Below are 248887 nucleotides of genomic sequence, written 5' to 3' on the forward strand. Positions count from 1 at the left end.
GGCTGTAAACAACAAGTGAACAAGCAAAAAAGTAGTCTGGCAAGCCTCAAAACATACTGCTTGGACAAATAAACTGAAACATATTTTAAAAGTAACAAAACTTTCAGCTGTCCTATAGCAAATACGTTGAGTTGGTAGATGTTTAGTTCTCCAAATATAATACTGAGTTTAAATATATCCTTGTAAATTGTATTCAAATTTGCTTAAGCCTTAAAAGGCTAAATGGCCAGAGGATTTTCCTGACACTTTACAAGTATTTTTTATTAAAGGAAGGATAATTCAAACAATGCCAAACTCACTTGGATAATTTTTTTGAACCAGTCACTAAGCCCATTTTAAATAAAATGGTTTACACAGTTCTGAAATCAGTGCTGAAGTAAAAACTGCTGCTGTAAACTTTTTAATTTCTAAAATGTAGATTTATTTGTGACCATGCTATTTGATATATTGCTTGCATTCACAAAGACATATAATCACAGCCCTCGCAAGCCTGCCTTCTTGCTAGCCTTAGGATAGTGTAAACCTGAACATTTCTGAAGGTACAGGAAGTTACTTATGTGGACTATTTTAAATAAACTGTTCTTTCTTTCACAAAAAGAGACTTAATAAAGATGTCTTTCTAACAATGGAGGGAGATATTAGCCATGCACAGATAACTTTGGCCAGACAAAAGACTGTAAGGGAGGGGAGAGCACAGATTACTTCTATCCTAAAGAGCTGAAGAAGGCCAATGCCAATCAAGATCAGGTTTGATTAATTGGCGTAGCTATTAAAAAAAAAAAGAGGAAAGATTATTAAGAAAACATTGCTATGGACCTTAAATTATACAAGCTAGGTAGAAACATCTCACATTTGTGATATTTAGATAAGCTCTTTTGAGGATGAATGGTGCATGCTTTTGGATATTTTAAGTGGTTTGTTGGTGTTTCCTTGACTTCGTTATTTATTAGTCTGCTCAGCAGTGACTATGCTCGCAGCTGGGTTTTAAAAAAAACGGGAAGGTTCCCTTCATGAAGAGAAAAAGAGATATTTTAATGTGTCTTTTGATCTCTATAGTTCTGAGGAGAGTATCTGGGCCTAAACTAAGCAGACCAGCAGTAAAGAGAAGCCTGTTCATTAAAGACATTATTTCTGTCATTGCAGAAGCCAGTTCACGATATGTTGACGTGCCTTTGTTTTGGATAGTAAAAGAGGATTGAACTGATCTTGCTAACAGGGCAGCAATGCTTCTAGCAAATTATCCAACCTCCTGAGGAGTATTTTGGAAGCAGTCTTACTTGTAGCTGTGTTCTCAACACTTGTCATCATATAGCTATGTTCGAACAGTCTTGTTCTTTTTTTTGCTCCACCCCATTCATTTCTCTGGCACTCAGAGTCCATATTGAGATCAGACAGAAACTTGTAGCATCAGGAATCATTTGATGTAGCCCTTAGCCCCCTCAAGCATAGATGATGAACCCAGGTGGGCTTCATCAGAGTCCATAGGTGAGATGTCACTTTCTGAAATATCAGGTTCAGCAGTTTGTCTTTCAGTTGGATGCTACACCCAAGGTAATATAATTCTGTATTGTAATCTAAATGCTTCTCTGTGTTTTGAAGAATTAGTGGCACATGGCACTTTTGCATTGCTGAAGCACCCTTAGTGATTGTTACATGAAATTTAAAGAACTATTTTACAGAACAAAGATATAGTATTTTTCTCCATTATCACTGTTTCTGTTGGATATAAAGCAGGGACTAAATCTGCACATTTATTTTTTGTTTCTTTTCTGTTGTACAAGAAACCATTACACCACAGTACAAAACCATAGTACCTATTGCCTTCATGATTATGCATAGAAATGAAATAAAAGTGATCTTTTTCTATCTCAATCTATTGGAAAATTGTCTTGAAGCTATTTTTAAGCTCACTGTAGTTGTTACAAAAAGTTGTTACATTATCACAGACAATATCTTTTAAATCAAGTATATTTCAAAAGTGAATGTTTCATTACTGCTAGTTAAATCTACAGTCACATGGTTTCGTTTAGTACTGTGTCATGTGTAAATTAATTTTGTAGACTTAGGAGGACATATTTAGTCCCTGCAGCCTTCAAGACCAAGCTGTCCTGTTCTCATAGCTGACAGGACATTGAACACATCTGTAAGTAGCAGTTTAAAAATAAAAAGGAAAGGAAGGGCAAATTGGGACAGACAAGCCACCTTTAAAATGTCATGACTTACATATCAATACAGAAATATTCATTCATTCATTTGCATCATGAAATTGCCTCAATTCTTTTGGGATTGTACTTCAGGAAAATGTATTCCTTTATTTAAAAATGGTGAAGTAATCCTATGTCAAATTCACATACATAGGTAGAATTGTTGCTGAGCTCAGTGAGAGATTACTGCTGATGAAAATGCAAGTGGCCTACTTTATGTTTATATGATTTCTAGGACTTTTCATTGAAGTAAACCAGTTCTCCAAGATATGTATCTGGTCCTATATGCATCTTGATATGGATCCTATATTGCTTACAGTCATATTCATGACAACTTAGTTAAATTACTTCTAAGTAACTGCAAGGCCTCGGAGTGCATTACCCAGTATATTCTGCAGTCATGTGAACTGTAACATGGTTTACATATTTTCCATTCTCTTGAGCAATATGTGCAATGGTACATCCCAGCATAGCATGGAGTCTAACTGTGCAGAAGAGAGAAAAAGACTGGATGAATAGTTACAAAATTCTAAACTATATACTAAGTTTTCAGGGATTGTTGAACAAATCTACGTCTATATGCTCACAAAAGATTAGTCTCCAATCTACCTGTGAAGTTTTGCCAGCTTACATTAATACATTAATGGGGCAATATGGCTGGGATTGGGTTAGAAATCTCAGGCAGATTTTTTGACCATGCCAGTACAGCTGATGAGAGTAGGGCTGGCCATGCTAAGTCACCTTCCTTGATCTGAGCCCAGCCAGTTCCCTGTCACATCTCCTCTAAGTGTCCCCAGAGAATGACTGACACACAGGCACACAAGGCATCAGTGGGGGCTGCCTCTGAACTCAGATCTGTCCACTGTGAACAAACCGTGTTTAAAAGGGCAGAAACTGTAATGAACAAAATCAAGTTGCCAGTGTTTTTCTGGGATTTAATTATGACCAAAACAACTTTCTGTGACACAATTTTCCTAGTTTTGATCACTGATGTGTAGTTACATAGCCATCGATTTCTATGCAGTTACTGTGTTTTTATAAAAGTATATCCAATGCAGACAATGTTAAGACTGGTGCCCAAAAAACCCCAGCCCTTACCTAATATTTGCATTGGTACAAACGTCATGATTTTAAAATTAGTGCCCACCAAGAAAACCCAAATCCTTTTAACAGAAAAAACTAAGCCAAGGTAATTTGAATTCATGAGAAATGGTGGATATTTATGATGTATTTTTAACAGACAACTACTCACCCAAAGATTAATTGGGAAAAATTATTCTGAATAAGAAACAAGCATGTGAAAATGGCAATCTGTTCCCGGACAAATCTCAGGCAGAAAGAAGCAAGCAAGTTAGCTAATTAAATAGCTTTTTATGAATTATTCATTCAGCTCAAGAGATTGTATTTTTTACATATAATTTATGGATAGTAGATATTAGTTTGTTTTTCTATAGTTGTTTAAATAATATTATTACAAATAATACCTCTTGTTTCGGTGGACCTTCAATCCCATTTACAATCAGGGCTAGTTACAGTTAGTTAGGCAATAATTATTTTTTTCCCCTGTCTTATACAAATTCACTTCCATTATTATGCTTTATAGGATGAAAAGATCCTAGGACCGTTTTCAGTTTGTCCATACTGACATGGGGTTAGATATTATCCCTAAAACATACATCCTTTTCCTCAAAATTCTGCATATTGACTTTAATTTTTGCACTGAAAAAAAAGGCTTTTTTATCTAGTGGGGAAAGAAATGAGATTGATCTTGTCACATCTTTCAGACTTTGAAATTGGGGTGAAATGGAAGATGTTTACTTCTTGTATATTTTACTTGCATTAAACAAGCTTATAAAACAGATAAAGACTATTACTGAATTCTTATGGTTTCTCTTCCTGACCAAAATATATTTTTTTCCACCCCCTCAGGAGAAGAAAGGGAAATGTGAGGATTTAAAGATGCAGAAGTTGTTATAGTCATAAAATTAAATTTTTAATTTTAACACTTTTGATGGTGCTTGGTTCACAAAAATGGCAGAAGACTTGCCAGGTCTCCAGCATTTTCCCAGAATGTGGGTCCTATTCTAGATGAGTATTAATAGTTAGGGAACCTGTAGTTCTTTGGCTTTCTATATTTATTATCCAGTGTACTTTGAAATTAAACCTCTGCTTATAAACAGCAAAATGTTTGGACCGTCTCTCTTATGAGGAAAAGCTGAGACACGTGGGCCTGAGAGGGGATCTTATCAATTCTTATAAACATCTAAAAGATGGATCTCAAGAGGATGAGGCCAGACTCTTTTCAGTGGTGCCAAGCAACAAGATGAGGTCCAATGGGCACAAACTGAGGCACAGAAAGTTCCATGTGAACATGAATAAAAATGTCTTTGCTGTGAAGGTGACAAAGCAGCGGAACAGGCTGCCCAGGGAGGTTATGAAATCTCTTTCTTTGGCGATATTCAATGCTTGCCTGACAGTGATCCTGTGCCACCCACTCCAAGTGAGCCTGTTTTAGCAGGCTGGTTGGACTAGATGATCTCCAGAGGTCTCTCCCAACCCCTACCATTCCATGATTCTGTGATTCTGTTTATTTTGATGAGAAAATAAAAATTAAAAAAGGTTTATGGGATTTTATCTGCTGTTGCTGCACTGGCTTTCAGTTGAAACCAGTTAAAAATCAAGGACTCATTCCTCTTCAAAATTCTCTGATTTAGTGATGTAAATTATTTTCCTGCCTAGCTGACTCATCTGAGTGACCACAAAGTCCTGCAATATTTACTTCCAGACACAATAAAGGGACTGCAATGTTCCAAGTGCCATACACCTGTTCAGGACATAATTCTTCCAGCAACCATTCCACAAATTGGGCACTGAAGAAATTGAACTGGCCATGAGCCCTAGTTTCAGCAAAACAAAACTTTAGGACTACTTGAGCAGAAAACCTTCCATAAATAAGTTTAAGTGGCATTCCAGGAATCGCTGCCGATTTGGGATAGGAAGGGAATCAAAGGACTTTTTAAATTTTCTAAAATAAGCACCTACTTCAGATAAGGGTTGAGCATTTGAGGCTAATGTAATTATTTGAAACATCTGAATTTACTAGCATCTTATTTATTTTATTACTTACCACTGTGTTTCTTCCCAATGTCTTGCTCAAGTCTTCAGAAATTACTAATATTTGCATACATGTTGGCATACAGCAGCATTTCTAGTTGCTGTAGATCCTTCTTTTTTCACTTCTAAATTTGACTAATTTTATTGGCTATATATTTTAGCTTTTTGCATTAACATAATTATTTTGGCTTGAACTTCTTGCCATATATTCACACCTTGTATTAAAATTGATGTTAAAATTTCCATCTAGCTTCCTTCTCTTTGGCTCTCTTTCTCATATCTTTCTATGGTAAAAAAAATTAGAGGCTTTGTTGCTTTTATTATTGTGACTTGCAGTGCTTCATTCTTCTTGCCTGTGCTTCTGCTCAGAAGATCTGCCTATCTGTTTTTATTTCATAGACCAAAAAAGCATCCATTCGATTTTGCCACCATTTGGATACACACATTCTAAGAATAATCTAAATCACATAAATACTTGATACCGAAAAACTTATCAGGTATGTACAAGATTTAACGGGGCATTGTTTACATGATATAGGTTTGTTCAAACATCTGAAAATGTTGATAAGTAGAACAGTCTTGACTTAATATGCATAGATATGAACAGTATGTTCATCTTGCAAGATGTATCTGGACATAAAATGTCCAGGAAGAAGACTAAAACTTGGTGTGGAAAGTTGGAAAATAATATAATATTATAGCTTCAGAAGGATGAGTTGGCATCCAGAACCTTGAAGCACAGGTCGAATGATACAGGCATCATGAATCTAGTATTGCAAATGAATCTGCAAAATTTCCCCAGGGATTTTGGTGGTGTTTGCTTGCTGTCCAGATTCAGATGTGTGGTTGCTCTTCAAGCTCAACATTAATTGACCAACGACATTAAATGCCCCCAAATAAGTTCATATTGGAGATCAAGGCTGCAACTTATTTGGAGGCTAAATGACTTTCAAATGACTTTTCAAGATGAGATATGATCTTTTCACAACTAAGAAACTCTTATAATCAGAGTTGTGATCAATGGCTTGATGTCTAAATGGAGACCGGTGACAAATGGCATTCCTCAAGGGTCAGTACTTGAACTGATGTTTTTTAGCATCTTTCTCAGTGACACAAAGAGTAGAACTGAGTACTTATAGAAATTTCTGTGACATTTACTTTATGCCTTTTGGAGGCTAGTATAAACTTTCTTTAGCACAAGATACTAAACGTCCCATAGACTGAAGCAGAATATCTTTAATAGAACCCCCAAAATTTTTAATTGGCTGAACATCAGTACAGATTTCATCTGCTTTTGTTGGGGCGTGACTACGATAAAGTTTTTAACAAGTTGTATATGGCACATAGAAATATGTGCACATGCACATTACTGACAATGTGCATGACTTCATTCAGATCTATACTTTAAGCTGTGCTCTGGTATGAAAGAAATCAGAAAGGTTATTAATAATAAAAAAATTGTCATTACCATTTGGTAATGACCATCAAGCAATTCTTGCCTTGAAAAATGCAGGAAGACCACTTTTTGTGTGTGTGTGCTTCAGGTTCTTAAAAATTTAGTGCCAAAAGTGAGGATGTAGACACAGATCACAGCCTAAAATGAAAATTAAATCAAATTTTTGAGGGTTATAATATATCTTAAATATAAATGCTTCAAGAATTTTAGAAGGGCAAAAGAAACTGATTAATAAAATTCAAAGACAATCAGTTTGGTATCTGAAAATAATATTGATCTCATTTTGAATTATCATAGATGTTCAAGTTCTCTTTAAAAAAAACTACCACAGGCTTCATATTTGATTTGATAAAAATTGGAAAACCTTTATTTTCCTTTTCTAATACCGTTTTACACAAAACTCAGTTCACAATTTACATGAAACTAGACTACGGTTCTAAAATTTGAAGGAAGGAAAGAAAAATGTTTTTTGAGTGTTTTTACTGAATTAGCTGAAGTATAATTTTATTATATTTTATTTGTTTTGTTTTCTGTTTCCTGTTATTGTTGATAGCTATTTTGGGGAAAGAATTATTCACCAACAGTATGTTATTTTACTGGAAATTCAAGTTAAAACCACTGAATCCATATGGGAAGAGTTTATAACTACATATTTATTAATGTGTTATGGTTGCCCTTAATACATTAATTCCTTATGATTTTCTGGAATTTAAATTAATACTCCTGTTTTCTTGAAGTACAAGTTTAAGTAAAGTACTGTCTCTGAAACAAGCACAGTTCTCAGACAATTTGTGTATAGATAGATCCATCCATACCAATCTATAGAGCCATATGAACACATTGCTGTCAGGAATGTTTACAATTTGAACAGAGAAGCAAACATGGACAAATAAAAGAAAACTTGTTATCTCATATTTATAGTTACTGAACTGATGCAAAGAGAATTGCCAGAAGAAATTGCCAGTAGGAAGCCTGGAGGAAAGCCTGATCTCCTGGATACCACTGTGCTTAAGCTTCTTCCTTTCAGCTGGTACAATAATTCAGTCTGTGAGCCAACACAGAATTATTTTACAATACACAGTAATGTCTGCTGATCTGCATGACTATGTAAATTCATAATTATTACCAGATTGTTCTGTCTCTAAGGCAGAGCCCAATGGAATGATTTCTTATAAATGAAAGTGTCACATGGATTTTTGTTGATTTAAATGAATACATGAAAACACTACCATTTTTAGCTCTAAATAGTACACACAAAGTCTATATTTGCTTGACAAGGCGAGCATTTCTCCATAGTAAATCTTCTAAAAGGAATGTGAAGGTGATAATTTTAACTACCATAAAGTTGGCTATGTATGAGGGTAAAATGTCCACCAAATTTGCTGATAGAGGTCCTCTGAACCACTGTGTATTTTTTTTTTTTTGTGCTATAGTACTATGTTTGTATTAATAGATCAGAAGTGAATACTTCTCTCTAATAAATTTCAGTAAATCTTAGATTTGATTCAGCTTGTTTTGAAAGGCAGTGTTTTTGACAGTGGTGTTTAGGTGGGATGGGGAAATAGGTCACAGCTCATGTAAATTCCAAAATTCATTTAACTGCTATTCAAAGCCTCTAGCAACAACTTTGGAGATGAAATATTAAAAGGAAAGTGATTTTAACATCATACAAATATGATAAGACAGTCACAAACATATGAGATTTAAAATATATGTAGTTCTTGTAGTGGCTAAAAATTACTCAATTATATGTCAGTTTTCCTTTAAATGTTGCTGCCAACATATGTGAAAAAGATAGTCTAAAGCAGAACTGAAAGTTCACTTTTTGTCCAGTCTGAGGTAGGAAATACTAATTTAAAGTTCTGTCAAATTCACTAGTTTGGATGTAACTGAAGCAGTTTCCTTGCCCTTTTGTCAGAGATCACCATCCCAGTAGCTACAGCAGAATAAGATGCTTGTCAGCCACTGCACTTTGACATATTGATAAAATGTTCCCTTTATTAGGAGTTGGAGGCTCACAGCCAGACTGTGAACCTAAGAATATGCAGTCTGTTCTTTGCTGTCTCTACAGAGCAAAAACCATTGGCAGAATGATGGTTCAGATAGGTTAGAGCAGTAATGTCTTAAAACACTTTACAGGAGATAAATCCATCAGAGATTGTGTCCCGGTTTGAAAGGACCAGGATAAAAATTGCCTGTGGTTATTCTGACCTGAGAATGCCAGGGACCCCATCAGCAGCTGCTGGCATCTTGGGACAGCTACAGGGGGGAGCAGCTGTGCCTATGGGGACAAGAGGGTGGGCCAGGTGACCAGAATGGATCAATCACAGTGTTCCTGCTGCCCAGTATCAAATGCTTCCCAAGAGAGCACTCTCCTGGTCTCTGGTTGATGTACTGGCTGGACTAGGGGTTGTTTATTGCAGCTCCTGCTTCCCTTTTCCTCACCAGAGAAAGAGCAATATTTATCGAGACAGGATATCACCTTCTGCCTCCCCAGGCAGGACCATCTTAGCTGCTCCAAGGCTGATGTTGACTGCCACTGGGACCCCGTACTTGGGCAACCTCATCTGCTGCCAAGCCCAGTGTGGGACTTTTCTGGCTGGGAAGTAATTGCCAACTGAGGAGCACAGGTTGAATATTTACATATTTGTATTTTTTTGTAATTCAACATCATTATTATCACTTCATTAAACCTATCCTGTTTTGTTTTGTTTTTTTTTCCAAGCTTAATGTCTCTCTCCATTATGCCCCTCTTTATCTTCCCCTGCGAGGGTAGCAGAGAAGTAAAAGAGAGCATCTGCTAGCTTGTTATTGGCTGAAACCATGAAAGGTTGTCAAGTGTTAAATTTTCCTTTCTCACTTGTGGATTCAGCTCTAGCTTTCCCAGACTCAAGTTTACCTAAATTGTCATCTAATCTGCCAACATTAGGAAGTTATATGTGTTGCTTTGTAAAAATTTACTTCATCTTTCTAAATCCTGTGATGTGATTTGGTAACAGGACTTTATTTGATCACAGTATATATTCCCTTTCCCCCCCATTTTACTTTCCAGGAAATGGAAACAACAAAATTAACTTGGATTTGAAGGCATGTTCCTTTGACTACACTGATAAAACTTTGTTTCCCACTTGTACTCTCTGCCCCCCAAATGTTCTTCTTATGATGATTAATTTTATTGGCAATTTTAACAATGCTTCATGACATTTATAGAAGATTTTGCAGGCACATGTGAAGTTTATATAGATCATTGAATATACAAGAATATTTATAGTCGCCTTTCATGTCATGGCAATTTTTAAGTCCAGCGCTTCAAATCTTGATGATGTTTCTGCATCTCACATTGCTAGCCTGTCCCCTATTCTGTCTTCCGTACAACAATTTGTTTTTTAGTTCAGTCAGCAATGTCTTGTTCAACCAGTTTGGTCACCTGCCAGGCCTTTTCACCTTCTTGTACATTGGAATGGATGATTAGAGAGGGATTTGTGAAGGCTCTGCTCCTAGAAGATCAACTAGGTGTCCTGGAGCCCTTTCTACCTGCCTGACAGCATCCCATGGCTTCCTGCCTATTAGTTCCCTGATGATGCCAGAGTCTTATATGTTGAACTCTCCTGCCTTTCTTCCCCAAGGTTGTTAAATCTCTACTGTTTCATGATCACTTCAGCAAAGGGTTTCATCAACTGTCGTACACTCAACAAGTTCATTCTTGATTGTGAGTGCCAGATCCAACAAAGCACCTTCCAGATTGTTGTGTCCAGCCTGAATCAAAATATGATACATATATGATTGGCTTTTGTCTCAGAGTAGATTGCAGACAGCCCTGAGGAGCAGGACTTGGAGGTATTGGTTGATGAGATCCTCAAAATGAGCTGGCAATGATTGCTTGCAGCTCAGAAAGCCAACTGTATCCTGTGCTGCAGCAAAAGCATTGACAGCATGAAAAGAAGAATGGCCAGCACGTCAAGGGAGGTGATTCTCCTCCTCTACTCAAATCTCATTGTCATGGTTTAATGCTGAAGTACTCTGTCCAGTTCTGGAGCACCCAACACAGGAAGGAGATGGAGCTCTTGAAATGAGCCCGGAGGAGGACCACAAAGTTGATCAGAGGGCTGGAGGACCTCTCCTATCAAGACAGGCTGAGAGAGCTGGGTTTGCTCAGCCTGGAGAAGAAAAGGCTTTGAGGGAGACCTTAGTGTGGCTTTCCAGTACCTGAGCAGGGCCTACAGAAAAGCTAGGGAGGGGCTTTTTACAAGAGCATGTAGAGATAGGACAAGGGGTCATAGGTTTAAACTGGAAGAGGGCATATTTAGATAAAACATTAAGAAGAAATTCTTTAGTTTGAGGATGGTGAGACACTGGAACAGGTTACCCAGATAAGTTTTGGATTTCCCCTCCCTGTAAGTGTTCAAGGCAAGCCTGCATGAGACTTTGAGCAACCTGGTCTAGTGCAAGGTGTGTCTGCTCATGGCGGGGGTATGGACCAGATGATCTTTAAGGCTCCTTTCAACCAAGACTGTTTTATGACACTATGAGGTATTTTCTAAAAGTAATGGTAAATGAATGCAATTTGAAAACATCAAAACAGGATTTTTTAATGTGATGGTAAAGAAATATGACTTTAAAACATGCAAAAAACACTTCTAAAAGTAATTTTAAGAAAATGCACTTTTTAAAAAAGCACAGAATATGTTTTACAGTGATGTGAGGCAAATATAATTTAAAAATATCAAAACAACTTTTAAAAGTGATGTTCAGAACTTAAACAAGCTGCTCTTCATATATTTGATTGATTTGCCTTTAGGCAATGTTAATTTGTTATTTCTCACATTTGTCTGGATTGCTTTTATCTCATCCTTAATTTGTTGTGTTACAAATTGTGTGACTCACACAGCTGAACTCTCCTAAGTATACACAGTTTCCTTGGAAAAAATCAGAGTACCAAGAGCAGAGCTGCCTGCTCTCTGATGTTCTGTTCTACTGCTCTCTTTTACTGTTCAGTTTATTGTTCTGTTATCTTCTACAGCTGGAGGTGTGACAGTGACTGGAGGAGAGCTGTCTGGTAGAGGTGGCTGTGACACACAGCTGGCAGTGTACAGTCAATGCTTGTTGTCCTGCATCCCTGTGGGCTGCTGGTAGCTATTTCCTCAGCAATGGAGCTCCATAGTCTGTAGGTGGATATCTGCTCCATCTTGGAGCTCTATGAACTGCAGGTGGATATCCCCACAACCATAGAGGTGGGCTGAGGACATGGAGATGACACGGAGATCAGTTGGGGACATGGAAACAGGGGTCACACTCAGCGCAAGAGCTGTCAGGCTGAGGCATCCCCATCCCTGTAGATGTCTGCTGGTTCTGGAAATGTGCACCCCTGGGACACACAGCTCCCCGAAGTACAGATGCCCACTTGTGGATACACACCCACAACAGACACAGACACCTGGCCAGGGGACACAGCACCTGGAAAACAGGCAGCCAGCACACAGGGACAAGGGAGGCCTGCACAGACTTTGTGTGATTTTTGCTGCTTTATTGGAGCTCATTCAGCACCGTTTCCTTGCAAAAACCAAAGCAGAGAGAACAGAGCTGCTGGCTCTCTGAGGTTCTGTTCACTGTGCTGAATGAGCACTGTCTGCCAACTGGCATGTTGCTGTCCTGGCAGAGTTGGCAGTTTGGAAGTGCCTGGCAGAGAGTTGGTGTCAGTGTTTTCGGTGTGGCAGATGCTTGGTAGTGGTCAGTTGTCTTAGACCAGTCTCCATTTTCCTGCCTTTATGTGAAGAACGGTTGCTTAGCAAGAGCTGTCTTTAAATTTTTACAAATGTTGTTACAAAGCAGTCTATGTGCTACACTCCTGCTGAAAGAAACTTTGATCCACCCTTTTCCTTGTATCTTTTGGTACAAATATACGAATAAAAACTATTATCACATAGTAGTTTGGAATACTCAATCAACTGGCTTTTCTTGACCTTTCTGTATGTCACATCCTGCTTGAATGACTGCCTTAAAAATAGAACATCTTTTCTAGAGTGCTGGATATGTCCCATACAACATATTCACTTTACGTTTTGCTTTAACATCTTTGAAAGACAAAACTGACACGTTCCTTCTATTTTCATTTCTTGGATTCAACAAAATTCTGATATCACAAACTTTTTTTTCTTTAAATTATCACTGCATTTACTTCAACACAATTTCTTCTAAGTTACCATGTTCAAGAATATAATTTCCAACTGTTTTTTTTGTTATCACTGTGCCTAGAATGCTAGAGTTTATTTTCCCATTTCATTTTATCATTTCAAATGTATTTTACTCTGCAGTGTTCCATAACTCTCATCATATGTGTGTATTGCAACTTCTCCAGTTAAGTGGTTTCTCTGGTTTAAGATTTTTTTCCACCACTTATTCTATGTCTCATTTAACCAGTAATTACAGACATATTTTCAGAAGTGATAGATTTTTTTAAAAAGTCACATTTATTTTTTCACAGAATTGAGAAGGATGTGATTAGTTTTGTATCTTCAGTTTTTGATACTGAAATCTCTTTAGATTTACTGAGCTTCCTTGCAGGTAGAATAACTTTAAACTCACCTGTGTGCTTCCTTAGAAGACAGATCAGGAAATGTTATCCCAATCAAGCAAATATGAACAACTTAGATGGAGTTTTATGACCTCCAACTGGTTATTTTGATTGTATTTTTTCTATCCATTCAGCCTGCAGGCACAAAATAGCACAAGCTGTTTTCTTTATAAAAAATCCCCAAGTTGCTAAAACGTTACTACAATGTTTTTGTTTTGTTTTGTTTTTTTCTGCTAATCAATCTTATTGATCTTATTGATCTTTTCCTGATCAATCTCCATCTCAAATAATTCCAACGAACTAGTTCAAACATTCTGTCAAGCATATCCATGGCTTCCCATGACAGGTTTTCCATCTTAATAGAAATGTTAGTAACAGAAACAATTTAACAAAAGCTGAAAGAACATGTGCTAGGGATTTGTTCCTTTTGCAGATTTGAGATGCATATTTGTCAACACGTTACTCAGGAACATACAACTAGGAACCCACCACCCTATAAAACTTCATGGTCCTTAGCAGAAAGGAGGGAGAAGCTTGCAGCCTTATTTTCTTCCAAAGAAGTATTAATAAGAGAAGCTTAGGATTTTATGGTTGATTACATCAACAGTGTGGCAAGACCAGTGATAACTGATGCCTCCACAAACTTTAAGATCAGGAAGTAAACTTTCTCTCCCCTGTAATTTTGGGGGCAAAGGTGTCTTGGATTTTTTAAAGGTTATTTTTATATATCCTAGTGCTTTCACTGACTAGAAGCTGTGAAAATGGATAGAGCTATCTACATGAAGAATAAAATTTTACTAAATATTTCTGCAGGAATAAAATTATGATACTAACAAATATAGAACAATTACTTTTTAGGGTATACTAGAAAACGAAATAATTCAGAAAGGGACTAATCAGTGGTTTTACTGGATAACAAACCATATCACTCTGTAGGCTGTTCTCAGTATGACTGGCAATGTTGTAAAGAAAGTTAAACTGCATTAAATGTGTAACTTGTTTCTGGGTACTTGATTTGAAATTTGAAATCTATTTAGGGAGAGAGATATTTCAAATCCTACACATAAGCACTGTTTCCAAGCTTCCTTTGAGAAAACTCAAAACTCAAAGTACTCCTGTTGGAGTTGAGCAGCTCATCTTGTATTAGTTTACACAGTGTACTGATACACCATCTGCTATCAGCAGAGTAGTGAAAAGGCTTTCTGTTGTGTTTTTTTCAATTGATAGCATGAGATTGTAGAAAATTGCTGAATATCTTCACATTATGGATTAATTACTTAAAACTATCTTCAGATTTGTAGGGTCATGTTTCCAAGAACTTTTAAGTGACTTTTAACTTATGAAAATTCATTGCTGAAAATTTTGCTAACTAAAATAAGGTGATCTCAGATATAAAAAAGCAAGTAAGTGGATAAAAAATTATAAGGAAAAATTAAACTTTTAAATATAATTATTTGTTAGCAAACTTTCTTTAAACTTTCCTATAAACTTTACTATATATATTGTCATTCTAGATATTATATACTGTCTCTCTATAATGTAATATTTAAACTATATGTAACCAGATAAACAGTCTCAAAACTTACTGAAATCATCAAAGAAACTGCTATGAGAAGTGATACCTTTTTATTCAGATTGCATTCTTGCTTTGGGGGGAATTTCTGCACTCTGTCCCTGAGTAAGTGAATCATTTGATAGATAGATTCTCTGGCCTTGAGGGAAAGTCTCTCTCTCAGGCTATTAATAAGAAAAAAACACCACTGTAATTGTTGCCATGTGGGAATGCCATGAGCCCAACAGTCAGCTGTGCTTCCCCATAATGAATAACTGCTAAGGAGCAGCTAATTTTTTTTTTTTTTATAATGGCTTCATATCACCCTTAGATACTTTACATGGTGTAAAATTAAAAAAAAGCCATGTGGTTCTGTCTTCTTGTCTGCTAAGGTTTCGAACCATTATATGTAATAAATTAACAAATTTCTGCAGCAAAGAATAAGGAAATTTGAAGTCTCAAGAAATGTCTGGAAGGGTTTTTAATTAGTCATCACAACTGTTCTATTTTGTTTTGTTGTTTTTTAAAATGCAAAACTAGATTCAGCTTTTCCATATTCTCCCAAAAATGGGTGGATTTCTATGATTCTTTTGAAATCAGTTTAAGCTAGTGAATAATTTGGTCTATCTGAAAAGACATACGTTCTGAGAATGTATTTGATTATGTGTTTGGGTTTTTTTCTTAATTTTAAGAAGGTGAGGTAGCTTTTCTTTAGAGATCTGAGGACTGTGAGAAGCATTTTTAAATGTTGCTATGAGCAGTCCAGATGAAGCCAAACCTGTTCAGTGAGTGGAATAGGTCTTACATTCTTGTAATAATTTTCCCGCCATGATTTCTAGCAGCAGTTCAGATGTACATGCTCCAACCTCTGAGTGCATAATTGTGATGGGAAAAATGCATATTGTGTCTTTAACCAGTTCATTTTTCTTCACTCTTCACCAGGTGTAGAATGGTGCTATTATCAATTATTAAAAAATTTTTAACAATATTATCACAAGACTAATAAAGACACTAAACTATTAAGATGCTAAAGGGAATCTGTAACATAAAAGCTTCCTGTAGGATTCCTCTGATAATGCATGTGTGGTTCCAGTAGTATGTCACCCTCTCAAGTGTTTCAGCTTTTTAATTGGTCTCTTTTGCTTTCAAACATAGGCATTCACACCTATCATTGTTCTGTGTTATTGATGCACCTAGTGAGATGGGATCTTTTAGCCCCAAGCTGTTGCTGTAACTTTAAAAGTGTTTTTTTTGGCACATAAATGAAGCCTCATGGAAACAATATACTGCAGGAAATCATCAGTGCTGAGGGCATTGTGTTGCTGTGGTAGTGAGTGTTTAAAATACTTTTGAGTGGGTGGCATGTTGGCATGTTACTTTTTACAACCTAGGACCTTTTGATTAAAAAAAAATAGAGTGAAAATAAACCCAAGCAATTTTCTGTTTACAATTTGAGTTTTCACTTTTTAAAAATCAAGTACTTAAAATCAATATAAAGTGTATTAATCTCCTCTCATGCAATCACTTTAAAGATTGTTTGCTCATCAGAATAAAGTTAAGATATAAGGTGCTGCAGCAAAACTAAATGGTTCTATTTTCATTTTGATATCTTTGAATGTGTAGACTAGAAGTAACTGCCAAGGGCAAAGCTTCAAACAGATTGTAAAAAAGATTTTATGTCTCTCAAAAAACATGTTTTTAGACATTTATATCTATATCTGTGTTTGTGTCTGTGCCTGTTTAATAGAAACCTATTTCAAGCACATTATTCCTCTACAGCCCTCTTCCCTACAAATGGAATGATCTGTTGCCATGACCACTGTTGCAGTGAGTCAACACCTATGTAAATCCAGTAGGTTAGCAACATGCAGTCAATTACTGGATTTCATTTGCTGAATATTCCCAAGGGTTTTCTAATTAGTAGAGTAGGCCTCTCCACTTAAAATGCCACATAATTTTTCAAGGCACATACTGCTAACTTAGAGCATTTTCTCTCTCTGTTGTTCTTTCTGTTTTCCAAAAGCATAATTTCCTTCTCCAGCGTCACGGATGTTGTTAAATAAAGAGCCCATATGAATATATGAGTATGTGGAATAGAAGTACTGAATTATATTTTTAAGACACACACAGTCCCAACAAAGCAAAGTGCAGATAAGCTTCAAAAACTTTATCCCATGCTCAGAGAAATGAGACTGGAAGAGACGTGATGCAATTGCAGCCAAACTGACGTCCAGTCAGCTTCCTCAATTAGCATTTGAGGACACTTGGCATTGTTTAACTGACACTCTTGCAACACAGCACAGGAAATTTAATGTTCTTTTCTTTAAATAAAGTGCTTACAAATAGTATAGACAAGGAAATGGTGTTCTCACAGATGCTAAGAGATCTCTTCTCTCAGTCACCATGAATTGCTTATCAACCTGTTGCACACTTGAACACTCACCATGAACAGTTAGATGTAAAAAGAATCCCTGCCAGCATTTTATCAGACACAGCTGGAGGAGAGGAGGTCCCCACAAAATTACTTCTAAATTCAGATATGTTCTGAGGCACCATCAAACAGATGGAGTCACAGAGTGGTGAAGTGGCTCCTTGTAAGGAAATATGAGCTATATTTAGAGTACATGCTCTAAGAGATGCACAGCATGCTGCAGCCAAAGTTTGTAGACCAGGAACTGCCTTGTGTTGGGCATCTCTTGCATGGGCTGAGAATGTCTTGAACAGATCTTAGCATAAAGATTCCTAACCTATTTGTTCTGTCAGTAGGTAAGTCTTCATTTACAAAAAAAGATTCTAGTTTCAGATTGCTCATTTGTGTCCAGCTTTGAAAATGCAGTAATATACTTCCCAGAAACCAAATCCCTTTAATGATGCTGCTGCAATGTCAATAAAATCAGAATGTGGTCTCACTTTAAAATGTAGATCACAGTCCTTGTCTCTCTGTTTTCCAAATGTTCTTGGATCTTTCTTTTTATTATCCCAAACTTCTGATTTCCATTTTTCTTATTTGTGTGTTCCATTGAAGTCTTCCATTGTAATTCCAAAACTAAACTTTCATTAGTAAATAAATAGGTTAATTTTGGAAAAGACAATGTGAATTTTGCCATACAGTATATATTATTCTAGGAAATATTAATAACAATTTTCTGTGACATCCAAACATGTAAAAATAAGTATTATAAATAAAAAATTGTCATAAATTGTGCATCATAAGCCTGAGCTGTTATTTGCAGCCAAGTAGCAAGGCACCCGCCCAAAGGCATGACTTGTTGTGGCCTTATCACCACTAGTTAGTTTTTATAAAACACAGTCAATGAAAATCCTGTCATAACTCTGTTTTCTAAGAGACTGTAATTGAATCAGGAAATACGTATTTCATATTCAAAACTTATTAATAGGAGGCCCACATAATGAACCGAATTTAGAAATCCAAAAGACAAGAATTCAACCAAGCTACATTCAGTGAGACACTAATTATTTCTGATTATACTAACAGCATTAAAAATTCAATTTAAAAGGGCAACTGCAGTAATCAAACTCAGTAAGACAGGGCAGGTGCACAGAGCAGTAACACTTCTCTGCCAAAGGAAAGCAGATGCATATGAGTTGGACATTCAGAATGATAGAAAGGGAACTTGACATTGTCATCAACAAACAAAGGTTGACTTCAGCCAGTGCCAGTGTTCATGCGATTTATTCACAAAGGTTCTCTGTACACAGAAAATTTTTGCTAGTAATTTTCACTTCTCCTTCCACTTGACCTTTCTGGGTGAAGAAGGAAGACTCCAATGGAATGACAAAGCATCTCGACTACCAGCTGAGAAAAAAGCTAATCTTTGGAGCTGGAGAAAAATAATTGAGAAAACATTTCAGTGAAAGGTGTTCCCCCAGGTCCAGCAAAGTGATAATCACAGAAATGTAGCTGTTATATTGAGGGTGGAAAAGAGCAGAGTAAACTGCCCAAATACTGTATTCCACACCAGTATTATGTAAGCTCATGGATCGGACTGATTCATTAGCATTTTCATTCATTAACATATTTTAGTTTCACCTACTTTATTGCCCAGCTACACTGAAATTTGAAATGCCCATATTCATTTTTCTGTTTCCCCTCTGCAATTCTGAATTCCACACTTGGATGCATGGTTCTACTTGTATAAGTTTTAACTGCTTTAATAGTGTGTATTCTAACATCTTGGTTGAAGGGTTAAAGAAAAAAGTCTTCTAGCACTATGAGTCATCATAGAACATAAGCATCTTTGTTAATATAATGGAAATTATATTAAATTATTAATTATTATATTATATTAAATTATTACATTATATAGTTTAGGCTTTTTAAAATATTTGAAAGAATTAAGTATTATTTGCTTCTTTTTTTTGCAATTAGACTTTAAGACTGTAAACTGAGAAAAACAGTAAACTTTAAAGAAAGGTTCTTAAAAGCGGAATTTCCCAAAGTATTTGCAGATTTATGTGTCTTTATTTGTCTTTATTTGTCATGCATGCAATGATTTAAAACAGATTAACTTCTTTAACCAAAGACAATTAAATTTAAAGTCTTTTTCCAAAGCATCTTATATCCAATGGTGTTTGTACATTCAACACAGCATGTAGCTGCAAATAAGAAACTTTTTCTTGGGTCTACTTATTTGTATCATCTTCTAACTATTTACATTTTAAAAATGAAGGGAAATGGCTATTGCAGTGGTAATTTACAGCTGCCTGCAAACTGGAACCTAGGCTCCCATAGCTCCATAATTACTAGAGCAAAAATTGAATTAACATTAAAAGATCTCAAAAAAACCCCAACCCACCAAATCCAAAAAAGACAACAAATACAGAAGATTATATTTTCTACTGAAACTAGCAGTTGGAAAATGCTAGTTTAATTCTAAACTATGCCATGGGCGAAGTAAGCTATCTACCCCCTTACAGCCCCAGTTTTTCTGACTATAAAAATGTAGAAAATCTTATTTATATACTCTTATACAGTATTTTTCAGATCCAAAATGGGAAAGAAATACGAAGGCTGCATGAAGTATATTTTTTAGAACACAAAAACTGCCAAAACACACAGAATCTGAACTTCTAGTCCATTACAATGGCTCCTAAATGCTATAGTCATCATCTCTTAATACCCACCCCAGTAACCTGTTTCTAAAAAGTGTATAGTACTAGACGAGTTCAAAGATTTTAAAAACCAGAGGTAAAAAAGGAAAAAAAAACCAAGCTATGAATAAAATTTCTTTCTAATCTACAACCTACCCTGTTCTTTTTTTAGAGGATTTTATTTCTTTGCTAGAGCTTGAATTATGTTCTGCTTAAGTCTGTTTATACAATCTCATGGTTGTCTTTATGTTAACACATGAGCATTTCAGAGGAAAGGAAAGTAAAGATAAAGAAAAAAAATTAGTATTTCGTCTACATATTTCTCTTCCTCTACTAGCCTTCTCCAGAGGGATCTTCCTCAACTTTTCATGTTAGATGAAAAGCCATTAAGAGATGTCTCTCAACATTTTGTGAGACTTCAAACCTCAAAAACATCAGTCACAAATGTCCCTCCATAACCCATAGGGGTTTCCCATGTTGTAACATGAATCTGTAAATCTGAGTTGCAGATTTTTTAGTGTAGTCTTCTTGACATTTTGGTCTTGTTTTATTGATTTTATAACCATGTAATTACCAGCAAGAGAACTTGACACTCTCTTACCACACACATGACCCTGTATCAAGATATTCAATCATATTTGAAGATGGTCTTTTGTCAAGTCATGACATCAGTAAAGAGACTAAAAATTGTGTAAGTAACATCATCTTTCACAGATAATTCTGAGTACTCTTTGAAGACCATCTACTTCCAAACCAGGGAGTCAGGCAATTTGAATTCCCAACTCCCTGTGGAAAGAGGAAAACTGAACTCAGATCTTGTGGTCTTGAGTGAGAGCTGTAGTCACTGAGATGCCAGTAGTTTAAAATATATCCTTGATATGTACAAACTATGGTCTACCCTTCAGTTGGAAACAGTTGGATGTGAATTGAAATATCTCCATTTATTAATCAGGTTATAATTGCTTCATTTCAAACCATTTAATAATAGACAGTGCTCTCTTCTTATGGCAAAGTGTCTCATGAATATTGTGGCATGAACCATTTTTTCTTATGAGCTTTCTGGGACTACTTTTTCTTCTGAATTGCAGTATATAATTTTTTTCTGATAAAACAGCATAGTGAGCCTTGAAATGTATAATTCAGGCAAGGACTGAAGACATTAAAGAACAGAATACTGGTTCCCTAAATGGTAATTTTCAGGGCATTATGAGAAAGTCCAGTTTAATCTTGAGTTGATGCAAAGTGAAAGGTTTTTTTTTTGCCTATAGAAATTTATTATCATGATTTCTGAATTTCCCAGTACTCTTCAGTTGTGCAAATGTTTCCATGTTTTATTTTAGGTTCCATCTAGCCCAAAACCAAATGCTACTTAGATGGTTTCCCACAGGATGGAAAGGTATTTAAAGAGGATTTGTTAAATTTATTGGCAACTTTTTTAGGCTTATAATTGGTTTAAAAATAACATGTTTAATCATAATCTTGAAGGTGCAATTGTCAATGCAATTAAAACACGATTGAAGGTGAAGGATCAGCAATTAGTAATGCCACTACCATCTAGTGGGGATCTGTGTTGCTGCACTGTGTCCACATTGATGCTCTGGAGCAGCAAAGGGAGGTAGGTGCCTGATGGTAGCTGCTTGAATGACTTCAAGAACATTGGGTTGTTAAAGGAGTAAAGACATGAATGTTCATATCAGTTTTTCTTCTTAAATGTTTTGTAACATGTCTCTCTATTATATTTAGTAATTGCTAATATAATAATTTCTGTTGCCCAAAACATTTTTCACAAATAAGTGAATACCTCCTCTTTTTGACATTCTTTTTTCTCCTTGATATTCATTCTGATTCAACCTGTTGAGGTCAATATGTAGTTAGGTTTTTTTTTTTCTTTCAGAGTCTGTTGTTTTGGAAATGTTTCTGACCAGGAGGAAAAGAAAAAAAGAAGTAAAAAATATAACTTAGGATCATACAGGCTAAAATTTACTCAGTGGTCTTTATAAATAGCCCAAACAGTGTTTTTATAAATAGCTGAAAAATTTTCTCGACATGTGGAATAAAAGATAAGGAAAAAATCGTTCAATAGTTCTTTTGAACAGAGCATATAACCTTTCTGACAGTTTTTCAACATGAGTTTGGTGCAGTGTAGAAAAACAACCTTTGCCAATCAGCTGTCAAAAACTATGAATAGAAATATGTGTATCTTCCAGCTCCACCACTGGACAGGAACCATAAAGAGCTGGCTTCGTTTGTTCCTGACATAAAAATCCTACCAAAAAATAGCTTCAAATGAGAAACAGACTCAGCATAGGAACAGCATGGCCTCGTAAGGTTCACTTACCGTACAGCATAGTCAATTCACATTTTTAGAAAAGCAATGCACTCAGGAACTGCAAGGGCTCTTTTAAAAAGAACCCAGAGGGATCTTGAATATCATTGTTCTGAGCTTATTTTTCTGGTAGCTAACTACTATGCTCTGCCTAAAAGCAGTTACTGAATCTCTGGGTTTATAATAAAATAGAACATACTGGAATAAAATAAAATAAAGAAAGTAAATTTTTCCACTCTAATTGGGTGTTCATAAAAATGCATTTTTGTAGTATTTTCAAAGGCAAAAGTAAATCTTCTAAACACAGAGTAAGAGATTTAAAAAATCCAGCAGCATTTAGAGAAAGAAAAATGTTTAAATAGATCTTCATAATTTTCCTTTTAAAAGGGAGTAAGTTCAGAGTAAGTTTTAGGTAAAGCTGATGTTCTTATTCTATAGGTTGACAAATTCCCCATTTAATTCAATGTTGAGAGAAAGAGTTCTGTTCAAATTATTGCCATAGTAATGTCTTTGATTACTGTATTGGACTTCCAGCAGTGACAGTAAGGATGTTAACAGTGGTGTGACTGCCTTCTCTAACAGTTGTAACACAGGATGATGAATGTCTACAAACAAATGAGTAAATGTTGCACTTCAAGCCTAAAATAAAGTACTTCTCTTCAGAGGCTTAAGAGGACAGAAAAAGAAAATATGTAAGACAAAGAAGAAACTGTCAAAGGGGTAGTGAAAGCCTCTAGAAACACATTAAGAACAGAAGATTTTTGAAAGAAAATTCTTAATTGCCACGTCAGCTGAAGCTGAGAGGAACTTTCTGTAGAGGTCAGAGAAGAGACTGGATTATCTGCATGACTTACCTAAATAAGGAATTAATATAACGTTCAGGACAGAGGATTATAAAAGGACCCTGTTCCATCTCTAGAACACCCAAGAGCACTGAGGACAGCAAGGTAAGTAGTTGTACACCTAGGTTTTCAGAAATTCAGCAGTGTCCTCTGGTATGGCCATCCCAATTAAAAGCAGGGACCTCATGTTGCCAGGGGATGTCACAGCTCACTGTGGGCACAGCCCTATACACGTAGTGTAGTGGGAAGGCAGGACAGGTGTTCCCAATGGCACACACACAGACTGCTAATACAGCCACACAGACCAATGCAGAGAGAAAAGAGTGATTTTAAGTGCACCTACACTATCATACTCTACACTCACACAAATATGAGCAGCAAGGACAACTTCATGTGTTCTGACAGCCATTGGTGAGTGATAAAAAGAGAAAACCTTAGCACTGTGCAAGCACTGTTCATCAGTAGCCAAAATACCAGTGTGTTATTAGTGCTTTTTCAGTCAGGAATCAGAACAACACAGTATGATCTGCAGTGGAGGAAGTTAATTCCAGACCAGCCACACCCAGTACAGCATCCCATAATGAGTCTTGCTTATTCCCACAATCCCTTTAAGCCAGATCAAAAACTTTCACAGTCCAAAATGCTCTGCATCCTGCACGTAAGCCCCATGATGTAGCTCTCCTCCAGCTAGGAGTAGCCTAAGAGTCGGGCTATCATCCCTGATGGCCTGGATATCATTACCAAGAGAGGAGCTTTAGATGTCTCATCCTGATGGATTTCGCACAGAGGTTAATGGCCTAATGAGTCTCCTCTGATGGTCTATGGAGAAGCAGGTTCTGTGACATCATTTCCCTTATTCTTGCTGGGCAGCTGTATTCCTGTGATTAGCTTTCAATAACATAACCTAGTACATTTAAAGGCAAATGTTATAAATACTAATAAAATATTTAATTTCAATTAAATTATAATAATCATCATTTGTGTTTTGATGAGTTATAGTTATCTTTAATTTGTTTAGGGTAGCATCTGACAAGATACTCTTAATATATAAAATGGTATATCTGAAAACAGGGGACTGAAATATTTTAGGACCTCTGAATCAAAATGGGTTTCTATTTTTAACTGTGAAATTAAGAAAAAAAAAAATTTCCAAATCAAAATATTAGGATCCTTTTAGTAACCTTGAGAAGGCTTTTATATTATTTAAATTTTGCAAATGCCAGGAAACACATTGGAAATTTAATAGTTTAGTCTCATTGTAGAATATATACTGTTATTTAGATACCAGTAAAAATTGCAAGTCCCACATTACATCTTTTAAGAAAATGTTTAAAATTTAATGTGATTGCAAATCCAGAACATCAGGAATTTTCCAAAAGTATTTCAGATAAAAAACTAAAACGAAATCTGATAAAGAGGTGCATTTTGTGACATAAGTGTAAAGTAACTATGTCAAATTTCTCCCTTAAACCTCTGAAGAAAACCATAGTACTATTTGCAGATATTTACTTCAGTTCCTTTTGTTCACATACACAAGTCTTCTAAAATTACATTTCATATTTATCTACATGACTTCTGACATTGGCTTATCCTTCTACAATATCACACTGCTTACAGAGGAGTTTCAGTATTTGTCATACGGGAAATGACTGTGGTACAAAGTCAAATTTCATTAAAGCTTTGGCGTTGGATCTCCTTCTACCAGCAGAAGCTCTAAAAGCACTTCTGAATTGCTGATTCAGCTTTTCTGTTTCTCTTTTGATTTCACAGATCTACCTCATGCTAAATATACCCACAGCTGAGCAGCATGCTGAACTTCATTTTTGCCCCCTACTTTCAGATCAAACAGATAATTTAATGCTGTAATTGGGTCATAGTGGCACACAACCTACAATGCTAGAGATGCATTGGATGTAATACCACAGTATATCACAATTTCAATTTTTGGGTTGTTTTCTTCAGTCATCAAACAGGTCAATCAAACTATGGTATGCATAGAGTCTGATGTTTCATGTTCTACCCTCTGTTAATGAAAAATCCTGCTTTTTTCAATCATTTTCTGCATACTCTAATTAATTTCACAGTGTGTGCAAACGAAAGAGAATTACCAGATCATAATAGAATTGTTTCTCTTGCAGACTTTCCTCAATCTCTATTTTCTATTTGTAGTGTCAAGTTTATCATCTAACTAATGTATTGTTTCTGTTTCTTAATTAAATGAACAGAGGAAAAATCAATAGTTTAGAAAATTATGCACTTTACTAAGTGTGCCCTGACAAGCTCTCATTTATACTAGAACTAGACAAGTGAGTGACATCTTGGAAATAAGCAGACATTTTCAGGTACAAGTCAATGACCATATGAATATTAATAATCAATAGCATAGTTCTGAGAAACAATGAAAGATCTTGAAAATCTCTGCAAATATTTCTTGTACTGTTCAGACAAATTTGTTCTGTGCAGCTGTTCCAGTATTGTGCTGTTCATGTCACAGGTGTAGATTTGCTTTGTCCTGTGTTTAATTAAATTTACACCAGTGAGGGATGCCTCTGTCAGTTGGACACCATTTCTGTAGTACTTGTTTATGCATTGGTATTTTTTGACAGATGAAACAATAATTTCATGATATATAAATCTGCACACATGCAAAGTTGTTCCATGAATCTACAATAACTTCTGAACCCAGTTGATTCCTGTGAAATCTATTATATTTATAACAGTTGGCATTAAAATTCTGATCCCTTCAGGACTTTATGGTCATCATTAATTTATAATATTCTGCAGTTTTTTAATAATATTCCACCTCCTAAATATAATCAGAACAGCCATAATTATGGGAAACTTTATAGTCAGAAAACCCACAGAACCAGAGCAGTGCATATAAAATGCTTATCAGGCTCCTAACAATATAATTTTCCCATTACAGAAAATAGAAGCACAAATTACATTTCAGACCCTTTCTTCCCTATTATTAACCAGACCAACCACCATTATGCACTTTGTTCTGGTGAACTTCCACTGGACCAGTATCCTTTGCATGGAAGTGTTCAGTGCCTATTTCTTTTATTGGCCATGCTGATAAACCAAGTACAGTCTCAAAATTATGGTCATAATTTCCCCAGAGATTAAGAAGATTTCTGAATCCAAATTGCTGATTTTCTCTGCTTGTCAGGATCTTCCAGTTACTTATACTATTTTACAAGGTATGTTAAATACATAGCAGATAAAACTTCCATAGTCACAAACTACTGTCACAAAAAAAAGTTTTATAAAGCTGTAAAAATAAATATTACAAGATGCAAAAATAAAATCTACTTGGTGGCTGTGTAAAATTGCAGTCCACATAGCTCCCATTGTCTGATGGTGAAAGATACTTTAGTGTTTCATATATGAATTTGCTGAGACCAACCACTGCATGTGCTCAAACCACAGAGCTCCTCAATATTGTGAGTCCTGCCTGGCCGTGTCTGATTATTTGAATCTCTAGTCTGGTTGCTTTGCTCTTCTCTCTGCTGAGATGGATGAGCCACTTGAGAGTAATTCATGCAAATTATTTGCCTACTTTGTTCCTGTGCATTTGCAGAGGTTTCTTCCTTTTCCTATTTTCTGTCATTAGTAAATATTACTGCCTCTGAACTGTGTTTTTCATCAAAACATTTACACCTTAAGTGAAAAATTGAGGTGCAAAGTTGATGTTTGCCAAGCCTTTCAGGTGCTCATCTCCACCATTCCCTTTCACATTTTAATTATATAACCTCAAATATTGAAATGTCAGGTATATAGAGTTTGTGCATTTTAGCATATATGAGCAACCAGCTCTTCAGTCTTTACAACTGTTATGAAAAATCAGTGTAATAAGCCCATGTATTGAACATTCTTCAGTTTTTATTCTGAATTGCAGAAAAAGAAAAATGCTCCCTTACAACAGAGAAGGGAAGAGAAGGCTCTATGGAGACCTTACGGTAGCTTTCCAGTACTTGAAAATGGGGCCAACAGAAAAGCTGGGGAGGAATTTTCACAAGGGCATGTAGTAATTGGTCAAGAGGTAATGGTTTTAAGCCAAAAGAGGGCAGATTTAGGTTAGACATCAGGAAGAAACTCTTCACTATGAGGGTGGTGAGACACTGGAACAGATTGCCCTGTGAACTCTGGCTGCTCCCTCCCTGGAAGTGTTCAAGTCCAGGCTGAATAGGGCTTTGAGAAACCTGGTCTAGTAAGAGGTGTCTCTGCTCATGCAGGGGTGTCATAACTAGATGATCTTTAAGGTCCCTTCCAACCCAAACCATTCTATGATTCTATGCCTAATTCCTCACACTTTAAAATTCAATAATGGAATGAGAATACTCAACATGTCATGATTCAAGTTGCTGTTGGTTTCATTTACTTTCATAAAATTCATAGAATTCTATACTTGTTTTTCTTGGTCTAGAAGTATGACAGTGCCCTGCAGCGGAGTTTTTTCCATCATCCTTCCATATGCATACTCATTAATGGTATTTTGTTCTTATTCAGAATATAAAGGGAAAAAAAATCATAGGAGATTCACATATTTCCATCTGACAGACAGAAAGGACATGTTCTCTATCTAAACCACACACAGAAAATCCCTGTGTGAGCTGAACTTTTCCAATCAGTCAGGCAAATGGAGAGCCCACCAAAGGCATGAGGCTTCCAATACATTCCAGTTGGCTATATATTATATATTTTAATACCTTGCAATGGCTTTCAAAGTTGTTATTAGGATTTATATTCTTTTCAGAAGTTTTATTCATCCATAGTACTTTCTCTAGAAGGTGTTTCATACTTTGTTTACCCTACCTGTATTTAAATGGTTTTCTTTAACCAGGCTTGCTTTCCAAATTTCTCTTCCAAGTCTCTCCAGACTGTTCTGACTGATATATACTTTCCAAATGCTGCCTAATACTTTTCACTGTTTACCATTTTTTTGTTATGCAAGTGCCCACCCGTAGATGTATCTATTAGCACCTTTGTAGATTCCCCTGCCTGACAGGGGTTCATCCACATCTCTTAAATTATTATTACTTTTCACAGACCTATACAGATAGACATATAGATCCATTTAAAGATATTGGATACTTCAGAACTGATTCAACAACTTGGGTTTTTTCCATGAAGTAGTGGCTGACTTCTGAATATCTTTTTATAAAAAAATAACCATGATGTGCACAAGTTTCGACAGCAGTGAAAACAACTTAATTTAAGCATTGTTAAAACATGGTATATTAATTTACTTTACCAATATTATGCCTACTGATGCTTAATTCATTAAACAGCTGACTTTTTACTATGGATGGGTTTATAGTGCTTCAGGGAAAAAGACATTTATCCTTGATTAAAGCTTCTCTACATGACCATAACCAAGATAATGGAAACTGGCATACTGCTGAGTTTGTAATAGGAGAATATTTTCTGAATCACATTTATACTGATTTGCAAAAAAAATATTGAGATGTTTTCTTCTGTTCTTTACACCCTAGTCAGGTGTATGTTTTGATTCTGAAGGCATTACTTCACCATTATGCTTATGACGATCAACAGGAAGTATTTAAAAAACTTCTGTTTTATTAAATTTTACTTTTTCCCCCCATTCCTGTCAGGCAATATTTGTCTTTCAAATTTTTGAGAAAGCCCCAGAAATACTGCTTTGTCTGATCTAGGTTCTCGGTGCTTGGTTTCTTCAGTCAATAATGAAGCTATTTTAATATCCTTACATAGTTGAAATCCATGGCACTCTGGATTTTCTAGACTTGTTTCAAAACATCAGCTTCATGGTGTTTGTGGGTGAACAGTGTGGATTTTACATGAGAGATCTAGTCAGCAATACACGCACCATATATTAAAAGGTCATGCTTTTTAAGCCACTACCACAGAGCTTCCATCCTGTGCTGCTGAACCACAAAGAGGGATTATTCCTTCCTCTGATATTTTTGTTTATGTGTGCTTTTTCACAGTTCATGTCAGTCCTACTTTCCATGATATATTGATTCCATTGGCATGAAACTTATGTACCTGTATATTCATAGCAAGGATACATAACCTGTATGTTAGCAAGGATTTGGGGGGATCTACAGAAGATTATCAGTGATGTTTCCCTACATTTCTAACTATATTTTGAGAAGATTTATTTTAATGAAAGATTTTACTTTGGTTTAATTTGGAGAAGACTTATCTTGAGGGGGAGAGAAAGGAGTAAATACTGTGACATGCAAAGTGTAAGGTATGGGTAAGGTAAATGGTAAGAGGAGTTGGTGGTAGAAGGAGAAATGTCTCACCTAGGAAGGAAGAAGGACCATGGAAGACGCTTGAGTTTACTTGGAAATAGGAATGGGGAATTTTATTGCTACAGCAGGGAATGAAGAAATTGTGGTGAAAGATGAGAGTGGTGCCAGATTCTCAGCAAAATGTGACAGGATGAGACATCTCTGGGAAGCGGAGCATCACTCAATGAAGCAAACAAAAGACTACGAAATATAGGAGAGAGAGGCCTTTCATTCTCAAGGAAAATGGGCTGGTATCTATAAACGGACTGAGATGGGGTATTTGAACCTGCAGTTATCAAACTGATCCAGTTGTGTCCCTAGGAATGTGATAAATTTCTCAAACAGATAGTGTCTATCTGTTTTCCTTACCAATTTTTTTTACCTATAACGTAGACTGTAGGGATACAGCTCACAAGTAATAAAGGGAATAAGTTCCATTGGATACTGATCCCAGCTAAAACTCTGTAACTCTGTGACTAAAGATTTCCTGGGATACTGCTTTTCTAATTTAAGAATTTAGGTTGAAATCAGAGACAAACACAAGTCCATAGTCTTTCCTCAGGGTTTTTTCAATGAAGGTTAAACCAAATAACTACACTGGTTAATGGATTTGTGGGTAAAAGAGCAAAAGGCTCATATTTTTATTAAGTATTCATTCCTCTGAATTGTAGACTCTGACAGTTAAATAGAAAAGGCTATACTTTGAGAACTCTAAGATTCAATAGCTGATAGCTAGTTGCTCTGTTCCATTTTTTATTCTAGCACATGCAGTCTTATCTACTATCACTTTACTAGTTTTGCAGTACATGAAAAAGAAATAGTGACTTTCTGGAATTATGCTTATCAGCTGAAGAAAGTTAAGACTGTCTTTGATTAGGGTAAGAAATAGCTTCTTATCTGCCTATTCTTAATTATGGTATTAAATTATTGCTGTTGGAATGAGTTCTTTTAGGAGCCCATATACTTTTACATCAAAAAGTAGGAAAAATTCAGGCCAAATAGGAAAGAGGTTTTAAATTCTTATCTCTAATACTCAGATGAAACAAGGCAGTACTGAATGTTCAGTTGCCATGAAAATCTTTTAATAAATACTTTTTAAATTAAAATATACAGATTTTGTCTGTTCTAAAGATCTATGGAATTAGAGGCATAGATCTCATCTGATTGGCAGTAACTGTCAAAAGAAGACAACCATATGTAGGAGAAAATTGCACCTTCTGTGTAACATTGACATTTCCCTTTCAAGCTTTATTCCAACCACAGACTGCACCTGAAAATAGAATTAATTTAACTCAGTCCTTATTAAGTAGTCAGATGCTAGAGCAGAAATTAGGAAATGCAGCTTGACATAACCATCATTGTGTATTTAGACTACAAGCAGCAGACAGACTCAGTGTGGAGATAGAAATGCAAGCAATTATCTAGTCTGTAGGTAATTTCTTACCCATAAGCATATAATTGAGATATTGTGGGGGTGGGAATCACATAACTGTAAGGAAAACATATTTTATATATTAATGGAGTAAGGCATGAGCACTTTTTAAAATGCTGTAATTCTACAAGATTGTAAAGATGATCTGCTTTGCAGTATGGCTGTTAAAAACACAAGTTGTGACCTTCACTCTGTTGTTTATTTTAGCAAGTAATAATTTTATAAACTATGTGTAAAACATTGTAACATTTGCTGGTCTTGCAAAAAAACAGATAACATTTACCACAATGGTATGATGTCAGATGTGTTTAAATTTAGGATTATAGTATTCAGCAGTGAGCACATTAGTAGAATTTGACAGATTCTGCTACTGAGATTATAAACAAGATTTGTTATAGCAACTAGGTTTCTTGCATTAGTGACTTACCCATTTATTGTTCTGAAAGTGAAATACAGTGATTATTCTGTGCTCTGGTAAAATACCTACTAAAGCCATTTCTGCCAGATGCAACCACAAGTTTATCCAAAGCTGTCTCATTTTGCAGGTATTTGATGTAACAGAGATACTTGATTTGTGTGTGTCTTACAGATTCAACAAATATTCCTACTGTTGCCTGTGTAAATTTTAGGTTTTGTCATCACTGCAACCAACTGGAGTACATGGAGCATCCACCAGGATGTGGATGAGAATCTGACTGAGACCTTATGGATCCGAAGTAAAGGGAGGGCTGGAACAAAGGACATTGTAGTGGGGGTCTTCTACAGGCCACCCAACCAGAAAGACCAAAGGGATGTGGACCTCTATCAATATATAGGATTAGCTTAGTGTTCACAAGCCCTGGTCCTCCTGGGGGACTTCATTAACCTCAGTGTGTTGGAAGGACAACACAGCAGGGCATAAGCAATCCTGGAGGATCCTGGAATGGGCTGATGATAACTTCCTTCTCTGATTCCCTCCAAGTGCCATGCTGGACCTTTTTCTCACCAGCAAAGAGGGACTCAGGGTAAATCATACAGTCATAGAACCATTAAGGTCAGAAAAGGTTCCTAAGATGATCAAGTCCAACCACCAACCCAACACCACCATGCCAACTAAACCATGTCCTGAAATGCTACATCCACAGGTTTTTTTAACGCCTCCAGGGATTGTGACTCCACCACTTCCCTGGGCAGCATTATTCTATGCCTTCCAGTAATGAAATGTTTCCTAATATCCAATCTGAAACCTCTCTGGAGCAAAGTGAGGCCATTTTCTGATGCTCTAGCATCACATAATCGGAAGAACAGAGTGACCTTCACCTCACTATAACCTCCTTTCAGGTAATTTTTGCTCTTTCAGGCACAGAGCAATAATACCTCTCTTCAGCCTCCTGTTCAGACTGAACAATCCAGGTTCCCTCAGCTGCTCCTCGTAAGACATTCTCCATACTCTTCACCAGCTTTGTTGCTCTCCTCTGGACATACTCTACAAAGTCAGTGTCTTTCTTGTAGTGAGGGGCCCAGAACTGAACACAACTCTTGAGTTTTGGTCTCACCAGTGTCAGGAACAGGGGGATGATCACTTCCCTTCTCTTGCTGGCCATGCTATTTCTGATACAAGCCTGTTGGCCTTCTTAGTCCTCTGGGCACACTGCTGGCTCATGTTGAGTCACCTGTTGATCAGCACCTCCAGGTCCTTTTCCTCTGGGAAAAGACTTCCTAGCTTCCCTTCCCCAAGCCCATTGCACTGGGGTGCATGGGCACCAAGTGCAATGGGGTCAATACTTGTCCTCATTGAACCTCATGCAACTGGCCTTGGCCAGATCCATCCAGCCTGTGCAAGTTCCTCTGCAGAGCTGTAGTATCAACACAGTATCATCTGCAAATTTACTGAGGGTGCACTCAATCCTCTCATCCACATATCTGATGAAGGTATTAAACAAGACTGGTCCCACTGGATCCCTGGGGGCACCACTTGTGAACAGCCACCGACTGGATTTAACTCATTTCTGAACAACTCTCTGGGCTCAGCCATCCAGTCAGTTCTTTAACAAGCAAAGATAGATATATATATATATATATATATATATATGCATATATACATACATATATACATATATACATATATATATATATATATATATTATATATATATATATAATTACCTAACCCGTAAGCCACCAGCTTCTCTAGGAGAATACTGTCAGAGACAGTGTTAAAGGGTTTACTAAAGTCCAGGAAGATAAAATCCTCCGAGTTTCCTCACCTGGTAATAGAAGGAGATCAGATTTATTAAGCAGGACCTGCTTTTCATGAACCCATTATGAAGCTCAAGTGTAGCTTTGGCTGCTATGACCATAAAATGTTGGAGTTCAAGATCCTTAGGACAGTGAGGAAGGTGTACAGCAAACTCCCTACCCTGGACTTCATAAGAGCAGACTTTGGACTCTTTAGGGATCTGCCTGGTAGAGTACCATGGGATAAGGCCCTGGAAGAAAAAGATTCACAAGAAAGCTTGTTAATATTCAAGGATCACCTCTTCCAGGCTCAGAAAAATGCACCTCAAAAAAGAAGTCATGCAAAAATGCCAGGTGGCCTGCACAGATGAAGGAATATAACAAAAATTTTTAATTATTAAAAATTGATTTGCAAGCAGAAGAGAACGAAAATGAAAACAATTAAGACAGTCTATGAAAACTCTTTTGTTGATAATAATTTTGAGAAAAAAGTATTTCTATTTCAAATTTTGTCTGGTGTTATATCTGTTTTTAATTACCATCTGCTAGTATACTGAAAGAACAAAGGTTATAGTCGATTCATTAATTATGCAGCATGAAGAAATCTTTGGACTAAGTGTAAAAATAAACATCATTAGAAAGAGCTTACCTAATGTAAGTATTATAAAGATTCTCAATTTCAGAAACTGACATGAAAAAGTCTTCTTTTAAAATAATGAAATACTTTATTTCTGAGAAAGCAACTTTATGCACACTGTTCCCAGATAACAAAACCATTCTTTTAGCAATGACTATTGACTACAATCTGCATTTATTATACTTCTTAAAGCAGAACTGAAAAACTGTGTCCCAGACTAGAAATCAGAACAGATTAGGGTTTTAGGATTAGAAGTTTAAGGGGTATAGCCTAGATCATCTCCTATGTCTTAACTTTCTTCAGCATCAACTGATGTGTAAAGATCTGCTGTGAAAGGTATACATTTATATCTGCTTTTCTGTAATCTAGTTCCACCTCTGCTAACAGACAATGAAAGTTTCCTTAAAATAGCATTCAGAAACGCCAGCTAATTTTTTTTTATGGAAAATTTGTGTGGACAGCCTTTCTAAATCCAGTATAAGTAGTGACAGAACATTCTGTTTGTTCCAAAAGTATATCAGGAATCTGTTCCTCAGTATGTTTTTCCTTCTTCTTTATCTACAGAGAAGGAATAGAAATTAGTTTTACATTTCTAAAATTTCAATTTTTAATGCCTGTATACTTTACTGTATTAATAGACAGTCAATCTCAGACTAGTAATTCAGTGGGTTTATTGTTTGGGTAGAAAGACCACTGGACGTTAGACACTTGTTCTCTGCACTTGTTTCTGTTTTCTTGGTCTTTTTTTCTGTCCTTATCAGCTGAAGATTAAGAACCTAATTTGAATCCTCTGCATTATAGCATATTACAGTTGTACAGTCGGATTGACCTATGCTGCAACAGGTTTTTCTCAATAAAGCCAACAGACAGGATATTTGATACCCATTTTTACCACCACTTTTCAAGTTTCTAAATTGCAAAAAAAGCAGTTAATTGCTTTGTGTAAATGCTGCAGCTGTAAAATATTTACAAATGGTAAAAAATAAACCTGCTTCAGTGGTGAATAGAGGTTGAAGATGGGGAAAATTTAAGAGAGTAAGTTCCCATCAAGGTGTGCTAATTACTACACTCACATTCCCACTTTACTTGAGGCATACTTCAGATTTAGCTGTAGATTTCTTATTAGACCTCCAAACTTAGGTCTTGTCATTACTATTTCATATAGTTCAGTTTATGTAGAACAAATTAAGGAAGCAGCGATTTTTATTGACAAATAAGAAATCCATAATTTAAGCACTTCAAAGAAAAAAGAAAATAAAAGCAGACAGATCAGAATGGAAGTACTACTACTGTCAGTCTTTTGCAATGAACTTAACTGTTAAAATGAGACAGTACTACTAAAGATTTGGTGTAAATATTGTTAATCCGAAATAGTGACCGAAAAAATACTCAATGTGAAGGAAAATCCATACGTGGTTGAAGATTTTAAATCAAGGACTGAGTCTTGTACTATCTTCTCTGTCAAAACTATCTCCTTTACATTGTTTGGGGAGTGTCGGCTAAAAGGAACTGCAGGATCTGACTCAAGGCGATATTTTCATAAGTGACAGCTGACTGATAGAGAGAAACATAAAATTAGATGCTCCACCAGAGAATGACTTGCAAAACTACTAGAAGCACAAGGGGAAGCCTGGAAGGAAAATTTAAAAGATAATTAGTACAAATTGTGATTTCTGCTTCATATTAATAGACTTTCCCTCCTAGGGAAAACCTGCATTCTTCAGAGCCCAGACTACAAACTAGACAGTGATTGTGTAAGTGAACTCATGCTTACGTTCCCATACTCTATTTCTGAAACAGTCCTTTTTTGGCTTCCACTCACTTCTGATTACCTTTGATCATCTTTCCGCTTCTTCTCCATACTCCAGAAGCACCTGACTAAGCCAGGAAGGAAGACATTGCGCACTGAAAACACATGAACAGCTAGAATGTCTCAGGGCCCTGTTGCCTAGACAAAAACAAGGACATTTCTATAAACTGCTCTACTTGAATCCCAAGTATTTCTACCAAGGGGTGGAAATCCTGGACTGTGCTTCTGGCAGCAAGACAGGCTTAGTTTCACTGAAAACCAAACATGAAGGGTAATATCATAACTTAAAAATAAACCTCACATTTTTATAGCAATTGTAGTGCTTTATTTCTCAAGTGTTAAGGGAAATAGGCAAGACGTTCAAGGCGACTGTTCCTTCTGCAAAGCAAGAGACAACACAAAACCAGAAATATTTGCTTAAGCTCAGCATGAATTAATATAGTATGCTGACATGCTTCCTACTGGAACAATAGTTTTTGCATTCCAGTAGCTATATGAAGATAGTGTTGGAGGCAAAAAAAGAGGTAAGTTGGTATACACCAGTGAGGCTCCATCATGGACAATTTGCTTCTCTGAATTGTATCAATAGAAGGTCAAATTTACAGTAAGTTAGAGGCCAGACTGGAGACATAGAATGATAAAGGTATTTCTGTTTTAGCACGGTGATGCCAGAAGCTTGTAATATCTGAAATAGTAAAATAGTTAACTGTAGTTCCTAATGTAGCCTCTTCACCTCCCCATTAGAATCAGCAAGGTTTGATGTCAGAGATGCTCAGAGTGAAAACTGAAATGTGAAATGCTTTGTAGTCTATATGTTGAATTACTCATCTTCAGTGTTACACAGACCAAATATGGCTGTTAAAATTTATTAGGATTAATAACTTGCTTAGCATTAGTAGCTAGATTTGCTAAAGACTTCATCTGCAAGCTGTGTCTAAGCTTTCATCTTGGACAGAGCTAATTTTCTTCCTAGTAGCTGGTACAGGGCTGTGTTTTGGATGTAGTATAAGAACAATGTTGATTGCACACAGTGGTGTTTTAGTTGTTGCCAAGTAAACTTTATTTTATCTCACTTTCCCCTGCCTTGCCAGCGAGCATGTATACAGGAGGTGCAAAGCAGAAGGAGGCTGCGGCTGCCAGCAGAGACTGTAACCCAACAAGATAAGAACAGTTAATGGCTTACCTGGAGACAGAGAAAGAATCCAATGAGGTGTTAGAAGACTCCAGACCAGGAATCACCATTGAGCTAAAGAGGTACATGAAGAACATGCGAAGAGCATGTGAGGTGAGGGTGCATAAATCATAGGGATATAATTGCTCAGGGATTTCCTTGTGTAGGGTCCCACTACAGAGGAACTCACCCTCAGCTGTTTTTTCCACTGTACCAACTGAATATATTATTGTTTTATACAAGATTTGATGCCTGAGACTCTGCCCCAGGGAACATAGGGTTGAGCCTGAGGGAAGAGACTGAGGTGAGTGTGTGTGTGTCTGTGCTGTGTGTGAGGAGTTGAAAGGGGCACCTGCTGGCTCCCTGGAATTTCAGACTGTCAAAAAATGAAAAACTTTGGGTAATAAGTATATGGATGCAAAACAAACACATCCATAAAGGTAACAACTGAAATTAAAATGGAAATTATCCATTTGGATAGGCAAAAATGCTTTCACAACGTTTCTTCCTTTTTTTTTTTTCCTCAAACACGGTGCTAGAACTCCCTAAACAATTGCTTTACCAAATAAATAAGAATAAGACTGGTCATCTAATCTACTGCATCATTTTGTCAACAAAACTCAATAACTACCTTAGCTGGGATATATAAGCAGACCTGTTTAAAGTGATTTGAGGGCTGCTCAGCAGTGTGCCATAAAAATTTCCCTCCCCATTAAAATTCCATGCATTGACAGCTCTCTTTGACCCCAACAATTTTTTTTTTCTTTTCTTCAAAAGCAGCTATTGCAGTGTATTATGCCAATTATTATAGAACATATAATCTATGAACTCTCAGATATTCTAAATCTCTGTCTACTAAAAAGCCACATGACATTTTTGTCAGCAGTGATTATCGTCTATGAATGAGATTCACTTTCCTAAATGACATCAGCAAATTTAACCCATATCCAAATTATCCACGGAATTCCACTGGAGATCTGGACATGTCTTCACATGTACATCTATTTCACACTTTGTTGGAGTTACTATCATACAACACTAGTGATGTGAAATGTTATGAGTGGCATGTAACAAGTATAGTTTATTCACCTGTGTTTGTTTCTGTTTATGCTATTGGTTTCCCACGAGAACAAACAAATCAATTGATAGTTTCAGAACTGCAAATGTTTTCTTCTGAGGAATATCTTCTCTAGACCACTCAGCGACCAAAGCCCCATGAAACACATTTTGTTCAAAGAAGATCAAAGTTTAGTCCACAAGAATACTGAAACATACCAAATAAAAAAAAGGACTGCATTTTTACCCTTCATTCCTTCCACAGTCTTTTTCAAGTTTTTCAGTAGTTTTAATTTAGGGAAGCTTTCTCATTTCTTCTAGAAATCTGTTTCCTAAATTTCAACCCAAACTTCTACTTGTCAATATTAATACAACCTGAGAAGATCTTGCAAATAAAAACATTCTATTAGCATCTATACTTACAAAAGTTAGTGCACAAGAACTGTTAATTATCTAATTGCTGCAAAGGGAGAAAATGATAATATAAAATTCCAATATGCATTGGATACCATTCTATGTGTAAATAGAAAAACATTGAGAAAATATTCAAGTAGGGTGGGGAATACGCAGGAGAGATTATTACTAACATAAAATGATAAACTGTAAGCCCACTTTGCAAATTTCAGTCTAGATCAAAAGAAAAATAAGGGGAAAAGGTAGGGAATTAAATACAACAGAACTTTGTTACAAATGATAGCAGGAAAAAACTATTTGTACAACAAATGGCAGAATTTCATAGGTCTGATTTCAGTCCAAGGGAACATCTATTGAGAAAACTGAGGGTGCTTAAATTGCAGTAAAATGACTCATCTGGAATAAAAGCAAATATAACAATAAAGGATCTCAGGAACAGTTTTAGCTGGATTATAAAAATTACTGGGTTGTAATCTTTGTTTAATATCTTCACAGAGTAGCTCTCTTATTCCACTAAACTTTAACTCAGTTCAGTAGAATTTTTTTTTTTCAGAGTCCTACCATATTGCATTGCATCGATTAAGCATATAAAAGAATCAAGAGAGCAGGAAAATCAGGGAAGATTTTTTTCTTTTGGATCAGCTGGTACACGTCCACAAACTAATTACCTGGAAATCTGGTGTGGCAATTGTTGTTTTTCATAATCAGAAACATTCAACTCAGATAGAGAATGTCTTCTTCATTAACATTCAATTAAACATTAAATTTTTTACAATCAAAATGTATATAATCTGTGTGGTCCTGTATAACAGGACATATTGCTTAAGAATACAGATGGCATGCCCACAGAAAAGGAATTTTTATTCTTGTTAAGCTTTTGTTATGGTCTGAGGTAACATTAAAATTTATTTTTGTTTTGGATCCACGAAACAAATTCCAACCATAAAAAGGGCCAGGTGCAAGCAGACTTTATTTGACAATTGACACAGGCAAAATTACAGAGCCAGGCAAAAGAGAGGGAGAAAGAGAGAGGAAAAGTGATAAGAATGAGAGAGAAAAGTGGAGAAAGAAGGTAAGAAAGTGGGAAGAAAGAGAGAGAGAGAGAGAGAGAGAGAGAGAGAGAGAGAGAGAGAGAGAGAGAGAGAGAGAGAGAGAGAGAGAGAGAGAGAGAGAGAGAGAGAGAGAGAGAGAGAGAGAGAGAGAGAGAGAGAGAGAGAGAGAGAGAGAGAGAGAGAGAGTGTCACCACCAGGGGCCCAACTGTCCAGCGAGGTTCTTCAGGATGGTGCTGATCCTGGACAGGGTCTGATGCAGAGTGGTGGTGGATCAAGAGACAACAACAGCCAGAGCATGGACAGCCATATATACCCCTGAGTTCCTTTTGTTCTGAAGGGGCAGCTGTCAGTCAGCCAGGGTCGTTAGAAGGCAGGCTGCCTGGAGGCGAGTAGAAGGGTGTAGTCTCACACCCAGTCATCAATTCTTATCTTCTTCCAGGTGCCACCCTTGCTCTGTTTCAGCCCCCTTAGCCAGGTACTTTGCAAGTACAATCAAGGTGGCTTAATCGTGCCCGGAGGGACCACCCAGCATTGAAGGCTGGCATTCAGAAAAGGGAAGCAGTCTCCAACCAGTAGGTCTTACCCGAGGTGTCACCCCCTGCTCAGCTCTGGCCAGCCAGGTCCTCCACCCTAGCCAGGGCTATTCACTTTAGAATTGCTCCTTTGAGACAGTTGCAAATCAATGAGGTCAGACTCATACAGCTTTAAAACACAAATTTAACCAGGCAATTGCAGTGAAGTTTGTGTTTGTATAATGATTTGCTGGTTGACAGGAGAGATTGAAAACAACAAAATCAGTCAACAGGAAATTGAAGGTATATTGTATTAAAAAGACATTTTGTCCAAATCCAGCCAGGTATGCGTGGTATTGGCTTTGCCAAAGTGCAGCCAAGAGGGTCATCTGACATTTGAGTTAACTGAACATTTTCAATGTGCAGAAAATTATTATAATTGGTTAATTCAAGGGTTGCTTCATCAGTTCTGCTTATATTTCAAAAGTTCTGCAATATTTCAAAAGGGCACTTTTGTTTGGTCTTTTTTGTCTTGGTCATAACAAAATAGCCATCTACTTATTGGTGTACCAAGTATTAAACCTAAATATTTTAGTAATTATTGACTAAATATAAGAAACATAGCAAATTAACACCTTCTCATTAAATTATTTCAAATTATATTATGTCATACTGCTGGAAATCTGATGTAGTCCATCTTGATATTGCTGTAAATATCCAAAGCTCTTAGCATTTGCTATAAAAAATATTATCAGACATATGTAGATTTGTCAACAGAAATTAAATATTTACTTAAGAAACCATTTTTTGGTCACAGTTTTCAGTGTAATCCCTGACTCTACTGAAACAGCAGTAACAGATTCATCATGTCATTCAGGGTTAACAAGTGCTCACGTCAGAGTTTATATAGCTATGGTGATTCTGTGTGCTGTACATCGTACATGTAGCAAAGAGTAACAGCATCTTCACCAGCAGTAATTGATACAGGGCCTAACCTAGATGTTTTTATTACCTTTTCATTAAATGCAGCAGAACAAATTGTATAAGTGGTCCTCCTACCCCACTGCAAAATTAGCCCTGTTAACTGAAAACTGAGATAAAAGATGGAATTTGTTCTAACCATTCAGGGTGATTACTTGGGGTGGAAAGGGTTGTCATGGATATGACTGCTGAAGAGTAAATTCATTCAGAGCTTCATCACAAGAATATGTCATATGTATCTTGGCGAAATAATAAAAAAAATTTAGTTTCCATGGAGAGTCTTTCAAACACTTTCATATTAGTACCTTTTATCCAGTCGACCAACTAACATGTATCTTTACAAAAACAACCCACAGACAGACTACAGTACTAGCTCACCACTATTTATGGGATAAGAAAGCCATGGTTCCATCAATTTTTTGTAGTAGAATAAAGTCATTTTAATAGAGTTATAACAGAATCAAAACCTCTTGCTTTAAAATGAATGTTTAGACATTCTTTATATTTAATCTTGCCCTGAAACTTATTTTGTGACAACATCCTTTCTTATTTCATATTGTTTCTGAAATACTGCAGTTTATACCGCATTTTCATAGAATCATGGAATGATTTGAGCCAAAAGGGACCTTAAAGATAATCTAGTTCCAACCCCTCTGCATGGTGAGGTACATGTTCCACTAGACTTGGTTGCTCAAAGACCCATCCAACTTGGCTTTGAACAATTCCATGCAAGAGGCATCCACAACTTCCCTGGGCAACTAGTTCCAGTCTCACCACCCTCATAGAGAAGAATTTCTCCATAATGTCTAATGTAAATCAACTCTCTTCCAGTTCAAAAACATCACCCTTTGTATTAGCACTACATGCCCTTGTAAAAAGTTCCTTCCCAGCTTTCCCCTAGGCTCCCTTCAGATACTGGAAAGCTATACTATAAGAACTCCCCAGAGCCTTCTCTTCTCCAGGATGACCAACCCTAACTCTCTGATCTTGTCCTCGTAGTACTCTTGGAGAAACTAGCTACCTATGGCCTCGATTATGTATACTGCACATAGTAAAAAACTGGCTGGATGGCCAGGTGCAGAGTTAAATTCAGCGAGCAGCCAGTCACAAGTCTTGTTCCCTAAGGCTCAGTGTTGGGACTCTATAGAATTCTATAGAATATATTTATCAAGGATCTTGACAAAGGAATGTAGTGAATCCTCAATAAATATGCAGATGGTACTAAGTTAGGAGTGTCTGGTGTCATCAGCAAACTTGCAGAGAGTGCAGTCAATCTTGCTGTCAATGTCACCCACAAAGATGTTAAACAGCACAGGGCCCAGTACTGAGCCTTATGGAATGCCACTTGTCATTGGTCTCCACTTGGACATCAAGACATCGATCACAACACTTTGAATACAATCATCCAGCCAATTCCTTATCCACTGAATGGTCCATCATTGAACCCATATCTTTCCAATTTAGAGTCCAGAATTACATCAGTTGCCATTGTAAAAGTCCCCACTGTAAAAGGCTACCAAATTGTTAAGGCACAATTTGCCTTTGGTAAAACCATTCTGGTTGCCACCAGCCACCTCCACATTTTCCAAGTGCACTAGCAGAGCCTTCAGGGGGATGTGCTCTATTATCTTGCCAAGTACAGAGATGAGACTGACTGGCTTGCAGCTCCCTGGGTTTTCCATTTTTCCTTTGATGAAAATTAGGATGATGCTTCCCCTTTTCCAGCCAGGGAGAACTTCACCAGATTGTCATGACTTTTCAAATAGGATGAGAAGTGGCTTTGCAACTTCATCCGCCAGCTCCCCTCAGGAGACACGGATGGATCTCATCAGGTTCCACATGCACTTTCAGATTCTTTGGATGGTCTCAAACCTACTGTTCTCCTACAGAGGGTGGATTTCCCTTGTCCCAATCCCTGTCTTTGCCTTCATTTGCCTTCATTAAATACATAATGCAGTTGAAAATACTTTCCTGAATTTTTAGAGCACTCAGTGGTGACTGTAAAATAGTTGTGTAATCCACGTTTCCATACTCAAAACTCTGCTTCGCAGCTGATATGGTGACTCAATTTAATTTCCCAATGCACAAAACCCAGAAAGGTGTATATAATTGTTTGTGATAGTTTAAGGTAGTAGTCTTGAGGGTGGTCAGTTGCGGGAATTCAGTACTCATGAAGTTTGTGGAACAAAGAATGACTCAAATTGTGGTTTTGTCAAGGAGGTAGGGGTTTAAACAATATAGGATCTTATATGAGCATCCATCCTTCTGTATTTTCATTTTGCCTTGCACTTGTTGATTTAATATACCTTCATCCCACTCTGCCAGGAAATTGTTTGTCTACTCACGTACATCATGGTCAAGCTCAAGTGAACCTAGCACCATCTACTCTATGTTCACAAACACTCCACCTCAATTCAATTATTTTTCTAGTACAAAAGTGCCCATGCGTTATTAGTTGTTCCACTTCTTATTTCAAAAGAAACTCAACAGCTTTTCTCTTTTGATTATTAGGGATGAAGTAGTCTCCAAAGAAAAGGTATTAGAAGATGTATTAAAATAGATAGGAGAACAGTAGCAGGCTCTTTCCACAGCCCAAGAGCAACAAGTACATTGAGAAATAATCATATCTCCTAACTAATCAGGTGGCTTCAAGAACAACAACCCATTTTAGAGCAGTTGATTCAGAAACTTATCAACTGGATGCCACTATACAAGCAGTTACTGTCCTTTACTATTGCTGCGCTCACATCCATTTGCCAAGCAACCTTTCTAACACAGGAATAAACAACAGATAGAACACCAAATGAATCAGTGTTGCAGGCTGCAGAGATTGGAAAGTCTCCCCTATGAGTATGAAGGATCTATCCTTCCTATTCTTTTCTTTTTTTTGCATTTATTTTGTAGAGGTACTGAATGTACTTTATTCTTATTTGTATTGTGATTTAAAGTCTTCTAGGAAACAACAGGGAAGTATATAATACAGGTAGAGCTGTCAATGGCCAGATAGACAATAACTAGAAGAAAGATATTTTGGCTACTGTCATTCAGGTATGCCTGCTTCTGGAAAGGTAAAAGAAGTCTTACATCATGATCTTTCTGTGGACTCTTTTGTCTTGAAGTTACTGTCTGAATAGTTCTATCTCTGATAATGTGGGTCCTCCAGCTGTGAACTCTTAGATCAGGAGCACTGTCTTTTAGTCCTTAATCCTTGGAGGCTGCATACATTTTATGGAGCAATAAGCTCTACAGACACCAGAGGGATTAAAACTGACAGCAGTGAAAGACACCAAGAGGGGGATCAGAGAAGAGACTGCAATGTCATATACTTTCTAAGCATTGCCATATAAATGCCACTGTAGCTCTTATTTTGGAGAAAAAGTACTTGAAGTTGTTAGGACACAGGCACTGGAAAAGAGCAATTGTAGGGACAATGATTTTCTCATAGAAAACATGAAATGAAGAAATATCTTTCAATTACCATGACCTTGTCAGATTTTCCAATATCTGAAAGGGGCCAACAAGAAAGATGGGGTAGGGCTTTTTACATGGGTGTGTAGTGAGAGGAAAAGGGGTAATGGTTTAGAATTTGAAGAGGGGAGATTTAGTTTAGACATTAGGAAGAAATTCTTTCCTGTGAGGGTGGTGAGACGCTGGCACAGGTTGCCCAAGGAAGTTGCGGCTGCCTCTTCCTGGAAGTGTTCAAGGCCAGGCTGGATGGGGCCCTGAGCAGCCTGGTCTAGTGGGAGATGTCCTTGCTCATTCAGGAGGGTTGGAACTAGATGATCTCTAAGGTCACTTCCAAGAATAGCCTTTCTATAATATGATGATTCTAGATATTTAAGCACAGAATCAATCCATATTATATCATACAGCAGAATTCCATTAGCTCATTAAGAGCATCTCCCCTTCTACAGAACGGGGACCATCAGCAGATTATTTCTCCATCACGGCCAGGAAAGATGAGCAACCATAAAAGTCAGAAAACACCCACCCCAGGATATTAGAGTTCCTCCCTCCTTAACACTACTTTCACACTCTTACAATTTGCCTCTTTTGATCTTTTTCTGGAAGGAGATATTTGATCTGAGAATTGTGATCACACTGGTCTCTTGCAAGCCCCTGTCATCAGCATAATACCATATATATCACAAGTGGCCCAAAGTTAAGGAGGTCTAGAAACACTGCTGTGAGAGGAGATGTGATCTTTAGCTACTGTGACTGCTAAAAGTTGTAACTGATATTTTTCACAGTTTAAAATAGTTATGACCTGGCTTGGTCCAAATTATATCCTTTATTGCAGTTGAGATAACTCTGACTGAAGATAAACCTCATATAAAAAAATGTGAGGGAGATCAGCAATATAGTATCAGCAAACTTAATCTTTCACTGAAGCAGAATAGCTGAATGTTGTTTAAAACAAAGATTCTTCCTTTCCTTTCCTTTCCTTTCCTTTCCTTTCCTTTCCTTTCCTTTCCTTTCCTTTCCTTTCCTTTCCTTTCCTTTCCTTTCCTTTCCTTTCCTTTCCTTTCCTTTCCTTTCCTTTCCTTTCCTTTCCTTTCCTTTCCTTTCCTTTCCTTTCCTTTCCTTTCCTTTCCTTTCTTTCCTTTCCTTTCCTTTCCTTTCCTTTCCTTTCCCTTTCCTTTCCTTTCCTTTCCTTTCCTTTCCTTTCCTTTCCTTTCCTTTCCTTTCCTTTCCTTTCCTTTCCTTCCTCTAGGTCACAAAAGTTTTTTTACAATATTTATCACAGAAAACAACCTGATGTTACTGATCAAAATTCAGATAGAATGTGAGGATCTGTAAGTATACATATATATTGTAGCAATGCATGCTAATATTTTTCTAAATTATTATGTACTACATTCAATGGGATTAAAGGGGAATTTTCTAAAACTCTCAGAGTAAATTCAATAAAAATCCGTGACAGTCCAGAAGAATAATACCTTTTGGAACTTAAAGAAAAAAAATTTGCAGATTTCATAGTTTAGTAGTAGCAGCTTAAGCCATTTTACACTCCTGCTTTCCAGGTTAACATAGCAACTGCCTAGTGGCACATACATATTCAGATGGCCATATCTGAAATTGTATTTGTCTTTCAGTAACATGCCCATAGTTGTCATCTTCTCTTTTTGAGACAGAGAACTTAGCTCAGAGATTCAGATTTAAGGTCATAAATAGGTAATTTGTCAAATGTAATTGTAGTGGACTGGTTAATATGTTTCATAACATTTTGTTATGGTTTGGGTTTATTTTTCTTGAACTGAATAGTATACATAGAAGATAGACTACTCATGTGTCTTTCTTTTCTCCTTTCTGCCACAACAGAGATTTGGTCCAGTTCAGAATCTCCAATGCACAAAAGTACAAATTTCATTATGCTGCCAAGTCTTGAGCTCACTCTGGAACTGCATGTTCAGGTGAGGTTAAGTAGATTGAAATAGTTTGTGATCCTCCTGTGAGGTCAATCCCAAATATCCATGCTTTCTGGTATGGCCTTCCTCAAAGCTTTGTAGCTATCAGTTTTATTATATATAAACAGTCATTAATACAAGGCTCAAAGCTTCAGTGCTGTATTTGGCAGCAAGTGATTTAATCACAAGACAATTGATGTATTTTGAATCTGCCTGTAATAAATATTAGGCAGTTTTTACAAGTGCTTGGAAAGGCATTGCTTGATGGTTTGTGAGGTTTCTGGTCTTGGTTTTTAAATCTTCCTTTTATTTCAAACAACCTTGCTAAATCCATTATTGTTTTTCAACTACTGATTTCTGGTCTCTGGAATAGGGAGAGTGGGCAAAAGACCCTTAATCTTAGTAAGGACAGTAAGCAAGCCTTGTGTCAGAATGCTTATAACCATATTACAATGTTCCACACATCAATTAAAACTTCTATGTATCCATCATCCAGAAAAGGCTCTGACTTAGAATAAAAATGTCTCTGCCCTATATGCATTGATTCAAACCTTTTTATGCCCAACAGAATGGTCAGGAATGTTGTATATAGATTAAAAATGCAGGAAAACCCCCACCCCAAAGCAAGCAAACCAAAAACAAAGCCAAACCAAACCAATCAACCAGCCATAAAAAACCACCAAAAAAACCCCAAGAGCTCTGTGCCCAAGATTCAAGTGTTTTCCTAGCTTATGTTGTTATAAATATCAGAAACTATTTTATCTTGGTGTCATTTGTGGATATGAATTATAATTATAATTGTTGAAAAACAGACTAGCAGTAATAAAAATAGAGTGGTAACTGACATAAGAATCTGAAATATGTGTCTAGCACAACTGTGTAATCTCATTGCTGTCAGCATTTATTTCTTCTGACTGCATTGTTTTCAGTACTAGTGCCATTATACAGAAATGTATAATCTATTGTTTCCTTTCATTGATATCTAGTTGTTGTGAGTAAGTTTCCTATAACAACACAATAGTCTGGAATTTCATTGCATATAAGTGAGTTCTAGGTTAGAGATTTAGAGCAGATAAAACAATCTCAATAATTGTCTATCTGTGTGAATTTTACATTTAATTAAAACCTCATCTTTTTTTTTTCAGTTTGAAATTTGTTGACAAACTTAATTGACAAATGATAATTTATATGGTCTGGCAATCTGTTTCACTAGGTCCTTTTTTAAAAAAACAGAATAATGGATAGATCATTCAAGTGATAAATTTTTTCCAGTGTGAATTTCTAGAAATCTCATCAGTCAATGTCATGATATAAAAAAGGAACTAACTCAACTCTTTCATTAAGTGAAATGATGAATAACCTTACAGAAAACTTAAGATTCAGTTCTTATCTAAAAATACAAGCTAGGAAAGCAGACAATTAAAACATAAAACTAAGACCCATCATATTTCTGTTATTAGGTCTTCTAAATACCATGTAACATTTGTCTTGGTTTGCTTATACTGACATAATCATGGAGTTTTTTTATTTGTACTCTGTCACAGCCAATATACCTTTTTTCAGGGGAAGTGTTTTATAAGAATTGGAGACAAACACACACAAGCACTTCGTTTTTTGTTTGTTTAAAATGTGATTGGTCTTTTTAAGTTGCAGCTAATCACATTTCTATTATTGCACAAGGTGGTTGAAAGACAAGCAAAAAAAAAAAAAAAAACAAGACCCCTTCATCATCAGTAGTTCACCATTAAAGTATTCTGAAATGAAGACATCTGTTTTCTTAGACTTTTTAACTGCAAGGGTAGTGCTAGACAAGCTAATTTTCAGTGCATTTAACAGTTTGTTAATGAGGTACAATGGTATTAAAGAAGTTTTCAAATAATGAATATTAATGGAAATAGAGGGTTGTAAATAGAGACAACATATTTGTTAGACCAACAAGTACAACTGGAAAAAAATAGACAGTCTTTGGGATGACACATCATCTTCATATTCTAGTTTTAGCCTATGTAGATATTTACATATATCTGCATATCAAGAGCATTCTACACTTGAATACAAACATTAGTTTTCCAGAAACTGACTAAATGTACTAGATTTTTTCAAGCCATAATGTAGCAATATATTACACTGTGATATTTAAAAGTAGACTTTCTGGTTATGTAGCTGAACTGGAAAACCAGAAAAAATATATTCTGAGTCAGCCTGTAATTTATATTTGTTTTGGAAAAATAATAAGGAATATGAGGTTGAAAAAAAAATTATTTGTTTGGTTTACTTATTTTATTTTATTTGTTAGCTCATTTTCCCTTCATTTTCCCTGTTCAGATTATACTTGGCGTTGTAGTGAGAATTGTGCAGTGTTCTTTGGCTCCCATTACTGCACCTGTTCTGGGTTGATGGGGTACCAGATCCAGTACTAAGGAAGGGGTCCCCTCCCGCAAGGATGGCTCATGTAAGTAGCTGGAATAGCTTTCCCTGCTGCAATATGCCTGGCCCCACAGTGAACAAAAAGGTTTTCGCCTCTGTGATTAACATATTCAATGAGAGGAGATACATGGTAGTTACAAGCAGGGCAGAGGAGAAGAGGGAGGTGAGAGGAATCAACATGTGGCGAGAAAAAGCAGCACCAGAGGAGAGCAGTGCTGGAGCAGAGAGAAACCAAGGCTGGTGAGTAAGGAGAGGGAGAAGGTGCCTGAAGAGATTTTTCCCAACATCCCATGGTGAGATGTCAGGCTGTCCCCTGCACCCATGGAACATTACGGTGGAGCAGACCCTGAAGGACCACGGTGAGGAAGGTTTTGTGGACCTGCCACCCGTGAGGAATCCTGGCGGGGCAACTGCGGACCTGCAGCATGGGGAAGACCACAGAGCAGCTGTTTGCATCTGTAGCTGTGGAAGGGACTGTTCCCCAAGTGGGCTCTGTGGGCTGCCCATGCTGCAGCAGTTTGATCCTGAGGAGCTGTGCCTGGTGGGAGGGATTCACATTGGAGGGGTTCGTGAAGGACTTTCTTCTGTGGGAGGGACCCCACGTTGGGGTAGGGAAGCACAGTGAGGAATTCTCCCTGAAGAGAAAGGAGTGTCAGAGAACAAACTTGTGATGTGCAGACTGTAACCCCACTCCCTGTTCCCCTGTGCCACCAGAGGGAAGCAGGATAGAGATATTGGGAACAACGTACTTTGGGCTCAGGAAGAAGGGAGGGGTGGGGGGAAAGTAATTAAGATCAGATTTGTATTTTCTCTTTGCCCTGTTTTGATTTGATTAATGATAAATTAAATTGATTTTTTCTCAAGCTGAAGTCTGTTTTGCCCGTGACCGTAACTGGTGAGTGGAACCCTCCCAGCCCTTGTCTTGACCCACAGGGTTCCAGGTGGATTTCCTTCTCGCCATCGCGTAACAGAGGAGGGGGACTGAGCGGCCGCCTGGTCCTTTGCCAGGCTCAGACCACGACAGCATCATAGACAATGCTGATCTTTTCATGGAGGGATAAAGAAAGCCAGATGTTTCTATGAATTTCCATAAGGTTCTATAACTTTCTAATACAGTTATTTGCCTTGGCCTAGGTTTACTTACATGACACTTCACTCCTGTGTTGTGTAGGCTGACAGAAAGGATGATACAGGGGTCCTTCTGAGAATGAAAAGACAAATAATTTGTCATGTCTCAACATTCTAAAAGCAGTGGATTTCCTGTCAGTAGCATGAACACCTGTGCAGTTATACACTTCTGACAAAAAATCACTTTTTGTAATAGAAGTGTTACAACAGATCCTCAAAAAGGGAAAATGCTAAGTTATTTTTCACTCTGTGGAGTTTACATAGTGCATAGAACACATATTCTTGATCCAAGGAGATAATAATAATTTGAGACTGTTACTGTGTTATTGAGTTAGCAAATTCCATTCATTTTTCTGTCACAGTCAGTGCAGAACATATTTAGACTTCATGCACAGGGAAATCCTATGCATATGATTTGTTTGGTGTTGGACTGAGTTCAACAGAATCATTTCATTTTATCTCCTGTGTTGTCAATTTTACTGCAGGCATAAACAAATGAATTCTGAGAGATTTAATTAATTTGCTCTGATGTTACAGAATAAGCATGAATGAATCTACTTTTCATTACATATTTCAGTTCACAAGAACATCTAGAAGATGAGATCAACAGATACATGTGAATGCTCTGTATTAAACTGAGAAGTTTAATAGAAGTTTAAAACTTCTCAGTTCCTTGACCAAAGGTGCAATGCCTCAAGACAACTGGTTTGAATTTTTCTAGCTATGTATCATGCACTTAACACCTGGATGAATGAGTTCACATCACTAGAATGTGAATTCATATCTGTCAGGTGTCTGGTGTAGTGGAACAAAGCAATCAGACGCCTCTGATTACCGAGAAGTGGGTGTGAGCCGGTATCAAATCCACCTGTGCCCAATTAGGGCAGGCCCCCTATTGAGCATGTGCAAGACCAGGGGGCCAATAAAAGGGGTACTTCTCGGTAATCAGAGGTGTCTGATTGCTTTGTTCCACTACAGTCTGGACCAATGGATGACAGGACACATTCATCAGATTGGTTTATTTCTTGATGACAGATGTCAGTAAGTGGCCAGCTTAGATGTGTAGCCTGTAAAAATACTCTAAATCTCCTCCTTCTACACAAATGCCTTAGAGTTGAATGTCACCATTCACTAAATCATATCCTTTGAACCTACTTGCCACAGAAAGAAAATACATTCAGAAGCAGCTACTAGAAATGTGAGCTATCAGTAATCTCAAACATATTGAAGGTTAAGAAAGCAAAGAGCCTCAAGTAGATTATAAACACAAATTGGACAGTCATCTCTGTGCAGCCTATAGTGTCATAGGGGCTAAATGAATTGCAGAGAAATTACTCTGTTGGAATACTGTGGTAGTATATAACATTGTCATTATTACCAGGCACCATTGAGACAGATTTGGTTGCTTATGGTGTCTGTAGTTGGGCACCTTGGCCAGCAAAAAGTGACCCCAGGTAGACATAGCTGTAAAGAATGGTGCCTCGTGAGCATAGGTGTAGGCATCTAGAATCTGTTGTTAGGGTTAAGAAAAATAAAAAATGTGGGATTATGACTCTGGTATCTGAAAATGCCACAGAAGAACAAGAATTATCTAAGTTGTGATAGAATATTAGTGCAAGAACAAATAGGACTGTGAATTCATGTGAAAATTAGGAGAATCCTTAAGCATTACAGCAACGAAGTTCTGAAATTTTTCCAATACTAGAAATGCCAAAATTACCTGTCTCCTTTTACGATTCTATTTTATGTATTTATGGAAAGTTTTACATGAAATGTGACGTCATAGGAGGAGATTAACATGATAGAAGAGCAGATTATTCTAGATTTTGTAGTGCTACATAAGTTTATGTTCAGTATGATCATACTTAAAAATGCTATAGTATAGCATTAAAAAAAAAAATAACCTGCCATGTTTTTTTTAAGATTGTGTGATTGAAATCCAAGACAATTTATTTTTTTTAACTATCAGCTCTAAGAAGACATAAGAAGACATAAATCCATCCATCCAATCTAAGAAGACATAAATCATCTATCTAGTACTATTTCAGTTTTGATGCACACAGTTTTTGTCCTATGCTGTTGTTTTTGCACAGCAATAAATAATAACAGTGCATTGCCCTTCATCAAATGCCTTAGAAGGTCTCTACTACAAAACATTTAGAAAGGCCTCACTAATTGATATTCTGCTCTAGCAACTGCCTTCTATACTAAATATGTGCACTTCTTGGTTATCTTGTTCTTTCACTTCTTGAAATGTGCTTGAAGGATCTATCTGTTCTCTAAGGTAACAGCTTGAATTTCTAAACACATGTGGTGTCTATTGGCTTCCTTACAGGTTTATTTAAAAACCTCTTCACCAAAAATAAAATTTGCATGTCACTTCTTTTGTGTAAAGACAGAAAGAAACAAAAAGAAGGTAAGATTATTTTATTTTTAAATTTCTTCTCTGCCATTCAATAACTGCAAAAAAATAAAAATGAAAACAGGGATCAATAACACCTAAAGACCTATTCTGCTTACATTCACAAAGAAAACCTCAGGAACTTTTAGATTTTTAGCATCTTTTCGAATATCATTACACCAGAAATTTGACATCCTGAAATTATTTTTAAAATGAAACTGGCATCTGTAAAGGCAATTTCCTCCAAGACCAATGTCAGATCTGGTTAAGAACTTTTAACATACCTTCAATTTAATTTTAGGGTGTTCATCCTCCCATGTCTTTGATCTATGTGTTTTAAGTGCTTGTTCTGGTAATATGCAAATATGTGAAAAGGAAAGGTTTCTTTTTAAACAATTAAAAGTACGATAGCTTTCCAAGGTGGCTGCCCATTCACATAAAGGCTAAGGAACAAAAAGGAAAGGAATATGTCTTTATGAGTTTATGTGGTCTTTACCACAATAGTGCCCTGAAGAGGCATCCAGTGAATATATTATAATCTATTTTGATTTTGTGTATTGTTCCGCTCCTTGTTTGAGTCTTTTCATTTTCTGCTTTGTGTGTGAAAACATATAAAAGGTCTTGGTGGAGTTGAGGTTTGTAGTTGCATGGATAATATCCATGCTCCTTACTTCTTTTGGAATCTTGAGAAGGTTCTGTGTTAGAGGCATCCCTACAGCCACACAGACAAAATCAGCAGAAAACCCTTGGATATAGGAGGGAAAAGCAGTTTGTTTTTCTTTTTTTTCTTTGTGTTTTTTGCCTTTTAAGCCTCTGTTTTAATTTGTACATAACTTTACCAGACTTACCAACAATATTACCCTGCCTTCTTCATGTACCTACCTCTGGCTGACTTTCTTTTCCCCATTCTAGTAATTCAGCAAAAGATTTAAAGCTATTTCTAAGAACAAGATGAAAGTAAAAAATAGCAGTAAGTTAAGGGAAAAGGACAGGAATGCAAGGATTAAGGAGAGTTAGAGATGAAGATCAACTTAGCTTGTGGGATGCTGCTATGCATGTTGGACTCTAAGGCTTTAAAATGGATACAATATCTGAAATTGGCAAATATTTATAAAAAAAAGCAGTTGTATACTATAGGGAATGTTGTACCTGTTGCATCCTTTTTTAGCTACACCCAATGATTAAGTTAATGACTGAGATCTCTCCTCATGTATTCTGCTTTTCACCTTCCAGTCAATATTTTTCACTGAGATTTCTGTGAAGTGGTGCACGTTCAGGTAGAGATAAGTCACAAAGAGTTGTTACTTATGCATAGCATCCTACACATATGCAAATAGATAACATCTGTACCATACGCACTAGAGGACCAAAAGAAAATGGATTTATAATCACACATTTATAAATATTATGCCCCTACATGGCAAAAACACATTAAGACTGAATGAACCCCTTTTATATTCTTCCATCAAAGGTTTTGAAAACTAAATATTTGCTAAATTGAAACATAAGGCACAAGCCTGGTAAAAATAACCTACAGCTACTATAAGCCAAGTGTTTAGGGAAATGGAAAATCATGGGTACATTTACACAAACTTTCAGTCTAGCCTTTTTACCCCATGAAAGGAGAATAAAATGGACTACTGATTAGTGAGATGTTGGATTTACTGCACTGACTAGACTGAATTGATCAGATCTTTTTCAGATAAGTATCATAAAAAGCATTTCAAACCTAACAGTTTCAGAGAGGGTCTGTGTGCTGGGCATAAGTAACAAGTGAATGGACTGAGAAAACCTGATGCAACAGCATTATGAGAGTGGCATTATGCCCCTGAAGGTGGATTGGCAGAGAGGATGTCATCTTGCTGTCTATGAAAACAAGCCAAAATGTCACAAAAAGAATTTTAAATGTTTGAAGAAGTTGAATTCTTACTACAGTGGCAGACAACAATCATAAAGACAGCTGAAGTATGAGCTGTCTTTTATCCTTAAAATTTCTAATGCCATTAAATTTATATTTGCTTTCTGTAAAAATTATTTTACTTCTATTCTAATTCTTCTGTGGAATGATGTCTCCTGCAGAGTAAATTTAACTACTTTTACATTGAAAAAATATTCATTTAGGTTTTATAAGCCTTTACTTTTTACTCAATGTACAATTTAAAAACTTTTCAAGTCACAGCATAGACTATGTGAGGTGCAATTAAAACATTTCAGACAGCTTCAGACAGCTCACTTGCTCTAGTATTTCTAGTCTGAGAAGCAGCTGAATGCTGGTTTTTATTATTTCCACTACTGTATCATAGGCCTTGCCAGTCTGATGACTCAAACTGCCAGATTGGATTTAGTGGTAGACTGTGTGGGAAGTAAAGTTACTTTACAGGATTTGTGCCTTATTGTCATAGTGATTTCATAAGCTTGAACCCACATAGCACACTCACTATGAATGGGATAGAGAGCACTCTGCATACACACAGAACATAAGCATGCTTATAAATGATGTATAGGTCCTTCAGAATTCTCAAGACAGGGTGAAAACATAGTAAAAGCTGCTGCTTAGGGAACTAAGTTGACTTAAAACATGTTATTTTTTTCTGAAAGCAAAATTTTCTGTTTTGCATGAATTGGAATCACTGAGTTTTATTTTTAAGATAAGTGCAAATCATACTATCAGCCTCTTATTTATTGAATGTTTTAATTTCCTGTCATAAAAGTATAATATTTTTCAGGACAAATTTCATTAGCAGTCAAGCCCTTCAGTTTCTTTTTTTTGAGAACTATTTTTATTTCCCATTAAAGCTTGCATTCAGAAGCACAGATTTTTTTTTTACTGCTTTTAGTCCTATTTTGATCTGTTTGGTAACCTGTTTGGCTTAGATATTAAATGATTTCTCTGAAATGTTAGCTTTGGCTTTTAAGAAAGGGTTTTATTGGTTTTTTTTTCTTTCACAAGAAGAGGCCATGCGGACACACAGTTGTCATCCATAAATGTTGTTTATTTCGATGAATAAATATTTCAGGATAGAGAAGCAAAGTACCTGGCTGAGCCCACTTAGTAAGACAGAGACCTTATACTGACAGCTATGTATGTGGTAAGGAGGGGCACAAATAGGAAGCAGGATTTTCCAAAACAACACTAAGCTACAGCAGGAAACTGGAGCACACAGTTTGATTATCAGTTACACATCAGCCTCTCCTTCTGTGCCTACACTGCATGTTACAGGCCTGGGGGTGTTGCAATGTGGCACACAGACATACACTTACTCCTGTGTTTGCACTTCTAACAGCTCTAATGTTGAAAAAGCTTTTAATGGTCCTATCATAGTTTCGTGGTGTAGTTACCTCTCTCTGACTATTTACTCTCACAGATAAAGTTAGACTCTATCTTGCTCTTCCCAACTTAGCAAATTATTCCTGTTTCCTAAGTGTATGTTTTGCACACCGATGTGTGTTCTCCTCTGTTCTCATCATTGAGGACTAACACTACTTGGTTATGCAGGATAAATCTAGTGTCCCACACAAGCAGGTTTTAAAAGTGGCAGAACAGGAGATAAACCTACACACAGCACATTCTTACTTACACCAGTCTACCAAAGCCCCTTTGCCAATTTACATAAGCCCTCTGAGAGTGACAAAAAGGATGAATCTGGACGAGAGAAATTTGATAGTCAGATAGATAAAGACCAATAATCAAAAGAGTAACAATCTAATTGCCTGATCTTGGAACCAAAAAGCTTATTCCATCCTTACAGCCTCACTATGAAAAATCATTGATGGTCAATGAACTTGAAGCAAAGCTGTGGCAGAGCTTGGTATGGCTTGTATTGACCTCTACTTGTCAATGCCCCAGTCTCATTTTCTCAACATTGTATTTTGTCAGCTTAAAGACCATGCAATTAAGAATTTTCTGTTACTGTACTTGGAGAAGCTGTGAAGTTAATAAAGTGCTGAAATCTTCTAAAGCCTTCAGTTCTCAGTCTTACTATATTCTTATATTTCTTTACTAATGATTCCATATCTTTATAGGACTGAGAAGGTTTTGGCATACAGCTTAATTTTCCCAAAGGGTGCAAATAGCCAACGTGATTCCTTTATTAAGAAATCTAACTTTTTTGCCACATACAGTTGCTATTTTCCTTTATTTCACCTTTCCCTTTAACTCTTCCATTTTGTAACTTTTCAATGTATCGTTACACAGCATACATATATTCATTTTCTAAATTTCTGTGGAGGCTCTTAGGTTCCAATTTTCAGTACAAAGGCTTTGCTAGAGCTGTGGTATTTATCTTAGTTGTGCCACCTCACGTGTTACATATTTGGAATATCACTGACAATAATCAAGAAATTCTTCACTACTTAAAATTGGTATTGGATAGTCTGTGAATGGACAGAGCAATAATTTGTCTTTGTTCTGAAGTTTTTGTTCATGCTTTCTAACCACCACTAGGAGCTGTTAAGCCTAAATTTATCCCTATTGCTGAATTTGTTAAAAAAAACCCAAACAAAAACCAAACCAAAACAAACACAAAAAACCAAACCAAACAAAATCCCCAAATTAAAAAATCTATTTGAGGCAGGGAATGATGGGATAATATGCATTGCTGAATATGTTCACTTTTTCCTTTTTAATAGACATTATACAGATTTGTATTACACTGCTGGGATCCTGCAAACTTCAGAACAAAGCTTTTAGAAGAAAAGACAATTTAAGATGGCAAACATAAATGAAACATGGGAAAAAATGTTCTGAAAGTCTTACAGTAGGGCTGGCACCAAAATTAACTGGAAAGAAACTAACAATGCTACTTTGAAACCTTGGAAAGGCTTTTAGTTATGATAGTAAGATATCTACAGAACAACTTTTCAAGTATATAGAAGGAGAAGGCTTTCAGGAGTTGCAATCAAAATATTAATGTGGCCAAAAATAAACACATCATACATGCCAAGAATTTACTATTAGTCCAGAGAATGTTTTAATGGACTAATAGCCCAAACAGTCCAATAGGCTCATCAATATTACAATTAAAACTATTTTCCTAAGATATTTCCTTCCTGATACCATTGCTTCTTCTCTGATATTGTAGTCATCATATTAATATTCCTCTGGGTCCTAATACTGAAATTTTCTTTCTTTCTCAGAAGAGTAAGGACAAGTTAAGATTTGCTGTTCACATTCTGAGATCCTCAGCAGGAGAGTTCTGATGTTCATCTTGGGAGTTTTTTCTTCCTCAGTCTTGTTCTAACTGTGTTACTTTTTATATTTGCTAAATATATTTCTCCTTCCTTGAAAGCCTCCCTCAGTCCCCAACATCCCAAGGCACCGTTCTTTGCAGCACTGTGGTTCCCATCCCAACTGTTCCCAGAGATGAAGCTGAAACTGACCACTGCACAACTCTTGAAGCAAGATAAAAGCAGCTCAGGCCAAGGTGAGTGAAGACAAGTGCCTGACACCTTCTCCTGGTAATGGCAAAATTCATGTTTACTGGGCTATGGAAGAGACAGCTTGAGCGTCTACAACTTATTTTCCTGTAATTTCAGTAGATGGGACTCCTTGACTCATAAGTGACCTTGGTGTCATAATCCTAAGTATTTAAGTAGTGTGCATGGTAGTGGGCTACCTGTAGCTACAGGTGAAGTATCAGAAGCATTATAAGTGTCAGAATGACAGACAAGGGTCTTGATTAACAACAGGTTGCTTAATGAAATCTAATAATTAACTTAGTAATTAATCTGGCAAAATTTTAATTCTAATTTTATTTTTTTTAAATGTCTCAGATACAAAATAATTTTAATAATGTTAGATAACCACTTTCAAAAAAAAATTGCCTTTAGGACTTTTCTTATTAAAATAACAAAAGTTTTGCCAGAGGAAGGGTTCTTAGGTTTTGGTTTTCTTTTCTTTTCTTTTTTTTAATGTTTGTTTTCATAATTTGCTTTTCCTAGGGTTATCTGGGCTGAAGTCTCAGGAGTGATTACACATTTATGTCATAATTTGGGGAAAGTATAAATATTCAATATGGAAATCTTAAGAAGAAATTAATTCACAGAACTGAGACTCACTACTGAGTCCACTGAAGATTGGATTCCTTAAATCAATTAGTGCTTGGTAACCACTTCCCAAAGCAATGCAAAAGCTACCCAAGTGTTGCATAAAAATTAATTCCTTTTCTTTTTCTTTTTTTTTTTTTTCCTCTCCTCTACCATTTTGATACAAAGCCCTTCTAAAGACAATACAGCAGCTGATGTATCTTAAGATTTGGGGTGTCATTTTATAATCAAGGTCTGCTTCCTCCCTATTGCTCCCTCCTGGACAAAGTTAATGGGAAACAGCCAAAAAGTCAGAGAACTGTCACATGGACACCAGATATATCTGATTCCTGTGGTGAAAGAGCTTTCTATTTAAATTTTACATCAAAAAATAAATGAGAATGGTAGAAAGGAGAAGGTAGGGTCATTCTGAAAACCAACACCAAATAGTCTGATAATCACCTTGTTTCCCAAGACTTCCACTCTAACAGCATTAGATATGGAAAGAGGAAGGAAGGGAGGGAGGGCGGGAGGAAGGAAGGGAGAGAGGAAGGAAGGAAGGAATGAATTAGCATCTTGATTAGCATCCTGCTTTTATTGGGTTTTGCAAACCTATTCAGTTTATGATATATTAATCCTGAAAAATCCCTTAAGTGGCTGTTTATCTATTTCTCATTCACTGCCCTCAGCTTATTCCTGAAGGCATTGTCTAATACAGTAGTTTACATGTCTGCTGAGGTACATGCTGTCCACCTCTCATGGAACAATTTACCCAAATTGTCTCTTTACTGGTACAGCAGCTCAGTTTCAGTCCATTATGTTTGTTTAGCAAATTAGTTCCCGTCTCAGAGAGCTGTTTGTTTTTCCATTTTGAGGGTCAGCTAGCTCCCTTCTGTCATATCTCAGAGGTGGAAAAGACTTTCAGGGATGGTACTAGCTATTTTTGATATGACCAAATCATAGGCAAAAATATGGCTGAAGTGGCAGAAAATGAAACTCACTATCTAGATGCCTTTTTTTTTTGGTTCAGATTATATATATATACACACACTCCACTTATAGATGCTGATGGCTTACCTTCTCTTCATAATTTTTTTGCAATGATCTGGATTGTGTGATAGCCTACGTTATAGCATTTTACTGTAACCAATGTCCTTCATGCACAGTCAAAAATGACAAGGTACTCCTAATGTAATTTTTCCTCCACTTATCAGTTTTTATACTTGTAAGCTAATAATTTGTGCCAATGCCTTTACTATATTTTCCACAGCTTTCTTTCAGTCTGTTAATAGTATTTTACTTAATTTTTAAAAATTCTTCTATTCGTTGTTTTGATAATTTAAGATACACTGTCATCATAATTATTTCTACAGCTTAAAACTGAAAAACATGACTTCCGCCAAAGATACATGTTTTTAAAGCAGAAAAGCAAACACTGTTGCCAGAAGTAATTTCAGCAAATTGTAATGACTGTGAGGCAAAAGATGAGGTTTTTACTTTTGATAATGGCTTTAACGAGCAGAATGCTCAAAGGGGAAATCACAGACAACGTATAACACTTGATTACTTTATGATCATTTAGGCATCTTTGATGTTGTCTGCTATAGAAATAAGATAGGACATAATGACAGAAAAACTATGCAGATGTGTGACTAAACAGGTGAGCGGCAGTTGTCCTTCCCTTCCTGTTTTCTAGAGGGAAAATGTTCCTTAAAGCCTTCTTAGCCTTTTTTCTTTTTTCTTTTTTCTTTTTTTTTTTTTTTTGGGGGGGGGTGGGGGGGGGTGTTTTTTTGTTTGTTTGTTTGTTTTTTGTTTTTCTGTTTTCAAATTCTTCTGTGGTTGTGTTTACTTTTCAGCTTTTGAAATAAGCATAGAAGCATTCCTTTTGTTTGTTTGTTTGTTTATTTGTTTTTTTCCTGTTTCCTCTGGAAACCACTGCCAGTTTATTGTTTTAAAGAAATCTGCTCCTTACACTTTGTTCTCAGTTCTTAGGCCTTCACTGATAAGTGAACTTCAGCAATCTTATGCCCAGACTTTAGGGCAAAGCAGTGACTCAGTTCCTATAAAAGGGACACAAGAGCCAGCTTTTGATACAACTTATGTTTCAAAACAAATCAACTTTTCCTTCTTTTCTCCCTTCTCCTTTCCCCCCTGAATTCTGGGAAAAAAAATCTTCCTGCTCAAATTTCTAGTCATCACTATACTCTGATGTTTCAGAGAAAGAAGGAAAAAACAACTGTAATCAAGAACACATCTGATCAGTTGTGCCTCTAGGAATACTGTTCTTCCTAACCACAGCAGGTGAGTAGTTGTAGCCCCAGGACAATATTCTTTTGTTAAAGTTCAGCAAAGAGTTTATCCTTAGACAATTATCTATACTTACATTAAAGTCCTCTCTGTGTCTTCCTCAGGAAAGTGATTCTTGAATTTCACTGGTTTTAATCTGCCTTCTTTCTTGCTTGTCTCTTGTATTCTTGACTAGTATACAGACATGTGAGTGGTTGTTTAACCAAGAAATTCACATCACTCCGTGACTGTAATATAACTATTATGTACCATAATTCCTAGCCCATTTGCCATCTGTAGATTTTTCCAGGTAGTATTTGACATCACCATCCCAACCAATGGTGAAGAACTTGGTGGGCCAAATAGACAACTGGTCTCTAAAAGATCCTACTTGAATAATTTTATACATTTGGGCATCAATCATTCAGAAATTTGTCAGTGAGCCTGTTTCTAGTCCAGTGAGCTTGTGAATTCCACCTGTGTATGTCTTTTAGTGAAAATGATTGTCAAAAGCTTTGAAGAAATCCCTCTGTCTTTAATTATAACTATCACCATTTTCAGGTAGTCTCTAAAAATACCATTAAGTTTGTTTAAGGAGATCAACTTCCTAACTAATTCCAATGATTAGGACAAATTAGATTCTTTCTTTTTTGAGTCATCAATTTAACAACTCATTAGATATTTACCTTTGAGGTCAGACTAAAGGATTTATAACTTCTTAGCTGTTTCTTCTTACTCTTTTAAAATACTAGAGTTGTGTAAGCAGCCTACAACTTTATTTTTCAATGTTATCAACACTTTTTCTGAGATGCTCACCTTATTCCCTATAGGCTGTAGATTATATTAAACCAACCAACCAACGAAAAAAAACCAAACAGGAAACTGTTGTTTTTCTGGTGGTACCCCTTTTCTAACACGAGCTTGAAAATTCTGCTCTGTGACTGTGTGACTGAAGAGAAATGCAAACTGGAAAGGTGCCTCAGATGGGGACCTGATGTGTCCAACTCCCAGTAGACAGATTTAAAGATGCAAAATCAGCATAGTTTACTGTTCAAAATCATCTGGGATGTAGTATTATGTGACAAACCAGCCAGAAAACAGTTTCATTAGAACACTGCAAAAAAAAAAAAAAAAGTGTTAAACTGAGATATACTGCTGTACACAGTGAAAAATTCTTAACTCCTGGTGTGCTGAAATTCAAGGAAACAAACTGTAGCATAATTTTAATTTTTGTACCTAGTAAAAATGTTATATGTACTTATCTAAAAGTGGCATTAAGTGTTCAGTTCACTTGTCAAAACACAGGTATTTAGTGCATTTGGCACATCCAGCCTACAGCTGGCCATCAGAAGGGTGTGATTATTCCATAACCCTGTGGTCATGTCTACTGGCAGCACATAGCATATCCCTTTGTTACCATTTCATTGTAATTTCACAACACTTGGTCTCTAATTTGATACCACTGCATTTGTAGTTCACCACAGGATTAATGAAAAGAAAGGCACTCTGCTCCTAATCATCATGCCTATGTCTTTCATTTTCATCACTGTGAAAATGATCAGCATTTAATGAGTTAAGATCAATATAAAGTCCACACTGAAATCCTGAAATTTGCATGGGTAATGCCTTAGGCACGGATGAGCTGGCATTGCTTTGGTTCTCCTAATTTCAATTTTTCCTTCGTTCCTTACCATGCTATTCCCTCTAACCCCCACTCCCTTTCCCTTCTCTTTTTTAACTCTTCTCAATTATTTTTGCATAACTCTCCATTCCTTTCTCCTTTGTACGTTAAAACTAATTCAATGTATCTGGACAGAACCAGAGTTGGCAAGTTACATTCTCACATATCAGAAAGCAATGTAAATTATCTCCAAAGATATATGTAAGGTATATCCTCAGTGTAAAACTTATACGTGACCACTCCATTTGGTGAGCCTTGTGATAACTATGTATGTTACACACAGCAAAAACAAGCATAGTCTAAGTCAAGACATGCTGTGCTCCCCAAAACAAGTAGCTTAATGAGAAGAAAGCTCTGAAGAAGTGTTTCACCTTCTGTTGGTAAAAGCCTGTTAATAAAAGGGAGTCACCTTACCTCAGAGGACAGCATGTACTTGTGAAATGGGCAGCATTCACAATATGTCATCTATGTATTTGAAAAGCTTTGCATTTGAGTGTGTGCCAGTAAGTTTTCAGCTTATAGTTGAAAATTGTTGAGCCACTGTGTTTCTTGAGTCTTTTCAACTCTAGTAAAGCACACCTTCCCAAAAGGAATATGTATTTTTTCACAAACATATATAGAATGCTAATTTATTGTTTTTGCAAGAACAAAGATCCAAAACAAATCAACAAAGGATAAAAAAGGTTTTGCTGTGTTTTCTTGACAAAGAATATCCATGTAAATAACTTCTAAAAATACTGGGCTAACAACATCAATGCAGACTTCCTGATTCTGTCAGGTAAACAGGGTGATGACAGAAGCAATGGAAAAATTAACTACTACAAAACAGACAAGTAGAAGAGCTTTGGGATACATGCTGAATGTAAGAAGTAATCTTCCTGTTGGAGGCCAGAGCAGCAGATGAGTCCCTGTTACCTTAACAGCCTTTAGCTATGTTAACCAAGGACCTCAGAGGCAGTTCCAAAAATTCACTAATAAATCACTAACCTAGTAATTCATTCTTACTGAGATTTTTGCTGCTCTAGGATGTAATTTACCTTACACTCTATATTCCAGGAATTAACTCCAGGAGATTGCATTTTATACAAACTTAGTGAATCTACCCTTTAGCTGACTAGTTCAGATACACTGCAATGAATTTTTCTATTGGATTAATTTCTGGTTCTAAGCTCTCTGAAAGTTAGGCATAGAATGGAAGCTGGTCTCTTAGGTTCCTTCCTTTCATCAGAGGAAGGTGTGAGCAATATAGCTTCTTCATAAGTTTTGCCTCTAGAAAAGTATCATGTCTTGTGCCCTGGAAATATCTCTGTCTGTCCTAATTGTTGAGGTTGCCTAAGCTTGGGACAAATTTTAACTTTCAGATTATTAGGTTGAGTAACAGTCCCATTCATTAATCACTGTACTTGTTTGAACTAATTAAAACCAAGAGCCAGTTGCCCAAGACCATGTCCAAATGGCTTTTGTTGCACAACTTCTGGGCAACTTGTGGGTGTAATTGACCACACCCACACCAGAAACGTTTTTTCCTTGTTTAGGCAGAAACTCCTGTGTTCAAGTTGGTGTCCATTGCCTCTGGTGTTGTCACTGGACACCACTGTAGAGAGCCTTCCTCCAACTTCTTTATACCCTCACCCTGGATTTTTGTATACAATGATAAGGTCTCCTCTGAGTCTTCTCTTCTCCAGGTCAAACAGTCCCAGTCTTCTCAGACAGTTCTTGCAGGAGAGGTGCTCCAGTCTCTTAATTATCTTCATAGCTTCCTGCTGGAATCTCTTCAGTATGTCCCTATCTCTCTAGCACTGGGCAGTCCAGAGCTGGACCATTCTCCAAACATAGCCCAAGATCCAGTTAACCTTCATTGCTAAGAGGGCAATTTACTGTCTCATGTTCAACATGGTGTCCACCAGTATCCCCAAGTCCTTTTCTGCAAAACTGATTTCCAGTTAGTCACTCTCCAGCATACACTCCCCAAGTGCAGGACTTTATAATTCTCCTTGTTGAACTTCACAAGGTTCCTGTCAGATTGTTTATCCAGTCAAGGTCTCTCTAGATAGCATCATGACCATTTGGCATATGAGTTTTGTGTCATCAGCAGAGTTGCTAAGGGTAGACTCTGATCTGTCATCTAGATCACTAAGGAAGATGCTGGAGAGGACTGCACCCAGTACTAGGGTACACAACTAGCTATTGGCCTTGAGCTAGACTCCTTACCACTTGTTACAGACCTCATTCAGCCCATATTTCATCACCTTCTCTGCAAGGGGATAAAGAGGACAATTGTGGAAAGCCTTACTGCAGTTCATGTAGCTAATATCCATTGCCCTCCCCTCATTACCTAACAGTCATTTCATTGAAGAAGATTATCAGGTTTGTCAAGAATTACTTCCTCTTCATGAATACATGCTGACTTCTCATAATGACTTTCTTGTCCTTCATGTGCCTGGAAATGGTTTTCAGGATTAGTGCTCCCTTACCTTCCTGGGAATCAAAGTGAGGTTGATCCATCTGTAGTTTTCTGCATCCTTCTCCTTGCCCTTTTCAATGGTGGGAGTGGCCTGTTCTTTCCTCCAGTCATCAGTCACCCCTTCCAATTGCCATGATGGGTTAAAGATAATCAAGAGTGGACTCACATTGACATCTGCCAGCATGATCAGAACTCAGGGGACATACCATCAGGCCCCATGGACTTATGTATGTCCAGTTTGCTTAAAGATTTTCTGACCTGATTGTCTTCCACCGAAGAGGATTGTGTTTCTATACATGATAAAATGCAATCTACAGGCAGATCAGGTGCTTGGCAATGCTATGGGACTTTCCAATTACTTGTATAGTCATATTTTTAAATGAATAATACAAGAACAATTTATATGGCCTGATACATTTTGTTATGTTAAAAATTTTCTTAAGTTGTGTACTGCCCAGTGCTAAAACAATGGATTGGCCCAGAAGGTTCCACTGGTCAAGAAAGGAACTTGCTGAAATATCTTGAAACCAAAATTATGTCAGCTTTTCACTTTGAGGTCTCAGAGTGTGTTTTCTTGATTACATACATCTTTGGCATTTGTGAATTATGACCTCAAATGTTAAACAAGGCATAAGTTCTCTTCTTATGCCTAGATATAAACCCAGGAAATGAGAAATACTAAATGCAATCTTATAATCACATCATTTGCAATATTTGGTGGGCTGGGCATTTCAAAATGGAGAATTTTTTGAAGGAGAGAAAAAGAAAAGAAACACTGCATTCAGTGGATTATTAGAAAAATTTACTAAAATTATCCCTGCAGTATAAGTAGTATGAAAGAATACAAATAATTTACAAGAATTTTAGGAATTACCATTTTAACTTGACACTTTGTGGATATGTAAAACCATATGTGGATATCTTTAGTCAAATATCCATGTTTCTACTTGGATAAAATTAGCTATCTATTTACTGGCATTTATGGAAATATGAATGCTTCCTTAGCTTTGGCTTGACAGTTTTAGAAGGAAATTACTTAGTTTACTTTACCTATGAATGTGTATTTTTCCTTTCTTCCTGGCAGTAGCCTTGCCCAGTCTGCAAGTACACTGCTGCAGAGTCTGTATGCAGAGGGAGATCACTCACAAGGCTTGTACGATGACAGTAATTCAAAGGAGAAAAGAATGCTTCCCTCTAATCTGGGAGAATGAAAGACATCAAAGTGTTTATAATAAATCTAGAGATTAGCCAAGAAGTTTTGCTTGCTTGTCCGTGGGAATTCCCTTTGTAATTTGCAGTTGGATATTGGAAAGAGGTAGAGACTGACAGCCTCTGTAGCAGAGACAGAAGCACTTGGATGCACTTTGCAGCTTTTCCAGATACTGAGAATTAGAACACGCATCTGACCTTTCTATCTCAAGTGTCATAAATAGCCTTAAGACTATGTTTTTGCATGGTGAGAAAATCCAGGAATTTGTCACATACAATGGTTGGCAGTTTTCTGGGAGACAATTCATGTCATTTATACACAAATATTACTTTACCCTCTAGCTATGCTAGACCAAAGACAACTGGCCAGCACAGAAAGCATCTATTGCTAGCTTTATCGAACCATAAAAAGCTATAATAAATAATAGTGGAGTAATTTTAATCTAAAGATATCTGATAATAAAGACATAGGCAAAGAGGCTGGTTCTTGTTACAGGAAATATGTCGCATCCTAAGTGGTGAATATTTACCAAAAAGAGATTAATGGATTATCAAAAAAGACATGTACACATCCATTAAAAAAAATTAATACTTCAAGGGCAGTACATAAGCTGCTTTCCTGAAGTTAAAATAGACTGGTGAAAGAGGTTGACCAGTATCTATTTTTGTGTAGAACAAAGGTATGGTTTCAAGCCAAGCAGGTGCTTCTAGGACAAACTGAGAGAGTTTCTGCTTATTCCAAGGTCAAGATATGACTCAGTAAACCATTTCTTGAACCGTTGAGCTGGGGCTCTTGTTCTCTTCTGAGGAGGAGTTGGATGTCTGCCTGATAAAGAGCTATTATGAAGCCATCAAGATATCAATAATACATCTGAAAGTTTCAGCTCCAAATTTAGCCCCACAAATATCCAGAGATGAATTCAGCATGACTTAGAAGAATTATCTTCATATTTTTTGTATTTATATTTTCTCTAATGTGAGTAATTGGTAATGTATTTAGAGCTGGAGCCTCGAACCTGGCTGACTTCAATCCTTCCCTCCTGAAGCAGTATTGGCCCTAAGTCAGATACACAGATTTGCAATAAGATTCAGACAGCATCTGACACTTAAGACAGGAATCTCCAAAAAAGAAGTTGAGTGAGGAATTGTATAAATTAGCATAGAGACAAAAAGGGAAAGAATCAGATTAGGTTACTAAATCAAGGCAGCATGAATAATTCCTGATTTTCTCCTGCCATTGACTTGCGCAATCTTCAGTACTTGTACATATCTCAGCCTCCTTCTGTTTCTCCCTGTGTGTCTGTATATACACAAATACACATGTATATGAACAAGCACACACATATTTTTGCTTATGTATTTTGTAAAGTTCAATAAGGATAGTGTTTCTTTGGCTGATTTTGTTCTGTTTCCTAGTGTAGCCTTCCGTATTCTCTAACCAACAGAAAATTAACAATAATTACCTCTTTGGCTTGGAAGCTAATTTTTTTTTTTTTTTTTGGTCATTGTTCCTGTCATTTCTTTGTAACATCATCAGTCTTCAAGAAATTTCTGAAGGTTTTGGAATAGATCAATTCTCTGACTTGAAGTCTTTCATATTATAAATAGGATTCTCTGCCAGTGAGCTGCTTCCATTTAACACCAATCTTTTGGGTGTTACTGTGATTCCAGATTAATGCCAGTCCTAGTGTCGCTGTAATGATGAGCAGAAAGCAGATTGGAGTTTATGAAACACTGCCCTCTTGTGCCTCAGTAATAGGAAGAGATTGGAAGGAAGAGACTGGAATGTGCAATTTGGACTTTTTTTTTTTTTTTGTAGCTACAAGTAAATGATATGATATGAACACATATTCATCTCGTATTTTGCTGTACTAGAACAGATTGCTTCTTCTTCCTTTGACCTTCTCAATTTCAGTTTTTTGTAGACAAAAAAGCAAGGGATGTTTGCTGACAATTTTTGCTACTAGTGCGTGGGTAAGAGAAGAAAAATAAACCTTCTGACAAGAAATGGCAAGATGAAAGATTTTGTAGCTGTGAGAAGTGCATGAAACTAGAAATAAAATTAAAACATACAAATATAATAAAATAAAGAGAAGAGGAAGGGGAAAAGAACTTCATGATTTCTCAAAAAAAAAATCACTTGATATTTCATAAAGTAGTCAGAATTGTCCCATTAGTGTATTATAGTTCATAAAATTACATCTGTCTAGTAAAAAAATCAAGAAATAATTAAATTAAGAAGAAAATAAAGACTAACACTTTAAGATATATCTCTGACCATAGCAAGAAGGCATCCAGAAAACTGAAAAAGAGAAAGACACCTTTGCTTCATACCTTGGAGAAAGAGAGGACTTCTCTCATCTTTCTGTGGATCTGTCCTTTCCAAATGTGCTTCCAACATTCCTTCAGTTCAGATCTTCCCAAGATCTACAGCTGAAGTGAGAGCAAAGATGCACTCACTGTTCTTCTAGACCAAAAACTTTCAACAAGGCCTTTTGAGGTCATCTTTGAGCTGGGTTAGGCGTGTATTTAACATACTCCAGGATGTCTATACAAGTCTTTTATAATCATTCTACTTCTGGTAAAACCACTTGTAAACTATATGAGGACAGTAACCATAAATGCTGATGCATCAGTATTGTTAACTCTTGGGAAAAACCTTCGATCAAACAAACTTCTGAAATCAAAACTCCTAAGGCTGCTGCAGTCTTCAAGGTGACTCATAACAGCCAGACTTGAGGACAAGAAAGAATATGAAACAGAAAGGGAATCAATACCACATTTCTGGTCATGGAAAGCTGATATGACCACTTTGTAGCCATAGCTGTTTTTCAGAGGCTGGTTTGACATATATGGACAGTGAAATTAAAAAGTGAAGAAAAAATTGTCAGCAATTGCAAGACATTGGAAATCCAGCAGTGTGAGAAGTGCAGTGTTTTTTTGTTGCATTTCTGAACTTCTGTCTCTGTTCTGAAAAAAAATTAAAATTTTAAACCTCTCCAGAAGCAATTTGTCTAAAACTCATCCCATATTTTATGTAATCTCTGAACTCTGACATGAGCTTTCTGTATAACAGAGTGCACAATTCCCTTCCTTGAGTTATGTTTGACCAGTACTACAAACACAGATAGTGCTTTGCACATCTGAAATTCTACCTGTTCAAATCTCTAAAGAGACAGAGGGGAAGACTGGACTGGAGCATGTGTCCAACCTTTATCACTGTTAAAAAAAGGAAGGGAAAAGCTAATATTTTTCTGCTAGTATTTTCTCTAAGTCAAGGGAAGAGGTGCAGTCTTAGTACAAAATATATCACAAGATGACGGCAACCCTAAGTGTCAGACAGAGGAATTTCCTGGGAGTAAAAATCCAACAAAACGTCATGAGTATTTGAAGCTGTCAAAAACTTCTTTAAATGTAATCTGTAAAATTACCATGAGCCAGTAAATTGAAGTCATTTACTTAAAAATATTAACACTTAATGCCGATTATCAAAAATTTACATCAATGAATGATCATATATCTTAGGGACTTTTGATTATTGAAACTCAAAATTTCCCCTAACAACTATGCACAAAGAAGTCCCAAGACTACATCAGATTGTAGAAACTTTATAAAATATCTTCAGATTTATCAAGGTAAAAGCCTCACAACATTTCTAATCCAAGGTTCACAGTACAAAGGCACAAATAATATTTTTTAACAAATAGAAATATAGTTCTGGTGGAGCAAGTCAGGCTCTGATGATCTGATGAACTGATGATCTGGATGTGGATGTGTCTATTTACAGAGTAACCAATTCTTCACCTTGCAGCCCACAGTCCTACTTTGCTGATGAGCATGTTGGAAGGAAGCTAAGGCTTTCTCTCCTCCTGTTTGCTTAGAAACACAAGTTAGTAAAGTTCAGATGGAGAAGAGACATGATGACAAGTGCTGTGAATGCAACCAATTATCTGCACCTTCTTCCCAGAAGCTAAGAAAATCCTTGGCATAGTTATAATTAGGCTGAACTGAACAGCAATGCTCATACTTAACAACAAATTTGTACTGGTCTGTGCAAATAGGTGCCAAGGAAGAAGGAAAAGAACCAAAAAGTCTGTGCTTCCATCAGATCTCTTAGTTGAACTACGTGGAAGTTAACAGAACTGTGGATGGAATCTTCCAAAAGAAAGAGATACATAGGTCACAATACTGAAAGCTGTACTTTCTCCAAAAGCATTTAGGCTATTTAGGAAAATGTTCATGGCATGGAATTACAGTAGAGGGCGATGTGAACTTCAGTCACTACCAGGAATGACTGAAAGGAATGGAGACTTCCCACCCACAGCAGCAAACTACAGGGCCCCTGCTCTTGTCACAGATTCTGACTCAGGGATCTGTCCCTATCACAGACAATGCTGTGTCAGGACACTCAGGTAGTCAGTCTTCCATCATAATGGTGCCCCTCTGCCCTTAAAGTTAAACACTTGGCATGGCATATATGTGGCATTATGCCAGAACGATTAACCAGTTCAAGCATGCTCAACTCCATGAGACAGAAATACTAGAAAAATATAATAACTAACTTAGAAGAAAGCTAGAAAGACTTCATATATTTTATGTAACAAGAGCATGTTTCAATTTCACTCACCAAAAATCTCTCTTTTTACTAATGAATGCTGTTTTATCATGCATCCTCAAATCAATTTGTTTTAAGAGGTCTCAATACACTTGTATGGAAAATTAATGCTTTATTAACCAATCCTTGCCTAGCCAAACCAGTTAATCTCCTGACTGCCACTCTTGAGTGAATAGTAGCAAATCTTCCCGAATAAGTCACTGGTTCCAGACCCACATTATGTGGCAGCCATAAGGAAAATAGGCAAGATGAAGAGAGAGGTTCTGGGAACAGAGACACTCCTGTTGATTTCTTTTTTCCTTCATCTGCTAAGGGAGAATCTCAATTTCATGTCGAGTGTCTGTGTTACCTCTACCTGTCGTGTGACCCAATAAATTATGTGTGTGACTCTACCTTTGTAATTTCCAGTTAATCATGTATATCTGATACCTTATATGTAGTAAGACTCTAAAGGTTTTGCTTCTAAGCCAGGAGCATTTTGATACTCTTCAGAGTGGAAAAAAAAATAAAAATTATAATTTAAATATTAGAATCACCCCTTGAACTTTGTGTGGCAGATGAAGCACCTCCTCAGGTACAAAGCTACTTGCTATTAGAGATCCAGGAATTTTATTTTTAATGAGTAGGGATGCTACTACAGTAATCTGTTTTTCTGGAGAAACTCACTGCACTATTACACACACTAGTACACTAGCCTGGTTCAGCTTTTCCCAGATCAGACACATTGTCTCATTAGAGTATTCAGTGTCTTAGATCTTTCCTATCTGAACTGAGACATCCATATTTAATGAACTATTCCTTCTCTTGTTCATGGTCTGGAAGGAAATTACTAAGCTTTAGAAAATCTCTGCAAATATTCAGAAAAAGCATTGAGCTTCTGCAGTTTCCTACTTCAAAATTAGCATATCTGAAGAAGGCTTCTAAATAGGCTAGCCCAATTATAAATGTGTAGGATTTTGTTTTGAGAGCTCTGGGATATTCATTTCTTGCTTAATAGCCCTTCTGTGAGAAACTATGGGTAATGCAAGCTAGATCTTATTGTAATGTTTTTCCTGACATCTGGAGGAAACACTTATTTCAAAGAAAAATGTCACTTTTCCTCCTAAGACTATTAAGAAACCTGGGAAATGCAAGGATTTACTACTGATACCCTCCAGACTCATTCAGTATAAAGTTACAGGATATTACATATCCTAGATCATTGTATAATCACTGATGTTGTATCATTCCTATTTTGTATCAGATAGAAATAAGACAAAAAGAATTCTTATAGTTCATAGCCAGCAAAAAGTTCATCTCTGTTGAGGAAAATCAACAAAAAGTATATTATTTGGATATGGTCACTTCAACACTTTTAGCACAGATTTAATTACGTCTTTTCAGTGAAAGGTCAGTGGGCAAGGAGTTAGTAAGAAGTGCATTCACTTGCAGGAGAAATACAGAGTTTTTTTCTGAAATGTACCAAAAGGATCAAGTGCTGAGTCCCTGTGGAATAGTGAAGGTAATCCCTCACGTTGCAGCTCCGTTGATCAAGTACAGGATTGCTGTGAGAGACAGTGACTGTCCACAAGCTTTGTATGAAGTTTTCAAGGTCCCAGAACACGGACATGTTAGGCTTGTCATGAGTCTGAAATTGCTGTGAGAACATGTTCTGCATGAATACCAAGTGTATCTTGTTGCAATGTTGAGCACGAGCATGGAATAACAGCAGAAAAAAAAAACCCATGAAAATGTAAGTGCATATTTTGGTTTATTTAACAGCAACCTTTTTTAGAGACCACTTGCCAGATCATCTGACTTACTGCTGGTTGAGGCCTAATATTGTTACTACCCTAGCCTATGTTGGCCAGAATTAACAAGAACACAAAGACTAACCATTAACCATTAAAATGATTCTCAGAACACCTTCACTTTAGAAACACTTTTTCTTGTATCCTTTACTGCAGATTGTTCATCTATAAAAGATAGGAACCTGGGTTTGAAGAGTTATTTTTTTATTATAAATGTGAAGTTGACTGTCAGGTTTCCAACTATGCCGTATCAATAGCCAATGGAATATTGTATGCACAACACACTACAGCTGGGGAGGAAGAATAAATCTATGCAAATGTAATTGATCAGTAAGAAAAGTATAAAAGGAAATTGAAGCAATAAGAAAGGAATTAAGTTATTCACAATGAGAAAAAACAGTAGTGTTTTCTGAATTAAAAGCTAATAGCCTTGAAACAATACAGAAAGAAATGTCATGCAGGATATTTGCATGAAGTGATTAGTCTTGAGATGTATAAAAAAATACAACACAAGGTTTAATCAAGGTTTCCCTCTTTCTTCTTTTTTTATGTGTGTCATGCCCTTTAAGAAACAATTTCTGAAGAAGTATTTCAAGAAAGACATCAAACACATAAGCAATCAGACCTGCCAGTAAAGGGAATGAAGATGAGACAGGGACAAGTTTGAATCTCATTAGGATTCCTGCCTGGGAGGTTATTGTTAGCCTATTTTCCCTCTTCTTTCAGAAGCCATTATTTGTGTCAGTTAGAAGAAAGAAAAGAAATGAAAGAGGGAAACCCAATGGAGGTCGTCTTAACCTTTGAATGGTGTCTAACCCGTATAACTAGTTTGATATGTAGGAGATACTCACACTACTGATGCTATAATCATCTTTATCTGGGGATAAAAGTGCAAAATTAACAAGACAGGAAAAATAGGTGAAATGAGACATATTGTTATTGTATCTAAAACTGTTAAGCCTTATGAGAAGCATATAAATAGAGCTGCTCCAACAAAGGCTTTTAGACACTCTCATCTCTCCCACAGACTGGGGTTTTGCCTTTCACTTTGTGATAACTGAAATAATATGTCATTGAAAGAGTAGGTCATGGAAAATGTGCTCAATACAGTTACTGCTAAAGGTTGCAAAACTTATGCCCCACATGTAACCTCATAACTTCTTGTGTTTTAGCACTACTTATGGAATTATTATGTCAACTGAGTAAAGAGGACATGATAATAGGTTGTGGTTCTGCTTTTTTCAGTACTTTCTGCAGTTATGTTTTGCTGCCTTGACATCTATCCCCATATGAGAAATGCCAAAATAAAACCTGTAGAGCAATGAGTTTTATGCAGTGTGTGATATTTTCATCTTGATAAAGAGCATAGGAAAAGACATGAATTATATTTTCATTCCACTGGTGCCCAGGACAGATATAGTAAAACAATGTCTCTCCACTAGCATAAATAGCACTTCTTCAGCCACATATGTGTGCTTTATACAGGCGAGATTCCTGATTTATTTGGAGGAGAGGGAAATACATAGAAAAGAATGTGGACTAACTCCTCAGGAAACCTACAGAACCATAAGGATTTAAAAGGACTATGCTAACTTTCTCAGTATTCATTTTACGCTCTATTATACACATATGTTACTCCCATGAGTTGGTGCACTCGTGGCAAATTACTGCTGTAACAGGCAAGATAGCAGGAGAAAAGGTTCTAGGTAGAAAGCCAGGGTAGAAGCCTTCTTTGTACAAATAGACTTAAGTTTATTGGAGTGAGAAGAACTACTTGATTCAGGAGGACAACCTTCTGACCTCCGTGAACCACTTCTCACCATGTTAGTGAAAGAAATTTCAAGGTAAAATATGTATTAAAATTTAGCATCTTAGTTTAAAGTATTACCCATCTAACATTTGCATTGTCTACTGCCAGGATTCAATGTCTAATAAGCACAGTTTAAATTACATCAGTCAGAATGTCATCTTCATTGACAGCAACTATCATTACTCTTTTCTCTTACACAAAAAATCAAGTTAGGGAAACCAAGCACCTGAAATTGAAGGAAATAGTAACAGTTTTCTATTCTAAGGCTGCTGAGCCTGCAGACTGCACACACTCTCTCTGCAGCTTTGTTTTCTCTTTGCCTTGTTTGTGCCAGTATTCTTCCCATCTTAAGTTTTCTTTCTGAAACAGTATGCTTATGGAGAAAGATATTTTTCTGCTATCATGGCTATCAGATACAAGACCTATATCTGGAGTAGCGACAAAAAATACTCTCTGCCTTGGGAGCTTCAAGAAAAAGGGCAGGATGTCAACAGTTGGGTCATGGGACTATTCCAGTCAATACTCTTCTTCAGTCTGATAGTTCTTCGCTTTTAGAAGCAAAATTAGTGACCTCTTGGTTGGTGCTGAACATAATTGAATCTGGAAAAAGTAGAACACATCTGCTGTGCTCCTGATATGCAACAAAGCTGAAGATAGTGCTCAAAAAGAACTAACAAAATTTAAAAATTGCTGAATTTTCAGCTGTCATGATGGATTTCAATCTGTTATTATTTCCCGTCACTTAGTTCACATAAGGCGGTATTAGGAAGAAGACAGAGACTTTTAGCCTCTCGTTGAACATCATGACCAGAAAATACACTTGGAGACTTGACAAAGGTTACTGTAGCCAGAGCAGTCATGTCATGCTGACAAAATCACAGAATCACAGAATTACTTTGGCTGGAAAAGTCGTTCAAGATCACTCAGTCCAACTATTAACCTAACACTGACAAGTCCTTAACTAAATCATATCCTAAATACTATTTCTATACGTCTTTTAATTACCTCCAGGGATAGGGACTCTACTACTGGTCTGGGCAGCCCGTTCCCTGATAACCCTTTCAGTGAAGAAATTCTTCCTAATATCCAACCTAAACTTCCCTTGGTGCAACTTGAGGCCATTAAGTCACATGTATCTTCATTCAATAAGCCAATCCCCATCTCTTTATAGCCTCCTTTCAGACAGTTGTAGAGAGCAGTAAGGTTCCTCCACAGAGTCTTTTCCTCTGGGCCAGACAACACCAGTTCCTTCAGATGCTCCCCAAAAGTCATATGCTCCTAACCTTCCATCAGCTTCATTGCCCTTCTTTGGACAGAGTCAAGTAGCTCAATGTCCTTTCTGTAGTGAGGAGCCATAATCCAAACACAGTACTTGAGATGCGGCCTCACCAGTGCCAAATGCAGGGGTAAGATCTCCTCCTTGGTCCTGCTGAGTCTGCAGACAGAGTCTGTGCTGTTTATCTGTTCTGTAACTGAGACTGCATCACAGTGAACACAGTGTAAACATGAATACTGGCACAAAGTGAGTCAGGTCATATATTGGTCATACTGCAGTTATGGTACCATGAATAATAATAAAACCAAACTGCATGAATCGTTAACTCAGCTTCACAGGAGGTGATGGCAGCTACTTAAAAAATCCACTAGATATAGAATTAATATCTCTACACTATAACCATCTGTGTCTTGACTACTCTTTTTTGTTACTTGTTTTGGAATTCAAGAGCATCACTGATATACATGCTAAATTATTATTTCCATGTCAGTTGTCAATGAGGAATACTGATGTATCTCCGAATGATCACCTTCAAGATTGGTGAATTCTCCCAGGTTAAGCTGTCAACTAATAGATGAGTTAATGTGAGCACCTGAATGAAGCTTTTGAAAGTCAAAAACAGTTCATAGATCATGTACAGTGGCACCTGGTTTTCTCCTTTACTGTACTTCATCTTTGACAACATCTTAGTCAAAATAGGACCAAGAAGATATAGGTTGTTGGTTTGCAGGGTCCATGCCAAATAAAATCAATTTTCTGAGTTAAAACATTCAGCATGTGCTCTTCTTTCTTGGAAATAAATATATCTCCTAATGGCTTCACCAAGGGTGAGCCTGGTCTTGCCTGACCAACCAGGTGTCATTCTATGTTGGAGTGTATACATCAGTGGACAAGGGGAGAGCTATGGATGTCATATATGGGGCACCTTTGACATGGTGCCCCACAAAAGCCTTCTCTAAATTGGAGAGATATGGATTTGATGGATAGACAATTTTGTGGATAAGGAATTGGATGGATTGTCACATCCAGAGAGTAGTAGTTCACAGCTCAATGTTCAGATGGAGATCAAAGACAAGTGCTGTCCTTCAGGGACCTGTGCTGGGATCAATACAGTTTGTTTTCTTCCTCAATGACACTGAGACTCAGATTGAATGAATCCTCAGTAGGCTGGCAGGTGACACCAAGCTGAGTGATACACCTGAGGGGCAAGGTGCCAACAAGAGAGACCTGGACAAGCTTGAGAAATGGGCCCATGTGAACCTCATGAGGTTCAATAAGACCAAGTGCAAGGTCCTGCATGTGGGTCAGGGTAACCCTCAGCATCAATTCAGGCTGGGGGACGAAAGTACTGAGAGCACCCCTGCAGAGGTAGACTTGGGAGTATTGGTGGATGAAAAACTCAACATGAGACAACAGTGTGAGCTTGCAATCCAGAAAGCCAGCTGTACCCTGGGCTGTTTTAAAAGCAGCATGGCCAGCAGGTCAAGGGAGGTAATTCCCTTTGCTCTACACCTCTCTGGTTAGACCCTACTTGGAATACTGTTACAGCTCTGGAGTCCTCAGCACAAGAAGGACATGGAGCTGTAAGAGTGGATCCAGAAGAGGGCCACAAAAATGATCAGCAGTGCTGGAGCACCTCTCCTGTGAGGAAAAGCTGATAGAGTTGGGATTGCTCAGCCTGGAGATAAGAAGGGTGGGAGAAAGCCTTTTGATACTTAAAGGGGGATTGTAAGAAAGATGAGGACAAACTTTTTTGCAGGACTTGCTGCTAGAAGAAAAGGTGTAATGATTTTAAACTAAAAGAGGGGAAATTTAGTCTACCCATAAAGAAGAAATATTTTAGAATGAATGCTATGGTTTAATGCTGGATCAGCTATTAAATAAATGACAGATGTTCTGTAATCTGCGTCCCCTCCTTGATAAAGAAAGGAGAGAAAATAAGGGAGAGAGACTCATGTGTTGGAAACTAAACTACACAGCTTTAATGAAACAGTAATGATAAAAAAAGAAAAGTTATTAAATATATACAAGCATACACAAAAAATATATCCTGTTCCTCCCCCTTCCCCTCTTCATGTCACCACTGAGGCTGCAGGGCAGCCCTGGCACAGTCCAGGCTGAACTCCTGGAGTCAGCAGCAGCCAGGTGCTGGAGGCAGGACTGCACAGATTCAGGAGGGCAGGGATCAGGACCACAGGCAGACCAATGGACAGAATCTTCCCAGGATGCTGGCCATGGATGAAGGTGCAGAAGAAGGGTTTTACCCTTCCTCAAATTTATACCTAATATGACCCGTATGGGATGCAATACTCTGGTCAATTTTGGTCATTTTTCTTGTTCTCTCCCCCGTAAAGGGGGGTTGAAGTTGTGACCTCTTTACTCCCTTTCTCTTTCCGGAGCATAAGATGTTCCTCAGAGTGGCCTTGGTGCTGTGTACCAGTTTCTAGGTGTAACTATAAACATTGAGCACTATTAGTCCTAGAAGCAGACAATGACTGAGAAACTTGCTGTTAATTTCAGTAAGTGCAGCTACTTAGAAGAGACTTAGCTGAAAGCAAAATTACAGGATAGAAAACTAGCTCAGCCCAGGCCCAAACCAGGACAATGAGGGTGGTGAAACAATGGAACAGGTTGCCCAGAGAGGTGGTAAATGCCTTATTCCTGGAAACATTTATAATCAGGTTGGATGGGGCTTTGAGTAACATTTCCTAGTTGAAGATGTCCCTGCTGACAACAGGGGGTTTGGACTAGATGAGCTTTAAAGTTCTCTTCCAACACAAACTATTCTGTGATTCTGGGAATAATCAACTTGGAGATTCAGCAAGATTCACCAAGTTATAGATAATGCCCTACCATGGGTGTTGAGTTTTGCTGAAGCTGAGGTGACTCCTAAGGAGAGGCTTGTAATTTCTAATGAAACTATGGCTCGTAGGAAATTCCTGAATTTAGCTGTGTTGTCAATTCATTGTTTTTTCCCTCTTTTCTAATTTTGAAAGTTATCCATGCAGATCTAACTTCCCTCAGGAAAAAAATAGCAAAAAAGAGAGTAGAAAGAAACATTGGAAATTACCAAGGGAATCCTATTTATAAAACACAGTTAAAAGATAGTGAAAGAAGCACCATTTCTAACAATTCCACATTTTTTAAAAAAGGGGAAACCTAGTTGAAACAATTTAGTTCAGTTTCTAAAGAGTTTACTTGTTCCATTCATATTCAAGATGGATCCATTCCATGCTACTTGATAAATAAAGAAAAATTACACATTTCCTCAATAACTATAGAGGTTTCTAACAAAGCTAACACTTGAAACTACCATGGCACAATGAGCTGAAAGAAAGTGTAATTGGATTTTTTTCATTTACATCACTGAGGAATAACTTTCCATGCAGAAGTTTAATAATTGCTGGCAGGAGGAAAAATGGAAAATGTGAAGAATTTCAGTAAAGGCTTTGATACTTAAAAAAAGAGCTATGATTCAAGAGGTTTTTGTTTGGTTGGTTTTTTTATTGTTTATTAATGGTCATAGAAATTTGTAGAAATTCCAGTATATGTTTCTTAATTGATGTGGAAGTCACACAGTGTATCTGGGTGTTGCCTATACATAGTTAAACCGCTAAAGCAATTTGAGCATAATAGGCTAATTTTGCTAGACAGATTCTGTTCACACTTCAGTTGTCTGAACAGCTGCTGCCTTCCTGCTCTTCCTGATTTTGACATTCCTTTGAGCAACAGGAATATCACGAATTCAAGGCAGGCAAGTCTATGGTGGTCCTTTGTTCTGAATGATTTTAAAATGTGAGGTTTCAAATGTCAGCAGTGATAGCCAACATGACTTCACTGAGAGCAAATCTTGCCTGCCAAATCTGGTGGCTTTCTATGCCAGGTTACAGAATTGGTGGATAAAGGAAGAACACCTGGACTACCTGGACTTGTGCAAAGTATTTCAGACTGTCCCATATAAAATCCTTTTCTCTAAATTGGATAAACATGGGCATGATAGGGGAGCCACTCAGCAGTCAAGGAATTGGCTGGAGAGTCACACTCAAAGAGTTGCTCTCAATTGCTAAATGTCCAAGTGAAGATCAGTGACGAGTGGCATTCCTCAGGAGCTGGTTCTGGGACCAGTTGTCAACATCTTTGTTGGCAACATGGATAGTGGAACTGAGTGCATCCTCAGCAAGTTTGCTGTGTGGTGTGGTTGACACACTGGTGGAAAGGGAATACATCCACAGGGATCTTGACAGGCTTGAGAGGTGGGCTTGTGCAAACTGCATGAAGTTTAATAAGGGAAGTGCAAGGGCCTGTATATGGGTCAGGGCAATCCCCAGAAGGCCAAGGGAGGTGCTTTTCCCCCTCTACTTGCTCTCATGAGACCCCATCTGGACTTCTGTGTTCAGCTCTGGGCACCCAAACATAGATACGGAGCTCTTGGATTGAATCCAGATGAGGACCACAAAGATGGTCAGAGGGCTGGAGCACCTCTCATAGGAAGGCAGAGGGAGAGAATGGGGGTTGTTCAGCCTGGACAAAAGAAGGCTCAGGGAGACCTTATACCAGCCCTCCAGTACCTGAAGAATGCCTACAGGAAAGCTGGGGAGGACCTTTTCACACTAGTGTGTAGTGATAAGACAAGGAGTAATGGTTTTAAGCTGAAAGAAGGTAGGTTTAGGTTAGGAAGAAATTCTTTAGTGTGAAGGCGTTGAGACACTGGCACAGGTTTTCTAGAGAGGTGGGGCTGCCCCCTCCCTGAAATTGTTCAAGGTCAGGCTGGCTGGGGCTTTGAGCAACCTGGTCTAGTAGAATACAATTTATCTTTCCTAAGTTCTCTACCTCATCCAACCAAAAGGAATGGGTCTGCTATGGAACCCATATTGCTAAGAAAACCTGCTTTGTAGGAGTCACAGTTAGTCGATGGCAGAATTTTTAAGCTGTATAATGCATGAGACAAATCATATGACAGCAATTTTTCAAACCCTTGTCCCAGCATATTAACCCTGCTCTTATGACAATGCTGAAATCACCTTTTCTTTTTTATTCATCCTCATAGTTTTCTTTAAAATATATCTCTGACCTTCAAAGGTTTTGCTCTGTCACTGATGTTCACCCATTCTTAACCTTAATTTCAATGTAACTGCTGTAGTGACACTACTATAATTTGCCTGGAAAACAGCTATCATTTTAGACACAATTTCCTCAGATGAAGAATGCATATGTACCTAGATGGGGACATATGAATTTAGACTTTAAATGTGCTCTGCAGTAGTCTGCATCTTGGCATGTAAGCCTAGTGACTATGTTTGTGTTAAGTAATAACTGGTTTTAAAAGGAGAAATCAGTATTTGTTTAGTTTGGTCTTCAATAATCACAAGGTGCTAGCCAAAACAGTATTAGAAAAAATTCCTGCAGTTCACGGGTCAGTTTATGTAACACATGGAACTGTCAGTAAGCACTCTGCTGGGTTAACTGCTATGAAGTTTTCTCTGCAAGAAGTGAGTGGGGCTTTGGTGGAGAAAAACAATTTTTTTCTTCTGCCAGTGAACCAAATTATAAAACTTACCTGTTTTTATTCCGAATGCTTTCAAATCTGAGTCCTGACTGGTGTCAGTACAGAATGTCCAAATCACACAACTAGTATTATCTTCACTGCACCTACCAGTTTCTGGTGTCTTCATTGCCTTTAGGCAAGAGGTTTTTTGCACTCTGTCTTTATATGACTATATAATGAAATGGAAAGCCTTTTAGGTGATGAAACCTTATTTTTTGACATATGCCTATCAGCAAGAGCAAGCATAGCTTTGTACATACATGGAAAAAAAAGACCTTTGTTGACTTTCTTTACCTTTCCTACAAGAATTTCAAGGAGTAAGCACTAACATCAAGGCTAATTTCTAAAAAAACAATACCCAATTCAACTATTCTGCAGAAAATATCATATGACAAAAGCCATTATCAAATAATCACTCTTCAGGCAAAAAATAATTTTTTATTATTTTTTAAGATGTAAATTTGAATAATATGCCAGTTTCCATATACTAGAATTTATTAAAGTGAGAATGTTCAGTTTGGTTTATTTTTATGAAACACTTAAGCAAAAAAGGAGAGATGGAACAAATGTCAAATTCCTGTTCTCAAAGTCAAACATCCTAGTATAGGTGAAGAGCTTTGAAACACTAGATCCATTCAAGTTTTTACAAACACTGAGTAAGCCTCCTACCAGGTTTGAAGTAATGACAAAATGTCCTTTCTTCAGGTCAAAGGGGGGACTTTTCAGTTATTTTTTTCCATCCATTTGTAACACAATTCATACCTGACATGAGACAGACACTTAGCGATGCACATTCCCTGACACAAAGAGGCCTGAAACATCGAGTATGTCCTTGTCCCCACTTTCTTGTTTCCTGTCACGTATCCTTCTTTTCAGTGTTATTTCCTCCATCATATTACTATCTATTTTTCATTAAATAATATTAACAAGTGGTGTAGCAGCTTGTGCTTTATAGTGGATGAGGTGGGATGGGCCATGGCTGGTGGGGTACTTCTCTTTGCCCGAGCCTACCTATTCGCTAAGGAGAAGCCATCCTCATTGCATCCTGAAAGTGGGCTTGATAAGCCAAGCTGTTTGTCATATTAATCTGTTGAATAATTACATATATACCGTTGCAAACAAATATTTCCAGATCTATAGATTAGTTACGCAATTGGATACTGCTGTGATGGGAGAGTGTTTGCAAAACTGACAAAAAACATCAGTTTCAAACTTCAAAACATCTCAACTGGATTTGATATTCATTAACAAAAAACATCTTGCCAAGTTCTTAGTTCTCAATCACTTTCAGTCATTATCTGCACACCTACAAATTAATTAGAACTCAACACTTGAGTCCTGAGCTAGGTGTAAGTTATTTCCACAGAGCTGGTGCCAAAGATGGCTACAGTCCTGCATGCTTTCCAGTCTATGAGGTCCAAGAAGTCCCTCAGAAGAGACCATAGTCTGTCTTCTTTCATACCTGTACTTCCTCTCTCATCACTGCTGTTTTATACAGGTTTGCCTCCTTGCAGAAGGAAAACAGAGATATCACTAGCTTTTTACCACTTCATTTTTGGGCTAGGACTTACCCTGACCCTTCTTCCGATTACTCGGTAGCATTTTCCTGGTCCTAGCAGACATCTGTTTTACCTGATCTTCAGAATTATTTTTAACAGACATCTTTACTGCCTGCTTTACATGCTTAGTTCTTCTCTTGAAGACCTTACTACCAGCATATATCTTCCTACACCCTGTTTGGGAAACTGTGCCACAAGTCTCTGTGTGACCCTTTGCAGTGTGGCTATTACAAGGCCAGCTGGGTTGAAAAAAGCTATGGGTGGTTACACAGTGTTTATATACTCTCATCAGTTATTCTGATTTATGGTACTTATGTCTAAATTCAATTAAAAAAAAATAGTAATTTTATTTTGCTTTAAGTGCCTCTACTTTTGGGATTCAACAGGTCCCCACAGTGACTACAGCACATATATATCCATAAATATTTTTATGGACATACATCCACTAAAGACATGCAAAATAAAGCTGTAGTTTTCCAGCATAGTCACATAATGGTTCAGAAGAAATCCCTAGCAAAATCTTTTCATGCAGTCATTGATTGAAGCTACATGGAAGGACAGGAATTTTCTGTTTTGGAAGATCCCACCTAGGATTTCCTCTGTAAGCCATTAAGGATATCCAAACTGTGGTAATAAGAATAGGTTAGACTACGTGCAGTATTTCATCCATCTATCTAAAACTAGTTTATTTTAAATATATAAATATATCTAAGTATATAGACATAGATATATAAATATAGAGAGTCTATCTTAGTTTCAAATAATAAATTAATGATCTAATCTATAAATATGATTAGTTTTCTAAACTCACTAAGGGCTACAACTTGCTTTCTGGAAAGAATTGAAAAAAGCCCAAACCCTTATGTTTTGTTTATACATGATAGGATACCCTTATAAGTGAAGATACAACAACAGAACTGCTAACTTCCAATACCTGGTTCAGAGTATTGGAAGTCAGAGTATTGTGTCTGGAGAGTAACTGAGAACTGTGCCTTCAAGTGAGAGTAATAGGCAACCCATACTTCTGTTATCGTGTGTTCAGTTGCCTTCATTTTAATCAATAAAGCCAAAGGTGGTGGGTTTTTAATTTAATCCTGTTTATTTTCTTGTTTGCAGGTTAATCCTCTTCCATGAGTCACTTGAGAGCATTGTCTCTGAGGCAATGAAGCTCTTACCTCTGTATCTGTCATTAATTTAATTCACCTTTGGTCAGGTCAGTTCCTTCAGTGACTTCGAGCCCTTTCAAATGTCTTCAAGAGCAACTGCCAGCAGATTCAGCCTTTCCTGCTTTAGGTATCGGTTTATGAGCAGTCTCAAAGACTTATTTTTCCAGAAATCACAGTTGAATTCCTAGCTTAGGCTTGGTAGTACTGGAAAAGCTGAAGAGATTCCCAATGAAGGAGATCTTACACCATAAATTAAAAAAATTCAGCTTTGGAAGCCAACAAGACTTCTGTAGACAAGGTAATTTTAGACTTAAATAAAACTGACATTCATCAAGCCAGAAGTTTAGATAATACATGTGGAAATTTCTTGTGGCTTATTGTGTGAAGAGTCTGATTTTTATTAAATCTTGTCTACATGAAGAAGATGAAATGACCAAGGAAATAAACTTAATTTAAAATAGTATCATCTAAATGATATTTTTCCTCATAGGTGAATTATGTTGCATTATTGCCTCTGTGTGTCAAAAAAAATCTATATAGAATAAATATCTACTATGCAGTTCAAATGATAAAATATATCCATTTCAAGTCTTCTTAGGTCTCTATTTAGCATTGTTTATTTTCTAAATACAAGATGTATTCCTTCATTTTGGCATTTGATTTCCTTTGTTCCTCATACTTGATAAAAATATAAAGCAATATCATTCAGGCAAAGGATGAATTATGTTACCATTCCAAATAACTGTCAAAACATCTGAAATGCACACAGAACTTCTATGACAATTAGTCTGTACTAATAAATTTTTGTCTCTTGTAATCATTTTAGAAATTAATGTTAGACCAGTAGATTTCTGTTGCATTATAGGAAAAACATGGCATTGTTGAAAGCAAATAAAGAACACCTCCCATACAGCTACTAAAGTAAAAATTTATGATGTATCCAAAGGAGCAGCTCTTTTATATCTCAAAAGTATGCTATGAAATTAAGCCTTGAAAATATATCTATTTATCCTTCTTCATTGGTAGAATAAAGTGTTGTTTCATTGTTACCTCTCTTCAAAAGCTGCAAAAGTATCTAGACTACCAAAGAAAAAGTCTTCACATGAGCTTGACTAAATCCAGAGTTTGTTGGAAGCAAAATGGTATTTCCAAGTATAACATAGTATTTCTTTGTAAAACTAGGAAAAAGCAGAAGAATCAGGGTCACCCTAACTTGGAACAGAGTATAAAAGTTTGAGTCATGAGAAATGGCTCTCTGGGAACCCTTCAGTTCTACTGCAGAAACTTTTGCATTGCACTTTCCTTTATTGCGCTCCACCTAACCTAAAGAGATTTCATAAAGATGGGACACCTTCTCAAGTATTGCCAATCATAATGAAAACAGCCTCCTAGGAAGACAGATTGTACTTCTGAAATGCCAGAACTTCAATTTGTGTAATAGAAATACCTGCACTAGACATGTTGAGGTCAATTTGACAACTGCTAATAATGCAATTGTGAAAGGACAGATTTTGGTTGGTGACTAAACTGACAAACAATTTAAATGTCTCTAAAGGAGACTTTCCCAAAGGAGTTACATAGCTGTCTTATTTCATCCTTGTAGCATAAATGGGTCTGAGTCACCAAGGTGGCTGGGGAAGGTCCTCCTGTTGAGTTGTGAGGTTCAGACTGGACCCCCCTGCTCTTTAACCTCCTTCACAGAGAGGATTTTCACTGTGGCTGCATCCAGACTTAGCCCCAGCCTTGATCAATGGTTTCTGTCTAAATAACTAAGTGGGTACAGCCACCTATTTGACTCAATGTTGCCTGTTTTAGGGTGAAGCAAAGGACTTGCACTGACATGATTTCACAAAGTTGAAAAGCAACCTTGCACCATCTCATAGCCTCACCAAGGATTTGCAGGAGTTTCACAAACTGGACAAGATATTCAGCTTTGCCTGTTTCAGGGCCCCTCTGAGAGCTTGCACTGAAACACAGGCACAAAGCTGGACAGAAAAATAATTTATTGAGGCAAGTTCAAAATCAGAAGTTCTTACTGCAAAAATTCAAGCTCAGGTTAAGTATTCCCAAGTAGACATCTGGCAGAGTTGGAGATATGTGTATGGAAAAATAGTAACCAGGTTACAAGTTAGGACATTTTGAAAAACAGATAAACATTACTATGAAATCTTCCTCTCTTTAAATCTTGCTCTCTTGAAATGCTTGCTCTCTTAACTTCTGGATAGTTAAAAAAGAAGAATCTGCAACAGAAATTGCATTTTGATCTAGTAAAAATCTTCCCCAGGATCTGTGGCACTTAGAATACTTGAGGAGATAGAGTTGCACACCTGAGAGATTACAAAATATATGAAAGTTTCTCTCTGTGTAAATAGCTGGGGATATCTAATTTAACTTTTGTAGAAGATGGTCTAAGATTTGTAGGTGGTCAAAAGGTACTCTGAAGAGGTAATAACCCAGTGACAAAATATTGAGAGAAAATATATTGACAAAATATTGAGAAAATATTGGCAAACAACATGAGAACATTTAACCATCTTGTTAACATTTAACCATCATAAGAACATTTAACCATCATTTAACCATGCACATGCAATAGCTGAAAACAAAGGTTATAAAGGATCAGGGCTAGGAAGTTTTATATGCCAGGTGTTCACAAATGCTACTTTGATAGATGCTTTTCCTGCAGAACTAAAAGATAAGTTCGCTCCTTATCAGTCTTACAAGCATCAGTGTTCTGTCTTCTTGAGAACCTGTACTTGTTCTTTCTTTAAAGAAAATGATTTTGATTGACATTATAACTAATAAGCACATGGAGAAAACAACATATGTCAAAACCAAAATAAACTGACAGTCACACTGCAAGCTTTAGAAATTTACTATTTTTGTCATAATTATAAAGCAACTGGGAGACAGATTATTTCATCTACCTTCCACTCTCATCTTGAAGTAGGAAACTATTGTTTTATTTGGTGTGACTATTTCCTCATTTAAAGACCTAAAGTTCTGTAGCTCATACAAAAAGTTGTTTGTTTTGAAACTCTTTTTTTCTTTTCTCCTGTAATCAATAACCTCATAGAATCAATCAAAACCATGAGGAGTAACTATGTTGGAGGGAAAGAACAAATATAAAAGACTTATGAAAAGAAACATTAAAGCTCCTAGAGGTTCCCAAAAGTTCAGGTTTCTGTGCTTGTACAAAGCAGCACAGGATATTCCTTCCTACCTATCTTCTGAGCTAGATGGGGGAATTTTTTTTTTCTTATTAAATTCAAAGAAATTCTCAATAGCCCAACCAACCCCAAATATGATGTGCTTGAAAACACACATCCTGGTTACCTTGCAATTTAGAGTCAGATAAACTGCCAGAACCATATTTAAAAAATGGGGAACCTGCAAACATCTGAAAGTTCTAAGGAAATGAAATCTGTAACAATTTGAAAAGTGGTATAAAACATTTAAAGAAGCAACAACAGTCACTACAAAATCATGAGAATTTTTTCCATAGAAATGGAGTTGCAGTGTGTCCTGGTTTTGCTGGAACAGACATATAGGCCAGACACAGTAGGGAGGCCTCTAGCAAGTTTAAGTCACTAGGAACTTAAATCAGGGAAGCTGACTTAAGCTGATTAACAGGTGTATTCCATACCTAAACTGATTAACAGGTCTATTCCATACCATAAACACCATGCTCATTATAAGGGGGAGGGCTTGGTGATGGTTGAGGTTTCTTTTTCTTGGGACTCCTTCTCCTGGGCTACAAACTGGGCTGTGTATAACCCTGTATGATTTATGTTATCTGTTTATGTTTACCTGTTATCATTTCAATCCACAAGTCTTCTCTCGTTTTCCTGGTTCCCCTCCTTAGCTGAGGAGGGTTATTGGGTGATAGAGCAGCTGCTACAGTTCAGCTCTGCCTATGGGCTAAGCACAGATACAGTGATATTACCATTATGTGGGAATAACTTTTGCTTACAGGTTTTAAGCACTTTAATTACAGGAAATGCAGCTTATTAAAATACAACATAATATTGTCCTTATTACTTAATTCAACTACTGAAGCCATTATACTCCCAGGAAACTCTCAATAACTTCAATAAAGTTTAGAGCAGTCCCTGCGCATTGCAGATATTGCAAAATCATCAGTAAGCTGCAGAAAACTGAGATTCCTTTAAAGAAAGATCTTCCTGCTTCTTAGTCCTTGATTTCTACAGTACTTACTGTGTCTGAGACCTTTTTCCAGAAAAGGGTGAAGAAAATAGATCTTTATGTATATATTTGTCAGATTACTTTAGAATGTGATCTACATGGAAAAAAGTACCATGATTTAAGTCCTTGCTTTACCATGAATGACTTGGATGACTTAGGACACCTTTTCCCCTATTTATTTGCAAATATTAACAGCATTAACAAGTTTCCAGCAGTATTATGCATTCTCTGCTAAGGATGCTGAAATTAAATAGAAAAGTGAATGTTTATATATCCTTGAAATCCCTGATACTACAAAGCTATGTTTTAACAATTGGGTGCATGAAACTCAGACACAAACTATTGACAATTATTAATATTGTGTAGTCTTTCTAATTCTTCTTCTAACAATGAGACCTACATCGATATCAAGTCAAACAGTCAATATCTTAATTTTTGCTGTTGCTTGAGTGCCTGTGTTTTTTGCAGCCTACTTCAGTGTACTTAGACAGGCATGGAAGGATTTTACAGGGTGACAAAGAGCTACTCTCATTTATTTCTTATACTGCTGAAGCACTTCCAGAGGAGGAATTTAGGACATGTAGGAGATGAGAAGATTACTGTGCTATGTGTCCACAGCCTTTCCTGAACTCATTACAATAGTTGGCACACTGTACCAATGGCATCTACCATTTGCTTCTGGTTAATTACAGCTCTCAAGGAAGAAAAGATAACCAAGTGATCAGAGATTGTTTTTCCATGATAAGTAGGGGTTCTGTAGATATTTGAGTGTGTGTGATGACTTGTGTGTGTATGACCATGACAACAACGTGATCTGGGGAACGTACAATTTCTGGTTTATTTTATAACATTCTTATTCACTTTGATCTCAAATACTTTGCAGCTTGTTTGTGTGTTTTTCCCCATGTTTTCTGTGAAAATTTAATCAAAGATCTGAATTAGTCAGCAAGATTCAACCTTGGATGGCTCAGCATTTGGAAAGCAGGATGCATTTTTTTAAGCAAGGAATGTACACACCTATTAACTGAGAGGCAATCACATGATATTTTTAAATGCAAATGAACTTTATGAAAACTGTTTTACAGACATAAAGCTTTGATATCCATCAATTACCTGGCTATGAAAGCTCCAGATCTGAACAGTTTGCTTCTAAATTATGATGCTTCTTACACTGCAATAATGTTTTTGGATGATCTGGTAACACAGTGGCTGTTTCAAAGTGAGGATTATTGTCTCTAGAGAGTGGTAGCTACCTCATTTCACCTGGAAAACAGAGGAAGACAAACTTCATTTCCCAGCATGGCTTTTTATAGATTTCAGTTTGGAAAGAAAGATAGTTAACATGCTGTACAGGTCTAACCTGGAAGAACAGATAAACATACTGAATGCAACTTAAAACCCTATAAGGAAAAAACCAAAAATGTTTCCTGTCATTCATGTAACCATATGCACTACTGGAGAACAGATGCTTTTCCAAGTATAGCAGTCATTAAACCGAATCCTTATTTACTGGGCTGACCTTTCTTTGAATTTATTTTTAAGATAGTTTACATGTTTTGGCATAAATTTTAATTTACTCTAGACAGTGCAGTAGATGATGACATTTATATTTGTAGTAAAACCTGAACTTATCATTGAGCTTTTTGATTTTTTTATGAGTTGCTAGGTTATTTATGTGATATTAAAATAAACCTCATGTTTATTCTTGAGTTGGTATATGATTTTTATAACTGAATGTATAGTCTCCTACACCGATAGTCTCCTTAGAGTTAGGATTATGGGGAGTGTGAGGCTGGAGAGCAGCCCTGTGGAAAGGGATCTGGGAGTTCTGGTCGACAGCAAGTTGAACATGAGCCAGCAGTGTGCCCTGGCAGCCAGGAGGGACAACTGAGTCCTGGGGTGCATCAAGCATGGCATTCCCAGCTGGTCGAGGGAGAGGGATTGTGCCACTTTACTCTGCACTGGCACGGCCTCACTTTGAGTACTGTGTGCAGCTTTGGGTGCCACTGTACAAAAAGGACATAGAGCTACTGGAGAGTGTCCGGAGAAGGGCTGCGAGGTTTGTGAAGGTTTTAGAGGGAAAGACATCTGAGGAGTGGCTAAAGGCACTTGGTCTGTTTATCCTGGAGAAGAGGAGGCTGAAGGGAGACCTCATGGCAGCTCACTGCTTCCTCATGAGGGCAGGAGAGGAGCAGGCACTGACCTAATCTCTCTGGTGACTGATGATAGGACCCGAGGGAATGGCAGGAAGATGTGCTGGGGAAAGTTTAGGTTAGATATAAGGAGAAAGTTTTTCACCCAGAGGGTGCTTGAGCAGTGGAACAGGCTCCCCAGGGAAGTAGTTATGGCATAAAGACTGCTTCAGTTCAAGAAGCATTTGGGTGACGCTCTCAGGCACGTGGTGTGATTCCTGGGGTGCCCTACACAGGAGTTGGACTTGGGGATCCTGATGGGTCTGTTCCAACTCGGCAGATTTTATGATTAATATTCTTCCCATTTTCATTCAAAGTGAAGAAATCAGCCATTTGGAAAGAACAGCAAATATTTTTTCAAACATATTGTAAAATAATTGTCACATCCTCATGGATTGTATCTATGATTAAAGATGAAAACTATTTTATAATAGAGCACTCTGTCAATGAAGAATGCCAACACTTGGAGGCAAATCCCCACATCTATAGGAAAATCATACTTTTACCTCACATATGTTTCTTGTTATAGATTAATACCTGGTTTTGCCTTTACATTTGAAGAAATAATCAGTGCTTGTTCCATCTTCTCTGTCTACTGTGAAGTGAATAAATAATACTATCTATTGCAGTGCAGGTCTGCAGTATACAAAAGTCCTGTCACATACAATTTGGTAAAAAATATGATAAGGGACGGGAGAGGAGTCCTTGTGTTATCTCTTTGCTGTATGAACTTTTACAAATTTTCAAAACAAAACTAGTAAAGAATGGTGTAGTCTAATATTTTATAGCAGGATAGCAGGCATGGATCTGCAAAGTATATGTAAGCAAGTTTTTTCACTGCTGCAGTGAGTTGTGTGCATTTTTAGCAATGGCTCAGTCATTTTTTACTTAGATATGGTTATAAGCTCCAATATTTTTGCAAAAATTAAAGTGTCTGAGAGAATATGTTCTATTCTAGCTAAAATTACAAAAACTCCAAAATTATCTCTTATGTATTTACTGTCAATAACATAGCAGGAAATGAGAAAGAAGCAAGAGAAAACCAATATGCAAAAGCAGCAAAAGTTTCACCATAAACCATATTTTTAAGCAGCTGATATATAGTCAGGAATCTCATTTATCTGACTGATATAGGCAAAAGAAGTAACTTTAAATGTTGTTGCAGGTGAATATCAGGTTCTTAACAGATTTCCCCACTCTTTGGTCTGACATCAAAAGTGCTCTCCACCCACAAAGGCCTTCTGTCAAACTACCTTTGACAGTGTACTCTGCAAAAATACATGATACAGGAGTTTCTGGTCCAAAACCAGCAGGGCTGCTCTCAGGAATGATGCTGAGATAGCTTCGCATTGTTTCTTTCACAGTTGTAAATTGTCATTATATCACAGGTAACAAGAAAACTATCCTGAACTTTTCCTATTCAGTTCAGTTCTCTTTTGATTGAGTAATTCCTTTCCAACAGGGTATAAGTACTGCTAATAGCTTGAGAGAGTTCTTCAGGGGGGTGACAGAGTGATACTAATGATCTGGATTTTTACCACACATTCCATTGGTTTTCCAGCAGGTTTCAGATGTTTTTGATGCAGAAGGATGTAACCACAAGAAAGGCAAGATAAAGCCCCATATGATTCATCATATTTGTCTCTAATGTAGATAATAGTTTGGTTGTTGATCATAACCAAGACTCCTGATCTTCTCTTATCTGAAACTGTGTAGAAAAATTCTGAGTTTAAGATTTCTACTGCTCTGCTATCTTGAACTTATTACTAAAGCTGGACTACAAAAAGATGGCATGGGCAATTCTTTTTGTGATATACCTACAGATATTTTACGTAATCTTCAATCCAAATGAGCCTTACGTTGGGTTTCTTTTTAACAAGGGGAAGAATGTGGTATGGAAGGATGGTGTTTTGGAAGGGTTGCTTTTCATTCCATGAGTTCAAGTGTTTGAACACTGATGTACACCATTCAGACATAGCTCACTTTAATCCCAGAACGATGGTTCCTGCAAGTTTCTTGCTAGCCAGTGGAACAAGGATCAGTCTTGGAGTGAACGACATGAATTACAGAAGTGATCTCATCCTTAGCTCCAGGGTCAGCATAGCTTCCTAAGTCCAAAATCAGCTTTTTTGAATACCTCAGAATGAATGCCTTAAGCATTGACCTAAGAGGGTACAAGGAGTATCACTACCTGTAGTAACTCATTTCTCCTTTCATAATATTTCCTGTGGATAACGTCTGCTTTTCTGCTTGGTGTAATGAAGTCACTGAGTAACAAACACATAAAACACCAGTTACCGGTTTGATTTGTATTGAGCAAACCTCTAATATCATAAAAGAAGAATATTTGAGGTGAATTCCTCTATTTTCATCCATATGTACTCTAATTTAATAAAGCTGAAAGGGAAAAAGGGAGTACATTTGAAATAAATTTTTCTGTAATATTTTGTGTAGCACATTACTCAACAAAATGTTCTTGGGAATATTATGACACAATGCTCCATAAGGGACAGCCTTTACTTCTATAGAGCACTATATCTGGGAAAACACACTGCAAGAAACAGCAGCAAAAGTCCAGCAGCCAAAGATTGCTGCAGAGGGAGGAAAATGAAAGCACATCGTGACAGCATACATCAGAAACAGTACTGAATTAATGTACTGGGTGTTAACTAGTTCTTTAATATGTATCAAATTGAACAATACCAGACATTTCAGTTTTATTTCTTTTATTGTGAAAAAAAAAAATTCCTCAGAAGGATTCAGATTAATTTTGACCTTTAAAACAAAAGGAAAAGAGAATATCAGATGCATTGTACAGGTTTGGTTTAAAGTATTGTGGTTCTTTCTGAACCCTTACTGTTCCAGACTGATTTTTATGGTACAATACAGTCTCCATCTTCTTTTGCATTCAATTGCCTCTTAATTTCATTCTGTTCTACAGAAAGACTTAAATTAGCAATGTTGCAAAGTACTTTTGCTGTCATTTACTGTGAAAAATATTAAACTCTGAATGATTACCCTCCACATCCAACTTCAGGATTTGCTGCTTCTGTTCTGGAGAGGGCCCTGTACTGGAGAAACCCTGCTGAGTTTTTCCATCTCTGTTATTTTTTGGATCTTGTGCACAGGCACCCTACATGTCAGTATCAGTCTTCATTTAAGAAATTATTACCCACCTATTTAAAGTTTAAGCATCTGCTGAATGTTTTACTTAATCAGGAAATGACTATATGATGTTTATTCAATAAAAAAATGCAATCCTGCTTGACATTTACCCAAAGAACAATCTCTGATTTGATTTTGCAGAGCAGTTTTTGCTCTGGTTGTACCAAAGTAACAGTGAGAATTTTAAAAGATGATTCTGAATATGTTATCTTGACAGTTCTAATGTAACTTTTATAAAAAATAGTCTATACCTTAAATTCACTGTAAATCTGGAAGTTCTCAAGTAGTTTTGAAGAAAAACTGTAACGAAATAGGGAACATGAACTCTGTTATTCAACACTGTAAGCTATGTGAATAAACACGATTGTTCAATACAATTTTAAATAAAAATATTTTCTAACTACACACTCAACATATCAATATATGTAAAAGTTCTTGGATCTGCTGTTTTTTTCAGTGCAGAATCTCTTAGTTGGAAATAATACCTTAAATGAAAGAAAAAAATTTTCTTCTTTACTAGCATAAATAAGGCTAAAAAAGACAATAACAACAAACCCAGAATAATACTCACAGTAATATAGTACAGTAATACAGTAATACACAGGAGAGCTACATGAAAAAACTTTTTTCTGGAAGAAGCTGTTTTTCTGGTTTTCTATATATAGAGAGACTCAGCTACAAACTGAAATTATATTTACAGGATTATTATACTATTTCTGTGCACTTCAGTACAGAGAAATCCATCATGTAAATTTTTTATGTACTTAGGTTTATTACATTGATAAAAAAAGACATATCTGATGAACTGTAAGTGAAAGGCAGTGTTCCCACATTACCTTGGAGGAACCAGGCCTCCCTTGGACTGACTTGATCTTCAAGAAACTAAAAAATTTTTTATTTCCTCTGACATCCACAGGGTGTATTTTTTGCTTTCTGCACAAAGCAGAATTAATGTGTCACTTGAATTTTGGTAGTTTTCTCGAATCATAAAGAGTGAAGAGAAACTTCTGCTCCACAGGTAGAGTCCAGTCACTCAACTAATTCTGTGTGAAAAAAAACCCACTTCATAAACAATAACAAGACCTCAGTTCGTAACACTTGAACTGGGACTGTTTAGTAATGTTACACAGGCTTACTTTGCCTACCCATAGAATGGGAATTAAAATATAAAGTTACATTATTTTATTCTTTAATGATGCTGAATAACTGTGTATTTCAAGTTGAAAGCACATTTAAAATAAATATATTTCAGTTTGTATAGTCTGTTTAATTACCAAACAGAAAAGCACTCACTCTTCAATTTCATACATACTAATACGGTTTTTTAGACAATCCCTTTCAAATTACCTCTGTTTTCTGCAATTATGGATGAAAAAATACACAGTGAATAATTTACTTTAAAGGAAAGAAAGTAACAGGTTTTCACCTAAAAATAACATGCTGGAAGCTGAGATGAAGCAATTTCATGATTTAAACATAAGCTAACAACAGTTCACAGAAAAAAATTCCCAGACTCCCTATTTCTTGGTGAAGGAAGTAACAATATCTATTTCATGAGAATAATCTGTGAAAGAACCTATGAATTCTGATATTTTTAGGTAGCACACAGATCAATTTCAGAACTTGACAGTTATTACAGACTTGCTGGCAATGTAATTTGCCTGTGGGTTAAGCTGCTGACAGATATTCCTCAGTAACTAAGCTTTAAAACAGTAGGAAACTGATGCTTGATTACAAACAAAATGTAAATAGGGGGTTTCAGTCACTGGCTTTGTGAAGACTTTTATTATTTAGATGTTATTTGTTAGTGCAGTGTGTCAAGGCAAAGTTTGCCATTGGCAGATAAGCATTTTTTTAGACACTGTAAGAATACCTAGAATGCTAGAGATAATGTAAGCTTGTTGAAACAGAAGCAGATTTCATACAATTTTTTATAAGTTTTCCTACTTAACATATAGAGAATATTACTTCTTTTTTTAATTTCTTCTTCTTTTTTTTTTTTTTTTTTTTGTGGAGGATGAACATTTATATCTATAAATATTAGGATTTACATCCTCAAAAAAGTAATTGATTTTAAAGTTGAAAATAATTCTCATGTTTGCATTCCTTAACTTAAGAAACTTGGCAAACTTTAGCCTATGTATATATCACAATGAGTTTAAAGTATCCTTTTGACATATAAATGAGTTAGCAATGTACCATGTTTTAATGCACACATTTGAGATGATAACAAATATTCTGTCTTCATCTAACAACTCCTTTTGGAAAAAAATTTGCAGCTGGCATTCTGCATTTCCAAAAGAAATTCCCCTTTTGCTTATGTGTAGTATCAAAATAGGCAGAGTATTCTTGTCCCCTGACAACAACATAACACTGATAGCTGATGCTAAAATCACAATGAAGTGGGATGACAGAAGTGAAACACAAGCAAAAAAAAAAAATTCTATGAGTAGATTTCTATACATGTAGACATGTACACCAGTCCCTTATCCATTTTGCATCACCTTGCCACATAAATATGTGGCCCAGATCCTGCCAGGAGACCATTCCCATTTGCAGATGCAGACACAGCCTGCTAAACTCTGGTAAGATGCACCTAAGGGACAGGTGGAAGAATGCAGAGGCCATCTGAGCAGCTCTCAAGAAGGTAAAATGAAATCTTAGATTGAACACTACCTTATCATAAGATAAAGTCAAACATTTTATCATAAGTAAAGGCAAACTTATATAGGCTTCCCTGCAACTTGTATGTGGAGCTCATTGTGAACGCTGCCATTGCTTCTGTCTCCCAGCAGTTTGTGTTCTAAGTCCTTTTAGTTGGGTATAACTTTGGTGATCAGTGTAGAGCACAGCCAGTGAGGGACTGGCTCTGTCTTATATTGTCTGAAGTGAGATGAGCAAGAAGAGTTTGAATTATGTGTGCACTATGGTTACTATAAACAACACACTCATATTTATGCACTATTACTGGTGGTAGCAGCTTCACCATGGCAAAAGCTCAAGAATAAATATGATGATGTAGATGAGACCAGAACCTGATTCTTCCATGAACCTGAATTACTGCTTTCCTTGTCAATGAAGCACCACAGCATGAATCAGTGGGTTTGAAATTGTAACCTTGGAAAATTTTCCAGATTCTTACTTCAAAATCTTTGTCTAATCTCTTAGTTTTTCAGCTTTTCTTGAGCACAAAGCTTTAGAAATCTATAATTCCTATGTTATATACATACATATATATATAGGATGTATTATAAAATACTTATCTCTTAAAACGCCATCAGAAACAGTGAGTATAACTTTCCTGTGGAAGAGGAAATTGCACATAGTTATTTGTGTGCTTTGAAGACCTGTTCAATAGATCCCTGCTGGATCAAAAGACAGTTCAAAACAAGAACTGGTTGCAGCAAATCTGGAACTGATAATTTAGAATGCCGAGGTAAAGGAATTTTCTCAAGGAAAAGTGGCACAACATGAATAATGAGAAAATTTTCATTATCACTATTAAAGAAGAATGGCACTGTTGGCAAACCCTGGGCCTTTTTGTTACAAACATGGAAGCAAAGTCAGTGTTTTTTTAGGAACTGGCTATTATGTGTGGATTACAGAACATTCTCAATTAAGTAATAGCCAATTGGCTAAAAAAAATGGATTGTCAATGGCTTTCTGTCAAGCTCATGAGATACTTAAATGGAATTTTAAAAAGCTCTGCCTGGAACCTTTTTCTGTCCAATTTTTTCATCAATAGCTGAATGGAGGGAATAAAGGAAATCCATGCAGGGGAAAGAAAGCTGAGAGGAACTACTAAATTTTTGGCAAACAGAATCTGATGAAGATATAATAACTTAAATGAACTTTGGCCCACAAAATTGCTTTTGATAAAAATAAGTATGAAGTGCTACAAGTTGTATGGCAAATCAAATGCACAAATACTTAAAACTACTTGGCTAGACAGCAGCAGTACAGAAAAAAAGGTTGGAGCTTGGAGTGGACTAAAGTCCTTGAATATGAGTCAACAAAGTGATGCTGCAGTGAAAACAAGAAAGAAAAAAACAAACAAACAAAACCAAAAAGCAAACAAATCAATAAACAAGACCAAACCCAAACCACACCAAAATAAAAAAATAACCTCAGATCAATAAATAAAATTCCTTATATGACAAAAGGCAGGGAGCTGAACAGCTCAATTCAGCTTGTCTCCACTGAAGCATGGGACTCTGTGTTCATTTTCCAGTGAATAAAAAAGCAGAGAAACTTGAGACACTCCATGGGAAGGTAGTAAGACATAAGAAAATCAGAAAACATGAGGATTTTGCAAGGCCAAAAGAGCAGGAGACTGAAATGACATCTGTCAGCTGTTCCCTGTAACTTGGGCTAGAACAGAGAAGCTAATACCTGTTTTCTAGGCACTTGTACACAATCATATCACTTTACAAGTATAGAATTCTTCCATGGCTATTGATAGGATTCTGCTGAAACCAGTGCAATTCTTTATGGACTTAGGTAAACAAACTTAATGAGACTGATACAGTACATTTTCATTCACTGCCTATTACCTTGCTCTTTCATCTGTGTGTAAAACACTTCCCTCTCTTAAGGAAAGAACTGGAAAAATTAAAAAGAAACAGCTTTTCAAGATACCTTGTTTCCAGATGAAAATTCAGTAGAAGTTTGGGTTTTCTGACTGTGTTAATGATTTTATGTCAGAAAGCAAAACATTCATACATTACAACAGGTAATTGTCACATTTATACAGAAACCATTTTGCAGCATTTTTGACAGTGCTGTCACAGTTCAACATTGGCCCTGCAATTAAACTGAACAGATGCTGTCTATTAATGCCCCTCCCCTCCCTGATAAAGAAAAGAGAGAGAATAAGAGAGAGAGATTTATGGACTGGAAACTAAACTACACAGCTTTAATGAAACAGTAATGATAAAAAGGAAAAATTTCTAAATACATACAAATATACAAGAAAATTGATACAACATTCCTCCCCCCTTTCCCCCAGTAACTCTCACGTCACCACCGAGGCTGCAGGGCAGCCCTGGGAAAGTCCAGGCTGGACTCCTGGAGTCGGGAGCAGTCGGGAGCTGGAGGCGGGAACACACAGATATGGGCTGGCATGGATCAGGACCACAGGCAGATGAATGGACGGAATCCTTCCAGGATGTTGAAGCAAACAGACACAGGTGAAGAAGGAAGGGAAGGAAGGAAAGGATTTGACCCTTGTGGTGCCTCAAATTTATACTGAGTATGAAGTGCATGGGATGAAATACTCTTGATTAATTTTGGTCATTTATCTTGTCTGTTCCTCTTGACTTCTTTTCTCCTTCTGGAGGGCAAAATGTTCCTCAGAGCTGAGCAGTATCCTTGGTTCTGCACACCAGTCTCTAGCAGTAGCTATAAACATTGAGTGTTGTCAATCCCAGAAGGAGACACTGACTGAGAAACTTACTATTAATCTCAGCAAGTTCAGCTACTTACAAGAAACTTAGCTGAAAGCAAAAGTACAAGACAGAAAATTACTTTATCCTGGCTCAAACCAGAACACCACCTGAACACCAACTTGTTCTGCCTTTTCCATTAGATTTGAGTGACTATTCTAGAAACAGCAGCTGTCATGGAATGCTATGATCATACTCTGCCATAGCACAACAACATTTAGGCTTCCCTTTCCTGCATCCCAGCTCTCTTCTTTAACCAGAGAAACTAGAATTACCTTTTTCTAGGTTGTCCTTGAATTATCACCAGCCACTGCATGGGAATGTTTGAAACCTGTTTTACAGATATCATCCAGGTTCATGCTAACTAAACCTGCTGAGGATGAGGAGGGTGAAGACTAGTTCCATGAAGTTCATGTGGGAGCTGTGCTCCTTCTAGAATGGGAAGTGAGAAGGCAGGAAAGGAAAAAGAGCTGGAAAAATAATAGAAGAGGAAGAAAAGTAAGGAACAGATTAAAGTTGCTAAGAAGTACTTGTTTACTGCAGTAAGTTTTACTTTTTTTCTTCTTTGAGGTGTTTGCTAATCTCAGCCACATTGACTCCCCCTTTTCCCTTCCTTCTTTCCCCCCTCCCTTTCCTCTTCCCCTTCCTCTCCAAAGCAGAAGGAAATTGGTCTTTATCAGGAGACAAACTTTACCAATGTAATTCTCATAACCCAATAAACTTTTGCATATCAGCAGTGGGGACCAAGTCACAGAAACTGTTCAGCTCCACACTCAAAAGATATCAAAAACCAGAATCAATTCTCAGAAGGCAGAGCCATGGGTTGGTTAGGTTTGGTAGATGTTAGGAGAGCAATGCTTCTATTTGCTGGTAAATCTGTGAAAAGAGAAATTGCTATTACAAAGTAGAAAAATAAAGCAAAGAGAAACAAAGTCAGAGACTGTGGTTGTTACTTCAGCAGTCTCTTCTCCTGCTGAGAAAATTACTATGTGTTCAAGAAATGTGCTCACATTATGTAACACTGCAGAATATTGTACTGGCCTGATAACTTCTGGACTGGTTTCTCACAGCCTTCCCTTTCATTTCTCACAGGCTTTTTAGCTTCTGTTGGCTCTGTCAATGGCAAGAAAAGGAAATAATTACTACAGTGTTGAGAATCCTCTTTTTTCCTTTTAAGTTCCACAGCAATTAAAGGTGCAATGCCTCCTTCCAGAATAAGTCCATAGTGGTTCTAGTCAATCAACTGCTGAGTACTTACTTTAATTTTGTTTCTACAGATTGAAAAGACATCAGCATGAGAGATAAAAACAATTATATTGTGAACAATCACACTATTACTGCTTATAGAGATTTAGATGAAGAATTTTCTTTTATAGGGTATCTTTTTGCATTTCATTAGTTCAAAGTTTCTTGGTTTGAAGCTCAGCTGTGAAGATCTCCCAGTTGTAATATGTTCATTATTCTGCATCCTAAGTAATTTTGACACTGAAATATTCTGTTGATCTTTACAAAGTCTTGTCTGAAAGCACAAAAAACCATCATGGTGTTATTAAAACTAACATGGTTCAACTTTTTAGATTTTTGAATGAAATTTTGCCCCAATCAAAATTTTGGAAGCAGTTTTGATATTTGCAGAAAAGGGGAAAATAGGAAGAAGGAAGAAAGGCAGTGAAATCTTTGCTAATTTCAGTTGTTAATTTTTCCAGTTGCCACAATACCAGCACTGAGATTCATGCTCAAAGAAAACTTGATATTAACCTTGACATGCCTGCAGTTTGTCTGCATATGACGAATGAACTCTTGGTAAATCATACCTGTTTTATACAAAGATTTTGACCATAGAACTGTAAAATTCCATCCTTTCTTAAGGACAGAAATTTAGATCTTTTGGAAATTCATGTACACGTAATGCTTACTTTTTTCTTTTCTTTTTTGTTTTTTTAATTGAAAATATCAAAAGAAAATGGTGTCAGCACTTTGTAGGCACCAATATTCTGTTAACATTTATTAAAATAATTTTACGGCATTATTTTAATATGATTGTTTTCATACCATTTTCTTCATGGATCTTGATTTTGTTCCACCTCTGAATAAAGCAGGGCCCTGCTTCAGGTGCGAATGCAAGAATATAACAATGGCAAAACAGAATTCTGCTGCTGCTCTCATCATTCTTGGGTGTTCTCCAGTCCTGATCTCAGCATCACCTCAAAGCAAAAAGTCATAAAGAGGTTTCCTTCCCCCCTCCTCCAGCTTGTTATCTTGACCATATTAGTTTCTTCATGAGACAAAATTCCTGTTCGTCTGTTCTGATCCCCATAAATTCTCATTCAGCCCCACCAGTGGTGTCATATCTAAGCTGCTGGGTTAGGGCAAGTGAATTGTACTGCAGTCTATGAAATTTGTCCTGTTATCCAGTACAGTTAAAGTAACCTTTCAGTTAGTTAATAAAAAAAATAAAAATGTTATTTTGCTGCTATGTTGCTAAAATTGTCATGCCTGGGATGCTTGCTAGTCAAAGACAGATAAGTTACAATGTCTGAATAAAATGTTATGTATTACATATTTTATGCTGTATTATCCTTTCCCAGGGACTAATTCATTGTTTGACTAAACTGAGTTATGGACCTAATAAACTTCTTACGCTGGCTGGTATATTGAGTTATCTTTATTCATCTGATACATTAAAAAAAATTAATCTTGTGTTTCTGAAGGAAATTAAATGAAGACAGAGGGCCAGACATGCCAGGAGATCAGCATGACAGAACAGTCTGCAGGACCATGAAAGGTGCCTTGGGCTGGTGACAACTGACACTGGTATATTTTCATTATATTACCTTTTTGTAGAAGATACATCTTTTTTTCCAGTTACCCTTATTTTATTTTTTTTTAAAAAAGGTTGCAGGACAACTGCCTTAAGAAAAAAAAAATAGAATGGCTAAACTCTTTTATTGCTTGTTCAAACCAATTCCTCATAAAATACACTATTTGAAAGTGGCATCGACTCCCCCCCTAAGAAGCAATGACTTGCCTGTTCCAAATCAGATTAAATCCTTGAAGAGAAGAAGCGTGTAGCAATTGAGTCAGAGCAGCTCTTTGACCCACCTGCCTTCTTTAGTGATGCTTCTGTTCCCCTGCACATGCCAATCTGATTGACAGATATTTTTTTTTAACTCTCTACCTCCTGGGCTACAAAGCTTCCAGCATGTCCAATCACATGCACATTAGACATCTGAAATTTTCTTTCTCCTTTGTACAGGATTGGACCAGCAAATTCTCTTCCATAAACAGAAGTATTGTTTTGAAAGGATTTCAGAAAGGGAAATGCTTGTGCCTGTTTCACAGCTGTTTTTTCATTTGTCAACTTGTGTGATCCCCATGCAAGGATTTGCATCCCTTTCTGAAGAATATCTTTAGACTAACACTTAAATAAATTGATTTCTCAGACCTTTGTTTTGGAGGGAGGGGAAGTGAGGAGTGGTTACATGTGTATCAAGAATTCTTACTGTAGTAGCTGTTTCTGTAACTGAGAAACACAGAGCAAAGAAGCCCTTTTTCAGAAGGTAGTACAAATTCACTAGATCATAGGGACAGGTGTAGAAAAGCATGGAAGTAATAAATGTAATTCTCAATAATCTTGAATCACTCAAATTTCTATTTTGCATAAGATGGATAAAATACCAGATGTAGTGACTCTTCTCTCTTCAGAGCCTAAGGTTACCTTAGGTGAAAATTGTAGTATCAGTCTGTGTTGCACAGAGAACAAATATATATCTCTCAAATCAAACTTAGGGCTGCTGATAGAGTTCTTCTCTGAGGAACACTAATTTTCTTCATGGACCAGTGTCCTTTCGCTGTCTCAGACTAGAGATGAAAGTCCAGATCTACAGCATAAGTCTGAAAAGAAATAGGAATAGGTAAAAGCCATATTTTCTGGAGAATGTTTTTTTGCTCAGTTGAAGGGCTACCTTGCCTTAGGCACTGCCTAAGTTCAGGGATGGGAGAGCTTCAGCTGGAGCAGGGCTGCATAGGGACCAGCAAAGTCTTACATGCCAATTTGATTAGGGGCAAAAGGAAACACAGGATGCATATGGAACTGGGTATCCATTTTTAGTTTAAATGAACTATTAACAGCCTAATAGTTTGAATTATCTAGTTATTACAGAAAATCCTCATTAATAAGAAAGTAATTCTAATATCTGCCTCTCTTCTCTGTTGTTTAAGCCATCCATCCAGTATCCCTCTGGCTCTTAAGGCTGACAGTTTCAATTTTCCCCTAGAAGACTTGGGGACAGGGCATTAGCAACAATTTTCCACTTGTACTTTTGCATTGCAGCAATCACAAATTGTATTCAAAATTAAGGCTGCTGTCTTCCATTTTCCTTAGGGTAAAAAAAAAAAAAAAGACATTTTTTAATATGGTATGCTTCCCACTACACTAATCTAACTTGCCAAAATGTGTAGACATATTTAAATATTTTGTTGGGATCCTCTCATCTTTACCACCTAGATTATCTCTTCAATATCTACAGTAATGATCACTCAATACACATGTGCACCATAAATAAAGGACCAGCTTTCAAACTTATCACAGGGGAGAGAGATTCAACTTCACTTTTGAAAGAAGGTTGTTTCTGAGAGCATGTGTATGCAAAATTACCCCTCAGGAAAGCAACAGTTAGAAGCTCAACTGCATGAGCTTCCAGTACATTCACATATTTTCTCATTTCCTTTGCTCACTGCAAGAGTTGGTATATAACAGATCATGTGGAAAGAAAGTTTTGAGAAACAACATCCTGCTGTGGTAAGTGGAGCCCTCTGACTGATGCAGAACAGTCTTTAGCGAACTTTATGGACTCCCCTGCAGCTTGTGGTAAAGACCATGGTGAGGTTTGCTATCCCCCTACTACCCATAGAAAACCCCATACTGGAGCAGGTGGATGTGACCTGAAGGAAACGGTGACCTCATGGATAGCCTGCACTGGAGCAGGCTCCTGGCAGGAACTGAAGAGACCATGATGGGGGAGGTCTTCTGGCAGGACCTGTCCCCACAGAAGAGCAGTCTGTTCCTGAAGGACTGTATCCTGTGGAAAGCATCCATGCTGGAGCAGCTCATGAAGAACTGTATCCTCTGGCAAGAACTCACTCCGGAGAGGTTCAGGAAGGACTGTTGCCTGTGGGTGGGGGCCCATGGTGGAGCAGGAAAATAGCATGAGGAGGAAGGAGTGTCAGAGACTACACATTATAAACTGACAGCAACTTCCATTCTCCATAGGGATCCTCAATAAATGGATTTGTAGAGGATTTCTCTTTCTGTGTGCCAGGTTATATGATGGCTTTCTCACAAAGGATTTGAGCAATTCAGATATTTCCAGCTGTGTATGCTGGGCATGAAGTACTCTTTTCCTAAATTAACTGTATTTAATGAATGGCTTTGGTGGGGTTTTTTTGTTTTGGCTTGGTTTTTTTTTTTGGTTGGTTGGTTTTTGGTTTTTGGGTTTTTTTCCCTTTGGGAGAACACTCTCCCAGCAGAACTGGGCATGTTTCATCTATTCTCTGGGAGTAGGAAGCAATCACCTCTCTACAGCACATACTTGCCATGGGCTTACAAACGTGCCTTTTGACTGAAAACACATTTACTTGCTCAGAAGATATATTTGTTAATAGAAATCAGACAAGTGCTGCATGAAGTCATTCCCCCCTCCACCTTTCTGCAAATCATCATTATGGCAGCGCTGTTCAGGACTGTGATTGCTGGCTTTAAAGGCTTCAGGGAGCAGCAAAAATATTGTCTCTGTCTTCAACCTGTCCTTTGTGCTATTTATTTTACAGAAATGTGTTGGATTTTTTTTTCACATGGTTAAAATCCTTCCATATGAATTCTCAGTGACCCACTTGCACGACCTTTGCAGAGGAAAGAATCAGCACTCACTTGGCAGCATGTGTAGGTAGGCATCTGAGGATTTGCAGCAAATGGAGACAAGTTACCTGATACTCATACTTCGGGGCCACGGGCTGGCTGATGAGAGAGCTGGTGACCAAACCTCAAGCTGATCTCCTGTCAGGAATTCAAACATGGGACCTGTGCTACTTTTCCAATCCCTGATATGAATCATCTGCCACAGAGACGTGCTGTCAGATACAATTCTTGTCTCCAGTGGCTTGGGACAGTCAGACTTAGCAGTCTCTTTTGTTCCCTTCACTTCATTCACTAATCACATTTCTACATTCTTCAGAGGTCTGAGAAACAGAGCACTTGCTTCAGGTGATTTTCTGGATTTATCCAGAATTATGACTAGAAACCTCATATTTGTGACCTATTAGTAGAGTGGAAAGGATGGAGGAGCTGCAAGTACATAGTGTCTAGGAACTGGCTGATTTTCTCATTTAAGATGTCAAGGAAGTTCATTAAAAAGCATGAAGGATATTAGGACTTCAAACTTTGCCTGAAAACCAGCAAATGCTAAATAAGGAGCACTGTGAGATCTGATGCAATGCTTGGAATGCCAGCAGCTATACAACCTCCCAGCTTGAAGAGAATGGGCTGTAACTGAACTGTATTTGAGTTTAATATAAATTAAAATAGGTAGCCTTCCAGAGAGAACAGATAGCAATTAGTTGTGATCCCCTACCTCTCTCTTATACAGCATCATATAGATACATTATTTCTATCAGAGGTATAGAATCAAATTACAAACTGTATTCATTATGGAGGCTGAGCATTTATTCTAATCTGTGCTATTTTTTTCACAAAGTAATTTGTGTAACTTTCCACAACCAAATTATTTGCAAGGAACACTATTCTGAAGGGTCACCTGCCTAAAGCTAATTATAGTAAACACTCTGAAAGCAAAGCCTCACCTGTCCCTCACTTATACTTGCATTCTGCAAGATACAAGCTTATCCTCCGAGACAAGTATATTTTTCTTCCAAATTTAAATCAATTAGCAAGTGTATATTCCCAAAAAAAGAGGACACATTGCTGATGGAAAAAAAATGAGACCAATTTAGCTTGTTATTTTTGAGAGGTTGCCTTTATAGATCTGATTATCATCAAATCCTTAAATCTTCCTGTAGAAGACACAGAAGGACCCCTCACCACAACTGAGTATTGTTAGTAGCATCCACTAAAAATAAAGTATTAAATATGTTCTTATCTTAATTCAGAAAAGTGGTAAATTTTTATGTAAAACAACACTGGGGAGGGAGGATTGAAATGTGCATTACATTAGGAATTTAAAATTAAGATCATGAATACAGTAACTCAGCCTGTGAAGCAATGGCAGGCTGAGGTGACACCACCAGTAGTAGAATTCCAGACAGAAAATACTTCTTATCAATCAGGTCTTTCTGGAGTATGTATTAGTGACTTTGGTGCTATCCTAGGTATTCATACAACTGTGAAGTTGAGATGCAGAGGTGTCATAGAAATTAGAATGAACCCCCAGAAACCTAGATGTGGAGAAGTGAATTAGAGTGTACCTTGCCTGCAGTGAAACAGGTTGGCATATTCGCTCCTTGCTTACTGAGTCAAGTTCAATTGTTAGCTTACATTTCAAGTTAAAAAGAGTTTTTCTGTCTCAGCCACTCTTTACCTCAATACTTAAACTTTGCTTTAGAAACACTTTTGAGATATTTGAAAACAGCACTGTAGAAAGTCTAAATGGGATTAAAAATAGATTGAATTGTATGATATGCCAATATTCAGACTAGAGTTTTGCAATATGGCTTTGTTTTCCACATATACAATTTCTATTTAGAAATATGAGGATACAAGAGTAGTAAAAGTTCTTTCTGCTTTTACAGATACTAATTTCCATTCTCCTTAACATGTGAACATACATCAGTCATAATCTGAGGACGTTAATGTGTGTGTCACTGCTTAGGTATCAGTTGTCCAGAGTAATCAGATAAAATGAGAATTCTTTGATGTTTTCAAGTCCTTGAAAAGCCAGAAAGACTATATCTGAAGCATAACTACAGGATAGTGTTTATGGTACTTGGATAATGTTATGTCTTGTAAGAAACCTGTACTTTTAATGTAGATCTCAACCCCGTAGAATCCACAAAAATGCTTGTCTTTGAAAATACAGTTTTAGAGTCAGTGTGGAATGGACAGTAGTTTTCAGTGGAAATGGAGATGTAAAAAGTAAGGAGTCTTGTCACGCTGCAGTCAAATACCATTAAAGAAAATGTGGGGACAGGGATAGTGCTTGGAATGGAATTGGGAGCTCAGGTATTTCCTCTCCCACATCAGCATCCCACCACTAGACTAGCCAGGTTTTCATGTTAGTTACATTTCTAGTTCACTGCTGTAAGAGGAGAAAGCTCTTCTAGCCGGTATGCAGAAAAAGCCAGACTGACTTTGAGAGGAAGTCAAACCCAAGGCTCCCATAGCCTCTTATTTTTTTTCCCAAGAAGAGGAAAACCTGATTAACATTACATCATATAATTTATTTTCAGAAGCTCCCAGGCACATATTGGTGCTGTTTTCACACTGACCTCCACAACTGACAGCATATTATCCCCAGCAGTGAACAAGGATTTATCTGCATCTCAGTTTATTTATCTTCTGCATGCAGGCTTTGCTGATGCAGATATCTCACTCTGTGCAGAGATTCAGATTTTCTCTTGAAACACAGTAATGACCACAAATTTATCACTTTATTTGCCCAGTAAAAATTCTCTTATTAAATGAAGGCTTATGTTACAAACATACATTGCTGAAACTACATTAGCAGTTGGAAAGAAATGAGAATGTGGAGGCATGGACTTGCTTTGCATTCTGAAAGGTGATTTCTCCCATGTAGAACAAATAATAGAATGAAGAGGGGAAGTTTACTCAGCCACTGTCAAGATAGGGAATTACTTAATCTGTTATTCTGTCTCAATTCAACATATTTCCCAAGCACTTAAATCACTCTTAGAAATTCAGAAATTATCAGGTAAAAAAACAAAGCAAAAAGCCTACCCTTTTCTCAGAACTCCACCACTATTTTGTTGCTGCCTGGTCAGTGGTTTATTATGTGATGAAATAGACACTAACTCAACATATGACAAATACTTGTTTAAGTCTCTAAAACCAATGAAAAGCAAGCCAAATAAATAATCCTGAATAGTCACTACAGTTGTATAGATTCAACCTGTCTACAGCTGTCAGAGATTCAAGGTGGATTTGGTGTTCACACAGAGGCAACAAACTCAGTCTCAACTCTCATGTCTTTTAGACACAAAATATAACTTTGAAGTTAATGAACAACTTCTTGTCAAAATTATATCTGAATGTCAGCTTACAGAGTAGCTATATGAGCTTCAAATAATCAAAAAGACGAAGTGAGTTACTTATAACTCTAATATGTTCTACTTACTCTCTGTCCCCCTCATCCGTACCTGACCTAATCAATGCTGCCTCAAAAGCCAGACTGCTCTTCCCATTTCTCTATATAGAAAAAAAAGAGTGGAATTTCTAAATGAGAGAAGTCTCAAACAGCACCTCACTGAGTCTTTAGGCTCTGTTCTGAGTACTCTCACACAGACCACTCTGAGTAGAAAGCAGACACTGTTCTTTTTTTAATATGTTACTCTTTTCTGCAACAGCTGAAGAGAACTTGGAACCAAGTTCCTGCTGTGTCGCTTTAATCTGCTTTTGGTTGTGACTTCCTTCCAGTTAATTACTTTGGCAGCAGCGTATTATCTGAGCGTGTTTTTGCTACTGGTTAATTACAAACTTATAATTAAATAACTGTTCAAAATGGTTTAGTTTCTTTGGCATTCCATCAATTGTACTTTAATACACAGCACTGCGCTAAGTCATTTGCCACAGGCCTCAGAGTCAATGGAAGAAAGAGTTTGTGCATTTGAAGTTGGAAACAACATTAAGAAAACATCTCCATGGGCTTATTTATCTGCTGGCTTCTGGTCTTTCTGGATCCTATCAGTGCTGCTACTGGTGGCTTTGTCTGTGCTTAGTTTTGCCAGATAGCAACTGTGTCAGTAAAATTCTTTCAAGCAGCTAAACATTCTGAGGATTAAGCTATTCATCAAAGAGACTGGTGAAATGTCAAGATCATTCTTCCTTCTCATCAATAAGCCTTAAACAATTGCATTATTCTGTCATCTATCAACAGTACAATCTGATGGTGTCTGATCAGCCTGAGCTCTGTCTTGAAGAGCAGTCACCCATCTGCCACAGAAGATGCCATTATTTAAATGAAGAAGAAACCAATATTTAGAATAATTTTCAATCACAGCATGACAAGAGGCTTCTCAGTCACAGGAGCTACCACGAGCTGTGTCTCCTAAAATCTATCCAAGGGAAAACAACAATCAGGACACCTTGAATGTCAGAGCCTCTTAGATATTAAGGCCCTTAATTCATACTTAGTAGGTTAAAAAAAGTAAAGATTTTGTATATTATGTGTTAAAGAGAATTATATTCTTCTATCCATTGAGTGTTACAATTTCAGAAGAGAATTAGAGTTGTAAATATGGAGTCAAGTGTGAGGGACTGCAACACAGATTAAAGAACCCGAATCACACACAAGAAAACAGCTTTAACAAACATCTCTCCACTCAGCATTTACCACTGAGAGATGCTTGTCTTCTTAAGACAACACAACTCCACTCTCCCCTTTGCTTCAGATTCTGGGCTCTGCCCTGTCATTCTATTCATCACCATGGGCTCCACTAAGCAGCAGGAGTATCCATGAGCAAGATGATGCAGCACCAAATTCTTCAGTACTCAGGTTGTGTCTAATTGTTCAGAACATTTTAGGAAGCTGTAGCTTTTACCTGCTCCACTTTTCCTTGCTTGGGTGGTTGAAGCAACCAAAGAGCTGGCACTGTTTTCAACCAAAACAGATAAAGGATACAAAACTACTCCCAGTTTACTGAGCTTTAAGGTACAGAGCATGGATATAACCCCAGGCAGTCTGGGAAATCTGGTCTTGTCCAGAAATCACTTGGCATGGTGCTGAGACTGGCCCCTGGGAAGGCTTTTCTTCAGAGGTGGGGTGGGAGACAGAAGGGTAAGAAGACAGGAGGATCGATCTACACAGAGTTTGAAAATGGTGAAGTCTAAGAGGGCTATACTAATTGCTGCTTTTATCTGAAAAGAACTGTCAAAATACCACCCCTGACAAGAAAGGAAAGATTAATCACTAGCCTTACCATCTGAGAAGCATCTGGGGAATGACATCTTTTCACATGTCACTTGGTTTTGTTTTGTTTCTGCAAACAAGAAGCATAGATCCCCAGATCTATCCCAGGACATTACTTGCCCTGAAACTGAAAATGTGTTCTAAGAAGTATTTTTATGCTAGGAAGGTCGCTTCGTGCCAGATGTCTAACATACCAACAGGGAAATCTGGGAGAAGAAAAATTTAGCATGAATATCATCTTCATCTACTTTCCTTATTTGAGGTCCAGGACATTTTAATGAATCAATTATTTTTTTCTTTTTTAAGGTCACCTTACTTCATCTACCTTGGGAACACTCATCAAGATGAAGAGCAAAAAAAAAGTGAATTCTCTATCTGCCTGCTCTACTGTATTTTAAACAAGGCAGAAAACATCTTTCACAATGCCTGAAAAATACCTAATACAGATCATATTCAGTAGTCATGAGAAGCAAAAATGATCTTGAAGCTTCAGTATTTTCTTTTATACTGGAGGCTGAAATAGGTTTTCAGGCAAAGGACAGCATTTCCCATAGTTGAATGGTATGAAAATTGGCTCTGAATAGTCCTTTCTGCTTCTGGCAGTAAAGATTGAGTATCTCAGGTTATTTAAGCAGACCTTCATCTACATTATCTTGCTTTCAGCCCTTCTAAATGGAAAAGATTGTTTAACAGTGTGCGTGAGCTTTTCCATATAAAAACTATTAGATAATGATCTCAGCAGTTATTAATCATTCAAACTCTGGTGTTTCGATGCTGATTTACATTAGCTGAGGATATGCTTCATTCTGTCCCATACTCTATTTATGCATACATCCCTGTGCATGAGTGTTATCTATTCACTGAGCATATCAAAGTGTCAGTGACTTCCAGTGACGCAGAAAAAAAATCTTCAGAGAAGGTAACAGTTTGCTGAACTTCTGCAGAATAGTTTCAGACAGCAGAAGAGTGCATTCAGAAAGAGAAGAAAAAGCTGGATGCTAAGAATACCAAATTTAACTTTGATCTGTTTTATATCAAAGAGCACAAAATTTTAATTAGATCTGAGGTTCAAAAATATTACTGCCCTGTCAGACAGAATTAGAAGCATCTAGTGTTATGGGAGAGAAACCTAAGGATTTCCATACTGGCAGAAGCATGCTGATTACAGTAAGTAGTGCTCCATAGCTAAATGTGTTTTTGAAAATTTCTAATGTATTTAGTCTTCATGCCTTTCATCAGACTGAGAGCACTGCAGAATGAATTCATATTTACTGACAAAACAAATCATGGCATGAACATTAACTATATAGATTTTCTTATACTCCCGACTACAGCGTAAACATATATTTATATAACTGGGTTTTGCAATCATTGAATTTTGGTAGGAGGGGAAAAGTTTTTATAGAGATGAGATGATATGATATCATATCAGACTAGTTCAGACAGTGGGGAAAGATACACTCAGGGGACTGAGTCCATCAGTGTCTCTACTGAGATACCATGTACCCCATGCTAGTCATAAACTTCAATCTACAGCTTAAGACTAAGCAAGCTGAAGTTAACAGATTCTTGCAGTCAACATATTAGAGAGGGGATAGTGAAAGGCCATCTGGGGAAGCATTTATCCACCCTTCATAGCATACCATGCTTCTAATAGTGCCCAAGTTGTATTAAAGTCATCATTATGTTTGTCAAGGATAGCCTGTTGGAAAGCTGCATCACAACTTTATTTATAATTTTTCAATTGTTCTATTGACCATGGGCAGTCTGTATCAATTTGGTCCTGTGTTGTAATTGGTTTTTTTTTAAATTAAATAGCTCCCCCTCCTCCCTTGTATGTACACAATGAGTAGATAACTTCTACCTTCATTCTCTTGAACTAAGCAAGTCAAACTCTTGTTGTTCGCATTTGTATGAAACAGTCTCTGTCACCATGATAACCTTGAAAGGTCTTCAGGTGAGGACCTGCTTTGAGCTTGTCTGTCTTGAATTCAGCTGAGCAGTGTTAGTTAGAGAATTTCATAATGTTTTCATTATGGTGCCTACAGTAGTATTAATTCCCTGTTTCTGTAAGCATATTGGATCCCAGTCCCTGAAGTTCATTAGTAATTCTGTCCAGAACAATAACATTTGTACATATCCCACTGTTGCTCCAACTTTGCCCATTCCCTTATCTTTCTTTATTATTTCTTGAATAAAACTATCCCATATTTATTAACAGTTTCCCTGGGTAATGCATAAAAAATGCTTATGTTTTTTTCAGAAAAATCAATTATTAATGTTGGTACAATTTGCATTCTGTAATCCCAGTTTTTGCATTGAATCCCATCCTAATATTTTGGTTTCTATGAAGCTCAAATTTTAATTATTGTCATTGTATAATTTAAACCCTTGCACAAGTTCAAAACAAAAGCAATGGAACTTTAGTTGGTTGTTTGATTTGTGGGGTTTTTTTCTTCAATATCAGTCATACATTTCCTATTCTGAGGGCTCCCATAACCCTCAGTTACCTCCCTCCTTGTTTTTCTATATTAATGCTACCAAAACAACTTATAACACAGGTGCATCTAAAAAATTCTTAGTTGCAATGAGATTTGTAACTGGTTTCAGCTACCAGAGTCCTGAAGGAATTGGCTGATCTAGTTGCCAAGCCACTCTTCATGATACTTGAAAAGTCATGGTAGTTGGGTTAAGTCCCTAATGACTGGAAAAATGGAAACATTGCACCCATTTTTAAAAAGGGTAGAAAGAAGGATCCTGGGAACAGCGGGCTGCCAGCCTCACCTCTGTACACAGGAAGAACACAGAACAGATCCTTCTAGAAACTATTCTAAGTAATGTGGAAAGCAAGGAGAAGATTCAAGACTGCTAGCATGGCTTCACCAAGGGCAAGTCCTGACTGACAAACCCATTGAATTCTATCATTGAGTGACTACATTAGGGGACAAGGGAAGAACTATGGGTGTCATAGATTTGAACTTCTGTCAGATGTGGTCCCCCACAGTGTCCTTCTCTCTAAATTGGAGATACAGGGATTTGATGGACAAAAGGACTGTTTGTTGGGTAAGGAATTCGATAGGTGGTTGCAACCTCCAGTATCAGCCCAGGTAGGAGTATGAAAGGTTTGAGAGTGGCCTGCAGAGAAGGACTCGAGGATATTGGTGGATAAAAAAACACAATATGGGCCAGCAGTGTGGGCTTGCAACCAAAAAGCCAACAGTATCCTGGGCTGCATCAAAAGAATCGTGGCCAGCAGGTCAAGGGAGGTGATTCTCCCCCTCTACTCTGCTCTCGTGAGACCCCACCTGGAGTGTCCAGTTCTGGAGTCCTCAGCACAAGGACCTGGAGCTGTTGAAGCAGGGTCAGAGGAGGGCTACAAAAACAATCAGAGGGCTGAAGCACCTTTCCTATAGGAACAGGCTGAGAGAGTTGGAGTTGTTCAGTCTGGAGAAGAGCAGGATGCGAGGAGACCTGATTGTGGACTTTCAGGGGCTTATAAGAAAGATGGGGACAAAATTTTTAGCAGGCCCTGTTGTGATAGAACAAGGGGTAATGGTTTTAAGTTAAAAAAGATAGATTCATGAGTTATTAGTCCCTACCAACAGTATGTATTTTGCAGCACTCAATGTGCCAAACATGAGAAGGTACTCAGAACATACAGATTCTATACAGGGAGGTACCTAAAAGCCAATTTGGAAGACCTAGATAATTTCCTAAATCACCAGTGAATTCTGGACCATAGCAGTCTTGAATTTTGTAATAATTTCATGTCTATAAGTTTTAGAGGTTTTTGGAGGTTTTTTTTACTTATATAAGACGGGCTAAATAAAGAGTTATTTAGCCCGTCTTATATAAGTAAAAAAATAGGATATTATATATAGATATAAAAAATTATTATATATAAAAATATATCAATATATATAAATATCATAGGATGATGCCATTTTTCTGCAGTTTTCCACTTAAAGAAGTGGAAAAATTATCTAAAAGCTGTTCATGAGACTGCATATGAAGAGAAACCTCTAAGTCATTCATAACAAGCAAAAAATGTTGTTAGTACAGAGGATCCAATGCATGAAGAAATATCCAAATTAATTGTTTTGAGGTAGACACATTTCTCTCATTTATCCATCAGTTTTTGTGTACAGTGACAGAGAAACTGAGTACTGAAAGTGGCAGCTGGACTACAACAGTTTTATGATACCTCCATTTAAAATATTAAGTCTGATTAGATAAATTATTGTTATTATCTACAGCTCAGACATCTATCAGGCTATCAGTTCTTGCATTCTGTCATAGATAGTTCATGCATCAAATTCTCAGTGGGATGCAACTGCTGACTGACAGGTAAAAATATTAATATCTATACATTATTCTGTGAATGAATACACAGCATTTGAGGTGATGCAGGTAATCAGTAAGTTACACTGATTTTGTGCATGCTTTCATTTTCATCTTAGATCTATATTGGGTGTACTTCATTTGAAATAAAAAATGTTTCCTCATTAGGAGAATAATTAAGGACCACAAGTAGGTTTCTGTTTATGCCTGAGATGATGTTTTGATTATGTATCCCAAAATAGAGTGAAAGCATCTGTCTGGGAATCTTAGTGATGCTGAAGTAAAAAACAACAGCATTATTTTAAATGGATGGTTAAGTAGAAGTTACTTAAACTGCTGAATTACTTTAAAATTACAGGATTATTCTTGTGTTACACTGTTACCTGATTACTTGTCTCCTATATCAAATACTCCTTAGAAAGCACACTCAGTCAGAAGAGGATAAAGGGTCCCTCTTCAAAAGGAAACTGTAAAAGGAGCTTAAAATAACAAATTTCAGAATAGTTTTCTTTGTTGTTTTTTTTTTTTAACAGAAAGAACCCTCAGATATATTCTGGTCTATTCTTCCCCCATGTTACCTCTCCTAGCCATGAAGAAAGGGGTATGTGCAAACCTCATGAGGTTCAGTAAGACTAAGTGCAGGGTCCCACATATGGTTCAGGGCTATCCCAAACACTATTGTAGGTCAAGGAGAGAATGGATTGAGAACAGCTCTGAGAAGGAGGGTTTGGGGGTGTTGGTTGATGATTAACCCTCAAAGATCACTGGTAGCCCAGAAAGCCAGTTGTATCCTGGGCTGCATCAAAAGAAGGGTGGCCAGCAGGTCGAGGTAGGGGGTTCTCCCAATCTATTCCACTCTCCTGAAATTCCACCTGAAGTACTGTGGCCAGTTCTGGCATCCTCAACACAGAAGAACACAAAGCTGTTGGAGCAAGTCCAGATGAAGGCCACAAAAATGATCAGGGGACTGGAGCACCTCTCATATGAGGACAGACTGAGAGAGTTGGGGTTGTTCAGCCTGGAGAAGAGAAAGCTCCAAGCAGACCTCATAGTAGCCTTCCACTATCTTTTTACTATAAAGTTTACAGAGCTCTGGAACAGGCTCCCAAGAGAGGTTGTGGAATCTCCTTCTCTGGAGACGTTCAAGACCTGTCTGGGTGCATTTCTGAGTGACCTGCCCTAGTTTTGGTCCTGCTTTGGCAGGGGTGTTGGACTTGATGATCTTCAGGGGCCCATTCCAACCACTGATATCCTGTGATTCTGTGATCTGAGGGGGCCTACAACAAAGCCAGAGAGGGACTTTCTACAAGGGCTTGTAGTGAGAGGACAAGGTAGAATGATTTCAAGCTGAAAGAAGGTAGATTTAGGTTAGATATGAGGAAGATTTTGTTTCTCCTCTGAAGGTCATAAGCCACTAGAAAAGGTTGCCCAAGGAAGCTGTGGATGCCCCCTCCCTGGAAGTGTTCAATGCCAGGCTGCTTGGGGCTTTAAGCAACCTGGTCTAGTGGGAGGTGTCCCTACCCATGCAGGGGAATCGGAACTAGGTGATCTTTAAGGTCCTTTTTAACCCTAGCCTTTCAATGATGTGATGATTCTAGATCTTTAAACACAAAATCAATTCTCATTATATCATACAGCAGAATTCCATTAGCTCATTAAGAGTATCTCCCTTCCAATCCAAACCATGCTCTGAAGAGCCAGAAAAATAAACAAAATTATACTGTATATGAAATCCATCCCAAAGTCAACTGGTCATGTCGAATGTGATTCTAACCATCAATCAGGATTGTGCCTGTTGTACCACTGCTGTCCCCTTCCAGTGCCATGAAGTACAAGTGTGTTCAAAACAGCTTCCAGGAGTTCAAGCAATAATTTTCTTGAGGACTTGAAAGTCTGAAGAGCTAAGCAAGCTACTACTCCATAAGGACAATGATATTTTTCATAAAAAGAGAAGTTTTTTGCTTCTTTCCCGTAGTGGTTAATGGATCATTACATGAGCTAAAGCCGATGCAGTACTATGCAGTTTAACTAACAAAGGGACTGCAAAGATTTAAGAAAGGGAAGAAAGATTTAGCACCCCTAATATGTCTTGGAAAGTAAAACTCGTTTGATACACCTAGAGTGAAATTTAATGCCTATGTTTATTTTTTGTTCTCTTAACCTTTCTGCTAAGATATATACAGAGATTGTAACTGCTTTAAAAAGAATATTCCTATGGCTTTTTGGTTGCATCCCTAAGTGCTATTTTTAAATAGAAGAACTTATGCTTTCTGTCTCAGCTTTACAAACCAGACATTATATACAAACTGAAATAGTGCTTCAACCCATCAGAGAAAAAAATCCAACTATAAACAATATAACCTTCCAGTGATTTTTAATGGTTTGGATACTGGAGACAAACACAGTACTCTATCCCCTGGAAGTCAAGTAAAGAAAATTATAAGCAACAATAACATTCTCTTCCCTTGTAATCCAAAGTTGATAAAGTACACCCAAAGTTAAAGATTCTCAAAGGATTTAATGATTTATAACTTTAAAAGGGAGTTATTTTTAAAAGGCTTCTCTCATTTGCATTATGTGTTCTTGTCTTTGCCATGTACCTCAGCTATGTTTCTCAAGTTGCGGATATTTGTTCTTGTTTTCTTTCTGTAAAAGCTGAGAAAGATCATCACTGTTCCCTTGCCTCTCACAATTCAGGGTGTAAGGACAAAGCAGCTGCCAGCAGTATCCCTGGGAGATGTGACATGGAAGCTTGAGCCTAATTTCCAGACAATCCTTTAGTTTGTGTCAGAGTAGAACAGTTCCCTCCAGGTGCCTGAAAACTGGATTTACAGGTTCCTCTCTGAATAATGCACCAAAATACTTACCCTGCTGCCTGGCAGCAAGAGGGTGGGCAGATGGATTTAGCTGGAAGATACTAAAATAGAAGCTGTGTTTTGAAACAGTCCTCCACTTTTATTCAGCATAGGATATTGCAGTGGAAACAAGGCTGCTGTACTGAGAAATCAAAGACAGAAAACTACCATCCCTTAAAGAACTGCCAACACTCAAGATATTTCAAGTTTTACACTATTTGCCGTGGATTTTTTAAAGTAGATTTATTTTTAGAACTAAGCAAAATAAATCATTCTTATTCTTTTGCTTTTTGGAGAAAAGCTCAATCTCTCTTAGCTCAAAATCATAAGCCAAAGAAAATTTACCCATTGAAGTCTCTCGCATTTTTTGAAGACCTGATTTTTCAAGTCTTCGTTCAAAAAATGAAAAATTCAGAACTTGATTTTCAAATGGTTAAAGTTGACTGTGATTCATTTAGTTCAGCATAGGCACAAGGAATAGTAGAATAAATAAATTAAAAATGAATTGTTATCACATATCCTTCTAAACATATAATATGTGACACATAGTCTTTCATTCTCTGCCTTTTCACATCAAAGACTCTTTTCTCTCAGAAACAAATCAAAACTCCTAGGCAAATTCCAGACTGAAGAAGCAGGGGTGCACAATTGTTTGCATTTCCTAACCTGTATACCACATACAGGTGCTATATTCTCACTTAATACTGTGATATCATCATGGCTTTGGACAAGGCTGAGTACTTTGAATATCATTTATGATACTAGAATATGGTTGCAAAACACCTGAAAGATGCAGCAAGCATATTTAAAAGCATGTAGTTTAAAACCAGTTCAAAGTCCACCTAGGTAACCTCAAAAACTTTTTCTAACCAGGATGAGATTATGGCTAAAAATGAACCTGAAAAAGGCCATGACCTTTTTTTTTCAGGTGAGAATAACAAGATACCCACACCCACACAAAAATGAAAAATGGTGGCAGTTGTTTCTTATCAAACTGGGGCTTTTTATGCAAACAACTTAGTTTTAATGATGTATAAATACTGCAAAATTGCTTCTACTTTATTCTCCTGAATACTAGAATGTTTCTGAGGTTTTGAAGAAAAGCCATAAAGTTTTTGGGGAAAAATGCTCCCATTTTCACACACACACCAACATATGATTTGGAAATTGGGACAATTCATGTATCCTTTCAGAAAATTAAGAAAGTCAAAACATACAGGAACTGTAGTGTTGGGTATTTTTCCCCTAAAATGCATCTTCACCAGTATCCTCCAAAATCAGCTCATAATCAAGATAATCTTGAGCCACAGCCTGTAACCTGCCACAAATACATCTCCACAGGCATTTCAGGTCTTGTCACGCATATCCCACAAAAAACAAACCTCCCAGTTGTTGCTGTTTACTATATTTTGGTTCACCCTGCAGAGTAGGCATATGACAAGTACCTGATTCTTTCCAGATGAAATGAAACTGGAGGGTGCACTTCAGGAGCCAACCTGACGCACTCCAACAACAAAGGGCCATTCAGTTCACGGGGAAAGAGCTTGTCTGCAGCCCATCAGTAAAACATATTTTTTGATGATTGAGTTATCAGCACAATGTCTCTCTGAAAATATACATTTCTTGAGCTGTATCATCTACTAATGAGAAACTAAGCCTATGAACTACACAGCTGCAGTGGCCATCCTCCTGGCTGATTCCCAGCTGGAGAACTGCTCTAGTGATAAAATCAGACATGATTATTGTGAAACAGAAATACATCCTTTGTTTAAAGAGCTGGGAGAAGAAGTTATGCAATGTACTAAATGGTATTCTAGACACTAAATATTAAAAAAAAAAAATAATCCAAATTCTAACAAAAAGAAGCAGAAGCAATATGAAGTATCACCTTCTGAGTAGAAAAGTAGGATTCCTATGATTATTTTCCATTGCAAATCAAATAGAAGCTAAGTGGAAGGAGATGTAACAGGCAAGCTTTCTTTTGTATCACATATGGACAACCAATTCTAGGAGCTGGAATTTTACAACATAGAAGCAAATAAGTACTGTTTGGGTGCCTCATTATACAGTCAGAAAGAGTGGTTACACTCTGCAGCAGCCCAGAGTATCTGGGCATATACCTACAAGAGAGTATCTACAACAGGAGGTGGATGTGTTGGCTCTTACACACACCTTTCAACACTCATTACATTCTAAAATGAAGTTATATTAGAACTTTATACAATTTGTTTGTTATCAGAACATACTCTAAAAAGGGAAGAGACTCATGGGTATGAAAAACTAGAATACTGAATGTCAACTGAATGGGATTTCGCATTTACATATAGAAAAACATAAAAGTACATAACTGTTCTAGCAGTTTTGTGAATAATTTTACTAAAGGTATGCAAAAGTAAATAATCAGCTAATGATTACTTTAATGTCTCACTCACAGTATGGAAATAGGGAGTCTAGATTAGCATTTGACAGTTTTATGCACAGCAGTAGAAAATCTAAAGGCAGCCATATCATTTTCATATTTTGCAAAGAGCAGGCACCAATGTTAAAAGCTAAAATTAAGTGTAATAACCCATCCATGGTTTTACTTGAAATGACCTCGTTTCAGAAATTGGCACTTGATCTAATGCATATTGCAAGATTGCAATATTCCCATAATTGGAATTCTTGCACTCTGTTTGACAGTTTTTCACCATTCCAGCAAGCAATCTGCTTGAAGGCATAGATATTTAAGAGTGGCAAGAACCTATAAAGTTAGAAGAGTGTTAGTAACAGCATATTGCTGGTCTTTTAATGAGAAGCACACTTAAATCTAAGAGGAACTTACTTTTTTACCAGTTTCACCATGGGCATAACAAAGAGTTCAGCTACAGCTCTACTGGTATGGTCAAAATATCAGTATCTCCATTATCATAGAATGGTTTGGGTTGGAAGGGACCTTAAAGACTACCTAGTTCCAACCTCCCTGAATGAGCAGGGACACCTCTCACTAGACGAGGTTGCTCGAGGTCCCATCCAACCTGACCCTGAACACTGTGAGGGAGGGGGCAGCCACAACTTTCTTGGTTAACCTGTTCCAGTGTCTCACTATCCTCAAATTAAAGACTTAATGAATTTCTTCCTAATATCTAACTTAAATCTCTCCTCTTCAGGTTTTAAACTATTTACCCTTGTCTTCTCACTACACATTCATGTAAAAAGCCCTACCTCAGCTTTCTTGTAGGCCCCCTTCACATGTTGGAAGGTTGCTATAAAGTCACCTCAGAGCCTCCTTTTCTCCAGGCTGAACAACCCCAACTGCTTCACTCTGTCTTCATAGGGGAGGTGCTCCAGCCCTCTGATCATTTTAGTGGCTCTCCTCTGGACACGTTAAAGAAGCATTATGTCCTTCTTATTTTGGGGACTCCAGAACTGGACACAGTACTCCAGGTGCGGTCTCACAAGGGCAGAGTAGAGAGGGAGAATCACCGTCCTTGATCTGCTGGCCATGCTTCTTTAGATGCAGCCCAGGACATGGTTGTCTTTCTGGGCTACAAGTGCACATTGATGGCTCATGTTAAGCTTTTGGTCCTCCACCCCTCGAAGTCCTTCTCCTCAGGGCTGTCTGCAACTCTTTCTTCTCCCAACCTATATTCATGCATGGGATTGCCTTAACCAAAGTGCAGAACCTTGCACTTAGCCTCATTGAACCTCATGCAGTTTGCACGAGTCCACTTCTCAAGCCTGTCCAGGTCCCTCTGGATGGCATCCTTTCCCTCCAGCATGTTGACTTCACCACACAGTATGGTGTCATCAGTAATGTTGCTGAGGATGCATTTGATTCCAATGTCCATGTCACTGAGAAAGATGTTAAACAGCACTGGTCTGAGTACCAGCCCTTGAGGAACACCACTCATGACATCTCCATTTGGGCACATTGCCATTGATCACAACTCTTTGGGTGGGACCATCCAGCCAGTTCCTTATCCAACGAGTGGTCCATCCATTGAATCTGTATCATTCCAGTTTAGAGATAAGGATGTCACGCGGGACCTGCTTTGCATGGGTCCAGGTAGATGTCATCATTGCCCTGTCTTTTTCCACCAAGGCTGTGACCCCATCATAAAAGGCCACCAAAATAGTCAGGCAGGATTTGCCCTTAGTGAAGCCATGCTGGCTGTCACCAATCACCCCTTTGTTATCTGCTTGCCTTAGCAGAGCCTTCAGGAGGATCTGCTCATGACCTTGCCAGTCACAGAGGTGAGACTGACTGGCCTGGGGTTCCCTTGGTCCTCTTTTTTTCCATTTTTGAAAATGAGGGTTATGCTTCCCCTTTTCCAGTCAGCAGGAACTTCACCAGACTGCCATGACTTTTCAAATATGATAGTCAGTGGCTTTGCAATTTCATCCACCAGTTCTTTCAGGAGCCATGGGGGAATCATTACTATAGACTCAAGCTGGTATTAAGAGACCTTTAAACCCTGCATCCAAGCTCTTCATTTTCAGGACACAATGCTAAATATCACTTAGGCCATGACATAGCAATGTGTTGCACTGGGGTCAGTGGAAAAGTCAAAATGCTCACACCCAGATTAAACAGATCTGCTCAGCACAATTGCAGGCTCTTGTGTGTGACCGTGACCACTTCAATACAACTATGCAGGAGGATGTGACCCTGAACTGGGCTCCATAATAGTTCTTTTTCAAAAAATACAGATTTCCCCAAAAGAAAAAAGGCTCCATGGAAACTGGGTGTCTGGAAATTCTGAATGTACATCCTAAATACCAACACACACTCTTTTTAACTCACAATATTTGATTCACAAACAGAAGACACTACTGCTTCCTACTATCACATTCAGCCATCAAGTCTTATTTTTATCACACCTCAAAGGTAGTTTGGAAAAGAGACCTATAATTTGAAAAACAACAGTTTGGAAGAGACAATAAAAATGGTAAGTCCATGTCACCATTCTAAAGCAAAAGCAGCACTGCAACTAACAGAAAAAAATGTTTAGAGGAAAATACTGACATATTACTTTGGTTCAGATACTTCAGAGCTACCAAGGTGTCAAAACTCACAGAATTTCAGAAGTGTCTCTGAAATTCTTCAGAATACTTCATTTGCACTTAAAAAGAAAAGGATTTCTTTGAGAAAATATGAGAAAGAAAGTATTTTGTGGCCTTGGATGTCAACCTATACTCCGTATAACAGAAGTTTCCATTCTTAAAAGGGCATAAAGGATATTCTGGTAACATCTTGAAGAAGAAAAAAGTAGTTTCGGTAAACATGTTGAGTGATTATTCAATGGCCATGTGGTTATCCAAAGAGCTGGACCAGATGTCAGTCCCAAAAAATCATGTTCAGCTGTAACAGTAAAGTTGCTGTATGTGAATGCTGAATTAACATATTCATATTTTATTTCATATTCATTTACATGAATATATATATATATATATATTCATTCATTTCATATTTATTTATATTCATAGACATATTAACATATTTTACTTTCAGGAAGACATGCAATTACTGACTTTGAAACTGGCAAGATAGAGTGGCCCATTCTACCTCTCTTTTGCCATTATTTTAGAATTAGTGATGTGTGATGCAGAATTACAGCTGTTCTAATAGCAAACTTTAAGATTAGTAGAAAAGTCAGTTAAAACTATAAATTAAAATAATAAATTGAAATACATTATAATGTGGCTAAATATTATGAAAAGCCATGATAAAAGCATTCATACACAACTCATCAATGACAAGGATTGCAGCTTGCTCTGAACCATTTGTACTCCATCAGAAATACCAATGGATAACCTGTTTTCTAGATATGTGTTGCTCTAAGTGTTATGTACTTGAATTTGTGATTTGAAAGAATCATACAAAGTCCAGGGCGCTTTTACATTATATTGGAGGCTCAAGATTATTTTGCTGCTCTGAGCCGGAAAAAGCAGATGTATCTGGACTTCATAATATAGAATCATAGAATCATAGAATTAGCCGGGTTGGAAGGGACCTCAGAGATCATCTAGTCCAACCCTTGACCCACCGGAGCAGTTGCTAGACCATGGCACTGAGTGCCACATCCAGTCTTTTTTTAAATGTCTCCAGGGACGGAGAATCTACCACCTCACCGGGCAGTCCATTCCATAGCCTAATCACCCTCTCCGTGAAGAAATTCTTTCTAATATCTAACCTAAACCTCCCCTGCCACAACTTAAGACTGTGTCCTCTTGTCTTGTTGAAGGTCGTCTGTGAAAAGAGTCCAGTTCCCACCTCGCTACAGCCTCCTTTCAGGTAGTTGTAGACAGCAATGAGGTCTCCCCTGAGCCTCCTCTTCTTCAGGCTGAGCAGCCCCAGCTCTCTCAGCCTCTCCTCATAGGCATATGCCCCTAGCCATGAGTGATGAAAGTTATCTGGCTATTTAATCAAAGTTGTATGCTCTCCTCAAAGAAATCAACAACAACAAATGCCTGCCTCTGAACACATTTTGGGATGTGGGACACCTACACTCAAGATCCTATTTCAAATCTTACAAAGCCTTCCTACCTCAACCAGTCTTTCTTCTAATAACAAGTTGTCTCAGTCATTTTTATTTCCTTATTTAATGAGCTTAACTTCATAAGGATCTTCTCAGGTAGGGTAGGAAATGAATTAAACATGTAAAGGAGAGCCTTAGGTATTTGATCCCCACTATATTGCATATTTGCCGATAAATTCCATTCCCTACCCACAGGGTAAACTGTGACAGATGTATTTAGAGAATGTCAGATTCAGGAAAGTATAACAGAACTCTTTGTAAGAAATTAAGAACCAGGAAAACTCTGGCTTCTTGCTGGAGCCTTCATGTCTTTTGGAAAGCTGTTTATATACATTACCAGCATGACATTGAAGAGGCATGCATGACAGTACTGTCATCTTTAAGCATTTTAAAGCATATATTTGAGGGATTTTTAAAAGTATGCACAAATTTCAGATGACAGGATCTGATATTTATTGTCACCAGATGCCAACTAGATATGTATATATGCTGTAAAATTTTTATTACTAAATTAGGATGGGGGAGAGGGATTGGCATTCAGGCAAGTACCTAAAAGTTAAGTAACAGATGCAAAATTAATATAATGGGTTTTTTTTAGTTCATCCAGTAAAAGATATATAATGAAAACAGTAAACCTACCAAAACTGAATAAACATGTGAAGGAAAGAAGAATAAGCATTTTTATTTCATAACAAACCATTTACCCATCATTTCTAGCCAGTTTTCTCTCTTAGTATTTGAAAATTCTTCCTGCAAGAGTTTTTTAATTCAATGCAGGCTGCAGTTTGCAGTGATGTTTGTAAACTGGCCACTTGAGAGAATCACTGGGAGTTTTAAAGAGCCTGAAGAGAAAATACAGTGTCCTGGTGAGTAGCCTTGGGTTTAATTAAAACTATCTTTACATCTTTGTCAGAAGCTAAAAAACTCGAATAACTTTTTAACTAGCTATTTTTTTGAGTTTATACAGCAGTTATTCATCTGTTCCAAAACAAACTGAGAGAAATTTCTTTTTCTTAAACCCACCATAACAACACTGCAGGAGCAATATACCAACCGTTTACCAAGGTCTATGTTAGCCCTCTGAAAGGCCTGGGTTTAGACTCTATGACTAAATATACAATCATGGGATCCGAGTCATCTTTTCCTGGAGCATTTAATTTTCAAATTCAACTACTTGGGACATGCCTTGGAAAGCAAAATGTGCTACTGGGCATCTTTGTACAATATAAACAAATACAATATTTCTGATCATTCTTTGTAACCACTTCCAAAGTAACATCTGAGGGGAGTGGAGTGGCAAGTGTGTGGAGATGTGGAGCACAGGAACCCACCTGCTCATCAAACCTGCAAGCTGGTTGCATTCCCAAAGCAAAACAGTTCACCTCTCCAATACTAATTGGCCTGTTTCCTTATCATGCAGAAGTCAGAAAGGGAATTATGAGTTTAAGAGTAGTATTGCTGTAGCTGTGGTGATTTAAGATTGTAAAACTAAAGATGTATGTAAAGAGAGATAGCATCTTCCATAGATCTGTCAGATACCAGCTTATTCTCTGAGCTTTAGGCTTTTGGAACCGCATATTTTAAACCTTCCTCTGCAGTTGTGAGTTGTTTGCTTGTTTTTAAGTTTGTTTTGTTTGTTCTCAAGTAACTCATATCTAAGAAAGACACATGACATTTCAGCTAAAAATTGCTTAGCATAACTTTCATTCTACGCATTTATTTCCCATGTCTGTCAATCTGCCACATACCAAAATCTAATAAACTTAAGCATAAATAATAAATTTCTAAGGTTTTTGTCTTTCTTTTTTACTCTATTTCTTGAAGTACAATACTGCACCATCTTGAAGTTTCCTCTCTCATTCCATCATATGATCATACCTGCTTTTGCTGCAGCAAGGACCAGGCTTGAAATAAGAGCCAAGTTTATTGTCCCAATTCAGTTCCTTGGAGATGACCAGGTATAGTTGGTTAATATGAATTAACTTCTCTACTCTTCATCTACTACTGCTGGCATTCTGACAGCTTCTCATAGGTGAAAATTAGTTTGTGTACTTCAGAGAACACATGACACTCTGGGTAAGTAAGTCTTCTTTCTCTCAGGGTTGGTAGTCAAGGAAAAGATAATTAGTTACAATCTAAACAGCAGCATTCAGCTGTCTACCACATGTCCACTTCAAGCTTTCTAAGTTTCCAGTGAAGCTTTAAGATGGATTTTTTTTTTACGTACAATGAAAAGAAGTGAAAAAATATGCTACAGTAACACAGCTGATACTGAAATTGGTCTCTCTACATGAGAATAGGGCAAGAAAAGAAGCACAAGAGTCCTTGTTGGTGTCAGATATCTTGTGAAGCAGAGGTGGTGCACAGCCAAACATTAAAACTTCACAGGTCATGGGGAGAAGTGTTGAGGATACAGAACTCAGTGATGGAAGAAACTGAGATACAACTCCAGAGAATTGTTCCTAAAAATGTAAACATATTTTGCTTGGAAAAAAATGTTCATGTATAAAATACATGAGTAATTCTGGGAGTAAAAGCTACAATCCACAAGTATATATTTACAGTGAAATAACTGTTGAATTTCTGAGCTTCACCATAATTTTAATAATTATTCTACTCTGCATGTGCAGGAATAGATTCCCAACATGCCTTCCTATACTCAAGCATGTCTTTTTGCTTTCTCAGAAAATGCTATTATTACTAATTAGTAAAAAACAAGTCAGACAAACCCAGAGTACTCACTTTGCAAAAGAAGAGTTCACTGTTCCAGCAGAATAACTAATGGGATTCAGCTGCAAGGTCTGGGTGTGGATACCACTCTCATGGTGTCCAGTACATCACTAAGGCCTGACCTCCCTGCCTTTTTTTTTCAGCATCATTGATGGGCTCAGTCTGCTTGAGCAGACATCTGATGACACTTGAAATGCCCAAGGATATTCCATGGGGATTTCAGCTGCCAGTACAGGACAATCAGGGATTGAAAACTCCAGACATTCAGTAGCTAAGTAGGAACACTTACAACATGTTTCTGTAAATTCAGAATTTCAGACTTGCTTTTGACTTAGCCAAAATACATATTTTTTCCCGTGCAACAGTTTAATACCAGGGAGGTGATCCGGGCTAGCCATTTGGGCTAGCTACAGTACAAAAACCAGAATTCTCATCCAAAATTACAGTGTAAACATAAGACAAAAGACTAAAGGCAAAAGACAAAAGGGGCAATGATAGAATATTGGTCATTATGGCAGTTTGTATTCCTACAACACCAGCCGTCTAACTTTGACCTAGCTTTTAGCTTTCCTTCTGTATTACCACAGTCATGTTATGACTACTTTTCTCTTATAAATAATATTAGCCTCACTTTAAAATTCTTTCTGTAGATCAGTTGGAAGAAAAATGGTCTTCTAGTCTTATAACACCCCAACTTCTGTACTGCACTTATTTTTTAATAAATACCCTTATCTTTCTTTTGATTTTGTCTGTTTTTGCATTCTGATCATAGTACAAAATTAAGAACTTTATTTCCCATATAAATAGGAAAGACCAGTTTCAGTACTGATTCTGAAATGTCTGAATCCAACATTGTCTTTACAAGAGATAACTGACAGAGATAAAATCTCAACCCATATACGACTTGCTGTGATTTCTAGTATAAAAAAAGAAAAAAGTCACAAGTTAAATTCTTGTGTTTAAATTAACTGACAACCTTGATTAGGATTGCAGTGTCTTAGGAGAGGTTTTCTTTACAGTAACACAGTTCAATTCATGACAGTAAATGTATTGAAATACTGGTCAACCAAAAAGCCCTCAGGTCAAAAGTATATAAAAATGAAACTTAAATTACAAGAATTTTTTTTTTCCTAACCAAATAAATTTGCACCATTTGCAAGAAGAGCATTTTAAACTAATAGGTTACATAAGATTTATAGAATATTTTGACTATACCATCTCAAGAAATCACCATCTTTGGTATTTATTTCAGTCTGGTGGCTTGTATTTTTTTCTCTCACTTAAAATACACTGATACAGAGATGGAAAGAACAAAACTGAATAAATGAGCTCTGTGTATGAAACCTTGTACTATGAAGGGATTTCTATCACTCTGCACTGCACTGTCTTGACAGTGTCTGCACTGAAATTTGGGGTTTAGCCCCTCCATGGATTCTTGAACTGGTTATTTAAATTTTAATCAGAGGCCAAGAAGCCTTCCATAGACCTCCTGACTCAGTAGCTGACCAGTCGAGGGGTATGCAAAATCTGTGTCAGTATCTGAATCTACATTTCCCAAAGATGTTTTCTTTTTCCATGAGAAAGATCATATTTCCATGTTAGTGAGAAGTTTTCATTATCTACCAATTAAATAGCCCATCTTCCCCTAGGCCTTATTTATACTACCTTTTCTCCCCCTTTCCTAACCAATTTGTTCTTTTATGGCCATCAGACTTTCCTGACTCTTCAAGTCCCTCTGCAAAACTCAGCTGCTTTCTTCCCTCCCTCACACCAGTAAAATTTGCTGGTCTCTGACTTTATCAGCCGTCTACCTTACAAAAATTTATGTGAAGAGTGTGAGCAAACTTTGAAAAAAAGCTGATGTGAAATGAACTCACCCATATGACAGGCAGTAAGCATCTTAATATGTGGGAAGCAGCTATGAAAATAATGCTGATGATCTACCTTGATTTCTCATTATATTAATCTCATAAGGTTTCATGAAATTACGTGGCTCTTTTTGTAGCAGGAGGAGCCATTCTTGCTCCTGAAGCTCGATGAGCTGCTGGTCTCTTCCAGGACTCCAGCCACCACACAGCGCTTCCAGGGTAGAAGTGTAGCGGGAAGAGCCTTTCTTGCTCCAGAGGCTCGACGAGCTGCTGGCCTCTCCATGCCTCGCACCAGAGTGAGCTGAGGTCCTTCTGTGGATGTGTGTCCCACCTTTATTGGTCCTCTGATCTTGCTCATGATCAGTAGGGGCCTGTCTTAATCAGGCACAGGTGGACTCACACCCACTCACTGGCAACTCGAGGCACCTGGTTTATCTTGTTTCTCTACATCTTTTAGTGAAAGGTTCATATTTGAATGATAATTCCAAAGGCAAAAAGCCAGGTGTATGTCTAAACATCATTAATTTTATGACTGTGTGTATTTTCATGGAAAACTAGAGGATTTTTACAACTTTTGTATGAGTACTGAAGATTTGCTACTTTTTTTGTAAATACGTAGTGTATTACACATTGCCTGTACAGGCAGACAGGGTCACAGGTGCTTGGATCTGCGTGAACTGCAACAGTAAACGAGATGTAAATTTCTGTAACAACTTACAATTTTTGCACTAAATAAGGCAAGCAGAAATAGTGATAACAAATGCATTCAGTGGAACTTTTCTCAAGCTGCACTGAAGAACTCAGATTTGCATATTTAGGGGTATTTTGGCTACTGTTCTGACATTGCAGTTCCAGGCGTCTGCTGCTCTGCATAAAGATCTCTGCACATTACCTGATGCAGACTGAAATGCCAGCTCCACAACTACAATAGGTTGGCCAGAGAGGTGGCAGATGTCCCATCCCTGGAAATACTGAAGGTCAGGCTGGATGGGGCCCTGAATAACCTCATGTAGTTGAAGATAACCTATATCCCTGCTTACTGCAAGGGGGTTGGACTAGAAAACGTTTCAAAAAAATCTCTTCCAACCCATGCTATTTTATGATTGTAAGGACATCAGAGTTTCTTGAGGAGTTGCAAAGTTTGATTTGTCTTCCATGGCTCAATTTCTGATTGATCAAGCTCTTCATCTGCTCAGGAAGCTCCACTGAAGGTGCCCTCCAGACAATCCTACAGTTGCATCTCCTCTAACATCTCCTGCAGCTTTGCATAGCCTGTATGCCTTGCTCTTTTGCTAAAGTATATAATTATCCCTGAAATTCACCAAATTTCTTTGCAGTCATAAAATAAAAAGCCACAGTTACTAAAAGTTAGTAAAAGCCACAGTTAACTCTCCATTGCAGACCCCCTCTAATCCTCGGACAGTCCCAATGCTCTACTCTAATCCACTCATCTCCAGCAGCAGGAAATAGAATGGACCCCCTAGTATCAAATGTATAGAAACCCATAGGAAGGCATGCAGTGTGGACTTGTTTAAACATTTCCTGTCAAGAAAAGAAATAATCCTTAGACACTTCATAAACTCATTGGATTCTCAATTCTACTGCACATCTTATTTAAGAATTAGGGTTTTTTTCTCAGCTCCTTATCAAATTTTTAGTTGGCTTTCTTTCAAAAAATTTTCTTTGAATCTAATTTCAGCCAGACCAATTTTTTAGCAAATGATTCAGCCACAAGGAATATCTTACAGCCTTTAAGAGTTGTTGTAATTAAAATGTGGTACTTCATATTAATACAATAATTTAAAATTACTTTGCCTCTTAGCTTTCAAATTCAGTCACAGCATTTCTGAGTTGCAGTCACAGCTCAAGTTTGTGGATTACATTTTGACAGTGGTGTTTACATATATTTCATCCTTAAACAACATCAACTCAAAAGTACAGAGCAAAGCAGACATCACAGTAACCCTTAATAACTAAACATAAGGAATAAAACCAACATCCTCTCCTGCCCAAACCAAACATCAATGAATCATAATTCCACAAATTATGAGGGGTCACTTATCTCTCAGTGGTTTTTCAGCAAATTGTTCAGGACAGCAATATTTGGAAAGGTGTTTCTGGCAGCAAATCCAGCTAAAACTTCCAAACAATACCAACAATGGCACCTGCAATGTCCCTTCCAAGAAATACCTTAAAAATAGCAAGGTCTATTGAACCTGACCTATTGTTTGTTTGGTCATTCAGCAGATCTAACAAAATCATAATTTCACTACTGGCCCAGGGATGTACATGCCCATGTGTCATGAGCCTTGGAATACATTCCCCTCTCTGGGACAGCATGCTTTTTTGGGGGTGCCACAGCTTTAGACATTAACTGGACAGTGACAGATGATCTCTGTTATTCCCCACTACCCTCCCAGGGGAAGATGGAGAAGGAAACAAGGGAGAAAAACTTTAAGGTTGGAAAAAAAAAAGCCTCAGGTAGGTAGAAGGTGACCTGTCTTAGTGAATAGTGTCCTTGCCCAGGGAGGAAATGAGGAGCAGCAGGGAGGAGTGAGGACCTTACCCCACATAGCACACCAGTCAGAGAAGCCACCATAGGGCCCTCTTGGGACCCATTTTATGCTGAGCACCATGGGAGGGAAAACTGTGATTGGTCCATTTGGGTGACCTGACCCATCCTCTCCTTGCCCAGGCTCAGCTGCTCCCCATTATCACTACCACATCACCAGGCTGCCACTTGCTGCTGGGGTCCTAGGTAGGGTTTTTCTGTCCTGGTCTTCTCAAACAAGGATATGGGGTTATACTTAAGCTTAACCTAACATATATAGAATCTTACCCTCAAAACTTTGACTGAAATTTCACAGGAAGGGTTGGGGTCATCTATAGATAATCTCATTTTTCAAATTTTTACCCAATGATTTACATGCATGACCACAAAATAGTTGGTCCCTAATAAGTCTTCCAGTATCCTAAGGTGTAGCATACTTACTCCTTTGTTCAAATAAACAAATTCCTATCTTCAAAACAAGTTTTGTATTTTTTGTTTAAAGAATTTATTTATTTTTATTAATTTAATTATTTTCTAGAAAAATCTCCATCAGCATTGGTTTATCCAACATATCAGATCCTGCAAACAGAGAACAGACCAATTGGAACATATGGCAAATTGATGGTTGGGAAATTTTCTTTCTGGCAATAGTAGCTGATATTTTTCCTGCTGTATGACTACCCTGAAAAGAAGGGGAAACATCAGTATTTTTGCTGTACTCTGTTAACCTTTACTACCTTGGAGATTATGACTATATATTTTCCAATGTAAGCTGATTGGTTAGGCTGGGCTAAGCACTTGCCTAAATTTTTTCCTGACTGTTCAATTATATTTATAATATGTCAAGTCTAAAAAAATAAAAAAGAAGGAGGTGTCAATCTGCAAAATATAATAAGCTCAATCTCACACTCCACCAGACTCAAATTCTAAAAGATTGAAAGTTTTCTGTTCCCATAATCATTTAGTGCCTTATTCTTAGAAGATCTGTAAAAAAGGAACCTTGCAGCATACTAAGAGCATCAGTTATTTTTATCTACTGCAATTAATCCACAGATGAAGATGTAGGGTTGAGAATACCCTCCCAGGTATAGCTGGAACATCACTAGGTCAAGGGGAATCCCCTCCTGCAACACAGGGTCAGGAAGCAGTCTTGCTTGGTGGCTTAAACTATTAACTCATCAATTTGTCAGAAATTCTCTGCCTGCCCCACTCTATCGAGGAATGTTTAGGCAGTAGTGAGCAGCCCTAGAACCTAAGGAAGTAGTGATTATTTGGACAAAAATTACATTGATTTTTTTACCCAACCTCAGTTTCCAGATCAGAGATGTAAACTTTTGAACAAAATAGGAATTGAGTTAAATGAATGAGTACACATTATTCCATTAAGTATTGCTTCTGTCTGTTTTTAGCTCAGCACCTTTCAACTATGGTATCCCAAACTGGTGTCTGGAGAAAATTGTTTTTGCAGAGTCAATAGAGCACTTATCACTTTCTCAGACTGAAAAAAAATCTTCCAAATCAGGGAAAATACTTCAAGCAATTGATTTTTTAATTTTTTTTTTAACCAGATCACGTGCTTGGTAGACTAGAAAATAGATTTCATAAATCAGACTTAAAAGTAAGATTATGTTCTCTTGAATGGAATATGGTTTATACCTACAAGCACATAAGCTAATAGAGGCATCTCAGTGGTAGGTTGAAAAGTAAGAGAGTTTTGGAGGGTAATTATACTTATTTCTCTCTTTAGAAAGTAATCAAGAATGTAGAGATCATACTTGTAAAGCTATTGCATACCAGGCTAGCTATATTAAAGAGGCTTCTAGTGTGGCAGAATTATTTATCTATTAATTTGAGCTAAATATTGATTGCAGAATGACAGCTTGTATTTTAATTCTGTTTTATAACCAAGTCTTAAGTGAAAAACTACGTACACTGAATTACAAAATATTACATGAAAAAGCAAAGCCCAAGGAGGCAACTACTATGTAGCATAAAGTTATGCTTAACGTTAAGTGGAGGCTACCCAATACTTACCCAAATAACTCCATTACCTCAAATCAGGATGCCTGATTGAACTCCTACCATGGGTATACTGAAGAGATTTCAGGAAAATAAATACAGTTTATGCAGTTTTGGACTTTTACTTAGTACAAGGTTTAACTCCTAACTGAGGCTCCCAAATCTTGCAATAATGTAAATATTAACTATAATAGGACACCAGGGTAAGAAATAAATCCAAGTAGTACCTCCAATTTGCTCTTAATTATGTGAACAGCTTTGCTTCTCTTCTTACCTTTCCTTTAGCAGAAATTACAAGATGGTCTCTTGAAGGATATTTGCAAATATATGTCAGTTGTCCTCATCTACTACAGCTAGTAGTTAAGCTACTCTGTCAGATTCCATAAAGTCAATGAGTCTTAAAATACAACTATGGACATTATCAGAACAATAGTAACTTCAGGCTATTTTAAAGAAAACCTTGGGGTGAGTCACAAGTGTGCTAGTGCTCACATGGCCAGTTCCATGAAAACAGAAGTAAAAAAACTCACATATAGAATGGTGTGGATTGGAAGAGACCCCAAAGATCATCATCCAAGTGTCACATAAGTATTCTCATGATTAGCTCTAAGACTGAAAAAACCCCTTCATTAGGGGAGTAAATCTTAAATATAGATTTAGTGCTTAATTCTGTATATAAAACTTGCATGAGAGGAACAATGATTAGTAGATTGGAGCACCTCTCTTGTGAGGAGAGGCTGAGAGATCCAAGAGTCTTTGGCCTGGAGAAGCCTAAGGAGAGATCTTGTTAATGTCTGCAATTATCTAAAGGTTGGCTCCAATGAAGATGGAGCAAGACTCAGTAGTTCCTGTGACTGGATGAGGGGCAGTGGCCACAAGCTGGAAAGAAGTTCCATTTAAACATAAGAAAAAACTTCTTTTGAAGGTGACAAGGGAGTGAAACAGGCTGCCCATGGAGGTTGTGGAGTACCTTTCTCTGGAGATATTCAAAACTCACCTGGATGCAGTCCTGTGCAATGTGCTCTAGGGGATCCTGCTTTAGTGGGAGAGTTGGACTAGATGATTTCTAGAGATCTCTTCCAACTCTGATAATTGTGTGATTCTGTGATTTGGCTTCCGCTGCATCTGTAAAAGGATTTATTACTAGTTTTCATGCTTTTCATAAGCAAATCCTCAAATTTATTTTGGTATACCTTATTATATATTTACACTTGACCTTTCATGGTTCATGATATACTTTGCTCCTTCATGTGAACTTAACTGTAGCTTTTTGAAGGGTTCCTGATAGTTGATTGCTTAGCCAGGCTCACTCATTTCGGTCCCTCTAAAGGCCTCAATTTCCCACCAATTATATTAGTATGACTGGAAGAGATATTTGTGAAATAAACATTAGTGAATATTGTTAATGTTAATACACTGTGTTATACAGTCACCATAAATATGTTCTGTTTCCTTCAAGTCATGCATTGAAACACTTGAGATTAATTTCTAACAAGTAATGTTTCACTGTCAAAGAGTTACAGACTCCAGCAGAAATATGCTCAACGGGAAATTTCCTTTGAGACATAAGTCTCTATATATCTAAACCCAGGAATTTCATCTAAATACTGCAATGGAGTTAGAGAGATTATTTTTCAGCATATATTTTTCTTCACAGCATGGGGAGACAAAGCAAGTGTGGTCTAAAAGACAGCCAGGATATAAACATTATAAAATCCTGAAGAGACGGAGACACAGATTGACAGACAGATGGATATGACCTGGATACCAGGACAAGACTCCTGATTCCATGGGTTATAAAATCTCAGGTCTAGCACCCTAGGTGGTTGTAACCACACCAGGTCAAATCATTCTCACTGCGCCAAGATTGACCAGCAAGGGAGCCAAGAGCCTGCCTGGCAAAATCCCTTGCAGCTACTATAATAGCAAAGCAATTATTGTCTTTCTTCTTGAGAGCAGGTTTTTTTCAAACAAATGCAGCAAGTCATTGCACTGTCATTTATTCTGCCAATATCTAGTCATCAATCAATGTCAGAATTTCTCTTTTCCTCTAAATATTCCAGCTATATCCAAGTATTAGCCCAATCCTACTTTATACTGTAATAAATGACAAGGATTATATATGTGTGGATCATTGTGAAAAGCAAGTTTTGTTTATAAGCATACTTAATGCCCCACAAGTTATCAGAACATTTATTGAAAGGAGGTGTTTTTGTACTACCCACCAGACAGACCATAGAGATACAGGTCTGGATGCTATGCTTTTGTCATGAAAAAACCTCAAAAAAAAAAAAAACAAAACAAAAAAAACTCAAAAAAAAAAAAAAACCAACCCAACAAAAAACCCCCTATCGCATTTGTTTTATTTAAGCAGGGGTAAGTCAGGAATTTAATTTTTTCCTACAGACTAGAAAATAATACAAAAGCAGAAAAGTTTAATCTCGAGTAATAGACAATAAGATTAAATTTAAAGTCATGTTACAGTGATGGGAAAAGAAAAGTGATTCTATTGGCAAAGTCATGGTTTTAAATTGCCTGCAGTACCTGCTACCACTTTGCAGTACTGGGATTTTTTTTTGTTGTTTTTTTTTTTTCATAAAATGAGGACTGAAGAAATTATGCCTGAATTTTAAAAATAACTGGTTTAAACATGGCATCTAACATTGTACAAACAGTTTCAGTTTGAACTCTTCTGCTTCAGCAGTGTTTACCTGTCTGATTTAGTATCACTTGGTTTGTCTTAGATGTGCAAAATATGTTGTGTTGGTCTGTTTGGGCTTTTACTCTAGGAAAGATCCTTGGTGATAGGATTGCTTCACTGCACCTCTTGGCTCTCCAGCTGAGCAGAAATCTTCCCTGTTGCTGTATTGGTTTACTTTCCTCAGTCTTCCTTCCTAGGGAGTAGGATACAGTGTCAAAAATGAAATCAGGAAGCATGTCCAAGGATTCTAGGTAGCATTTAGTTTCTGAGGGTTTTCCCCACCCTTCCTCAGAAATGTGTGGCTGTTATGAAAGCAACACTGGAAAAGTGTTAGTGTTGGCCATTCCCAGTAAAGGTAAAAGTCCCCATGACATATTCCTTTCTTCTTAGTATGCTAATTCTTTCCTTGTGTTTCTGTTAATGATAGAAAGATACTTGTGAGAATGTGAAGTTCAAAAAGCTAGGAAAAATACAGAAACAACGGGCAGGGTGCTGTTTTTCATTACCTACCTTATGGAATTTTTTTATGAACTCTAACATCAGCCTATAGAGAGAAGGTATAAGAAATCTGCACATGCTCACACCAGGACCCATCATTTCCCATGATTCCATAAATCCCTCTGCCTCTGTGGAACATTGCATTTCCCCCATGTGAGAGAGCAAAGACTGATGGCTATGCCCAAAGCACACAGCAAATTTGCAGAGAGACCATTCCATCCTTCCAGGTTTGGCAGCAGCTGCTTCTTCTTCCTAGTGTTTCTGTATCCCATGATTATACCCAAAACACCCACACCAAAGCTTTCCTAAAATAATAAGACAATGAAAGTGTTTCCAGTATAAATTCCTTGAATGTCTTATTTACACTGTTTGGAAAGGAAAAAATGTTTCAGGCCTATTGAACGTTGATTTTTTAATGTTTTCTTATCAAAAGAACTGCTGTATCAGTTATTTCTGTGACTTCATTTGTTAAATATCATCTACCTTACACCACAAATGATTTGGGAGTTACATAAAGAATTCTACTTCCTATTCAGTATGCTCCATTCAACATGAGTTTGATCATGTGAAGTCATGCAATACAAGCACATTTAGTAGAGAAATATTTAGGAGACTTCTGTTGTTTCTGCCCCTTTAACATTACTTTAATTTGTGTAATTTTATAAAAATGAACAGAGTAAAATTAAGTTCATCAAGTGGCTTCATGCTGACACATATATTAGGCAAAAATAGAGTCAGACCTTTTAAATGCTCAGCTGCTTCAAAAGATTACACAGAGCTACTCAGCTGATGCTGGGCAATTTTGGGATAATCTCCTAGTTGCTCATAGCTAACCATTAAATTAAACCCTAGAAGCTAAAAAGAAAAATGAAAAACTAACGTAGGTTATTACTGTATTCAATCTCAGGCTTTTTTAAGAGCTTCACCTAATGAGTTTTTAATGTGTGATGATGGCCCAAAGGCAGTGATGAACTTATTGTGAAGCGACTCCTGTCATGTGAGGAGCAGACGCTGTTATCTTTCATATGCAATAAGATGTGTATTTCTCTTAGTGCCTTGGAGATATACTACCTAAAGCAGTCTTGATGTCTCTCTGTATCAGTGCCTGAGGACTTTAGCTTTTCATGTGCATTCTTCAAGACTGTTGCTGAAGCAAAAATTCCTATTTCATAGGCATATTAGTGGGTAAGCAAACCTTTTCACTGATAGAGAGCTCTGCAGTTTTGGATAGTCAAAACAATACTCTTCTCTATCCTTTTTCCTCCCCAGGCACATTGAAAAAAAAATACCTATATACTAAAAGCTCAGAACACCTTTCAGGTGTAAACATAGCTACTTTTAAGTTTCATTATAAACAGAAAGATAGGCATGTGGCCTACTTCCTATAAAATGGCTTAATTTTATGGAAAACATCTTCAGGATTTTCAAAACTGTCAGGAGGTAGTCACAAACATTCACACCATCTCATGTGTGACCACTTAAACTGGCAGTTGTTTATACCCCTGTTCTTTACTACATAGCTCTAAACATTTCAAGTAACTGTTTAAAAACTGAGTTTGGCCTTAAGACATTACTTAGGTTGATGATCAGCTCCTCACTGGATACATAAGGTATCCCTAAACCAAGGTACCCCAAAATGGATGCATTCTGGATTAAATGTATTTTGTTTTAAATCCTAGTGCTTGGTTGTACCTCTGGCAAGCAACAGAATGAGCTACAATGAAGGTGCAAGGAAATACAATTCTCAGTTCCTACTGAGTGTGTAATTTTTTTCCCTTTTCCCTTTAATTTCATTACCCAGAACTCCAACATGACAAACTTTACAGTCACTCCTATGTTTGATAAAGGCTGTTTATCACTCTGATAGGTACAATGGTACATATACACAGAGTTTATAAAACTGACACTTTGAAAAAGAGCAAACTAAGTTATAATGCTTGTTCCAGTATCATTAACAAACATACCAGAAATTCAACAACACTGGCAACTTACAGTGTTAATAACAGACATTACTTACACAGAAATGCAACTGTGTTTCTAGAAACCAGCGAGTTGTTATCTGCACATTATCTTCATACCTCTTATATTGCAAGGAATGGAGCACCTGAAAGACTAAAGGACTGCAGATGCTCCTTCCTGTGAGAGCCATAGAGGTAAGAGACCACTGTGGCTACAGGCAAAACTTCCTTTAATAATGTAAGACAGGTGGGAGTTGTCAGCCTACATTTATTTCCATAGCCAGGCTACTTGTCACCAGCTGATGATCTACTGCTTGGAGAGCAGATTATTAATCTACTTCTACTTATCAATGTCTTTCCCCTCTTAGAAACCTAACTTAAACTAATCTTAATTTAATGGTATCTCCTGGTAACTGTGGTCTTAATTTATTCACAGCCGAATGATTATTTTAAGCACATTGATAATTCCTAATTTTTAAGAACTTAACTTTCTGACAGAAATATCCAATTTTATCAAATTTTTTATTAATAATAACATTTATTAATTTTTTCAGAGGACCTTCGCACCGTATTCTTGGTTGTCAAAAATGGGAGTGGAGGAACTGTCATTACTGCTTTAATTGTGATATTATTATGCTACCCATCACTTAAATAATGCAAATGGTATATGTCAACACGGCCTCCAGGATCTTTGGCTCGGGCATCACTGTGTCTTGTTAATAGTGCCTTTAAGGCATGCAGAAAATCTTAGTTAAGTGTAAATTTGTCTTTTTCAGACAAATTTTGTTTTTTTCAGTTTCAGCTTGGGGAACAACATAGCAGACCTTTTTATTTGTAGCTCTGCTCTTCAGGAAAGAAATATCTTGGCACTGGTAAACTTGAAAAGCAAGTGTAACTTCACATTTTTGTAATTAAGATGTTGGAGCTACATTTACATACTGGAAAAATGGTGAGCAGTCAGAAGAACCTAGAATATTTAATAGGCGTGTCAGTAGTTCTAGTCCAAAATGAATGATGCTTTTGATAAAAATAACTATTGCTCATTGCATCTCTGTTTTAGCAATATTCCTATAGAGTCCTGTGCCACTTTGGTAAATACAAATGTATGCATAAGGCAAGTCCTTTGATACTTTGATTCTCCTCACAGTGGAAAACAAACTGATGGTTGACTAAGATAAATACCCCATCAGCCTTCACAAACTCGTAAGCAAAATCCTTTGCTGCCTGTAACTATCTTGCAAACTTTGTCAGACAAATTTTTAATTTATTCCAGTTGGAGATTGATAATACCTAAATAGGACACAGAAATCATTAAGCAAAGAATCTGGGAATGGACCTGTCAGAAAGACCATGGAATCTGTCCATAAAGTTGTGCTGTAAGACGAAAGCTGAATGAAGCTCATGATTTAGAATTTCACCATTTCAATGTTCAGACTGCAGCAGACAAAAAGACTTAATTAGTTGCTAAATAGCACTTTATCAGCTTTTAAAATTTGAACAACCAAACACTTGGGGAAATGCCAACTCTTGAACTTCAAGTTAGTGAAAAATAATATTTTGAAGTCTTGCAAGCTATATTTATGGATGTTTTGGGTATCTTTTTGTTCTGTTTACTGCCCTCTGTCATAATGTATTTGCTTTTTCATTAAGGCACTGACAAAAGACCAGATCTATGAAGCCTGTGTAATTCTTTGTCCTTCTTTGAACTCCTGAAATCCAAACTTGGAACCACCATTTGCACAATGGAATTATTAGTGTTCAAGGAAATGTGCCTTTCAACCATTTCCAGCTGAAGTCAAAAGAAAACTTCTTTACTATCCCTTTCCTCCCTAAACATAAATTAAAAATTTTCTTCTTAAATTTAGGGTTGTAATAAAGTACACATAAGAAATATTCAACAACAGATTAGTGTTTAGGCTTCCTAAGAGATGCCATAAAGTCAATGAAAAGCAAAAGTCAACATTTTTTTTTTTTGCTTTATTTTATATTATTATGCACAGGAAAATGTACTCTGCTAATTTTGTCATCAAGGTCTATTCTGGTTTTCTGTTATCTGTGTGAATGGAAATAAATATTTCCCTGCATGATAAAAACTTATTGTTATGAAATCTGATTTTTCCAAACAAACCTCAAGGAAAAAAATTCCAAATAATTTGATAATAGCATTTAATTCTCTCTCCTGAAAGCATATCTTGCTGAAGAACTACAGGAAAAGTTAACTTTTAAGACTGGCAACCAAATGATCTTGCTGAAATAATAAACTATATAAACAGTGAAAATGCCAGTAAGTATATAATTTTACTTCTGTTATTATAAGAAAAAAAAAAAAAGTTTAGAAAACGATTATATGTGCTATGTAGAAGGAAAATTTCAAAATATTTGAAAAACACTTGCCTGCAAGTTAGAGGCCCAAGTGAGCTCCCTCCCTCCACATCTTGGCTGTTTTATACACTTTGTCTCAGAAGCCAGAAAGACTTCTGTTTCTGTTAAAATCAGTAGGATATTTCAGGAGTGGTCATTGATTTCACTGAGTACTCTACAAATTTAAAAAGAAGCCTTGCTGCCCTTTCTGTAAAAGACAATGAACCATCTTTCCAGTTTCTCCCCAACTCAGTTGTCAAGCACTGACTGCAGAAACAAAGGTACAGAATAATTAATCAAGGTGTGGACAAATAAAGGAACGTCATGCATCATACACCATAGATGTGTCCACAAATTATAAACATAGCACTGAGGAAAACATGAGGTTCACCTTTAGAGCACAGCATTTTCTTAAAATAGCTAATAAGATCTCTATGTCAAAATAGCAACAGAAAAGTTTTGCTGTAGGCTGGATCTATCGTTCCAATAGGAACATATCCCATGCTTAATGAAACAAGTGATGCACAGGGGAAATAAAAGCTGAGTATCAGAACAGTTATTACACATAGTCTCAGGCCACTAGCAGAAATTTCCTTTTTCCTTTCATTTCATGAGACAAAAACAAACACCCCCCCCCCCCAAAAAAAAAAAAAAAAAAAAAAGAGAGAGAGAGAGAAAATTGTCATAGTTACATTGTTATAGGTAATTCATTTAAAGAATACCCCTCCCTGTAACAGTGAATGAACTGCTGCATCTGAGCAGTAGTACCACTTGTAACTTCAGGTGTTACTTCAAGACAATGTGAATAACCCTGAAAAGTCACTACATGTTTTGAAAAACGCCACTGTGACTCACTGAGCTTTATATCAGTACCTTCCCAGAAGGTATGACTTCAGGGACAACGCAACTGGAAATACTCAGAATCTGCCACTTTTCATTAAAATCTCCAAAGAAAAGATAGGGTTGTAGTACAAAAAAATAGAAATATTCACCATTGCTGCATATTCCTGTCTAAATAGTTTTCCTCTCTTATATGCTTAACCTGTTCATTTTAGCACCAGCTGTTAAAAATGACAGTAAAACCAGGCTTGGTTACTGAATGCTTTGACACAGTACACAAAGCACCTAATTACATAAGCAAGTAACAAATCAAATTACACCAAGCAATAATGCAGCCAAATATCTCAAAATAAATCAATTTTACTCTTTTTTTTTTTTTTTTTTTTTTTTTTTTGGACACTGTACAAAAAATATAATTGTGCATGGGGGAAAAAAATAAAGTAAACAGAGTTGGATTTGTCACAGTTTAGGTCCAGCCTGTACCAAACAGGCCACTCCTCACTCACCCCCCACCACCACTGTGGGACAGGGAGGAAACAGTCCACCTTCAGACTCCTTCATCGAGACAAGGACAGGCGGATTTTCCATCCTGAAATACAGCAGAGGGCAAAACCAGACAGATTTAATTTGGAAAGAATAATAATTTAGTCTACTGGGAGGAAGAGAGAACATGACCAGATCTTACGACCTTCCTTCCATCTTTTCATTCTTCCCCGATCCCTTCACTGCTGCCTCCCCCTCAGGGCACAGGGGACAGTCAGGGGGGGTTTAGGGTGAGTTCCCAACACGGTGTTTCTGCCGCCCCTTCCTCCTCACGAGAAGGACTCTTCACATTGTTCCCCTGCTCCATCACAGGTTCTCGTTCATGGGACAAAGTCCTTCATGAACCCCTTCTGCCATGAGTCCCTCCCACAGGTGCAGTCCCTCAGGAACTGCTCCAGCCTGGGCTGCACACAGAGTCATGGCTGACTCAGGTGCAGTCACCTCTAGGATGGGTTCCTCCATGGCTGCAGATCTACATCTTCCCCTCTGCATGATCCTGCACAGGCTGCAGCTCTGCATGTGCCCACTGTGATCCTCCAGGGCCTGCAAATCCTCATCTGCCCCACCGTGGTCCTTCAGGGACTGCTTGGGCTGCAGGGGGACAGCTGCCACCACACCATGGGCTGCAGGGAAATCTCTGCTTGGGCACCTCCTCCTCCTGCTTCCTCCCTGACCTCAGTGGCTCTGCTCTGTCATTGCTTTCACCTTCTCCTCTCCTCTGCTCTTCAGGTCTCTTTTTACAGTTTAATTTTCCCTTCACTGCATGAGAAAAATAAGAATTTCCAGATGGAGTCTAGATGCATTTACACTACTGTTCTTCAAGCACTGCAACATCTCAGCTGACAGTGGCACTAGAAACTACTATCCATTTAATCAGGTAAGATTGAACAATATAAGGCTGAAGAGATTAACCTGCAGTTAATTACCAACTTAAAAAATTCTTAATGAACAAAATGAATGCTTCTCAGATAGTAACACTATTTTCCCTGTAAAATGGCAGAAGCCATTGAGAATGAAGAGAATCATTAAATGTAATTTAGTTACCTGTAATTTAAACAAAGGCAAGAAAAAATTGAAAGGTTAGATGGAAAGGTGACAGTCGGAGTGTAAGCTGACTGTTCAGTGACAACAGTGAAGGACTAGTGGTTACATATAAGGCAGCAAGGGCAGCCAGGGAAAAGGCATTGAGTGCAAGTTAAAACATTTAATCTTAGAACAGGTTTCTGGGAAAAGTCTGTATAGGAATCTGATAAAAAATCTGAAAAAAATATTTGCTGTTAACTATATGCTTTTTGCATATCATTTTACTGCTCAGAAACAATGCAGATATTGGGATATCCAGGATTAGCAAAAAAAACCCCTATATCTATCCTAAGTACACAGCTTTCATAATAAAGAGGAAAAATGTCTGAAATCCAAAGTAATTACATGTAGGCAAAATTTCCAGGGTGAAAAACACCCATTCTTAATAATTTATCCCTGCAGTTTGTTGGCAACATAGGTCACTACTCAACATACCCTGGAGTCCTTTCTCAATACAAATAGATAATAGTTGGACAGAGTCTTGTTTTCCTGCAGCTGTTGCCCAGGTGCATTCATTGGCAGTATAGAAAAAACACAAGAATTCAGTTTTTAACCCCTGTCAAAATAGGCAGAGAAATTAAAGTTATTTGTATTTTAACTGTAAAAAGAGTGGATACGGAACTTACAGTATCTGCTGTTGAGACTAATTGCAGGTGAAATTTTTGGGGCATGGCCACGGAGAATGTCTTTGAATTAATTACTTCCATTAATCAGTTGTAAAAATTGGTATGTGAATTACTATGGAAACTTAATAACCTTCCCTAGTTTCAGTATTTTCCGAAACACCTTTAAGAATATCTATCATCTTCTGTTTTATACATCAAATATAGAAATTCCTTTTTTTAATATATAATTTGGCATAAAAGTTTTAAGGCTAACATGTCAAGAGTGTCCATAGCAATACTCAGCTAAGTGACAATATGGACAGTATGTAAGTGGTGGAATGGGAGGAAGCAGCATGTTCTGACCCAGTATAACTTTGCTGAGCACTCTTTGACTTATTCTTTCTTTCATTTATGATAGAAATCCCTATTTCCTCTGTGTAATTGAGCTTTTAGAAAAGTGAGATGAGTCAGTGACACAGGCAGCAGATATTCCAATCTATTTTGATATGAAAGAATACACTGCTATTAGCCAGAGTTTTTTTACTCACTCTTGCTGTAAGTCACTCTACACTGAAGTATTTTATGCACTTATAGTTGCAATATTTGAGCAAATATTTAGCCAGAATGAGCTGCACAATCATGTTTCCAGCGATGAAGGTGAGACTGAAGGGTCAATAGTTGCCTGAGTGTTCCAATTTGCCCTTCAGCAAGGCTGGAGTGACACCAGCTTTCTTCCTGACCTAAGCACATTTCCTGTACTCCAGTTTATCAAAAATGATGGAGAGCTTTCTGGACAGTCCCTGCACAGCTTGAGATTTTGCTTTTAGGGTCCACAGGTGCTCTGCAATGTCCCTGCCTGGCTTGGGATTTCAGTTTCCAGGACTGCAGCCCCTCTGGACTGTCACTGCCCAGCTCAGGATTTAATTTTTCAGGGATGCAGTCCCTCTGGACTGTCCATGCCCGTCTTGGGGTTTCAGTTTTCAGCACGGAAACCGAAAGCTCAGAATCCCCCTGCCTTGATTTTCCCTGCCCTGCGCGGGAACTTTCAGCTTACGGCAACTGTTCCCCCAGTCTGTCCCTGCTTGGTATGAGAACTGAACTCTTACTGCCGCAATCCTTCCATCGCCTCCGGGTCCCTTCATCGCAAGGCAATCGAATGCTTGGGGTCATGTTCTTCACAGACTATCCATGCCCTGCTCAGATATCAAATGCTCCCAGTCCCCAGGGCCTGCCCCTGCCTGGCACGGGAATTGCATCCTCAGGTTCCCAGTTCCCTCTGTGACTGTCCCCTCAGGAAACTGCAAACTGATGGCAGCAACCCCCTGGATGTCCCTGCCCAGCACTGCAGTCAGGGCTGACGGCCCCTCCACTGCCCCTGCCCGGACACAAATCCAAAGCTCAGGGTTACCCCCGGGCTGTCCCTGCTCGCCACGGGAGCCAAACGAATGGAACTGAATATCTATTTGCAAAAAGGTGAATATCAGCTGCAGAAATCATGGAATTTTAGGGGTTGTAATGGACCTCAAAAGATCATCGAGTCCATTCCTGCCTGCCAGAGCAGCGTCGCCTACAGCAGGTCACAGAGGAACACATCCAGGCAGGTTTTGAATGTTACCAGAGACGGAGACTCCACGACCCCCCTGGCAGCCCCTCACAGTGAAAAAGTTTTTTCCTAGATTTCTGTGGAACCTCCTCTGCTCAAAATTGTACCTGTTGCCCAAACTGACAAGAGCCTGGTTCCACTTTTATTAAAATATATTAGTTTTAATGTATTAGTTTTAAAAATATATTAGTTTTATTAAAATATATTGTGCTTCATAAGAAATGTACTTAATAGTTATACTTCCAAGTTTCAGAAGAGTAGACACTTAAGAGATTCCTAGTAATGCTTGCACAAGTTAAGCTGGAAAAAAACATGGCAAAGACAATTTTGTGGCTATTAGCATTTTTATTTTTTACTACTTTGAAATGCAAGGTTTCAGTGTCACCACTGGATAATGAAGCAAACCAACACAATTATAGGAAATTTCAAGAATTTTCCAATTTTGTTTTAAATGAGGCATAGGACGAGTATGTCCATCTTAATAATTTTCTTCAGACTCATTAATCCATTTCTAAATTAGTGGCAACACATCAGCTAGTTCATTAATGCCGAAGCAGCTTGTATAGCTTATATAGCACATCATTCTTCTAAATTTAGAGAATGCTTGAACAAAGAACTTTTTTTGTCACTTAGCTAGTCCAAGCTCTGTGAATAGAGGAAGAGTAGTTTCATGCTACCAAGGTAATGGAAGTGGATGGTCTGATATAAAAGCAGGCAATACTCTGCAGGAGAGCAGACAAACTTAATCTGCCTTTATCCCACGCTCTGTCAGTCTTTGTTGTTACCCACACATATGCACACCCAGTCCTACTGAGCACAATCACTTTGGCTTTCAAACAAGAGGAGTCTTCTCTGCACAGGCAAAAATGGGTAACTCGTAGGCACTGACACCCGAATTTACTTTCAGCAGCTTGGAAACAATTTCAGTTCACTCAGATAACTGCTAATTAGAAGAACAGTTAAGGAATTAATACACATCCATCTTATGGCCTACAATAAAATCAAATAAAAATGAAGGCACACCTGATAACTGTATTATGGTTACGAGACATTCTGCTCAAGACACTTGCTGAGCACAAGAATAACCTATATTCCCTAGAAATGTTCCTACCTCAAAGGGAAACATAAAGCTTAGAACATAATGCTATTTCTGAGTTAGAGAAAGATTATGGCCACGCTTTTTATTTTTTTCATCATGCTTTGCCACCCAATGTTTGATTGAAGGGTTACATGACTTTTGGTTTGTTCATAGGATGTACAGGGACTAAAAAAAAAAAAAAGCTATCACTGTTTTCTTACAACCTATTATGAAAATGAAATGTCCTGATTTTTGCTGGGGTAGAGCTAATTTTTGTCTTAGCAGCTAGAAAAGCACAGTGGTTTGGATTTGGCATAGTAAGAGTGTCAATGGTATTTTGATATCTTTAGTTGTTGCTAAGTAATCAAGGACTTCTCGACTTCCCATGCTTTGCTAATGTGCAGGTGCGCAAGAAACTGGGGGGAAGCTGTCCATAGCTGGGACAGATGACTGCAACTGACCAAAAGGATTTTCCATATCAGGTGATGTCACACTTAGTATGTAAATCTGGAGGAAGAAGAAGGAAGGAGGTCATTGAAAGTGATGGTGTTCGTCTTCCCAAGTAAATGTTACACGTGATGGAGCCCTGCTCTCCTGGAGGTGGCTGAACCTCTCCCTGCCAGTGGAAAGTAGTGAATTAATTCCTCGGTTTGCTTTGCTTGCATGTGTGGCTTTTGCTTTATATATTAAAGTGTCTTTTTCTCAGCCCACAAGTTTCTCTCTTTTACACTTCTGATTCTCTCCCTCATCACACCAGAGGGGGAGCGAGTGAGTGGCTGTGTGGGACTTAGTTGCTGGCTGGGGTTAAATAATGAAAAACAGAAAAAATACACAAGCTATTCAACTCAGAGAGAAAATCACAGAATTTCAGCTGTAGCTTGTGTGTGAGGGGTGGAACTGTATGCAGGGCTGATTTTTTTTCTCACATTTTTAATATTCTCTGAAGTTATTTCCAGAATGTTCTGTGCTATTCTGCAATTGAATGGAGGCCATTCCTTCAGGGAAAGTCTCTGGAGTATAGATTAGATTCTTGATACAGTAAAATAAAATTAAAAAAAAAAAATAGAAAAGAACCAAACCACTAGTACTATAGTCAAAGGGGGTTCTCCAGCTTTTATTTGACCATTTTACAACTTCTTCTTTCACCTAAAATTAGGTTATTGCTGGACTAATTTGAAGACATCCCCCTCTTTCTTCTTCTACTTCACCTGATACAAGCACTAATGCCAATAAGCAAGATGAGTCAAAGCAGTTTTCTGCTTGCTTGGTGCAGGAGTGATTTTTCTGTGGGAGTGTGGATTTATGAATGAGAAAGGGAGGAATGACCCCTGAAATGTAGGTGGAGGATAAAAGGAAGCAAGCTGAATTAAAATGGCATCACAAAATATCAACTGTAAGATTTTGCTGAAGAAAGTGAAACGTGGGGTGATGCTATTCAGGCTTATTTATAAATAACAAAGACTATAAATAGGCAGTTCAAATCTTGTATTTACTTAACAAAACGTGGAACTTCCATGTGAATCAAAAGAGAAAGAGGCCAAGCCCACCAAAGGAGGGAGACACACAACTTTTATTTCTCTAGCAAACTCCAATAAAAACAAAAGAAACCAGAGCAAAGCATAATAGTGCCTACCAGCTTTCATGGTTCTGCATGATGAGGCACTGAAGACAATCAGTACTCCACACAGTGGAGCATGGGACAAAGTTCCTCAAGCACATAGAGCTGTGGTAGCTGGAACTGGAAGCATACAGACAGGGAGATGCAACACAACAAAGCCCAGTAAAAGGCTGAATTTATTAATTAGCCCTCCAAGGAGTGCAATTGTTTGTTGCACACTTCAGCATGATACTTTGTTTTGGTTTTGTTTTGGTTTTTGTTTTTTTATTTTTTTAAATCCTACTCAGCTGTTTAAGACATAATTACTTTCTCACATTAAGCTCAAAGCACAGGGATAAAAAAAAAAGACCTACCTTTTATTTTAGCAAGAAGGTACAAGCAGACCAGGCAAGTTAGTACACTGGAAAAGGAGGCCTCTTTTTAACTATGTGACCTAATTTTGCCAAAGATAGCAGGGAGGGAAGAAAGGGTAGGGATTCACGAAAGGTGGCAGATGTAGGAATATCATAATAAGAATACGGTTGGACACACGACATCCTAAAAAAGAGAGAGACCAAATCAGAGACTGTCTTACTGGTTTAGAATAAAATTTCAGTTAAACTTGTAAGCACACCCAAGCACTTCAAAGCACTTGTGAATAATTGTTCTTAGCCTTTTCCTCAGAGACTTTCTAATGTTTCAGAACATTAAGTCTGTTTTTCTGGTATGATGTACTGTGATACCTTTGTACCATGTATCATGTTGTAGTGTGGTACATTGCTTCTAATTTTCAGTACTGAATTTGGTTCATAGAAGCTCTGATCTACTACTGATTGTTTAAACTTAATTGGATCCACTGTGAGTTCTGTCTTGTTTTGTTCTTTCTGTAATTTTATATATTTGCTCTTTTGGCTTTACAGAATTTGAATTTCTCTTTCTACTGTATTTGAAAGAGCAGTGCCTACAGGAGTGTATCACTCTCTGTTTTGCTTTCATTTTTTCTTTTCCAGTAAATATCCAAAATGGTTCAAATGCAATATTTGAACTGCATATATATAGGCTTTGTTATCTATAAATAAGCCTGAGTAACATCATCCCATATTTCATATATGCATGAAACTCAAAAGATTTAAATAATTGCTGCCTATTTTGCCAATAAAAGTAGTGGTTTGTATATGATTCATAGAGAATTAAGAAATATTGTCAGCTCCTTAAAATACAAACAAAGCTCATGACATTTTGAAATAGTATCACCATATTTTGTTGTCCAGGTGAAGTTAGATGAAGTGAGGTAAGGAAAAAAAGGTGATACCTTCTTTATTCTGGATGCAAAAAGTGGAGTGTTTTAGTGTGTGCTCACTGAAGGCTTTATCACTTTTCAGAAGCACTGGCTAAACTCTGAGCAAGAACTACTGTTCTGGGAAAGACAAGCAGAAGTTATTTCACATTGCAGTTCAAGAGGGAATCATGAGAATTCATCATGAGAATTAGATGTTCAAATTATGTGTTTTTAATAACATCCCATGACATCTTCTAGAACTAAGCACAGATGATTCATATTTCATATTTGGCAGATAATGTAATTTGATGTATAAGGTGTAAAATACCCCAAGGTAGAAAAGGTTGATCTAGAATTCTGCCTGAGTGTATAATATGTTAGTATTTATACTTATGTTTACTCACTTATGTCACTTGAGTGTTTAAATATTGACTAATTTCTGGTGTCCAAACTGATGGAACAATATCCCTCATACTTCCTTTCCTTCAAATGAAAATATTTGGTATTTCACAATCTGCTCTTTACATAGAGAAATCTAGAAGTGAGAAAAATAATATAAATCTATGACATAGGTATATAATATATATGCATACATATGCATATGCAAAACTTAGATGACACCTTCCTGATTGGATATGTATTATTGGATATGGGAAAGTTTATGAACGGCATGAATTATGAAAAGCTGCAATTCTAAACTGCGGAGGAAACAAGAACTATTTTAGCTACAGGAAACATTTGACATTCATTATTTTTGGCATATCCCCAGTTCTTGTCCTTTTCAAACAGCTCAGAAGAATTTATGTTCATAATGATAGTCTGAATGACCCTACATGAAAAAATAAAATCATAGAAGTAACAAGAGAGCAAATATCTTACTTTTTATGCATGAGACTGCTGCATTACAGGAGACAAAAAAAAGTGTCAACATGATGGAAGAAATGTTCTATGATAAGAGGGGACACAAAAAAAAAGGTCTTGTTTCCACTTTTTAGTGGTCATTAAGCAGTATATCAGTATACAGTCAGCCGCTTCAGTTATTTTTTTAATTTAGCAGTCATTAAAAGTTGCCTTTTTCTAGGACAATCTCTTAAAAAATCAGGTCTCTTTTTCTGGTGGGAGGGGGAGAAACTGTCTTTTAATAACAAAATAGTCAAGATTTTCTGATTCAACCCTAAAAAAAGCTTCCTAGTGCAGTATATTTCTGTAGAGTTAGGTTTGTACTCATTCATATCATATTTCCTATTTTATGTTGTTTTCTGTGTGCCAGATGTTGCAATTTATTGATTTCATATATTAGGAAGTATATGAATTACACTTCCATTTATTTTAAAATTCCATTTTAAACAAGGTTTCCAGCCCTCTAACTAGGTTAGGAAAGAAGTGACTTTATTCCCCTTTAGGGTCTGAAACTTAAAAGCAGACTTCAAATACAAAAGAAAGAAGGCTCAGAAACACAGACTTCAGTGAAACAAAACTACTCTTCTAAGCAGCATAGTATTTTGACACATTACATGAACTGAGGCTGATCCTTCTACCTCAGTCATTTAAAGAACCCAAATCTTACATCAAGCTGCATGTATCCCTTTATTTTACTCATGTTTCTTGCCCATTTCAATTAGTATCTCATCAAAGTAGGGGCTGCACACCTCCCTGCATTAACATGACCTCAGCTATGTAACAGACCCTATCGTGTCCTTATTAACTAACATATGCATTTTCCAAATGAAAGTCTTATTACTTACAGAAGCTACAAATCAGACCTGGATCATGACTCCATGACTTATTTTGTAAGCAAAACCTTCCCCAGATAAAATGTTTTCCACTAGTGTTGGTATGTGAATGATTTCTTCCCAAGAAATGCTACATGCTAAGCTGGTTAATGCAGTGTTCAGCAAATATGCCAACACTCACAAGGAGACTTCTCCTCTCTCCCTAGGATATTCCTTCTGTCTTCTGCAGAATAACAGCTCTATGGTCTGGAAGATGAGATTTCCTGCTGAGGAGGGATCTGCAGCAGACAGTTTCTGCAGAAAAGAACACTGGATGATTTTCCCAGCCATCCTTCTCATCCAGTAATGTCCCCAGTTGGCGACAGTGCTGCCACTCCAGTGGTAAAGCTCAGCACAGTGCTCAGGGTGGCTCCACTGAGGGTGTCCTGTCCCAGGTTTTGACCAAGGTCTAACTCTATGTTGACATATGCTTCTTCCAGATCTGGGGAGGGCTTTTCTTGTTTTTTTGTTTGTTTGTTTCCTGTTTAACACAGTGCCACACAATTTCCTTTAGCTTTGGAAAGCAAGTGCCAGGCTTTAATTTTTGCAGAACTCCCCTCTGATTGCAAGCATCTTCCTCAAAGCTTTTCAGCAGCTGGCTCTCATAGCCTCATGTTCAATTCACACATCTTCAAAGTTCTCAGCAGTGCTCAGCATCTTGAGAATAATATTGAAATATTAGTGAAGGTATGAGACTGCCTTTAACCAGCTTATTGTTTTGGGGATTTAGTTCATTTGTTTATAATTTCTGTTTGTTGTGTTTTTTATTTTCCAGGTAGCAATTTCTTATCAATAACAGTAAAAGAAAGAGATGCCATGCTACCCAGAACTAAAACTGAAACCACTTTCCATTAAAAAGTCCTAGTTTCATTTCCTATATATTGAAAAATTGGTTAGCCCTGCAAAATACCAGTGTCTTAGAAGAAAGAACAGTTTCATTTCCATTGGCTTTGTTGATTTGTTTTAGAGGCATTTTAAAATTACCTTAATTCTGCTTCTACTTCTACTTATCCCTCTCATTGATAGAAACTTCTCTTTGTAGCAATAAAAATAAGTAGTTGCTTACCTAAAAACTCCCTAGAAATTTGTGGAAAATATGTAATTTAGAAGAAATTATTTCTTATTAAGAAATGTTTTTAATTCATTATTTTGCATTTGTTTGGACACCAGCCTCACTGCCACTGCTGTCCCTGGGTATGCTTATTTCAGTGGGAGCAGCAGCTTATTTCAGTGGTTATTATTTATCTGCAGATACATTTTCTCCCAGTGCTTGGCACAGAGCAGCAAAGACAATTCTGTGCTCGCCAGTGGTGTACTCCCAGCACTCAGCACCCTTTCCACAGTTCTGCCTACTCCAATGAATCACATCACTAGCATTTCTCTTGCCAAACAATGAAAAAGCTAAATTTATTGTAATTCCACTGCTCCCTTTAGTAACACGTTTTCTGCCTCATCACTCCTTTTAAAATTTGTCAGGTGACATGAAGTTTTAGAGACCCATATAAACACTGGAATAAACTCCCATTACTTTAGAGAAGGTGGTCTTCAGTTATGTGTGTTTGCACACAGAAACACAGGTACTCAGATAGAGCTAGCAATTTTTTCCCTGTTCTGTTTAAATTAAAAAGGCCTTGTTATTGTCAATATAGCTGTTAATTATTCTCTCCTTCTTTTGTTGTTCTTAATCCATGCACTCTGCTCACAAAGTACCAAGACTGGTCAATTTTACACGTGCAAATGAACTCTCACAATGTTTCATGACACACACGATTCTTAACAGCTGAAATAACAAAACCCTCAAAAACTATCATTAAATAACAAAACCCTGTGACTCATTAGCACTGAGACCAGTACAGGTAACGCAGACACAGAAGGACAGAAAACTTTTTTTAAATTACTCCACTGATATTTTCCATTTACCAAAGCATAAACAGAGCAGATAAAGAGACAGAAGATCAGTTCAGAGAATACTCAGTCAACAGTATATGAAATTCAAGTCCATATCTATATATTACTAGTTGTAGTTGCAGAAATTTTATGCGCAGTTCTTTCAGCAATGGTATCAAGACTGCTACAAATGTTTTCTGCTCTTTTTAGATAGACAATAATTTTTAAACAGCAGAAAAATGAAAACTCAAACAAAAAAGCTCAAAAAACTCAATAAAACAAAAAATCAGTTGTGTTTTCTCATGGCACAATTCTAATGCTTTAGAATGATATGATTACATAGTTTGCCAGAGGATCTCATGGCACTCAGTGGACAAACATAAAAGCAGAATCAAAGTTAAAAGCATAATTTAAAAAATAGGTTCAAGTTTTCAAGTACTCAGCTTTACAACCCCAATGTTCCCCAAACACAGTTTGCTGGGATGGAATAGACATGCACAACCTGAGAATTACAAATTAGAGGGCATGACACTTAAAATTCTACTAATTTTAAACATGTGGACAGTGGTACTTCAGGTAATTGCTAAAGCAGAAGCTCTCTCCCATTTTCTACTGTCTGTAGCTGTTTAGTCTCCAGCAGAGTTTAAGTTCGGTATTCATAAAGCAATATGTTTGGTACCTTTCTCTTGCTGTGTCATATTATGTTGAGCTCCTTCTCCCATTAGTACTTAGAGGTTTTACACCAAGAGAACTATTACATGTCCTAATCACATTTTTTTCACTAGCATGACCTTTTGATATGTTGCCAGATCAGGTTTGTTGAAGGTGAAATGGCTTAACCACAGTAAATATGCAACTAAGAGATGCAGTTGAAGGGAAGATTAGGAAAAAATACTTGCATACAGACACATACACAAAGCCAAGAAATAATCATTTTAGAAGCACATTTTTCTTCATAAAATAAAATTATTACAATTAAAAAAACTTAATATATAACATTTAAATTACTTATGAGGACATAAAATTCCCTGTGTGATCTTTTAAAAGAATTTAATCTCAGTTTGGTTGTGCATTAACTTCTCCATTCTGTGGCTTCAATTTAAAATGTCCTTGGGACAAAGGTCTGATGGATTAATGGAAGCCAAGCCAGAACATATGTGTAACTTATGTAGGTTGTCATTTTATTTTTTAGTATTTAGTAAATGATAGGAGGAAAGAATGCTCTAAAAGAGAAAACTTCTCTTGACCAGTGTTTAAAACTGGACAGAGTATGTCTGAGTAACTTGATTTACACAGACTAGGTGCATCACAAGGGGCAACTTAATGAACAAGCAATTGGTAATATTAGATGCTGTGACCCAACAAACCGTTTTGAAAAGTTTTGTCAATCAGATACATTAATTCCTGCATTACCATGGGGAATACTAATGAGAGCTCTCAATGGATAAAGCTCTCTGACCAAAATATTTTCATCAAGTCTCCCAAATCTATCTAAGATTATTAGTTAAACAGCTTATACATGAAAGGCAATTCCTTTAACTTCTTTATCATAGAGGCACAGACCATCCCACAGTGCAGTTAATTCTCTGGCAGTCATGAGTTCATAATGGCTGAGCTCCTAGTGTGGCTGCCAGGTCTATCTAAGTGTTGCTATATTTTAGGTAATCTGAAAGCTGTGAAAAAAAATCCAGTTCATTATGAAACACCTTGGCTGGATGGTCTGTGGAAGGCTGCTCACCACATGAACAGATTTCAATGGGCCTATTGATAAAATACCCCTCCTCTATTTAAATCACTTGCATTTACAAAATGTATCACAGAAAGCAACATTTTTGTGTGCAGTCAAAACCATTTCTTTTCTGTATGATCATGATTGATGAGGCACAGTCAGAGTTGAAAATCAAAGCTCACTGTAGACCAAGAAGAATTTGGATCATGAACACATGAACCATGATATGACCAACACAGAGCAATACTGCAGGAAAATGAGAATCTTGGCACCAGTAACCTTGTGTTTCCTTTATCATCACAGAATCATAGAATGGTTTAGGTTGGAAGGGACCTTAGGGATCACCTACTCCAACATTCCTGCCATGGGCAGGGAACCCTCTCATCCAGACAAGGTTGCACAAGGCACGTTTTGCTGCAAAAACTGCTAAGTCAATAGCCTTGTAATACCTATAAAGGATGATGGCAACTGGTTTGAGTTGCATTGCTGGTCAAAATACAAGCCATCTCATTTAACTTCACTACAGTAGATCAAGGCTGAGGTCATACATCCACTAGTGGAAAATATGTGAAACAAACAAATTTATTGCAATAAAAACCAACAGGCATCCTGGTGTAATGGAAGGATTGCAAAACAGCTTCTACATGTGGCAACTGAACTAAGTTGCTGAGGTGTTTTATTTCGTTTCTTTTATAATTACAGGAGGCTGATTTTCCAGTTCCCATTTGCAGGCTCAGTTTATCCAGTGCTTCTAGATACCTCTCAGGATACCTGTGGCATTAAAAATTCATCAGACTCAGTGAGCAAACAAAGCAAAACTCATTGCTTCCAAGCCTGAATGCAATCTGACTCATGATCATTTTGGCAATAAGTCAATGAGGATTTCCAAGAAGTATAAGTTTGTTAGAGCCCGAATTTAGATTCTACAAAAACACAAAACTCTCCAACCATAGACAATTTTTACAGAATCTACCTGTGTGATTATTTGCAAGATCACCAGGCAGTTTTAGTGAGATATTTCTTTTCATAGAAAAATATCAGCTCCATCTCTGATGGGAAGGAATTCTGTACCTCCCTCAAGGCCGAAAGCTACATGGACAAGTGTAGCTACCTACTCATTGAAAGCATAGGAGAGTGGTGAGAAATACAGGATTTCCTACACAAATGCCAGAAATTTCTTACCTCCAGGATATTAGCAATACTCAGTAAAAACCTGCTTCTAGTTGATACCTGGATTCTACTAGTCTTTGGGTGAGGGGTTGTACTGGAGTGAAATTACATCAGCACGAAGTTTTCATGTTTTAAAGATCTTAACATTTAACCAGACAGGTACTGGACAGTGCTTTGATTGCCCTTTAGATATACAAACCAGTACTACCAAATAGTATTAGAGTAGCTTCAGCTTTTTCTCTTTGATCCTCATTTTTGCCCTTGCAATTTCTTTCTGAACTGTGGTACCTGCTCCAGTCAGACCTGCTGTGTCCAGGCATGATATGCTATTTTAGCAAATGTTACAGCTCTGATGAGGTCTTGTCCTCTTTAATGTAAGCACTCCACTCCTTCTTAAATGTTTAGAAGGTGCACATGCATTCTTAAATGCTTTGAAATCTTCTGCTCATTTAATGAAATGTTTTGTGTTTTTGTTAAAAAACCAAACAGACAAAAAAGCAAACAGCCTGCAGCCTTTTTTTTTTTTCTTAATTTTTTTACTTTGCCCTTCTGCCTGATGCTTTTTATCCAGCGTGATGAAGTCTGCCCTTTAAAAGTTCACTACAAGTCACTGCTGGAGGAGGCATGGGCAGCTGTTACTAGGATACTAAACTTAATTGTGCAGCAGGTACTATGAGATGAAAACATGCATATGTTCACTTCATCTGGAGGTGGCTTTCCTTTGATATTCATGTGGGCTGAAGATATGAGTACACCACTGTAATTCTGGCTTCCTAACTTACGACAGGATGTGCCTCAGATTTTTTGGTGCAGTTTTTGCTTCCTTTCTGTTATCATCATCCTTTACAATAGTCTACAATGCAAAAGAAATGTTCGTAGAAAGTGTTACGGAAGCACTCAAAATGCAGAAGGAGAGGATAAAACACCACAGGAATAATTTAGAAAATGATACTTATCAAGAAACTATTGCCAGAGATGATATGGTTTATGGTATTATGATGTGAGACAGCACAAGCTATAGCATTCCTACAAAACATTACCCAACCCCAGCTCATCTCCTGCAGCCATTTCTATTTGTGCTAAATCCCTGAAAAGCCCTAGTGGAAATAGGGAAAATGTTGTCAACTACGTGGTACATAGATATAATATGGCAAAATCAGATTTTATTAGCAACCTAAGCAGTATTTCCAGAAGATTGTGATTCTGTGACATGTGTCACGGTGTCTTTGCAAGATGGGAGATGAACTTCTAGTGCTCACTCCTCTGTCTGGGAAACAGGCAAAATGGAGAGGGATGCTTTACTTTTGAGAATACCTATAACAAGGCCAGGAAATTTCCAAATCATAGTTTTAGGCTTCATCACCAAATAATTATTTCTTCAAATACTACTCCAAAGTCTATTTACATGGAGAGGCTGATATTTGCAATGTTACTCAACCTCATACTCCCATTCCTCAACAAACAATCCAATGCTCAAGCCAGCTGCAGAGACTCTGTCAGCCTGTATATTTCAATTACTCCTAAAGATGGCAATAAGTGCAAGCTACATAACCCTGAAGTATTCTGCCTCTTTCTATTTTCTGCATCTGTGTATCCAACAGATATATTGTCTCCCTAGTTTCTCTCTGACCATTAATATTTTAGCATAACTCACTGTAAACAAATATATTAGAGGTTAGATCAGTCTTGCTGAAGAATCTTATATGACTGCAGACACAACCCTAAGCTTCATAAAAGCCACATTTACTATCAAAACCCATATATGTGTTTCACTGTCTACAATAAATATTTACGCCTAAACTATTTTCAGTTTTGTAGTCAGCTATTTAATTACTGCAATGTGCAATGCTTTGTCCTTAAGATACGGGGGTTATAGGCTATATTCTTTTTTTTTTTTGTTGTCCTCTTTTAGTTGGCCAGTTTTAAGTTGTGCTAGTATAGGGGGAAGGAACTTTGAACATGCATACATCTTTTTTTGCAGGGGTACTTTGAAAAATCTGATCTGTAAAACAGTAAGTAAATTTTGCTAAATAACTGTCGAACAGCTCACCTACTGAACACTGTAGAAGGTGTAAATAAATATATACAGAGGAGATGCACAGGGTGAACTGAAGTTTCAGTTTTCATGGGTGACTGGAAAAAAATCATTAGGACATAACATCCATAATTTAAAAAGTAATAGTTAGAATTGTCCTACTGTAGGCAGTTTTTGTGGAGTTCTCATGGAGTGTTTTGTTATGATCCCAAAGATTAGACCAAGGGTCCCTAGCATGCAGCTCTCTGGTGTTTAACAGAATCTGCTCTGTCCCTTCCAGCAGAGCATGCTAAAGGGTCACCCATTACTTTCATCCCATAAGAACTTGTGACATCCAAGGGCAATACATTTGTCTAATGCCTTATGTGCATTAGGGTCATATCTCCCTGAGTTGCTACAGGTCTGTTTGAGAAGTGAAAACCCCTTGACAGCTACTGTCTGTGCATGTCTATCAAAGTATGTGCCTGGCAGAAAACAAAACAAAACAAAACAAAAATCAGCATTAGATTTTAAGTACTTTGTAATGTTGAAAATGCTTTTGCTGGTTAGATAGTGACCATATAGTCTTGTAAAATGCCAAAGTTATGTCCACATATATCTACACTAAAACCTTCTGTGAAGATATTTGGTCAGTGGAAATATCAGTAAGGTTTTAGTTTTACCTCCTAATTCTTGGTTTTATATCTTTACTAAAGGCAGTTGTTTCAGAATTGCCCTTGCCACACCAGGGTCTATGACACTGACCTTTCCTGCACAATTAGAGGAAAGAGATACTGTGTTTGGTTTTGGGCCCCACACTAAAGGAAAGATATAGAGGTCCTGGAGCCTGTCCAAAGAAGGGCAGCAAGACTGCTGAAGGCTCTACAGCACAAGTGTTACTCAGAGCATTTGAGGAAAGTGGGGCTGTTTAGCTCAGAGAAAAGGAGGGTCAGGTTAGAAATCAGCACTCTCTAAAAATACCTGAAAGGCAGTTGCACGAATCCGGGTGTTGGTCTCTTTTCCCAACTAACAAGCAACAGGACAAAAGGAAATGTCATCAAGTTGCACCAGAGGAGGTTTACATTGGGTACTAGGAAAAAATTCCTCACCGAAAGGGTTGTTATGCAGTGGAAGATGCTGCCCAGGGAAGGGAAGCTGTGGAGCCACCATACCTGGAGTTATTTAAAAGACATGTAGATGCTCAGGGATATGGTTTAGTGGTGGACTTGGCAGTGCAAGGTTAACAGTTGATGATCCTAAAGGTCTTTTCTGATCAAAAGTATTCTATGACTATGACTTTATGATTCTGTTATGTCACTGGCTCATGGACAGATGGGCAAAATGTCAGAATTGTTTTTGTGCATCTTGATTATACAAAACTTTACCAATACATAATCCCTCCCAAGAAGACAATAATAACATGAATATAAGGGAGTGGCTCAGCAAGAATTGGCTTATGCCCTGCAGGCTGGGTGCTACCAAAAGCTGGCAAATTAGCATGTAGACATGCTAATTGAAGTTACTAATGCCAGAGCAGTTCACACAGACAGTGATGGATGCCACATAAATATGTGAGTATTAAAAAAAAGGAAATATTACCATTTAAGCAAACTACTTTTCCTTTTCCTGGCAATAGGGGAACACAAAAGGGACAATTCTGCAGGCACAGACAAACAGGTATTCAGTAAACATTTCACGAAGGGTGAAGAAAAAAGTTGCTGTTCCAGAATGACAGAGGATAGGAGTGTGTATCAACATGGTGTGGCATGTCAAATCGAAACTAGAAATAGTCTACAAGAACCTGAAGTGAGAATCTCAAATCTATTTTAGATGGGTTAAACAGCTAGAATGACATGCTGAAAGTGTAAGACTTGCAAGTCCCCACACTTAAGGTCTATTGAACACTAAGAAGACAGCTTTGAAATTGCTGTTCAATTTTCTACTTGAGAATGCCAGTGAGACGAAGGACTATGTTAAGAATGGTATGAAAGGTTAATAGCAGGGCATTAATGGCACCAAATGTGCTATTAAGCACAAGTGCAGCAGAGCAGCTTCACATGGTATAGTTCAAAGTTTCTAATTTGCAAAAGCTCTTAAAGCCATTTCAGTTCTCTCCTAACCTGATTACCATCCATTATCCTACCTCATGAAAGCCTACAATTCATGCCCTAAATATAATGTTAAGTTGCAAGTGTAATTTGGGTCTGTATTCTCGTTGCAATTAGACAGCAATGGCAAAACTGCCAACTGGAGCCTGCTTGCTATTTATGAATTCAGAGTTATCAGTTCTCATTATATTACAGTGATGTCAGGAAGATCAAGTATTATGTTTGCTATTTGAGCGAGTGGGAAGAAATAAAAAGAGACGTAAGGCTTAAGAGCCTGCTGGTCAACAAGTGACAGGTATTTCACAAAAAGTAGTCATAGCAATGGCACAAATTCAAAACAGAACTATAGAAGACCATATGTTAAGGGTAACATTCCATTTGGAAACTTCCAAGTGGCTTTAGGTGTAAAAATAAGGTCTGGTATTGTGGGCGCTGTCAAATTGTCAGTATAGACCATAGCACAAAACAATTCTTTGTGAATTAACAATGTCACCTTGCTCAGAATTTCCAAGAGAGGTGTGGGTGGACATTCAGTCACTTGGAAAGTGAGAACAGTGAGATGCATGGAGTGCAGCATTTGATCTATTTCTAAACTGTTAAAAATACTCTTTTTCCATGGCCATTACGAAATTTCTAAGTAGGACTTTTCCTCAAAAGAACTGTGATGAGAACTAGGATAGCACAATCCCTTCTAGATATTCTGCAGTACTGGCTATGCACTTAGGCATGAAGTGAATAAATTAAACATTGAAATGTCATTTTGAAAGAGAAAATACAAATTAATGCCACCTCTTTGCGTGCATCTCAATTTTGGTGCACTGCAGGGGTGGTGACTCTCTTCCCTACATATTTTTATACCAGTTGTTCTATTTTGTTGAATTCAGTTTATATATTGGCAGACTATTAATCCTTCACACATGGAATAAGAGCTTAAAATTACAAGTTGTGTTAAGACCTATTTAAGCACATTTGTTCTATTTGGAAACAAATTATTGAAAACTAATTATGGTATACACATTCAGAATTCTAAAAGAATCTAGTATCAACCTAAGCAGATGTCTTTCACTCAATAATTTAAGAACCACTACACAGACGAAAGACTCATTTCTTTATAAAGTATCAGTGGAAGATTCTAGTATGAAAATTAGAGGGTTTTTTTAAACCAATGTTTTTAGCTTAAAACATTAAAATCTGTCAGTGATTTTTCCAGTGGTTGAAGTCCTTGAATCAGAAAGTAAGGTCATCCTAAGGGGTGTGTTCTAATCCAGACAACAATAAATGAATGAGGTGCTTAGGTTTTTTGCCCTGAATTTCTGTAGGAAAAAGATAGAAATGGCCATAATCTAGTTTCTGCTTATGTGGTTTATTCTAAATTCATAATCACTCTTAAATTAAAAGTTTGATACTGCAGTTTCCCCTATATTTCTATTTTATAATAGAAGCAGTACTCAAGACTTCACCTGATTGATGCTGCAAGACCCTGATGAGAGTATCAGGAGCACAGCTGGCAGCACTTGGTAACTTCAGTGAGGTAGCCTTGTCCCAGGGATGTTAAACTAGCAGCAGCACTAGATAAATGTAAGAAATAACCAGTTTCTGCTATAAACTATGGAAAGAAGCACATGAAAGTAACAACTAATGAATAAATAAATTAGCAAGATTTAGCCAAGTGGCAAGGTAGCATTTAGATGAATCTGAAGGAAAACTCATGTTTAACTATTCAGAAACTGAACAGAAATAATAAAAGAGCTAGAAAAAGCTTGCTAATATTACTGAACTAGAAAACTAATAACTGCTGCCTTAATTATGGGTGCTAGATTTGCTTCTCCACAGATGGTTTGTCTCAAAACCAGCTTCAGATTAAGACCTGAAATCTCACTGACTCCAATGTATAATACAGGCCAAGCAACTGATTTCTGGAACAATAGATCTCCTGCAGCCCCATCTCAGACTGAGTTTACACCTGGTCTGTTTGCCTGCATGTGACAGTAGTCTAGTAAATGGCCTCTGCTCAGGTCAGAAGGTGTGCAGACTCTGAAGGGACAAGTTTATTCTTTTCCAGGCTTCATCATGATCATGGAGCAATTAAGTCCAAAGTAACAGCCCCAGTTTGTCTTACTAGCATTGCTTTTCTTATTTCCCTTTTGAAACTGAGACAACAATAAAAAAAAAAAAACAAAACCTGGGCAAGTCAGAAAACCTTAGGCTTTGATAACAATGCATTCAAGTCAGACCAACCACTTTGGAAAATATTCTTATATATTTAACTGGTGTCCAATTGTCCTCTTTATAAATAAAATCCCAATACTGCTTGAAGTATCTGTGAAAAGAAGTACACACAAGTTTATTATTATGAAATCTGGTCACTTCGAAAACATGGGTTTGGCAGGTGTATTGTAATAGCTGGTAAGATTATTTTTCCCTTCCCCTGGCATCTTTATTATTTATAAATAAATAAAAATAACATCTTCTGAAATAGATTTTCTTAGAGAGCATTCTTTGAGGTCGGGCACTCTTACTATTATTCCAAATTTTGATCACCCAAAACACCATTAGTGCGTTGCAGCGTATTATTTGGATTTTGATAGTGTCATTATAAACAGATCACAAAATTAAATTATGCTAAGAATTTTAAGTGAATTTTCACAAGATAGACTTGTCAAGTTTAAATTCTTCCCTATGTGTTTATTCTAACTGCTCATATCAGTTCCTTTTTTTTTCTTTTTTTTTGTCTTTCCACTTTCAGGAATTATATCCTCACTTTGGTCAATTTACTTTGCAGTCTTATGTCAACAGTTTAGCTTTTTAACAATATCAACGAGTCACATCAGGAAGAGTGAAAATTTGAATGAACACCATGCTTTGACGTGCTCTGCTTCCAAAGAATATCGTATGCCCTGTAATTCTTCAGCTAAACAGCATAAGTTACTGCCAAAAAAGATAAATTTTGTTAGGAGGCAGTCTCTGTGCTTTTATATGCTTCACATTTCCAACACCAAAAAGAGGAAAAATAAAAATGTTTGCATACAAGAACCTTTTAAATAGTTCACATTCATATGAAGTTATTTTGCAAAATTTATTCTTTATATTCCCTTTTTTTCCCTCTCAACATTCTGCAGCTCAACAAAAGACCTTCAGAATTGTGAGCTGCCTTTTGAATAATTTATAGATGTTGTGATAAGAATCATGAAGACATTCAGAGCTTGCTTAATTCTCTACATAGTACATTTACTACAACATCACATCTGCAGTTACAGAATTAAAAAAAAAAAAATCCTAAATAAAAGTCTTTGCTTATTTAAGTCCTTTTTAACTGAATTAAATAAAAAAATAATCCCCACACACATATATTTCTTAGCTGCAGATACAGTAATGGATTGACACGGGAGGGTTCCTCTGTTTTCCAAGAGAAAATTTCCACTCCATCTAGCTTGGAATACATATTCATTTGGCATTACACTCATGAGAAGACATCACAGGTACAGACTCCATAAGAAAGGGAACTACACTGTTTCCACACATTAACTCTCCAGGACTGCTTACTAAAAACCCTTCCACAGCAGTCTACAAAACTTTACTTTCCCCCCCTGAGAACTGCACTTGATCCTTAAGCTAAAACTTCACTTAATAATGGAATTCCAGTTATACTTTTCCTGTATGTACAAAGAGCTCCCAGTTCATACCAGAGCTACCAGTTCATACCATTAAATCCAAAAGGTCACCGTGTTCAAAAACTCAAATTTGTCATTTGACTGACATATTCATGGAATTCATTCACTTTCCAGCCCTGGGATGTCTTGTTGTACCTAAGGATCAAGAGTGATGGAGCGCTCTCCCTCCTCTTTTTGGCCAAAGATATTTTAAGAAATCATAAAAAGCAAAGGGGAACATGAAAGATAAAATACTTAAATGTCTGGTATCTGTGCATGTAAACTGGATATGTGCTAAATTTAAGAACACAGATGAATCAGTCATTTACCCAGGATCATGGAGGGGTTGTCACCAAGAGTGGTTGCTATCCTGGCATGGTATTCTGTAGAACAACCTTTACATGGCACAATAAAATAGTCCCAAGATCAAAGAGCTTCAGTTTTGACTGAGAGATGGCTATTCCCTGTCTGAATTTGTTTTGCAGTAATCCAACAAGTAGATTCCATAAACTGGGCTCAAATTAAAAAAAAAAACAAATTTTAAAACCAATTACATTTAAAATTAAAAACAATTTTAAAACAATTCAGTGTGAAAACAGTTCAGTTTATGCTTCTGTAATCTCAGTGTAATTTGAGAGAATACAAAAAAACATTAACTTTTTAAAAAATACTATTTCCCTTGAGTCATTATGGATTTGGAACAATATGGGGCCAAATATTGAAGAACCCCTGTGGACCAGTTTTGCATATTCAGTTCCTAAAGTGGACGGAAATATTTACAGGTACAGTGATTTGGGAAGCTGTGCCCACAGTCTAGATAATTTACTGAAAAAATGTAACCACACACACGATTTCATTAATGAAATTCACCATAAACTTCTGGCTGAGCATGAAGAAAACTGTATAACTGGCAAGCTACCTAGGCATAATTCATGGGTACTGCATACACAGATGGATTTTAAAACAAAACAAAACAAACAAACAAACACACAAAAAACCCAAAACGAACACTTTATGGATTTCATAAAACTTATGTGTGCTAAATACCCTTCTCTTTTTTTTTTTTTTTTTTCCTGTTTTTTGTGTTTTTTCAAGGATAAGGTTAGATCATCCTTTAACAGTGAGAGCAGCTGATGGCAAGTTAGAGGAGCTGTGTAAAAATCACCATACCTGTCCCCCAGTAAAACCTTGTTCACTCGAAGGGCAATGTAAGGTGTAGCAGAACCCATCTCCCATCCTTGAGGCCACAGTGTGTTTAGTTTTAAGAAAAAGAAGTGTGTGTCTAAGTATTTGCTCTTATTTTGCAGCGTGGAGTTAAAGTTTCCTGAGAGAACTTCAGGAAAAGAGATCTGGAGATCCTCAATGGCTTGTCTACATAAAAAGCATTGGTCTGAGTCCCCAGTGTAAACCCCAGCCTGCATCCAAGCGGTAGCAGAGACTTCAGGAAAGCAGTATTAGAAACAGGGGATGTACTGGCATTCTTGTCCTCTGTATTTCTCCCCTCCCCAAGTTCTGGCAGTCACAGCTTAAGTACTTTCTAAGCCATCATCCTTGCTGACACATTTTTTATTCATTCTTTGATAATTTTGAGCTTTATAAATTGAGAAATTACCTAACAGAAAACATTAATTTCTGCACTGTGTGAAAAAGTGCTGCTTTTCCTTCCAAACCTTCTGCTTTCTGCCAATTCCAAGCTCCTGTGTTACAGTCAAGAATAAATTAACAATTTCTTACTGATTTTCTTCACATTGTACAAAATTATATAAACCTGTATAATGATCATTCTGTATTCATCCTCTTTAAATACTAAGTGTCTTTCTCAGACCAGCTTACCTTATGCAGAATATTTTCTACATTTCTGACCACCTGTCTTAAAATTCTCTATACTTCACCTACTCCTACTGTCCCTTTCTTTAAGAAAGGATGCCTATAAATTCATTCATCATTTAAGTTAGGGAAGGTTTGGGGGTGTGGTTTGGGTTTTGTTTTTTTTTTTTGTTTTGCATTCTATTATTTCCAGGTAATTCTTACATGTTTTTTGGACTGCTGCTACACACCAGGTTGATATCCTCAGACAGTTATCTGCAACAGCTTCAAGATCTTTTTTCCTGATTGTTTACTTCTTCCACAAAAGCTCTTGGGCTTTTGTCACCTTTAAATTCCAACTGAAAATTTCTCATTCACTTTGTTGAGCTTTTCAAGACTGTTTTGCAGCTGCTTATACTCTGAACAATTTGCAGTTTATTGAGTAATCACCTTACCTGAAATTATGTAACTTCCTATGTTAATATCACTGCATGATAGAGACCCCAGCTCAGATCCTTGCTGCATTTCACTGGTAAAATCCTCTCCTGTGAAAACTGACCATTCAGTCCTTGACTTTGTTTCTTACCAATTGATAGCCAGAGAGGAACGCAACCCCATTACTTCTTGATTGGTTTAATGTCTCTAAACGTTTTTGGAAGTCTTTTCCAAAGATTTTCGTAAAGGATTTGTCACGTGGATCAACCTTAATCCCATGCTGATGTGCTTACTGATTCCTGCTTTGAGTATTCTAATAGCTCAGGCTTGGACTGTTAATGGCACTTTAGCCATGACAAAACGAGTCCTTAGTAGCCTGTACAAGCAGTTTTTGCAGTGGGTCAAATTCCTACACTCTCAAACTATACTTGTACTTATATTTGGTAGAAAAAGAAGTGCTGCAGCCACCGATATTTTAATCTCACCTTCAGACCTCTCTGTTACTTGTACCCAAACATCATCTCTAAAGATCAATCAATCAGCCACAGAAGTTTTAGTTCATTACTGAACTTACCAAACTTAGTATTTATACATGCAAACTTACACTTTCCTGTCTGTTTTCATTTTTATAAAAAAAGCAGTGTCCAAAAGCCTGATTTTCTCTCATGGTACTTGGTCAAACATGGAACAAACCAACATCCCCTAGTTCACTGTTCAGAAATACTTCTAATAAGGGGCCCAGTTTAGCTTTAGATTATCCCAAGCAAGGTTCAGATAAGGCCCAACCCCCCTTGTCTTTTAGGGAAAAAAACATGTCTAGCATATTATGTCTAAAGAAAAATAATGACAGAGAACTTTAAAATTAAATATTTCAGTATTTTTTTATACACAGACTATAATTACTCAATACGTCTATTGAATTAAATTGTGTTAATCAAACAAAAAATGTTATTCCAGACTTCAAATAACACTGCTGCTGACATGTGAGGCACTTCACAGTATCATCACCACAGAAGGAACAGAGATATAAGAACGGCAAACACATCGTAAGAGAGGAGGTACTATGCACTGACTGCTTTTAAGTTTATTTAACTGCTTTGAAGTTTTTTTTAAATTCACCCCAAGCTGGTGAAAGAAAACAATCCTTTGAATGTGCCAACAAACCTTTTACATTCACAGACCAAATTGTAGTTGGGTTCAGCACAGATTTGAGACCATTGTTCAGCAGAGCCTGTTTCCTTCCCACAGTTAATACAAAGAAAATGAAAGAACTATTTAATCTTCCCTTTCCATCCTTTTTGTAAGTGATTGTTCATGTCTTGCACTCTGCATTTGAGCAGGTATATGGTACTGTGGGTTCAATAAGAGTGTGTGTCAGATACAGCAATAATATCAGAAAATGCATAAGATGGTCAAGATTCAATTTGAGGCCCTTTGCACCACAGGATAAAATTTATGATATAATATGACAAATGTTGATCAAATATGCAGAGCTGTAAGCACCATTCAGTTGTCACGTTTGTTTAACTTTCTGGGTTTCTCACTACAGATGCCAGTTGCATTTTGATAGATTCATGACAGATCACTTCAAATGATCTGCTTGTGTTACAATAAATAACACTATCTTAAATTTGAGGTTCCTTCAATGCAGAATTTACATCTCCAAATGGAGAAGCACTATATTTGAAATAAGGACTGTGGCTTAGTGTAACAGGGTTTAGTTTGCTGTCTTTATTATCTTCAAAATCTATAAAGTGGTAAGTGTGAGACATACAGCAGTTTATTTGATGGAACAGCACCCATTCTCCAGCACACTCTGAGCTGCCTCAGAAAGACTAAGTGGAGGATCCTTGTTTAAAAAAAAGAAAAATGCCTTGAGCTTGCTTAAGGAATTCTTTAGAAGCATTAAAAGAACAAAATGAGATTTTGTACTTATTTTCAGACCAATTGTGGAGGCTTATGAAGTTTGAAATTGGCTCTTATAGTAGAATAAGAAGAGTTACCTTTCCAAAAGATTTTGCCTGAAAACTAGAAAAATATTGATAGAGATGAACCAGTCCCTGAGACTTGGTGAAAAAAGAAAAATCAAAACCAGCAAAAAGCCCCCCAAAAACCAAAACCTGTTTTTTTCTTTTCCTATACATTAATTGTGCCCTCTTAGCCATAGAACCAGGCCACAAAAAGCAGAAGCTTTACCTCTGAAACCTAAAGAGATTGAGGAGGACTTTTTGACTTGACTATTCAGTAAAAAATAAACAATTATATTAGACTAATCTTTAAATATCACCTCACTATATGTCCTGTAAAGGTCAAATTTATTGCATTATTTTTATGCTCCAAAGTTACAGAGGAAGTGGAAGGACAGTTCAGACCAATGAGTTAAAAAATGCAGGCTGAAAAGCCTTTGCTTAAAATTCACAAAACATTTTTACAATTGTGAATGTAGGTTGCTTTGAATTGCCAGTAACAAACATCAGCTGCATGAATTCTATTCAGGCATTAACTAAGAAATTATTCTGATTCACCCTTTCACAATGTTGTATATTCACAAGATATAACACATCACATCATGTTGCATCTCTGTTTAGCCCCAGGGCACTGTACTGGGCTCAGGAGAGCCAGACTGAATGGCTGGCTTAGACATAGCCTTATTGTGGGAGCTTGGTTGAATCTCCTAGTCAGTTTTTTGAGAATTAAGCACCTGAGTGCTTTTCAAGATCTGATCTATGTAAAATAAGAAGTAGAGAAATTCATATTCTCACAGAACCTGAAAATTTAAGAATCTCTCAACATTTATGAGGTCCTATAAGATATTGACTACAAAAACCCCCAAACCAAACAAAAAACTCAAACCTAAAAACCAGACAAAAATAAATTTTTTGTTAGAAAGAGTTGGGAAAATGGTCAGATTCAGCTGCCATAAAATAAGCCTAAAACTCTTCAGTTGCCAACTGAGTGTGCTTTGGAAGTCATTTCACTGGACTGTGCCTCAGCTATCCCATCTGAAAGATGGTATCAATTTATTTTTAAAAACATTTTGAGATCTATTAAGGAAACAGGGTAATAACAGCTGCTGTTCTGATTTAGTTGCTGTTTTCACTGACCCCAAATCCAAAGAGGATATATAAGTTGCTTGGCAAGAACAACATTGTTTTTTGCTATGCGTCGCCAGTAAGTACAATGTGTAGGGTTTTTTTTTTATCCTATTGCAGTATCATGGATGAATCCACAGATCCCAAACCTTATCATCAGCCAAATGCTATGATTAAAAAGACATGCCTCTGTACAGCTCACAGAAGGAAAACTTTTAATTTTCACTTCTTCTGATACAGTGGATTTTACAGGATGTTTTTCCAAAGTACAGGTTGATGGGGGACACCCATGGCAGCCTTGCTGACATATGACTTATTTTCAAGACTGGAAAACACATAAAAAATAACCTGTCTTTCTAAATGGACATATATTCTAGCTTTCCCTTGTTCTAAATTATGATCTCCATCTCCCAGCAAATATATCTGAGCTGAAAGCCTGGCCCTAGGGAAGCCAATGTCAGATTTCTATCGACAATAGAGCACCATGAGCCACTGTAAATAACCAAAATATTCCAGTCAATCTCTTTCACCTGTGTTTATAACTTCTTAAGGTTCAGACTTCAAAATTGACTGAAATTTTTCTTTTTCAGTGCTATGTTTTTTATAATGTCCTCCAAATTTTGGGGGGGGAATTGTTTGTTTTGGTATGGTTTAGGGTTTTTTGTTTGTTTTTTGTTTTGATTTTTTTTTTTTTTTTGGTACAGGTTTCACATTTTCAAAGACTCTTTTTAGTTGATATTCTGTGAATAGCTTAAAAAAAATTCTTTGCTATTTAATGCATTTCAGAAACACCACAGGCTGAAGCAGATAGACTTTTAAGTAGAGAATAGGTTCTCATTCATACTGAATACTGAATGCTAGAACCAGTTTGGTTTTTTTTTAACTATAAGGAATTACTAAGTTTTCACTACATGGTCAAGGAACCAGCACCATGTTTTTAATTAGCTTCAGGGCTTGTATTTCTAATGAACTTATATGCAACATAAATGTTTGAGACAAGCAGTTCAACAGGCAGCAGGGAATTTGGTAATTTGGGAGTAGGGAACGTTTGAATCCAGCACATCCACCTGGATGAATGTCTGCAGGAGCTTTGTATCACACTGATTTGAGTGACTTCAGCCCAAAGCTTCTTAGAACCAGTTCCTTTTCAGAACTTTACTCCCTACATGGTGTCTAGAGTAGGAAAAAAGAAAAAAAGAATGACCACAGATGTCAAATAGTCCATTATTAAAAACCAAACTTAAATCTATTCATCTTATATAAAATAGTTTGTCTCACTAATCCAAGACTAGAGAAACTGAAGCCTGATTATTTCATAAAGATAACAAAAGTACCAAAAATAGAGGAAGTTATTTTACAGTTTATCAGCATGAGAAAAAGCATTTTCCTTTTAAATAGCAGTTCTGGCGAGATGAACACAATAAAGCATCCAAAGGAACAAGGTTATGAAACTGTGCAGTAGAAGTGAAGCTGTGCTCAGGAGAGTATGATGTGGCTGAACCTGGTTACTGAAGAATACTGCAAGAAACAAATATTCTCATTTTGAGTTCAATATGATGGTATAAACAGGCCTGATGTTGTGATGGTGAAGTGTGGACGGGCAGACCAGGAGAAGAATCAGCTTTTGTTTCACAGTTCAGAGGACCAAGCCCAGTTGTTTCCCAGATCTCTATTCTTGGCTCAGTTATTACTTGTACAGAAATAAATTTGGCTACTTTCAGATAGTGTAAGAAAAAATAATTTCACTGAGGACAAAAAAATGAAGCCAGATAATATCACGTTCTTGACATTTCTAGATGAGAGTAGCTATTCCTGCAGCCACCTGCACTTCCCCATGAGACTGCTCACTGTTGACATCCAAGTAAAACTTTTTCCCAACATCTCCTAGCTTTGTTTTACTGCTCTTTTAAAAGTTGAAAATAAATTCTAACAAATCTGGATATTACCACATTATATTGCCTGTAACAAGTACAAAATAAATTTTATATGAGAGAAACACAGTAAATTAAACAATTTTTAAAAATTCAGGTGCCTCTTGGGGATCCCAAGGTAGTGTACAGGGAAACCAAGCTACTGACCCATGGAAAAGCCATTGACACTTTCTTTCCTCTTGATGGAGAGACTTGTTACACACCATGGAAACAGGTCTGTCTCGCTGCTATGCCAAATGAAAATCAGGTTAAAGAAACTGTCTAAGCTGAGAATCCCAAAGCTTTCTATTGGATCTTGGTGCTTTTGTCAGCCATATTGCAATATATCACATCTTGTAAGAAGAGAATAGGATGAGCAGGTAGTGGTATATAGAAAAGAAACATAACAAAGAAACACAGCAGGACTAACAGAGAGAAAAATTGATAGACAGACCTGAATAAGAATGATCTAAGGAAAAAATGGATCACAATGAATGATAGGGAATTTTATTTGTTCTTTTTTATCTCTTACTTCAGGGGGGAAAAAAAAATCTTTCTCCTTGCTTCTCCATCTAAATAGTAGCACAAGTTCCCATAGTCTCCAAACACCTGATATTCATATGCCTTCAGCACAGACCAGAAGCACTCATGTAACTCTTACCCTAGAATTGAATTCAGTAACAAAAAGCTATCAAAATTTCGGATGCAGTTTTCACAGATGAGCAGGATTTTCACAGATCTGCACTTTTCAAAGAAAAGCACAAAAGATAGACCATCTGCAAAAAAAAAGCATGGGAAGTATATATAAAAGGTATCAAAGAAAAGCATTTACAGAGAAATTTTCAATATCATGACCTTATCTTTGCAATTGTCAGTTTCCCAGACAAAAAGTTTTCTACAGGAAAATTCTAATATTCATTAACCTTTCTAATATTCATTAACCCTGATAAGAGATCAATTAAATCTTTTGATTCCAGTTAGGAACTTCTGCCGTTCTCTAAAGGAAATGTTATTTACTTCTTTGTAACAGCCTTGGTCTGGGTAGTTAACGTGCACATTCCTTTCTAGTCTCACTTGATATGGAATTGAATTAAAGTTTTTCTGCACAAACCAATGCATTCTCTCTTAGAAAAAGACACAGTTGTATGCCTGGAGAATGATGACAGAGAACATGCTGTCAGCAAGTAGATTCACTCCTCATCTTAACCATTAATTACATGTAAGAGTAAGCCTAGACTTAGCAATTCACTTGAAACTGATCTGGTGAGCTCTATGCAAACAAATACATCTTCACAGAGCAAAAGCAAGATGTAAAGTTGAGTGAAAAAGCCATCCAGCCAAGTGACAGTGTACTATTTCAAGTAACAAATTTGGCACATGGAATACCCTCCACCTGCCTTGAGTGAGCATCCCCTGTATTTATTTTGTCATTGGGTTTCCAAGGTACTTAAAAGGAAGTAACAGAAAAACTACTACCTTTTTTTTTAAAAACAACTAATTACCAGAGAATTCTGACATGCCAAAAAGGTGAGTCAGGGTATGGGTAATATTTCTATTTCAGATTTGCCTGGAAAACATATAAGTAATTCTAGTTAAATAATTTATTTATATCCTTGTTTCATGCTAAATCTAGTAAAGGAGATGGTAAGATCTCCACAATAATTACTAATTCTGTCAGAAAACATCAGACATTCTAAAGCCCAGCAACCTTTTAGCCACTGAGGCTCTATTTTTATATAAAATATTTGTGCAATTTTAAAATTCAGACCCATTAAACACATGCCAAAGCAGTAGAAAAATCTTTAGTTTAAAATATACTTGTTAAAGATCTTGTTCAAGTCAAAACTGTATGGTACTATTGGAGGTGATATTTCTGCCTAGTTAAGAAAATGGGAGATAGAACACATGTACGTATTTATATAGCTGTACATCTTTTCTTAGAAAGCCTGTAATTCTACACGAAGTAGGCATATTCTGACCCAAGCAGTGAAAAAGGCAGATCAATTTACATTGTAACTACTGAAAAACCTCAGAACTGTCACACAGGAAAGAAGAAATACCACAAAATCCACCTCAGAATCCTGAATGAACTGACATGTACAAATCTGGAAAAGAAGGACTACTTAGCTCAGGAATGACATCGTGCTAAACCATCAGAAAACAGTATTGCAAAGGAGCTCCAACATAACTGAGCCTGTCCTCCTTCCAGCCTGTCCGATATATAATGGAGGATACCATTATATATCAAATATAACAGTGATAATTATAAAAAATGATGGGCCATTTATCACAGAATCATAGAATAATTTGGGTTGGAAGGGATCTCTAAGGATTATCTAGTCCAACCCCCAGGCAGTAAGCAGGGACATCCTCAACTAGATCAGGTTGCTCAGAGTCTCCGTAAGCCTCACCTTGAATACCTCCAGGGATGGGACCTCAACTACCTCCCCAGGCAACCTGTTTCATTTTTCCACTACCCTCACAGTGAAGAACTTTGTCCAAACATCCAGTTTAAATCTCCTCTAATATAAAACCATCTCCCCTCATTCTATCACTACAGGCCCCTGCAAACAGTCCCTCTCCAGCCTTCCTGTAGGTCCCCTTCAGATACTGGAAGATCACTGTTAGGTCTCCCCAGAGCCTTCTCCAGGCTGAACAACCCCAGCTCCCTCAAGCTGTCTTCATAGGAGAGGTGTTCCAGCCCCCTCATCATTTTCATAGCCCTCTTCTGGACCTGGACCATCAGGTCCATGTCATTGCTGTATTGAAGGCTCAAGCTCTGAATGCAGTACTCCACGTGAGGTCTTACCAGAGCAAAGTGGCAGAACTTGGTTGCCTATTACAGTTTCTAGGCACAGCTCAAACTGAGACATTTTTAATAGATGTATAGGAAATCCAATGCATAGAACCCCCTAACTCATCAACTGAATTTTTAAAGTGATGCTCTTGAGCATCTTAAAACCATCTCAAAACAACATGTTTTTAAAAAATAATTATAGATTTAATTAGAAAAAGCATCTATCTGATTTTTCTTTTAATTTCATGAGCAAGCCTGTCAAGAGAAGACAGGAAGGGGCTAGTAAAGAATGCAAACCCACTGGTTTAATAGTTCAGAGGTGTTATACTGAAATCCTATACCTAAATACCCATTCTATATAGCTCAGGTTTTTTTCAGGAGTTTGTGGAATACAGGTGAGAGGTACTTCCTGAAAGATCCTAAAAGGTACAGTACTTCCTAGTGGAGGGGGAAGGAGGACTATCCTAAAGATGCAGCCATGCATTAAATGGGATATTAAGCAACACTCTGGTGCTTGCTCATAGACTGAAGAATCAGCAAGGCTACCCTGCATCTCTGTCCTCACATTTCAAGTTTGCAGAGTTAAATGTCATACAACTACACCTCTAAAACTTCTTTTGGTCATTCCTCTGTGAATTTGCTGATAAGAGCAGTGATACATGCTTCCTAGGAACATTCTTAAACAAACAGCAATATATATGGGAGCCCAGAGAGAGGTGATCTGAGAACTCCCAAATTTGTAACAACTCTGCCTCCCAGGTCACTTAGTCAGTTAATATACAGCAACGTGGCTGGAATCCAGATCCCCCACTGAATATAAGAACTTTACCTTCAAATGCACTCATAGTAGTCTCAATTTAAACAATCTGCATTTAGAAGAACCTGGGTTGTAAAAATCTACTTTTCTTCAGATTTTTACAGCAGTCCCCAGGCAGTGTGGCAAATGCCATTAAAGTTTAGAAAAAAAGGTAATATGGCCTATTTATTCAATTAATTATCTTGTAGCAGGTAAGGGGAAATTTAATAATTGTTTAAGCAAAAGGTTGTAAGGCATTAGGATCACAGCTAAGGGTGTCAGCCTCAGTGGTTTCACCTCCATGACACACTCTTGACATGAGTAAAGAGAAGTCCACCCCAGGACAAATGAGACTTCCTTTCCTGCTTTTCCAGCTCTTCAAACTCTGTTCCTCAGGCACTGTTTCATCATCAAGGGCAGCAGAGCAGATGGGAGGAAAGAAAAAGCATTACTACATTTTCCCTCTATATTTTCATGAAAAATCAGGTCAAAAGAGACTTAGGTAGCTGCAGAATAGCGAATGATGTGTATGGAACAAGGGACATCTTATGCAAGTCCTTCACTAACACATCAGAGTAATCCCACTGACTTTAGCCAAGGTGCAGCAATTGAAGCAAAAGGATTGTTCAAGGCATTCAGTAGTCACACAGCATGTGTTGGTATTTATGCTCATCTCCAGGAGGAATATTTTCCCTTGTTAACACAGCTGCACAGCATGAAATAAGCTTTCCTTGCACTTCTCTGCAGAGATGCAGCATTTTCAGCTTACATAAACCAGGGCTTCTTGTACTCTTGACTGTGTGGTCACTGACAGCATTTCATGTCTAAGGTGCAAGTACTATAACAGAAAGGCAGGTATCGTATTAAAAATTGAAGGATGATCAGTTAAGAAAAACCTTGCAGTTCTGTTTAAAAAAAAAATAATAAATTGAAGGCACTTCTGTTTGAAGTAATGGTAAAACCCCTCAAGATTTATTCTGAAAACACCCTCTGTTTTCCCTTATCCATATACATGCAGATGCACTTGCAAGCACTCTTTTTCGTTTTCTCTTCCTATTGAAAATTAAAACACATGGCAGAGGGTGCAAGACGAAGAACACTGAACCAACTATTTTGTTTCCATATTCATAAAAGTGGTCTTTTTAAAAGAAATACACTTCCAGGTCAACCTAAGAATTGCTACCAGCTCTAGTTGCTACCCAGAATTTATAACGTCATGCTTTTTTTAAAGTGATATTTGAGTGTCCTCACAGATGAGATCTTCACTTTAGGATTCCACTTTTTAGGTAAGGTTAAAGTCTAGCATATTATACAATTATTCCACGATAATAAAAATAAGCAAATTGTTCAGACATTTCTTGACTCTTGAAGACAAAGTGGTTTTATCCACATTCAATGTATAAGTTTTGTGTCAACTACCACTTTTTGACATGGTTAAAGTAGATGCTCTTTCAGACCACCAGCTACAGAATTAGCTGGGCAAATAAATAATCTCTTCCTATTAACTTAAGTCTTCTTTTGTTAATTTTTATTTTATAAAATGTTAAAAACTTTAAATAACCCAAAATCATAGCATTAATACCTGAAGTAACAATCTGAAAACCTGTAGTGATTATGATAGGGGATTATGATACCAGAAAAAGTATTCAGTTCCTTGTTTTGTCTCATACTCAAGATATTATACAATCCCTAACATGAAAGATTTATGAAGCTGCCCCAGGCTACGTGTAAATCTATTGACATTCATAAATATCTACAACATTCTGTCCTTATTCGCTGTTTATTTGAATTTAAACAAGTCTATCAGATCCGCCAGATATGACATTTGTATCTTTTTATTATCTTGGTCTATCATTAATTAAATAGGAAAAAAAAAAAAGGCTTGTAACATACAAGAAATAAGCAAAATCATCAGATAAGATTATCTTTTATACAAGAGGATTACTTGAGGTTTTTCAACATTTTACTTTTCCAGTAAAATGATGAAATATTGATCCCGATAACAAAACTATTCCATTATATAGGGAGCAGCATATGGTAAGTATTTACACAAGATATTCAGTCAGATGCACACCAACATTCTCTAGCAAAAGCTAAATTAATACAGTATCTGATGAGAATTTAGTGTCTAATTTGCCAGGCTTATGACAGACAGAATCTGAGAAAGGGCTGAAGCATCCAAGCTAATCTGCCATTCACCTATTTGTTCCAGCTTTCAAAAGAAAAATAAGGTGAAGTTGTGCATTCCACCAAGGATCAGGGAGCAGCTTAAAAGCCGCTGTGGTCTGATATAACAGGCAAGAGAAATAGTCTAGACCCACACCTGCGCTATCAAAGCAGCTGAAAACAGGGTAAGATATAGCTCATTACTGTTCAAAATGGTTTTTTCCTCCATTAAATGGAGAGAATGTTGATAATTAATCTTTGACTAAGTACTGAAAAAAATTCTACCAGAAAAACGTCAGCAAAAATGTAAAAATGTCAAAAGAAGTCTGATGAGGAATATATTTTCTTTTAATGAAGACAAGAGGAATAAGATTTTGAAAGTGACAACCCCAGGTGAAATCAATAAATTCAAGGTAGCAGACATAGTGCTTACAGGCCAGAAGGCATCTCAAGAGGTCTGTAGTTCAACAACTTGTTCAAGGCAGGGCTAGCTGTGAGGTAAAGTTAGGATGCTGGGCACTCTGCTCCAAAGCCTAACTATTCTCTTTGTGAAATATTTTCCTCTCTTGTTACACTTTAGTTCTGGTACCTCTCATCCTTCTGCAGTGAAGATACTGACTCCAGCTTCTTGACAACCTCTCCATGGGTACAAGGGAAGCTGCTATTAGGCATCCCCAAAGCCATATCTTCTCAGAGCTGAGCATGCTCCCATCCCTCAGTTTCTTGTCATACAGCAATTGCTTCAATCCCAAACCCTCCTGGTGATCCCTGCTGAACCCACTCCCATTTTACATGTGTCTTATATTGGAGTGCCCAAAACAGGATGCAGTATGCTAGACATCTGCTTCTGATGAGCACCATGCTTCTGATGAGCATCCGTGTAAAAGGAGATAAACCCTACCCTCCCAGTTACTGTCCATGCTCCTGCTTGTACAGCCTTGGAGACTGCTGGCTTTCTCTTCAGCCAGTGCATGCTGCAGGTTCAGTGCGCTGCTCACAGGAAACCCAGTGCCATTTGCACACAGCAACTCTTTAGCATGGTAGCCCCTAAGCTGTCCCACTGCAAGGGGATCTTCCTTCCCTTCTTCTTTTTAATCTGTCTTCGTTGAATTTTATGAGATTACTGTAGTGCTATTCTTCTAGATTGTCTAGGTCCTTCGGGATGATAGCCCTGACCATGACCATATCAATTGATGGTCCCAGTCCAGTAATATCTGCAGACTTCATGAACATGCACCCCAACACCCCCTCTTCATTGATACAGATGTTAAAAAGAACAGATAATAGTATTGATCCATTCAGAACTCCAACACCAGGTAGAGTGCAACCCATTAACCGCCACATTCTGAGTCAAATCATTCAGGTTTTCATCCGTCTGGTTGGCCGTCCATCCAGACCATAATATCCTAGTGTACATACATATTGCAGAACTCAGTATCAGAAGCCTTGCTGAAGTCAAGATAAACTACATTCATTGCTTGCCTCTCATTCATGAAGCCAGTCATTTCATCCTAGAAGGCAACCAGGCTGATCATCTACCCTTGGCTTTCCTAGCATCAGCCCTTGCATCCCTCCATAGGCAAGGTTTGTAATCTCCTCCTCTGAAGCATCTCCCCTCCTCCTTTACGTTGCTGTTTAGCCACATGAGTTTCTTGAGAAATCTAACTTGCTTGTGAACTGCTGAATACACAACTGCAAGACACAGATGTGCAGCTTCAGGTCATGGCTGTCACCAGGTCTAGGTGAAGAGTAAACAGGAAACAAGCATAGGAATGATTTTTTTCTCACAAGCTTACTCTCCTGCCTGAAAACCTTCCAAGCATGAGTCACTTAGCTCAGGAACACCATCCACACCATCAGGAACACCCTCACAGAAAAAGCACTTTGTTGAAATACATAAGGAGGCTGTATCACCACGTCAATGAAAAGAGCTATGAGGTTTGTGACATTCTTAGCAGATGTCACAGCTGGCATCCCAGAGTCACTGCTTTAAGCAGTGCATAGAGATTATCTCAACACTTTAAAACTGCATCCTGATAAAATGAAATGTAAAGGAGCACTGAGTATTACTGTTCAGGAGGGGATAAAGGAAAACCCTGTAAATGGTCAGTCCCTATCCAATTAGCTATCCAAGTTCATAACAACAGTCATGGCTTGCACCTCTCTACTTTCTCCAAATTCAGCTAAATAATAAAAATAATTCATTTAAGACTGCTACCATGATCTTGAGTAACTTGTAGTGGGGGCTTCCCCTACTGCCTCCCACTTCTGTGTCATGTTGACTTTCGAAAACCACTTCCTTAGGGAGGCACCTTCATGGGCTATGACTTGGAAGAGGTATCCAATTTTTGTTACCAGTAACTAGCTACATGCATTTCCTAAAACATGCACATTCCTCACTCCTCTTACAAACACTTCTCCACTATTCTGAATGTTGATCCTCTATGTTTTCTCCCAATGAAAGCAATCAATAAACACACCACAAAAGTCCCAGTTTGCATGCTGATTTTGCAGATACCAGTGATGGAGCTGGGTTCAGCACAGATTTTTTTTGTAACTTCTGGCTACCTCTATTACTGTCCACAAATTAAAGAAATATCAGATATATGGTTCTCAGAGTCTTTTCAGGGGGAATTAAAAAAGGACAGGATTTCCCTTAGGGAAGTAAAGAATACTTAGTGCTAAAAGGGTACTCGCAGGAAAAAAAAACAAGCTTTGTGCTAGAAAATCATGTAGTGGCAAGGGAAAATGTTTGGAGAAGGCAAGATTTGCAATTTTAATTTCTAAATTTTACCATGTGCATTATAATTTCAGTTAGCCAAAGGAATCAGAAGGCATATAAAGCCAGGAGAAAACAAGGAAACAGCCTGAGCAGAAGTGCCAATTTAAGTATTGAAGCTTAATGTCATACTATAGAAGTCACACTGCACAGCAACTTATCTGAAATGCAGCTATTTTACAACAGTAGTAAACAGTAGATCAAACTCCCACTGATCAATTCAATGCTTTGTTGTATTTTAAATAATAGAGATATGATCTAGATTACAATAAATTGGTTAATTCAATAAACATTCCAGTATCTAGTCAATTAAACAACAATAATCCTGAAGTATCCTAGCAAACTGTTGGTCTTGTAAAAGTTGGATTCTGCTGCAGATAAAAATACACAAAATTCTCCCTTCTGCATGAAGTGAAAGCAGAATAGTGTTTTGAATCAACAAAAGAAATAATAAATTGAAAAAAACCCTCCCAATATCTGAAAGGAACTATCTACTGAGTGATTCCCATAGCAGAAAAAAATCCATTGTTGACAGTGCTCGCTGTAAATAAAGCTCTCTCAACTCCACAAAATGCCTGAGGACTTTTTCACAAGGAATCATCCAGGCTTCCACAATCTCTCTGTGGTTCTGATGGTGGAGGATGAGTTCAAGGGAAGGGGATGTTAAACATCAGGGCAGTACAGAGGCAGAGGAGCAAAAAGAAACGGAGACAATGAGCGTCTGGCCATTAATAGATACAAAACCCTCAGAGAGGTAAATCCCTAAGATTTGTTCAGAAGATTTCTGCAGTCCCTGGGGACCTTTCTGCCAGTAAAAGAAGAACACTTTTATTGTATTCTGAAGCAAAGGATTTCAGTCATTCCTGAGAGACTCGTTTGTTTAGGGGAAGCAAGTGAATGATTTCTGGCTTTTTTTGCTAAGGAAAGGAAAAACTTATGTCCTGAAGACTTAACAAATACCTTAAACTACTAAACTTTATACTAGTCTTTCTTGCAGCTCCAAAACTAATCATAGTCTGAACAACGTAAGTTATTTTTTTCTCTTAACCTTTCAGTTATTTTAATTTCATGAGCACCAGCTTTCAGACAAAAGTTTTCTGGTTGAGGGTGACTTTACTCTGTGCTCCAGCATCACTGCAAACTACTTACATACGTGACCTTCAATGCAGTACTTGCTTACATTGGTGAAAAACAAAAAAGAAATACTTTGAATGTTCTAAAAACAATTAATAATCTTTACTTTGTATTGCAAACACATATTGAATAAATCTGTCTGCATTCATGCAGTAACTACAGGTGTAGACAAGTAATGTAATTTCATCAAAAGCTGAACTGTATGATATGCTATCCAGATTATAATAAGAACACTATAATATTTCTTTAATGTGGTTATTGCCATGTTAGAAGAACCAAAAAATTGACAAAAAATATATGTGGAATACTATTGGGTTTAGAAAAGTAATAAATATCTGACCACAATATTCTGATAATTATTTCTATATATTTAGGGTTTATTTTCGAAGTTCCCATGGAAGTTTGTCAAGTCACTGACTTGGAAGAACTTATTTTCCAATCAGCTTTAAAGTGTAACATCCTGGGCTCATGTCCGTTTCTAGAACTGTGAAAGCAGAAGGGCCAGATTTTTTCCATGGACTGTCTAACATATCTGGAATTAAATCTTGTCTCTTTCCTGACAATGCACCATTCTGTTTGACATTATACTCCCACTTTAATTTCTATTTTGCATTGAACTGCCTTAAAGCTGGTATGCACAACAGTATTTCTAGACGATGATCACAGAAGAAGCTGAGATGGGTTAGGGCCTCCAACCCTTTATTTATAACAAATTCCTTGTTGAAAATTTTTGTTGTGAAAAGAGAGACAGTAGAACAAATCAGACACACGGTCTTGATCCCTTTTCAGGATGAGGTTAGCCAGTCTACAGCCCTTGAAGCAAGCTGGTTGACCCCGAATGGTCACAGGTCAGAACTTGCGCATATATCCTTCATTTTTGTCATGATGGAGCCTTCTCCCAGAATTTTCAATTCAGTATCATAGTGTCACAAATAAAGAAGTAATGTAACTTCTTGGGACCATTTGTATGGGACAAAAACAAAGCAAGGAAAGAAACAGACTGAATACTGAAGAAGCTTAGTGTTGGGAGTTTTTTTGGAAGAAAACGGACATGTGAGCAATCCTGACTAATTAGTTCTAGCCAGAGTGAGCTAAGGGCCTTGAGGCCCAGCTGCAAGGTTATTAAAAGATCAGCTACGTGCAAAAGATAAGGGAGCTGGCAGCAGGAAAGAAGAATAACAGGATGGGAAAGCATTGCTTAGACAGCACATAAACAGTTGTATTTAACCAATTCTGAGTGCCTGAGAAAAAGAAAGTTATGGCAGATAAAAAGTTGCAAACAGGATGCCTGTGATCAACAGAGCAGGACAAGGACGATAAGCAGCACTCTATCACAACGCGACAACAGGTGGGTGAACAGCAACACGCAGCCAATCAACATGAGCCCTGAAGATGCCAAGACCATATAAATGTAACAATTTGCTTAATAAAACTGAGCTTAGTTGCTAACTCATATTGAGTCGTCTCTTTGCTCCGTAAGCCCGTACCATCCGACAGCTTAGTTCCACAAATACAGCTTCTTAATTCCAGAAGAAAATTTCTATTGCGTTCAAGATGAAAAGCACCCTGAGGATTTCGCCTCACAGTAATAATAGTTAAAAAATATACGGCACTGGGTTTGGCATCAATACCACAACAAAATTTTGGCCTCAGCCCCGAAACTTCCCCTACCTTTAGGGTTAGGGTAAGACTTGAGAGAACCACAAAGCTCCAGGGACACTGGAGCTGGAAAAGGCATGCCAAGGGGGTCATGACACTGTGCTAACATTGCTCTTTCGAGAATCTTCTCACATGGGCCACCCATTGTGCTGGGGAACCCAGTCCAAAAAATTCCTATACCTTTACGATTAGGGTTGGGGTTAGGGTTAGAGTTAGGGTTAGGGCTGAGAGAACCACAAAGCTGTTGCTGAACAGTGCTTATACCCATTGTATATACACTAAATTCTTTTTTCTCTATCAGAGACCTTTAACCTTTTTCCCCAATATCTCTTGGAATCTACCAAGACAACTATCTTACTTTAGTTAAAACCCATTATATCTGTCAAGTTTATTCCCCTTCATACACATCCAGACATCATTCCAATAACATACTGGTTCTTGTTAATTTCTCAGATGGCAAAATGATACTGACCTTCCTTTCATCAGAGGAGAAGTAAGGAAGAAGAAAATCTACACAGATTGCATAATAATTTTAGGTTTGTCTTTCTCCAAAGGAGCAAAGATAATCAACTTATTCTTCCTTCATTTCTATTCTCATATATAATTATGAAATCTTTGTAATTGTTATTCACGCATAACAGCAAGAGGATGTAGTAATTGCTTGGGTAGTTTTAAACTTTGAAAGTTTATGAAGTGATTATGTATCTTTCCCAAATTTATGCTATGTCAAATGTCTCTTTTCAAGTTGTTTGAAACATCATAGCTTTGCAGAAACAAGAAATTTACTTCTCTTCTCTTAAGATAACTTCATTAAGAACATTATTTTTGAGGAGGTCCATATTGTCTGACCTGATGAATTAATAAATTCAACTAACAGGATAAATTACATGCAAAGCAGAACTTCAGAAGTTTATAAATAAAATTTCAATTCCCATAAGAAAATGATTCTTTTGAATTTAGCTAAGAACTGCTGCCTCGCTTCCTCCCACCCAATTCAATTAAATCTGTGCTTTGTAATGCATTATCATTTCTTTTTTACTGAATGTTTCAGAACCTTTGCCATTTCTACCATCTATCCCATACAATTGATCATACCATGCTTTTGAAGTGTCCATTTTCTGGGCTGTTTGGGGAATGAAACAGAATAGGAGAAGCAACTTGTGTCATCTGAAATACAAGTACCCAAGTAATCCTCTTGGCAGCTACATTAAGAAAATTATCAAGGAGAAAAATGCGGGTTTATAACATTCATCTGTGTCACACTGAGTGATACAACTATTGAAAAGTAGTATGGATTAAATCAAGCATCAGGATTCATTTCTATGCCCAAGCATTCAGCAAAGATTTAAGTGAATAAAAAGTAAAGAGCAAGAATTGATTACAAGATACATTATCACTCACAACTGTATTTCTTATTTCTCATGTATTCACACTAACAAGTACTTAACTTACAAATCGATGGCTTATGCATCCATGGGAGTTACTATCAGGTAATTTATGTTCTTATTCCAGGTTTTGTATGGGCTCCAAAATTTAGAGGCAATGGTGTATTTCATTTTCTGCAGTATTTGCTAGCTCATATTACAGCAATGAGAATGGAGAGGACATGACATAAGAAGATGGCACAACCAAAGTTTGTGTGATCCTGAAGGAAATAAGTTTAATTAAATTGTGTTTTTCAAACTTGGATATATCACATGTAAAAATCAAAAGACCTGGATAAAATGAAAGATTCCTCTACTAGATACACTTAAAGCAATGATTTTGGAAAGTCTTGCACAATTAGATTGGCCAGCAGCTCTAACATTCACCTCTTCTCATGAGGTTTGGCTTCCTTTCAGAGAAACATTCTGTAGTATTGCTTAAGAGAAACGTTTTATAATTCAATCTTCTGTCCCTTACGCTCTCTGTAATTTCATTTGGTTTGATTCATTTCATATATTCAGATTAAAAAGTCGGTGGGTGGATTTTTGTTTTGTTTTGTTTTAAGTATCAGCACCTTTTTATTCTTAAATTTGAGCATTCTATCTTTTTGCTTAATCCACAACTTCTAAAAATTACATGCATATATCTTCTCTGCATACTGTACAGGAACTCCTTAAATGATGGGTTATACTTCATTTAGCTAGAAGAAAAGTAAAGAAGGTGATTTTAAATACAGCCCAGAAAGGCTCTGTTGTTTGGCTGGGTATCTGGACATCTGCTAGGTGTTGTAAAGGCTCACAATGGATCTGAATAAGGTTTTACAGGATAAAATTTTGTGACTCTTACGGTAGAGATGGTCAGATTTGAGAATCAGGAAGTCTAGTGCCTAATTTCTTTATTTTGGACACTTTTATCTGCACCTGCTGAAGAGAGTGGATTGGATGCAAGACGATAAAGAATATCTCTTCTTGTGTCAGGAGGGTACTGTCAGAAGAGCAGTGAAGTACTTCTTAAATACCAATAAAATAAATTAATTTGATATAACAAAATTAGGAGACATTTGCAAGACTGAAGAATAATCACATCTAAACAAAAGCTCATTTTTGCCATGCTTTTTTCCTCTTCTAATTCCTAAGAAAAAGACTCTGATATATATGTGGGCCAAAATATTTATAAACACAATATGTTCCTGAAATGTCTAGAACTCAAAGCAGCTCTGGGATGAAGGGGTGTCTGTGAAATATTAAACCATATTGTTAGGGAATGTGGTCCTACACAGAATGTTTCTGCAGAACACAGGCTTCCAGTTTTCTCTAAAAACTCAAAAATATTGAAATACTTCAGACTTTTCTTGTTGGATAGCATCTATGGTTATGACAAATTTTTATTCTTAAAATGCAACACAGCATACTGAACATGAGATTTAGTTCATATTTTATATGGTTATTTCTATCTTAGTTAATCCCACTCAACTCAATTCTCTGCCAAAAATGAATGCAAAGCGTTCACTTAACTAATTTGCCTATAGTTCAGCTTCTCTTCAAAGGAAAGGGAGGAAAAAGAGAATGGAGGTGATGGTAGAGATACCCAGTATTGCCAAGGTTCAAAAAGCCATTTATTTCAGCCTCAGTTAATGTCTCCAGCCTTCTAGAAAAACTCAGCTCCTTTAAACAAATTGTGGTCATCTAATTAATGAGCATCAGTTTCATTAAATATAAGGAGCAACAATAAAGATTCTCAAGAAGCCATCACTTGGTAGGACAATTCCACATTCTCAGAGAAATCACAGTAATTGAGTTTTCCATTCAAATACCTCCAGGACTAATTAATTAAAAAACAGCTATAATATCTACCTGGTTTATCAGTCACTCTAATATGATCAGTTTGTATCCAGGTTTGTTGTTTTTTTGTTTTTTTTTCCTGAGGAAATATTAAACTGCTTTGATTTATCTATATGAAGCAGAGGAACTTTAATCATGGATTTTAATTTCTTTATATATAATCTTCATAAGTCTTCCCTGTCTGCTTTGATCTACAGAGAGCAGTTCCAAAGTTAGCAACAAAAGACATGAACAGTGAATATAATAATGAACCATTTAACTTAAAGTTTAAACAATACCAAACCAACAAGTATAACAAAATGTCCTTTTATAACTTTAAATATATACTGAGATCTTAAATAAATACCAAACTAGGCCTGAAATGACTCTGTGAACCAGCCTGAGGACTACTGTTCAGAAAACAAAAATATTAATGTTTTTATTAAGCAAATCTTCCATGATACAACTTTTCTTAGACACAATAAATTACCATGCAAAGCTTGATGCAAATTGATTTCTGTTTCAGTTAAAACACAAACTTTGTAATATAAAATGCATAGCTTTATATGTATTTTACAGGAGGATATTGATTACTAAAGTCTTTGATTCTAAAATACTTCTGGTTTTCATATTAATATGCTTTCAATTATCATCATAGACATCAGCCTAATAAAATAAAAACCTCAATTGACACAACAGTGGAGAATTCATCAAATTATTATATACATGTCCTAGAAGTATCTCTTAGCAATGTACTTGAACAAAAATATAATTTGTCACTAAAAAAAGTATAGCTGCTAAATGTGTCCACCCACAAATTCCTATAAAAACCTATTTCAATTCCTATAAAATTCCTAAAAAATCCTAAATTCCTATAAAATCCTAAAAAATTCAATTCCTATAAAAACCAATATCAGACAAAAAGAAGTAAGTATAAAGACATAAGGTAGGACTTTCAGAATGTCTTTGACCAACATCTTTTTTGTAGAGCTACAAAGTACAGTATACTGAATGGTGATTTGGGATCAGTGGTTTGGGTTTTTTTTCTCCGTTAACAAATGTGAAGAACTTACTCTTCATGTAAAGTTTCTCCTAAAATTAATATTAGCTACCATGTTTGCAAAAAGGTACCTGCATTTATTTTACCAAGAGAAAAACTAAACAAAATAAAATACATGAAGAAGACACAAGTAGAATAATTAAAGAAGCTGGCTCCTTGTGGCTTGGATGTGCATATGTTCTGCTCGATTGAAAACTGGCTGGATGGCTGGATCCAAAGATTTGTGCTGAATGGAGTGAAATCCAGTTGGTGGATGGTCACAAGTGGTGTCACCCAGGGATCAGCACTGGGGACACTCCTGTTTAACATCTTTATTGATGATTTGGATGAGGGGATAGAACTCACCCTCAGTAAATTTGCGAATCAACACTAAGTTGGGTGGGAGTGTTGATCTGCCTGAGGGTAGGGAGGCTCTACAGAGGGATCTAGACAGGCTTGATTGATGGGTTGAGGCCAGCTACATGAGTTTCAATAATGCCAAATGTTGGGTCCTGCACTTCAGCCACAACAACCTCTGGCAAAGCTACAGGGGTGGGGAGGAGTAGCTGTAGTGCTGCCCAGCAGAGAGGTACCTGGGGGTGTTGACTGACAGCTGGCTGAACACGAGCCAACTAAATAATGAAATATGCACAAGCACATACAAAACCAATAAAGCACTCCTCCAACCTCCCCATAACTCACATCATCACCAAGACTGCAGAGCAGGCCCTGGAAAAATCTTGGACTAGGATTCTGGACTCAGCAGCAGACAGAAACTAGATTCAGGAATGCACAGACTAGGGTCAAAGGCAGAACAGATGGAGGCCTCCCAGCATGATGGCTGCAGACAGCCTGACCCTTACAATCCCTCAGTTTTATAATGAATTTTATGTGCACAGGATGGAATATTTCATTTGGTCAGTTTTGGGTCACTAGTCTGGTCCACTCCTTTTTCCCCCTTTCATTTCTGGTGCATAAGAAGTTCAGCAGAACCAGGAAATGACCTTGGTTTCTACAGGAATAAGTATAAGCAAGAGACTTTCTGCATACCACTCGTATTGTTAACTCTACAATAACTATAAATATTGAGTGCTACCACTCCTAGGAGGAGGAACTACCTGAAAAACATGCTGTTAATTTCAGAAATCCCAGTCATTTAGAAGAGTCAACTGAAAGTAAAATTACTAAAAAAAAAATAGGTTCAGTCCTGGCTCAAACCAGGCCAGGCCAATATGTTTTGGACTCTGCACATCAAAGCAGAGATCTAAAGTACTGGCATCACTCTTGTCTGAATTGTGATAGGGAGTTAGTCTGAGTAAAAAAATGTCTACGTGTATGATATATTTAGAGAGAGAAAAAAAGTGAATTTCCATCTCTTTGTTGTGGTAACACGGGATTTGTTACACAGTTCAGCAAGGAAAAATAGGTACCTCTAGGGTTAGGAGAGATAAATTAGAACCAGAATACTTTAACTTTTTTGGGTTTTGTCCTCCTTAACTGGAGGCATTTTGTTGACTCAAGTCCCAGAGGCTAGGAGCAACTTCAAACGCTACTTACATAATTAAAGACGGTCTGATGTTGAAGACATTTGGAAAACATAAAGGCATGTATAGAAGTGAACTTTATGAAGTGCTTTGACTACTGAGCAATAATATAATAAAAAATAATGAGTAGAGTTACTGAATGTTTGTTGATGTACAATTACTTTTTCAAAACCATGTAACATAAGCATGTTCAGTTGAGATTGAAATACTTTGTCCAGGGCACTTTATTTACAGCATTAATGCTAATTTTTCTTCTGATATTTGTCTAGTCATCTGATACACCCTATTAATCACTTACATTATTTTGAAGTACAGCTGTATTCCCATTTTTTTACATCTGCTTCCTGTGATATTCACATTAAAATTAATGGAATGACAGTAATGTTGACTTCAAAGAAAATCTGGGGGGGACTGTGAAACAAATTTTCACATTCAAAATCATCAGCTTTGGAAATAAAACTTTGTCAGTGATTATTTCAATTAATATGGTATTTCAATTACACCAGTTAAGAATGGAGGGGGAGGTTAGCTGTTGGGGAAAAAAAAAAAATCAATGTTTTGTATTGTGAACTTCAACTGACACTTGTATGAGTAGAATAACAAGAACATACCTACTGGCTCACTGGTGTAAGTTCATGAAGAATCATCTGTATCACTCCCAAAAATGTATCTGTGTGCTAATGCTGAAGAAATAAACTTTAAAAATCAGATGGCTTACCGACTTTTATAAAATATCACCGTTTGAAGTAGAAATAAGATTAAGAACTGTAATCTGGGATGATCTTTGCAACCGAATGGCAAACCCATGGTGTCCTTTACTATGTAGGTATGTTTAACGGTAAAGACTGGACATGAGTGGTCTCCAGAAACACTGACTAGCCCAGGTCTTGCTGCTCTTTGAAATATTCATGCTTGTTAGCTTTGCTATAAGCCTCCTGCTAGTCTCCTGTGAGGTATATTCCACTTTGTTCTCTCCATAGTCTTCTCCATGATGAGTCTGTAAAACTGCAGGTGAGAGAGACTGCTTTGATGAAAACTTTGCTTGAGGTGGCAAAATTCAGATAATTCTTAAAATGAAGAGGAAGTTACTCACAAATGGACAGGTACCAGTTATATTATCCTTAAAAGGGGTTTTATTTAAGATCATCACATTTTATTATGCCTATCTATTATAGGCATGATACTGCCATCCCTGGAGTCAGACTTGCAGTTGATGACCATGCTGGCCTTACAAAAAATGTAAGACCCTGTTCAAGCAGGAAATAACAACACCAAATCTAGAAAAGCTAAAAGGAGTCTGATTTATGACGGCTGGAAGGGAAAAAGGAAAAGTAAAGAGAAAATGAGGTTGAAAGAAACAGTTGGCAGCTTCTAGCCATGATACCAATAGCTGTTCCAAATCTCTCCTGGCTTGCCTCCACCCTACTGAAGGACATGGATGAAAACACAAGAGAACTTCACAGCTACAATTATTTCACATATTTCTGGCATATCTGTCTCATTTCCCGGCTGCTCACATGGCTGCCTCCTAATTTAAGCATTTTCTTGCTTGAAGCCAGATTTCCTTCCTCCCCAGGGTTCATCTCAGTCAGAAATACGCTTCTTTCATCCAGACTCAGTTGCCCTAGGCCTACAACTTGGTCTTCTACCTCAAACTGAAGCAAAATCTTCCCAGACTCCATCTGTGATACATTTCTCCAGCCATTCCCAGCCTCTCCTTTATTACTGTTCCTAATTCTTAACTCTAGTCAGGAGTTTTTTTGGGTTAGCATCTCCTTAAACTCTCATGTACACAGCCATACCACATCATTCTACCCTATACAAACAATCCCAGACTACAGTATCAGTTTCTCCCTTTTTACAATGTTTTCCACTGACAAGTTGCTTGCCCTTGTCTCTCTCACAGACGTTCACACCAGTGTTGTTTTCATCTCCTCTAAACCTGAGTCAGGCAGTTTCTCTCTGCTTTCTCTGGGCCCCAGTTTTCTGTCCTAGTATGTGATACCACTGCAGTGCAGCCCTTGGGCTAAAGCACCTTTTGGAATAGTCACTGTTTGAAGCCAGCCCATGTTTGATGTTCAAGAGGCACTCAGGATGGTAAGGAATCCAAACAGGCAGAGGAATGACTGTTTAAGAGATATTGATTACTAAATCCACTGCAGACCGTGTACAAACCATGGCTATTTGAAAGACAGTTTCTGAAATGTTTGCACAGAAAGAAGTAAATACTTATCTCAGGCACAAAAAATTGACTGTGTGGAGAAATTCAGTCCATGCAGTTGAAGTTTGACAGATAAATAGGGCTATAAAATGGGAAATTTCAGATGTTCTTATTTACAAAAGAGGACGCAGTGAAAAGGGAGAAAGGAAAGGGGCAGTGTCAGCTCTGCCTGTGGTAGCTTTAACTTCAGTGCCTATTAACTGTGACCTTACAATGAAATATCATTGTCTAGAACACAATGGCAATCTGTAAAGCAGGCATGAGGTTTCAGGCTTCCCTAGAGCTTTGAACTAGGCTTACTCTGACTCTCTTCTGAGCCCACTGAAGTCTTTGTAGTCTGTGTCTGTTTCAGCAGGGAAGGCACTAAGTTACTCTGGTTGCTCCAGTTTCAAATAGCATTGGATGTTCTGCAGAAAGAAGCAGTGGTTTGAGTCTCCTCAGGTGGAGAAAGCTGAGCCCAGACCTCACACTTTTAAAGGGAGTATCCCAATGAAAAAACTGGAGGAGATGTGCCATTAAAGGTAAGTATGCTGCCTGCTCCTGCACACACTGAAAGAAAATAATTTATGTCATATATTCCAAATGTTCTTCAATCTCACCAAACACCATCCTCACCAGCAAAACTACAACTGAATCAGACTTGCTTAGCCATTGCCTGAAGATTGTATTTATTTAACCTATATTACATGCATGCCTGTGCCAAAAGGTAGGCTCCAGGTATCATGCATACTTATCCATTAAGTAACACTGGCCTCAAAGGCTTAGCAGAAATTATGTAAACCTGAGTTTCAGTACATTTGCTCAAGAAGAGACTAGAATAATCAACATACTTTTATAAGAAAAGTTGTATTTTAAAGACATATTGTAAGTAATTTTAATGAAATTTAACTACTATTTAAGCAACAAATATTTTCTGTTGCTTGAAAAGTGTTCCACCTTCAGCCTGGCTGTACTCCCTTTGGAAATTAAAAGAAATATTTCTCATCCTACCTAGTAGATCGTCTAAACTTTCTAGCTATTTAGCTGACCTTATTTTCTTAGACCAGCCTTGAAGTTACATTTCCCTTTTTTGAGACATTAATATGCAGTGAAAATCAACTCATCCAACACTGCATTAATGTATTCCTGTATCAGACCAGTACAGTCCCTTTGGATTAATTAAAAGAGAAATACGAACTTTCCATTGTATAGGAATTCTCCACAATCCTGGCTATATGAAAGAGAAAACTGATGAAATCATTGATCCATTAACTTTACAATTCTTTCGTAAAGATAAATACAACCGTGGCAAGTTGGGATTGCTTTTCTAGAAACCTATATTAAGATACAGCCTGAAAGGAAACAATAAAATAAACACCAGGGATTTTGCCAGACTGAAATCCCACTGGTCAATTGTGCTTAAGAAATAAAATTGTTAAGACTTCATCTGAAAGCAAATGTGATTTGATGAGAAGTATGTGAACTATAGTGTGACTATATCTGAAGACTGAATATACTAATGAACACTGAAATTCAGGTGACTTATTCTTCTCTCCTACGATTCACTGTGATTACACTTTTTGTCAGCTCACACGATGCATCATAAAAGATGAAGTCCAAACTAAATAAAGATTTTGTTTCCTTAGGACAAAGAAAACTGCAAGGGGTTTTATGGGTTCTCTGCATGTGACTGAGTAATTTCACATTTCAAGAAGTAAAAGATCTAAGATATAAACATCCATAAATGCATATACTCCTTAATAACTCATGGCACAATGAAACCATATGGCAATTTTTGTAGTTAGAGACTAATAAAATGAAGTATTTTCCAAGCAAACCAGACCTTGTGTTAGAAGGACAGAAGCATCACTAAAAGTAATAAACAACTCAATTCCACATGCAATCTCCCATCACAGAAGATGTTTAGAACAGGATCAAAGAGATGCTGGATGTGATAAATTCCATTTTTATAAATGGAATACCACTAAAAGACCAGAAACTTCTTTAAGTTTCCCTGTTCAGTTACCAGATTATCGAGACCTCTAGTCATGATATCTTTCCCCTATTATTTTTTCCACAGAAAAAATGCTATACTATTTGAACATAATCAAAAAAGCAAATATAAATTATCTAGATACAGCTATTTGGGGGGAGGGGGCAAAGCATAAAATATCTTTTTTCTTTTTCAATTTTTGACATACATTTTATAGAAGTTTTGAAAGAAAGCAGAACTATTTTTTACATGTGCAGTTGGTAGCACAACTTGTATTGTTTATATACATGGTCCTATTACAAGATGATAAGCAACAGCACACAGATAATTCCAAAATGCAGTATAAGATACTGAATAATACATTTTAATTCCGTTAATTTCTAATCCACACCTAGGCTTTTATTTACAACACAAATGAGAAGTCAGAGTTCCATTCTTCATTTTGTATTCAACATCATGAAATTTATTCTTGACCTACTGCACTCATATCATAAATAAATTTTTAGCAAATTGAAGTGTATTCCAAAAAAATTTTGACTGTGTTGCTCATATTATGTCTCCTTGACAATATTACACTGAGCAATAAAAGACTGAATCTTAATGCACAATGTGTAACAGGATTGAGATGCAGTTTACATGCCAAGACAGATCCTGGTTTTCTTGATCTTATTGGTTATTGAGTCCAATCTCAGCATCACATTATATAATTATATAACTGTAGTTGCATTACATATAGATATTAAAAAATTGAAGGTTGCAAATTCAAACATTAAAATCCTGGAAAAATAAAAAGATAGCACTACCTGTGTAACAAAGTACCTTATGGAATTATGCAACAGTTTTAAAAAATATATCCGTATCTGCTATGGATCATTTAAATGAAAAAAAAAAAAAATTAAATCAAAATAATAATTTTAAAACTTCCATAAAATGCAGTTTATAGTTCCACTGATATTTCACAGTTGTCATCTGAACATGATCATGACTGTGACTGAGTAAATCTGCATTAAAATGTAGAAGCCAGGGGTCCAGCTGCGGGTAGACATTCTAATTGACCACAGTGCAGGAGGGAGAAGCAATTAAGAGTTACCTTGTTCCCAGGTGTTAGGAGGTTTACATGAGGTTCAAAATGAGCTTCTGCCCTTCATACAACTGTCAGGGACAACCACTGATTCCTGTGCACAGAGAAACTGCACAGCTCAATTAATCAGTTGCCTGAAGAGCAGAGGCCCAGAAATTATTACAAAATCTGATGTTGATACCAGAGTTCAGTAACCTGAGAAATTCTGAGGTACAAGAATGTGATAAAGCAACAGACTGAAAGAATAATAGTTGCTAAACTTCAAATTAGTCCCAGGGAGAACCTAGCTGTTCATGCAAAAGATGGATATTCAGATTTATGGATCTGTGTCAGGAATTTATTAGCTAATAAAGGGGGAGGGGATGGAGCCAAGGAAAAAAAGGAAGACATGAGGAAGATTGTTAGGTGGAAGAGGATTAATTGAAAATGTAAAAAAAGAAACCTGGAGAAAGTTTGCAGAGGAGAAAAGATTTTTCACAATGAAGACTCTAGAACCTATTCTGGTACCACTTCTTGAGTCCAACAGATCTCTGCCCTAATTGCATGAGATTTTGATGGGCTCAGCTACCAAAAAAAAAAAAGGGGGCGGGGGATGGGATATGTTTCTGCTAAAGAGGTTCAATGCACTCTGTTGTCTCTTGGGAATCCACCACTTATGGAATGTGCCCAGGAGCTCCTGCAGCCCTACACAAGGCAGAAAATTCCCAGGAAGATTTAAAGTTCTGATTTCAACAGAGAGGCTCTGTGACTGTTGTTCAGTGTAAGTGTTCTAACGACACTGAGAAAAGTTTAGAGATTACATCTTGCATAAGTCTGTTCACCAAGAGGAAAGAAGCCTAAGTCAGAAAAACAAGCAAACAAAAATTCAGATACTGAATTCATACTGACACATTCATTGTCTTATGTGACTAGATACAAACATTACATAAATCGAGCGTGCTTTTGAGGATGTGGGACAAGGATTAAAGACAAAACTACATACATGTCCAGTACAAGCCATCAAGAAAATTAAAACTTGCTAAAATACTTGATTCCCAAGATTTTAGTAGTTTTTAGACAAAAAACTCTGACGAGACTGAAAGGCAGATAGAGAGAGATATAGAATCTGCACATTCAGAAAGAAAGATCATGCCACCTTCCACATCTTCAACATCAGGCTACCCAGGAAATCTTTCTGTCAACACTGACTCAAGGATAAAGACCCATTTAGACAGAACAGATAAAGTAGGCGCTGCCTTCAGTTTCCAGTCCTAGCCCTTTTCTGAAGGTCTCCCCAATCCCAAAGCAGACATGACTAAAAGAGCAAGGTGTCCATTCCTTAACTGCCACAGACAATATCCAAATGTTTTAAGTTAACCTGAGATAAATAATACAAACAATTTCAGTTTGGCTGTGGAAAGTAAGTATAAGATTAATCAGAATTTAGATCTCACAGATGACAGATCACCAGCCCTCAGATTCCAGCCATCCTGTGCCACACAAGATGCATTCCTTCCACTGATGGAATGCAAATATGAGTACACAGCACTGAAAGCTCTTCCTGTAGATCCTGTCTCCTTCTTTAGCTTTTCATCTAGACACAGTCAGAGGCAGCAGCACATGAAATTCTCACTGCCACAATTGCTTTGCTGGATGTAAGATGCACAGGCATTGGCTGGGAGCCTGCACTATGGTGATTAAATCCTTACTGGAGCCTTTCTCAGAGTACAATGTGACCCAGTTTTCCTTTCCACAAAGACCAGGATATGTAGCATGACTGGTGTGTGATAGGTCTTCATCTTGATGCAGGATTGAGATGCAGCCAATGCATGCACACAGGTCCTGGCACCCACGGTCCAGGTATAACCATAAGCCTTTCAGTGAAACATAAAGAAGAATGCAAAACTTGACTTAAACTCCAGTGTGGGAGTATAATAATTTATTTTTCATCGTACATCACCAGAGCTCCCATTGGATGTGGATTAAGGGTATAAAATAAGGTATATTTCATTTTCTCATATTAAACTGTTAAAACTGTGGGAAGTGGAAGGTGGAAGTATTTATTATTTTTCACTTTTAAAAATAAAACAAATTTTAAATATTAAAAAGTTAATTTTAATTGAAGTAAATGTTGATTTTTCTTATCTTAATACAGCTTTGCAAAGATAAGAAATTTCAGTCTTATTTTTTTAATGAGCTTTATTGGTCATGCCAGCAAATATTACTTAACCAAGAAATTGATTTTCTACAGTGGAATTAGGACACAGTCAAACATTCCCAGAGTATTTTATTTTTCTGCCCATATTGATATTCCGCTATGGAGTTTTTAAAAATGCACATGCTATATGATTATACACTGTGTAAGCAATACACATAAAATTAATATTGGTCCTTTCCCATTTTTTTTTGTCTGGTCAAGACAACAAATGGTAAAGACTTTTTTTGGTCTGTTTTAATGGGGTAGACTTACTATATTGTTCATAGTCTTAGCAAGTAGCTCTCCCAAATGAAGGTCATGTACATGGGTGTCCAGAACTATAACCAGTAGTCCAGTGTAGCTCTACTGCTATCCTATATACTGACGCTGGTAATTGCCAGTGCAGGCTAAAGTACTACTGTATAAGCAAGGAAAATTGAAAGCCTGAGTGAATCCCCTGTCCGTCAGAAGTGATGTGGTATTTCAGAGTGTGACCACTAAGTATCTAAATAATAGATTAATGAGTTGGGTGTCTAGTCCATAAAAGGACTAATAAAGTCTCAGGAGAACCCCTGTGTACTCAGTGTTGAGAATGTGCAGATCAATTAGTATCAGACAGTGTCTCAGAGGATTCATAACATGACCTGAACACAGAGATGTTAATGAGTGCAGCTTGCATGTATGTTTAATGTACAGATAGAGGAACAAGCACAGATGATTTTCAAAATGTGATTTTCAGAGTCTTTGCTATACAACACAACACAGAATAAAGAAATATTATATGTATACAAAGGGGAGTAGTGGTTCAATCTCATGATGCTGGACACATCTGTGTGACATCTGGTCATCGCTACATTATGCTCACCAAAATAAGTAATATTCATGATAAATATAGTATTGAGCTGCTATGTTGGTAGGGAAACAGGAAAACACACCAGTGAGGTGTTGTAATTACTACTGGCTGACAAGCAAGCCAAACATGATAGCAGCTTGAGTCCCTGCAAACCCACTGCAGACCTCTGGAGAAAAAAGTGGCACCTATTCCTACTAGAAACATCTTACCTCATTTATCTAGGCTCATATTTGCCTTCACAGAGCTTCATTATAGTCAGTAATAATAATATAGAAATTCGTGCTATAAAATATTTCACTTTCTTGTTTTATTGACTTTGGGGCAGTGACTGTCTTTTATATTTGGACTCCATGTCAACAGAAAGTTACCAAAAGGCCAAAAAAAGAAAATAACCCATCACTATATCTGACTAGAAATGGGAAAGAAGGTAAAAAGCTTTAGCTTTCAAAAATACAGTGGTTTGGATTATGGTCTTCTGAAGCCTTAGTTATTGCATTGATGACTAATAAAATTGTCTCAAAACAGCTTTTTAAGTACTTATTCACATATCCACGTTAAGGAAAAAGTCTTAAAAAACCCTGCAAATTAAACACTGTTGATAGACACGTAAGCTCATGAAGGTTATCCACTTGAATTCAAGAGGCTACCTCTGAAAATGAAGTTAAAACACATTGTCCCAAAACAGATTTGAATCATCTATTCAAATACAAATATAATTTGTATTCCACTACATCACGGTGTGAATAATTTCCAATAAGGAAGAAGCTTCAGAAATTTATTTTTGATGCTAAATTTTGATGACCAGTTCTGCAAAGCACAAGAACTGCAGAACACAACTCGCTAATTCTGCCTGGAATTCCCTCTGCTTTGCTGTTTTCTCCTTCGAAACACTGAAAACAGCAAGACTCTGCAGAGCAGTTTAATTCCTGAGGCTAAAAGATGAATTTCCCACCACCTCCAAGCCCACGCAGGCCCATTCACTTGCACACAGACTCAGAACAGATTAAAAAAGTATCTTTCTCAAAAAGTATCTTTCTCAAAGCTACAACCTAAAAGTCATTGGAACACATTTTCACACTGAAAAATTAAGAATAACATGGTGGAGAATGACATTATTCACTATGACATTTTATTAATGTTTCCGTAATTAATTTCAAGATCGAAGTAAGAAATGAGCTAATATTGATAAAAATATTGATTATGGTGTTCAGACAAAAGCCATCTAACTGTCAAGTGTTTAATTGAACCAGCAGTGTCATCTTTACTCTTCTTCTTTTTAAGCAATGTTTTTTTTAATTATATGAATAGCTCAGAGGTCATAAGTATAAAATGACTCATAAGGAGAATTATTAATGCGAGTAAATTGGATAATACTCCATAGAATATGGCAACAATAATTACTTTCTCAAGAACTCTCCACTCATCTCAATATGCACTGATAATATGCTCTCTGCTTTCATTTGTGAAGTCTATGCTTTAACAGGCAGATGCTTCAGATTTTATTTCTTGAATGTGGATACCATCCTGTAGAAATATTTCATTTACCTTCCCATGTAGAAATGTACTTTCTTTTTCTTTCTGCATGCACTTCAAAGATTTATAAACAAATAAGCTTGTGAAACAACATTTACAAATGAGCATGGATCTCTCCTCTGCACAAACATGAGATTAGACTTTTCTCTGTGAGAGAAGTGGATTATCACACAATCACATAATCAATGCAGTTGGAAGGGATCTCTAGAGACTTCACCTAGTCCAACCCCCCTGCTATAGCAGGATTGCCTAAAGCACATTACACAGCACTGAATCCAGGCAGGTTTTGACTGTCTCCAGAGAAAGAGACTCCACAACCCCTCTGGGCAGCCTGTTCCAGTGCTCTGTCACCCTCACAGTAAAGAAGTTTTTCCTCCCGTTTAGATGGAACTTCTTTTGTTCCAGTTTGTTGTGCCCATTACCTCTTGTCCTGTCACTGCATGCTACTGAAAAGAGTCTGGCTCTATCTTCCTTACACTCACCCTCTAGGTATTTACAGAGATTGATAAGATGTCCTCTCAGTCCTCTTCTCTTCAGGCTAAACAGTCCCAGCTCTCAAACTTTCCTCACAAGAGAGATGATCCAATCCCCCAGTTTTCCTCACCACTTGTTGATGAACTCTCTCCAGCAGTTCCCTGTCTCTCTTGAACTGGAGGGCCCAGTATTGAACACAGCACTCCAGATGTGGCCTCACTAAGGCAGAATGAAGGAGGACTTCCCTTGAGCTACTGGCCACACACTTTCTTATGCATCCCAAGATACCACTGGCCTTCTTGGGCACAATGCTGGCTTATGTTTAACTTACCGTCTACTAGGACTCCAAGATCCTTCTCCTCAGGGCTGCTTTCTAGCAGGCCAACCCCTAACCTATACTGATGCATTGGTTGTTCTACCCCAAGTGCAGGACCTTACATTTGCCCTTGTTGAACCTCATTAGGTTCCTCTCTGACCAGCTCTCCAGGTCACCACAGATGGCAGCACAGCACTCTGGTGTGTCAGCCACTCCCCCCAGCTTTGTGTCACCAGTGACCTTGCTGAGGGTATACTGTCCCTCATCCAGGTCATTGAGGGACATGTTGAACAGGACCTGGACACATTTGTGACGCCGGAGAACACCACTAGCTACAGGCCTCAAACTCAGCCCTGCACCAGTGATCATGGCCCTCTAAGCTCTGTCATTCAACCAGCTTTCAATCCACCATCATTTGAGATCTCGTTGCCAAGGATGAAAACAGTGGAGATCTGAGGTAAGTCAACAGATGCACGGGCTGTAAACACTGATGGCTAATCCATTGCATACTCTTTGTTTATCTCTTCTGCTTTATTGTTTATTAATATTTTTAATTGTATTGTCTTTCTAATTGTATCTATTTTCTCCTTCAGGTCTGGTCCTCACCTTAAATATCTGTAAAATGACCTTAAAGGTTTATCAAGCTGTATGTGCTGTGGTTCATATTTTACTGACAAAAAGTGCATCTGATAGATTCAGAATGTCCTAGGTACTACTAATGTATACCCTCATGATGTGCTATAATTCTGAATTAAACTGCAGATGGACAAAATCCTCTGTTTGATGAGCAAAAAGGTCATTTATGCAGTGTTTTTTTACACGTAGATGACACATAACTTCTGCATCTGTTTCACAGGACCATAAAAAAAGATCCAGAGTTTATTATGATAGAAGTCCATGGCTATACAGACAAAGAAAGAAACAAAAATTGTAGTTCTGAAATTCATGCTAGTGTGAATATAGTTTCTTCTTACCCTGTCTCATCCATCTCCTTTCCTTCTCTACAATAACCTTTACATTATAAGGAATGCTGAACTTAAAACATGAACTTAAAAAAATGCAACAGCATTTTTGATTGTTAGAATTTCTGAGGGTAGATTAGATGCACAGAAGCAACAAGATGGAAAATAAGTGAGAAAAAATGTACTGGTTTTGAAGGCTGATCATACTCAAGTGCTTAATCCATGCAAGGTGTTTCAAACCCAGAAGATTATTGAAAGGGTGAAACTGTAAAAATCAGTTAAAGAGCACTAGGGATCATGCGTTCCTGAGAAGAAATGCTTGTTGTAGAAGGCAAAAACTCTCAAAAAGTATGAACAATAAGATTGATTTCCTATAATAAAAAAAAATATTAATTTAGAATATTTTCTGCAAATCTCGGATACATATGCAAACAGCAGATGTTTTTCCCAGATTTTAAACACAGAGGAATTGAGGCACAGAAAACATCTGCCTTAGCTCACCTATTGCTTCAGCAGAAAATCCAGGAGCTGTAGTTAAAGAAATCAGAGCTCTGATGCAGACACCAGAGAGACATTGGTTTAGGGACGTAGAGTATATTGTCACTGAAGAGGCATGCATTTTGAATTTAGCATTTAAAACTTCTGGTTTAGAGACCAAACAGATCTCTAATGCTTTCAGATATGTTTCTTAAGAAAAGGAAAATGAAATGGTATACAAGATATGGCAATTTTTATAGGCTAACCTGTAATTCAGGGAAAATACATTAATTGGTCCCCAAAGGATGCACATGTGCCCTCAAAAGACCAGAAATACCAATACAGAAATATCAGAAGATAAAGAGTAAGCAGAATTTTACATAAAATTTAAAAAAATACAAAAAAGTCCCCAAAACAAACAAACAAAAACCCCAAAACCCTAAATTTTAGCCAAGTAAGAATAAGGTCAACAGCACAGCTGCTATTTAGAGGGGTGAATATGGCCATTTTGTAAAAGCATCAGGCAGTTAGGAAAAAAAAAATTTAAATATCTGCAGGTGCTGCCATGAAATGCATCACCCCAAAAATGTCTTAAGATCCCTATGCAAGAGAATTTCTATTATATTTAAAAAACAGAAAACCAGAAGAAAGGGTAATAAAATATCCTCATATATTCTAAATCTGACATACAAAATAGACACAGCACTTTAGGCACAAGTTGTGAAGTGGTCTGAACAGGAGAAGGAGCCCTCTGATGCTTTATGAAGTAGAGGTGAAACTGAAATCCTAACATACAGGCAAACTGTCAGCTAGAGATGACTCCTAATAACTACTGAGATACAAAGAAAAGCAGCAGAAGAGGTTGGAATTGAGCCAATCTGAAGGAAAAGTGCTGGCCCTTAGCAACGTAGTAATGCTCCAGTAGAGCAGTAATGGTTTAGTATAGCAGAAAGAGTAACTAATAAAAGAAATGTTTAATTTAAAGCATTTTCAAGTGGAAGTTTATAATTTTTTTTCTCACTTAGCTTTTTGTTATAAAGTGAGATTATCCTCCCCGTAGCCCCCAATTTTTAAAACTTCCTCTCTCCTCAATTTTTTTTCCTAATCTCCCTTCACACCAGACACACTTCATGTAACAAACTAGTGGACAGGAAAGGAGAAAAGGGGAAAAAAATCACAATTGCAATCAGAAAGATTGTGACAAATTCTGACTTTTAAAAATACTTTTCATTTGTAATGTAAACCAGGGAAAATCAACACTCATTTAAAAATTACAATGTGTGAACGATTTTCATTAAACTATTTCTTATTTTTCAGTCCTTAATTTGGAAAAAACCTAAATCTTCAGGCAAACAGATGGAGTGGCCTTTTGGGTAAGGACAAAAGAATGCATGGGATACTTGTTGGTATGAGCTACGTTTTGAAAGAGCTCAGGATTACAGTTTCTTAAATACCTTGGAAAATACAATGAACAAAAAGTGTCATAGGGTATGTGCACAAATGAACAAAAATTGCAGAAACAGTTAAACATGACATACTACCAGAGAGGGTTAGGCTTTTCAAAGGAAGTCTTAATGTCTATCCTGGTTTGAATCTAATCAGTATTTTTCATAGAGATTTGAATGATGGAATAGCATAAGCCTTGCAAGTATTTTGTCAATAATTTCAAGAGTAAAAGGAAGGAGACATGACAGCAGCTAATCAAAACCAGGCAACAGTTGCAGAAGTTTCTAAAGATCGCAGCAAATTATTTTAGCAGCGACATCAATTCTCAGTTTTAATAGACCATAACAGTACATTTAAAAGAGAAGTACTCTGAAAATTCCAAATTTGAAAAATTCCTAAACCATGAGAAACGCAACATCATGAAAAGTGTCTGCAGCATTTACTGCTGTGGATTTCAGCAGATGGTAAGTGCAACAGGAGCACAGAAGTGCTCCCCAACTCCCATCCCTGCAGGCACTGGTTGGAACCCGAAGCCACAGCTGCCACAGAACTTGGCCTCAGCATAAAACTGCTTAAAAGTGAAAAAGTTTGGAGCGTGCCCGCAGGCTGTTCTTGACAGAAGAGCAGGTCAGGGAGGATTTTTATCAGCTCAGTTATTTAATTTTTTAATAATAGAAAACAAGAGTGGTATTTAAGATTATAAGCTTAACTGGAAAACCAAATCTTGACACACGGCCTGTGTTATACTATGTGACACAAACAGTTCTTCCCCCCTAGGGAGGACACACGTACCTACACACGCTGAGAGAAGGAGCAGACAGGGGACAGGAACAGGAACACCAGAGGATGGATTCTGTGTTACATTAAGGAAACAAAGTATCTCTACTACTTCAGTGCTGAGAATAAAAAAAGGAATTTGGGTTTGCACCACTCAAATGGAACACGCACAGATTACAAGGGCAGAATTTAAGAGAGGTCATAATAGCATATAGGTGTGTTATTTACGCTGCTTCTCTAATCCCATATTGTTTTTAAATGCGAAAGGCCAGACTTGCTCCAAATTCTTCACAGGGTCATTGGCCAACCTGCAGCCATCTGGCACCTATTAGCCAGGACTGGTGATAAATGATGGAGAGCAGCTTAGCCAGTTCTGCCAGCTCCCACTAACTGATTTCTGCTGATGTTTAAGACCCACCAAGTAGAGCCTTCAAATGCCTTCCTCTCTGGAGTAATTTCATTAGTTAGTCCACAGCCCTTTAGGTAGCAACAAAAATATTTTCTGGCAGAGAGTCTTTAACGATGCATAATTCACTAGATACACTTCACAGGTTCTAGCAGCCTTTTGCAGGACTTGTCCCTGAATACACCCACCACTTCAACTCTTGGCTAAAATAGGCAGAGAGGAACTAGGTTAATGAAGATAGCTACAGGATCTGTTGTTCTTGTACTCTCACTTATGGGCCCTTTCTGTCATTAAAAACTTAAATTCAAAACTCACAGCAATTAGTAATGAGCTCATTTGCGTGTATAGAGAGTCATCATCACTGTAGCTGCTGACAGTTTTTAGCACTATTTTCTTTACAGAAAGTAAAGTGCTATTGGAAGGGTCCTGATTTTTGACTAAGTTGCAAGAAAAACCTTTTTTTTTTAAGCTGAAAAAAGCCCTAGCTTTTGAGTTTTTCCTGGTTGGACTCCAGTTCTAAAACCTAAATATGTTTTGTTTCAGCAATATGTGTATTGTTTCAGCATTGTGAAAGAAGTCACATACATTGTGTAATTGGTAAACTATCTGAAATCCAAATTCTCCATGACTTTCTATTGCGCTGAGTATGTTCTCATTACTCTCATAGCTCCTACCTGTCCTCCTCAGTGGCCCTCCCAGCAGGATGAACACAGTTTAGCTATAGCCCAGTATTGCTCCCATCAAACAGGAGTTTCTGCAGGCTGAAGACACATGCTCTCTGTGTGAGTGTGCAGAGCTGTGTGTGCAGGGAAATGTCCTGCCCCGCTTACAGGAAGATGATGGAAGGCAGAGGGAGGGGTGCAGACAGAACAAAACAGGAAAACCAGAAGTCAGAGAGGGTAGTCAAACAAAAGCAGGAGGACAAAAGGAAGGAGCAGACTACTTTTCATAACCACGTCAGTAAAGGCTACTCAGGAAAGTCACTTAGGACCAGGACACTGAAGATTCCACATTCCTCTTCAGCAAAATAAAAATCTGTAGCTTGGGTCTGAAGCACATGTTGCCTATGTCAGAATTAAAGCACGAGTGTAGACCAAATAAGAACAAATATATCCATTTTATACAGAGAACACAGTAGTGCAACACCCAGACTCAATGGTTCTGCTGGACCAGAAAACCTAAGTCCAGAAAAGGCAAAACGGCTAAAAAACACAAGAAGAAAGCCAAAGAGAAAAAATTTTCAAACTCAAGTGCTTCTCAGAAGACCGTAAACAGATAGTGCTAGCAGTTGAGATAAATTCTTTAGATATCCTGGCAACAAGGGAAGTGAAGTAGGCTGCCAGTCTCATCCAGTGCCACTTGAGTTCAAGTTGCTGGCATTGCTATTGGAAAACTTGGTAAGAAACATCACCTTTGTGAAACCACATTAGGCTTAGAGCAGACAAGCTACCAAGCTCACTTGATGTGTGGTTGCACCTTGTACAGCATTATATATACAGTTTTATATTCCACTGCCACCTGTCCTCTCCCTTGTGCCAACACATTTCCCTTAAACTCTTGCCACCAGCTCTAGCAGTACCAGCCAGATTTAATTCTTTAGGAGAGACACCTACTCAGCAGAAGCCAGGGGTCTTTATGTCACAACATGAAGATGCCAGTATTGTATTTAAAAGCCTTGCTGATCAAACCCCATTCTAAATAATCTCTCATCCAATATACAGCTCTACTTAATTCCTTTCATGGAATCACAGAATCAGCCAGGTTGGATGGGACCTCTTGAGATCATCAAGTCCAACCCTTGATCGATCCACTTCTGCTATGGTTACCAGACCATGGCACTGAGTGCCACATCAGTCTCTTCTTAAAAACCTCCAGGGATGGAGAATCCACCACCTCCCTGGGAAGCCCATTCCAATGCCTGATTACCCTCTTTGTAAAGAATTTCTTCCTAATGTCCAACCTAAACCTCCCCTGGCAGAGCTTAAGTCCATGCCCTCTTGTCTTACTGAGAGCTGCCTGGGAAAAGACACCAATCCCCCCCGGCTCCAACCTCCTTTCAGGGGGTTGTAGAGAGTGATGAGGTCTCCCCTGAGCCTCCTCTTCTCCAGCCTGAACACCCCCAGCTCCCCCAGCCCTTCCTCCCAGGACTTGTGCTGGATCCCTTCACAGCCTCCTTGCTCTTCTCTGGACCTGCTCCTGGACCTCAATCTCCTTCCTGAACTGAAGGGCCCAGAACTGGACACAGGACTCAAGCTGTGGCCTCACCAGGGCTGAGTACAGGGGAAGAATCCCTTCCCTGGACCTGCTGGCCACACTGTTCCTGATACAGGCCCATTGGATGCCATTGGCTATTGGCCTTCTTGGCCACCTAGGCACACTGCTGGCTTATGTTCAGCTTCCTGTCAATCCAGACTCCCACATCCCTTTCTGCTTGGCTGCTCTCCACTCTGTGCCCAGCCTGTAGTGATGTTTACTTTTAGAGTAAACATATGGTTACTATGCATAACCAGACTAACTAGATGCATTCACCATTGTTTCTGAAAAGTAAGGATGGCTACTAACTCAATTTCAGCTAAAGAGAGGCTTATGAATTATTGCATCCACAACACAGAAGTAAAACCCAGTATCTCCAGAGAAGCTCAGGATGCAGCGCTGTAGTTCTAAGAGGTAACAGATCGGCTTCAACACCAACTCTTCTTTCATTATCACAGTTCTCCATGTTTCTGCACAGGAATCTGAGGCCAAAGGACAGCTTTCTAGGTGTCTTCAATATCTGAGGGAACAGAACTGGTACATCCCTGGCTGGTTGCAAACTGTCCCTAGAAATTAATCCTCTTTCAGAAACTAAGAATCAAGAAGCAGCAACTTCAGCTGTAAAGATGAGGTGGGATCTTACTAAAGAGATCCTAAAAGCTTAAGTGAGCAATGTCTGAAAGCCAGTCATGAAAAGTTTGTCTATATTTTTACTTTTTGTATGGTGATGTAGAGAGAGCACACACAGAACATATAAACAAAGACTAAAACCTACAACTTTGCACTTCAGAATTGTCAGTACAATTAGGTATTTGGCTCCAGTGCTAGTATACATTAAAAAAATGTTTTTAGGTTCCTCTTTTTCTCCTTAGTAAATTTCTGCACACACACACGTGTGTGATCTAAATAATGCTAAATTCAGAAATGCATATTGATAATAAATTTACCCAAACTAGATTTTTCATTTATAAGAGATTCCGGTGAAAAAAAAGTTTGTTTGATAGATACAAAACTGTGGATTGGCAAGAGCAGGTGCCATACTTTCCTCAAGGAACTGGTATCAGAATAGTATTTCTAATGATAAAATATACTCTTGTCCAATTTAGCACAGAATTATCACTTTCCCTTCGCATTACAAGTGGAAGGGAAAGCAGTCCTCATTATGGTTGCCTACCTCCATCTAGTGACTAGAAAAGGTATATAAATTAACACTGCAACAATCCAAAAATTAATTAATTGTTTGCCATTGGTGAATAAAACATACAAATCACAAAACTCTGTTCCTATGATAGGAACCTCCATAGGAGGTTTATCTTCTCAAAAAAAAAAAACCAGAACAGATTGTCTCTAGCATGCTCAAGTGGTGCAACTGTGCAATGCGTGTAGGATATGCATCTCTTACGAAGACCTGGAGAGGCTAGAAAGGTGGGCAAGCAAGAACAGTATGATGTTGAACAAAGAAAAGTGCAAAGTCATGCATCTGGGACAAAATAACCAAAGAGCCTGGTAACAGGCTGGGGAGCAGCATTACTGAAAGGCACCCTGGGGTCCTGGGGGAAAAGGATGATTTAGCAGTGTGTCACAGTAGCAGTGAAGGCAAACTGGATCCCAGGCTGCATCTACGGGGGCATTACTAGCAGTGACAGACACCATCATCTCACTCTATGCAGCATTTATCAGGCCACACGTGGGGTACTATGCCCAGTTTTGGTCCCCACAATTAAAAAGAAAAAGACACAGACAGACTATAGAAGGTCTGCAGAAGGGTCATGAGGATAATAAAAAGTGTGAAGAACCTGTCCTATGAGCAAAGACTAAAGGAGTTAAACCTCTTCTCTGCAGAGAAAAGTAGGTTTAGCAGTGGATACTGTCACAATATTCCAGTACTCAAAGGGTGGTCACAAAGAGGATGCAGCTACATGGAGAGGTGCACTAGGTACAAGTTGTCTCAGGAAACATTTCATCTTGATGTTAGAAAGACAGTGAGAAATACTGATCACTGGTATAACCTCCCCAAGGATGTGGTGGAGTCCCTGTCTGTGAAGGTTCTCAAGACGTGACTGGACCAGGTGCTGGACAATCTCAACTAAGCTCCTTTTTCCTCTAAAGGTTGAAACAGATCTCTGTCTAAGGAAAGCAGAGACACTGTGTCATGAAAGCACAGACACAATTCCTGCAGCTCTGCAGGCAGTAAGAAGGAGTTGTGGTAGCCTGAGAGAAAAAGAAGGTAGGAGAAGCTGGTTTGGATTAATAACAGGAGTTCTACCTAAAAGAAAAACAACCACTGCTTTGGAGTCAGGAATAGTATTCCAAAAATAGGCAATCATTTCAAAACATTACAGGGACCTTCTTGTTTTAGGCAGACTGCACAGAGTAGTCACAAATGCCATCAGGGGTGAGCAATCAGTCCTAATGAAAAGAAATATCCTTCTCTTGTTGGGTGCATAGACAATGAGAATATGCAGGGCAGCACCTGCAATACAACTTTGATTCTATCCATATATACAAATATTACTTATGACACAAACCCTCTAAATAGTGGGCTTCTATGGCCACTATTTCTCCAAAAGTGTTGGGGTTTTTCTACAACCCATAACACCAAAGGACTTTTTATCCCCAGTATAACATGCTCAGAACTCCACTGTAGTGCTTTTTTGTACAGAAAAACTTATGTCTGCAAAAGTCTTAATTTAGTTCTCTATAGATATTAGAGATTTCTGCAGAAGTTCTACTTTTCCCACACCTTCCTCTTTAAATCTACCATCTGGAAATAGTGGTCTGGCACAGAGAAGACTGTAAAAGAAGTGTTTGTTCTTTGAAAGAAAAATAGAAGTAGGAAAAGAAATACATCATCAGATCTTATTTTGCCATCTTGTTCTGTAACATTAAGGTAAAATCACCTCTTAAACTGGTGCTGCCTAAGTACCTTCAGTGGGTATGCAGGAAGCCTTTGAGAGAGAAAATTTACTTCATTTGCACTGCATGGACAGGCAGCAGACCCATTTCACAACTGCATCATCATCCAAGTGGTTACAGTAGTTTCCTCTACAAGAACGAAAAAGACATTCCCCTGCAGAATACGCATCAAAGCTTGTCTAGCACACAGCAAGCAAGGAAAGCCCCAGAAAAGTTGCAAACGCAGCAAGGCTAATAGCTATGTTCTATATTTAGCCCTGTGTTCCTGTGCTTTGCATAAGCTGTTATCCTACAAAAAACATGGGAAGCCCTGTGACTCAGATAGAGCTGAATGATAAAGCTCCTTGTCATTCATTATTCCTTGCTTTTAGAAGCATACTGTTTATTGTGTAGCAGCAATATCTACACAGGCTCAAATGAATAGAGCAAAAACTATAGGTTTTGCCCCTTCTCCCTTTTCCATGGCATTCACAGGATGCTTTCAAAGCATCATCCCTGCAATAAGAACTAAGTAATTAAATCAAGCTTTTTAAAAAGTGCATTTGGAAATCATTTTCTGCTGTCCCCATGCAGTCACATAAACCTCCACTCAGACCTGGCACCTACCTAACATCTGTGCCTGAAGATCCTGACTGATCCCCTTGCAAGCAGATTTGATTCATCACTGGATTAAGATTTATTTATTTATTTATTACTGTGAAGGAAGTAAGAACACACCTTCCTCTCTGCTTTCTCTACAGGAACACAGATAAATGTCCTTCTCCATAGATTGATTCATTCATTTAAGATACAAAAAGTTATACTCCTTATACATCTGTGTGCCAGTTACCCTGTACAGCTTGTAGCTTTAGGTTATTTATAGAAAGCTACTGGAATCAGCTACTTCTGCAAGATTTACTATCAAGGTGAATTCCTGGCCTGCTCGATGCAATGTAACTCCTAACCCTCACTTAACCAATGTAAAACCAGGTCAAGGAAAGAGGCAGACGTATTTTTCCTTCACTGTGCAGTGTTCTCTGTGAAGTTGCAAAATACAGTTGAACAAGACAGACACCAAATACCAGAACCCCATCTCTTCACAGGAAGAGCCTCTTTAAAAATGTCCATTCAGAGGGATTGTGCTGATAGATCAAGCCTACCCATGCTACAAAAAAAGTACATCAAGAAGCATCTACCCTCCCTTAATTACAGTGCTTTTCATTTTACTTTAGAACAATCAGATATTTCATTCAAGGTACGTGATTGGTATTTTGTCACAGGAAAGTCCTTTTTAATCAATTTTCTCAAAAGAATTCTCAGTCACTTACTGCTTATTTATGCAACACAAACAACTTATCCATTTAATCCCACATTAGGCTGATCCTTCTTCTACACACCCTGAAATAAGGGGGTGGTTGAATGAATGTCCTGGAATAACTTTCTGCCACACAGACTTCTCCAGCTAGTTCTACAAAACTCTGGGTTGCTGCTTATCTGCCTAGAGAAGACAGAACTATTATCCAGCCCCTAAATCCTCACAGCCAAGCTTCAGCTTTGGGTACTATCCATAGCTAGTTGTCCTTCTTCCTCTCACATAGCCCATCACTCTCTTCACACATACTTCTGGAATCCTAACCATGTTTATGTTACCTTAGCCTACTGGACTTGGGGATTTCCAGAATTCTGGCACCTTTTTTGGAAGCATAGGACTTCAGACCCAGATGTCCATCTCTGGAATCATACTATAGATTTCATGTTGAGATATCTGAAGAAGAACGAAGTTGCACATTGGCACTAAAAATCAAGGTTCTGAAAGAGAGGAACAGCCATTGAAGAGACCGACCAGATTGAATACCATGGCTCTCTGGTGCCCTAAGTTCAACACTGAAAGTCCCTGAAGTCCCTTCAATTTATTGTGGCACAGGGCTAGCTGTAATTCTTATCAAGAGGTGAGGCAGAGTGTCTTCAATGGAATGCATGCTGTAAATGCAAACATTACTCTTACATGGCTACATGTCTATACATTCCAAAAGTTCAGCAGTGCTCAAGAAATGCTGCTATTTGACCCAAAGTATTGCAATATCTCAGAGCTGCTGGTTTTGCAATAAATTTCAGATTATCCTATGATTAATGATGAATTTTAACACTTAAGCATTTACCACTTCTAATGGACTCTGGTGAATTAATTACAGTTACATTGATCTCCTCAGTCACAGCATGACAGTAAGGATAATCCTTACTTGATTATTCTCTGTTACTGGAACAGGATTGTGTTTCTATCATGTACGACTCTGGTGGAAGGAGTCTTTAACAACAGATTTCTAATTTTCCACCTTATTTTCATTATCTTTCATTCAAAAATTACTGTACATAAATAATTTCCCCACTATTTCTGCCAATTTATCTTTTGTGCTATTTAAAATAAAGATAATTTTAAATGGAAGAAAAATGACATATTTTCCTCCCACTGTTCTTACCAAGTGATTTTTAAATTAAATTGCCTTGTTATGCAAAAATCACAGGCAACTTAGACAAAAATAGCTGGGGAAAAAGTGTAAGATTGAAACTATTTTAATAGTTAAAAAATGTCAGGAATAAAAATTGATTTACTCTGCTCTTACCTACACATTATTTCTCACATATGCCTTAAAAACTATGATATAGGTGTCCTCATTGAATTTAACCAAAGAATCATAAAAAATAGTCCATTTGCACAGAAATCCTAAAAGTTAATCAAGATTTATGTTCCAACCTGGAAATAAACATGGCTTTAATGACTGACAAACATATCCTTTTTTATTCTTGAATGTTTTTTATCTTTAAATGTTCTTTGATGAAGGAAGCAATTCAGCCTACGTTTGCAACCAAATTTTAGATAGAAAACGTGCACTTCTTAATACTTGGTTGTGCTAATGAAGACATACAAACACCCCAAGCCCACAGGGATCTTAAAGACTCTTGCCTTTTAGCCACAAACCAGCAAGTTATGTTAGAGATCTGCTGGACAAACCAAACTTAAAATCCAGGGAGAGACATAAAGATCTGGAGGCCCATAACATCTACCACAGCTACATCTTTAATACTCCAGGTCAACAAGTCACATTGAACTCTTTTGATGCAAGGCACTAAGATATTTTATCATCCAGTCACAAACACCTCTCATTAAACTTTCTTGTCAAGCTACATAATCCATCTCATATTTTTCTACCAGCTCATCTCCAGTGACCACATGCTACTCCAGGCAGGTTGCTAAGTTTCTTCCTGTTCTCCACTTGTTGCCAGGGCCTTGCTTTTCAGCTGCTATTTATAAGCTCAGCTGTAACTTCTCTTGTCTCTTAAGGAAGCTTCAAGTTCTTACACAGTTAATGAAAATCAATCAGAATGTTATCTTGTTCGTGGACACAGAAAACTTTAATTAGGAAAATGAACTGCCAGCTCCTAAAACACATTTCCTAGAAAAATCAACTTCTGATTTAATTTCCTTTGCAGGTAAAGTTGCTGCTTTAACACACCAATCCATTACTAAGAGTTTCTACTATTAAAATGGTGCCTGGAAAGAATTGAGTTCTTTCTCTCAATGTTCAATGCAAGGCAAAAAGAGGCCTGCGCTGAAGCTGATTATGGCACTTGCTACTATCAGTTCTCATTCTGTGTAATTCCCTAAGAGGAACATAGGAAGCACGTGCATTCTTCCTTTGAGCTTTTGAACTTTAACTCTTCCTCTTCCCAAGATCTGTCTGCCCTCCAAGGAACAACTCTTTCAGGATCCCACATTCAATCTGAAATGGTAAACAAGGCAGCCAGAGAAAATGGTTACAAGTTTGAAAGTGAGCTAGCCAGGAACACTAACCAAACATATTAATTGCAAAGATGGTCTCATCCTGTGTGTCTGTGTCACCCAAATCAAGGCAGTGAATTGGCTGACCATGGTAAATTCTTTTTAAAAAAAAGATACAATTGAGTTGACTAAATAAAAGCTTTCCATATTTTCCCATGCAACTGATGTCTGTGGAATTCACTATTCAGGCATAATTACCTAAAATGACTCAGCCTCTCTAGGCATAATTTTCTGCCCTGTGGTATAATTTAGGGAAGGGCAAAGAGGCAAAAGAATATGTGATTAAAATCAAAATACTTTTCTTCTCCTTAAAAAGACTGCCATTTCTTTCCTTCAATGGCTCACTTTAAAGGAAAGGAAAAAAACAAGTGTGTGCCTGCTGTTACACTGCCTTTGTTATCACCACAGTCACTGTCATAATTGCACCTTTAGTGTCTGTGTCTGCCTCCACTACTGGCACTATTACAAGAACAATTAGAGCAGCATTGACTCTACTACTCTTTTTTTCAGCCTTGTCTGTGATGTGCTTTTAAAGTGTTTTATTCTACCTGCTTCCAGGCAAAGCTAAGCACTTCCCTGTAGGGAAAATAAGAGGCCCAGGACACTTCTTGCTTTCTTCATAGCATGGCTAGCTGAGTGAGGAGTGAGGCAAGCCAGAGGCATTACCAATCAGCTTGTCTTCCTCTCTGCTTATGGACCAGGCAGGGCACAGCTAAGCCAACACATTCCACCACCAGTTACTACTGGTTACACTGGAGAAACCCCTCCCCCCCTTTTTTTTTTATTCTCTTGTGTATTACCATTTTTTCTTGTGTGTAACAACCTATACAATCATCTATTTTTTGCCTCTCAAGGTACATATTTCTAGAAACAGTCTGTACCTTCTCATAGCATTCCAAGCACGTCTTCCATGAGAAAATATCTCAACAGCACACAAAAATTCTCACCACTGCAGGAGCAGTACATCTGTAAAGGTCATTATACAGAGTCATCATCTGCTAAGAAACAATACTCTTTGTACCTAATGTTACTTGAGAAACCATTTATTCTGTTTATCATAAGAGAAGGTAGTAGTAAAGAGGGGCAGACAGTTCAGAAACATGTGCCTATGTCTTCTGCTCTTTCACTTATTCTTTGCTCCAATTCCTAAGATACCCACTATTTTACTAACTTGCTCCTACAGTGACTGTGTATTTGAAGGATGTGTGAGTCACAGTGTGTTCAGCCTCACTACAAGTTCATAGAGTAACATTTGAAATACATGAACATTTATAGTAAAAAAATGTAAATCATAGTGAGAAATTACATCTTCTTCCAGACTTTTCTGTGTATTTTACTTCTTTTCTATCTGCCTGTTTTTTTCCCAGACATTACAAGTGCCTATTAAGTATCTGACATACCTTGTTGCTCTTAGCACTACTCAGAATTTTTAGATCATCTCATTACTCATTGATTTCCGGGACATCCACACTCTCCTGATCGATGTCAAATAATAAAGGTTGCCATAGTTCTCTCTCAGCTGACATGAAAATAACTAATGATTCAATTAATAAGATAGATTAAAGTTAGTGATAATCAGTGACAGCTTATTCTGTAGTGGCATTTGTATTGATGCATCTCTGACACCTGAAACACTTGACGATTTTATTTTATTAAATTAAGTTAAGAGATTGGCAGTATCCTGTTTCCTTGGGTATGTTCCAGAGAGCTCCTTCTAACACTGTAAGTAGCATGTCCAACCCAATACAGTTTACCCAAATCAAATGTTATTAACAGTTAAATGTTTCAGTGAGAGAGTACCACAGGATGTCTGAAAGGCTGTACTGTCTATTTTAGGTTCAATTTCATTTGCCATTTATAATAATAATATAAAGCATACCCAGAAGCTTTTCTGTGTCTTAAAGCTGATTACATCATTTGTGTCTTCCAAGCACAGGATCATTCATTTTCACTTCTGAGTGAACAGCAAGTGTTAGTTATAAAGCTTTGGCTTGTTGCTAAGAGCCACGAGTACACTCAGAGTACAAGAATGAAATGAATCTGGGGAAATTAGTTCAAATGGTGCCTAGACATTTTGGATCTCTAAGGCTGAGAGTAGCAAGCACACAGGCTAAGATTTCAGCTTTCCATAACATACACACACAGATCACAATATTTTTGAATTCTGAGTGTAATCCCTTGCAGCACTGGATCTGACCTTCTGCTTCAGCCATCATGGCTATGAGTCAGTGGATTGCCTGAGTACACACCAGGAGCTCTGCCTTACAATGCTCTAACTTGAAACAGGCTTCCCTTGGTTTCTCTTTATAAATAAATGCATCTTAGAGATATATAGCTTAAAAATTTAGAATTTAGTAATGCTAAAGACAGTTCCCTTATGGTAACTGAATGTCAGGATGAAAAAGAAAACAGTCCTCTTGCAGTCAAATTTTAGACTAATTTTACCATTTAAAAGGCTTTGGTATCCACAACAGCCCTTACAAATGTAATTAAATTTCTAGAAGTTGTACACTGAGAAATACAATAATATAAGCCAGCCTATGGCACTTTTACTAATTCAGGGTCACGTAATTAGTTATGGATGTGAACACACGTTATTATAGTGATGTCCACTGAGCCCTTAATATCTTAAATTATCATGTGTTCTTTGTTAGAACATCCTCTGTCAAGAAGGGTTTGTTTTCTGCTGAAATGGTACTTAATATTCAGTATATAAAAAATGATCCAATACAGTAAATAAATGTTGCTAATGTTACATCAGACTTTGGTAGACATGTTTGTATGAATTGTTAGTAAAGGCCAGCTAAAAGCATTTAAAAAAATATAAATCTTTAACACTTGCTTTTCCAACTTCCAGCAAAACTTGCCACTGCAGTAGATCTATCCAATAAAGGTGGGAAACGTAGCAGAGCAGCTATGGGTAACCCACAATACCTGAGAACATTTTCCAGTCTCTGATCAGAGCTAAAAGCAGAGCTCTGCATCAGGACCAAGTAGCACAGGAAACATGATTTTTGCCAGTATCAGAGAAAGTACCAACAGCTGTCAACGACTGCTGCCAGACCTGTATGTGGTAAAGGCAATAAAGCCCTAGGGTAGCAGTGTATGACAAATGACAGCCCCCTGGGGTACCAGTACCGGGGGAGGCTCAGGAACATCTTTCAAACTTCAGCTGGGAAGCAATGAGAAAGAAACAGACTATGTTAAGAAAATGTACAAAAATAACCCCAGGCAAACCATAGAGCCAGGAGGAAGAACTTCCATCCCCCATGACTTTCATACTCCCAAAGAAGGCCCTGATGATGATCACTCTTTGTTTTGCTGAAAGAAAATCTAGGTACAATTCAGATGTGGTTTGTCTTTCTCCAAAGAAGTAAGAAGTGGTAAGGATGAGACATTCAGAGCACTAGAACCTCAGGATGTAGGACTGTGCATCTAGACATCTAGAGACATCTAGATGACAGAGATGACACCTAGAAAGAGACATCCAGAAACAGCCAGACCAGCTGAAAGAAGGAATTCACTCCATGTAAAGCTTCACCTTTGTTAATTAGACAACTTGTTTGGAAAGAAATTCCCTGCTTATTAAATTGAAAGAGTCAGGCAGGTAAATCTGACTCTGTAGTCTTCTATGCAACACACATTGCCCAATGAGCCAACATTGCTCATGAACTGAGTCCACTTCTTTCAAGTCCCATATAACCATATATCATTTAATGAACATAACATTGGTGACAGCACAGTTCATCTTTCACTGATGCTGTAACTGCTGCTCAGAGCTGTCAGCTATCATCTTGTGGAAGTTTCCCACTTTTTTCCTTCCTTTAGTTGAATACTGCCAAGTCAGTAAAACTCACCTAGGTAAAGCTATTAAACCCCTTGTCTCTGAACAGAATAGAGAATAGCCAAATGAACAGAAGCCTGCAGTTACACAATCTTTCATTCTAAAACTGCTGAAAACTCTTTTTAGTTTCATCTTACTTGTGAAAAATCATTGTACATAGGTTTTAACATCTCTGCATATGCATGGTACAGCAGATTTGAGAGGCTGGACCTATGTGCTTTAATGGGGACTGTTTTCTCCTCATGGAGCTAAAATAAAGTAGCTTTGCTTCAGGGTTGTGCTGAAAGCCCTGAGGTCAGCTATATCCCCTTTCTAGATTTGTCTAAGAGACAGTCACACAGCTACCAAAAAGCAGCTAAATTCTCCTTGGCCTGAGGCTAAACTAAGACTAGCAGGGCTGAAATTCTTCCTTCAGACTGTGGGACTGCAATGAAAGCTCCTCTCTAGAAGGTAGGCTGCAGTTCTGGGCTGAGCTAAGACACTGAGAAAGCTCTGCAAAAGAGGTTATTGTTTGGAGGAGACAAAGAAAGTTTTATGAGGTCGTAGGATGTTCCTAGAAGAGAAGGACAAACACAAAACAGTTTTTAGACATTTACAATGAGCCTCAGTGACACAGCTATTTGTACCATGCTATACTTTTGCAAACTGCAGCTTAAAATATTTTTGCTTTTACTACCTATGCATGCAACATTTTGTGAATCTGAAAGGCAGGAATCATGCTCATTTCAAAAAGTGACAGAAGATATGGCTTTAAGGATACCGAGGTAAAAAATGGATCCTGTCACAGAGGAGAACTCATCAGATTTTACAAACCAGGATGGGCTGTAAGGACTTCCAACCAATTTGTACTAACATTCTTTACCGATCAAAACATCATTTTCTTACCTTTCTGGCAATGGCAATTTCTTCACTAGCAGCCAACTTTCAAGGAAGTATGGCTGAACAACACAAGTTTCTGCAGTATTCTGCAAAAGTGAGAAACTCATTTTCCTTTCTCAGAAGTGGACATAAAAAAATTCATCCTTGAATTCACTGTCACCAGTATGTACAAAACTGTATAAAGACTCCAAAGTTTGATTATCAGCATTAATTTGTAAAAATGGGGCATACAGTGAGAATGTGTCTGTATACCGAAAACTGTTAAGTCTTTATTTCTCCTATAGCCAGAGCTACAGGAGGCCATAGCAACAACAAACCTAATATAGGAGGAGAAGCTGAGGAGTTTCTATGATATCTCAGAGCCAGTATGCTTATATACATGAAACAAAGATTCAACAAGAAATGGAAATAATTGAGAATATTAATACTGAAATTAAATTTGTATGAAAAGTCCTTTCAGTTGGGTACATATCATGACAAGGGGAATCTGAACACGGCCAGGGCTTTGTATCATACACACTCTTTTTCTAGTGAAGAAAAAAATCAGATGTAGCTACATAGATACTTTTTGCAGCTTCTCAAATAGCAAGTTTCACATATTGTCTCTACCACATGTATAACCCCACTCAGCATCAAGATTCAAAATAAAAAGTGAAAAGAATTAAATGAGAACATTGTGTCAAAAGGGGACTGCAGTAGAAGTAAGTCATTTCCTTTGGAATTCACACCTACTTAAATGTGTAATTTCACAAAGATGGAAATTTGCTTGGGTTTAATAAGGAACAGCTCCATAACAGTGATCTCATGAGGAACAAAAGAAAGCCAGTGTGGTTTACATGTACATAAGTTAAATCACTAAAATACTAAGCAATACAAATTTGCATAAGCAGTGGGCTAGAATAGTTATTTTACCATTCCTTAGGCTCTTGCATGCTATTTCAAGTCTTCTAATCTTCCTCATTTAGGCAGGCTCACATGGACAGGACACGTGAGCTTGTGGCATAAAGCATTACTGACACCAGTAAGAACACTTGTACAGAAAAGCAGAGGATTGGCATTTAAGTTCTCTTTCTTTGGCCCTCACTCATGAAGTGATGTCCCCATATTCTCAGTTCATCTCCATTCTGAACAACATTTAAGAACACATTTAGCTTGAAGTATATGCTTGATTAAAACTGAAATTCAAAATTTAATTTGCATGGTCCTAAGCAGAGATGATTTTCTGATGCTAGTCTGAAGTCAGTAAAATAATAAACATCTCAAGAGACCAGCCCATGGTCAAGCAATCAGGAATTCTACCTTTTGGTGTTGCATGTTCAACTTAGAAAATTAGGAGATGAATGAGGAAAAGAATAGCATCACAAATTTCTAATTCCAATTATGAAGTCAACTTAGAGGGCACTTACAAAGATGAAAAAAAAAAGTTATATTTTTCCAGAAATACTTCCTGGAAATCCAAAATTCCTTTTTTGTTGATGCACAAAAGAAGTCTTTCCTTCCACATTTTTACATATATGGTTTAGATTATTCAGTCACAAACTCATGTTGATTTATGTTCCTATGTTACCAGTGCAATGCATATGGTTTCTAAGGAAACAGGTGATCGCATTCCTTGCATTCATAACATGTTAATAACGTCAACACTGAGAACAGCACTGGAATATGAACTATTAATTTATCTGGAAAAATTCTATTTTTTTTTTTTAAATGTTACTCACCTTTTCAAATGATCAAGTGTTTTGGTAATCCCTTGACAATGAATTATTTAACTATCCAAATTCTTAATTGCAGATTGCCAGTACCATTTTTTGGGCTACCTAAGTGCATGTTTCAGTATATTCTGCTCTGAAAACTAGGAAAACAAGTGATCAGCTCACAGCACAAAATAATCTTGCAAGTTATGCTGTGAAAGAGCTGAGTTAGGAGCACTTTATGAGAATAACTATATACTTACAATGTCGCCAGAAGAATTGCTAATCCCAGCAACCCACATTTTGAAGAGAAGAAAAGGCAAAGGTGAGAGCTGTTAATCCCACCATAACACCTTTTTGCAATTAAAGTATTCTGAACAAAATTTTGTTTTGTTAGAAGAAATTTCAAACAAAAAAAAATTACATTTTCTCATGATGCAAAATGTTCTCTTTCAAGTTTTTGACAGTTATAAGGATAGGTTTCTCAAAAGTGAACTCCAGATTATTTTATACCATCCTAGGTTACAAGATTTCATCTCACATGTGAGATTAACATCTGGGGTAAAAATATAGCAGTAACATTCAGCTGAAGGTGTGGATGTAGAATATTACATATAATCATAGCTTCATTGTCCTGATTGTCTTAACTGACTTTACAAATGTCCCGCTGCAATTTTAATTACTGCACTTAGCCAAAAATACAGCCTTCAGACAAAAAAAACCAGAGAAAACAGCAGTGGGAGTAAGCCTGAGAAACAGAACCATCACCCACCACTAGATTTACTTTGATCCAGTATCAAGGATATTCATTGGATGCTTAATTTCAGACTACTGGAGGCAGAGCTAATTCAGTCTCATATACAGCCTCTGTTTTGCCTAATTCTATAGTCAGATTTAAAAAAATAATAGTAAAGATATACCAGTCATAGCACAGGACTTGGTTCTGGATATCAGTCGAGAAATTCTTTTATGGAACTAATTTTTTTAAAAATGCAAATATGAAGTTTATCAATTTGTCTCTTGAAACTGCAAAGACACTGACAAATAGTGCTATCATTATATATTGTGTTAATAAAAAAAAAAATCACAAATTACGGCAGAATACACATGAAATGCAGGAACTTTAACAATGTCCTGCATTTATATATATAAAAATAAATTAATAAAGCCAGAAATCAATCTTAGAATAGGCTTAAATTGTTTTTCCCTTCACCTGATTTTCCTGATCAGATGAAATATGTTATTTTCAACTGGTATCTAAAGTTAACGCAGAATATCATCCAATGCACAGCAACGGACCAGTTTCCCCATAGAAATACTTTGGGAAATACTTTGTCCTTTCAGAAACAGAAGATGTTTAATTTAGCACTTTCTCCTTAGGGATAAACCAGCCTGGTTCATTTTCATCAGCATGTTGAGCCTTTGCCAGGGGTAAGAAAAGACACTGATGTTCCAGTTTAATAGTGGTTGTTGCCAGCTTATATAGCTAAGAACTAATGGAAGTAGGACCGTATTCTGGATATGGAAGGGCTCTTCAAAAGGTTTAAAAAACACAGGTCACATTTTTCCAGGTCTGAAAACATGTCATGTACAGTAAAAATCGGCTCTTGTACAATTTTGGATTGCTTTCCTGGAAATAAGCAGCTCAAAGCAATAACAAAATTCAGAGCCTTGTACAAGTAGAAATAGACATAGAAATAGACATAACATTGTGGCCATGTGCATCTGAACATGCATTCTTATCACCTGTGAAATAATGGTTGCCTGGCTTACAAGGAATTGCCAACTTTGTTCAACTGCAAAATAAATGCCAGAGGCCCTGGGGAGACTCTACAGATGAAGGGCAAACAGGGCTGAGAGACCAGGGTGAAAACTCCTTTCTCATGGGTCTCAAGGCAGACCCACAAGAGGAGACTTGGGGAAGCCTGACCCTCCAGCAGTCTCTCAGTAGAGGAAGTTTCAAGGTGACTGGGGAACGGCAAGCAGATCTTCCAAAACTGCAGAATGAAATATAAGGGGAGAAAGAACATGATGACCATATGGAAAATCAAATCTATAAATGTTCTGAGCCAGACTTTTATCCATGTGCAGGACTGGCATACCCCCATTCTCTCAGTCAAAGTGTAGTTATTATATCAGGTCCCTTTGGCCATTTATTTTTTTTAAAGAGGAAAAGTATCTGACTTGGCCACAGTTGCATCCAAGAAATTAACTTGTCATCACACATTTGTATTACATTCCATTACATGTTTCATTACATACTGAAAAATAAGGAGTACACTCCAGAACAGAGTTACAGCAGGAATTACTTGGGAAACCAGCAAATTCCAGGGGAAACCATGAATCTTTGTGATATCTATGAATGATGAACTGATTCTTAAGTATTCTGAATGACATGCAAAAACTCATCTCACCTCTATCTATAAAATTCAGGATTGCTTAGCAAAATCTGTTCAAACTCCAAAATATTTATTTTGGCAAAGGTCGGAAAAAAGTAAGCATCCATAAATTGGTTCTTGATCCATCTGCTCCAGGAACATTTTTCCATACAGTGGCAAATTCTGGTCATGGACGAACCACACACTCCTATTTTGGAGACCTATTTTCACACACCTGAGAAATATGCAGATATCTAAAGGAAATAAAGTAGCAGATTAACAGAAAAGGGCCATTGTCAGCTCTGCTGGCAGAAATTGCTCCAAATTTTTGAGATCTCAGGCTCTGTGTCTGGCAGAAGCCTACAAGAGTAGTGTTTCACTCATTAGCTCTACGTTCATTCAGTGCTTTAAATGACACTGGTGGTCTTGGTATTTTCCAGTGAATATATGAAAAATCAGTAACTCTCCACAGAAACAAGTGAGCACTGGACAGTGTCATTTTATTCTCTTGATCAATATATGGATATGTCTATAAATAGAGATGGAGCTATTTATAATGATGCTGCAAAGATTATTATAATCAACATAACCAACTGATGTGACATTTACAAGAAGAATACCTTAGAGAGTTTGTTTACTCATTTAAATAAATTCACTGTTGCTTTAAATTAACCAAGTGACAGTCTTGAAGCTGTGCTTCAGACTCAGACATCACAGAACTTGCATCAAAAATAAGGTCATGTTTCAGGTCAAAATTTTGCCTTTGCATCCTGTTTCAGAGAATTTTTTCAGCATGAATTAGTAGTGCCTACACTTCTGATTTAGTTAAAATAGCAAATTACCAAGAACAGCGTTTTAAAGACTTTATGCAGATTAACATTCACCACTAAATTTCTGAAACAAATTTCTGCCATTTTAATTTTGTTTCTTAATCTGCTACTGCATGGCCTTCTGGCCCTTAGAAACCTGTCTTCTAAAATAGTAGATTATGATTTATTCTTTCTACAACAGCTCAAACACAAGTAAAGAGCCGCAAAATTCTTTATCTTGTGATGAAAGAGTATCATGAGATCAATGACTGAACACACATATGGCTATAATTATGTTACAAATTCAATGAAATTATGGGATGAAAGACATGGAAATGAACTTGTGTCCTAAGCCTTCTACAGTTTAATTGATTTAAAAGCGAACATCAGATGTAGAACCATTAGGTCCAGTTTTGCATTAACATAGGTGCAACACATTTTAAACTTCCTTTGCCCTCAGGAAGTTTTAGAAACTTCTCCTTACAAAATAAATGTTCTTCCAGCTCTTCCACAATGGGACTTGCCTATTCTTCACCTCAAAGCATCTCACTTAAAAACATGTTTATTTCAGATTGCCTAGATGCTGTGTGGTTGTTTTTTCCAAAAGCCATCACATCATTCCTGTGATATATCATCCTGTGACCACCAAGTACCGCAACCCCTCCTTGAAGCTGATGGTCAACGTCTGCGGGCACACGCTATGTGAGAGCTGTGTGGAACTGCTGTTTGTGAGAGGGGCAAGGAACTGCCACGAGTGTGATACCCCCCTGCGGAAGAGTAACTTCAGGGTACAGCTCTTTGAGGATCCTGCTGTTGACAAAGAAGTAGAAATTCGGAAGAAAGTGCTGAAAATATACAACAAAAGAGAGGATGATTTTCCCAGTCTAAGTGAATATAATGATTTCCTGGAAGAAATAGAAGAAATTGTATTTAACTTGACCAATAATGTGGATTTGGAGAACACCAAAAAGAAAATGGAGCTGTACCAGAAGGATAACAAAGAAGTCATTCAGAAAAATAAGATAAAACACTTGGTCACTTGGATGATATAAAACACATCAAAAGAAGCAATAAAATACTAGTAAAGAAGTACAGACCCTAAGTCACACTCATACTAATACCTCTGTATTAGTATATTAAACAGCATCAAACACTGGACCATAATTACTCATACTAATCATTAACATATTCTTTGCCATGATTCTGGCCCATGACAATGCTCACAGACCATGCTTGGATGCAGTTCAAGGGACAGCACATCTGAACATTGTTCCCAACAGGCAATTTGGACTTTGTTATTCTCATTTTGAAGCACAGAGAGAAAAAAAGTGCCACTTACCCTAAGGGCTAAGGAACAGTGTCTCAGTTAGTTACAAAAATAAATTTTGTTAGAGAGAAAACTCCAGTCTTTCCTACAGCACAAATCCCAGGGGACTGACTGGTATTATTTGTCAGGAGACAATCAGGTGACCTGCACAACTTGCAACATACTGGAGAAGCCTTTAATTCATTCAAAGCCGTGAAATAAAAAATTCCTATCACACAATGACTGGATAGCCCACTTGGTGCACCCATAGCACCCTGGAACAGCAGCCAAGGGATCCTATTGTTCAGGCAAGGGAGAGGAGCAGTGTGGGCACAGATGGCCACCCAGGCTTGGGCAGGAACCTTGATCCCTCTCAAGCCAGCAAGCAGCCTCCTCTCAGAAAAATGATCAAACCCCAACAGATTAGTCGAGCAAAGGAAGTTATTTCTCTCATTAAGGCCATTGTACCAGATCAAAAGGACCTAAAAAGGTTCTTTGGAAAAGAAAATATGAATCTGACCCAGCATTCTAGTTTTAGGATGCACAGCTGGGAGAAGGCAATACTAAAATTCAGGCTCCCCTGTCTGTACAGCTGATCTGTTACATTCAAGCTCCTGACTGATGAGGAACACTGGAGCAGCCCCAGCCACAGGCACACATTTCTGTCACATGTTCCCCAGGATTCTTGCATCTTCCCCTGTCTGGATGACTTGCAAGGTCATGCATGGCTCCTTTCACCTTTCCAGCTCTTCAAATGTGAACGTTCAAAATATCATTTCTGAGAAGCAAGACAGTAGATGTCAGTTCTCTAAAGCAAAGAAAGAATTAGGGATGAAGCTCATGTCTCTCAGAATGTGATCCTACCAGCATGCCTTGGTACTGGTTACAAAGGAAAGATCACAACACCAAACCTCATAAGAACTCTCTGGTTTGCATACCCAGCTTTCCCTTCCCTATCCCAACAGCCTAAGCCCCTGTAAGAGAGGTACAAGTGAGCAAAAGACCAGATTTTTTTCATTTTGTAGCTCTTAGTGACATCTGGCTCTGCCTTGATTTGCCCACTTGGAGAAGTCTGGAGCTGCCTGCCATACTGGTGCAGCAGTTTGTCTGCTGCAGGGGGCTGCCTGCCACCAGAAGCACCAGAGCCACACCAGCAGCAAAATCCAGACTCATTTCAAAGCCATCCCTTTCCTGACAGCCGTCACTCTCCTACTCTGCAGGGATTTACAGCCTTTTCATGTGATGAAGGCATTGAATCATAGAATGGTCATGGTTGGAAGGGACCTTAAAGATCACCTGGTTCCAACCCCCCAGCATGGACAGGGACACCTCCCACTGGACCAGGTTGCTCAAAGCCCCATCCAACACGGACTGAGGCATCCAAAACTTCCCTGAGCAATCTGTTCCAGTGTCTCACCTCCTCACACTAAAGAATTTCTTTCAGGGCTTTTGCCCTTTTTGGGAACTTGTGCTCTTGGGGAACAATTTGTTTAAGGAAAGGCTGGGTGTGGCACTTAGTGGCATGGTTTAGCTGATGTGGTAGTGTCAGGTGATAGGCTGGACTTGATGATCTCAGAGGTCTTTTTCAGTCTCAATAATTCTGGGAAACCCTCTTGCTTTCTTACAGCAGTCTTCCAAAGTTGTGGGAAATCACATTATTCCCATGAGGGAGTGGGGAGGAACGGTATGACAGCTGCCCTGGGGTGCAGAGTTGGCAGGTGAGACTCCATAGGGGGTGAAACTGGGGCAAAACCACTTGGTATGGTCAGGGCCCAAACTGTGCCCTCAAACTGCTAAAACTCACTGCTGTCTGGGTGTCCCTCCTCCCATTCATGTTCTGGAATAAGAACAACATCAGCAGTAAGTGGTACCTGACCTTGCTGGAAGTGCAAACCAGGGAGAGAGAAGCTCAGACACCTCCAGGTTTTCACCTCTGGAATGCTCTGTTGAGACAGACACAAAAGCTCCCTGGAGGAGGAAAAAAACACTTCAGCACAAAACTGTATTTTCAAGGTCAGTCCTGAAGCTTCAGAATGCTATTTTATGAAAACAAAGTGGAAAAGAAAGATGTAGCAATGAGCAAAATTCACTCTGTGTCAACAAGGACAAAATCGTTATTGAAATCTACCACAAGGGGGTCAGTAAGCCCTACCAGTTCATAGAATAATCATACAATCACAGAATGGTTTGGGTTGGATGCAAAGCACCTTTGTATTGAATGCACAGTTTGAAACATTCAGGGTGCAAAAGCGTCCTGGAAGATGTGCCTGAAAAAATCCCAAAAGAAAAAAGCAAATAAACTCTCTGGTCAGTTCTCATATGGCTTGAATAGCTGTAACCACCCTGTCTCATTAAGGGTTACCCAAGGAACAGTCAAGTGCCACGCAAGTCTGGGTGTTCATCATTGCAGTTGTATGGGGTAGTAGAGCTCAACCTTATTTTGGATCGAAGCACAGGAAAAAATTACAATAAGCCATTTCCAGTGTTCTATAGATATGCTTACATCAATCTGTCTGCAGGCAACCAGCACAAATGGTGTATTACAAGGATTTTAATTATAAACTAGACAAATTATGCATGTATACAGCATGATGCACGAAGTGTTGGTTTAGTTATTTTTTACTTAGAGAATTTTTAACTATCCCAGCTACAATATTTAAGAGTACAGGATTTTTTTTTTCTTAGTTATTTTTTGCCCTTGTTCAAAAGGTAATAATCATAGATTAAACAAGCACTCAGAGATATTACAGAAATCCTCCCACCTCCAGAACTGCATCATTTTCTTTTCAAGATACTCTGGTCAGATTTCTGAGATCACTTCATATGAAATAAGAACAGGAAAACAAACTTTGCTGTAAAAGGTTTTAAGGTTGAATGAGACATTGTAAGAGACAATGAAGAACAGAGAGAAAAGATTGTGTTCTTTAAAAAAAAAAAAACCCAAGAATAGTCACAGAGCAATAAATGATACAAAAAGCAACATGTCAAAAGGAGGACAGGAAAAGAAATGCCAACAGAAGCACACTTATACTAAATGTCCCCTTAGCTGAACTTGACAAGGCTGAAAATAATTTTGGCAGTTTTAGACAAGAAATGTAGGATGACCTCAACTACACTGATTTGAGTAAGCAGCTGTAGACAGATGGCCAAAAGAAAAACACTGGGTACTTTCAAGTATAAAATATTCCTGGGACTGTAGAGATGGCATTGCTGATTACGAATGTGATCTGAAGAGTCAAACTGGATGCTGCAATGTAAAAAGTGACTAACACTATCTTCAGAAAACATTCTGAAATGTGTTATCATAGTCTGAACACAAAAATGTCTGTCACTGACTGAAAGATATCTAGCTGCAATAACTGAAATTCAGACAAAACAAAAGTAGTAAGTCATTGCAATTAAAATCCTAAGTACCCTTTGGTGCAACAGTAAAAAGGATAGATTTGAACGACAGCGGAAATTTTGTCATACATTATATCCCTTTCTGCAATTTAACTAATGCAGAAAAATCACACAATAGTATTGGAAGTCATTATATATTTTCATTTTTAATAAAAAGGTATTGATTCTGAATAAAATAGATTAATTGCTGACAATGGAGCGAAGGAGTGCAACTACTGAAGCACTGTTCTAGGTGTCCTCAGGTATGAGGTACAAGAACTTTTTTCTCCCCATAAAATATCCTTATGCCTTTCAATGATTTCACAGGGCAGTTTTCTTAACCCACACCATGTTTTCTTTGGAAACTGCAGGCTTACTCAAGTGTTTCTTCTGTGTGTATCCCACTGCTACACCAGTAACAAACTCATCACCAAGTCTGTTTAGATTTTGAAGACCTTTGGTGACAGGGGCTTTCATGTTCCTCACGTTGTCAGCAGATACACAGATCAGCTTCAAGATAGGTGGGGACAGAAATGCTATTATCACATTGCCCGGAGGTGTGCAGACTTCAAACAAATTTGAAATCATGACTTCTGTTTTTCTCCTGTCTACCAAGAACTGCGAAGGGCATTTTGTGCTGGAGGAATATTTGGCTTACATTTTTGACTTATTAATTAGAAATTTGCAAAAGCAAGAGAACCACTAAGGCCATTTTTAACATTCAGTTTGCTGAATTTTCCTCCATAGTAGTGAGCCCTCATATTTAATCATTCATTATACTCTGCTCATTTAAAATCTGTGGATGATGCGCCATTACAGTTAGGTTTTTTCCCCAAAAGTGACTTGCATTACTAAAAATGTAGAAAAGGAAAAAAATCAATTAATATTTCATCTTGTATGTGGTGCTTTATTTCTGGGGGAAAAAAAAAGTACTGCAGAAGTTGCATACTGTGCAAGTATTTTAAACTTAATGCAAGCTCAACAGCATTTCAGAAATAATTCTGCTTTTCCTTTGATAAAAACACATGAGAATTAGGTTTGGGTACCTATAAAAAAATTGAAGTACTTTTCAGCAGTAGACAATAACTGACTTTTTAGGTCAAGCACCCTTAGGTTTACTTTGTATCATTCACGTGTCTCAAATATATCATCTGTTTAAGCTCCTGGTCACTCTGTCAGAGCAGTCCTACTTTTTCGTTTAGTTCTGAATTAAAACTATACTCAATATGTTACCCTTTAAATAAAGAAAAAAAAAATCTGTACTCTGCAGATGACTAAAAGAAAATAATGTCTTCAGATGTCAAACTGCTGAAGGGTCCTGGACAACCTTCTCCACAGCCATACCAGATGGTATGTTTCAGTTTCTATTAAAAAAGGACTCCATCATGCACACTAAAGCACCTGGATAAGGATTATCAGAACATAATGATGGTCAATGACCCATACTTTTCCCACAGCTGATAAGGCTATGGAAAAGGAACTGTGGAGGTACAGACACATGCCTGCCCCAGTAAAATGTGGAGGAAAGGGCTAGTGCTAGTTTGAATAAGAATAGGAAAAAGAAGCATGGATAAATACCAAACACTGAGCCTATTCCAAAAAATAGAGTTAACAGAAAATACTACAGTTTGCTGTGGGTTTGACATTAATTCTGGTAGTAATATATAAGGTCATATCACACAACCATTCTAGCTGAAATGACCCAAAGCAAGGGTTCTCCCTCCTTTTTCTTTCAAGGGGTATGAAGAGGACAGGAAAATGGAGGATGGGAGGGGAAGGGGACAGCCACAGTTTCAGCTTCATGTCTGGAGTCAAACTCATTTTAAGAGGAAAAGTATCAGTGATAAAAGCCAGAAACTGATTGCCACACATCTGTAAGTCATATCAGATTTTGCTGCTATTAATTATGAATAAGTATCTTGTATGCATGTTCAGAACTAAAATTATTATTTTGCTGTTCTCAAGCTTCTTAGAACAAAGGCTGCAGGGTCTGGCAGAGGGGTGTCCTATAATGCCTAACAGAAAATAAATATCTACATTTCTTAGGCCCAAGAGTGCTCTCCAAAACACTATTTGCTATGCACTTTACATATTGATAAACACATCTGTACTACAAATGAAATATTCTTGTAATTATTTCAGTGTTTCTTTTTATTTGTACCACCCGGGGCCAGAATTTCCAAGTAAACATACTTGTGCTTTGAATTCACAGATTAGAGTCTCAGTACTGCTCATTTTGAATCTCTGTTGCTGTAATGTATTTGAAATTGCTTCTGCTCCAGAGAGAAGCTTTTCTACAGATCAAAAGCCTGGAGAAATTTTCAAGTATGTTATTTCAGCTGTAACAATCTCTTACTCAGCTGTCATTCTCACTCTCCCATATTTTTGTTAGCAAACCAAGACCAATATACATCCAACATCAGCAATTTCTCCAAATATATTCCTGTTTCATAATGGCAACTGAACATAAAAGTCGAATGCTGTAACCAATGGCATGATAGTACAGTGAAACATCCAACCTGTCAATGACACTTCTGATGGCTGGGCCAATTCCCATATGTCAAGAGCAATGTGCAGTTTCTGTCTGTTACACATTTTCATTTAAGAGAAAAACAATCTTTTCCTTGTATCCCATAAAATAGATTTTCAAAGCATAAAACTTAATTTCATCACACTTTATTTTAACATCTGCTGTCAGACTTGGATTTATTGGATGTTTTTGTCTGAAAAGAAGTTTAAAAAAAAAAGAAAAAGAAAAAGAAGAAAAAGAATGATTTGTTGAAACCAATTACCGTTATCTAGAAACTTAAGAAGCCGTAAGAATTTACTTATTCTTGGAAATCAATCAATACATTTTCTAAAATCATGGTAAATAAGCAAATGGTGTATACTTTAAAACCACCTCCAGCAGGAATATTCAGAATTTCGAGTGCTAATCATGTGTGAAGAAATTAACTGCTTCACACATACACATAGTTTTTACCTGTATATGTTGGCTGCTCTCGGTAAGTTTCCACTAAGGAAACTGAGCTACTGAGAAAGATCCATTTTGCAGTGGAGATTTCCAGCTGAAAATGGGATGTTTGTTTTAAGAATTTGTTTTACTCCGTTGACACCACTAGAGGCTTTACAGTCTCAGGATTGTTTTGCCTTCATCTACTTTGCAAATCTCTGAATGAATCAGAACAGAATATTTACTTGAAACATCTAAGTACTCTTCAATGAGTCATTATACAAGTGACTTTTTTCCTTTAGCCTCTCTAGGATAATCCATCCCTATGTTCCAGAAAGGAAATACAGGGGAATAACTTCCTGTCACTATGCCTTTCCTGTCATTATGATGTTGACTTTCATTGTATTTTCATACAGAGGTCTCAGTCAGTGATTACAGGTTTGCTTTACTGAGCACTTACCCAATGTAATACACTCAAATGTAATTCCTCCAATATTTCTCATAGAAACTGGTCCTTTTTTTCATTACATTGTGCTTCAGTATTCAGTTGCTTTTTAACATTTAATGAAAAATAAAAGGGAAAACAAACAACACAGTGCTACGAAGGACTGAAGTATCTTCATCTACTCAGAAAACAGAGGATGTACTCTGTTGCCATACTTTGCCTTGCAAGACATAACCTCACTAATTCTTTGCACCAGGATTAAATGCTATTAATACATTTATTATTATTATTATCTGTATCTTACTGCATAAAAATATTTCCCTGGAAATAGAATAGAATTTTAGTTATATCTAACATCAAAATTCTTAGTCATGCTCACTTCTAATTTCCCAGAAAACAAGATAAATATCTGTAGCATTATGATGTTGTCCCTCTTTAGAGAAATAAAATGCCATTGATTACATCCATTAAAGCACTGACTGCGAATTTTAGCAAGCTTCATCTTAAAAAAAGACCAACATCAAAACAGTTTAAAGAAATAGTATTTTATCTAGGAATCTTTTACAAAGAATCTCTCTATTTTGGAAGTAACCATTGACAAAACCCACTCCACCCCCCCTATTTCCCTATTCTTTTCACTCCTTTTATATTTGTCCTCCTCTTCCCTGTCCTATCTTCTTTTTTTTTTTTGCTATCTACTCTTTTGGAATAACTTTCACCAATTTAAACTGGGTGGCCTTGCCACTTTTTAATCAAGATACAGAACATGAGCATCACAATTCCACAAAGCCTGCAGGGAATAGCCTGCACTACCAAGTCCATATAATAATAACTTGCACTAAACAAAATGGAGCTGCTTGGATGGAAAAATCACTCCTCATCTTCTCCCTGCATCAAAGATTACTTTCTTAGCTTCTATATTGAAGTTCAGCACCAAATATCTCCTCATGTCCTTCAGTCTGGATGCAGCAAACATTTAAATACCTGCTTAACCTTAAGAACACAGTTATTCAGCAGAGTGCTTCACTTCAATTGATTTCTCACTGTCCTGCTCTTGAATAAATATTCTTAATTACATGAGATGAATCAAAAGTGCATGTTACCAGTACTGGCTGAGAGTCCATGTACTCACCTTTTTGGGAATTATAATTTCTTACCACAATTAACTTAATAGGAAATTGCAAATTGAAACAACTTGCCAGTTTATATTGCAGCTTAGGAATTACTGAACTTAAACTGCAGTTGCTCTCAGTTTTTTAATCATTCAAATAAACTCTTAAAGTTTTAAGTCTCACACACACATTTTGAATATTTCATCTATTGATGGTTCAAGTTAGCACTAAGCCAGTCTTCCCTGGTGCATTATGAATTTCAGAGCACTCATTCCAGAAATGACCTAGCAGGATAAATTTGTCATTTTTAAATCCTTCATGCTTTGTGCCTGTATCTGAGAAATCAGCGTGATGCTTCGTCATGGGGGAGGTTTCAAACAACTCTCATGTAGCAATAAGAGGCAATATAAAGAAATTTTCCATTATAGTTCTCTCTGATGCAGGGACAGAAAAAGTCCTGGCTAGAAAGTAATGCACTCTGCCAGCTTTTGTCAGAGTTTCATTGTATACTGAATATGCTCTGATCTTCACAGAAAAATGTCACCTTTCCTTTCCCCCCTAATATTCAGCAAGTAGCACTCCAGACCACCTCAAGATCAAACTAAGAAGCTTCCTTTTCCAGGGGAGTCAAATAAAGCTGCATTTAGACCATCATCTGACCATTAGTCAGATAAAACAAGAATTTTAAAACCTCAAGTTTAAGGTTCCTCTTTATCTGCCAGCTCCTGTCCATCTTTGTTGCAAACCCTTCGGTTTCCTTTGATCCTCACTACTCTCTACCCAGCTGGAAGCCAGAGCACCACTTGACCTGATGTAAAGAGAGTGAGCTGCAACAGAGAAGTCTTTCCTCAGGCAATGTCCTGAGTCAAAATCCTGGCTCCAGGACAGGGTAGGATCTTCTCCTTTGTCACAGGAGAAGTTCTGTAAATGTTAATGATTCAATATCTTTGAGTTAATGACCCCCACAGCTTAGGCACTTCCTAATACTTAAATCTTTGAACAGATCTACCTCCTTTGTCAAAAGAAAGGCAACCAAGCTGGTGAAGGGTCCAGGGAAGAGGTCTTATGAAGAGCAGATGTGGGAACTGAGATTGTTTAGTCCAAAGAAGGGAAAGCTGACAGGAGACCTTATCCCTCTCTACAGTTGCCTGAAAGGAGCTTATAGTGAGATGGGTGTTGGTCTCTTCTCCCAAGTAACTGGTGATAGAGGAAAGAGGAAATGGTCTCAAGTTATGCCAGGGGAGGTTTAGGTTGGATATTAGGAAAAGCTTTTTTACTGAGAGTGGTCAGGCATTGGAACAGGCTGTCCAAGGAATTATGGAGTTACCATCTCTGGAAGTGTTAAAAAACCTCATAGATGTGGCACTTTAGGACAGGGTTTAGCTGGTATGCTGCTGTTTGATTGACAGTTGGACTTGGTGGTGTTACGAGGTCTTTTCCAACTGGTGTCATGAAGATGATGCATTTTAAGGTGACTGTATCTGTAACAACAACATGCTTGTGAAAAATAACACTGTGTTTCTTTCCCTTCAGGAAAACATTGAAACAGAATATTTGAGACTGTATGAACAGAATTTCTACCATTTCATTAGGATAAATCATTAATTCTACAGATTTAGGAGCTTAAATGACTGCAGAAATGCTTAGAAGTTCTTTAAAACTGAACTAAAAAGCAAACAGGAACATCTTAAGCCAGAAACACCAGGAGACAGAAAGAATTCTTCCCCTAAACTCCTCCCCTGCTTATATTAGATCTCTCACTAAGCTTCATTCACTAGAATAGGGCACAAGCCAATTGGGGATAACAATGTAACACAGGATGCAGTGTTGTTATCTATTCATACTCAAGAGATCAAAATACAAAACAGGTCAGGCCAGTAAAAATCCTTAATCAGGTTTTCTAGCTCCTCCCTGCAATGCTCTTATTTATATTATGTAGCATATGCATAAGGTGTCAGACCTACTCTGACAATACAGGAGCCCTTACACGAAGGTCAGGTCTCTGCTTCTCCCTGTTCTGTGAAAGGTTAGCAGCTTCCCTCAGTAACTTATCCTTCTGGATCCAACTGGTTTGTTTCCATATGTAATTAAAAACAGACAGGATGGAAATGAAACATTTTGTTTACCAAAGAAACTTCCTAAATTTGGACTGAAGTTTGCCCTGAATTTTATTTTAAGTTCATCTGCCAAGGGATAAAACCAATTATTCATGCAGCTTTACTCAAAGTAGTTCTGTTGTCAATATAATGCATGATTAACTTTCAAAAAATAAAAAACAAGTATCTTTTCCCTGAGTTTGTAAGACCTGACATAATCCCCACATTCCATGAGAAATGCATATCTTTGATTCTGGATGATTCCCAGAATAAGATATATCAGTTTTACAGTGACTGAGTACTATAAATTGAAAAGTGTTTCAGCTTAGTGAAACAACCAAACAGGCAGTTAAAATAACAATCCTCAGACAGTAATCACCCCACCTCTGACCTCCAAGATCTTTGTACCACATTTACATATCTCCCAAGCCCCCTCAGACACCTCTGCTTTTTTTTCGCCACCTTTGTCTTCCTCTTTCATGAGTCTTTCATCTCATCACTGTTCCTTGGGACTGCACGCCCAGAGCAAAAGCTTGAACTAGAGCCTGGGAACTGGACCTCCATAAACATTTACCAGAACACTTTTAAGAAAAGTCTAGGAGCAAAAAATTCTAACTAAACAGCATGAACTAAAAGAAAAACTATGTTTTATGTCATCTCAATTTCTTTCACTTCTACTAACCCACTCCCATCTTTCTCAATCTCAAGTTCCTCCTCCTACCTTAAATTATATATGTGTATTTAACACATTTTGGTTATAACAAGGACACTTGGTCCTACTTGGTATTGGGTCTCTCTGTGTCAGATTTAACAAAGGTTTTATGTCTCAGAAAGTCTGTCCAAATATTTCAGGTAACTCATCCAACAATATCTATCAGAACATCCTACAAATCTCACATTTTACATTACCTTGTCATTGTGTACAACATGTAAATGTAGCAAGACGAACCTTTCTTAGGGATCGGCGCCTCAAGGTCTTAACCAGGTGTTGTAATAAAGACTTGCAAGCGGTGCTCTAAGTCTATAGCTCACAGAGTGCAACTAGCCTAGATCAGTCCTGTGGCTCAAAGAGCTACCAGCCTCTCTGATGCCTAGCCCAAGAGTAAGCTACCCTGTGGGTGTGACCCTCACCTTTTATTGGCCCCCTGGCCCTGCTCATGCTCAGTAGGGAGCCTGCCCTAACCAGGCACAGGTGGACTTGATACAAGCTCACACCCACTCCTTGGCAATTAGAGGCACCTGGTAGCCTTGTTACTCTACGTGTAAACATGAGGCAGGGGCAGGAACAAAAAACTTGCTTGAATGTCCCACTGTCCTATTCTCATTTCTTCCCCTTCACACTCTTTGCTCCATAATAACCAGCAGCAAAGAGCAAGAGAGACCATACCCCCTGTGACATGTTTAGGGTGTACCTCCCAGAAACAGGGCACATGATTTTGTATGTCTTTTGACCAGGAGGACATTGATTCTGTAACCCATTTTCCAGATGGATGCCCTGATCATAGATTGTTACCCATCACTGCCACTACAAGAAACAGCAGCAAGAACTGTTTTGTGACCAGGGAATATCTAATGGGAATTTGTCTCCAGAGGCAGGCCCTTGAAATGTGAATTTTCCACAGCTCTTTGGTAAAAGTTTCTCATGCACATGTAAGTCTTGTCACATGTGCTTATACTTGCTCTTAAAAGTAAGCCTTGTCAGCTTCAGTCAGGACAGAGGGGCTTGAAATGCATTCCATTTTTGTTTTAACAACTCATAAGGAACAGGAAATCAGTTCCATCCATTCCTGTGTATGTGTATGTGCACTTGGACAATGTTCCTGTATGTGCAAAGTTTCACATTCTGAGTTTCTCAAAGCAACTTTTGTTTTCCTGTAAAGTATTTTACTGGGTACTCATAATTTTAATTAATCACCAACTGTCTTTGCAACTCAACAACCTCTTTCTCAGCCACTCCAGTGACCTTTTTATTGTGCTAAGTAATAACAAAGCTTTATTTCTCAGTGAACAACTGCAAAAGAATGTATCTTTCCTGTGCCTATTACACTCTAAAGAAACCATTTACGAATCAAGGCAATCCAGGTGGATTGATTAAAGGGTTTAGTTTACTAACACCTAGCTGAAACATTCAATTCTAGACACAGAAACGAAATCAAACTGAATTTGGGACTGCAGACTCAGACTTAAAAGATTGTTTATCTAAATTTTAATCTTCATTACAGACAAAAAGTTTTATACTGTAAATGCATAGGATACATCCCACTGCAAGAGTGACCTACTACAGATCATTCTCACAGACTAAATTCTAATTATCTCAGTATTTGGTGTTCTTCTGAAAGCTGGAGTTCTGGTGGGAGGACTGCTTCCATAAAAACAATGCACAAGAATGAAAAGCACTTAGAGTTACCAGGTAAACGTGTAAACACAAACACAAAAAGAAAATTATGATGAATCAACTAGATTTAAGATGAACAGAACAGCAGTATTTGATTTTAAATCCAACCTCAGTACTTTGTGTTATTTTTCCCTTGTGCTGAGAAATGAAAGAACCACTTGCCACTTGTCCTATTTTCAGTCTGCTCTAATCTGCCATTCCATAGGATTATTAAAAAAGAACATCATTTTAAGCGGTAGCCTTGAAAATCATGATTATCCAAGCTTAAATTTTCTACCCCAGGTTCTAATAGTGAAGGACTTCCTACCTCCCCAAGAGTATTTTCAGGAAATTCGGCACTTCCAAGCTAAAACAGACTCCAGAAACATTAAAGAAATTAAGAAAGGCTGAAAAAAGGCAGTTATTTGTATATTGGATCACTATCTTTGTCAATTAAGATTTTTTTTTTAAAGGAACAAACAACTCCAACATTTTAAATTTGTGCCTGTTTCTTCCACTACCAAGGAAACAAACGTAGGAATCTAACGAATGAGAGAGAGTAAAAAGATATTTAGTCAGATCTTTATTCAGATATGTTCACACATTTGGTAAATAAAAGGTAAATTCAATAGTAGAAGGACAGCTTCTTGTACTGTGTAGCTGAGGAAGATTCAACTAAACTAATTGCACAACCTCTAATTCCCAGGGATTTGTAAGGGGTAAAAATATCTGAGTACTGAGAATTAAATTATGGCACGAAGAACTGCCATCTGGGTTCCACTCTCATGTGATCAGAGAGACTTCAGAAAAAAGCAGGCTGTTTCACTCATGGTTGGCAGATTCAAGACCTCTGGCTTCATTTAGAAAAACAACTACTCACATGAGAAAACACAAAACCAAAAACCCAGGATGCACCTAGGACCTCTTTTTTAGTGCTTTTTATATCAGCTGTTTGTCCACAGGTCTCATGCGACAGAAAGACAAACCAGTACACATATAACCCATTGCATGTACTGAAAAACACTGAATTTGGATTTTATGTAACTTCTGTTACATGTAGATTTATATAAAAACAACAAAGTCACTTTGGTTTCCAGTCCTGGCATCCAATAGTTTTTGTATTATTTGTCATGCTGACACTAGAAAAGGGAAGGTAACTCCATGCTTACCCTGCTGGTGCCTGTAGGAATGTCACCAGGATGTCAGATCTGATGCAAACCACAGGATCATGCAAAGGGGGGGAGATCAGGATAGAGGTGCCAATCTTTTTTCCAACGCTCATGTGATTGCCTCTCCAATGCTTCTGGCAGAGAAGTTACTGAAAAGGATTTTCTTTTTTAACACTACAGGAGCTTTCTTAAAAAATAAAACTCTCTTCGGATTACTTAGAATAGGTGTGGACTTTTTGAAAAGAAACACAATTTTAGTTTAAAATTCTGAAGCACTTTCCAAAGCTGACGTGCACAAAACTGGTTGGCTTGTGGGGAGAATTAGGGGGATAAATGAGGCACAGATGGGGATAGGTTGTAGTAGAAGCATGGTCTTGGCCCCTTCCCTCCTCTCCCCCCCCCAAAAAAACTAGAGAAGTGTAAGATGTAGCATGCCTTGAAGTTAGAACTGGCATCACACATCACATGGTTGTTGATACATGAAGTGCATTCATAAAGTAAGTAAATAAGATTTCAAAAAGTAAAAAAAAGTAAGACGTCCAAAATTGGTACATATTTAAAATTCAGTCTGCTATCAATGTACATGTTTAAGAAAGATGTCTATATTCAAAGAGTTTAAAGGCCAGTAATTTATACTTCAGATCTTTTTACTGAGGTGGTTATTTCCATGGGAAATTATTTCCAAAGGAAATAATATTTTAAACAAGCCATGACAGAAGTCCTAAAAAAACCTATTCAAAATAAAATATAATACAAACTACAGAACACCTGTGATTATTTTTACCAGATTAGGTTGCTGTTGCCATGAAGTTTAGAAAACAATCACCTGATAATTCACATAATGTTGTAACCAAGTAAATCTTTAGGATCTCTTTCTAATACTATCATAAAGGTTACATTTCTGAATTTTATTATTAATGCTTTTTAAGCATGCTTAGTGAAATGAATTCACCAAAAAGCCTTCAAAAACATCCATGCTTAACAATCTTACGTTCTAAAACTAATTTCAGTGCTCCTTTATCTGATGAAGTTACCTCAAGTCTCATAATTGATTTTTTTTTTTTAATATTCTCAGTGCACAAATATATTCAGGTATAAGAATAGGTAAAGGATAAAACTGTAAAGTAACTATATAGTCAGAGATGAGGGACCCACAAGCACTTCCAAGCCCCCACATTCAGAAAACACATCCCAGGTTTAGCCTGTGTCCAGGTGAGACCTGAGTAAGGGTTATTCCCTTCTTACCTACTCAGGACCTGGTTCTAGTCTCAAGTCCAATGCCTTATTCAATGTTTCTTCATGCTTTTGAAGATGAGGCAGTCTTGACACAAGCCTCATTAGTTTTATTGCTGGATTAAACCTCAGAGAAGTTAACAATCACCCACCCACTAACTCTGAAGTTAGGTTTATGGAGAAGATCGCTGCTCTAGTTCAGAAAAATAAAATACCCTGGAGAGATACAGAGGCTTTGAGCTAATACCATTAGAAAGAAGTGATACCATATCAAGTGAAGTGTTTACTCTAGCACAGATTATAAAGCTTAGTTTAGAGTACTATTACTCTATCCTGGTGAAGCAGAGCTAGTACCTCTGCAGTTAGGTACATGGCTATTGGTATAAATTCCTTGATTTCCCAAGTCAAGTTGGGCTATGAAGAACAGAAGATATTAAAAAAAAAATTATCTGAGGACATATGCTATATCATCCAGTAACAGAATTAATTAATGCCACTCTATATTCTTCAAAATGTTTCTTGTGCATAAATGTCCTGTAACAGCTCATTCAGCTAAATGAACATCCAATGTCCTCTGCCAACACAGATAATGTCAATGAAAGACAGAAGCTCTGCTGAATAAGTAATGATGAAAGTTCAAGTGCTGAGAAAGAGAACTGATAAAGCCACTGAGGGATGAAGAGAGACACTTACCAAGCACAGCTCCTGGATACTTGCGTAGGTGGTAGGGAAGGTTCTGCTTTGTCAGTGTGCCCATATGGCAATTTAGCACCGTGAATAAGCACCCAGGCTGTGCATAAGCACCAAAACAAAAGAGAAAGAGCAATTAACTCTGTTGCATTAGGACTATGCTGAATCCAGCCTAATTAGCCATATTATTTAGCAGAGCTAATGTACTCTGGAAGAGCACTAAATTGCTACTGGAGGCCATGCGGGGCCTTTGCAGCAGACTGGCGATGCCCGTAGCATCACCCAGACATGCCAGCTCACAGAGACCTGGCTCAGGGACCACTTGAAGGAATAAAGCCCACAGTCCCCTTCTGTGATACAAATCATTCTGTTAACACCACTTTGCAGTGCTGAAGGTACAGCATGGAGATGATACCCTAAAGGAAGAAGCTCTGGCATCACCCGCTAACTTGAAGAGGAACAGAATTTCCTTTTGCTTGTAATGAGTCCTAAGCTGTTCGACCCAGCATCAGCCACTTTTATAGTGATAAGGCTTTACCTCTGAGATCACTGCAGCTGGGCTTTTTTGTTTATGTGTGTGGATCATCTCAGCCTGGTCTGAAAAACTGTGACCCTCAGGGCTGAGAGTCCCTGACATCGATTTAATTCTAGCAACATCTCCAAGTTGTATTTTAGACAGGAAAGTAAAGCAGAATTCTTCAGAATAAGCTGGAAGTAAAAGGTCGATGAGGAAAATGTAAATGTTGCCCTGGTTGAAATATAGCTGGGACGGCTCAAGTTGGCATCTGTATACTTAAAAAAAGTGTCAAAGTAACCACAAATGGTGGTGCTCCTTACTGGACTTCCTTGAACTTTGAATATCCATCAGCAAGTTATAATTTTTATCACTACTCTTTCATTTTCTCTCTGTATTATACCTTTCTTTATTACCTTATAGTGCAGATGGACAGAATCAGGCCTTTGCATTTCCTGTCTTTTTAAAAATTTCTTTTTTTCATACTTATGGAATAGTTAAAAGCCCAAAAGTCAGCAGTACTTCATTTTCTCCTCTTGCTTGCCTTATTGTATGTTTGCATGCTTTGACTGCCAAAGTATATTTAGCTGTCCCAGTCTATCCTTGGTCTTTTTTCTCAGCTATAATTTTTTTGTGTAAGCGCTTTCATCAATCTTCCCTTGAGCCATAAATGTTAATCCTTTCTACAGTTTAAAATTGCACTGGGAGGAAGGACCAGTCTTTCTACGTGCACTGCTTAGCACCAGCACATCTTCCAGCTTCTTTTAGCTTCTTCCCTGGTGTCAAGGATGCAACCTCCTTTTTACGACTTTAATGCATAATTACTCCAGGAGGTACTTGTTTAATCCTCTCACACAATGCTGTTTACCTTCTCTGTACAATCGCATGGTAGGCAGGGAAACAACTTAGCCTTTCTGGAATAAAGAACATTTCTGATATCACAAAAATGGTCTTTGAGTTGAGGGTGCTGGTACCAGAAGACCAAGTGATGATAAATAAAAGAGAGGTTATTTAATGTGACTCCCTGCAATACAGAGTGAAGGAGGAGTTTATCAGAGACCACAATGGCTTAAAAATCCTATTTACCAAACAAAAACTGTGAACTCAAAGTTTAGACCTTATAGACAAACTGATAATCTGACTTTCTACATAATCTTCACCTATATGTGACTCCTTTTTACCAGGAGTCAGCTGTCAATAGCACCAGTGCATATGCATTCTGTGCCTCAGGTGAGAGCTGTTCTCAAGCAGGCTGTGGGATAACCCACAAGTTATGTGGGTAGCTTCTGTGTGGTAGGGCAGTTAGAAATCTTCAGTATTTATAATGCTATATTATGACTGAAAATCTAGGGTTTCTTGCTACCCCTTAGAGGGCTCACATTGTATGCCAGATGTGCTCACCGGAGACTTATGGGTATAACAAAAAAAATTAATATTCAAGTAAAAATGGAAATTTGCCAAAGTAGATTTAAAACAAGATTTTGATGGCATTTCCAAAATATTTCCTACACTAGAAAGTACACAATCAGATGCTCCTTTTTTTTTTTTTTTATTGTTTTAGAGTGGAAGGGTCAAATCAATCCAATTGCTTCAACCAAAAAGCTAGCATATTTTTTTATATTTATATCTAGCTTTTTTAAAGAAATATTTCATATTTATGTATCAAAATAGTCTAAGTTCTTTTTACTCAGAATATTTGTACAGTTGAATTTGCGTTTAATAATGAGAAATTACAGAATGTTATAAAAATTTCAAATTATTAATTTCTAAAAAATACAATTATGTTTTTTTAATGGTTTGATTAGTTCAGTGGTCTGAAAAAGAAAAAAATGAAATTTGCTAAAACTAAGCCCAAATATTAGGAAAATCAAAGTAATCTCAAATGACTACTTTCTTAATTTAATACTTTTTTAAAGCTGTCTGGGCTTTGAATTCATTCTATGTGTTGCCATAACCCCTTTTACTGTCTCTACAATGCTTAGAAAGCTTTTTGGTTCATGGGGAATGTTTCATGCACTAACTGTAAATGAAATGGGCATCAGAATGATCCTAAACAGATTTTAAAAATCTATTGATTTTACATTACAAAAAAGATGCATAATCAACACTGAGCAAAACAGCAGATCTTTTACTTACAAAACTGATCATAGGATTTGAAACACAGTCACTATCTATCTCAGCATTATACCCCAGGAAAGTTCCAGCAGCTGACTTCATTATTAATAGTTTATCTATATTCTTATCCTATATCTTAAAAAAAAAATCAATTAAAATACATACATGGACTAGTTATATTATGCAAAAGTAAAATACACATCCATACGAAAACCTTGTTCATTTATCCTCTACATTTATCCATTACTTTCCTCTCACCTATAAAGAAATAATTTGTTTCACTATAGAATTGTCTATTTTATGAAGGTCTAGAAAATGTAGTTCTTTCTTTTGTTCCTGCAATCTACCTTAAAGAAATAGAACTGCAGCTTTATTTGAAACATCATTTTTACCTCATCAAAGCCCTTCACTGCCCACCCATCTGGCCTTAAAGCATTTTGCAATGCTTCAACTAGAGATGAGCAAAACCAAAATCAAACTGATGAGAGCAGAGTGAGCTCTCCCCATGGAGTACTCAAGTCAGATCCATATCTGTATTTCTTAATATAAGGGGGAATGTTCCCCATGTGAGGTCAAGTCCAGCAGTTAAGCTTAGTCTGTTCTCAGTGGCTGGTTATCCTGTAACACTTAGTACTACAAAAAAATTGGGGTCTTAAAGGCATTTTCATTAGTTTTGTAGCATATAATCTAGATTTTTGATTGAATAAATCAAATGGCATGTGTCAGATATGCTATAAAGTAACCTTTTGTACTGCATCAAAACATAAAAAAAATAAGCTGCATTAATGCCACCTATGACTGCTAGAAGTAAGGTTCTGAAAATAATTCATTGAAAAATAAGTATCTCACTACCCAGGCAGGAATGAGTCATTTCATCTTGGGTATCCCTTTTTTTCAGACAACGCATTTTAGAAACATGAGTTACCTCTCTATAATCGTGCCTGTCCTAAAGTATTGTAGATATGGTCATCACAGTGCCCATGAAACGTGACAATTATGAGTCCTTCCATCAATCAAAGCACAGAAATGTCAGCTGAAAACATTGCTATAATTTCCTAATGATATAACAGTAGCATTATTATTCTTTACTTTGGAGATTTCCTCTGGTCAGGCCAGAGCAAAGTATTGTAAAGAAGCATCATAACTGATAGTCTTGAAGCAAAGAAAGAATAAATGCCATGCTCCAAATAATCAACTCTTTCAAATCCTAGTTTTAACTGCAAGATTACCCTACCATCTCTTTCCAAGGGTGCTTTCTCCTTGGGTCATGATACCTGTATCTGCAGATCTGGCTAGTGTTCACAGAGAAAGTTCACTTTCTCTGAATGGAGAAGTAATAACAGTCCTGACTTATCATCTGTGCCCTATAAACCAAGGGAACATTCAGTTTGGAGTATTTCAGCAGAGAGCATTGATCACTGAGGAAGCAATATCAATGACTTACATAATTTCCAAAAGTCCATGTTATAGATAAAAGGAAATAGAAGACATTCAGGTCAGATATTGGTGAATTTAAATTCTGGTAGAATATTTGGCCTATATTTTTAGTTCAGGAGATTTACCCTTCATCTTGTCTGAAGGTTTACACAGTATTGTCAGTGCCTCAAATGACAACTGTGAGTCAGATCTCTGAAAATATTGAAAAAAGCTTTAGTATCAGGAGGATTTTTGTTCAAAATAACAGCTTGCTAATACTAATGGTAGCTTCTAAGCCTCCAGAATGGCCATAGTTCATGTTTTTCAGCTTTTTTCCTCCTAACCACAAGAGACAGAAATGTACTTTCTATGTAAAAAGGTGACCTTCCTACCCATTCTTATGCATTTATACCTGCAGTCTTAAAAAAACATCAAACACTGAACATTCTGTAGAAAATTTAAAAATAATCAGTATCAACTGAGTGCAAAATCTTTATATATTGATATCAACTGTATTTATGAGGACACTATGAGCTATTTATTTTACCAATTCTTCTCATTATATAGTGCCTGGAGGCTGTCTGAGATGAGTTCCCATTGTATTATGCAGAGCAATATGAGGTTGGAAGCAAAAGGAGTTGTAAATAACTGGTTTTCCTGTTTTTCAATCAGTGGCTGAGAATACTCCAAACTTAAGTTCTGGTACTACTTTGCTATGGTTCTCTATTTTTTCCTTGCATGAGTCCATAATTCAAGGTACATCTCCATTTACTTCATGTCACACTAAAACATCTTGTGGGCAAAAGGGAATGCACTCCACACTCACATTCAAAATGTGTTGTTAATCCAGCTAATCTACATTACCTAATTAACACATGAAAGCTTAATTAAGTAATTCCCTGTAATTAATACAGGAAAATTGTAATAGAAAGAAAATAGCCCTACCTACTCACCCTGTCTCCGGTGTGTGTTTCCTCTTTCCATGTCCCCTTGGGTCCCTTAGGATTCATTGACCCTTAGTCAATGATTTCAGGCTTCCTGGAGGGGAACCCATCACACGGCACATACAAAATAACCAGGTGATCAGGCCTAGTCAGCATGGGTTTATGAAAGGCAGGTCCTGTCTGACTAACTAACCTGATCTCCTTCTACAACCAAACGACTCGCCTAGTGTAGTGGATGAAGGAAGAGCTGTGGACATTGTCTATCTGCATTTTAGTAAAGTTTTTGACACTGTCTCTCACATCATTCTTCAGAAACTTACGGCACTTGGCTTGGATAAATAGACCCTGCATTGAACAAAAAATTGGCTGGATGGTCAGGCTGAAAGAGTAGTAGTGAATGGAACTAAATCTGGCTGGTGACAGGTCATGGATGGTGTCCCCCAGGGTTCAGTGCTGGGATCTCTTTTCTTTAATATCTTCATTAATGATTTGGATGAGGAGAATGAGTGTACTCTCAGTCAATTTGGAGATGACACCAAACTAGGTGGCTGTGTCGATCTGCTGTAGGGCAGGGAAGCCTTACAGCAGGACATGGACAGGTTCAACCAATTGGCCAAGATTAATTGTATGAAGTTTAACAAGGCCAAATGCCAGGTCTTATGCACCTGGGTCATAACAACCCCTAGGTAAGCTACAGACCTGGGAAAGTGTGGTTAGAGAGCTGTAAGTTGGAAAGGGACCTGGGGGTATTGGTTGATAGTTGACTTAATATGAGTTAGCAGTGTGCACGGGTGGCCAAGAAGGCTAATGGCATCCTGGCTTGCATTAGGAACACTGTGGCCAGCAGGAACAGGGAGGTGATCATTCCTCTGTACCCTGGTGAGGCTGCACCTTGAATGTTGCTTTCAGTTCTGGGCACTTCACTATAAGAAGGACATAGAAGTGCTGGAGCATGTCCAGACAAGGGAAACAAAACTCCTTAAGGGCCTGGAGCACAAGTCCTGTGAGGAGAGGCTGAGGGAGCTGGGGGTGTTTAGTTTGGAGAAGAGGAAGCTGAGAGGAGACCTTAGAGCTCTCTTCAACTACTCAAGGGAGGTTGGAGTGAGGAGGGAAACAGCCTCTGCTCCTTAGTAAACGGTGACAGGAGCAGAGGAAATGGATATAAGAAGTAATCTGTTTATCCACTTCTTATCGCAGTCTACTTCTTTCTTGTTGCTTCCCAGCTCAAGTTTGGAAGATGTTTTCCCAGGTCTGTGTCATGCACAAGGAACTCAAGAAGAACAGTATTCAGACTCTGAGAGAAGCAGAACTCGGAGGGGTCTACTTGCTCCCATTTCCTGCCCATAAGGTCAGGCAGACCAGAAGCCCCACTCTCTTTCGCCCACTCCTCTCACTTCACTGATGTCCCCCAGCTCCGTTACCCCCAGCTCACCACCTGCTCTTCAGAATCCACATCCATCGGGTGCTGGGGAAGAGCCATGGAGCCCTCTCCTGAGTTGGTGCTGCCACAAGGGGCCCTCAGGCACCTATGCCTGCTGCTATCAAGATCGGGTTGTATATATATTTGTATATCTTTGTATGTTTGTTTCTTATGTGTTACTGCTTTCCCCTGTTCTAGTAAACCTGTTTCAGTTTCCAACTTCTTTAAAGTTTCTAACTTTAAGTCTCTCGTCCTTGATCCCGTTTTATCTTCCCTTGGCAGGGTGTATGGGTGGAGAGTAATAGGGAATAATTCTGTTCTCTGGTTTTTGGTCCACTGAAACTGCTAAGCTATGTGTCCTGGTTTGTGTCCCTGCTATGTGTCCCTGCTACTTCAGGGGCCTGCTGTTTCTTGCACACTGCTTCCTTGGAGCTCTTTTTCACATCACAGATCAGAAGAGAGGAGGAAGTGAGACCAATGCCATAGTAAAGACACTAGGGTCAGTAAAGGGATGGGAGGAGTTGCCTGAGTAGAGATTTCCCCACAGGCCATGGTGAGATGGCAGCTGTCCCCCTGCAACCCATGGATGAGCACTGTGGAGCAGTCCCTGAAGGATCACGGTGGACATACATGGAGCTGCTGCTGCGGAGTGTCACAGGTGGGGACCCAGGCTGGAGCAGTCTGTGCCTGAGGGACTGCACCTCCTCCTGGGAGGGACTGATGTCAGAGGGGTTTGTGGAGGTCTCTCATGTGAGAGGGACCCCATGTTGGAGCAGGGAGACAATTTAAGGAGTCGTCCCCCTGAGGAGGAGGGAGCAGCAGAAACACCAAGTGGGGAAATGACCCTAAACCCCCCCTGCCCATCCCCTGTGCCCTGAGGGGGAGGCAGCAGTGAAGGGATCCGGGCCTGGGAAGAACAGGGCGAGGGGGCCCATGACCATAATTGAGGAATACAAACCTCCCTGTCTTTGGGTGGATTTTCTCCTCCCTGACCCATATTGGGGATGGGAAGTAAGTGAGTGGAGGCCTGGTTGATGCTGACTGGGCCTAAACCATGACATCACTTTATTATGATTTTAAATGGATTTAAGCTTTTAAACAAATGTTTAAAAAAACAAAACTGCAGGGAAGAAGTTCCAGAATAAAGAATTCTGCTGTTTGCAAGAGGATAGGACTGAACCAGTTAAAAAATGGGTAAGAAATAATATTTCAAGTTCAAAAAGCCATATGTATTATTGTGTCCCAGAGCAAATGATGGAGACTAAAAATTGAGATTTTGATCTCTGCCCAGCCTTGGAAACTTCTCCATTTCAGACAATCTCACTAGAGATTTTTCCAGGCAAGGATATCTGACTGAGAAATTCTTAACAGCTATTCATGTTTGGGGTGGTAAGAACCAGTCATATATTATTGAAGCACATCCCAAAGTTGCTTTAAGAGTATAATGTGCGGTCATGTGCAATGGCCAGGCTCCCTCATAGCTCTCCAAGCTGAGTTTTACCCCAGCTCTCTGATTCAGGACCAGACTGCAGAAGGTGGCTTCAAGCCAAGCCCACCAGTGTGAGAGGATAATCTTGAACCCTTGGCTGTGGCTTTCAGTCGTTTTGGTGCATATTTATTCATTTGTGAAATACCATAGGGCTCCATAGCTGTGGGCATATGGCACTTGCTTATCTTGGTTTTTGTCAGCCTTCATGTCCTACTGTCTCTTAACTTCCCTGGTACCGCGCAGAGAAACGGAGCTAAACATACCTGCTGACTTTGAACAATCTGAGCTCTAAAAGCTAGATGCTGCTATAATTATTTACTATACTTTATCAGCTATAGGAATGAAAATGCCCTTTTGAGATTTACTAATAATACTTTCTCTTATCAGAACTATAGAACAAATTCCTTTTCTCACTATAGCTAGCAAGCTGAAGTCAAATTAGAACAAAAGTGCCACCTAGTGGCAAAAGTCACTGGAATTATTTTAAAATCCATATGAAAACACTTTTTCCCCTGAATTTCAGCTGGAACATGCAGTGAATATTAAAGAAAACGGGAGGCTTACTGAGAGGCCTAAAAGCTTAGCTAAGTACCTTTACTGGAAAGAAATAGGCAGCTTCTTTGTTCCATTTCTTTTTCATCTTTATAGTTATTTCAGTGCTTTCCACCAGCTTCATTCTGCCCACCTTAAAGTCTTGGACTCTCTGAAGTCCAAAGTTTTAGATTATATGGACTCATCCCATATGAAATATGTAAATTTTGTGTCAACTGTTTGTTAACTCTTCACTACAGTTCTTCTAACAAAAGAGTTCAGAAAAGTAGCTGTACTCAGTGATTCTCTGCAAGTTTATGGCTTCAAGTCATCTGCCAAAACAGCCAAATCCCAGGAAGCCCAGAGGAGAGAAACAGCTCTAAGGCTGACATACCTTTGTTTTTTCCCCTTCTGCACCTTCATCCTGTCCCCCATGGCATGTCACTGCTCCTCCCTCCTCCTTCTGTCCCATCTGTTGACTATATCTTGTTCCCTGTTCAGTGTGTTGGGCACAAGTTCAAAACTAAAAAACTCATACTTAATGTTCTTAAATTATGAACCTTGCATAAGGCAAGGAAGGCACAGTTCAGAAACACAAAAGCCTCAAGCACGCTATGCATGGTGTTTCCATAAAAAACACCTTTCCATAAGCAGCACTCAGACGACAGGACTGATTGAAAAAAGTGATGCTGTACTAGGACATGCAGTGCAATAAAACTCAGGAGGGCACATCATCCATCAAAAACCCCAGAATAGTGATTTCTCTAAGTGTCCTATAACAATTAAAATTAGACCATTTTTCACTTCCCAGAATGTGACCTTTGGAGCAAAAAATGAGTAAAGAGAGAACCGGGAGGCAAAACGTATCAGATGGGAAGATCAGTGGAGAAAGGTATAGAAGTACGGACACAATTTGAGCCATTACACATATGCAGTGCCAGGGTACAGCAATGTCATGGAGGGCAGCACTGCACTTCAACTGAGTCTGCAACTTTCTAGCACACCAAGAGCTGATTAGCCCATTGCTGCACCCATATGTTCTGCACCATTCATTAGTCGTCAGGTTCCAGAGTACAGTTTCACGGACCTGGAAGGAGTGCCTGGGTGGTCCATTGTATTTTCAGGTCCAGGCGCCTAGATGAGCACTTACCATCTGGGCTGGTCTTTCTTCATCTTGCAATCCTTGTTTTGTTTGTTCCAACTCTTCTCAATAACTCCAGTTCAAGTTTAGTTCTTATCAGCTCATCGTAATCTCCTCCCACATGCCCTGTGCACATAGCCCTCTTCCTCCAGTGTTGCTACCCCCCATTTCTGGTCTTTATAGAGAAACAAGCTGACAAAAATGTAGGAAATGACTCAACATTGGCAAACATCACACTGTGATATGAAGTGAGTATCAAATGTACTATAGGAAATTTAAAAACCCAACAACAAACCCCTAACCTCTCTATTTTCCATTTCCTTGGCACGTAGCACAAGTAGTGGCAGAATTTAACTGCAGAAAAGGTTATTTAAGTCAGTGAAAAGGAAAAGCTTAGTGGTAAAGATCACCAAGTGCTGTAATAGCTTGTCCAAGGTGACTGTAGAACCTCTGTTGCTAGAGGCTAGAAAAACTCCAGTCATGAATGATATGGGGGTTCTTGGTTGTGTGAGAGAGCAGGATGGTGTACTACTTGATCTCTAAAGACTTTCTCCAGATCTCTTTTCTAATATCCTGTGAAAATGAAGAAAAATTAAGGGGATGCAAGCCAGCAGTTTTATATCTCTACTGCATAACTGTCATGAAAAAATAGTCTTGTAACATACAATATTCTACAGTAACTCTAATACATCTATATGTATCTATAACTTGATTAACAACACAAAACTACAGAAAAAAACCAATTCATATACTATTCCAGAAAATGCTTGACTATAAATATGTAAAATTTCATATCTGCTATTATTTTTCAACAAGAAAAATGTTGCCCCCTATTTGAAGTGGAAATACATTTCTAATATATTATAATGCAGATATTTCATAAACACAATGAACTAGCAGTAATTTCCCAAAGAATCCTCCCTACATTCTGGAAATTAGGAAGGGAATAAGAATCCACAGTTTAATTTAACTGAGTTCTCCTACTATAAAGATCACACCCATTAATTATTTTCATTCTGTCCAGTTCCTTGTTTTTCAGCATCAGATGCATTTTTCATCATAGCAGAAGAAATAATTTTTCAGAGTACAAGTAAAACATACTAAAAGCTCACACCAAATTGTTCTCTCACCCTCTGCTGGGAAAGCAGAGGAAATGGGCAGACTTGATGATATCTGTACATCTTCACTGTAAGAATTTTTAATTCTCCCAGACTGAAGAAATAAGAGGCTTCATGTCTTCTTGTTCCCAGCTCAGGTCACTTCCAAGAAGACCTAACTTAGCTTCAGGCATTAGGCAAAGCATCAGCAATGGTAGGAAACACACTGCATCATCAGTTTAATAGGAAGCTGGTTTTGTTTGGTTTACAATTCTATTAAAATAACTACGGAGAATGCTATTAGAAGTTAAAGAGTCCACTTGAGAAGCACCACAGCATGCCTAACTTTATGAGGAACTAATTGCTCTCCAGGCTTTCACTGCAGATAGAGTGTTTCGTCTGTGTCTGAATAGGACTGTAAATTTCTGTGATCAGGGGCCTTATTTGTACAAAAACTCAGTTCAGACTAATGCTGCCATTCAATACATCAACTGTGGTGCTTGCTCCTTGTGAGATTTCTGAATATATCTAGTGTTAGAAAGTTTATAAGCTTTAGTGATTTTCAGTGTAACTAAAGAGCTGAATATACAACACCGCCAGAGACACTGCCATTAATCAAAATAACAACTGAAGCACTGATGTTTGAGCTCTGTACCTCCATAAACAGGCAGATTCAAAGCTGAAGGCCAGGCCTTTCTTTAACGAGATGGAGATAGGCTTTGTGG

At 37.6% G+C, this 248887-nt stretch overlaps 1 pseudogene; it reads left to right on the forward strand.

Annotated features, from left to right (window-relative positions):
* Positions 1-48873: 48873 nt before the first annotated feature.
* Positions 48874-221788, forward strand: LOC103526819 (annotated as a pseudogene).
* The last annotated feature ends 27099 nt before the right edge of the window (positions 221789-248887 follow it).

Source organism: Calypte anna, chromosome 4A (genome assembly GCF_003957555.1).
Source record: "Calypte anna isolate BGI_N300 chromosome 4A, bCalAnn1_v1.p, whole genome shotgun sequence".
In the NCBI taxonomy this organism is placed as follows: Eukaryota; Metazoa; Chordata; class Aves; order Apodiformes; family Trochilidae; genus Calypte; species Calypte anna.